General features: G+C 44.1%; 4 protein-coding genes, 2 long non-coding RNA genes and 2 pseudogenes across 8 annotated transcripts; 5 read left to right on the forward strand and 3 right to left on the reverse strand.

Annotated features, from left to right (window-relative positions):
• Positions 1–6,744: 6,744 nt before the first annotated feature.
• Positions 6,745–8,782, reverse strand: LOC120621549 (40S ribosomal protein S8-like; annotated as a pseudogene).
• A 25,793-nt stretch (positions 8,783–34,575) lies between these two features.
• LOC120621922 (uncharacterized) lies at positions 34,576–36,390 on the forward strand. The gene is made up of 3 exons (XR_005658344.1): positions 34,576–35,188; positions 35,311–35,401; positions 35,869–36,390. It is a non-coding gene; the product is annotated as an uncharacterized LOC120621922 (long non-coding RNA).
• A 20,334-nt stretch (positions 36,391–56,724) lies between these two features.
• Positions 56,725–72,713, forward strand: LAPTM4A (lysosomal protein transmembrane 4 alpha). The gene is made up of 7 exons (XM_039887788.1): positions 56,725–57,012; positions 64,262–64,382; positions 67,488–67,564; positions 67,666–67,788; positions 70,341–70,436; positions 70,956–71,054; positions 72,102–72,713. Exons 1-7 carry the CDS (start codon positions 56,902–56,904, stop codon positions 72,174–72,176), a joined length of 702 nt encoding a protein of 233 aa, XP_039743722.1. The 5' UTR covers positions 56,725–56,901; the 3' UTR covers positions 72,177–72,713.
• Positions 72,714–78,572: 5,859 nt separating this feature from the next.
• On the reverse strand, positions 78,573–78,691 carry LOC120622252 (uncharacterized; annotated as a pseudogene).
• A 2,480-nt stretch (positions 78,692–81,171) lies between these two features.
• MATN3 (matrilin 3) lies at positions 81,172–98,013 on the forward strand. Of its 3 annotated transcripts, none has more exons than XM_039887785.1 (8): positions 81,172–81,448; positions 85,402–85,968; positions 88,411–88,536; positions 89,268–89,393; positions 90,786–90,911; positions 93,491–93,616; positions 95,173–95,283; positions 96,017–96,385. In XM_039887785.1, exons 1-8 carry the CDS (start codon positions 81,229–81,231, stop codon positions 96,130–96,132), a joined length of 1,518 nt encoding a protein of 505 aa, XP_039743719.1. In that variant the 5' UTR covers positions 81,172–81,228; the 3' UTR covers positions 96,133–96,385. The 3 variants fall into 3 exon arrangements, with proteins under 3 accessions (XP_039743719.1, XP_039743720.1, XP_039743721.1); XM_039887786.1 differs by having other exon boundaries at positions 81,173–81,448; positions 96,024–96,385; XM_039887787.1 differs by lacking the exon at positions 96,017–96,385 and adding an exon at positions 97,001–98,013 and having other exon boundaries at positions 81,174–81,448.
• A 2,001-nt stretch (positions 98,014–100,014) lies between these two features.
• On the forward strand, positions 100,015–158,048 carry WDR35 (WD repeat domain 35). Its single transcript, XM_039887789.1, is given in 30 exon segments — positions 100,015–100,180; positions 100,824–100,941; positions 106,989–107,060; positions 108,128–108,220; positions 109,769–109,897; positions 112,587–112,720; positions 113,603–113,768; positions 113,890–114,035; positions 117,276–117,401; positions 119,897–120,082; positions 123,316–123,348; positions 123,698–123,758; positions 129,402–129,546; positions 132,317–132,386; positions 133,400–133,453; positions 135,306–135,415; positions 135,872–135,927; positions 135,930–136,081; positions 139,425–139,505; positions 143,585–143,721; positions 144,038–144,241; positions 145,123–145,269; positions 145,892–146,024; positions 147,925–148,035; positions 148,942–149,106; positions 149,966–150,106; positions 150,763–150,919; positions 154,188–154,428; positions 154,711–154,893; positions 154,943–158,048. Coding segments are annotated over 29 exon segments (3,543 nt in total). The 5' UTR covers positions 100,015–100,156; the 3' UTR covers positions 154,862–154,893; positions 154,943–158,048.
• Positions 158,049–159,032: 984 nt separating this feature from the next.
• Positions 159,033–160,903, reverse strand: LOC120621927 (uncharacterized). The gene is made up of 2 exons (XR_005658347.1): positions 160,766–160,903; positions 159,033–159,298 (listed from the first exon to the last, which is right to left on the reverse strand). It is a non-coding gene; the product is annotated as an uncharacterized LOC120621927 (long non-coding RNA).
• Positions 160,806–166,191, forward strand: TTC32 (tetratricopeptide repeat domain 32). Its single transcript, XM_039887790.1, has 3 exons — positions 160,806–161,082; positions 164,650–164,816; positions 165,477–166,191. Exons 1-3 carry the CDS (start codon positions 160,931–160,933, stop codon positions 165,602–165,604), a joined length of 447 nt encoding a protein of 148 aa, XP_039743724.1. The 5' UTR covers positions 160,806–160,930; the 3' UTR covers positions 165,605–166,191.
• The last annotated feature ends 122,167 nt before the right edge of the window (positions 166,192–288,358 follow it).

The following is a 288,358-nucleotide window of genomic DNA, read 5'->3' on the forward strand; positions in this document are numbered from 1 at the left end:
CCAGGTGAAAGGGCCTTAGCCTCGCAGGCTAACGAACCGGGTGGAGACTCACCCAGGCTCCAGCGGCTCCAAGACCAGGCATCCCGGTGCCCTCGGCCTGAGCTTCCCTCCCAGGGGGCACTTGGCTCCGCTACGGCTGACATGCTTCCGGCTCTGCCACACAATAGCCATGCACTCTTGATGTCTCTCTGCTTTTTTAGCGTCGGCTTCTCCATGTGTAAGTTGGGAGCACCCAGCTTTGCTCAGTTACTCCTGAGTGGCCACATTACCTGTACAGGGTGAGTGCTTCACCCATGGTTCTGTTACATTATTGGACATCCTTACTGCAGGGGACCAAAGGCGTCTGTGTCCCTGGCTTCCTGAGGGTTGGGCTGAGCTGGGCCCAGGTCCCTGGGGAGATGTGTGATGGGCTGCAGACTTCTTTGGTCCCGTGGGGGAAGGGTACTGGGAATGAACCAGGGGTGGGGGTTGGGGGTTCCCAGCCCAGCCTGGGCCATGAATGGGGAGGCAGGGGTTTCTGGTCAGGTGAAGGCCTGCTTGGGAGGTTATCTGAGGGCACAGGAAATATCTGGAATCTATGGGAATGGGAACTGGGGTCAGAGGTTACCTCAAATTAAAATTTAAAAAGCCCTCTGTGTGAAGGGAATCAAAGGAGGTGAAGACATTTGCTCTTCCGGAGTCTCCTGAACCCAGATGTTAGCGGTTAAAATTTTTGTGGGGCCAGACAATGGGCTTTGAGAGCAGCTCCGGGGGCCTGGTGGGGCAGGAGCCTCCCAGAGGACACAATGGGATTTCTCAGGTCTCCTTCAGGACACTGACCTCAGGATTTACTGGGCAAAGCTGGGTGCTGTGAGGGGACAGGGTGCTCTGGGGTCTTAGGCCTTGCTGGCCCCTTGATCCCTGGAACGAAACAGGATCCAGGACCCTGCTCCGGGCCGAGTCACAGCAGCTCGTTAGCTGGCCCTGCAGATTTACGGTCATCCGAGGGAAGGGCTTTGATCTGAGCCCAGGGGCGGGGATTCTTGGGTCTTAATTGGCATCGGGCAGGCTGATGCTGACCAGGACCCCAGCCTGAGCAGCCCCAGCCTCAGCCTTTGGGCTCTGGGGGGAGGACAGAGGGCGTAGGGAGTTAATTCCTGCTCTGAGAGAGAGAATTAACAGCCCCCAAAGCTCCTTCTCCTTGCAGCCCCTCCCCCACCCCGGCCTTGACCCATCCCTGACCCCGACCTCTTCCCCTTCCCACTCTGACCTCACCTGGCCCAAGGGTCACATCCTTCCTCGAGGGATGACCATGGGCCTGGCTCTGCGTTGAGTGTTGTGAGGATGTTAAGTCCAGCAGAAAAGCGAGCTAGGAACCCAGCTGGAAATAACATGAAATGATCGACTGACTGTGCTGTGAAGTCTCAGGCTTGCTCAGTCCGAGGGTGTTTGTTTGCAGGAGAGTTTTATTGTCTTCTGTTCTTTTCTTTCGTTTTTTGGCTGAAGGAGGAGGGAAGAGGTATGTATATATATGGGACACTTAGAGACTTCAGAGGGAGACAGAAAGACACTGGGGAGAGAACATGGAAGGGAGGGAGACACACTGAGGTGGGGAGGAGCAGAGAGAGGCAGAAGAGGAAAGGTCGGGAGAGCGGGCACGAGAGGAGGACAAGGTTGCTCCAGAGAGGCTCCTGTGCACATGCTTGAATTCAGCTATGTCCAGAGGTGGCTGAGAAATCCAGGACTTTTCAGTGCTATGGCCCAGTAAACTCCCTTTGCGCTCAAGCGAGAGTGAGCTGGGCTTCTCTCCTGCCTCGTGCGCGTGAACAGCGGAATGAATGGCGGCATTAGCGAAGCGTCGGTGGAGTGTTCTGCTCTCACCTCGCCCTGGACTTTCATGGGAGGGAGCAGCGGGAAGGAGAGAAAACGTAGCAGCTGGGACAGAACTCCTGCCCTCAAGAGCTGACCTTGATGTTGAGGAGTCAACAGCCCAAAGTGAAAGGTGCCGGAAGATGCTGTCAATTCCTGGGACAGGGAAGGCAGAGGAGGGACGGGGTAGAGTCGCCAGCTGCAGAGGGCAGGAGGGTGGCCAGGCCCAGAGGACAGCAGGACTGTCTTGCCCAGGTGGCCTGGAGAAGACCTAAGAGCAGGCTGAGGAGAGAGAGGACACCACGTCCTGGGCTGGTGACTCGAGTGGGCCGGCGCCTTCCCCATACTGGGTCAGGGGAAACAGAATATCATCTTATTAAAGGTTAGCTTTTTAGTATTCATGAAAGATGGATGAGATTTTGCAGGCAGAGCAAGAAGGAATGAAAATATCAGATAAGGGATCAAGGTTATACTTCAGGCAGAAAAGCAGTGTAGAAAGGCACCACGGCTTGAATCCATTTATCTGCAGGGTCTGTTTAAGGCCAATTGTTCCACGATGCCCTGGCATTGTAGTTTTTCAAACCCTCCCTCATTTCCCCCAGTCACTCAATTTCTTATTTTTGTTAAGTATCAAATACTTCTGAAGAGTTCTCTAAGTAGAAAAATCTTTCTTTGTGTAGATGGCCGAGCAAGATGTGGGCTGCGTCTCAGATCAGAGTTCCCAAAGCGGAAGGTCTTTTCCTAGCCGGCTCTATGGAGCTGTAGTTTACATACAGTGAAACACACCCATCGTAAGCATACAGTTGGATAAGTTCCACCAAACGGAAATAGCCATATACTTACCACCAAACAAGATTTTAAATATTTGTATCTCCCCATAAAAATCCCCTCATGCCCCATTGCCATCGATCCCCAACTCCCGCCGCCCACCTCAGCACCCACTCAAGTGCTTTGTGTCGCAATTTCGCCTTTTCGGGTGTTTACGGACATGGACGCACATAGCATGTCGCCGTTTGTGTTCGTCTAGTTCTATTTTGCTGTTAAATTTCAGCATAATGCTTCTGAGATTCACCCATGTGGTTGTATGTATCGCTGGTTTGTTCCTTTTTATTACTGAGCATCGTTCTCTTGCACGGGTGCACCCCAGTCTGTCTGTTCCCCAGCTGATGAGTGTTTTGTTTCTCCCAGTTTTGGGGGATGATGAGTAAAGCAACAGGAAGGCGAGGTGTCTCTAAGTGTCCCACCGAGGGGCCCTCTTTACTCTTACTCACTCTGCTCCAGATGGGTCGAGTGGGAGAGACCAGAGCCTGACTCCACAGCACACAGGGGACAATGACCGCACCATGTGACCCCAGGGAAGGACGTGGCCCGAGAACCTGAGGGTTGGGGCGTCGAAGGGACTTCCTAGACATCCTCAGTAATAATAGCCATGGTACTATGTGTGCGAGTCTCCAGTCCTTACTGAAAGCACGCAGGGAGGGTGTGGCCCCACTTGACGGCTTGAGAAAACTCATGTATAAAGGCCAGGTGACTTGTGATCACAAAGCTCTAGGTGGCCAGTTAGGATTCAGGCCTCCAGAGCGTCCGCCTCCCCAGGACGTCCTCCTGGAGGAGGTGGGCTTACCGTGGGAGCTCGAGAAGTCAAAGGCGGTGAGACCAGCTGCTGCGTCGTCGGGGAGGCAGGTAGAGGCCCTTGGAGGCTGGTGAGGGCCTTTCAAGAATGCGGAGTAACTGGGTGCTGGGACGCCGTCTGTCTCCACAGCCCGCAGGGGAGGGTGTGTCCCCTGAGAGCAAGGGGCGTGCTCTCCAGCTGCCCTGGGCACCCCCCTCCCAGGTGACTTGTGAATGCGGGGGCAGCTCGGGAGGACCTGGGGCACAGAGGACAAGGAGGCTGACCCGGTGGCCTCTCCACTCCACTGCCAGGTCGCTGCCTTTCCCAGGGGAAGCACAGTGGGAAAGTTAGCGTTCGGGGCAAGGCCATTTCATGCGGGTCTGAGGACCTCACCCTGAGGTGTCACATGAAGAGAATGGCTTCTGTCCTCTGACGGCAGCCTGGAAGGCCTCCCGATTCCTTCTCAGGCTGTTCATAGAGGTGCAGAGACAAGAACGGGCTGGGATTCTAGAAATCGGTGAAGTCCCGGCTGGCTCTGCCGCTACCTATTGTTGACTGCTCCTGTCCTCTTTGTGGGCCTCGGTTTCCCCATCTGTGAAAGAAAGCGGTTTCAGAGACTAGAGGGCATCTGATTCTAGATCTTTGGGAAGTAATCAGTGCCTCAAAGGGGTTGAGAGCAAGAGGACCCCATGGCGGGTACGGGGCCCCGTGTCCCGTTGGGACATCCTGGGCCTCTCCTGGAAGAGCCTCTCTGGGGGAGGGGCTTTGGGGGATCCCCTCTGGAACACTTCCTTGCTGTCTTGCCACAGCTCCCTGGGGCCTTGGAGAAGGCCTGGCCCCTCCAGTAAGCCAGTGAGCGGGAGGAGAAGGAGGGGAGCAGAGCCCCACGGTGCCAGAGCAGCAGCCGCTGCATCGAAACCAGGTCAGCCTCTCGCAGCGCCTGACTATCCCGGCGAAACTGGAAGTGGGCGCACCTGGGGCCATTGGCTCAGCGTCCCGGTTTTACGATCAGAGCCCAGAGGAGGAAAGAATGAGTTCATTCGCGCTGCCCCCGCCTCTCTGAAGCGCTGGCTCTGTGCGGCCCGTGCCAGGCCTGGCGGCCTCCGCAGCCTGGCCCCGGGCGCCACATCCATGGAATGCAGGAGGAGGCATCTCCTGGACCCCAGCCTGCCCCACCTCGGCTTGTGGCGTGCAGTTAAAGCGGAGAGGCTGCCAGCACCCTGTCCTGGTCTAAGGCGGGCCGGGGAGGCCTGTGGATGGGAGGGGACAGGAGAGCAGAGCTGGCTCCCTCCACTGCCACCTCCGCCAGGGCCTGTCTCCGAGCTGGGGACGTGCAAGGCTCGTCCCTGCACAGGCCAGGTTGGAGTTAGGAACTGGCTGCAGATGATTCCTACCTCTCTCTGTTTCCCAGAAGTGCCTTCGGAGGTCTTTGAACACCTCGGTGTTGCACCAAAGCGCCCGGCTGGGTGGACAGCAGTGCCACAAGAATAGACAGACTCCCGGAAACAGTGCCCACTTCCGGAAAGCTTCGTGCACACGTGGTCCAGCAGCGCCCTTCCGTTGTCATTTAGGGCTGCCCCCTGCCGGATCAGGCCACAGGCACTCCTGCGACTCTGGCTGCCCCGGCCCCCAGCCCTCGTCTCAGGGACTGGTTCCGCTCCATGTCTCAGAGATTTGTCCTCAGACCCCAAATGCTCTGTGGCTTCCACAAAGCCTTTCTCTCAGCTGCACCACAGCCTCCATCAGCGGCTTAATTGTGACTTCCTCGGGCTCTGGTCCCTCGGTCAAGCCTTGGGAGAAGCCTCTGGGTCCTGAGGACACAGGTAGTGGGATGGGAACATCAGGGTGAGATGGGAGATGCTAGAACCAAGGCTGTGGTCCTGGATCCTGGGGGTGAAGGGTGGCTGTTTGAATGAAGGGTGGGCAGGGCTGTGGGCACATTGAGCAGCTAGGGTGGTCTCAGAACCATGGTCCAAGGATAGGAGACTGAATCCAGGCAGGACCTGAGGATGGAGAGTAGGGGCCAGCCCCCGTCTGCCCTGCTCCAACCCCAGCCAGGTCCCAGAGTCCCTGGGCAGCCCAGCTTCCGTCAGTCCTGCTTTCCTGGCTGCTCCGTTGGGCTTGAAAATGACTCCCTCTACCCAACTGCTCCACTCTGCCCTTCCAACAGTATTTGTCATGTCTGTGGCCTTCCTGCCTCTTCTGCACACACTTCCTATGTCTGGAGAATTTTCCACGTTATGAGTCCTTCTCACTCAAGGTAGAAGCCTCCCTTTCCCAGATGTCGCCTCCTCCATGCAGCCTCCCCTGGCCTTTTCCTGACTCTCTGGCTGTTCTCCCTTCAGCCGCAGCCTGGGTTCTTCTGGCAGCAGGACCTCAGACTGCTCACTGTCTGCCCTGGGGTCCCCCGGGTAGAGGGCTGGCTCCCCCAGGGCTGGGGCCATTTCCAAGGTGAGGGCCACCTCTGCTTCCTTTCTGCCTTCCTCACAGCAACGTTATAGGCCTACCTAAGTCTGCACCCAGGGTCGACAAAAAAGGCAGGAGCTAGAAGAACCCAGAGGGGGTGTCTGTCCTGGAAAGAGAGATGGCAGGGCCTGGGGGAAGGTCAGGGCTCCAGGGGAAGGCTTCAGGGCTGAGCTCAGAACTTGCCCACACAGACACGCAGACAGACGTGCCCAATGTCCTGTGGTCGATATGGAAAGTACAGGATGGAGCGGGGAGCTAGGAGAGGGTGTGACTAACCCACTGGGAGTGTGGGTGGAGATCAGGGGAAAGTTAGGGAAATGTTCTAGACTGAGGTGAGTCTTTAACAATGAGTAGCTCCCCGTCAGTGGAGGAAGGGGTGGAAGCAGGTGGGTGTTCCAGACAGGGCCTCTGCTGGCCCCTGTGGTCGGTACCTTTGTGCGAATTAGAGAGAGGTGCCACCTCTGGGCAGGTGCAGCCCGAGCCTGTGCACACAGCTTGATGAGCAGAGCATGGCCTGAATCTGAGCCTTGACTTGGCCTCTTGGCCAGCCATTATTCTGCCTATCACAGTGCCAAGGGCCCTGCACATGCTGAAACTCAGAGTGATAATGGCCCCCAATTAAGTCCCCATCTTAATCCCTGGAACCTAGGAGTGCGCAATCTTACATGGCAAAGGGGACTTTGCCGATGCAATTAAATTAAGGATCTCGAGATGGGGAGATTATCCTGGATTATCTGGGCTGGCCCTAAATGCAATCACAAGGGCCCTTACAAGTGAGAGACAGGAGTGTGGGACTCAGAGAGAGAAGACGTGACCATGGAAACAGAGGTCAGAAAGAAAGATTGAAATATGCTGTACTGCGGGCTTTTTTCCCACCCATAATAAACACCTTTATTACAGGAGCTGAGACAAGAGGAGGAGGACTAATTTGCCTTTCCGGGCCCTGATTCTCCTCAGGTGGACCTCCAGGTCTCCAGCCTCTAGCACATGGCCATCTGCTCAGCCACATTGGCCTGGTCTTGAAGCCATGCCAGTGAGAAGCTGGCCTGCCGGAACTGCTCCTCTAGAAGACTGCCAATTTTGGTGTGCTTCTTCCTTTCATCATATTTCTTCTGAGTTTTCTTTGATCGTTTTCGGTTTAAAATCTCTTCAATCTCCTCAGAAGTCAGGTTGGCCCCTTCTCGTGTCCCAGAGGCAGTGCGCAGTGTGGCTCTTACCTCTGTGGGTCCCCTGCGCTGTTAGTGAGCACTGCGCAGACCAGTTCATTGTGGGATGCATCGTAGACAACATGGGTAATGCTCGTTTTGCGCGGACGATGCTTGGACGATGCTTGGACGATGCTTGGACGATGCTCGAAGCCCCAGGAGAGGTTCCCCACCTCCAGCCTCCAGGCGCGGTACTTCCTGTTGCCTCCCGTGCGCAGAGGGTTTGTCCGTGGCGGGGGCCAGTCTTCGTGTTGGCAGTGGGGCGCCCCGGCTCGTATTTTCGCTTCTTGTGTTAGGACTTTCTCTTGCCCCTGCTCTCGTGGTGCTTGTGCCAGTTGTTCCGAGAGATACGCGTGGCTCGGCACCGACTGGAAAATACGTTGCTGGCTTTGATGATGAAGGAAGGGGCCACGGACCAAGGAACCAGGCGGCATTTTGAAGGTGGAGAAGGTAAAAAACAGATTCCTCCGTAGAACCTCCGGAGGGGACGCAGCCCCGCTGGCACCTTGATTTTAGCCCCTTAAGACCCATTTTTGGACTTCTGACTGCCAGGACTGGATGATAATGAATCTGTGTTGTTTTGAGCCACAGTGTTTGTGGTTCTTCGTTACAGCAGCCATTGCAACTAATACGTGCTTTCTGGGAATGGCCGTGGGACGTCCTGCCTGGAGCCCAGAGTGAGGGGGGAATGGGAGCAGATGAGGGTAGGTAAGCAGGCCGGAACTACAAAAGACCTTCTATGTCATAGGAAAGAATATGTCTTAGTCATCAGGCAGCCCATCAGGGCTATTCACAGGGGAGTGACATTTAGGAGGACCCTCGATGTAGAAGATGGACTGGGAGGAAGTGACTAGGGGCCTCTTCTAGAAGGCCCGCTGCGGATGTGGTGGACAATAACATGACTCGGGTCCAGCTATTGGCAGTTCAGAGGGACATAGTCTGCTACCCCCCGCCGCCCCCCCACATGCCCACACACAGCAAAGGGCAAATTCCTTTCCTCCCAGCCCTCATCCTTTCCTTTCCTGCCTCGCCCAGCTCTGGGTCAAAGGCTCCGAAGGGCCCCTGAGATAAGGTAATGACTTTGGAAAAAGAGTAAATACTGGAGAATGTTCCTGAGGGCTCCGTTGAGAAAGGGTAATTAGCATCCTGTGTATGCACACAAGCACGCCCACACAAGGGCACACACATGCACACACACGCCCACCGGGAGGGGTTCCAGCACGCCCATGGCCTTTCTCCTCGGCAGCTTTCTCCCTCATGGGGCCAGGGTGAGGAGGCTCACTCTCCCCAATCACAGGAGCCCCAGGCCTGTCTGATGCCAGGTCTCAAAGAGTGACTGCCTTTTGGGGCATCCGGGCCGTGGAGCCAAGGGGTAGGTGTCAGAGGTCTGAACCCTGGGTAGGGATGCTCAAAGGGGTGCAGGAAACTCATTTTTTACTCACACCTGTGATCACTGCTAAGGTGAAACTCTGGTCACTTCGTCTGAGAGATCAAGATGAATCACATTAATCACATAGCACCTGTGGTGCACACACCCTGCCCTTGCCCACCCCACCTCACAGGTGAAGCTCACAGGTGAACCATGGGAGTCCTCGGAATGCTCCCACACCTCCGTGGATGTCAGGCTCTTTCTCCGGGTGCCTTTCTCCATCCTGGTCTGACCGGTCCTGACCCTCTGGGTGTCACATCCGTAAACACTGCTCCCCGGGCACTCAGTCCAGCTCTCATACCAGCTGTGGCATCAGGCAGGCCCTTCTGGAGGAAGTGACAAAAAGCCTGACCCAAACAGGCATAAGCAAAAATGCCACATGCTGGCTTATGAACCCAAACAACCCAAGGCTAGGCTTGCGGCAGGTGAGATGCTGGCCCGAGTTTCCTGCCCTCACTTCTCTGGTGGACTCTCCCTTGCGGTCCCAAGGTGGCTGTATATGGTTCCACACACTCCCCTGAGGAATGTTATATTTAAGTTATTTGCATCTATATAAATTTCATATTTGTATTATCATATTATTAAATTACATATTTTTAAAATATATATTTATATATAATTTTGTACATTAAGTTTTATTTAAAAGGTAAAGAAGGAAAGAGAAGCGTTTTAAAATGAAGCGCCGTCTTCCTCCTCCTCCTCTGCCCACCTGGGTCTTCTGGCCACAGCAGAAGGGAGTTCTAGTAGATTAGTAGAAAAGCTCTGTAAAGCTTAGTGGTGTGTTATTTAGACCTAAATATTAGATGGGCATTTAAAATTTTAAACAGACCTTTAATTTCCACAGAATATGAATTTATCTTGAAATATGACACTTGTTCAAAATCACGTAAGCACAAAACCTTGTGCTATGATTTGTAACGATGATGGTGAATGACTAGAAAAAGCATAAATAGCTATTAATAGATGATTAAATTATAGTTCATTCATATGATGGAATACTCTGATACTGTGCAGTCATTAGCCAAGCTTGAAGTATCTCAACAGTGACATGAAATGAGCTTCAAGATATGTTAAATGAGAACAAAAACCAAAACCAAAATGCAGAATATCGGGCAACCATTTATGTAGAAGCTGTGTATGTGTGCATGAGTGCGCGCGTGCAGACTTATCTTATGCATAAAATACAGTAGATCTGGAAGGCACAAAATATGCTGAAGGATGGGCTCCTCTGGGCAGGCTCAGAGGTGGCATGAGTACCTTTGGAATTTTGTATAGTTGGCCTATATTTACCTGTTCTAAAATAATCATAATTTACTGTTTTAATCACTTTGAAATAATGACAATATAAATAAATGAAGTGCTTAGAACAGAGCCTGGCATACAATAATCATTAGCAAATTTTATCTGACTTGGGTACTTCTCTGTGTTCCCACTGCATTGTGTACACACCTCCTTCTAGCATTCATCATTGTGTAAACCATTGCGTATTTATATGCCTGCCTGTCCGACTGGGCCAAACTCCAGGGCAGGGACAATAGTCTTTCACTTTATGTCCCTGTACTGAACGGAGATGTCAGCACGCAGTAGATTGTGGAAGGAATGAATGAATGGCTGAATTTATAATGCATACATTAGAGGGAAAAATGAAGCTGTAGTGAATGTTCTCTAGAAGCTCATGGTCTAGTAGTGGGGCAAGAGTCACACATGACACATTTCAGGCTACATATGACAATGACTCTACAATACTGGAGATCCGGGGGTGAGGGAGAAGAGAAGGGAAGATTCCCCAGGGCAGAGACGTGATTACAGTTTCAGGAGTGGCATCCAGCCTGCACAAGATGGGAGTCGAAAAAGAGCTGGTCTAGGACGGGCGAAGCATGGGGCCTGCAGCAGAGGGTTTGAATCCGGTGCGGTGGGCAATACTGGGGGAACCCGGGCGAGGCCAAGATGGCAGAGCTGTGCTCAGCTGGCCCATTTCTACCCGCTCGATTTGTCATAGCAAGTCTTCAATCTCAGAGACTTGCAAAGGCATCTGAATGGCACCTGAACCTCGCCATTTTGCTTATCTGGGCCAGTCCTCAGAGGTGGAGCTGGGTAACCATCTAGTCCTCCTGCTTTGGTCTCCAGCTCTGTGGAAACCGTTTTTTTTGTGTGTGTGTCTTTTGGAAGCTCAGTCCTAGAATCTGACAGCATGCGTGAGCCCCCTCTTGTACTTGTCCTAAAATTGGCCTGCAATTAATGGTTATTAATGTGATTATTCTCTTGGTCATTAACCAAGACCTGACTTAACCATGTCAAGTACAGAGGGCTTAAGGAGGAAGGTGGCACAAGACTCGGGCATACCAGCCAGTCTCCCCAACAAGAAGATTGTTTTTGTCATCTACCACTGCATAACAAACTCCAAAACAACTACTATTTTATGATCTCTCGTTGTTCTGTGGGTTAACTGGGTTCGGCTGACGAGTTCTGCTGCTGGTCATGTTTGGGGGTCTTTCATGCAGGTGCATTCAGATAAAGGCTGAGACTGGTGTCGCCGGAGGCTCAACTAAAATGATGGGTCAGCTGGGCCTCTGTTCCTCTTCACGTGGCCTCTCCACACGCTCCCTTTAGCGGGGTAGCCAGACATCTCACACAGTGACTCAGGGATCTCAACAGTGAACCTTCTGAGAAAGAGGAAGTAGAAGCTATCATTCCTCTTAAAGGCTAAGTCTGGAACTGGCATGGAATCACTTCTGCCACGTTCTGTTGAATAATGTGTGTCACAGGTCAGTCTAGATTCAGCATGGAAGGGAATGACATCACGGGGTGAGTGCTGGGAGGTGTGCGTCATGGGGGACCATCTTTGGAAACCAGCTTACACAGCCCTGTGGAGTGTTAGAGGTGGCGGCTGACACCCAGGGAGGAGATCAGGGGTGAGTGCTAGGTTCAGGGCTCCAGGTCCTCTCAGCTGGGCTAAGGAGGTCCTGGGCTGATCTCTGCTCTTTCTGGCACAGAGGAGGCAACTGCAGGCAGATCTCCTTGTGTACAACACTCCCCCAACTCTGCCCCCACCACTTGCCTGTGCTCAGGGCTTCGGCCCCACTGTCCCCTGGATGCACTCCGACTGGCCATTTTAACACGCAGGGAAAAAGGAGCTCTCAGCATGGCAGTGGGTGTCTGGCCATTGCGGGGGGAAACACCAGTCTCATATACTCAACTGCTACCTGGACCATTCCACTTGGGTACCCCAAAGGCACCTCTCAAATTTAATGCATCAGAAACTAATCCCTCATCTCCTACCACCAACCACTTCTACTGAGGGAGGCTTACCCAAGAGCTCCAAGGTCATTTGCCCTTCTAGAGGAGATGGCCAAGGGACTCCAAAGTGATTCTCTGGCCTTTATTGTAGTAGAATAGAAAAATCAAGTTCAATGTTTGGCAGTGCTCTTGGTCCATAGTACAATGAAGGTGCTAACCATGCCTGACTCGAGATTATCTCCTGATAAGAAAACTGGATAAATTATGTGGAATTGTTAAAAAATGTGGGGTGCTATAACTAAGGGAGGGATTGATATTTAAGGAAGGGGTATCGGAGCTCCATAAGTGACCATTCCCTACTTCTTCAGGTAGCAGAGACCCATTTCCCCTTAGGAAACCCATTCCATGTGGCTCGGATAGGACCAGACTGCTAGAGCATTAGGAATATGCTTCAGGCGTAGCCAATCCAAGAACTCCATATCTTTGACCATGAGGATTGGTTCAGACATGAGGACGTGACCTCAGAAGAGGCCAATCAGGGTCCTCCAAGCCTTTCTGCTATAGCTCTGGGGGAAGACAGTTTGTCCACTTAAATTGATAAGGTCAGTCTGGCCTCCCATGTCATAAGAACTCAGCTGGGAAATATCTATAAAAGTAGGCAAAGCCCTGTTGACATCATTCTAGCCCCTGGATCCAACAGTGCCTGAAGTCAGGCCCACCCTAACTTTTCAGCTCCCTGGGTCAAACAGTACATTATCTTTTTTGGTAGCCTAAAGAGCCTGATTAATTCAGTATCTAAACAAAACAAACGAACAAACGAACAAATGAACAAACAAACAAAAAACCTCTTTTCATTTTTACCATTCTATGACTTTCTTCAAGACCTGGCTCAAATTCTCTTCTTCCAAGAAGTCTGCTTGAATTACCCCATCACGTGGTCTATATAGTTCAGATTACATTATCTTGTACTAATTTGTCTGTAACATTATAAACGTCTTGGGAAGAGAATGTTTCTGGAAGCCATGTGTTCCTGTCAAGCAACGTAGGAGATTCTGGGGTGCAGGAGTGCATTGTGCGCCCTGTGAGGATCTGCATACTGGTTTCACTGCCTGGGGTGGGGTGCGTGAGTGTGTGAGGTCATGAGGGCAGGTGTGGGTGTGTACATGTGACCAGAGCAGAGGTGATATGCACATCTGCATGTGTGGTGAGTGTGTGAGCGCATGAGCAGTAAGACAGGTTCTTCAGGCAGAGGGACGAGTTCAGGGACAAGTCCCTGCAGGGCTGGCAGGAGTGTCCCTGCTCTAGCCTCGAGGCCCAGGCATGTGTGTGGCAGAGGGATCCAGCAGCACCCCCTGCACCGAGTGCCTGGGGTCTCCTGGTGAGGTCTTGAGCTGGGACTTCCTCCACCTTCAGAGCTCAGCTTTGTCTCTTCAACCGAAAGGCCTGAGCCTTTTTGTTTCTGCCTCCCCAATGCCTAGCACAGGCCCTGGAACATTTTCAGAGCCCGTCGGCTGGTGTTAAAGGAATAAATGAAGGAACGAGCGGTCTGATCCAGGTGATGGCCTCCGCTCCCCCAAGCAGCCCAGGGAGAAAGTAGAACTGCCCTTCTCCAGTGGGGCGGGCCAGGTGGTCTGCAGGAAACCCCTCCCTGTGCCCTCACTCACCTCGGCTCTTTGTAAGTTCAGGTGTCCCTGCTTGAGACATGCTCCTCTACCTCACCTATCCCTGCTTACTTTCTGGTAGGTCTCAGCTTGAGCATGACTTCCCCAGGACGCCTGCCCTGCACGTGCTTGCACTCCAGGCAGTGCCCCTTCCAGGGCCCACGGCACCCATCCTAGCATTTATGGAAGTGCTTACCATGCTGCGTTATAAATGCCAGTTTGTTTCTGTCATAACTCCGTAGTTGAGCCCTTGGGGCTAGGACATCAGATTCTGTTTTGGTTTTATCCCCACTGCCCAGTCTCCGTTTACCATTTATTCACCAGCTATTTTTTTTTTTTAACGAACACCTGCTAATGCGCCGGGCTCTGTTCCGGATACAACAGATATGGCAGTGAGCATGACAGAGGTGTTCCCTGCTCTCACGGAGCATCCACCTTGGGGAGGGGGAGAGACAGCAAGCAAGTAAACAAATACGCAAAACAGATCATTCCGATGATGATGAGTCCTAGAAATAAAACCAATCAGGGTCTCACGTAGCCCGGGGAGCCTTGCGGGGTCAAGAGAATGCCTCTTCAAGGAGACCATGTTTGAGCTGAGACAGGCAGAGATCTGAGCAGAGGGAAGAGCTGAAGAACTCTCCCTTAGGTGAGTTCTTGGGGTCTCCTGGTGAGGTCTTGAGCTGGGATGTCAGTAGGCCTGCTCCCCAAGCGTGCCCAGCAGGATGAAAGTTGGTGTAGAGAAAGAATGGGAAGGGCTGAGGCCGAGAGGCAGAAAAGGGCCCTATTTCGTATGGAATGACAGGCCATGACAAGGCATCTAGGTTTTATTCCAATAACAATCGGAAAGTGACATCATCTTATTTAAAATCTTTAAAGATCATGCTGGCTGTTGGGTTAGAATGGATCATAGGGGACAAGAGGATTGATTGGGAGACTCTGACAATCATGTGGGTGAGACTGTGGCAGCGATAGAGACGGAGCAGAAAGGAGGGATTGAGATGTACTGAGCCGAGTTTACAAGACTTGGTGATGAAGCTCATGTGGCTAGGAAGAGAAACCGGTGAATCCAGGATGCCTTCCAGTCCTGGGAAACTGAGTGCCAGTTATCAAAATGGGAAGGACCAGGTTGGGGTGGGGACAGAAATGGAAAGTTTTGTTTTACCTGCATTAATTTTGAAATGCCTGGTTGATGTCCAAATGGAGACAACACCTAGAGGTGAGCCTGTAGCTCAGTGGAGAGGTCAGAGTTGCAGATGCGCGTGTAGGAGGCATCAGCATATGGGTGGTTTTAAAGCCTCGATGAGATCATCTATGTAGAGAATGTCTACAGAATAGTGGAAAGCCTGTGACCAGGCCCTGACACACAACGATGTTTAGGGGTTGATTGAAACCAACAGAGGATGAGAGAGAGACAGAGAGAGAGACAGAGAGAGAGAGACAGAGAGGAGAAAACCAGGAAGGTGGTTTTCACTGAAGCTGCAAGAACACTTTAATGAGGAGACAGAGCCAAACTCTCCAGCACTGCCGATAGATCCAACAAGTGGGCAGAGAAGTGACCACTGGCCTCCCCAGCGTGCAGGTTGCTGGAGGCCTTGACAAGGGCCGTTCCAGTGGAGTGCTGGGGGTGGATGTGAAGAGAATGGGCGTGAAGAAGGCAGAGCAGCCTGTAGAGAGAGCTTCTTAAAGATTCTCCCCTGTGGCGGGGAGCAAACAATTGGAGCAGTAGCTGCTGGAGAGGGAAGGAGCTTCGAGGGGGAAGTTTTTTTGTTTGTTTTGTTTTTGTGTTTTGTTTCGAGGAGACAGGAGCACCTAGAGCTGTTACGTAAGCTGACAGGAAAGATTCTTAGGGGGAATTATGATAAAGAAGGGAAGATAATAAGATAATTTCTTGAACAAGAGGGATGAAATCCAGAGCTCAAGGCGGAGTTGGCTTTAGATAGAAATTGGGGCTGCGGGCAGATGCGGTATGCGAGGAGGCTTATGGTTTTGGTGGTGGGAAAATGACGGGCCACCTTCTAATATTTTCTATTTTCTCAACATAATATAAGACAAAATGATGAACTGAGGGACAAGTGGCAGTAGAGGACAGAGAAGAAGGTAGAGCGGAAATGCCAGGGACACGTTGGGCGCCCATTTGAGAATTCTGTTAGCGGAGTGAGATCAGTCAGCACGGTGTGTGTTTCTCTCCAGCCACATTCAGCCACATTCAGCCACATGGGTGCAGGCGAAGTGCCAACAGTGAGTTAAGGTACATGGTTTTGGGGCAACCCAAAGCTTGGGCCTGACCGACAGGATGAAATGTCTCAAACGTCCCTGCTGACCTTGGCCTCACCGACAGAGAAGTCTGTCTCAGCACACTGTCAGCTGCATTCAACACGCAAGCAAAATCGGCCCTTTCGATGGCTGGGGAAGTACCTGGGGGCGGGCTGCGGGGTAGAGGGGTGAGATCACTGTACGAGATGCTCATTTCTGCTCACCCAACCCTCCTCCGATCCCCGCTCCAGCAGGACATAGAGTAACCACTCCCATACGGTGAACCCTGAAACGCCAAGATAACACAGTATGGGGCTTCGACCAACGAGCTGGCCCAGGATCCAGCTCAGCTACAAAGAGCTTCTCGGAGGAGTTTTATTGGGGTGCGTGTGTGTGTCTGTTTCATTGTCAGGCACCCACTCGCCTCCAGAGAAAGGGCTTCTTCATCCCTCACATGAGTCATCGACCCGTGCACAAACAACTGGTCCTTTCCACAGCGTTCTCACCCACTCTGAGCCAGAGCCTAGCACAGAGGCTGGCACGGAGAGGTGCTTCATAAATTCTTATTGAGTAAATGGATGAGTGAACACATCAAAGCATCCACCCATCCAAGGGCAGGAAACCTTGCCTTCCACCTGGCCAGACTGAGCAGCTTCTCCCTCACCTCTTCCCTACACTGCTACTGGGTGACTAGGACCTAGGGATGAGCCAGAAGGTCTCCAGGTTCAAGGAAGTTCCTCCTGGGAGGAGAGGGCAGAGACCTTGGGGTCTGGGCAAGGAGAGCAAGCCTTTCCCTCCTTGAGTCTGGTACAAAAGGGCCTGGTGTCAATTCAGTTCTGGACACGGAGACTGCTTTTCCTCATGACCCCTTGGTGGCATGAGCAGCCTCTGGTGCATGAGCCTCAGCACCTCCCGGCAGCAGTGAGAGGCTCCTGACTTCAGGCTGAGGGACTCTCTGAGCAGAAGGGCCATTTCAGTAACCACAGGGCCAGGAGATCAGCCAGTCAGGGCCCGTGCCAAAGAGCATGGTCTTTTTCAGCAGGGCTCCCAGTTCGGGTTCAGGCTGAAGGGAGTGCCAAGGGAGACCTGTCCCTGGGGATCCAGGCCTGGGGGGGACGGGCCATCACGCCCATCCTCCTGCTCCACTCTCTGTTCCTGTCCTTCGTCTTTGGGACCCTCCTGAATGCCCCAGTCAGCTAGATAAGGAATGGAAACCCCAGTTGGATTTCTGGAAGAAATCTGAGAGGCCGACCTCAGGGAACACTTGCTGAGTCCTCCTGAAGGGGTTCTCAGTTTGGTTGTGAGCCAAGAGAGGGTAAGGCCAAGTGGGCTAAGGGCCTAACGGAGCCCTGCCCGAGACAGATGCCCCAAGCGCCATGGACGCCTCAGAGGGCCAATGGCCAGGAGGGAGCTACTCTCTAGGAGATGGTAAGGGTGACCGCGTCCCAAATGTGAGGGCTGGGAGAGGGGCATTCCCCTGCCTCGCAGAGCCAGGTTCAAGGAAACGCCCCCATGAGGAGTCCAGGACCAGCCTGGTCATCCCTTTAGCAACTCTATTCGTGTCCTGTGTCTGTCACAACAAAGCACCACACACTGGGGGCTTAAACAACAGAAATTTATTTTCTCACAGTTCTGGAGGCTGGAAGTCCACGATCAAGGTGTCGGCAGGGTTGCAGTCTCCTAGGGCCTCTCTCCTTGGCGTGAGGACAGCCTCAGCCTGCTGCGCTTTCATGTGGCCTTTTCCGGTTTCTCTTCTCTCTTTATGACACTCCATCAGGTTGATTATACACCCCATATGACTTCATATAACCTTAATCTCCTCCTGCAAGGCCCTATCTCAGAATCTAGTCACATTCCGAGGAACTGGGGGTTAGGGGTTCAACTTATGAATTTGGGGGGGACACAGTTCAGTCCCTAAAAGTGACTATGGGAACATTACCTTGATTGTGGCTGTGCATGTTATTGAGTAATTGACTTCAGGGCCCAAATAATAATAACCCGAACAACAGGGGTAAGCGTTCCTCGTGTGTGTGTGTGTGTACGTGTGTACTCACACTCACACATGCACAGCCTCCAACTATTCACCTAACAGGTCTGCTTCCTTGGGCTCACCTGATTTTCTCCAGAACTTCAGAAAAGGACAGGCATTACTGACCTATTATACAGAGTCGAAGCGAGTTGCCCAAGCCAACAGCAGGCAAGGGGCAGCCCTGGAGCCTTTACCAGGCGGCCCAGGCATCCCAGGTTCTCCCTGCCCCATGCTTTCTAGCAAGGATGAGTCCGAGGCTCTCACACTGTCCAGCTGGAAGAGCCTCCATAGTCAGGTACCTGTACTCTCTACCTGTGTGAAGTAGGAGGGGACGGAGGTGCAACCTGCTCCCTGAAGGTGGAGTGACTCATGAGGCTGGCTAGTGTAGAGTCTTATCTTCTTGACTCATTTGATATTCGGGCTCTGGCAAACTCAGTGATTTTCAGGGGACCTGACAGGTACCAGATCCAGAGGGCAGGGCTCCATCCCTGCTGGGCCCCAGCCCCCAGGCTCTGCGCAGGCTTCTGGAGACTTCCTTTGAGCCTCCCCAGGGCAGGTCCCTATGGGCGGGGCACATCCAGCCTTGGTTCCGCCCACTGGCTGAGACCTTCTTGGGTTTCCTGTTAGAAAGTTTTATCTAGACGATTCCAAAAAGTTCAGGCTCTCCAGTGCCTCCTCCATGGCCATGCTGGACGGGAGGCCAGAGGGCAAGTCCTTCCTTAACCTGGCTGTGGCGAGTGAGGGGTCCCCAGGGGAGGGGTCTTGGCTTGGAGATCTGTTCATGTTTTACTGTCAGCTTCTTCTAACCAAGCAACTGCTTAAGGGCCTAGAGTGTCCCCGTCTGCAACTTTGGGTCTAATTTTGACTGTCGTGACCTCTCCTTGGATATGGCGGCCTGTGAGTCGATCTGACAGCCAGATGACATGGGCAATTTGGGACCTCTTCTCCTAACTCGCCTCAGGGTTCGGTCCCATCCTGGTCCAGCTTCCATCAGAGGCCAGAACAGAGGTGACCAGCTGGACGGTCGCCTCAAGGATCACTCTGTTCAGCCCTCTCATTGACAGTGTGGAGAATGGGGCCAGATAACTCACTTGCTCAAGCTAGCTCCCAGGCTCTGCATGCATTGTCTTGATGGCTGTCATACCCCAAGGCAACCACAGCCTGGAAGGTGGGGGACATTCAAACATACGTGTATCTGTTGAATGAGTAAATAAATTCAGGTCCCCGGGTAGTTCAAATCCCCCTGTTCCGTGCACCCCCCAACCAGGGGTCACAGTCAAGGACTCGAGTTCAGTTCCTTGGTGCAGGCATGTGGTGGACACCTCTCCATTTCACTAGGAGCCCACAGGAAGTTGCCTAAGTGAGAAGAGGCTGCAGGTCTGTCTCAGGTTGTTGCTGGGACTGTAGAGCTTTTTGGGAAATAAAGAGGCATTGATTGAGGAGCCCTCTTGGCAGGTAATTGAAACTGACTGGTTCCCCTCAGACCAGACTCTGAGGTGCTCTGGGCTCTGAGCTGGCACAGCAGTGAGAGGCGCTGACTGGGGCCTGGCCCGACTCCAGCGGGACTGGCGTGGGAACGTGGCCTTTGGTCCCTGCTGGGCCCTGCCCGGAGGAGTTGGGTGTGGGGCAGGACTACCTAGGGCCAAACACCAGCCTGGCCTCTGATGGACACTTCTGGGCAAACCAGGCCTCCAATGGCCCACAGCAGCCACTTCTCCTGTGTCATTCATCCCTCTCGACCACGGCTTCCAAGATTCTGTCTTTTGGTGGCGGAATTCCCTCATTCCCATGAGTGGACATGGGCTGTGCTGCCCTTCACAGGGACAACACCTGGCCCACTTGGAGAAGGGGCGTTGTCACAGCGGATGAAATGAGACCCGTGAAGGATGGTCGGAGAGACCTGGATCCAACCATCCCATTCTTTCCTTCCTCTGCGTTTTTGGGAGAGGGTGGTCTGCTGTGTTTTGACACACCAGGGACTATAAATGTGGGTGACGGGGTCATGGGGGGAAGGTGCTCATGTCTAAGGGCTATGAGAGGGGTGACTGGGCCGCTCTGCCGGAAATTCCTGGTCTGGCCTGGCTGCTGCAGAGCCCGAGGCTGGCAGGAAACCTGCCTTTCCTGTCCGGTGCTCCCGCCCGTCGGGCACCCTGTGAGCAGCGGGCACTCTCACAGCCCCCACGCAGAATTCTCTTGGGTTGGGTTCCCAGCAAACAAGGTCTTGCCCCAGGGGGAGGTCTTACCCCAGGGGGCCCACTCACTCTTTCTCACTCTTTCCTTCTCTTCTGCTGGGTGCAACGGAAAATGGTCTTGGGTTCGAATCTCAGCTCCGGACCTTCCTGATTGAGGTCTGGGGCAAAGACATTTAGTATTTTTTCCCCCCCTTCTTTAATCCCCCTCCCCCACTTCCACTCCTGACCTACAAATGTTGTCGTCTCCCCTTAAGAACTGGATCTCTGAAGGCGGGGCGTCTCCTCCCATGCGCTCGAGGCCTGCACCTGGCTCTCAAGGCCTGCACCTGGGGCCTGGCACCCTCCCCCGTGCACTCGGGGGATGGTCCGTGGCTCCACCTGGGGCGCGAACCCATGGATCTTCTGCGTGTAAAGCAGAAGTGCTAACCACTACGCTATGGAGCCGTTCCAACCATTTAGTGCTTTTAAGCCCGATTTCCTCATCTGTGAAACCAGGATGGGGGTTGTAAGAACTACCTGAGAAGGTGTAGGCAAAAACAGCTGGCATACTGGAGACAGTCCTGGGTTGGTAGTTCCCACGGCCACCCACCCCATCCCCAGAGTCCTGAGCCCCAGGGGTGTTTGTGTCCCTGGCCTGACCTTGTCAGATGCTGGCCTTGCCCAGAGTCTGGCCTGCCCCTTGCTCCCCTAGGCAGCTGCTTGGGTGCTGTCCTTGGAGCCTGCTGGGCTAAGTCCAGACTTCTCTGGCGCCAGACCCTGCTGGATGGGGCCACCCTGCCTCCTCCCCTTCCCCCGGACCCTGATTGACTGAATTTCCAGGGCTCTCAAGCTTGGAACTGGGACCTCACGGAGAGGGGCTGGGGGAAGACGGGGGACACTTTTTAACTCTGGGACTTCAAAAACAAAATCACCTCCAGCTTTTGTCTGCATAAAAAAAGCTGATAAGGGGAGGATTTAATATCTGTCTGCTGGTGGACAAGGTCAAGGGCCTGCAAGATTTCCAGCCAACGAACCTGTCCCAGGAGTGACCAGGCATTCCTACTCACATGCCCTGGCGGCTTTGCTGGTCACAGCATGGCTGCAAATTACATGCTGTTAGAACAGTCCGGATGATGAAGTCACTGCAGCCCTAATCCTATTTATTTCAATGACAGCTTAGACAGAACAGTAAATCTTGCTGCCGACAGTGTCTCTTGTGGCCTGTTCCCCGAAGGAGCTATTGTCAGACATGACTACGGGGAAGGGTCCTTGTGAGAGTCTCAATTCACAATTCGTCACCTGTTTTCTTCAAATAGCAAGTTCTTTCAGGAAAGCCTGCCACGTGGCAGATTGTATTTTTCCAAGGTGGCCTCTCTGGTACATCCTATGTCATTCACTCTTCTTGACTCTCCCAGTGAGTAGCGGTCTATGTCTCCTCTCCTTGGACCTGGGTGAGCCTTTGTGACTGGCTTGGTGATTAGAAGTCACTGCAGAAATGATACTACGCGACTTTCAAAGTTAGGTCAGAAAAATGCCATGTACTCCCACCCTACCGTTTTGAGACTTTTGCTCTTGGAATTCAGCTGCCATTCCGTCAGGAAGCCCAGACCACATGGAGAGGCCACTTGTAGGTGTTCTGGTCCATAGCTCCCACTAGGTCTCAGCTGACCACCAGCATCAGCCACCAGCCATGTCAGCAAGGAAACTTTCCAGATGACCCCGGCCAGCGTCTGTCTGCAACTGCATGAAGGACCCTGAGTGAGCACTGCCTAGCTGAGCCTAGCCAACTTCCAGAACAGTGAGCGATAATAATAAAAGGACTGTGGTTGTTTGAAGCCACTGAGATTTGAGGTGGCTGGTTACATAGCAATGGATCACCAGGACACTCCTGAGCGGACATGATAATGGACAGCCTTTGCCTCTGAGGCTTCTCTGTTATTGAAAAATGGAAGCGCATCTCTTCCTCCCCATTTTTCCTTCTTAGGTTCTGAAATTTTATATTATCTGGATGATTCAATCTCTCAAGGCAGGATTTGAAAGTGGGAATTCCAGTTTTCGGAAGCTGTAGGGCTGCTCTCCCACTCACTTTCCCATGGAAGTTCATCTCCTGAACATTCCTCCTGAGAGGCAGGTATAATGTCATGGAAAGAGCATGACTCAGATGTCAGGTAGACCCAGTGTCTTAGTCTGTTCAGGATGACAAAGCAAGATGCCAGAGACCGAGAGGCTTATAAACAGCGAACATTTATTTCTCACATTTCTGGAGGCTCAGAAGTCCATGATCATGGAACTGGCAGATTTGGTGTCTGAGGAGGGCCTGCCTTCTCATGCACAGAAGGCACCTTCTAGCTGTAATGTCACATGGCAGAAGGGACAAGTTAGTTCTCTGGGGTCTCTTTCATAGGCAGTAATCCTAATTAAAAGGGTGGAGCCCCTATGATCTAATCATTTTCCCAAAGCCCCACTTCCTAATATCCCATTTTGGGGGGACACAGACATTCAGACCGTAGCACACAGGTACAAATCCAAATTCTGCCACTTCTTGGCACTCTGTCCTGGCACACTGTTCTTCTCTGTGCTTCAGAATCCTCAGCTACAAAATAGGGATACTCATATCTACCTTACTGGGTTGGCATGATAATTCGAGATTCTTTACAGCTAGTCTTATTCTAAAAAAGGGATTTGAGACAGGTTATGGAAATGACCTATGTAAATTTCCTTGACATATCAATAACAACTGATATTTGTCAAATGCTTATTAGGTGCCAGGCACATAGTAACTTATTTGGTGGTCACAACAACCTGATGCATTAACTAGCACTATTACCTGCATTTTACAGATGGGAAAGCTAAGGCACAGAGAGATTAAGTAACTTTCTTAAGGCTGCACAGTTAATAGGTAACAGAGCTGAAATTTGACGTTAGAGCCCACTATGCCACACTGCCTCTCAGCAACTGGTTAACTCTGGGTCAGGGGTGCTGGTGGCGTGAGTGCCCAGCCCATGCCCTTCCTGAAGAACTAATCTGGAGACATCCAGGGCTTGAACCAATGTGTTATCAACGGTGGGATGCCTAGTGCTGAGGTGTCCTAATGGGAGTGAAAGTCACGCCCAGCAGCCCTGGGCTGCTATGGGGGGTGGTGGGGGGTGGGGTTGGGGGTGGTGACAGACTGGGAGGGAAAACAACAGCCAAGGAAGAGGACATTTTGCAACATCAGGACAGTGATACCCATCTGGAGCCCTCAGGGGGCTGAATCATCCTGGAGACAGATGGGACTGGGGGTTGGGGGAAGTAGAGCTGGTAGAACTGTCAAGGACACCTGACATTGAGCTTTGCCCTTTAACTCTGGCCATTAGACCCTCAGTGTGTCACCTGCCCTCATCTCTGAAGTGGCGATAAGTTGTGCAGCCTCCCAGATGAGAGCATGCGCACAAAGTGCTTGGGAAACCAGAAACGGAAGCTGTCACTTGGTTTTCTAACTAGCAGAGGATGCATCCTTTTAAGCTTCCTTAGGGAGATTTGAATCGTCCTGGAGGGAAATTTACTTCAAATGAATAACGTGTTTTTTTGACTACTTAAACAGTCTTGAATGTCATTTAACTTTTTTCATGACTCAGGTTTAATCATGATGAACATCCATTTCCATATTCCGTTGCAAAGAGACGGCAGGCTTAGAGGGCACTGCCCAGGGTAGGTGTGGCTGGGTGCCCACGCCGGATGCCTCCAGGGTGCTGGCTCTTGGAGTCCTTACGATAGCCCTGTATACATCATCAGACTCATCGCTCACCAAGGCTGTCAGCTGTCACCTCTCTGCACTGTCAGAATGTCGGCCCAAAGCAATGTAATGACACTTTTATTTGTTGCTCCTAATCTGTTGTGGAGTTCTGGGCCAGATGCCTGCGTTTGTTAGAAATGTTCATAAAAGCAGGAATTCCTGAGCACATCAAACTGAGGGGTTCAATTCGGGGTAAAGTACAGGAGTTTAGTGCCTGGAGTCCGTGACATTAATCTTGGCTACTCAGAGACCCTTTACATCCTACGCATTTCAACAGCTCCAGGTCCAGAAGCAGTTACTGTAGCTGGTGACCTATCAGTGACCCTCTTCTATTTAGTTATTTAAATTTTTTTTTTTTTTTTACATAGAACAGTTTCTTTTCCTTCCTGCAATTGGTGTTTATTGTCATTCACAGTAACTTCGGGGCCACCACCCTCCTACAGGAACCTCAGCCTAATTCCATGCCCTGCCCCGAAACCTCCTCCAACCTTGATCCAGCCTCCTTAGATTCCACTGGGCGGGCGAGCATTCTCTTAAGTCTGCTAAGTGTCCAGCACCTGGCCGCACACTCAGTGGGATTGCTAGGCAGGCTGAGCCATGACCCCGGCTTCCAAGAGCTCGCAGTCTGGCTGATGAGGCAAGGTCACTGCACGGGAACAGTTGGGGGACACACAGGAAAGTAGAGGCTGGCTATGACCCAGTGTGGCCAGGCATGGGTACATGGGACAGTCAGGAGGAAAGGCTGCCAGGGGTTTCAGGGAAGGCTGTGGGGAGACCTGCAGTGACACATGTTGGAGGGACAGCTAATACTGAGCAAAGCTCAGGTTCCCCAAGATGTTGACAGGCTCGAGGTGTGGACAAAGCCAACCAAGGGTCCCCTGAGAGAACGAGGAGTAGAGAGGTCAGGAAGCATGCTGGGGGTCCCTCAGGATTGCTGGCTGATGGACAACTTGTGGTCCTCCCTCCAGGAGACCTGGGGTTGGGGATGGGTGGGGGAGACCACCAGGAAACAAACAGTAAGAGGGCAGGCGCGTGGAGGAGGGCGGGAGATGGAGGAACGGGGCGTCAGAGGCCAGGCTGGTAGAGCCCCAGTGTGAAGGCGGCGTGGGGGGCAGTGCCCGAGCTCCCCCGGCTGTGGGGCCTGTCACTCCAGCTTGTCTTAATAGACAAACATCAAAGTGAAACGTAAGCCTTTCGTTCCCTCACGCTGAAATCGCTTTCAAGCAGTATGGCTGAGAACGCACGCACTCCCTCCCTCGCGCGCCTCATCCACCAACTCCACAACGAAAGAAAAGTTTTCTTCTCAAATTTACAAGAGGTGGGGAGCACTCTTGCACGTGTCTTTCCAACCCCCTAAAAGCAGCTGGTTTGAGATGACCCAGAAAATGTGGTACTCAAAGGTCCTAGGGAAGACCCTGGAAGGGTTCGGGAGGTGCCTGGTGCATACCTGGCATGGTCGGAACTCAGCTAACCCGTGTCCCCGAGGCCTGGCCTTGCAGAGCTCTGAGGGTCTATGAGGCCACACATAGTGAGGGCAGGGTCATGTCCTAGTGGGGGTTCTGGGAGGGCAGGGTCAGCGGGGAATTCTGGTCTTTGCTCCAGAGACCCCAGGAGTGGAGCAGGGGCGACCTCGTGCCCCACCGCACCCCCCACAGCTTTTGCCTTCTGTTAAGTGCTCTGGCTAGCCAGTCGCATCTCTGCTTTACTCAAATGAGGAGATCTGGGCCCAGACTGGTGCAGTCAGTTGTCTGGGGTCACACAACTGCGCAGTGGCAAGGCGCACACTCACTGCAGCTTTCGGGACCAAGATGACGTGGAGAGGCCGTTGGGCTGAGGAGGTGGGAGGTCGCCAACGGTGATTCTCACAGTTTGGAAATGTACAGTGAGTGGAGTCTTCTGTTCTAGAAAGTGTCCACAGGATGTGAGCGCCTCTGGCCTCCCGTACGTCTCCTGTTGGGTCCCATCCGGGGAGGGCGGGTGCCCCAGGGACCCTGCCTCCTCCCGGGACTCCGCTTGCTCCAGACGGCCCTTTCCCGGGCGAGGTGCCCAGGGCGGGCTGGACGCCTGGAGAGGTCGCGGGCTAGTGCAGAGCCGGGTGCCCCACCGTGCGGCCGGAGCGGGAACTGCGGGGCGCGCCCTCATCCTCCCCGCCCCGCCCTCGTGCTCCCCTCGGGTCCGACCGCTCCACTCCACAGGCCTCATCTTTACCTAGCGTCACCCCGTGCCAGGAGGAACCCGGGGTACGCTCTCCACCACTGGCGCAAACCCGGAGTCAGGCGACAGAATGGGCAGCGGAGTGACCGATGCTAAAGAGGGACAGGGGCAAGAGAGGAGTGTGTTGGGTAGATAAGGACACCAGAAAGCCAGGAGGACCCGTCCACATAGGATAGGAGCCTTCCAGGGGAGAGGAGATCACAAATGGGTGTCAAGGTTGGAGGGGTAGGCCCTGGGGTCCCCGGCCATGCCCCACTGAAGAGCGGGGTACTTTCTTGGAGATCGTACCCTTGCTTCCAGAGGCATCTGATGATGTGCAAAGAAATCCAGAAGTCACAAGATAAACGTGACTTGCCTTTCTTGAGTTTGCTCGAGAATACATAATTAAATACATAAATTTAAAATGGATAAAATGGCTATCTTATAGAACTTAAAATGGAGAATCCCTGTGCATTTAAAGCTGAAATAGGGGACTTCCATGCCATCTGAGCTGTGGTGGGCTGCTTCAGGATGTGTCCCAGGCATGGGACATCTTTCTCTCTGTCATGACCTGAGCGGCATCTGTGGAAATTCCAGCAAAGCCATGGGAAGTAGTGGGCAGGGCGGGGGTCAGGTGGCATTTGTTAAAGATCACTCTGGCTGCTCCAATGGAGGAGAGGGCCCGGGGCTGCTGCCAGGGTTGAGGGAGAGGTGAGCCGAAGTGGGGCCTCTGTTTTAACCTCGGGGTTCCCTGAAGGGGTCTTGGAGACTCCCAAGAGAACCCAGACCACCTTGAAAACTGCTGAGTTAAGAATACAGTCATGTGAGCCATGGGCCTGGATAAAAATCTGAAACCTAAATTTTTTGAAAGTATGGCTGTCTTTGGAGCTCAAGGTCCCTTTTCTTTGTTCATTCAAAAAACCTACACTGCATAGAGATGGGCAGGGTTCACGCTCCTGTGATGTACTGTATGCTGTATCGGAGGCTGTAATGGGCCTCTTGCTTGTTGTGTTCAATAATTCATTAAACGCAGGCAGACAAACATATTTACAGAAACTATTTTGTTGTCATTTATAAGTCATTTTCCAACACAGAGACATAAACATAGTTACAAAACATTAGAGCCAGTGAGACTCTGAGAATTCTAGTTCAACCCTCTCATTTTAAAGATGGAAAGATTGTAACCCAGATAATCCAAATTCAACCCAATTCAACAGACATTGAGCAACTATGATGTGATCAGGAGACTCAAGGAGAGTAAGATGCCAACTCCTTCCTGGAAATCTCAATCAGCTCTGTGATGGGGCCAGTCCCACGGAGTGAGGATGGCTGTGAGCGCACCCCCAAATCTCCCACCCTAACCTGCCCCCTTTGGTGGCTCTCCCACTAGTCTGAAATCCCCATTGCTAGAGATTTCTCTGAAGGCTTTGCAGGCTACTGTCTACTGTTTGTAAAGAGTGATTAATTGAATCCTGGTGAAGGTTAAGGTATGAGGCGTTGACCAGGGACCTCGCGGGGGGTTGGGGGGGGTTTGGGGGAAGGGAAAACAGAGGACCTGGGTATAGCCCCCTGAGCAGTACTTTTGAGTGGCAAGGGTTGGCTCAGGGACAGGACTGTTTCTTGAGACAATCAAGAAATCTTTCTCAGTTTTCTTGTTTTAGAGAAAAGAGTGGTTGTCCCCCACTTCTGCTCAGGGGTCCAGGAGCAGCCCGAACTGAAGGCAGGGCCCTGGCGATGTTACCACTGGTGCTTGGCATATGTTATCTCGAAATCTCCAGGCTCCAAACAGTAGCCCAGCAGGAAAGATGGGTGACAAACACCAGAAAGTGTTCAGACAAACAGAGGTGGCTGCGATGCCTCCCTGGAAGCTTCACCGTTCTGCTGGGGAGGGGCCTGCAGGTCAGGACCTCACTGGACAGAGAGTAGGCGTTGGGAGACACTTGCTCCCTGCTCTGGCATAGAGAAGGTGGCAGGAGCATGCACTCTGCCCATCTCAGTGCACTGTATATTTCTTTGGATACCAAAGAAGAGGGAGAACTGAAGGTCAACAACAGCCATTAATAAAAAGATTTCAGGTTCTAGATCTGTACCCAGGCCTGCGGCTCATGTGACCAGCTTCTTCACTCAGCAGTTCACGAAGTGGTCTGGGGACCCCAGGGAGGTGATTCCCAAGAATCTTTCCGCGGGTGCCAAGGTCAAACTGTTTTCACAGCAGTACTAAGATTTTATGTCTTTTTCACTCATTCTCTCACGAGTGTACAGTATGTTCCAGAGGCTACATGACATGTGACGTAACAAGAGACTGAATGCAGAAGCTAATATAAGAATCTAGTTCTCTTCTCCTAAGCCAGACGTAAGAGGGATTTGCAACAGTGTAAAAGAATGCCACCTTTCTTATTCTTTTGTTTCAAAAAGTCTAGTTATTTTTCATTAAAATGTTAAACTGGGTTTATTATTGCTACTTAAAATGGATTAATATTTTTTAAATTCTCATCTTTAGTTTCTAATAGAGTATAAATCAATGGATACTATGCACATAAACAATAAATTTTAAGAGTATAAACATATGTGGAGTGGAACGAGACAAAACCTACAGTCTGGCTAGTGGAGAAGATGGGTTTCTGGGGTCCCGCCCGGAGGGCGGGCCTCAGCCCGGTGTTTCTCCTTAGTGCACACGAAGCGTCTGCCAGGCCAGCGGGAAGGAGACAAACGCACGGGGCCGATTGTTGCTACTGCGAAGACCAAGTTGACATTACACCGGAGCGACACACGAGGGCGCCCTTACCAATCGGCAGATTTCTTGTAAAGCTCCATACAGGGATTGCTGATATAAATATCGGTTTTATTCACCACCTTAAGAAAAAATTAGCGAAACAATCAACTGCAAGAGTAGAATAGACTTTCTCTAACCACTATGCCGTACACCTGAAGCTAACATAACACTGACTGTCAACTGTAATTAAAAAAAAAAACAACTTTTCAGGATGTCCGAGTGTCAAAAAATTTGCCTCGAATGCACTTCTTTACAGGAAGCTATTGGGGGATGTGTTCCACCAAAATACGGGGGCAAAACGAGACAGAGGGAGGCAAGGGAGTGCTCACCCGGGGGAGAGGTGAAGGAATGTCTCCGCCATGGTTATGCACAGGCCTCCAGGGGAGTTTTCCAGATGGCGGCAGTGCTTCAGGAGAGACAAATGGGGAAGGCGAAACCGGAAGGACACCAGGGCTTCTGAACATCTTGAAAGGAGATTTATATACCTGACAAAAACTTTGAGGTTTAGTCGGTGATAAATACTTCGAAATCTAAACGAAGCCAACAACCAACCAGCCAACTAACCAAATGACGATGATTAATTTCAGGAAAAGCACAAAAATAAGCAAGCAAGAAAAATTGCCATACTACACTACATAATTCAGCTGTGACTATCACTGAGACAGTAATAATATTGTCAATGCAAACATAATGATCTAAATAAAATTATGATGTAACTATATTTAGAGGGATAGGAAATATGTTTATGCACAGTGGGAAGGAGCGAAAGCCTCATCTTCTACAGTGGAAATTCGATAAATGACAAGCTAAATTGGAAAATCAAATAGTAGTGATATAACATGTAGAGCCGTGGATGTAAATACTTGAAGCAAACCAGCTGGGAAAACGGGGGGTGGGGGAGAGATGAGAGCTGGACTGGGGACATGACCTTCGGTTCAGGGAGGGTAACTGATAAAGCTTCAAACTAAAGTTAGACACATACCCCACACTCTGTCAGGCATTCAGTGTTCTTTGCAATTCGATCCCAAGCTGTTTTCGTAAGCTGATTTTGCACTGCCTTTCCCCCGACCCACACACCTATGATATTTCAGGCTCGATTAGATCTCCTATCCAGAAGCTGTCACCTCTGTTTACAATGCATTTCCCTCTCTGACTCTTGTCAACCTCCTAACAAAAGGCAACTTAAACCCAACCTCATCCGAGAACCCTTCTTAGATCTCATAGGCCCCACCCAGCTCCCAAACGGGAATCGACTTTTCGGGCTTCCTCATCCATACGCCAGGTCATCCTGCTCATCACGGTCTATGTATCAGTGCACGAGGCTGCCTCCCCATCAGATTCTGAGAGACCGCGATCCTTGTCAATCTCTCCTACAGGGCCCAGCACACTGTGTCCGGCCTCTACTGGACTTGTTCAATCTCAGGTCTTGGCATCAGGGCCAGATGCATGTTTACGGAGGGTGATCCAGGAGCTCCAGAAACCCAGGCTCTGGGCTGGGAGGGTAATTGACTGTGACTTCCTCCTGCTCCTCCTTCCCTTGCTGGACTGGCCAACAAGCCCCCTCTCCCCTCCATCTACTGGCCAATCCCAGCACTCCCCTTTGGAGCTCTGGCCCTATGCCTCCAGACTCCCACCCTCGTTAGAACGCAAGTTGGTACAGGATAAAGCAGATTTCCTGGGAATAGGTGGAGGGACAATTGATTGAGATATTAGTACGTGTCCTCTCTGTGTTTTCTCCTCCCGGTTACAAACAGGTAACCTGTGGTATGTCACTGCCTGACAGAATTTTGCAAAGCAGGCCTGATCTGCTTCGAATCATAGTCCAAGTTCAAGAGATTGTGCTGATGGCCTGCAGGAGCCACCTTTGAAAGTGGCACAGAAAAGAGACCCCCCTGTCCCCCAGGGAGATCACAGTGAGGCCTGTAAACAAAATGCCAGCCCCGTGGTGCCATGGTGAACCAGGGCCTCTTGGGGCTTCCAGCCTTGCCAGATACCTCTACGCTGGGGGTATTGTACAGAAAGCACAGAGCCACCTGGTCTGAAGGGTCCACGCCAGACTGCCTAAGGCAGTGGGTATCCCAGTGGTAACCAGCGCAGGCCAGTGACTGATGACAGGAGGAAGCCCCCGAAGTTTCCACACAGTCCTAGTGGGGATGTGGGAATGCTTGGGGCTCAGATCAAAGTCGATTTGGAAGAATTAAAGATGTGAGTCAGTGGAGCCATACACACTATGGGATCGCAGGGCCTGCCTGGAGCTGAGTGCGAACAGGCTGGCCTCTGGGTAAGGAAGACTTTTGCCTCTGGGGAGGGCATCCCCGATGGGAGGTCATCTGGCAGTGCCAGACCAGTGCCTGGGTACCAAGATGTGCTGAGACCATGGGCAAAGGGAAAGGAATTAATGCAGATGGTGTAAGCTAATTAAGGTTTATCTCTTGAGGCCGGGGAGGGGTCCTTGAGTTCATGGCCACCTGATCCTTGACTGATACAGAAGGTGGACCAGGAAGGCTGTAGAGTAGGAAGCTGCCATGTCTGCTCATACCTGTTTCCATGTGTTCTATCTTGAGAATTTCTGAAGTTGGTGGTATGTTACCATTTAATCTGAAAGGAAGGGAGGAAGGAAAGAAGACTAATTCGTTCTTTCTGGTTATAAAAGTAAGACATTATTCCTAAGTTGGGGATGGACCTGTGTGGGCCTGTCTGAGTCACTGGTGGGAAGAGCCCCAGAAATCTGTCTGCCTGGAGGAGCATTCAAATTTGAGGCAGTGCATCCTCAAGAGCCCATATACAAATTTGAATCGCTGAGTCCCTCAGCCCTCCAAGAGGAGGAACGATGGAAGGTGTGTCACGCAGATTTATTCCCTTGCCCAGCACACTCTGTTGACAGTTAAGTTAATCCCCTAGTGAAGTAAAAATAGAGCGCATGGCTTCACTAAAGCTCTGAACGATCCAGGCTCGGCTTCGACATCATGTGGCAAAGTGTAGCACTTTTCCTGGAGTGAGGTGGCTTTGAGCAGGGGTCCCCAGCCCCCAGGCCGTGGACTGGTACCATCCATGGGCCACACGGCAGGAGGGGAACAGCGGGCGAGCAAGTGCAGCTTCATCTGTGTTTGCAGCCGCTCCCCAGCGCTAGCATCACCGCCTCAGCTCCCCCTCAGATCGTCAGGCATTAGAGTCTCATAGGAGCACTGGTCCCTGGTGCCATAAAGGTTGGGGACCACTGGCTTTGAGGATCCCAGAGAACATAGTGCCACTGTGGCACCTCATGGGGGGTCCCATTCACCGTCATGGTGGTGTCCTAGAGTGACAATCACGCTTCCAGCAATAGCAGGAGTGCTTAGCAAGGACGGCTTAGCCCACTGGGATCTGACAGCATGTCCGAAGTGGGTGATGGTGGCGGCAGCAGATACCTTTGTCTAGAGTCGCTCCCCAGGGAACATCGGCCTGGCTTTGGCTGGCACATACAGTACCTTTGTGAGGATCAGAAGCAGGCTCCCCTTCTGGGAAGGTGAGAATTATAAAAAGGCACCCCTCTTGTGGTCTGAAGCGGGGCTTGACAAATAGGACTCAGTCTGAATTTTGGCCTTGCTCTGAGGCCAGGCGCTTTTGGACAATGCCCGTGGACATCAGTGAAACATCCGAGGAGAGCCAGATGTGCAGAGAAAAGAATGGAGGGTGTCATGGCAGGTGCAGTGGGGGAGGCTGGTGAGACACCCCGATGAGAGAAAAATGTTTTTACAATCCAGAACTGTATAAAGAAGAAAACTGATGTCATCCATAATCTCGATATTTGACGTGCAAGCCTCACGAAATTTGATGCAGAGAGAAGTCAGATCTGGAGTGTCCTTTAACGCCCTTCCTTTGATTGATGATATTGCATTTTGCTGGCCAAACCAGGGCCTTCGCTAGATGCTGGACCCAGCTGTTCCCTCGCCCCCCTGGGGCCCCCACCATGGTGACACACAGGTTAGGCTGAAAACCATTATTGTTCCCTCTGCAGCCCAGACTCAGGAACTTTATTTCTTTTCTGAAGACTCAGCACGTTGGATTCTGGGGGCTTACAGCCCCTGTAAATCCCCCAACCTCTGGAAAACCATTCATCGAATCATTATCATTCATGAATATTTCTTGTCTGCTCCATTCTGACCCTCAGGAAAAAACAATCACGGTGTGTGAAAATGACCAGTTGCGCCCCTCCCCCTCTGCCCGCGTGGCCAGCTGCTCCCCGTCCTTGCAGCTGCCCCTCCCTTTGGGGCGCCCATCCCCAGATTCTTCTGCTGCATGCCAGAGATCTGTTTCATGCTGTTTTTCTTCAACAGCCATTTCTAACAGAGATCTCGTAACGGTCCTTTCGCTTTGTTCTGCCCTTGTGACCCTTTATACTCTCTCCCGACTAGGCCCTGCTGTCATCTTAAAGGTCCCAGTGGATGACAGAAAGTGATCACAGTCAAAGGGAAGAAAGGTTCAGACAAAGCGCCTAGGAGGAGGTGTGTTTGCAGAACAGCGAGGATCCCAGAAGGGGGAAACGGCAGAGGAAGGAGATTGTGGACGCAGGCGGCCGCGTGAGCGGAGCGGATGGACCCTTGGGACATGCCGGTATAACCCTGCACAGTGTTTCAACACACGCAGACCTCACAAGCATGCTGGCATCACACACTTGCTTGCTCACGCCTGCAAACAGGATTCCCGCCTAAGGCTGAACCTAACTGCTTCAACATTTCCATAGTGGGGAAGGGGCTGCACGTAGCTTCTGATGTCAGAGGTGACAGCTTCAATTAGCCTTTAGGCCAGTTCTTCCCTCCCTCCCTTCCTTCCTTTTTCTTTCCTTCCTTCCTGCCTTCTTTCTTTCATCATCCAAAAGGGTGAGTCTCACAAAAATAATATGACCGTTGTTCTTGGGGCGAATGATCAAGTTATTAACTTATAAAAAATCGTATATAGATGTGTCTGGATTATGTCACCAAGGCCACTGGCAATGTGTATGGCTGGTGATGAGGCACAGAAGGAAGGGAGGAGAAAGCTTCCGGAAGCACGTAGGATCGATGGCAACACTGTACCTTTACCGTTGCTTGTTCCTGAGGACATAGGTGATTGCTGACATAGGGGTGATACTGCACCAGACAGTCTGTGATTTTTTAAAATTATTTTTTCTTCAGAGATGTAAAAATTCAGTATATATAAACACCACGCACACATGCTAACAGATAATTGCATAATATTGCTTTGAAGTAAAAGAGCTGTTTCTAAAAAATAAAATATTATAAAAGCTGTATCATTAACAGGCAAAAATCAATAGCTGATGTGTATAAGTATGTAGTGTCACTAAACTGTATATTTTTAACCCCTCCCCAAGCTGGTGCTCTGGCGTGTGCGTAGTGGCAGCTGGGAAGCCCTAAGTGGAGAGAGGGTTCTCAGGGCGGGTGCGAGATGAGCAGCGAGAAGGGGCTGAGGATGCTGCACTGAACACTGAAAACAGCTTTCTCTATTCTGTTTAAAAGAGTTCACGGACCCCTTGAAAGTCATCCAGGGACACAAGTTCAGAACGGCAAAAAACTAGAGAAAACGCTTTCTCCCAAGGAAAAAGCACCATAAGTCATCTGAATCAGCAAGTCCTTGTAAGAAAAAAATAGGAAAAAGATGTTCGGTACTCTTGATTTCAAATGCTATCATGTCGTAGGGGAAGAGGTGTGGAAAGCAGAAGATGTTTAAATATCCATCAGAAAAGTCCTTTGTCTATCGAGACTGGACACTGGATCCCCAATCCTGTGTGACACTTCCAGCTGCAGTAAAAAATTATTCTACCAGAGTAAATTCAACACAGATTTATTGGGAAAAAAAAAAAAAAGTAAACAAACCCAGGCTATCTGGCTCCAAACCCTATGTTTTGTGTGATTTTTTTTCATTATACCACGAGTACCAAATTAGGCAGATCTTTAGTAATTTAATAACTATGATTAAATTGTTGAACTATAATCAAAGGATGTAATTTAAAAAGAAAATCATTGGGTTTACATTCCCAGAACTGTGCTGAAGGGAAAGCTTAGCAAAAGAACCTTTTATTCTGGTCGGGGAAAATGGACTCAGCGACAGGCAGTGAGTAGGAACGAGGCAGTCGGTGAAGAAAGGAGAGAACCGCTCAGAACCACGTCTGAGTGTGGGCCGGGCAGCCCTGGGTGGATGGCTTCCCGGCACAGACCGCGGCTGGGCCTTCAAAGACCAGGCGGAGCTGATTGGCTGGAGAAGAAGTAGCTTTAAATGTGTCCTTTCCCTTGGCCAAGGCTGCAGTTTCCTTTCTGACCCATAAGGGGGTGAGAACTGATCCCCCTGAGGGCCGTTTTCCAGCTCCAAATTCCATGACCGCCCAAGGGAACAGCATAATCAAAGTCCCCGAGGCTGGATTGAGCCACAACGAAGTCATTGTTCTCCAAGTCCTGCCTGCTGCTAGCAGTGGATGTTTCAGTGTTTCAGAGGACGAGAGGGAAAAAGACTTCTTGATGCTGAAGAGATTGCTCTTGGTGCTATGGGCAGTGGGAGCCATCGTAGGTCCTAGGGGAGGGAGGAAGTGCTATGATTAATCCGAACTGCTGGGAATACCGTGAGGAGAGGAGAGAAGTCAGTCCGTGAGCTGTATTGCATATTTTCTGTCTGTTTCTCCACCCAGATCCATTCCCTGTCCTGCTCAGTGCCAAGGACCCACAGAAGATCACATCAGGGACACCACGGATAAAGGGAGGAACAGCGGGCACTCAGAGGTGGGGAGAGAAGGAGACGGGGTATTTATTCCTCCTCTCACCCACCACCCCCTCTGCCATCCCCTCCCTGCTTTGCCGAGCTCTGGCGTTAGCCGGCTGCATTTCTCTGCCTCCGGGAAGCTCCACCTCCACCAGGTCCTGGGGCATTCCCTGCCCCCTCTCCCCACTTACCCTCCCCGCCTAGCTGCCTGCTATAGAGAGTCTTTGAGGGTCCCTAACTTCGTGTTGCCAGAAAAAAATGCAACACGCCCAGTTAGAATTGCATTTCAGGTAAGTAATGAATAGGTTTTAGTACGTCTCAAATATTATAGCTGTAAGTATCCTAAAAAATTATTCATTGTTCATAAGAAATTCGAATTTAATTGGGCGTCCTGTATTTTTATGTGCTCAGTCTGATAACCCTGTTTTAATGCCCCTAATCCTGCCCACATTTTCTAGCGGGTCCCTCATTAAACCTTTCTTTTCAGGAAAAGCGTCTGGTGCGGTGCTCCATTTCCTGCCGTTTCTGGCCCCCACCCAAACCTTCCACTTTCCACGGAGGTTCTGGGTGTAGCAGCAGCGGTGCCAGGCCCTGCCCCTCACTGAGGGGGAGACTTTGCCAGGCTCTAAGCCCCAATGCCTAGGTCTGCCAACACGCACCTCCTGCTCCCGCTGCCTCCTCAGTGCATGATGCACGGAGGCCTCGAAGGATCCCTTTTTGCGACTCAGGAGGTACCAGTGACATGCATGGGGCAAGGCCTCATGCTGGCCTGTGCCTGAGAATGACAGCTGAATAGACTCAGCCTTCCCCACAGGCCTGAACGTCTGGGAGGAGACCCCTATGGTGCCTGAAGCTTTGTGGCTGGAGGTGACACCGGCCATGGAGCAGCCGGGCGCCATACACTTGACCGGGCAGTGCCACTTACTGGCTGGGTGGCCTTGACCTCTCTGAACTTCAGTTTCTCCATCCATAACTTGGGGATGTACTCACCCTCCACCCCTCAGGAAGAATAAAGATGATATATGTAAAAATTGTGGCACATAGAAGGCATTCCAAAAATAGTAATTATAGTAATTATCCTTAACTGTACATGTCTGCCTCCCACGTGAGGCTGTGAGCCTTCGAGGGGTGTCTTACCCACTTCTGTCTTCTCAGCATCTGCCCAGGGCCTGGCAGAGGGCAGTGCTCAGAATGTCAGTGAAGTGTGAGTTAATCTGCATTGACCGCTGACAAAGCTCACAGCATGGGGAGAGCGAGAGCTTCTGCTGTGTGCCAGGCTTCTCAGAAGGGAGAGCTTATTATGAGAGGCCAGATTTGAACCTTTTAAGGCCTCGAAGCCTATTGGAAAGGATGACAGAGTTGGCATGATCATTATGATACTTTTTTCAGCTATCAGTAACTCCCACCATCTTTTTTCACATGTGACCCAGCTTTGCTGATACACTAAGTACAAGCTTTATCTATCTATTATATGATCCCGTACTGGGAGGTAAGACTGGGGCAGGGCATTTTGGGGGCAAGCGGCTTCCTGTCCGAAGGTGGTCAGCAGCCCTCTGGCTCCTCCTGCTTCTCAGAAGAGACAGGATTTCTCCTCCGGGGCCACAGCCTGGCAGAACCAGCCTGATTTTGGCTGGTTTCTCCTGGGCCACAGCTCAATGACCAGCTCTGGGATACCTGGAGCCAGAAGCCGAGGGATTTTGAGATGGATTCTAGAAGGATGGTGAAAGGGCCCATTTAAGAAGCCCAAAAGCACAGCTTAGACGCCCCTACTCATAGACGACAGCGAGGCCTCTGAGGACCCTGGGCCAGCTGACTCCTGGTTTGACCCTGGGCTGGGTATGGGTCACAGACCACCCAGCGCAGGCCTCGTCTGGGCTTTGCAGAATAAACACAGTTAGCGACACTCGGCCACACAAAGGGCAGCCCCCTCCTGCACTCAGACCTCCAGAGCTCCCCACCGAAACCCCACACTGGGAGCCAGGCCAGGCCAGGCCAGAGGTAAACCAGTGGAGACCAGGGAGGATCAGAGCCACCTGGCACATCCCAGGGCTCATTCCTCTGCCGTGGGGACACAAGCCACAGACCCACTCCCATCCATGTCCCAGATGCTGCTCTGCAGAGAGGCAGACAAGGGGATGGAAAGCTGAGACTAAGCTGCCCGAATGGCATCGCCTGGATGAATAATTTAAGTGAAGGCATCAGATGAAATGTTCGGAATGGATGAAAGGCGGTTTGCATTTCTTTCTGCTCAGAGGATGGTATTATGTTAGGAAGACTGAATCTCCTTGTATAAAAATTATGAAGCTGTGTTTTCTGCAAGTCCTAGCTGTGATGGAGACCTACCGTGGACACTGTGGCATATGGAGAAAGTATTTAAATACAGTCAAGAATTATGGAGTCAATAGGCCACGGAGGGAACCAAGGGTGATTTGAGGACAAGTTTGAGACCAACATCCAGGATGGTGTACTTTACATCTGTTATAAAGTAGACATGAGTCATGACCTAGTAATCTTCTGAGTTCTCTCTATTCAGTTGTTTTAGCAACAATCTGTCTCTCTATGGCCACATGTCAGGGCCAGAGGACCTGGGCTCAGGGTGTATTTCAGGTGGCCACAGCTCTGAGGACAAGGACAGCTGTGTGTGGCTATGTACCTGCTGCAGAGCTGGAGAGGGTCCTGCTGATCGTGGCTGAAACAGCCCCACACTCCAGCCTCTCACTGACATTTGTCATCCTTGACCCATTCAGGTGTCTGGCGGGATCTTTGAAAGACATGCTTCATCCTTCTTAAAAGGGAGAAAGGACCCTCACACAGCATCTAGGCTCGTTTTAGAGAGGACCTCAGAGATCATGTGCTAGATCTCTGTCCCTCCGCCAATCTGTGAGCTCTGTCACTCAACTGTGGCTTCTCTTCCCAATGCTCCCCATTCTTTTGCTTTGGGAGTGCTGGTTAGAACCCATCTGCCCCTCCTTCTCTGCTCTGATCTGCCCTGGAAGGCTGACAAACATAAACTGTGTCACCTACATGTCATGCTCTTTGGCTTCCACTTGGGTTTGGTCAATGGGAAGCATGAGCAGAAGATGGCAGGACAAGAGGAGGGTTAAGAGCTAGGAATTCTCTCTCTCTCTCTTTCTCTCTCTCTCTCTCTTTCACACACACACACACACACACACACTGCCTTCCTTGTAGTATGCGTTCTTGGTCCCTTCACTTTTCCTCTGATGCTGTCCTGGAAGTGCTTTGACATCCCTTTGATTCTCTTAACTCTGTCTACACTTCCACCCTGGTCCAGTCCTTTAACTCTTTTTGGTTAACTGAAAAGTGAAAGGGCTGGACCAGGGTGGAACAGCCTCACTCCTCATCGAACACACTGGACGTGCCAGGGCCCCTATAACAGTTCCGGGAAAGCCCCAGGCTGAAGACTGGGTCTCAGCTCTTGGGCAATGTTGACGCCTTCTGTTGCATCAAATTCCTCTCCCCCCGCCTCTTAGGATGGTTTGTAGAGGTCTGATGATCTGAGAAGATTTGCCGGTTTCGTTCTCTGTCTGAGCCTGTCCATACACAGTGATCACATCGGCTCTAATTCTAAGACCCTCAGTCACTGGATGCTTTGGCAAAATCATTGCAAGCTTTCTAGGAAACAGACCCACCGGACTGATCCTAGGGCCTTGGGAAGATGTGGTACCACCTTTACCACCACTGCTACCTCCAAAATATGACTAGAATAGCACTGGGGTCAAATCTGGGTCCCACGTGGCAGAGGCTGGGGTGAACCAGACTCCAGAACAACTAAAGGAACTTTTACACGTTGGGGCCCTGCAAACTGGAAGCTGAGACTTTGCTCATCACTTTCTACCTGACACTATTTCAAACCCAGCTCAGTTCTCAAATGTCACCTCTTCTGTGAAATCTCCTTCTCTCAGCAGAATTAATTACGGATTGCGCTCCCTTGGTGTCTGGGGACATATCACATTTTGTTAGTTAGTGGTTTACCTGCCAATCCCCATCCTCCCGCCCATTGCCATCCCCGACAAGACTGGGAGCTCTTCGAGGATGACCTCGTCTTATTCATGGCTTGATACCAGCCAAATAAAAGGATGAGGGAACGAATAGTTTCCACTCTTTAGACTGAAAAAACTAAACCATGGATAGGTTGGATCAGGCAAACCAACATTTTCTAGGTTGTCACTGAGTATGTATTACCAAACATGCCTTAAATTTAATTTGCCCGGGGATCAAGACCAAGAAATCGACCTTGTCCATTTTATTTGCCTTTCCTGAAAACCAGTGGGAACTAGAAACTTCTCAGGATTTTCGATGATTGGAAAACTTGCCCACTCTACAGGCATCTCCTTTGCAGAGATTAATAAGTGGAAGACACACTTGACCCCAGGACAGGAGAACTCGGCTAAAATCCAGGCTTCACAGCTCGTAGCGGGCTAACCCTCACTCAGTCCTCTGTCCTTCAGTCTCCTAATTTGCAAGAAGAACCAAATGCGCTCAGGGATGCAGTAAAGCCCTAAAGTTGGAGAGCACGCCCCCAGGAGGAATCTTGGTAAAGACAGGAGTTCAGCTAAGTGAGTTCTTGTGTTGCGAACCAGAAGCTGCATGGCTAGAAGGGAGGGGTGGCCCTGCAGGAAGGCGTTTGACAGAATAGCTGATGGACCGTTTGCCTTGGCTTTGGATTCGCTGAGTGGGATACACAGGCAGCCCCAGATTCAGATTTGGGGCAGGGCGCTGGAGCTGTTTGGGAAAAAGAGGAGATTGGGGAGGCAGAGAAGGAGACGTTAGGAGGAACTGTTCTAGGGAGAACTCTGGGGAAAAGCATAGACGAGTGAGTGCAAAATAACATCTCCTCCTCCCCGCGAAATCTTCAGCGAGATCCACCAGCACACCAGTGCCTTGGTGGTAGATAAGTGATTTGAAGGGCTACAGTGACAGCTGAGATGGGTCACAAGGCAAATGTGGTGAAGAGCGTGACTATCTCAAGAGGCCCAGTTACACACAGAGCTGGGATGATTTGGAAAGGAGTAGAGCAGGTGGCTAACGGAGGGCGCAACAGCCCTGCCTCCATATGTTCAAAGCCTGGTCCACTCGACCCGCCTCCTTCCCGAAGTGTGGTTTCAGAGTAGGGGTCGGACCTTGAGTTTTCTTGCAGACACCTAGACTTTTGTACATCAGGAGAACCCGTTCTAGTCGATTATGAATAAGTTTTCAGGTATAGGATTGAGACCTAATGCACATGTGATTCTTCCCTATCTGGGTGTGTAGGTGGTAAAAGTTGCTACAGAAACAAAAGAAGCCAGTTTCAGAAGAAAAAAAAGCCTATCCAAATTAATTAAGCTTTTGTAGCTCTAGAAAGAGGGAAGATGGAGAAATGTCATTCTCAGAAGGTCCTTAAAACATGAGTTTATAATTGTTTACTAAGTCAGATTATTGTTGATTTGAGTTATAAGAAAATGGTTGATAATATTGATTTCCATAAGACCTTAGAAAAGTGTCTGGACATTTGAATATAAGTATACAATATTTGCTTTCTGAGGATGGTCGTGCCTCAAATCAAATAATGAAGTCATAGGGCCAACACAGGAGAGGTTGTCCCTCATCACTATAGCTTCCTGTGCTCTCATTTCATGCTGGGGAGGGACAGAGCCATTTCCCATTTGTTTATGATTTCTGTTGACCTGGTTCATTTCTCCCCTGTGGCTACTTAAGGAAGGAAGAGGGGCAGGAGCGCTGGAGAGAAGTGAGAACTAACATTTACTGAATGAATGTCTTTCATGTGGCAGGCACTGCGCTAGGTAATTTGTACATGTCCAATATATTGCTTGAGAAGATGGAGTATTGTCTACTGTTGGGTGCAAGTTTCTACATATCAAGCACTGTGAAAGAGCTAATATTTTATCCTACTTGCAACCTAGGAACTTAGCCTGCTGCAGTTTCATGGGTGCTGCCAGAAGACATGAGACTCCTGGATTCCAGGCAAAGGATTTTATTGCTCACAGCACAGCAGGTCACAGAAACTTCATGGTTGTGCTGTTTCTTCTTGTCCCTCCAAACCCACAAGAATGATATGGAGGGGTCCAGGCGGATGCTGGAGATGCAGTGGGTTTGTTTCACAGCTGAGGAATCCCAAGCTTAGGAAACCCCAATTTTTGTCATGGACTAAAAGCAAACCTGCTCAAAATTTCCCTGAAGGGAGACATTTATCTTTATTATACTGGACAGTGAGCACATCTGACAAAGGAATGAGTGGTGAGATGGGGAAGTAGGGAATCAAGTCAGCCTAGAGTTTGGGGGGAGGTTAGGGGAGTGGGAGGTGGGAAGGGCAGTGAACATGGGAAAAAGAGAGAGAGGGTTTGGAGGAATTTGGAATTACAGAGGCAAATACAGAACCCTATTAACTACTGCCATATGTTGATCATGAATTTTAAACATATAACTGCCTTTTAAAGCAAAGCCTTATCATTGCAAAGTCAGAATCTTAAAGAGCTGGCAAAGCACAGAGTTTACCTGTCTAACCCATGCAGGGATTCCTCTTCAGGCCCCTATGAGGAGGGGGGATCTCTTTACACAGCGTCGTGAACCCAAAGTATCAGAGCAGAGTCTGGTCTGTAACCAAAAAGAGATTTCTTCGGGATGGGGTTAAAGGCCTGTGGGACCTACCTATGTCATCTTTCGCATCCTTAGACCAAGAAGTGAGCAGCCAGACCACCACAAACAAAAAGCACTGTGTGGCGGAGCTGTGGCACTCTTTGGCCTGCTCAGCCTCACCCTGGCTCTCACAGGTGTCCCCAAGCTCCAGCCCTGTCTTCTCCAGTCCCCGGCCTGGACCATCCACCATGCAATAAAAAGGAGAACTGCACTCTTGGACCTTGTCCACGCTGGGCACACTCTGCCTTGCATCCCCGCCCATCTCGCCTTGCCACCGCGTCTGCTCTCAAATGGCCACCCCTCGTGCCTGCAGCCCTCAAGCGGGAAGGCTGGGACTGCCCTCTCACTGGTGGAGCTGGGGTTTAAAGCCAAGGCCGTTTCTGCACATGACCTAAAACTTCGAAATTACAAAATGACATAGAGCGAAATAAAATAAGTCTTCTTTCTTCCCTATTCCTCGATTACTTAGTTATGTTCTTCAGAGGCACCCTTCTTCTTCTACCTTATACCAATATCTTTTACATCCTTTAAGATATATACTGTGCGTCTATCATCATAACCACATATATTAAAAAATTTTTTTTATAACGGTAGCATATTTTATACACTATATGTATCTGGATTTTTTTCATTTAATAAGGTATCTTTGAAACTTTCATTTTAGTACATAGAGAGTGGCTTTTCCTTTTTAATGGCTGTATACTATTCCATTTATAGCTGTGATAGCTAATTTTATCTGTCAACATGGCTGAGCCATTGGCTCTCCAGATCGTTGATCAAATGTTATTCTGGATGTTTCTGCGAGGGTATTTTTGGGATGAAATTTACATTTAAATTGGCAGACTTTGAATAAGACTTCCATAAAGTGAATGGGTCTCATTCAATCAGTCGAATAAAATGAAAAGCTGACCTCTGTGGGGGCGAAAGGGAATTCTACCATCGGACTGCTTTTGAACTTGAACTGCAATCCTTCCTTGAGTCTCCAGCCTGCTGGCCTTCCTCATTAAATTTTGGACTCACTAAAATCCACAATCACATGAGCCAAGTCCTTAAAATAAGTCTCTTTCTATATAAATACACATTCCATGGTTCTGTTTCTCTGGAGAATCTGATTAATGTAATACTATAATCTGTCTGACCAGGCTTCTACTAATGGACACTTAGGCTTTTGATTTTCTGCTATTATTATAAACGACGCTGCAAGGAATGTTCTTGTATGTGTCATTATGCACATGCCATGCTCATGTTTTAACCACTATGTTATTTTGCTTCTTATATAAAGGAATTTAGAAAATCCTCATCCCAAACAATAGCCAGGCTAGCTTATTTTGAATGTCATTAGTCATTATGGAAGAGTAACTTGCAAGCATAATGAACATCCCCTATATACCCACTAAAATGGTAAACATTATAAAGACTGGCTATCTTAAGTGTTGGCAAGGATGTGAAGCAACTGGAACTCTCATATCCTGCCGGTGGGAGTATAAAATATTACAACTATTTTGTAAACCTGTTTGACAGTTTTTTAAAAGATAAAAATACACTGATTGATATGATCCAGCCATTCCATTCCTAGGAATTTTTCCAGGAGAAAATGCCGGCATATATTCACACAAAGACTTGTACATAAACGTTCATAGCAGCTTTATTTGTATTAGCTCCAAACTAGAAACAATGAAATGTCCATCAATGGGTAAGTAAACATGTTGTAGGATATTTATACAATCGAATATTACTCAGCAATAAAAAAGAAAGACATACTGATTCATGCAACACCAAGGATGAGTCCCCAAATTGCACAGAGGGAAAGAAACCAGGCAGAACACGTGTAAATACTGTATGAATTTATGTCTCTAAAATTCTAGAAAGTACAAATTAATCTATGACAGAAAACAAATTAGTGGTTGCCTGGGAACCAAGTGAGGGAGCAAAGAAATTTTTAGAGTGAGGAATATGTTTTCTGTCTTGACCATGATGTCTGTTTCCCAGCTGTATACATATGTCGACAGTCATCAAATTGGATACTTTGAATATGTGCAGTTATTGTATTTCAATTATATATCAACAAAGCTATAAGAATCTTATTTTGAATGTCAAAAGGTGAATATTGTTTTCTTTCTGTATTCCTCGTAAAACGATCTTAATCTCCATGTAAATGAATGCCTCGGGAAGACTAGAGAATATCACATACTCAGAAAGGCAAAAGGGAAAAGGGATATTTTTGAAAAGTATCTCCCCAGTTAGTTACAAATTTATACTGTGAGGTGCCCCCTACCCCTCACCCTGCTCTTCAGCCTCATCCCCAAAAGGCTGGTTAAGCCACGCCTTACTGAACTGTCAGATCCCCACATGCACCAGCTGCGGCCACTGTGACCTGCGGAGCAGGCTAAGCTGAGTCCAGCTTCAAAAGTCTCCAGAGCAAGAGCTCGCTGCCACCTTGCGGGTGGAAGCCTGAGGATGTCCAATGGGCTGGTTCCCTTCCCTGCTCTGAGCTGAGCTCTGCTTGCTAGGCCACAAGCTCTGGGAGGAGAAAGATGAGTCAGTGCCACATTGCAGCCTGCAAGAGGCCAGCTGAGAGGCCGGGGCAGCCCTTGCTGCTTGGCAGCCTGTGCAGATGCCCTCGTGCCAGGCCCAGACAGATTCTCGGCAGCTGCCCCAGATAGAGGGCTGGATGAGCAATCAGAAGCTCCTATTACGAAGCAGCCGGTCCCTCCTGAATGTCAACACAGGCCAGAAGCAAGAAGAAAATGGATGCACCGAGTGAAGAGAGGAGAAAGAGCCCCACGTGGCAGGAAGGGCTGATAGTGTTTGACACTAGCTGGTCCAGCTCTCCTTTGAGGCTGCGTACCAGAGAGGACTAGGAGCTTCTGCAAAGTCTCATGCTCACTGCAGTTTAGCAAGCCCTGAACCCCACGGCCTGGGATTGTTTGAAAGCTGAAGGCTCTGGCAAACTTCCCACTGACATCCATTGTTGGTGAAAGGGACCCCCCTCGCTCCCCATCCCAGCACCCCAACCCCTGAAAGAAGGATCTTCTGGGCTCATTATGTTTCTCTTGGACTTCAAAGGACAATATTCTCCACTTTATGAATTGTACAAAAAAGGTCAACACATCCTGCCCACCCCTTGCTCACCCAGCAGGGACAGACATGAATGGAATCTGCGCTGTTTATTAATTTTTAAAATTATAGCCCAGGTGTTTGGCAAGTTTATATTTGCAGGATGGAGAGAGAGAGATGTTTAAAAGCTCGGCTCTTGAAAACAAAAAGGCAGAAGACTCTGGGTTAGTTGGTTTCACTTGCCCACGATGCCTTTCCAGCCCTTGATTCCGTAGACTCTCATTCGTAGGATTGCCTTAGGTCACAGACTTAGGATCCTAGAGTTCTCTGGAGACTCACACACTTAGTCACGCTTGGCTATTTTTCTTCATTTTAGGTATAAGATGAGGGTGGAGAAATAGTCCATTCTCAGGAAGATGTATTCAGAAGATCCTATCATTAAAAGTAACATCGGGTAAAAAAAAATAAATTTATATATATACAAAGAATCCTAAGATCAGGTACTTGTGAGGTATTTAAAAACCAGCAAAGACAAAAGAGTTCAAGAGTCTCATTTTGCCTGGCCAGAATGTGGCTGAGAGTTGGGACAAATTTATTCTGCCCAGGTCAGAAATGTTTGACACATGTTGTCAAAATCATGAGGGCCTGGACCAGAAAATTAGGGAGCCCTGTTTCATATTTTTCAGAAATAACCTGGAGACTACGCGTCAGACTAGAGGTGGCACAGAACAATATATTGGTCAGGATCACCAGAGAAATAGAATGAGCAGGAAGTAGATATTAAGAGATGTATTGCAAGGAATTGGCTTCTGTGATTATGGGGGCTGGCTGAGCAAACCTGAAATATGTAGAGAAGGCCACCAGGAAGGGACTCAGGGACATGGACGGAAGATACTGTCCACAGGTAGAATTTCTTCTTGTTCAGGGAAGCCTCAGTTCTGCTTTTAAGGCTTTTCACCCAGATTACGATCATCTATTTTACTTCAAGTCAACTGATTATGGATTTCGATCACATCTATAGAACATCTTCACTGCAACACCTAGATAATATTTGATAGAACAAGTGAAAACAAGTTGACACGTAAAAAAGCCATGACAACGTATTTTACCTGTCGGCCTCAGAATGAGCCATTTTCATGGAGTCCTCCTGAGAAGTCTGGTAACCAGTAGGTGAGTGGCAGCTGGGGCATCTGATAGATGAGTCCCCCTGTGATGGGTGAATGGAAGGGCCCCAGCCCAGGTTATCCGGCACTACCCAGCTGCGTACCATGTGGTTTTTTGCATCACAGGCTTTGGGGAGGACCAGAGTATCAGAGATGGGCAAGACCCTGATCATGAAATTAGCCAACACCAGCCAGAAAAAGAATCGAGGGCTCCTATCTGCAAGAATGGGGAAAGGAATTAGAAGACTGAGGAGGAGGACGGAAGGAAAAAGGCCTGATGAAGAAGGAAAGGCAAGTGGATCCTCGAAGCTCAGAGCTAGGGCTCTCAAAGTCCACTCCCTGATTGCACAGGGGAACTGAGGCCCTAAGAGGGGAAGGAGCTTCCTCAAGGTCACTCTGTGACTTAAGGGTAGAACTGGAACAGAGCCAGGCCCAGGCCTCCTGAGACAGTGCTGGGTCCCCCAGCCCTCCCGCCCTTCCAGGGAGCTGGAGACACTAAGGCTGCTCCTCTCACCTTTGGGTATTTGGAGTTTGGTGTTTTTGAAAAAGAAGAACCAATTCATTAATTTAGATAATTAGTTTAGGAACTAGAGGGCTGGGGGACAGTGGCATGAGAAGAATTTCGAACTTAGTCTCTGCCCTAAAGAAACACAGCCACCTCTGTCCTGTGTTCTTATCTCAGCCATCCAATCCAAGGGCACCAGGAAGGGGCTGGTGGCTCTGGCAAGCCACTCCTACTCTGCCCTCTAGAGTTCTCATCCCCGAGGGGCGGGGGACACATGGCTCAGGACAGGAGCCACCCGTCTCTTGTTCCTCTCAGGCACCTTACAAATGGCAACAGGGAGCACAGAGAAATAATCAGCTCAAGGCCGTCTAGGGAGCCATTGACTCGCAACTCCAGTCCTCTAGTTCTCAAGCCGGTGTCTCTGTTTTCGTCCTTTTCTCCCCCCATTGAAACACTTATTTCAATCGATTCCAGCAGGGCAGCCCAGCATACATACAACACTGTAGAAGTACCTTTAAGTACTTTGCTGTGAGTTAGTGGCCAGAAGGAAGGTAGGCAGGCTTAAGAGGGCCCAATAAGGTAGCGGCTCAAACTCTTACACTAGAAGAGAAGTATTCAAGTACGGTTTTGAGGTCTCATGCTTCAAAAGAATCACATAGAGCACTAGCGTGGGCCTCTGGGAGAAATGTGAGCCTTGGCCCGCTCCGAGGCTGCGTAAACAGTGGTTATAGCCGTGACTAACCTGAACCCACTCCAGGCTTTGCAGAGTGCGTCAGCTCTCCCTGTGGCTCGTGAAATCCCAGCTTAAAACTAAACCCTTTCAGGGGGGAGGAAACTGACACTGGTTGCTGGGATGGAAAGCCACCATGGGTCACGTCACACTGCTGCTCAGAGACATCCCGGGTCACAAAGGGCACCTTTCTGAATGACTAATGTAAGCACCAGGTGCCAAAGCCGGGCAGAGTCAGGTTTACAGAGCTCTAACATCGCTGCTCTTACCAGACTAAATAGTCCCTTTATCTGTGATTCTGGGTTGATGACCCCGTTTCTAGATTGCCCATCTATCAGCAAATATTTATCAAGCTGGGCTTAGCGCTAAGTGGTGTGGCGTAGTCAAAGATTTATAAACACGTCCCGGCCCACCAGGGGCTGTCTTGCTGGGTAGTGAGACAAACTCACACGCAGATACAGAGGAAAACCAGCCCAGGTGTGCATGGGGAAGGGCGCGTGAATGGCGCCCTCTGCCCTTGTGCATCGCGGCAGCCCTGGCCAGGGCAGTCAGGGCCGGAGAACTCAGAGGAGGGGAACATCCCGGAGGGCAGGGCCGGTCGGGGAAGGTGGCCATTCGATGCCCACAGCCCTCCCCTTGTTTTCTCTTGTTGGCAGTCACTGGCTGGGCCTTTTGCCAATGACAGAGGGTAGGAGGCCTGGTGACAACCTGGTGAAGCACTGGATAAAGGGGGGCACCAGCCTGACCAGGGTGGTCCACCGACAAGCCATGTTCCGCATCCATACGGATTTCCTTGTGAGCGTCCACGGCATCACCCTGTCACAGCCAGCCAGGCTTCAGTCTACTCCCCTGGCCTCTTGGAGAGTACCCACCCACAGGGGTGACCCAGGCAGCTCTGTCAACCACGTTACTGAGGCCACTTGCCATTTCCCATTTCTCTAGCCTTCCCAAGTACTTCCCCGAATGCCTTTCCAGAGAGGAAGTTTTACCTAAAAATGTTTACCATGAGAGCCTAATTTCAGCAAATTTGGCACCCTCCCAGCCCCTTTTCTGAAACAGCAATGTGGAGGTGGGGATGCTTAAGTCGATGTTACCTTGGCATGAATCGTTTGCTCAGGATAGCTGTACCAATAGAATCAGGGTCTCCAGAAAGGCAGACCGTTACCCCATCAGCTCTCTGCTCTGGATCACACTGGGAAGAGGCCCCTCCAGGAGACGCTGGGGGTGAGGTGGCGGGGGAGGGGGTGGGAGGCTCGAAATCTTATCCTCTGAGGACAGGCCGAAGACAATTTGTTTTCATTTTGAACCATGCGAATATATTTCCTGATTAAAAAATTACATTTGAAACAGTTTTGAGACAAAAGGTGTTGTTTTCATCGCAATGATGTAATAACGGGGACCGTAAGACCAGATCAGGCCCCACGCAGCGGCCGGCAGTCGAGAGAGGCACAGAAACCAGCGGAGGCAGGACGGCGGAGTTGCCCAGAGGGACCCGTTCGTGTCCACCTCCCATCACCAGGCTCACGGTGAGATTGACACGGGAAAGGATGATGAAGGAAAAGGCACAATTCTGTCGGAAAGCTTCTCTGAAAATAGTTCCACTTCTTTGGCCCTCCAAAGACATACTTTGGTCCGGCTAGACTCTGGTTCCCTCAGTATCTAGTCCAATCCACTCCAACCGGTGGACTCAACGCCATAAAGACCTGGAAGAACATGATGCGCATGCGGATGAATAGTCTCAGCCCAGCTTCTCCAGATGGTCCCCCTGCTGCCCGCTCCGACTTCATGAGAGGGCGTTAGTGCAGCTGGGAAGAGTCTGATCCTGCTTGGACGGTACATGTTCTGTAATGCTGAGCTTTATGACATTACATCTGCTTCTCAGATGGACTTCGAATCAGCCAGATTGTACCCAGTTGCTTGCTCCTCTTCTAAAGAAACACCTAAAATCAGATGTTAACAAATACATTGATGAAATAAGCTTCCAAATTTTTTGTGTTTTCACAATTTTGATTAGGTAATGCATTCACATGGTTCAACCATCAAAACACTATAAAAGTACTCAGTGAAAAGGCTTTCTCCCACCCTCGTTCCCCAATACTCCTAGTACCCTATGCTCCATCCCTTCCCAGATTATTAGTTATTACTTTTGTATATTTTTTGTAGAATATGTTTATACACAAATGTATACTTTATTCCCCCTTATTTTTTTTTTGTGTACAAAATGGTGTGATACATTGTTCTGTACATTTTTCTGATATCTTAGGGATCTTACTGCTTCTTTATACAGAGAACTTCTTTTATTATCTCATTAAAAGAATGAAGCACTGTTTATGAGACCAGTGTTTATCGATGACAACCTAAACCAGCTTGGATGGTCTCCAAACTTTTGCTATTACTGACACCACTCTGATGAATAACATTGTTCATTGCACACATGTGAAAATGCATCTGTGCTATAAATTCCCAGAAGTTGGATTGCTGGGCCACAAGGTGTGAATACATTTGAACTTTGACATACTTTGTCAAATTGCCTTCCACAGAGGCTTAAGTTCCCCTAGTGGTGTATGAGAGGGACTGTTTTCCCACAGCCTTGTTGAGAGCACGCATTACCAAACTTTTGGATTTTTGCCAAGTTGTTAAGTCAAAATGGATTTCAGTTTAATTTTTGAGGGGCTGGTAACTTTTAAATTTGATATAGTTTACAATTGACAAAATTTGTGAGAATATACAAAGGCTTCTTATATATCCTTGGTTGAGTTTTAACTTGCATTTTTTTCTAATTAAGAGTGAAATTGTGAGTATAGCCAAAGAACTGACTGACGACATCATCAACGAAACTAGATGCAAGATGTTCCCATGGACGCCAAAATGCCGGCAGGTGGGACAAATCACTGAGAACAATAAGATTTGCATGGTATTGGTTACTGGGGCGTGGGGGCGGGGGTGGGGGGCAATGCAGAGGGAGGGTAAGGGACTGCTAAGGGCCCTGCAAGCTGGAGAGCCCCCCACTTGCTAACAGATACTCACAGGAAGCTCAGCAGGATACCCTGAGGACAGCATCCAAACTGGGAAGGTGCTTTGCGGGCCCCAATTTGTGGGAAAGCGGCCAGTAAGGTTGAAAGGTGCTAGTACAACCTGGGCCCTATGAATTCCCAAAACCAATCATCCCAAGATCCCTTGCAAGACAAAGCTCCACATTAAAGAGAACTCTGGGGTAGTGTCCAAACTGAACAGAACAGGGCACACTAGGGGCGGAGGAAGCCGAGGGTCCAATGGAGGGCAGAAACAGAGCCAGGAGAAGGCACGGGGCCGCATTTTTCAAAACCTGGTGATAATATTGAAGAGGAAGCCTTAAGATATACTTGCAAAAATGCAAAAAAAAAAAAAAAAAAATATATATATATATATATCTGCAAGAGTGTTCATTGTGGCTCTATTTGTAATAGCAAAAAACTAGAAACAAATCTAAAAATCCGTCAATAACAGGCTGGTTGAATCAGCTGTGGCACATCCACACTCTGGACTACTATGCAGCTGTAAAAAAGAACAAGCAATGTTTCTATTTACTATCAGGGTGTGATCTCTGGCATAAACTGTTAACAGAAAAAAAAAGCAAGGTGGAGAAGGGTTCAGTAAGCAACTCTTTATCTAATAAATGAGGTGTTAAGAACATAAGTACGTATGTGCTTGGATTACAATTCTTTTTGAATTAAAAATAGGGAGAAGTGAAGGGACAGTGTACAAAAGCTGGACACCTATGAATATATTTGGTTTGTAGATTTGACTTTGGAAACATGCCAGTTTTACTTAATTAGAATGAAAAAGCAGTCCTTAAAATTTGAAGAAAAAAATCTAATAATCATAGCTGTGTATCCACTTGATGACATACCACACAGAGAGGAATTACTTCAGGTTACTTAAAAACACAATAAATCAACTTGTGGGGAGAGGCAAAGGGCAATCCTTCAGGTTTTACTGCCCAAAGGCTCTCTTCTGCTATTGCAGCAGCAGACTACTTCCTAGGTACCCCAGTTTGTGGTACCTAGCTGGGAGCCCTAGTACACTAAAGCCTATGGCTTCTCCGCTGGATTATTTGTGTAGACTACTTCCTTGGCTACTTTAAAACAGATCGGGTTCCAAGAGGTCACTGTCTACAGTCCTGAAGTTTATTGACATGAGAAGACACACACCTTCCCTTCAAGGTGAGTCTCTCACCTTCAGAAGCCTATGTTTGCTGATGCTTTTTAGAGTCTGCTGCTACTTGGGCCTCATACCTCTTCCTCATTTCCCTCTTTATGGCTTTTGTCTAATCTCAGCTGCTCTTAGCAGCCCTGATTCATGTTTTGAAGGCTGTGGATATCTGCTCCCAGTTTTGCTAAATATCAGGTTCACTGATTTGTCTTTTATCGTGATGCTTTTGTATGATTTAAAGGAAAAGAAACAGAAAGATGCTAAACCTATGTCACCACGTTCATACCAGAAGTCCTTAAGGTTAAAATTTAATTCCACAGCTCAAGTAGTGATTTCAGCCAAGTGCATGGAAAGTAATTTTCCCATGGTGATAATTATGTAGTGCTTTTTATCTTCAGGGTACTTGGGCAACACCAATTACTCCTCCCAATACCTTGGAGCAATTAAAAATAAAAACTACGTATTTAATTTGACTGAAGGAGATAATTACCAGTATTAGCAGACAAGAAATACCTTCAGGGACTGGAGATGAATAATTAAATTATGGCAGAAATATTTCAAGGCATGATTGCCTTCCGCTTTCATCAGAGTCAAGAAATTAAAGCTTCATTAGGAAGCAAATCTTATTTCCATTTTACAGGTAAAGAAACAGACAAGAAGCTTTTTGTCTGAAGCAAACATTGATTAGCCAATAATCCAAACTGAAGTTAATGTGAGAATTCTATAAACCCACAATATTAAGAATCTTGAAAATCCTAAATCCACTTTCCTCTTCTGTTGAAAAAATTTGGTGATAGCAGCTCTTGGTACCCCCAAGTCTCCATTTCAAATATCAGTAACCATTGTCCATTGTGGTGGTTAGAAGGCTTAGTTTAGTGGTTCTCAAACTTTTCAGTCTTAGAACCCTTTACACTCTTAAAAATTATAGAGGATATCAAAGAGCTTTTGTTTATCTGGGTTATAGCTAATGATAGTTATCATATTAGAAATTAAAATGGACGTAATTTAAAAATATTTATAAACTGATTTTAAACTAACAATAATAAATCCATTACACATTAACATAGACAACATAATTTTATGAAAAATAATGGTATTTTATAAAATTTAAGAAAGTGAGAAGAGTGGCATTGTTTTGTTTTGAAAATCTCTTTAATGTTTGGCTGGACAGAAGTAGCTGGATTCCCACATCTACTTCTGTTGTGATGTGTTCTTTGGTTGAAATATACAGAGATAATTTAGTCACACAGCGACATGTAGTTGGATAAAGGAGAATTTTAATAGCCCTTTTAGATACTTGTGGCTATTCGATTTTACTCTAAAATTTAGCAAGTGGTAATTCCTTAAAGGTCAGTTACAATGTAGAAAATGAAAACATATCCATGAGCTTTTCATACTATTACATTAAAAATTATTGGTCTACTTTGTATTTTGACTGGCTCTTTTACTGTGCATGATGTAACAGTATGCATTGGTTACCTTGGAAATGTTGGTTCACAGAGTTATACAGCTATTCAAATGTTGACAACATTATACAACATAAAAAATATCAGTTTATTTCATTTCCATTCTCATCAAAAAAACCCTCTATTACTATCAAGCTCACGGTGGTGGATACAATTTTTCTCTAGTTTTTTTCTTTGAAAGCTCTAATTTTATCATTGGCAACAAATATTCCAGTTAGGATAGGCCTACTTCATTTGTTTTCAAGAAACCGAACACCAAATACGCATGCCTGAATATTAATATTTGCCGATCAGCTGTTCAAATAAAAACGGTGCTCTGTGCAAAAAGCAGATAGTTCAGTTCTGAAATCTTGAAAACCCTGACCCAGTTGTGATACCTGTCATTTCTGCCCACATTTAATTAGTAATGATTATTCCTCCAGCCACCCTGATATAAGGGATGCTGGAGAAGGGATGCTAGGAAATGTAGTCCCCAGCAGGGCAGGCACCATTTCTGCCACACAAACACCCCCCACCGTGCCCTCCCTCTCTACTACACTTTTTCCATATTATTCCCTCTGCCTCAGCTTACCCTTTCTCTGTCACCAGCCTAGTTTCCTTCTATCAGCTTAGGTGTCACTTCCTTCAGGAATCCTATTCCGATAGGTTAGGTATTCTTGTTCTGTGTTCCCATAACACATTTTATTACCCGGTGATAGCATCTATCATCTTTACCATAATGGCTTATTAGTTTTTCTCCTCTAGGCTATACAAACTACAAGGGATGACATAAGTCTGTCTTGTTCATTTTGGTATCCCCATCACATGGTATATAGTAGATCCTCAATAAAAATTTGCTAAACTAATGTGAGACTAAGCCATTATTTAAAAGAGAAAAGTAGGTTAAACTACGCTACTCGAAGAGCTTCAGACTCACCCCAATACTGTCCCCCAACAAAAAGACAAACTGTTTCCTAATAGTACCTTAAATTGTTTTCTTCAAAAAATGGTGTGCATGTTAGATAAACATTATCCAGACAAAACTCCACAATCATATATTTTCTCGTTAGCCACAATCCTCTGGTCCCTTTCCTGGGAATGTGTTAGTACAGGGAAAGCCAACCTTAAGAGCTGATTTGATGCCTTATTAAATATACCTGATTTAGAATATGGATTGACTTGGGCTTTCAGAGAAGCCAGATAACTTTCCTCTATCTCATCTCTCTATTCTTTTATTTTTTAATTTAATTTCATTGTATTTATTTTTGTCTGCCAACTTTTATATCAAGACAGAATAACAGTGCTGCACATGAAAATCACCTGAAGAGCTTTAAAACATTCTGATGACCAGGTTTTACTCCCTAACAACTAAATCAGAATGTCTGAGGGTAGTAGCGAGGTATCGGTTTTTAAACATTCTCAGGTGATTACAATGTGCAGCAAAGTTTGGAAACCACTTGCCTGGTAGTTTTTAATCTCATTTCTGACACTTACTGGCCTTCTAAGATTGTGCATGTGATTTAACTTCTCTGTGGAGTTAAATAATACAGAAGTACCTGCCTTATAGAGTTCTTTTAAGGATGAAATGATTTAAAATAAACAAAATGATTAGATCTGGGCATAGAACACAGTATGGGCTAAGTAATTGGGTGGGAGAGAGTTTATTATAGTCTACTCCCTAATAAGTGGAGAAATATCCTAATACATTATGAGTTAAACTGCTACTACACCACTCCATTCTTTAGTGTAGTTCGGCTTAATTATGGCCTACCAGGTAATTTGGAAGTATCATCCAAACTAGGATAATTATCCACAGACAATTCTTTCAGTGTCGCAGAAGTAAACAAAGTCTGCACTCTTCCAGAATTTACACTTAGTGGGTGAGAAAAATAATCAACAAGTCAATATATAATTTCAGGCAGTGCTCATTGAAGCCAGCCAATACAATAACCTTTACTCTGAATTCCCTGTGGTCTCTCCATAGAAGAATATATACTTGGCAGAGAGGAAGGCCTTTCTATTCCCTAAAAGTGTAGGAACTTTCCAAAAGAGTTAAACTATATTGTGGGCAAAAAAGGGGTTCAATGGAAAGTAACCTCACAGGTGATCTGATCATAAATTCCTTACTGAGCCAGTCATTGGGAGTAGTCCAGTCCCTCCCCAGGCATTTAACTTTTTAGAAAAAGATTTCTCTTTGCCTTAAGCAAACCCCGTCTATTGTTTTTGAGCATCTAGGTTACCATAACTGAAATAAACATAACCACTGTCAGAACACATTGTCTTAACTAGCCTTTAATCCAATCCTGGCCTTTCTCCCACCTTCGTGTGATCTTTCTTACATTCCCTCCTTAATTTCAAAAACACAAAAGAAAGTGTAAAACTGTCACTCTCTACTCCTGGGAGCATTTGCAATCTTGCTTCCCAGCAATTGTTTCCAGTTTGGCTTAAATAAAATCTTACAAAAATTCTTTACAAGTTTGGGCGTTTCTTAAGTCGGCAATATATATTTTTTAAAAAAGTAAGTTATAAATCTCATACAAATACAAAAGGAATGTGTCAAAGGTTTTATTTACTCATTAATTAATGGGGGTACCAGTACCATGTTAGACCGTTTAAAGAATTTAAAGTACCCACTTAAATTATTGAATCGGAAATAGGAAATGAATTTACAAATAGATGCAAAATGGTTTTTTCTAAGGAGGGGGAAAATTCAATGTGAAGTTCAATGGACAAAAGTTTGCCATGTTAGCTACAATACAGAGCTGTAGAGAGCTCCACGAAGATGGAAAGTCCTCATAGAATCAGAATACCCGGAAGGTGTGCCAGACTATGGCTGGTTTTTCATTGAAGACACCCAGTAATCTCTCAGTCCATTTCGATGTGTTTTCCAAATTTTCCCTAGAAAAATCACTCTGATTACTTGGAAAAACCCAGCACCTAAATAGTTCTCTCGCTTTGTCTTGTTTGCATTTTCCTCAATCCTCTTGTCTTTTAGTTGCCTTTGGCAAGGTTGAACGGTATTTCTTTGCTCCCACCAAGGAGGATTCGGGGTGAGGGACAAAGGAAACCTAATCTTTTACCCCTCCAGGAAATCAATTTCCGCCACAGCAGCGAGGATAGGCCCTGGGTGGGAATTAGCCCCGCCCCCTTTCCCGCGGGCACCGCCCCAGCCAGCCTAATAATCGAGCTGCGCGCAGAGGTCACGTGAGCAGCAGCAGGCTCTTGGCACCTCTGAAGCAGTACGTGGCAAAGATGTCACTCAGAAAAGTCCTTCGTGACTGCTTTCTGTCATCTACCCATCCCGTCTCTCCCTTTTCACACTAAACGCCTGTCTTCTTGCCGCTCGCGTCTGGGGGGGATGGTGACCTGCCAGGCTACCCCCAACCCAAACTACCCCAGGCCTCTAGGCCAGCCCTTGCCCTCACTTAAGAGGCGGGGATTCAGTAGCACTGAGGCGAGTTGCACTTTTGATTGGGCATAACTTCTTGTCAATCTCCGAGTTTTCCCAATCAGGGGCGGAATCCGCCCCAGCATTCCGCTCTTCCATTGGCCTGTGTGCAGGGAAGGTGGAGAAAGAGGGAAACCGAGGTCCCGCGAGAGCGGAGCTCGGCGTTCAGTGCGCAGGTGCCAAGAAGCTGGCTGAGGCTCGGGCTGGGGCGGGCTTGAAGACTCGTCGTTTGGTTTTGGACACAGTGACAGAGCTATCTGGGTTCAACCGCGGGGCGAAAGGCTTTTGTGAGGGTCCCGGCCAAGAATAAGGCCCGCGAGATTCCCAATGGTGTCCATGACTTTCAAGCGGAGCCGTAGCGACCGGTTCTACAGCACCCGGTGCTGCGGCTGTTGCCATGTCCGCACCGGGACGATTATCTTGGGGACCTGGTACATGGTAAGGGCGGGCCGGCGGGGCAGGAGGGTAGGGCCCTAGGGAAAATGCGCATGAGCAGGAGGTGAGGGAGCCCAGTCTGAAAGGGAGTGTTCACTGGCAGGGGTGGGACTGAAAACGGGGTGTTGGGTGGGGCGGGAAGGCGTAGGGGAGCTTCTTTTTAGGGTGCTCTAACTTTGAGGGAGGAGACTGTCCAGGACTCGAAGTGAGGGTGGATGAGAATGGGGAGATGGTTCCTTGGTAAGAAATAAGAGAAAAGGGTAGGTGGGAATGGGGTTGGGAAAGCTGAGGCGTAGTGGGCGGGGGTGGAGGATGAGGGTGTTAGGTTTTGGTGGAGAGTTCTGGAAATTACCAGGTTTAGGCTCTTTTTTGTACTTAATGTGATCTGAAAGATTTTATCCCCCACCCCGGCTTTCCTGCTCCCTGGAGTTTTTTTTTTGTGTAACGAAACAATTAGGAACGGACCTTGATAATTGTAGTCTAGTTTAAACATAATCTTTCCCGAAGGGAAAGCAAAAGGTCCACTTTGCAACGCAGTTTGTGTGGTTCCTGGACCTTGTTTGTTACAATGTGTTTATGATGTAGGCAGGAAGGCCTCTCGTGAGTGTAGACATCCTCTTGGAGGCAATACCATTTGTCAGGATTTACACTCGATGTGCTTGTTCCTGATGCATCTACTGCCTGCACATTAGACGTCTTTCATGTCAGTCCCGTTCCTTTTTTCCCCTTCTTCTGGCCACGTACGCTAGCATTCCCTGGATTTCAAGACCTATGTCATTCTGTCATAACCAAATTGGTAGTTATTCATCGACGGTTCACTACCATTATCTCCAGTATCCGTACACTTTGAAGCTAATTTGTGACTTCTAGATATGTGGTTCTGTTTAGGTAGTTTTAGGTTATGATAACTTTTGACAAACTTCTTATATTGTCGACTTGGCTACTTTTGCTAATGACTGAACTTTTTTGGTGGCGGTGAGGGAAATTGTGGCATTAGTGTTACTGTGCAGTTCTGATAACTTAGGTGAAAAAGGGAAGAGCTTTATCACATTTATTTTATCACATATTCTTTTTGCCTTTCTCAGTTCTCTTTACTTCCCTACCCAGTGCCTTGAAATCGTTACCATTTGGACAAACACCAGATGAGAATCATCTTCAGATAGTGTTTCATTGCCCACCCCCAGGAGACTACCTGACCTCTGCATTATTCCCAGCCACCCTGTTTTTTACAGCCATACTTCATTAGTGTACATTAAAAACTACAAAACTTGAATGTGTAGGCTTATTTGCTTGTTTCTAGGTTTAATATTTCCTGTATTTATATTCAGAAACATCATCTTATCAGTATATCACATATCCTGGAAAAGACTCCCTTTTGTTCTATATTTTAATTGATTCATAATATTGGACATCGATCAGTTAATGGCAATTAGCAGTATTATATTTCTAACTTTCTTTTATTTCTAATCCATTTTGTTAAGGGCATGGGTCTTGAATTTCTTTTGTTTTTAGTTCTGCCTTCGTTCCCCTAAAGGAATAATTGAAATCTCTAGAGTCCTCAAGCCTCTTACACAACCCTGCCTTCCTCTTCCCCTAGAAGATGACCTTCTCCCTCCTACTTAACTGGCAATGAGAGTCTAGTAGCTTGGGACTCTTGCCTGCAAATCCAGTCTTCCTGTTTCTTCTCAGATCTTTCCCGCAAGTCACAGAACAAAGGATTTCTAACTCCTCCTCAAGAAGAAATAACCACCATCCCAATTTCAACCATCTGAATGTAATTGGCTGTTTTTCTTTCCAAGGCAGATTTTTTTTGTATGCTTTGGGCTCAGCTCATAAAAATGAAAGGAATAGCAGGAAAAAGGGAGTTATAAACAGCAAAACTCAGAATTCAGGGAGAAAGACTTTACTAAGTGTGTTTGTTCCCCAGAGTGAGGATGTTAAAACTGTCTTCCCCCCACCCCTGGAAGCACTTGACGTGGAAACATTTCTGCATATCTCCCATTTCCCATGCTTTAGCCATAGCTTTTCTTACTTTGCTTGGACTTTTCTGGCTAGTAGAACATTATAAGCTGCTTAGATCAATTAATCTTAAATTTAAGAGATTATTGATCATCTACGATGGAAAAGGCAGTGGTGGGCATATAAAAAGAAATCTCAGGGACCATGTGTCATTCATCTTTTATATTTTTAGTAACCTGCTACATAGGGGCTCTCAGGTGTTTCTTGGCTTGAACATGGCATCTGTCTTTTAAGATACTTATGGTATTACAAAGAACTTGGGAGCACAGATACAAAGATAAAACTTACAGTACATTAAGGAGGGAGAAGATGATCATAGTATCAGATTCTAATCAGATTAAAGACTGGGAAGGGCCATTGGTTTTGCTAATACTAACAAAGTGTATTCGTCCAAATTGCATTTTGTTGTTAGAAGCTTCTTTACAAAGACTGGGGAATAATATGGGAGTGAGTGAAGTAGAATGTTACTTCCCTCTCCAACTACCTTGTCAAGATGATTCTCTTTAGATTGCCTCTGTATATATTTGGAACCTGGAGATGCAGCCCTCCCACCTGTGGGGCCCAGACACCCTATCAGTGACTTTGTATCTGATACACTGTCATTGCCTTCTAGCAACTGCTTCTACCAGTCTAGTGAACCCGTCTAGTGTTAAAGAGAGTGTAACACTGTATACTAAAGTATTAATTGTATGGTATTGAATAGTACAGTAGGACATAGAGAAGCTAGAACCAGTTATATGCACCAGCCCTAGAAGTGTTAGCCTTTGGCATTTCAGATTTGAATGACGCATGCCTCACTTAATACCTTGGTTAAGTAATATATGGAATTTCAGAATGAGCTCTGCTTTAAATTCTGATATTCCTAAAATTTTTTTCACTGTTATTTATTAAGGAATTTGAAGCTAAGTGATTTTAAACAATAATTTCTTATGTGGTATATTTACCATGTAATGCTAATTGAATGATTGAAAATGGGCTTAAAATTCTGTAGGAAGTATCCTCCATGGTTAATGCTGTACAAGGACACATTTTGAGCATTTGAAATAATTTAGGTCTTGGAAAGATTTACTATATGGCTAATTTTTCATGAGCATTCCAACCATAAACAATCTAAAGTTATGTAGCTGGGAGGAGAGTGAAGATAGGTTTCCTCAGGTCATATTGCATTCCAGCCCTCACCCCTAACCCTTTTAAATAAGAATAGTTTGTTTATTTCAAAGTTTGTTCTGGGCCTCGGTGCCTTTGCATATGCCATGAAATGTTGTCTCCCCTTGTCACTTTTAAAAAAAAATTTATTAAGGAAAAATTTAAATATACAAAAATAGCATAAAAATCTCCCATTTACACATCACCCAGCTTTAGCCATTAACATTTTGCGAGTTCTAGTTAATTTTTTAATGGTTAGATCAAATGTTTCCTTGCTTTCCAGCCAGAGGGATCTGGTTTCCTGTGTACCTGGAAAAAGTTTTTACACACCTCTTATATGTACATTTAAGTAGTATTTATTATACATTAGTGTAATTATCTTTTATTTTTCTCCCCACACAAGATGTCCTCCTTGGGAGAGGAAGTTGATATGTCTTTCTCAATAAGATGTGTATATTTGCTAACTTACTAATTTGAACATTTGAAATATTCATTAGACATTTGTTAAATGAATTGTTTCCTCCCCAAAAAAGGTGGGAGTAACTCACTTGTAACTGCGTAAGGACAAACAACAAAAACCATTTACGTTTATTATAACAAGTTTTGTACTTAAAATTTTAAAGATAGTCGGTTTTGATCTTTATCTTAGGACAGTTGCTGACTTGGAGTTGTACACTGACTCCCTGTGGATCCCCCTCTCTGCCTGTGACAACCTCATCAGGATGCCCTGAGTCAAACACATCGTTTTAATTATAGTCTCAGCAGATACTGGATTGGGGCAAAATATGCTGTGGGAAAACTAGAGAGTAATAATTAAAAACCAAAACCCAGTCCACAAAAGAATCTTCTAGAATGGGCATGGCAATGAAATGAGAACGGCTGAGTGATTCCATGGATCTGATACTGTTTTCTTTGTAATAAGTGAAATCTAACACATCTGGCTTTTGTTGTTTGTTTACTAATATAAGGTATGGAAAAAACTTTCAAAAATAATAAACTATACAATTTGACCCATTAAATTTACAGTACCATTCCCACATTGAGTGATGTGGCCATTGCCCAGGCTGTTAACATATTTACGTAGTTGCTGTATTTTTTTGCACTATTCCTTATTTCTATGTTTCGTTAATTAGTATTTTAAATACATTTTTAGCTTTCTTAAGTACAATAAAAGGAAAAATGAATTGAGAATAAATTATTCTGGAATTTTACATAGTTGCTATTTTCAGAGAAATTTTATATTGTAAGACTGTGGTTAATTTTATGTGTTTTTTTGAAAAATGCTACGTGGAACTTATTAGAAATATCAAGTGTAATCAAAAGTGCATAGCACAGGGCCTATATTTGAACACAAGCTCAAATACAGTACAGTAGTGAATCTTTTAAGATTTCAAGTATAGGTTTTCCAGATTAGTACTTTAAAATGTAAGTTGAGGTTCTAATGAAATATGATGACTTAATGGAGTATAATTCTGCAGATTTGTAAAATTGTGCGAGCTTTTAATGAATAGCACTGAAATTTATTTTACCTTTTCTTGGTCCTTTTGATTAGACCTATGATTTGTTTAGTGTTCAGGGATATGACTCAACGTGAAATTTGAGGTATTACTAATACTAGAAGATAATAGTGGATGATTCTGACTTACCTGTCGAAGAGAAGAAAGATTTTTATAAATCCTACATGTGATAAAAATGTTTAATTAGGGAAAATTAAATTATTTTGGGTCTGTCATTTCCTTCATTTGATAATTGAGTTTGCATATTTTTCTTGACATGAGAATGTTTTTCTGTTCACAGCTTTTTAATTCTGGCCATATTATGTTTAGCAAAGAGGTTGCCGAATTGATTTCAAGCTTATTTCCTTAAACAATATATAACGTTTCAGTAGATATATATGATTATTCAATAATTCTCGTAATCCTGTTAACTCATACTCGTACATTACATATACTGGTCACACCCATCGCAGTGAAAATGGACAGTCAAAATGATTTTCCTTGTAAGGCCTTGCCTTAGAGCAGTGCAAGGAAAAAGGCATGTAACTAAACTTTATTTAGAGAGTAAAGTATAAATATTTTATAGCCTTAGATAATAGTTTCTTTCGGAAAGACCTCAAAACAGAAGATGCTTAGGAAAGGATATATAAGTAATCATATAGTGCTAAGAAGCAGGATGTCTTAAAAAGAGCCAAGTCTGTATATCCTAGCTCTATCCTCTGTCCGCTTACACAAGTTATTTTGCTTTTCTGAACCTTAGTTTCCCCATCTGCAAATGGGCTTTAGTAATATTTATTTCACTTAAGTACATAAGTGAAGTAATATGTATACATATACTTGGTATATAATATATCGTCACATATTAGTTGATTATGAATTTGATATTGTGACATTGTTTAGATCACCCAGCCTTATTTAAAGATAAAACTTGGGCTGTTTGTCTTAGAGAATGGCTAATGCCTTCAACTGATAAACACCTCTAGGAAAGTTTAAGCCCTGATAAACTGTGTTATTTATCATTCAGGGTGGACAGGAAAGAGCTACATAATAGACTTTGTTTAAAATACTATTGATAAGGCTCCGACCTCTCTTGAACATATCAAATGTTCAGATTTTCAAAAAGGGGAGGAGAACAGATTCTGTGAACTTAGATAAGGAAGCCTAACTCCAGTCCTAGGTGAGGTTTCTTTCTTGAATCATTAACAGGACTGTTTTGAGCACTAAAAGGAAGTAGTGCTTTCTGGGGTACTCCAGGGATTCACTAACCAATAGAGGCATTATTACGTCCTTTTGAAATGGAGTCACAACCCTCTTAGACTAGAACAGTTCACTAGATGTTATGGGATTTAGGCAAGATGTTGGACAGAGTCTCAAGATGTTCCTCTCCATCAGATAAAGAATTTTATTTAAAGGTTGTTGATAACTGGACATGGACAGCCTCTGGCAGCTTTGCTGTCCACCCTGTTCTCTTGCTAGTGACTTAGAGGACATATTGATTGCATACCGATTACTAATTATATTTTCGAATATGGGAAGCTGAGAAAGATAGGACATCTGTAGGGTGTCAGAACCTAGATCTAGAAAAATCTTGACAGGCAAGAAAGTATGATGAAATTCTGTTGCAAAAATATGAGGGTGTATGCTGGGGCCTCTGATTGTAACTGTACTGGTACAGGTGGTGGCTTAGCAGGATGGAGTGTGAAAAAGAATTAGGGACTTCAGGGAGTTACTCTCGTGTACACTCAAAAAATTTTACGAATCTAGTGCAATTTCAGGCTGCATTAATTGAAATTTGTTAGCTAGGTTGTAGGAACTGAGATCCCAGTATGTTTTCTCCAGGCCAGTCTTAGCTCACTCACTTTAATAGTATGTCCAGCCAACGGGAGCCTGAGTGTAGAGGAGAGCGAAGAGGAACTAATGAGATGACTAGACAATGTGCCAGCGAGAGAGATGGTTTACGTACCTGAATGTTTATTCTAGAAAAGACAGTATTTGGTGGCACATGTCGGCTGCCCTTAGGCGTTAGAGGAGCAGTTACTCAGAAAGGTGAGCAGATTATCTCAAAAGTAGAGTTAAGACCAGTAGGTGAAAGTCAAGTGACACAGTCAAAATCTGGGAAAGTCTTTGAAGTATTCTAGTCTTTCAAGTATTTAGTCAAGAGGAAATAGTTCTGTATCTCTGGGTAGGAAATACTGTGGAGGAGTTTTGGGTTTATGTGATGGATCATTGTATGTTTATCCAACGGATATTTTATCTGATGGATAAGAATATTGAATGAACTAGCTTCTTCTAACCCAGAAATTCTGAGTTTGGAATATAAATATGTGACTCTGAACATGAACATTTTGTAATGATCCCTTATGTTTCAATGTTGTGCTGTTTTATTGTATTGAATCAATCATCTTTTCTATGAAAGGATTATGTTTATACTTTATAAAATATTTATAGTGGTATTGTGTATTTTATTACACAGATAGTCTATTTTATGTCTTTTTTTCAAGTAAAAGTTTTAAATATGGGAAGACATCTAAAGATTGCTGAAGACTGCTTCCTGATTAATAATATAATTGATAAAATATTATCTTTCACAGGTGGTAAACCTGTTGATGGCAATTTTGCTGACTGTGGAGGTAACACATCCAAACTCAGTGCCTGCCGTCAACATTCAGTATGAAGTCATTGGCAATTACTATTCGTCTGAGAGAATGGCTGGTATGTTTTTAGTTGAAAATATCTCCTAATCTATACACACTTGTTCTTTAGAAGAGGATTAATTAAATTATGTTTAAGTTATTCTACTTGCTGAGATAGATAAGTGTTTTTGTGCGTTTTTCAAAGCTACTCAGGATTATAATTGAGCATTTCTAGCCAGGAAATGTAATGGATGACTAGAAGACTTTTGAGAAATTGGTATTGTGTTCTTTGACTCCTTTTGGGTACTGTGGAGATAAGAGGGGAAGGAGGAATCACAAAAGGACTGTGGGCATTCGAGGGTCAGCTGACAGGTGTGGTAGAGAATGGGAGACGTGCTCATGGAACAAGTAGATGTACAGTAAAATACAAAATGGATTATTTGAATATTTGGTGATATCTTTTGCTCAGGGTCACAATTCTAAATGTGTTTCTCTTGTTTAGATGATAAAATACTTGACATTAGAGTCAAAAATAGAGTAACCCTAGGACATTCATGGAAATTGCCTTTTTAAACCTATTTATTCCCTAATAGGAGTATTTTTATTATTTATCTTCCTCTAACATGCAGGTGCAGAAAAATTCTAGTTAAAGTTTTACATTATTATAAATTATGTTAGAAATTTATTATCTAAACAGAAAATTATACCTCAGACTTTGCAGTGTGGACAATTTATATATTTATTTATTAAAAATTTTGCTTTAAAATAATGTTTCAAGTTCACATGTATATATTATATTTATAATATTATAGGATTTTATTTTTAGATTCATATAGAATTCTGTGCTTCATTACATTTATGACCTGCTGTGATCCATTTATAAAGTTGTTTTAAAAAAAACTTGATTGTTAATTCAGATGGTTCATTGTCCACAAGACTCCTCTGTTTCTAGGAGCCAGGTAGAGTTTTGTGGCCATCTGTCATTAATTATATGAAAACACTAACAATTGTTTATACTGTGTTTTCTAAAGTGCTCTTTTTAATGAGCCTCTTTTCTTTTCAAAGACAGTATAATACTTTAATTTTGTTGTCAAATGTGATAAAAGAAATACCAAGAACATATTAGAAACATTCCTTCTGGCATTTTTTTTTTTTTCTGACTAGTTTGTTTTTATTTAAAAACTAAAATAAAACAATGAATAAAACTTTAGTTTCTAATGACTGTTTTGGTATTTATAAAATTTTACCTTAGGGTATAAAATATTATTGAACCTGCTAATGTCAGCATTTTCCCTTGTCATATTTGTTTCTCTTAAAATTGAGGTATAGAGAAATATTTAGGATTATTGAGATTCTTGTAGATCTGTACAGCTGGCTCTAGGCCTTGGCTGGAGCAACAGGGATGAAGTCACAAGTTTATTGCATGTTGCATGAGTATTGTGATTGCTTCAAGAGAATTAATTGGAGTCATTATCAATTTTTGTTGATTGTAACTCTACAAAAGCACTTGTCGAGAGAATATAAAAAATACCTAGTTCTTGGTCATGTAGTTGTTTGTATTTTTTTGGAAGTTGAAATTCGACTTTCCCACAGACCCAGTGTTAAAATGGCAAGTTAATTTCTTCGGCCTAATTTAAAGAATGAGGTTTGTGATTAGTTATTTTTAATCAGCTAAACACGATATGACACTCAATATATGTGAAATACTTTTGTAACATATGCAAGCTGTTTTTCAAATGTGAATTTACCCTTATTTATACTCAGCTTGGGAATGGGTGAGCACTTGGAGACCCCTTACAGGGTGCTTCTGAATGTGTTGGTGGGTGGAAACCTGAGGTTCATATCTGGGCATCTAGCCTTCGTATTTTGTTTGCCTTATTGATTCACAAATACTGGAGTATTTGTTGTTCCAGGTATTGTATATATTTCCCACCTGCCATCTGATTTGTCCCCATTTTGCTATTTCTTGCTCCAGTAGAAGACCTTGAACTTCACTTTAATTATTTCAATATTTTAAGAAATAGAAACGTGTGTAGTCTTCTATAGCAGATTCTTAAAATCTAATTGTTTGAGTTATAAAGTTTTCTTCCAAGTTTGATAGTACCTATCTTGTTTAATTTTTTTACTGAAATTTTTCCTATGTGCCATTTTGTATGCTGCAAGGGGGAACTCCTTTAAGTCCTTAATATTTAGCTATCCTGTATCCTCTAGGAAAAGTTAAAGAGGGCTATTCTTAATTGAGTGCCAAATATTGATGATGTTTGTACTGCTAAGTGACAAGATGATATATAACATTTATCCAATAGTGTGAATTTTCAGCAATTATTCTAATCATTCATTATTACTAGTGCCCTTCAGGTTCTTAATATCGATCTGGAGTTTCAGAATCAACTTCAGAGTTGTGCTAAGAATCTCAGCTAGTCAAGTGTGGTTTAATATTGTTTGAGATGACTTGTGTGTTTTGTGAGAAAATTAGGGAACATGGATTAAAATAGAGAAATGGAATAACCTCTGAGAATGAGTTGAAGAACAAAGAAGAAAATAGATCTGTGTACAGCAGAGAAGCCAAGGTGAAGGAATGCAGAGCAGTGAGTTTGGCCATTGGGATGGGGGAGAGGGAATTCATGGGGAACCTTGAATTTCAGATGATCAATTTTACCTAAGGCAAGAGGGGACATCTATAGCATTCTGTGTTTACTAGTAAATACTAGCCTTTCCCTCCAGATGAACCCTGCTCATCTCATAAGACCCAACTTGTGTTATTTCTTTTCTGGTTTTTTTCCTGATTCTCCAGGCCAAGCTCATTGTTTCTGCTTCTGTTGTAGCACTTGCCACATTGGATTGTAATGATCTATTTGCACATCTTCAGACTCTTAGACTCTGGGCAGGGATCTGTCTCCCTAGCAGAGTACCTGGTTCATGGGCCATACTAAACAAGCGTCAGTGAGTTGTAGCTGTGTAACAAGAAAAATGAAGGCGTGAATTTCTTAAGCTGCTTTACTTAGTGTTGAGGCAGATTTTTCTTTTTACCCTCTTGGCTTTAGATTTTTTTCATAGCCAATCTTGAAAATACTTAGATGTTTTGAAGCTAGCTTTAAAAAACTATTTTGTCATGAAGAGTTTTGTTGTTTTTATATACGTAGCTTAACCAGATTTGTGTGTGCGTGTGTTTTTTTTCTCTTAGATAATGCCTGCGTTCTTTTTGCCGTCTCTGTTCTTATGTTTATAATCAGTTCAATGCTGGTATATGGAGCAATTTCTGTAAGTATCCTATGTTTTCGACTTTTGGAGTTCGATCTTTACTGAGTAGTACTTGGTAATTCCATGTATGTGATGTGACATGGTGTTGTTTTTTCCTGCAGTATCAAGTGGGTTGGCTTATTCCATTCTTCTGTTACCGCCTTTTTGACTTCGTTCTCAGTTGCCTGGTTGCTATCAGTTCTCTCACTTATTTGCCAAGAATCAAAGAATATCTGGATCAATTAGTAAGTGCTTATGCTAACGAAACTATTTTTTTCCATTTTAAGTAAAATATTTAAATTGAAATTCTGAGTCAGCTTTAGGTATCTTTGTTTTAACCTAACCTATTTATTTTTTAAATTGTTCTAAAGTGATATCATTACTACCATGTTGAAACCAGTAAGATGAAAATAGAATGTCTTCTTACCATACCATTTGGATAATCCAATATTTAAAAAAGTTCCTAAAGGTGGATATTATGGAATTTAAGGAGTAGTTCAACTTTTGTTTTGAGTATACTAAAAGTGTAATGATTTGACTGTATTTGGCACTCATTAAAGTTTTAGCTTTTGTCTTTGAAGGCATCAGTAGCATATATTTGAGTGTCTACTATAGTCTTCACTCCGTTATAGGCAAACTGTGGGTGAATGGTGTAGATATAAAGATAACTTTCCTCTCTTCAAGGAGCAAACCATGTATTTGGGGAGTTAAGACACGGAGATGTTATCTGATAATGAACTAGCACTGTCGCTGGACAGCGGTAGATGAGGAGCTTAGATTAAAAGCTGTATGATGGCGGGGCATGGAATTCTCTGGGCTGGAGTAAGGTCTGGAAGGAGAGGGGTAGGGTCCAGATACATGAAAGTGTATTTAAAAAGTGCTATCTTTTAGAAATTTTCACCCAACTTTCAGATTTCCTGTGTAATCCATTTTGCATATCACAGAATTTATTGTTCATTCAAAAAACATGTGTCGATTGCTCCTTATGCGCAAGGCACTCTGCTGGATCCTAGGGATACAGCAGTAGAACCTACTTTCTAATGAAAGAATCAGAAAATTGACAACTTTTGATTTAAAATTATGATGTTCTTATGTAGTTAGCACTGGTACGTTATCAGCCACACTAGAAGGGCAGGCTGGGAAGGAGAAGTGTAGGCTGCTGTGTGAATGGGTATCACACAGGTATCAGATCTGGGCTGGGAAGTGAGATTTAATTCCAGGTAGAAATTAAGATAGGGAATGTAAGAAAGAAAATGTTCCAGGTAAAAGGGACACCTTTTTTGAGGCAGGAGGGAACCTAGTACAGTCAGGGGACTAAAAGATGACCATGGTGGCTGGCACTCAGAGTAAGGGAAGGGGAGGGAGCAGCATGTGACAAGACTGGAGGGAAGTCGTGGGGCAGGGCCTGTTGGCCTGGTCAGCAGCTTCCTACGCGTAGTTCTCTGTGATCATGTCCTCTCTGGACGAAAAATTGGAATCTTTCTGAATAGAATCTACAGCATTCCCCCAGGAGCTGGTCACATTGTGTGTTTGTCCTTTCAGTTATAGATGCAAGCTTTTAAAGTTAACAGTTTTGTCCCAAGGGAACACTTACTAGGATTTGGGATTGGTGTGCGGATACTTTTCTTTTGATCCTTTGGAATTTCTTTGTGCTTTTTTTTAAATGAAAATGAGATTATTTGTGTTGACGTTTCTATTAAAAGCAGATATAAGTTTAAAATTAGATGAGCTTTTTAGAAAAACATGAAGACGAATTTATTACTACTAAGTTTACAGACTTCAGTGGTTTCTCCTGGAAGATAGTTTCTCTGTTGGCCAGCTTGTAAATCTGAAATTATTCTTATGTAATACCCTTCTTGCTGAACCTCGCTCATTGCCTTGCACACAGTAAATGCTAAATAAATATTTGAATAAATATAGCCAATACTTCTCAGTAGAACACAGTATGTTTGCAATAAATCATACGCTCTTGCCTGGCATTGTAACCAGGGACATAGCATGCCTTCTTTTTGCCCCATTCTAAAAAGCTTTGAGACAGATGATTGGCTTTTAGGAAAATAGTTTTCCTTATGTAGAACTAAATGGCCCATGGAACTTAGATAAGTATCAGCACCTCCTGACTTAGTGACTCAGTGACCCAGGGACAAATTTGGGGTCTTGTACAGGAGATAGTATTTTTTTAAAGGCCAGAAAGATATAAAATAGTGAAAAGTAAAGAGAAGATGAGCTCAGTGTAGACTCTTAGGAGTATTCTGGATATTCAAACAAATGTATTTTAAGTGATCAGTAAGTAGCATGCATTAATGTTGATAAGGCTTAAAATACTTTGAGTTAAGTTCTGTTTATATGTTTATTGGAAAGATCAGTTCTGGCTTTGGTGCCTTTTGTTTGTATTCTTAACACACTCTAGGTTATCACAAAGTGCAAGTGCTGTGGCTATATGTATTCAATTAATAAACTTTCTATATTTTAGAGCAATTTTAGATTCACAGCAAAATTGAATGGAAAATACAGAGAGTTCCCTAAAATCCCTTTCACCCTCAGAACCTCCCCCACTATCCGCATCTCAGACCACAGTGGTATGTTTGTTACAATTGTGAACCTGCACTGACACATCATCATCATCATCCATAGTCCATAGTTTGCGTTAGGGTTCACTCTCGGTATTGTGCATTCTGTGGATTTGGCCAAGTGTACCATGATATGTATCCATCATTGCAGTATCATATGGAATACTTTCAGTGCCTTAAAAATCCTCTCTGCTCTGCCTTTTCATTCCTTTTTTTTTTTTTTATAGCCTGATTTTCCCTATAAAGATGACCTCCTGGCATTGGACTCCAGCTGCCTCCTGTTCATTGTTCTTGTGTTCTTTGCCTTATTCATCATTTTTAAGGTAAGTTGCTGACTAAATATTTGAGGGGCCGGTTAGACTGTGGCACTGTCCTTCTAAACCTTCATGTTCCCTATCTCTCTAGAGTGCACAGTAAGTGACAGTGCTGATTCTGACAACATAGCAGGGAGAAATTCTAGGGAATATCCTCTTTCTTGTTTCCAGAAAGTGGTTGGAATCCTTCCTAAGTGCAAGGATTATCATGTTTTGAGAAGTGGTTCATGATTTGGATTTAAAATCTGTTAAAATTCTCAAGGTTCAGAAACAGAATTTCTTCTGTAACACATGGTTATCAGGCCTGAAATGAAACCTCAACTTGTTTCTCTGTAATATGATAATGAAACTGATGACATTTAAATGAGAGCAAGTAGGGAAAGGGCCTGCCCTGGGCTAGGTCCAAATGGATGTTAGTTCCTTTCTCCATAGAGAAAATGAGAGGGAAAGTACTATAAATCACCTTGATTTCAGAACAAGTAGTCTGTTGGGTTCTAGCAAATGTAAATTTTGTTTGTATTCTTTTAGGCTTATCTAATCAACTGTGTTTGGAACTGCTATAAATATATCAACAACAGAAACACACCAGAGATTGCTGTGTACCCTGCCTTTGAAGCACCTCCACAGGTGAGTGACCTTCTAATATATCAAAACTTGGCTAGCCATTATTGATTACTCCCAAGAACCTGGATCTTGACTTTCTCTTCAGTGCCATGACCATGGTTTAGGGCATGAGTAACTTAAACACACAAGATTGAGCATTTCCCTGTTGAGATCCTGGGCACATAGGTGAGAACACACCCTGCACTGCTCATCTCATCAGTGTGACGTTAGGTTTGATTCATAAGTGCTTTCTCCAAGAGTATTGCGTTTTGAGAAGTCAGACAGAAAGCAGCAGTGTGACCCATGGCAGACTCGTAGCTTCTGGAACTTCTAAGGATGGGGGTACCATCACTTGAAGCTTGTGTTGCTTTTAGAAAACATTTATATGATCCAGAGGGGAAGCTGAGTTTCTGTGGGGCAGATGAATGCGGTGGGTCCCATGAGTATGGGAGGCTTACTGCTTGGAGCCTTCTAGGTGCTACTGTACTATCTTCCCAGGTTTTCAACATGCGGAATATATGTGGCCCAGGTATGGTGAGCCTGTTATTCTTGGAGTCACTTAGGTTAGAATGCCACTGTGTTCTACATAGATGTGCCCTTTACTCCAGAAGAAATGACATAAGTACCTGATCCTTTAACTATAGATTATGATGAAATTCAGGACCCAGCATCTTGTCGGAAGCTTCTTATAGCATGGTTCAGTGGGACCCTTAACCTAGATTTGCAACCCCTGGGGTGTAGTTAGCACTGGTACGTTATCAGCCACACTGGAAGGGCAGGGAGAAGCAGTGGCACATACTTCCTGTCAAGGTGTCCTGGTGGTCCCTCGGGGTCACTTCAGAAGCAGAATTCTGCCCTTCCTCCCTCCCTGGCTGTCTTGGATCAGACATCTCACTTGCATGTACAGTTCCAAGTTATCGGACACCTCTTAGGAACTGCTTAGCTGATAGCTTCTTCAACTCTTCTCTGTGGGTTTGTATATCCCTATATACAATGTAAAATCTGAAGGCTGAATTATTCCAGAGAGGATTTAAAAGGAAAATTAAGTCTGATATAATTTTTATTTTTCAGTATGTTTTGCCAACCTATGAAATGGCAGTGAAGATGCCTGAAAAAGAACCACCACCTCCTTACATACCCGCCTGAAGAAGGTCTGCCTTTGTCAATAAACCCTATACCAGCTTTTTGTCTTGTTTATTTTACAGAATGCTACAATACAGGGCTTTTTAAACTTGTTTGATATAAACTACATTTTCCTTTGTTTAAGCATTTATTTTCAAACACTAACAAGCTTTTTGGACATCTATTAAAAGTCAGTTTTTTAAAAATATTATAGTTTAGTAGTTTTTGAAGACAATCTAGGTTAAGCAAGATCAAAGTGCCATTGTTTGCCTTTAATTGGGGGGTGGGAATGGGGTATTCTCTACACATTTTCTTTTTTAACTGCACTTTCTTTATATAATAGTTTGTGTTTGGGTTATTTGCTGCCCTGGATACATTCAGGAAGGCTGAATTAAATATTCAGGGAGAGTGAGTTGGGTGTAAGATCTGAAGTTTTCAGCTGTGAAAACAGGAAAAATATATAACATTTTAATTTGACTGTGGAAGATGACGGTTGCATGTTTCTAATTTGTATGTTTCCATCTTTGTGATAAGATGCTTCAATAAATCTCTTAAAATATACTGTTGTCATTTTAAAAGTTTTGTGACCCCTTTTTGTAGATAAAACCTAACATTTTCCATTACAGAAAACGCAGGTTGCCAGTTTTTGATGCTTTGAGAATACAATGCTAGACTTTTCATTAGAAAGCATTTCTTTAATGCAGTAACTCAGAAGTATTGTTTAAAGTTGTAGGGAAGATATTATTCGAATCACAGACCAGAAATTAATATTGATGGTTTGATAGAAAAATTATATGGTTAGTATAGAAGCTGTTTTTATGTGGAGATCATTTGGTTAGGTAATGAGTTCACGAAGAACAATCCACGTTCAGGCGTATCAGTTGACTTCCACAGGGGAACCAAAGGGAAAGCAGAAGCAAACTGCAGCCTGTAGACCGTACATCTAAAATTTTCTCCTGAAGATACTGCAGTTTGCATCTTGCTAAGAATGCAGCAGTGGTGGCATCACGCACATCTGCCATATAGACACATGGGTGTGTTTTACACTCTTTCAAAGGGAGACTAGAATTGCTTGTATTTTAGGGCTGTTACACCATCACCACCAAAATAAAGAGTAAACTATATTCAGAAAAAAGGTGTAATTGCATCTGGGAGTATACCTGGTTTTAGGTAGTGGACGATAATTTACTGATACGTTTTGGTTTTAGAACATTTCAGAATCAGGGATGACGTCTGTGGGCTAGGTCTCACTTTGTTTCTGTATAAAAACTGAAATGGAAGGTTTTTAGCTGTTACTGTTGGTTTGATTCTGTAGTTCTCAGTTGAAGATACGCAGTATTTAAATATTAACCAAACTGTTATTAGCCCTTTGCCAGTGGTGGGATCACATCAGCATTTGAACATATCAGGGCCCTGCCTTCAGGGGGCTCCTTTTAGTGTTGAGGGAGGAGTAGATGCAAAGGAGTTTGTCCACTGCCTACAGCCAACCTCAGTGGGCCCAAATAGGCATTGTTTTTCCCCCAGGGCAGAAATGATGGGCTATCACTACCTCTAATCACTACTTCATTTGAAGCAGGTTAATGTTCTATCAGAGGACACAGGCCTTAGACTTGATAGAGGACAGTCACATTTGTTAATCCCAGTGATTTCTTCCAAGGAAGGGGGAAGTCGTGATAGTTAAGGAGTCGTGTTTCCAGTAGAGGGAAATGTGTTGTCACAGAATAGTTAAATATTCTGGTAAATATACCAAAATTGCCTTAAGTTATTTTTCTCCCTTCTGCTAGTTCTAAAGAAGATCTTTAGTAGGTTACTTAGTATATTTGATTCTAAAATTCAGGGAAAGATAACTTCGAAAGATAAATGTGTAAATGTTTAGTCTTGTTTTTTAAAATATGAAGCAACTTTACGTGGGTAGCTCATAAATTTCCCATTCTGACCCCCCAAGTTTGACCCTCCCTCTGAAATTCCCACAATAAAGTCTTGAGATACTGAAGCCCTCCTAAATCAGAGTCCTGTCACCCTTTCTAACTTCAGTTTTGGCTTTATCATTCAACATGGTCAACTACATAGCCTTAATCATAATTCTCTTGGCTTTCAAAACATGTTACCATCTTTTTATTCTGTTTCCTTCTATGTAGAGCCTTCTCACCTGTCTCTCCCTTTGTCCATACTACTCTGTACTCTGGTTTTGGCCTTCCTGCTTCACTTTCTCCACTTTCAACACTATGAGTGAGACTGCAAAAGCTCCATAAAGTTCCAAGTCTTTCCAAGGCTTGTCAAACACTCAAGAATCCTATGCGGCCCCTGTTCCCAAAATTGAGTTCACCGGAACATGCGTTCTCCATTTCCTCATTTGATATAATGGACATGACCTTGAGGCATATGTGTGAGGTTCAATACTCAGTTCACACGCCGTGTAACCTTAAACGGAAGTTAAACTCAACCAATATATTTTGAGCATGCACTTTGTTCCAGATGTAGGGGCTGCCGTGATGGGCGAAAGAATTAAAAGAAAATCCCTGGTCTTATTTTAGCAGGGAGAGACATAATTTAAAATAAATGATATAGTTAGTAAGTTAGTGATAGAGCTATGAAAAAAAGGAAACCGGGATGAGGATTGGGGTGGGAGGGATGTCAGGAAAGGCCACACTTAGAAGGTGACATGTAAGACCTGAAGGATGAGGAAGGAAGAACATCCAGGCAGAGGGGCCCGCTGGAGCATGCTCGATGTGTTCAGAGAAGAGCTGGAGTAAAGTGAGTGGAGGAGAGGGGGAATGGGAAGTGGGGGGGGCGGCCTCGGGGGTACTGAATTGGCCGTCGTAGGTCATTGTGACTGTCTCCTAATTCTTAGTGGGATGGGAAGATGCTGGGGGTTGCAAACAGATCAGAGTCCTGACAGGACTTAGAGTTCGACTTCTCCGAAGCTGTTTTCTCATCTGGAGAAGGACTCTGATACCTCATGGACTTATAAATAATAAATGAGATAATTTACGTGCAGACCCTAGCACCGTGCCTAGCGCGTAACAAAAAAATCAGCAGATACTATAAAGGTGGGTTGTATAGGGGCGTCTGATACACCAGACGTTGGATTCAGACAGAGTTGGTGTTAAATCCCAGTTCCGTCACTGATTTACCATGTGAGTGTGGCCAAGTTATTTAATCTCTGACCTTTAATTTGTACAATAACTTCCTAAGATGAAGACTGTGTATAGGGCTTGGCACAATGGTAGACTTGTAGTAAGTACTCAAAAGAATACATCTAAATATATGACATATTGAAAAATGTTAAAGTTTTTGGTAGATTCTGTAAAGGGCCATTCTCTCCTTTGATCTTTTGGCAAGTGGGCTTTCAATGAATTCGCTTTGAAGAATGATTTGTTGACTTTCCCTGCTTCTTTTCCTCTCCCACCAGGACCTATGACATAATCGCCATAACAGTTCATGTTATATTGTAACTATGTCCCTGTTAGTGAACAACTTCAAGGTGAGGCCACTTTCTCTTTTTCTGTCTTAGCACAGTGATCCAAACAAAGCTGTTGGGGAGAGGGAGGGTAGTAAATGTTTACTGAATGAAACAGTTTGTCTCCACAAGTTTTACACTGCTAATAGATTATTTTCAATATGAGTTGGGTACCATCTAATGGAGGGTCTACCATACCTACATTTAAAGCTTCTTGCAATATGAAACCAGGAAGTTGCCTTTGATAAACTGTACATCTTCCCTCTGTTTGGTGATGTACTAATCGATCTGTTTTCCAGCCTGTGACTGATTTGTTTGCAGTCATCGTGGAACTTAGTTTGTTTTAGGTCTAATTGTACCAGCCTTCCTTGTAGGCAAATGATAAGACTCCTTTTGCTTGCAGAGAAGGACTGCGTTATAAATAAGCCCAAGAATTGTCTGAAAGAAAAAATTGTACCTTTGCTTTTCTGAGGTTGCTTTGTTTTTCTGCAAAAGTCATATTTTAGTATGAGAAAGTAATTTAGGAGCAAGATGAATGTTGCCAAATAACATGGAATTCAGGTACATGAGAGAGGCCGTGTGGGGCCGGTGGAATGAGCAGAAGTTCTTGAGTCAGAAGGTTGAATGACATTCAATTCCTAACTTCACCAAGCTATTATTCCTTCATCCTGGGAAATTTAACTGGAGTCTGAGCTTCAGTTTTTGTATTTGTAAAATCAAGAAGATGCAAACCCCTGACCTACACACGTCTTGGAGTTGTTCTCCGGATCAAGTGAGGTAACAGACATTCAAAGGTTGGCAACTGTAAAGCCCTGTGCAAATTTCACAAGGTGTGTGAGCAAGGAATGACTAGAGGAAGGGCTAAAGAGGGAGAAGAAACCAGAGAAAGTAACTGCTTCTGGATTGTTAGGCACTTTCTGTCTGTCATCACTCAGGTAGCTTGAAATCTGGACAAGTCATGAGGAAACCTAATTTATATTCCTGGCCCTCCTACCAGTTGAATGACAGTAGTAAACAACTCATTGCCAATGGACGGCCGACCAGATTCCTCCTTGCTCTGACCTTCTGAGACTCTTATTTTTGGTTAAACAGTTAAATTATCTTTTAAAGAGAAAAATAATTTAGAAAACCTACCTATGTAACCATTGAGTTACATTTCCGGTGCTCTTCATTCCTTCCGTGGGCCACATTTCCATCTGTTCTCGTTTTTCTTCTGCCAGAGGACCTCTTTTGATGTTTTTTTGGCAGGGTGGTTCTGTTGCTGCTGAATTCTTTTGGCTTTTGTATGTCTGAAAAGGTTTTTATTTTACCTTTATTTTCAAAAGATTTTTTTCCTGGGTATAGAATTCTAAGTTGTCGGGGTTTTTTCGTGCAATACTTTAAATATGTGCCTCCGCTATCTTGTGCACATTGTCTCTATTGAGAAATTCGCTGTTTTCCTTAACTTCATTTCTCCGTTGACAGCATCTTTTTTTTCCCTTCTAGTGATTAAAAGTTTTTCTCTATCACTGGCTTTGAGCACTTTGTTGATGATGTTCTTTAGTTGCACCTTTTCAAAAATGTGCAATGTACATTTAAACATATGTTTTTTTTTCCCTCCTCTGTTTCTTGTCCTTGAGATTCACCAACCTTGGGTCTGTCTGTCCAAAGGTTTAGTTAATTTTGGAAATTTTTTCAGCTATTATTTCTTCAAATATCTCTTCTGTCTTCCCCTCCCTCTCTTTTGGGGATGAGGTCTGGAAAGATAAGGATAGGCTTCCTACAATGTGGTGATTTGCTCTAGGCCTTGAGAATTGAACAAGATTTGAACTGGTGGAGATGTGGGTAGAAGATTTGGTAACTTATAAAGGGATCGAGAGAGGGAAGAAGACACCAAAACTTCATGCCTGTGTGGCTGGGAAAATACTGATACCACTGGCAGAAATGAGGAATGAAGGAGAGGGGGTTTGTTAAAGAGAAAGACGTTGGGTTCATTCTTGGACATGGTTGAGCTTGAGGTGCTTTTGTGACATTTGAATAGGGAGTACAACAGGCTGAGTTATTAACATACGACTGTTGCCCAGGAGCAGCATTTAGACAAGAGACACAGAATTGTGAATGAACACTAGAGATGTGGTCACTGAAACCACACTGACGAACTTCCTGACAGATGGCACACGAAAGACCAAAGAAGGCCTAGTTAGTCAGACATTCCATTTCCAGCAGTTTATTCTAAGGAAAGAATAATAATTCACATCAATTCACAAAAGGAGATTCATTGGAGCACTGTTTACAATTTTAAAAGGTAGAAACTAAATGTCCCACAATGGAGAATTGGTTAAGTAAATGGAATATACAGTGAAATACAGTATAGCCATTCAAAATGATATATTAGAAAACTAACCAGTAAAATTGTTCACTATATGTTACGTACGGAAAGTAAGTTACAAGACTGTAATATATAGTGTGATCTCATTTTCAATAAAAATATGCAAATACATAAGCAGAGAAAATGCCACATAGCTTTGATTTGGGTAATAGTGTTATGGATGATCTTTATTTTCTTACTTTTGCTTATCAACATTTTCTAAATTCTCTACAGTAATATTACTTTCATAAGTAAGCAAAAAAATTTACTGTAACTTTTTAAAAGCTGACCGAGAAAAAAAATCTTGTGAATTTCCAGAATCTGTGGAATGTGGAAATCAGAAAAGGAAGTGGCAAAGGAGATAGACAACGTGCTGAATCAGGATTATACACCAGCCTGGTAGGTGGTGTATACACCATCTGAAGGTGGTGGCGAAATGGGGCGCCAGCCAAAAGGGAAGCTGTCTGGACTTTGAGGAGATGCCTTTGATTTGATGGTCGAGTCATTAGTGACGGCTCTTTTTTTTTTTTAGGCGAGGCAACCCTTAGTTGACCTCACAGATTGCAAAGACCTTGTCAGTTTATAATCCCTTATTTTTTTAAATTATTTTTTACGCCTACAGCACCTGGTCTTCCTAGGTGGTCTCCCATCCAAGCACTAACCAGGCCCGACCCTGCTTAACTTCTGAGATCAGACGGGATCAGGCTTGTTCAGGGTGGCACGGCTGTGGATTAGTGACTGCTCTTGAGAAATGAGGAGAGAAGGAGAGAGGGTAGTCACTTCCTGGCCCAAGGTGTCTCATGACCATAGAGCCAGCCCCTCGGCAAGGATCGTTCTGTACAGGGACGTGGCCCCGCCAGCACCTTCCACGCTGGGCAGCCATTTCTTGCACCTGTCCTTGCAGTGGACACACATGCAGGCCTACTGTGAGACAGTTAGAACCAAGACATTGCAGACTCCCTCAGTGTGGCAGTTGCCACCAGAGATAAAATGCAGATTCCTGGGCCGTGTCCTAAACCATCTGAATCAATATCTGGGGTAGGGGCCCAGGAATCTGCCTTTTAAAAGCCTCCTGGGTGATTCTTATACACAGCCAAGCGGCAGAAACTCCGCACTAGGGCGGGTGTGTGACAGGCCTTCTCTGGGTTCCTTTTTTTTTCACAGAGTCAGGACTGAACCTGGCACTTTCTGTAAATAGCACGACTGAGTGTTTTAGTCACGCATCAGTAAGTTCAGGATGTGGAAAAAATATCTCTTGGAATCCAACCTGACACCACGCTTTGCATGTGTCTTGGGAGCCTTTTGGACCTGGGCAGTAGTACACAACCAGAAGGGAGGACGGACTTGGCTCCTGGGAGTGACCGCCTGCTGGAAGAGGCTTTCAGTGAGGCTCCCCTTCTGCCTGAGCTGAGAGCGAGCGCGGCTCCCTGCTCACAGGATGCCAGGGGCAAGAACAAAAATCCCAGCTGTCGAGGCTTTCTACCTATGAAGCTGAGAAGCTGTTAGAAAATGGTTAGATCTGCCGAAGCGATGGGCCTCTTGGTGAGAGGCCGACTGGATGCAGAGACAAATAGGTTTTTGTTGAATCGAGAGAGGAGACCTCAGGGGGTACCAAGCCATCCCATTATAAAAGATGTGGAAGTGAATTGTGCTAGATCGTGTTGTGGTTCCCACTGATTTGCTATCCCTCTGGTAAAAAGGCTTATATTCTCCACCCACTGACATTAGACTTGGCTGCGTGACTTGCTTTGGCTAATCGCACATGAGTGGAATTGATGTAAGCCACTTCCTTGCAAAAATGTTAAGATCTGTCATCTGGTTCCGCCATCTTCTCTCTTTCCTTTGTCACTAGACCAGCGTGTCCCGGATTGGAGCCATTCTTTAAGTCTGGCTGCCAGAATGACGATGGAGAGAAGAGCAGAGCCATTTCTTTGGCACTGTCCTACCTGTAAAAACCAGTGGCGATTTCTTCTACAGTCCGCCCTGTCCGTTTGCGGTCCTGCCACATCAGGGCTAATCATCTGCTCTGTTCTGTGATCTTCCATTTCCTGAGGTCTCAGTCCCACCATTGATTGGGAACCAGCACGTGGCTGGGTAGAATTTACTGGGTTTCAACAGTGAACAGCAGGCATCAGCTCCCGGAACTACCATCCAGTGGGGTCAGTTTGGATTTTCCTGGAAGTGAAGTTGCAAGGCTTAAGAAGTGCTTTTAAGGTGACCGTGAGGAGTGTGGATTTCAAAAGGCAAAAGTCTGGAAGCAGGAAGACCAGATGGAGTCTGTTGAAATTCACGCTCATTGTCATGTCTTATGAGCCAGCTCACATATCACCAGCTTTTAGAAGCCTTCCTGGTGTTCTCAGGCAGAGCCGGCCGCTCTTTCCTAAAGTCACCATTCCCTTAGGCTGGTCCACTATTGATTCTTCTTTCTGTCCCAGTAGACCGAGTTCCTGGAGGGTCTCCTGGGCAGCCTCCAGCCCTGTGCTGCCCTGACCACACTTCCGGAGAGGAAATGGGATGTAGGGAGAGAGCCTCTGAAGCCTGGGTGGGTACAGGCTGTCTTTCCAGCTAGCAGGGGGCTCTTTGGGAAATGTATGTTTGACTTTTTATTCCCGGTAATATAAGTTCAAATGTTTACGGATGTGTGAAGCAGGGATGAAAGAAAGCATTGCTATTCATGCTGCTAGAATCTGAGGTGGTTTTTAAAATTTGTTTTCTTTTAACCGAGAACACACAGCAAAACTTGGGTTACTTGACTGGGTGAATGAATGCAGTGTGAGGAGCAGGGTGAAACCTCGAGGCGGGCAGAACTGGCCAGAGCGGGAAGGCAGAGCCGGGGCCTCGTCGCTAGGACCCTGGGGAAGGGCCAAAGGCGCCCGGCGGGGGGGGGGGGGGGGTCGGGCCGGGGTCGGAGCGGGGGTGGAGGCCGCGGAGGGCTGCGGCCCGGGACGGGCCCCGCCGGGGATTGGAGAGAAGCGGAGCCGGGCCAGGAGGCGCCGGGCGAGCCCACCCAGCCGAGGCCCGGCCGCGGCGCAGGGCAGGGCGGGTGCGGTCCGGGCACCGCGCCGCTGGCCCGCTGGGCCCAGACATTCCGTTTGCGCCGCTGGAATGCGCGGGGCCGGCTCCTCGTGGCCCTGGGCGGGGTTCCGGCGGGGCGGGGCGGGTCCCCGCCGCGGGACCTTTAAATCCGCTGCCCCGGCGGCGGCGGGCTCAGGCCCGCGACTGACCCAGCCAGCGAGCGAGCGAGCGAGCGACGACCCACGCCGGACACCATGCCGCGCCGCCTCCCGGGACTGCGCCTGCTGCTCTGGCCGCTGCTGCTGCTGCCGCCCCTGGCCGCCCCCGCCGTCCCCGGAACTCCGGCCCGCCCCGTCCTCCCGAGGCTGGGGACCCGCGGCCCAGGGGGCAGCCCCGGGCACCGCCCCGCTCCGGCAGCCCCCACCGGCGCGCCCTATTCGGGGGGCGGCCAGCTAGGCGGGCCGCGTAGCGCAGGTACTGCCCAGACGGGGCGGGAGAGGCGCGCCGGGGAGGGACACCAGGCAGGGCGCAGGGTGGGAGGCATAGGTGGGCTGGGGATCCGGGCATCCATGCATTTTCTCCATCCCAGCCTGAGCCACCGTGGCGCAGGAGACAGAATCCCCTCCCCGATGAATCCCTTGGGGGAAACTGAGGTCCAGAGAAGGAAAGGAGACCTAGGTCGCTCCTAGTCAGGGCTAGGATTTGCGTCTCCCCAAGCCCGAACTCCAGTAACTGCCCCCTGCCATGTGGGCAGGGAGGGTAGGGCGGCTGTGGGAACACCTGTGCCTTCGAGCTCTGTCCCAGTCCGTCTCTGGTTCAGCTGAACCCTGAGATTCTGCTTTTAGTTCTCTGGAAATAGCTCCATCTCTATGGCCCCAGATCAGTGCCTGACCCTTCGCCCCCTCTTGCCAGCCCTCAGGCTGCCTCAGTCCCCTCTCAGATCTGGGCCAGAATTCAGACTTCCCAGTTCTGGGATGGGGTGTGAGGCCAGAAATGAAACCTGAATTGCCCCTGGATGGCGGGATCTGTCTGTTCTCTTGTTGCTGACCACACGTCTGTGCTTCAACAGACTGGACCCCAACCGCAACCAGTACTCTCTTAGGTCCTCAGACGTTCAAGACACTTTGGGTCTTTGGCGAACAATTCCATTTCCCTTTTGGGTCAGCAGTTGGTTCCTGTGGCAGAGCAAAGCTCTTAGGGCAGAGGAGATGGAAGATCACCTCATAACCCCCAAAAGCACATATGGGACAGGGAGGCTTGTCGAAATGAAGGAATCTGGCCAATCAGTATCAGAGCCGGAATAAAACTCAGGGCTCAAATCCCAGGCAAGGGTCTTTCCACTGCTACAACCTCCCAGGCTCTAATATGGTTTATGTAAGATTTAAACATCATTACCAAAACTCCAGTTTCAGTCTTGCTAGAGAGAGGCTGCACTCAACTATTTTCTGGGTGTTCAGTCTCATCTGGCCAGTGATGCTGCATGCCTCGGGTTGATACGTGTTGTCTTTCCCTCTCCTGCATCTTTCTGGATAATGTTGAGAAGGAGCACACGGATTCTTTCCTGCACCAGCCCCCAGTGGGGTAGGTTTGAAATGGTGACAGCATTGTAGCTGAGCCAGAAGGTGGCAGGGTTCACAAGGGTTAAAATCTGCTGGTAGCTAGCTGGTTGCTCCAGACTGGGAATAGAGGGAAAGCCTTTATTCTAGAAGTAAATCTTAACCTCGGGTCCTGACTCAGCTCCCTGGGGGATGGGACTGGGAGAAGGAGGAAGGATTTTGCATGGGGCAGCTATTGTTCCCCCTAAGCAGCCTGGTCCTTTATTACCTGGAATCCAAACTCATCTTGAATGATAATCCCATAATAAACATCACATTCCACCCTTTTCCAAATTCTCTCCCTTTTCAATCAGAAAAGTTGCTAAACTTTGCTATGAGCTTTTATTTCTAGCATAACTATTAGAATTGGCAATATTGTGAATATGGAAACATTTTAGGAAATCCAGATTCTCATTGTCTTGGTTTCCGAGAATCAAAGTGCTACTGTCTAGTAAAGGGGGGTGAGATTCAAAAGCAATTAATGATAGGGCAACCAATAATTTCCAGGGGGGTCCAAATCAGGAAGTAACCAGATGTTCACAGAATTTCCCACCATCTGAGCCAAGCCCCTATATTATTAGTTTCCTCTTGCTGCTCTAGTAAATTATCATGAAATTAATGGCTTAAAAACAACACATTTATTATCTAAGAGTTCTGCAGGTCAGAAGGCTGACACTAGTCTCACCAGACTAAAATCGAGATGTCAGCCGGGCTGCGTTCTTTTTGGAGGGATATAGGGGAGAATCTGTTTCCCTGCCTTTTTCAGTTTGTTGAGGCTGCCCTTATCCTTAGCTTGTGGCCTTTTCCCTCTATTTTCAAAGCCACCGAAGGCAGATTGAGTCCTTCTCACATCTCTTCTGCCTCCCTCTTCCATTCCTAGTGACCCTTGTAATTACATTGGACCCACGCTAATAATCCAGGATAACCTCCTCATCTTAAAATCTTTGACTTAATCTCACCTGCGAAGTCTCTTTTGCCCTGTAAAGTAACATACTTACAGGTTCTGGAGTTTAGGATATGGACATCTTTGGGAGGAGGTGTTATTCTGCCCACTGCACCCCCTGTAACTTTGCATAGAGGATTCCGTAGGAAAACCAAGTGGAGAAGGAAGGAATCAGGCACGTTTACTTATAAGAACATAACCTTGATATTAATAAGGACACATTTTAGTGTTGATGAAAGCATTGTCGGATATGGAGTTCATGTCATCATGTAATTTTCCTTGCTCTTGATCCATGGTAATGAAGAAGTGAAGTGAAATTCAGGAGTTTTTTTTTTTTTTTTTAAGACTTAATTCCTTTTGGCTTAACTAAATACATGACATGCAGCATATTTCAGGGTGCTGGCTGAAAGTCAATAAGCAGGATGTTTACTAGGCACATGAGATAATGTTGATTTTTGGGGTGGAAAATGTTGCCTTAGAGAGAGGTAAGCATGTAATGAAAAGCCCCCTAGGCTGGGAGCCAGGAAAGCTGGACCAATCCATGTTCTACCCCTTTCTAGCTCTTACGTCTCCCTGAGACTCAAGTTTCTCAACTGTAGAATGAATAGAAAAATCTGTGCACCTCTGACTTCACGGGGTTGTTGTGCTGGCACCCTGTGACCTCTAAGGTGCTATTGAAAGTAGGATATTATTTATTTTCTTAATTGAACCTCCAAGAAGCAAGATAAAAACAAAAGGATAACTTTCAGTTTTTAAAAGAGGTAATTCTTGTCCTAGGTAGGGTTTTTTTTTTATTGGCTATAAACTGCTTAGTGTGGGAATTTGTTCTGCATCCACCTTTTTGCCCTACTCACTAAGTGAACTGCCTTAGAGTAATATCAACTTCTAGCCTCTGTCAGGAAAGGAAAGAACTTTGATTAGTGCCTCATGCTCAGGGATCTTATTTTTATTTAGGGCTTATTTTTATTGAGAGAGGGAGAGAGAGAGAGAGAGCGAGCAGAACAAGATTGGAGGCAAAAAGATAAGAAAGAATAGATTAAAAAAAAAATTACTGTTACTGTAATGTGCCAGGTACTTTTGTGTAGGAAAGATCTAAGTTCATTGACGGCAAGGAATCTGGCTTATTTGCCTTTGTAGCCCCAGGGCTTACTTAATACATGGGAGGCCTGCAAAAAATTTTGGTGAATGGAAAAATGAAAGAGGTGACTAAGAGTTCGATGGGGCAGTAGGACAGATACCAAGTTGCAATTTCTGTTTCTTAAGACAAGGCATAGTCACAAAATCGGAAGTGCAATAAACATGGATCAGATTAGGTTGCCATCTTTCTTTCTATTTTCAACTTGGCTCAGGGGAGCTGGGCCCAGAGTTCACTAAACACGAGTGAATGACCAGATGGGAGGGAGATGTAAAGCTACTCTGGAGAGTGTCCGCCCCTCACGGAAGTGGGCAAGGGGCTGCCCTGGGAGTTCACCTTTCACACTGCTTAGGGACATTTTGTCCCCTTGACTAAGAGGGCCAAGATGCCCAAGAAAGGTCTGGAATCCATTCATTCATGGGAGTCACGAGGAATCTTGGGAACAGAACTTGAAGCAGAGGGATGAAGTTCTGAGTGAAATTTCCAGGCTCAGTCGGCCTGTTGCTGAGGTATTGGCAAATATTTCACGCTCTATGTGAATTCTCACTAGGGGATTCTGAAGGCCTAGGTGCTTCCGACACCCAAAGGGTGACAGTCTTGAGATGTCAGCAGGCAGTGGGGCGTTTGGAGGTAGGGGACGCTGCCTTTCTTGGCCTCCAATCCCAGAGTTCTCTGGGTGTGAGGAATTGCCCCATTTCTGAGTATGGTCAGATCTTTGCTTAGTCGCCTCTGTTCCCCACACCCTTCCTTGCAGGTGTTTGCAAGAGCAGGCCCTTGGACTTGGTGTTTATCATCGACAGTTCGCGCAGCGTACGGCCCTTGGAGTTCACCAAAGTGAAAACCTTTGTCTCTCGGATAATCGACACTTTGGACATTGGCGCGGCGGGCACGCGGGTGGCAGTGGTGAACTATGCCAGCACCGTGAAGATCGAGTTCCATCTCCAGACCCACTCGGAGAAGCAGTCTCTGAAAAAGGCCGTGGGGCGAATCACACCCTTGTCCACAGGCACCATGTCTGGCCTGGCCATCCAAACAGCGATGGAGGAGGTGTTCACAGTGGAGGCCGGAGCTCGCGGGTCCAGCTCCAACATCCCTAAGGTGGCCATCATCGTGACAGATGGACGGCCCCAGGACCAGGTGAATGAGGTGGCAGCTCGGGCCCGGGCGTCTGGTATTGAGCTCTACGCCGTGGGTGTGGACCGGGCGGATAAGGAGTCCCTCAAGATGATTGCCAGCAAACCCCTGGACGAGCACGTGTTCTACGTGGAGACCTACGGGGTCATTGAGAAACTTTCCTCTAGGTTCCAGGAAACCTTTTGCGGTAAGTCTTTGCCTTCAACTAGAAAAGATGTTAGAGTTAGACATTATGAATCCAAAGAAAAAGAGAATTCTTTTTTTTTTTTTTTTGTGGAAATTTTACGGAAAAACTGAAATGTAGCAATGCTTTTGTCTGGATTTTTTTTTTTTTTTTAACCAACTTAAGCACACTTTGTTGGTTTAGGAATATAGAGCTGCCTTATATATAACTTAGTTTGCTCATAAACTCTCCGTGTTTGCATTAGAAATGTGAAAGTCTGGAAATATCCAGGATAAATGATCCTGCTGTTCCCCGATGGGCTCAGAAAAAAATAAAAATAAAGAAGAACTCAAGACGCCTCTCTGCTCCCCTCTGCCCACCACTACATTTTTTCCAGATATTTTCTTTAGCTTTACCATCTCAAGACTTCACAGAACTCTGCTTGTTTTCCTGCAGAAGACAGGACCCTGCATCTGTCCACACAAGAATCAGCTGGCCTGAGTTCCAGTGTAACTGGCAGTCAGAGTGCACATGTAGTGAATACCTAGCTTTCAGGTTCAGCTCTTCCTCTATTTATTCTTTATGGAGGGACAAGATTAGGAATCGGCGAGCGAGACCAAGATTTCAGCCCTACTACTGCCCTACTACTCCATTCTTCCTTTAGGATATAGTTTGAAATTGGAATTTTTAGCATGGATTAGCCAAATCTATGACTATCAATCCATTCAAGGCCGGAGCTTATTATTAGTCACCGGTCAGAATGATGAATTTGTGGGATTCATACTTTATTTTTATTTTAAAACTTATTTGTTTATTCTATCTATCATCATCATCTTCTTTCTTCTTGCTTTATTTTCTATGATCTGTAGATACTATTTTGAAGCCCTCAATGGAATTTTCCATGCAGATATGGACAAATTTCTAGTTTAGTTTTAGTTTAAAACATAGCTACCTTTTTCTATATAATCTATCCCACATTTATTTATTCGACATGCATTTATTGACTGCTGATGACACAAAGGTAAAGTTAGTCCCTCTCTACCATCAAGCAACAGCCTGGGGTAAGGATGAGACAAACAAATGAACCTAAAATTGTGACTGTAAATTTCAAGGAGCTTTTATATCTAAATTAATGGGAAATTCAGCAATCGCCAGTTTATCAGGAAATGGGAGATGAAGTCTGGGTCTGGAGCAAAGTTTGGCCTCATCTGAGCCAGACCTGGCTGGGATCCCCTTGTCTTTCCTGTCCTAGGACACTGGGCTTTCATAGCTGTCGCTGGCTTTGGTGGCATCCACTTGGTTTCCCAGGAGAAAATGGCTTTCTTTCTCCCAGGAAAATCCCCCCACGCTTGTGAGTGAGAGATTTTCCATAGACACGCTGGTCTGTGGCAAAGTTGGGTCTCATAGCTAGCACCTGGGATTGAGCTTGAAGGCCATAAAGTAACAAGTGGTGAGTGGCAGTCTTTTCCTTCTGGTACAAAAGACCTGCTTGTTCTGGGGGCGGGGGGATGTCCTCGCTATGGAAAAAAAGACTGAGGAGCAGCTTGTTGTGGTCCATCGGCTGAAAAGGCTCTTCTTGGGAAAATATTAGCCTTGTCTTGTTGCCAAAGCAGTGGAGGCCAGGTTACCTGCCACAGGAGTGCCAGCCTCCTCCAACAGGCCTCCTCAGTTTCACAGAAATGACTAAATTCACTGATTCTTTTTTCAAAATATCGCACTAGGAAAAAAATTCAACGCGATATAAATGGCTCCAGAAAGGAAAAAATGGAGATACAGTTTAGCTCATGTAATCTCAATTATTTTGTTCTTTCTTTTCTTTTTACCTATTTGCATATAGCGTATGAGTTTATTCCCCTTACTGATATTTGAGGCCCTGAAGTTGCATATGTGTACATGTGCTACATATGCAGAAGGTAGGCGGTTCCTTGCATGGTGCTGTCTATCATTTGCATGTTCAAATATGCATCATTGCCGAAGCGTGAGCGAGTTTCAGGCCTAGAAAAATGCCTGTGTGTAAATTCTGTTCAGACACAAACTATAGAACCCTTGGAAACCAGATTCTGGCTGTCATGAGACAACTAGCTTATAGTACTATGAGAAATACATTATCATTCTCCCCATTTCTTGCTTTGGGGAAGCAAAAGTCTTTTTCATGGACAAGTAGATAAGCTGAATAGATATCAAGCTGCCCGACCCATGTGTGTCTGGCTTCCACTCCAAATTAAAAATCCTCGTTCTCCTTTGAGAAAGTCGATAACAAGATCTGTGATTTGAAATTAGTAGCGTTACTAGTTGAAGAAGGGTATTTCTTATAAGCCAGAGGCAGGAACAAATAGCCAGTGGTTATAGCGAACTAAAGGTAGAATGGGAAAGAAACTGGAGAGCGATGTCTTTTTGACATGGGAGAAAGTGCCTGAAATGTTTCTTACGTGTCGACACTGACTACTGTCAACTTCCTTTGCACAGCTGTGGACCCGTGCATGCTTGGCACACACCAGTGCCAGCATGTGTGTGTTAGTGACGGGGATGGCAAGCACCACTGTGAGTGCAGCCAAGGATATTCCTTGAACGCCGATAAGAAGACTTGCTCAGGTGAGGCCCGCTTACCGGCTGACTAGAACTCGTTTGGGGACCTGTCTCCAGGTTTTGGACTGGACTTAAGCTTTTGTCCTAACTGCCTTTTGGCTGGTTTACTGTTGTTTATCACAATTTTTCTCAAAAAAGAACATGAGAAGAAAAGTGAGGTAATACATCAATGAGCCTATCACAGTATTTATGACCAGTTTTAGAGAAGAGGATTCATAGGGAAAAGGGTTAATAAGGAAGGGGGCCAAAATTCTTTGTCCTTTTGAGGATTTGGAATTTTTTTCTTGATTTTATTTAACTAAATTCAAGCTACCGTTTCCCCTCTGTGACCATAGATGCTCATGGAATCTAGAAGAAAATTTAGGGAGGTCCTCACTCATCTGGTATATGAATACTTACATATGGTCAATGAAGAATGGGAATTAGGCCCATTAAAAAAAAAAATCCTAGATAAAAGTTTTTGAGAGGAAGAAAACTTGGAGATCATTTAATTCTCATTTTATAGATAGTGAAACTGAGACCCAAAGATAGGAGAAGACTTTCCCATGTCACAGGGTCTCTTAGTGAGAGCCAAGACCACAAAGTCGGCTTGCACCTTCCAGCTCAGTAGCTCTCTTGGGCCAAGCTGTCTCGTTCCACAAGCAGTGTGTGTGTGAGTGTGCGTGTGTAATATGGTCCATAATTATTTACTTACCACGTTTTCATGTGTTCACATTTGTCTTGGTCATTTTTGATAGCAATTGATAAATGTGCTCTTAACACTCATGGATGTGAACATAAATGTGTGAAGGACAGAACTGGCTCTTATCATTGTGAATGCTATGAAGGTTACACCTTGAATGAAGACAGGAAAACGTGTTCAGGTAAGTCGGGGAGGAGGCTTTACTATTGCTACCTCTCTGTCTACCTATCTCCCTGGCCAGTGTTGGAGGGGTAGGTCACACTGATGGAACTTGATCTGGTTTCCTCTCTTGCCACCTTTGGCTGTTTCCATTTCCGAGTCTTGTTAGAAAAGTTAGAAAGGGTAGCATGTGTGTATCACGGCCCACATGTGTGAGCGTGTAGTTCAATCTCTTCTCTGTACCCAGCCCAACAGGGAAGACAATTTAATAAGTTAAAGTCAAATAACACCCCATAGGATATTTATTACCTGCAGAGGGAAAACAGTAACTTCATAGTGGCGTCAGCTGGCAGACAGCACTTTAATTAAGTGATCAAATTTAACATCAAAGCAATGACACATAGTGACATCATGCATCCCCTGACAAAATGGACCGCCACTTCAGTGCTTCTGTGGTATTCTTAATAAAACTTCAGAATCACAAGGAAACATCAGACCACCCCAGACCGAGGGACATCCTACAAAGTAATTTTCCAGTGCTTTTCAAAAGTGCCAAAGAAAGGCTGAGGAAATGTTATAGATTGGAAGAGACTAAAGAAATGTGACAACTTATTATAATGCGTGATCCTCGTTTGGATCCCAGACCAGAAAAGAAACATTGGTGTCGCATCACTGGCAAAATTCGAATGATTAGTTAGATTAGTAGATTAGTAATGAACTAATCTTTAGATTAGTTAATAGGATTATATTAGTATTAATTCCTAGTTTTGATTGTTTATGCTATGGATATATAAGACGTTAACATTTGGGGAAACTGGATGAAGAACAAGACTTTTTTGTACTATTTTTGCAACTTTTTCATATGCCCGAAACTATTTCAAAAAGAAAAGTTTGAAAATAGAAAATAGTTAAAATAATATGTCAGTGCAGAGAAAAGTGCATCGAGTGACAGTTTGGGTCCTGAGTTCTGATGCTGCTCTGGGTAAGCTGGTCTCTTTTGGATTCAGTTTCCTCATTTATAACAGGAGAGGATTGAACTATAATTTCTTCAAACTCTAATTCTGTGTCTTTTTGAATCTAGTATAATTAATCACACAACTGTTGGTATCCCTCTGATTCAGCATAAATACAAACAAATCTAAAAGGAATGCTGTAGACAGTATTTATGAGATACTTAGATTATAAAAAACTTGATATTAGATGATTTTGGAAAGGAGGTGGGGGAAGTAGAAGAAAATGTATTGTGTGTGTAGGATTTTGTTTCACTCAGTTAACCAGTAAGAGTAAATAGTACGGATGGCTTTCATAGATTCTTAATAGATTTTATTTTTACATATTTTTAGCTGCAAATAAGATTTCTATATATGGGTAATAAAAGACTTTTCCACTTTTTCCCTGGACTTCTGTCTGGCAGCTCAGAATCAATGTGTTTCTGGCACACATGGTTGTCAGCACGTTTGTGTGAATGACAGAGCTGGGTCCCATCACTGTGAATGCTATGAGGGCTACACTCTGAATGAAGATAACAAAACTTGCTCAGGTAAGGCCCACTTGACCAATTCTTTCATACTTGGCTCCTTCTGTTGCAGTGAAACCAAGTTGCGATTTAGAGAGATTCTTCAAGGGAATTTAAAGAATCGGGCTTCAGACATTTTACTGTGCTTATAGACTAAGGGACATATTGCCCAGAGGGCAATGAGATCACTAGATTCTGAAAACATAGATCACTTTGGAAAATTACTGGAAAATAGGTAGGGAATGGGGGAATATGAGAAGAACTAATCGAATGTAGAATCCTTATCCAGGAAAATTTTATAGTTCTGGACACTGGGGGCTTGTAAAGCAAATGGGAAACTTTAGAAGAAATCCATTGGACAGTAACTATTTGTTGTTGTGATAGGCTGAAATTACACTTCTTTTTCCAATTTAAATTTGGCTTGGAACTTTTCTGTAGCGTTAATTTTAAAGCTAGATTGTGTTAGTAAAGGAGACTTTGTAAATAACTGAATTAGACCCACACAGATCTTCCAGTAAGTTTGAAGTAAGTTGTTCCCTGACAGTTTCTAGATGATCAATCTTCGGTGAATCTGAGCCTTATGACTTGGCTAACGAGCCTCTGCCAGAATGCTCATTCTCATTAACTTGATTTAAACTCACTGGCAGCATTTATAATATAAAAACACTCCTAAGAGAAATTCCTAGCCTTCCAGGTGGTGTTTAGCTTTGACACATTCGATATTTTTTAGATTTTATGTATATTTTCCTCTCCCTTGAGGAGAAAGATTAGGCAACCTTTTCAAAAGAGACGAAGGGAAATAACATATCACAAATTTTCTCTTTTTAAAAAAATGACATCAGTGAAAGAGTACTGAGCACCCGTTTAGTTCCTAGGACTGTGCTGGGACTGTGCTAACTAGCATCGTGGGGGCATAAAGAAGCATGAGTTTCTGCCTCTGAGCACCTTACAGGTTGGATGCAAAAAGAACCAACGCCTTAAGAAAGCAGAGACTGAATAGCCAGGGAGAGGGACTGACAGTAACTTAAGGACTGTGGAGTCGGGAAGGCGACACACAGCCGGTGGGACTGGAGGGGAGCCTTAGAGGATGGTGGAGGTTTAGATCCTGGAGTGGAGACAGGGCGCAGGTGAGGGGAGTGGCTTGCTTTGGCTTATTCAGGGGGGTAAGGCTACCTCAGGCGACATAGAGAGGACTCGTGGTTACACTTCTCAAACTGTTACAAGTGTCCCACTTGGTATTTTAAGCTGCCAGGAACATCGAAGTCCTGGGAAAAGGAAAAAACATGAATTTCCATTTAAACAGATATTATGGAATAAAATGGAACATTTTATTTTTAAAGGAACCCACGAAACAGCAAAGAAAATTTTCAATCAGGGTGGATGGCTCCAGGAATAGCCTTAGATGCCAGTAGCCAAAATTCTTCAGTGCCTACTGTGTGCACGCATGGTTCTAGCATTTTAGACACAGACACGTTCAGTGCTCACAGCAACTTTATGAGGAAACTGAGTCTCAGACAGATTAAGTAACTTGCCCACGGTGACTTGGCGAATGAATAGCAAGCAGAGCCAGCTTTTGAACTCAGGCACTTGCTTCGATGGTTATAAATGCTCTTAAACACTAAGCCATACCGTCTCATGGTGCAAAGCAAAGGGCAACATTAAAAGAAAGACTATGGTGGAGAGTTAGTATTTATGTATTTTGGAGTAATAATGGATAGCAATGTAAAGTTGGGGTACATAACACGGTTGGATCCCTTCTAATGGCCTGCTTTCTCCTTGCTGGGTAGTAGGAAGGCTCCTAAATGAAACGCGGAGGCCCAGGAAGGCGCCAGGAGTGGAGTCATGTTCAGTGTCATCTCCAGAGCTGGCCTGGCTGCTAAGCTGGGTTGAGGGGAAGGATGAAAATTTGTATTAGGCATTTTGCTGGAACGATCTGAGTTGTTTTAACGATGAAAGGGAATATCAGTGTTAAAGTTGGAAAGACCCTTCATGGAGAGATCATACTTCACTATCCAATCATATACATCATCATCATCATTACCATTTTTCTATCGCGCACACGTGCGCACATGCACGTGTGTGTGTGTGTGTGTGTGTGTGTGTGTGAAGGCCAGTGTTTTCTGCCCCACTTTGTAAACTACCAAGGGCAAGTTTTTGGTCATCAGAGTCCTTTTTGTGCATCATCGAATTTAGCTCCATGGGCAACTAGGTCCCCAATCATAATTTTGGTGGCGGCGAAGAAGATCCATGTAGAGCTGGAGATGTTGGAGTCGTTGATGGTTATCAGGAAAGGCTGAAGGCGAGTTCTGGAATAGAATCAAGACTCAGTGAGGGCAGCCCCACTGCTATGGATAGGAAAACCGAGAAGGCACCCCCAGATGTCAGCAAGAAATAAAAAGAAAAGGGGTATATTTAATAAAAGGCGAGGCTAAAGGGATGTGAGATGTGGGGGAGAAAAATAGGCTTCGTCTGAAACATGGGAGATTTGTTGCTGATGAGTGAAGAATTTGTTCTCAACACTTTTTGGGACCAAACCAGAAGCCTGTGTTTAGTTTCTCGTTGTAATGTGTGACTGTTTTCTTCCCTGCACCGCTCCTGGTCAGTTCGCGACCAGTGTGCCCTGGGCTCTCACGGTTGCCAGCACATTTGTGTGAGTGATGGGCCTGCATCCTACCACTGTGACTGTTACACCGGCTTCACCTTGAATCAAGACAGGAGGACATGCTCAGGTGAAGACTGTCCCTTTAATCTTAATTCGTTTAGTAGGACGATCTAGGAGTACGCTTTCCTCTCGCCAAGCCTGAAGCACAGTTCTGAGTCTTTCTCTTGGCTGGAATCCTCCAGTGGGTCCCAGCTGTCATCAGAATGAGCCATGCGATTCTTCTCTCCATGATCTGGTTCCATCCTCTCTTTAGTTAGAAAGAAAAATCGCTCTCGGGCATTTTTTTTCCTACTCCTGGAAGTGGAGGGGTGGGGGGTGGAATTCCAGTATGATTTATAACGATTTAGGCCCTAACCATGTTTGTTTAGCCATTCACTTATTTATTTGTTCTTCAAGTATTCATGGAGCTACTGTTTCCTATCTAGTACTCTGCTAGATTCCGAGGCAGGAACTGGAGACAAATCGATGTTTTGTAGTTTGCAGCACACAGGTCTTGAACTTCTTTTGTTAAATTTATTCCTAAATGTTTTATTCTTTTTGATGCTATCAGGAGTGGATCCATCTCTTAACTTTCCATTGTGCTACAACCCAGTTGTCCAAATTTCTGTGGGATGTTTCAATTAGAATATCCCACCGAGCCCCTGCCCTCACAGAGCTTACTGTCTACCAGGCCACACACTGGGAAAGTATCAAAAGGGCCAATTTTATATTCTGTATGGGGGTGAGGGGCATATACTTGGTATTCAGTAGAAACTTTCTCGTTTACTGACTAATTTACGGATCGAGATGGGATTTGAGCTGGCCGTCCCTAAGTGGTTCAATAGGATTTAGACAGGAAGATAGATTATATTTAATCGAGTGAATGTGGTCCCCCAGCCCTATATCATATCTTTGTGGAATATGGGAGAAAATGTAGGAGCAAAGGACCACTCCCTGTCCTCAGATGTGATGTCACTCTTATTTCTATTAGGCATCTTTAGGGCCTATGATACTACGTAGGAATAGCTGCCTCACTGAATTACAGAAAAAAATAGGAGTTAGCATTGTCATTCTCCCAGGTTCTTTGCTTAAATGTCAATACAAACCTTAATTTTTAGTTCCAAATTATTTATGGGTAAGAACTGTAACTCTCAACTGAAACAATTCAAGAGAATACTATTTTATATAGGAAATCAGGAATGATCTAGTTTTAATCCTTGATGTATTTTGGCCACACAAGTAAAGGTTTTTCTCATTTTCACTTTTTAATGAGGACACTATATCACAAGAAGATTGTCTTACTTCTGCATTCTTGGTTTCCTGCTATATCATCCTTTTGAAACTTTTTATCATGGAAGATTTTAGACAATCACAAAAGTATAGAGAACAATATAATGAGCTCTTATGTAACTATCACCCAGCTCTGATGATTGTAAACTTGCCTTCAGCATCTCCTAAATCAATTTTTTCTGTGACATTAACATTCCAAACTATTTTCTCCTCTTTCTGTGTGCTCTTATACCCTTCTACCTTCCAGAAAATGCATCTAGTTGTCTTAAAAATGGAACTATAGGATCACAGATTTCCCGATTTGCTATGATTTCTAATTAGCTATAACTTTTTGTATACTCTCGTTGTCATCAGTCATTGAAGAAGCACGAAGACTCATCTCCACAGAAGATGCTTGTGGATGCAAAGCCACGCTGGCATTCCAGGATAAAGTCAGCTCGTATCTGCAGAGGCTGAACACCAAAAATATCCTTTCTGGAAGGTTTCCTGCTTCTGCCTGAAGCCAACCTAGGTACTGCAGTTGAAACAATCATTTTAGGATATTCCACAGGATAAGGCCCTATGTTCTTTAAGTTTTAAGATGAACCATAGTAATACTGTACAGCTTTTATTTTTTGGATTTAGAGTTCTTTTTAAATGCTTTAATAGGCTGTTTCACCCCATTCACTATTTGCATATAAAAGCTGCACGTTTATTTTTCTTGTCCTTTTCCATCTTAACAGATGGAGCTATTATGCTGTGATTCCTTACTATGGCTTTCTTAGTTTAGAGTCTATACATGCACAGAATGAGTCACCTGATTAATGGGGTGTGAAAGCTGAGACGGCGCGTAGTTGTACACTTTGGCTAGCCCAGGGGTGCAAAAGCAGATTTCAAAATGTAATGTGGTGCCATCTCAGAAACTTTCAAAACCAGTTCTTTAGCCAAAGGAGTAATTCAGGAGAAGTCTTTTTTTCTTAGCTCAAATTAACACTCTTCCTAGGGATCTTAGGGGAGTGGTATTCAAATTGTGATAGGGATACTCTAGGAGTAAGTAGGCTTTCAAGAGGTATGGTGTGTGTGTGTGTGTGTGTGTGTGTGTGTGTGTGTGTGTGTGTGTGTGTGTGTGTGTGTGTGTGTCTGTGTGTGTGTAGGGTGGGGACAGTTTTAAAGGGACCAGTTTCCAAATTCTTCACTTCCTTACGTCGATCTGCCTGAAATGCTACTTGGGATCAGTTGGCTTTCTCTTGTCCCATCTCTCACTTCAGTATCACAGGAAAGGCATGCCTCTCAGGTAACCTGAATCTTACCAAGGTGAATTTCTTAGAAAAGTAAAATCTGCAGAGAGCCAAAACAAAGAAACGATTCAACATTTTTTAAAAATCAAGGCTTCGTGACACTGCTCCCTCAATCCATTCCATTAAGCGATACCTGTTCAATTAAATTTTACCTTTTATTTTTAATGATTTTATGTCAAAATTTGTAATATATTTGTTATATGGATCCATTTATGTGCTCATAATAGTTGTAATGATAACTCAATCCAGGTGATTAAAAAAATTAAGGCCTTATGGTCAAAGAAAATTAATTTAAAGGTAATTTCAATATAAATGTGTGTGTGCTTGTTGTTTAAGTTTGCATCAGAGAAGTATAAGAGAGTGATCAAGAAAAGATTTCCAAGTTTCAAAGTAGAATAAAATTCTGTGGAGAAGGTGGGAAGGAAATATAAATTCAAAGAAATACAAATTCCTTTATTTTAAATATTTTATTTTAGAAGAATAGTACTAGGTATCAATTCAGTATAGTGTTAATATTACATGGAATATATTTGAAAGACTGATTTAAATTTTATTTTAGAGACTCAATATTTATAATAGCAGAAATTGCATATATTATAACTAAAACTTAAGACAATTTTCATATAATTTAAATATGCTCAAGACATCACTTATTTATCAAAATTATTTTAGAGGACATATGAGTAAAAAATGTTCGAAGACCAATGCTTTATATCAAGCTCTCTAAAGAACAGAATTTCTGAGTTTTAGATTATATTAGACTTTTGATGAGAAAACAATTTCACTCTTTTTCTTTATTTACACTAAAACAATTATTTTTTTTATCTTGTACTAAAGTGTTTGAAAGTGTATCTATGTTTTCTAATGTCTAAAAACAAATGGTGTTGGCCTTAACAACTAGCCACTCGATGACATTTTGGAGAAGTTGCAAGCAAATGAATATGGACAAATACATCGTTAAATTGCTCAAAATTTTCACCCACAAATATGGAGAACTTAATATATTTAATACTTTTGCATACTCCAATGTTCCTGATAATAATTTGCCATTACAAATGCTTGAATATTACTGGATAAGTAGTTTGAGGATCTTCTGGAGAATCAGTGTCATTTTTTCTAAGGAAATAAATGTCCAGATCCTTAGTAAAAGCAAACTTTAGTGTCTCTAAGCTATGACTGTGAAATGGTTGGTAGTCAATAGAATGAAAGTTCAATATTCTTTTATTTACTAATTGAGCCATTTAATTTTTAAATGTTTATATTAGTAAGATAACCACACTTAAGTGGGAACATTTGATCTATTTTCTCTTGATAGTATTTATAGTATAAACCAGTTTTAATACTGAGAGTGTAAATTGTACAAAGTATTTACACTTTTAATTAAGGAATTTAATTAAAAGTTCCTTTAATTAAATTGAGGTGAATAGAATTTAGAACTGTTTCTTTAATACTTTTCATTTTTTGCTCATTTTTGCTAATTATTGAAGTTGTGATCAGGGGATTATAAAACATATAACTAAAACTAGTTAACAAAGATCAAGTGAACATTACATGCCATTTTTCATTCATTCTGATGTTAGAAAGGAACAAACGACTAAAAACTTTAGTTGTGAATTAAGAGTGTTATAAATCCTAAATTTACTTTATTGTTTTACTTTAGGATCCAATCAACAAAATTATATATTTATAAATAATAAATATATTTCATAATAAAATATAACAAGAAAACCTAATGTCGTCTTTTTAAATGTTAGTGATAAGCCTAACAACTTCTTTTCACTTATATATTTGATGCGTATAATTTTTTTCAGCTTTAAAGCTTATAACTTTTAGAAGAAAACAGTCCTTTAAATTGTGTACTACTCAATTCTCTTTTTGGTTTGTATTGTCTTTAGTGTAATAAAAAACTTAATATCTATTTATTATTGTCATGCTTCTTTTTGGTGACTTATTGTACCGATTTTGTCTTTTAACATATTTCCTTAAATTACACTGAATTAGGTTGACAATGCAACAGTTTCTTGTCAAAGAACACAATGTTGTGACTCTTCCTATAATTTATTCTCATGCTCTTAAGGTTAAAAATGTAACTTCCGGTTAAACGGAAAGGCTTTGATCAAGAATGTTGTGGGAGAGGGACTGAAACAAAATTATCTAAATTTCGATAAAATAATGATGAGAGTACATTAATATATATGCCTTAAAAGCAAATATAACTTACAGATGTAAACCCAGAAACAGTCAAAAATCTAAAATATAAACTTTAAGGGGAAGAAATGAATAATAAACACATATATTATATGCAACATATATTGTTATTTCTCAACACCGTTGAAAGGACACAACATTGAGCAGTATTATTTCCCAAACTCATTTGAGCACAGAGCAATTGTGCTGTAAAGAAGAGCTCACATGCAAGGACTGGGGGAAGGTTATTTAGAGGTGATTTTCCAAGAGTGTGACTATTAGTAACTGGCTACAACTAACCATGCCTTAAATTTAACCAGTTGGTTGGAATCCCATCTTAGATAATACTCATTTTCTTCAAGAGTCTAGTTAGTATAGGGAGCCCATGAGTAGGTGCCAACATATCTTAGGAATTCACAGTTTGGTGCTGTGAAAATGCAGATACATGTACATTTGAAATGAATATGTATTATCTGAGTGGAATGGGGGGTTAAGTGTGGAAAGAATGTCTCAGAGAGACTTGATTGGTGCGTTTGGCTGGGTACAGTTGACCAAGAGGGTAGAGACATCATAGGATATGTAAAATGGCCTTGGAAACAGAGAGTAATGGTGGAATGCAGACAGCATATGGGCATGCTTAGAGTGGGGGCACCACAGTAAAGACATTTTAGGATTGAAGGAAGATCTGATTTTAGCTGAGGTTTAGATTTGGTAGGAAAGGCACTAGGACCATTGTTAATTCTCGAGTGTGCTGGGTGAGGTGACAGACTCAGGTCAAAAATTTGAACTTTATTTGCCTGAGATGGGGAAAATCTCTAGGTGGTAAAATTAGCTACTGTCTGCATAAAGTATATACTAGATTATGAGAATCAATAGTGGTAGCTGCAGAAATGGTAAAAGGGAAAACCAGAGATAAATAAAAAATGGGCGAGCTTGAATAATTTCACGGGAGTTTGTGCCCTAAAATTGTGGTGCTTTGTAACTCTCCAAGGATTCAAAAAGGACAGGAGAGAATTGAAAAAAGAAATAAAGTAGAAGAGAATAGTTGACTCCAGGCCAGAAAATGCCAAAACACCTATTTAAAAATGGAAGGCTATGCCCCAATGGCGGTTATATGCTGCAATGGCCCAAAGCTCATACATATTCTTTTTATAAGGCCCCTTGGGCTGCAGCAACAGCTTAAATAAACTGTTAAAAAATCCTAAAACAAACAGAATAAACGCAAACGCCTACCCCCAAATTGCTCCAGGGTGTTCCCCAATCCCCAAAGACGCAAGGGTAGATTTGCAAGCTCTGAAAACGCATGTTTGTCCTTTCCTTTGCCCGAAAGAGTAACCAACCAAATACAGTTAATGATTTTTCCCTTTCAACAATTTTGGGGCTTCGGGGCTTCCAAAATACCCAATAATTGTGACCTCATTAGAATGAGCGCCTTTCCTCTTAAATTAATACTGACATCTCATGCAAGTTTCACCGCAATCATCCTTAGTGTGGCGTGCGCTCCGAGCCCGCTGGGGCAAGGGCATGTAAGGTGAAGGGGCAGGGCAATGAAGGTCGGCGACTTGGCCCTAAATTATGAGCAGGAAAGCCCAGGAGCAGAGGCGAGTTACAAGTCATATAATTAATGACTTGTAACACCTTAGGGACAGGATCGCCGATGGCACAAGGCCTCCTTCCGCGCAAGCGCATGAAGCCCCTTGGCGGAGGAGTTGCCGACACCGGAAGTGTCCCCCGGCGCCCCGGATGCGACCGGGCGGCGGCGGTTGCTAGGGCGACGGGAGCCTCAAAGAGCCGCTGGTACTGGCGATTGGCGACTTAGAACGTTTCCAGTTGCGGGCCTTAACGGCTGGGGTCGTCCTCTCGGGGGTCCCAGGATGTTCTTTTACCTGAGCAAGAAAGTGAGTTTTGCAGGGGGCATCCCCGCTCTTCCTCCGGTCCTTCATCCTGCGGGAGATTCCCGCATCCGGCCGGCGATGCCGGGCGTCCTGAACCTTCCTGCCTGGTCCAGCATCGCACCTCCTCCAGCCGGTCCCCGGGCCCCAGATAGTCCTCGGCGGAGTCAGCAGCCCTCGCGCACGACTCTCTCCCCATTTCTGCCCCTGGCTGGGTTCTTGGGTGGGTCCCAGATCGCTGCGTGCTTCCTTGTCTTTCTTCCTGCACCTGTTGCTGATCCAGATGACTTATATTCTTTGGACCATCACGGATCGCCAGGCAAGAGAAAAATAATAACAAAAGGGTGTGTGGAAAGATAATGTGGACTGATAGTATGGATCCATAGCTCCGTGTTCCCCTCCCCACTTTAAAAACCCATCAGGCGACACTCCCGTTGGATTGATTCCTCTGCAGTCGCTTCCCTTCTGTTGTGTGCACTTCTTTCTTTCCCAAATGGTAGGGCCCTGCGCTCTCCTTTTTAGGTCAGCGGGACTATGCCCATTTTCATAATAACTCATACTTCTGCGAGGCTGCCTGTTTTTCATTTGGGGAGTATTTTCTTCCCAACTGCTTCGTGACGTATTGAGAGTGGCTGTGGTTGCCTTTCAGATTGCCATTCCCAATAACGTGAAGCTGAAATGTGTATCTTGGAACAAGGACCAAGGATTCATAGCCTGTGGTGGTGAAGATGGATTACTGAAAGTTTTGAAATTAGAGACACAGACAGGTAAATGAGTGCAAGCCCAAATGTTTAAACTTGATGGAAAATTGGCTCATTCGTGTGAGAGCTCATGGTACTGTCAGGATGCAATTTCATTTTTTGTAAAAGGAAAAAAAACCCCACAAAGCCCAAACATTTCGTGATGTTTTTCTAGAGTATTTTTGCAATAAATTTGAGAGAATATCGAAAGTAAACGTCAGATGGCTTTTGCTGAAGTATTGATGGAAAGTGACAAAGAATGAAGAATGAAAACTAAGTCACTATGTTGTCTGTTTTGTGTCTTTTTATTGTGTTATATTATTAAGAGTCTAATAAAAATGATTGCCAATCAGCATTTCAGTAAGGTCACGGAATCTTACATTTTGGCAGATTCTTAATAGGCCCGTGTCATCCTTTTTGCTTGTCGGATGTGTTAATGATTATGCTCCCAGCTTTCAAGAACAGAAAATGGGATTAAAAAAACCATTTTTATGAACAAGTCTCTTGTGTTTACAGTTTACAGCTTGATTGCTCTTTTTCTAGTTCTCTGGAATCATAGCAAACAGTTTCCCCTGTGCTTAGCATTCCTAGTGCTGTTCTAGAGTGGAGATCTAGACAATCCCCAATTAAAATTGGAGCTCTAGAGAAGGAGATTGCAGTTGGACTCTCAGCTCTGCCATGAGACTACTGAATGACATTCAGTGAGTTGCTTTAGTTCACTCTTTTGTACAATGAGAAGTTGAACTAAATTACATTTTGGATTCCTGACAAGCATTGCTTCTCAAACTGTATCAGGCATAAGAATCATCTAAGATGTTGTTAAAATGGATTTTTGGGCTCTGAGAATTTGCCTTTCTAGTAGTACTGGTAATGCTGGTTCTCAGAGCACCCTTTGAGTAGCATTGCTTTACAGCTTTGAAAGTGGTATTTATAACTATTTATCGAGCACTTCCTATGAATGGGGTGTTTAACCTTTACTATCTCATTTGACCTCACAGTAGTCTGGAGAGGTAGGTATTCCAGAAAAGAAAACTGAGGTTCTGATCAGTTAACAACTTGCCCAAGGTCACACAGCCGGTAAAAATCCCAGAAACTAAGTTTGTCTCACTTTCAAGCCCTTGTTTTTAACCAGTACACACAAGTGCTCACGAACAGCCTAAGCAAAGAGAATAATCGTTTCAATGTGCTAGATTAATTATATGACATAAAAGGCAGGTTCGGAAGGTAGGTACTTATGAACTGATTAGATTTTGGCTTCTGATATTTAGTAATTTAATCTCCCAGTGTTTTAGTTTTCTTAACTGTCTTAAAAGAATTTTCTCTGTTGCGTTTCTCAAATACGTATATGCACATATATATGTTTATATACATTTTTTATTTTGCTTAAACTATGTAGCAAGTTTTAGTTACATTAAGAAAATGCGTTTGTTATGTTTAACATTACAGGCTTTTCAAGAAAAAAAATTACTATTTTTCCTGCTCTGCATTTTGACAAAGTGGGCTTAGAATATAGTCTTTGAAATTAATGAGCAAGGTGGAAAATGGATTCTTGAGAGGTTTGGAAAATGGAGTAAATTATTTGTTTTGGAACTTAATAATGAGTGTAAATCATTTGCAAGAGATAAATATGAGCAATATGGCTGGAAAATTCTAATGAGAGCAGTGTATTTAATAATCAGTGTGCTGCAGCAGATCCCTCCAGTAATAATCACCAGACGTTTTATGCCTCCTACATATCAAGCCCAAGGGCTGTGGTAAAGAGGTGACATTGTAAGTGTTGTTTTGAAGCTTATTTACAAGATAGCTAAGTTATTATCATTCATCAATATAGTACAACAATCCTCTACATCAATAAAATGTCTTCTACGGCATCATTTTCAATGACTGTTTAATATTCTGTTATATTGGTATATAATAATTTCCTTAACCAGTTCTAGTGTTGGACATTTAGATGTCTCCACATTTTTACTATTAAAACTGCAATTTCTGTGCATCTGGATCTTTGCATGGACCTTTACTTACTTTCTAGGAGAAATCTCTAGAAATAGAATTCAGTGGATCAAAGGTCTTGCACATTTATAGAGGTTCTTAACCTACCCTCCAGAAAGTTTGCACGGCTCTGCCTTCTCAGTAACGGCATTCCAGGATCCTCTGCCTTGCCTTAGAAGGAAAGGAACTAGCACGAGATTTCCCTCACCTTTTTCTATCAGGTTAGGATGGGGAGGTGAGTAACCCTTTTTCTCCCATAGGCCAGCCTACCCACGTTTTGCTGGTGGCCGTCCCCGCTCACCTTCTCGGGGAACCTCATCACTAATTTATCTGCTCTCTCCCCTTTCAGCATCCGTCTTCTTTCTCTCTCCTTCCTCTCTCTCACCGGCGACTTTCATGTTCCAAATCTAATGGACAACTTTTTTGGGTTTTTATCAGCATTCGACCTTTCCTTCTGCTTTGAGCCATTTATGTTTCAAGAGAAAAGGAGAATTTAAATGTTTTAAATTATTGTTATATTTATACATATTACTTTCCCCACCCTTTTCTCTGTGGTAAGTTCTCAGTCTCTTTCCCAGATCCTCCTTCTCTTCTAACTGTTGGAATCCTGACAGCTGGGCTCTGGGCTCCCTCCTCATTTCATATGCTCTCTGAGTTTAGTCTTGTGTTCTTGTGCCACCTCTGGGGTGATGCTTCTTGAGTGATGTCTCAGCCCAGTCCTGACTTTCAGACTCAGACGTCTCCAGTGGAATCTTTCATAGGCATCTCATACTCACTGTGTTTCAAACTGAACTCCTGATCTTCGTCCACATCTTCCTTCACTTCTCTTCATTTCAGTGAACATCTTAATTTTACCCATTTGCTCAAACTAGAAGCCCCCATCTCTTCCCCCCCCTTAACATTAGCTTTCTCGGCTACCCTATTGCTTCTATCCAAAGTGTATCTGAATCCCTCCTTTCTCTGTCTCCCCTGCCACGTCTCCAGCAGCAGCTACTGTCATCCCTCACCCAGACAGCTTATGAGAATCAGTTTCCCTCCCTCCACGGTCTCTTGCCTCCTTCTAGTCTATTCTTCACACTCCAGCCAGTATGATCTTTTTTTTAAAAAAGGAACCCGATCATGTCATTTCTCTGGTAAAAAGTCTCTAAAGGGAAGCCGGCCTTGGCCAGAGTGGCTTGTGGTGAGGTTTGAGGGTAATAGCCCTGACTAGGGTCGAAATGGCATCTCTTGCTTTTTCTGCCACTGCTGTCGAGGCTTCCATCCACTCATTGACAGGAGAGGAGATATCTCCTTAAAGAAAACATTCGTATAAGGGAGTATTCTAGGACCATGCAAGCCAAATGTAGCCTTCTGCACTGTCCTCCGGGAGCTGCAGGCAGAATGCCTCAGGTGTGCCCGAGCAATGAGAGCCACAGGAGGAAGTCCTTGCTTTCTTCTAGAGATGTTCTTATCCAGACCAATTCCATATCTAAAGGATGTGCTGACAATCTACATACATCCTTGTACGAGGATGTGTACAGGGTCACCTGAAGTCATTCACACAGAGGAGCATGGCAGCCGGGTGATCCTGCCTGTTCTCAGTCTGGAGAACATGGTAGCAGCCCCTTCTCAGAATTCCAGTATCTCTTTCAAGTGTTGCAAAAATGTCTTCCATATATTTTGATCATAAAAGTTTTTGTGTTGCATGTAACAGGAATGTCTAAGAGGCATGGCTAACAACTTTTATGGATGCAAATAGAAGCTAACAACTTTTATGAAGGCAAAAAGCAAAGACTGATATTTACGAATGTCAGTCAGGTTTTCTGAAGGTAAAGGTGCTCAAAGATGGCGTGCGTGTGGTTACTGGTATTCTTAGCAGGGTCTTCTGCTCTTATATCTTTCATTCTAAGTCACTTTATTGCAGTTTAATCTTTTTAAATCCTTTGGACTTTTTGAGCTTCCGGGAGATACTTTGGATTGTTGGAATCACTGATTTCATTCCGAAATTCCTCTTCATAGGTTTTAAGTGCCTAATTTGATTGGCGCCTTTTATCAAATCCATGGGTAACTGGCATGTGCTTTTAGAAGAATTATGTCAGTATTATTAGACTTTTGTTCCCATGCCAGTTTGGTTTGTTACCTTATTGGCCATGGGAGTTTAGTAATGTAACTCAGTGGAGTGTGGGATATTAGCGGCTTTACTCTTCATCATTTAAAATTTTTGGCTCTTTTTGGAAATCAGAACTTTTAGATAGGTTTTGTAAATATTTTCTGTATGATCAAGTTATGGAGTTGCTGCCAGCAAGAGACACTGTTCAGATGTGGATAATATTTTTTCCAGTATGTAAAGAGGCATTTCAAAAACTTATTCTTCTCATATGTCAGCATATATTTTGTGAAGAGTCCTGTACTTTATGATCTAATAGAGAAAACGTGTCTACAGTGCAGAACTGTGATTCAGTAGTTATAAACAAATGGAAAGATGAAACTATGTACTTCATTATACTTTCTTGTATATTACGTCCTGTAAACCACTTATCGCTAATTTTACTTGGTTACAGTGACCATTGTAAAGGCATTAAAATGGATTTTTATTCCTATAAGATGTTTTCATCAAAGTTTTTAGACTACTGTAATAAGGTTTACGTGTGTAGCACAATTTTTAAAAGATTCAACAATGTTAAAAAAATAATGTTTAACCTAATGTGTTTGTCAATGGCATTTATTCTATTTTAATTGTTTGATAGATGATTGTGGTGTTATATATGTGTATTTATGTCTTGCCCAAGACAGCAACTGGATAATTAGAACTAGTGGTTTTAAAGGAACTCAGGCTATTTTTTCCTGATCTTGTTTTCAGAGTAAAGAATATTTTTTATAATATTTTACAATGTTATCTGCAAGTAGAATTTTTTTGGCATCAACTTTTGTAATTCTCATCTCACGAATTTTTAAGATTTTCATAAATTTGTATTTTTAAATGAAAGTTTTAAAATGCTATCTTTTAAATGCAACAGATTTTTCTAAGTGAAGATTAATTTACTGAGATGGTGTATTTTAATATTGTATTATTATCTATAGCATTATTAGCAATCAAGCGAAATAAATAACTTCAATAAAAAAACAATTTAAAGGCTTCCATTGCACTTTAGATAAAATCTAAAATTCTTTTAATTTTCTACAAAGACTTCATAATTTCCCTCATGCCCATCGCCCCTGCCTCATCTTAGATGATTCTGCTCTAATTTAACCACACGGGCTTCTTCCAGTTTGTCAGAGGCTCTGCACTTCCGCCCCCGGGCGCCTGCACTTGCTGTGTCCCAGCCTGGAATATTTCCTCCCTTTCCGACCCGGGCTTTCTCCCATTTGTCCCTCAGTCTCAGCTTAAATATCATTTTTTCAGAAAGCCTTTCCCGATTCTTCTTCTCTTCAGTCTGAGTTCAGCCCCTCTTTTACTGTCTCTTGTTATGCCTTTACTTCTTCAGTTTATAACTACGCACCCCGCCCATATTTATGGTTTAACATCTTTATGTGGGGGGGAGTGTGTGTGTGTAGTATCTGACCCCTCAGTGGACCACAGGCTCTCTGAAGGGAGAGGACTCAATTATTTTGTTCATCATGTTATATTGAGAACCTGCCACAGTGCATAGCACAGTGTAGACTGTCAATAAATATTTGTTGAATGAATGAAGATAAGATTCTGAAAAATATAGTAAAAACCAGTTTTTAAAGTCTTTGCTTTTTGATCCCTCTTATGCTTTATAGTTTTCAATCTATATGTAATAAATATTTCTGTTTGTGATCTTTTGGGAAGGAATAAGTAGTAATAATAATTACTAAGTATTTACTATACTGGAGTAAACAATGCTCTTTTATACATTTTGCTTTATTTTGCCGAATAATATCTTTGCAGGGGGGGTATGTATTACTGTGCATGTTTCCACCATAAGAAAAATGGATCAGAATGAGATATACTGAAAAAAAAAAATCCTTCTAATATCATCCAGGAATAGGAACTCCTTTCAAAGAAAAGCAAGAAATATCAAAATCTTATAACCTGTCACTTTTATGTATTTGCTATAGTATTTTTTATTTTGTTTTTCTAGATGATGCAAAATTGAGGGGTCTCGCAGCCCCTAGTAACCTTTCTATGAATCAAACTCTTGAAGGTCATAGTGGTGAGTCATGTACTTTTTAAAATCGTATTTGAATAACGTTATCTTTAGGCATTTAGAAATCATCTACTTAATGCAGAGTTGTCATCATTTAAAAAATGGTAACATATAAAGAAATCATTGCTATTGAGCCATAATTAATACAGCCTGGAGTCATTCAACAAGATGATTAAACAAACATCTTCAATATATCTGAAAAAAAGTGGCTATTATTTTATATATGAGAAAATACTGTTCTCTCTCTATGGATAAGATATAATCCTTTTAAAAAATCTGCCTATGGTTCCAGATTAAGGTGGATTAAAGAGACATAAGAACTGAATGCACTAAGTGACCCTAGATGGGATCTCGGAATGAGAAAAACATTATTATTAAAACATGTATTATAAAGGACCTTATTTAGACAGTTGACGAAACTTGTATGTGAACTGTGGGTTAGAGAATAATATTGTATCAGTATTAAATTTTCTAATTTGTAATATGGTTGTGAAGGAATGTCCTTATTCTTAAGAAATATACACTTACGTATTTAGAAATTAAAAAACTTAAAAAAACCAATTGTTCATATAACTTAGAGGTTTAAGATACTCAAAAGTGTGTTACTAATAGAATGGAAAACAAAAATGGTGGGATGGAGGGGAAGAGAGATTAGGGGACATATCAGCCACAAACAGATACCCCTCCAAAATAAACAAACCAATCAAGTACTTAGTGTGATGTCCTATGGGCATTATAATCCCTGAGAATCCAGCCTGTTGGTTAAATCTTACATTTGTTTCCATTATATATATATGTATATATATCACAACTCTTGTAGGTTGTTACCATAGTAGGTGCCTTTGCTATATGAAATAGGAAAAAACATGAAAAATAGTTTTATGCATTCCTGTAGCAAATGAGTGATAATAGTAACTGCATTTTATGAATAATTTTGACTGATATTAAAGACTGGTTAGTTGCACGGAACTGTATTGATGTTCACATGCTCTTGGAGTTTGTTATAAAAAGATAAATTAGAAATTAATTGTAGCCTTTTCGTAGTTTCTAAACTGTTTTGTTTATTTTTTTAGGTTCTGTTCAAGTTGTAACATGGAATGAACAATATCAGAAGTTGACTACCAGTGATCAAAATGGGCTTATCATTGTTTGGATGTTATATAAAGGTATATTAGGAGAGCTTATTTAATTTTGTACAAATCAGAGTCTGAATTAAAGTATTTGAATTAAAGTATTTGAAAGTATTTGAATGGGAAATAACATCTTTGAAATAGAGCATTTTTAACCAGCAAGAAGAATTCATCCTGACTACACAAGGGTGATATTTCTGGATTTATTGCTGCCTGCTTTTCCCTTTAACTTCATTTCTTTTGAACTGTGACTTTGCTTAGGAAAGTGAATTAGGTGACTGTTGATTATCTCCAGAATTAACTTAGACTCTTAGCAGAATAATTTCTGCTTGAGCTAGCTCTTGTCTTTCCAAGTTTCCAATAAGAATTAGTTTCTGTGGGGTCAGTGATAAGTTAAGTAGATTAAAAACACGTTTATTAAGAAGTCAGAGGCAATAATTCATTTCCTTTATTGAGTCAGTTAGCTTTCTTTTCTTTCACGGGTACAGATTTTATCTCAGCTCTGACTGCTGGCTCACGGTTTGTGCCTTTGGCCCACATGAGAGAGCGAGAGAAGGATTAATTTAGGTGCATTACTACTACCAGAAGAATAACTCATAATGCAGGCTTTCTTGAGGCCTGTAGCCATCATCTTTAAATGAAAAGGGTACTTCAGTTCATGTGTGTTGTCTTGAAAATGTTCAGAGTATACCATTTAAAAATTCTTCATTAACAAATATGCTGTAGTACTGTAGTACACAAATTTCTTATTTTTAAAAAAGTTTGTGTGTATGTAGAGTGAGTAGAATTGTGAAAGTACAAGAGATTAGAATAAACTTTGTCTTTTTCCAAGATAGGTCTTTTCTGGGCTTCGGTCCTGACTCTAATGATACCCTGCTCTGACTAATTATTCCAAATTACATGATTATGTGCTTGACTTCAGGCCAGAGTTTCCTATATAAGAATGTAGTAAAGCCTCTTGAAAAACAAAAACACAACAAAATAGACTGGTGATTTGCCTCACATTTGGTTTTACCTTTAATAAGTTACATCTCACTTTAACCCTGTGTATAAGAACATTTTTGTCATTCGGCATTAATGATGTGATATCACTAATTTGATAGGAACTGTTTAACATTTTTGTCAAGAAGGCTTAGAGTTTTTACCTAATATGCTTATAATTAATCATTGGTGAGTTTATACATGCATGTAAAGTTATTGTGGTTATTCTGTTTTTTTCCTTGGTTATTATCTGAAGTGTGTTCAAGTGGGAAAAGTTAGGCTTTGAGAAAAATCAGTTGTTTTGGCCCTTCAAAAGCAAATGAAGTTTATTTTTTAATCGACGGAAAGGAAGAGAGAAAGAAAAAAGATGGCAATTATTATATTTTCTGTGATACTCTTTGAAGCAGTTGTTAGTCAAGGCCTAAGTTGATTTTTCACTTTGTTTATGCAGAATTTGAAGGTTTTATAGTTTGATGTCTCAGGTAGCAGAACACCTTGCAGTTATTTATTCTACATTGCATTTTATGGAATGCTTTCAACTCTAATGTACCGTTTAATAGATGTGAAAGTTTGGATTTATAATCTTTTCATTTGTGAAAATAGGCTCCTGGTATGAAGAGATGATCAACAACAGAAATAAGTCAGTGGTTCGAAGTATGAGCTGGAATGCTGATGGACAGAAGATCTGCATTGTGTACGAAGATGGGGCTGTGATAGTTGGTTCAGTGGATGGTAATGCCTTATCGCATGCAGAACTAACTTTGAGATTTAGTTGACGTTTTTAGCTTTAGAGGTTTAAATTGTCATATGTTAGCAGTCTGACAGAAAAATCAACATATAAAGAGAAAACAGTTGGTATATAATTTGATGACATTTAAGGACCATTTATTTTTAAGTATATTCAAGTAAAAAGTCTATTCTCTTAAAGTGGCAGTGAAAAAAGTGAATTAATTTTTCAGTATTATTTTAAGTATGTGTGCCTAATTATATAATTTATCTTTATACTTGTTACACTGTATTATAAATATGTAAGTTTTAGTTTCAAAAAATACATAGAGATATAAGTCTCTGGTTATTTTTTTTAAGTTGAGGTAATGACATATGACATTAGTTTCAGGTATACAGCATAATGACTTGATACTGATATATATTGTGAAATGATCTCCTAATAATTTTTTAATAGAACTGAGCATGTCATTGTTAGTTGTATTTCATAGCCTTAAACCTATATCTTTCAAATTTGAGTTCATAGGTAATACTGGACTTCTGGAAATCTGTGCCTTTGTTTGAATCTGAAACTCTGTCTATGGAGAAATAATTTATTTTTAAGTCATTTTCATTTTTATGTTTTTTTTCTTTTTTTTTGCGTGTGTGTAACTTCATGTATTCCACAATTTTTTTCCCCATAAATGTTTTTAAAACCTACAAAGTCACAGCTGTAGTTCTAGGCACTAGTTACAACAACAAAAAATATTCCAGATCTAGATCAGGAGAGATGGATAAGTGACCACGCATTATAATGCCTTGTGATAAGTCTTAAGATAGGGAAAATACAGCAACATGTAGAAGTACCTACGTAACCCAGACTTGGAGGGATCAGGGAAGGCATCCTGGAGGAGGTGATGTTTATGCTGAGGCATTCACCACAAGTAAGGTTTGTGTATAGAATGTGCTATGACTAAGAAATAGTATTTGAAGAAGTCCATAGGGGTTGAACTTAGCCACATTTGGGGTATTGTGGCTAAGTTCAACCCCTATGGACTTCCTCAAAATGCTATTTCTTTACGTGAGAATCAGTATAGTATAATACTAGGGAGAGGAGTTGTATGTGATGAAATTAGATTAGCAGAGGCCAGACCATAAAGATTATAAATTACACAAGGAATTTGGACATAACTGTAACAGCATCGGGAACCCAATGAGAGATTTTAAGAATGGGAACAATATGATCAGATTTATCCTTTAGAAACATCTTTGTGACTGCAATGTGAGGAATGGGGAAAAGGATAGAAGGGTACCTGTGTACCAAGTAGGAGATTACTGTGGTAATTCAGGGGAGAGATGATGGTGGATGGTAGTCTGAATCAGATAATGACAAGGAGGAGGTGGTAAGTTTACATATTCTAGAGATACCGAGGAGATGGAGCAGATAGAACCTAATATTGACTGGATTGGGGATGAGGGGATGGAGTGTCTAGGGTGATATCCAGGTTATTAGCTTTGGCAACTAGGTGGGTGCATTGTAATAAAGGATGTGAGAGAAAGACTAGTTTCGAACATGTTGATTTTGCCATGCCAGAGGAAATTCAAGTAAATATGTTTAGACCATAGTTAGACACATATATCTGCATTTCTGAAGTATCTGGGCTGAAGGCATAATTTTGGGAATCACCAGTGTATGGACGGTAATTTAAATCATTGGAATAGATGAAAAACCATCTAAGGGCCATCGGTGGAGTAAGAATCAGCATCATTTGTTGGATGGGCAGAAGAGAATTCTGTAAAGGATACTAAAAAATAGAAGTCTTGGAGGTAAAGGCGTACAGAGATTCATAGAAACCAAGAAGGAAGGAAGGGGTGGTCAATAAAAAAAAAGAAAAGTATCCTTGGATGTAGCAACAGACCATCAGTGACCTCCGTGAAGGCAGTGTCGGTGAAGTTATGGAGCAGAAGCCAGATTGGGTTGGGTTGAGGTCGGAGTGGGAGATGAGGAAGTGGAGACCATAGGTTTAGATAACTCAAGAAGTTTGGCTGGAAAAAGATTGATAGAAATATGGTGGTAGCTAAAGCGGAATTTAGGGTCGAGGAAGTGTTTTTTGGTTTGTTTTCTTTTACTTGAGGTGGTACTTTTGAAGAGGAATAGATCTGAATATGTTTAAATGGTTATAAAATCGGGCTTGGAGAGAAGAGTTTAAAGAGAAAGAGAAAATGTGAATTATCGGCAAAGGGAGATTTTTGCAAAGCTAGGAAGGGATTAGATCAGGGAATGGGTGGGGGGATTAGCCTTAAATAGGTGTCTCCTTGGGGACATACTCTTTTTTTGTCTTAGTGGGCAAAGGAGAAAGGATCGATGTGGATTCAGTGATGTTCAGAATGGGAATGAGGGATTTCTTTTTCGAAAGCTTTATTCTTTCCAGAGTAGAAGATGAATTCATCTGCTAATCTGGAGTGAGGTCCTGGGTCAGAGTTTAGAAGAGAAGGGAGAAAGTTGGAAATAGCTGCTATTTCAAATGTTCACCAGGGTGTTTGGCACATAGTAGTTGCTCAACAAATATTTATTGGCTGAATAAATTGATTAAACATATGAACACTGTGAAGAATGAGAGAGCCCTTTAGCGAAACAAAGATTTTTAGAGCAGTTGGTGAAGAATCATGACCTTGAACTTTTAATGAAATAATTATGTCATATATTTTGTTTCAGGGAATCGCATTTGGGGTAAAGACCTGAAGGGTATACAGTTATGCCATGTAGCATGGTCTGCAGATAGTAAAATCTTACTCTTTGGAATGGCAAATGGAGAAATACACATTTATGATAATCAAGGGAATTTTATAGTAAGTATATATATATCCATATTTTTACTAGTTTTATTTGTATAGTTTTATATGATTATTTCATGTTATTCTCATATATACATATTTATTTATTATGATGGTTTGTGTCATCAAGAAATTCTTCAAGTTTTTCCCTAATTGTCTAAAGATTTTTTTTTTATTAAAAAAACTTCTGGATTGCTTCAAGGTAAATTAAGGCTTTTAGTTCTGATTTTCTGGTAGCTGGAAGGACAAGATTTCAGTGTACTGAAGCTGAGGGATAGTGAGTAGGATGATGTGCAGTTTAATCATTGTGTCTTCTAATACCTGAAGCTGAAGTTTACGTGAGATACCAAGAATATTTTTGTAGCAAGCGACTAATGGTTTTTTAAAAAAAGAGTGGAAGACTTCAACAGTAAGGGACAAAAATCAAGTCCTGGGAAGCAGGCAAAATAGAATAGGCTCAGGGAGCATAATCTCAAGAAAAACTCTGGCTTTGCGAGATTTAGCCATGATGGATCTCTGACCTTATGGGCGATTTCGTTTCTAGTCGGGGTTAGGACAGTATATATATAAGAACAAAACTGGAAGTGATAATAGCCAACTTTTATATGATACTTTACTAATTTCAAAGTACTTTCATATACCTCTTGTCATTAGAGTCTCCTAAAAACTCAGCTTTGTTTTTTTTTTTATTTTTTAATCTTCATTTTACACATGGAGAAAACTGAAACTCAGGTGAAGTGATTTGTTGGCAAACCCATAAGTTGGCAAACCCATAAGTGTTGGAGCTTGCATTTGAAACTAGATTGTTACATGCTATTTTTAGTGTTCTTTCTACAGTACTCTCTTCTTACTGAATACTAAATATACTAATATAGAATATTAACTGACTTTATTTAGATGAAAATGAAACTGAATTGTTTGGTGAATGTCACTGGCGCGATCAGTATTGCTGGAATTCACTGGTACCACGGCACAGAAGGCTACGTGGAGCCAGATTGCCCCTGCCTTGCTATTTGTTTCGACAATGGGCGGTGCCAAATAATGAGACACGAGAATGACCAAAGTAGGTAATTTTTTTTAAAATTGGGAGCATTAAAAAAACATTTTAAGATGGTTCTTAAGATAATAGAGTTCTCCGGGCTAAGTATTTCACCACTGTTGCCTCGTTTTTTCTTTTTGACCAGATCCTGTCTTAATGGATACTGGCATGTATGTCGTCAGTATCCAGTGGAACCACACTGGCAGTGTGTTAGCTGTGGCCGGCTCCCAGAAGGCCGTCACTCAGGATAAAGATGTAAACATCGTGCAATTTTACACTCCATTTGGTGAGGTAAATGTGTAAAAGATTTTTGTCTTCTTTCTTTCTATGTAAATACGCAGCGAGTAAGGCAGGGAAAAAAAATGAATGGAGGAAGAGGTATAACTTGTCACATTTTTAAAAGGGACATTTTGTGTAAAAATGATCAACTATCATGTGTAGTATTTCTTTGAATGATCTCCCAAAATCTTAGTCGTATTTTATAGTTGTATTTTTATCATGGAATTTATTTTATAATCTGTACATTTAGAAAACCAGATGTTTCATATAAGAAATCACTATGGAATAGTTATTGAGAGCATTTTCTCTGTGATCTGAATATATACCTCTTTTCACAGCTGGTTTTTGAGTTGTTTTTAGTGTAGTTTAGCTGTTTCAGATTATTATTTCAGATTTTTAATGTGATGTGTTAAATATTATTATTATAGATATAGATATTAAACATACAAATCTGATTCTCCTTCCCCCAAACTTCTAATAGTTTTAATAGAATTATCAGTTATTTTAAGGAAATTTATCTTAGTAATTAATCTTAAATGATGCTACAATAAGTTTTTAAGCATTGTTTTCATATGCATGTTATATTTCTCAGTATTATTAATAAGTTTAATTTTAAAGAGAATTTCCTTGAAGTAGTAGTGGAAAATATCAATTAGGAGAATTAATATATTAGGCATTTTAAAGAATTTAGAAAATGAGAAATTATTAGTAACTAAGTGTAATAAATTTTTACCTATTTTATTTTCTAACTCAACTATATTCAGTCCCTTTTGCATATCCTGTTCATTTTTAGAAATTCAATATAGACTTCAAAAATATGTATTTTTGACTCCACAAAAGCCTTCATCAGTTGTTTTAATATTTTAATATTAATATTTTTAATATATTTTGGTAATTTCTGTAAGAGTAAGAACTGGCGTCAGCCGATGCTCTTGAATCAGCATCTCACAGTTGCCCAGTAGCTTGTGCTCTAGAGTATGGGGTGCTCTGTACATCCACTGGGTGTAAAAGCTAAGGAGAAACAAAGCCACGGTTCTCGAAGTTCCTAAATAGTTAAAAATCTGATGTTTATGTCGAAGTTTCTAGCCTCCTTCCTAATTCTCATTCTTTTGGTTATTTTTGTTCATCGCCATTGGCTTATTTCTCATTACATTGTCTGCTTATTTTTGTTAGTTCGGCCTTCTCCAACTAGAAAAACATGGATTCTAAGGCCGATTTTGCTTTATTTTGCAAAACAATGTATGTTAAATTGAATATGTTAACTCGAAAACTGTAAGTGGTTTTTGGTATAGTTGCAATTGAAAGTATCTAGGTACATTAGTTACTTAATGTTTTTTGAATGAGCAAATGTATGGGACATTTATTTTTGGATCTATGTTATTAAGATAGGGAAGATAACTTGGAAGGAAGGTATCAAAAGGTTTAAACTTCAGGAAAACCTCAGTGAAGAATTTGCTTTCAGTTCGGCGGGATCCGTAAGGTCTGGTTTTTGCGGTGGTCCCAGCCATGGGAGGGGATAGCGGAGCAGGGGTTTCGCAGTCAGGTTGACGTGACTTTGGCTTTGAATTCCATTTCCGCCATGTAGTTTCCCTCAGAGAAGGTATTTGAACTCTGAGACCCAGTTTACTTATTTTCTGAAATCAAGGTAATACCTCTTGGCACTGTTCTAAAAATGAAAGGCGAAAACAACTAACAAATCTCTTCTGCAGTGCTTAGTGAAAGCTTACCTAAAGCTTTCTTTCCTTGCTGCTGCCACCCCCTGGCTGGTTTGCAGAGTCAGGATACGGTCTTATTCTCCCCGTGACAGTGTAGGTCATTAATACCAGGAATGCCGTTGTGAGCATCTGCTTGTTCCTTGTGGTTTCACATGGACAGCAGGACAGTTAGAATAGACACTCCTAGGTTAAAACTTTTCCCGAATTGCTTTCCCTGGCAAGCAGAGTTTAATACATTAAATTTGACTTTAGGGCGTATCTACTTAACAAGAGATACCAGTATAATTTATTAAAATTCTCGGGACTCTACTGCTCTGTCAAATAAGCTTAAAAGAAAAAATGTTTTCTTTTTATGACCACATTAAAAAGTCTTTGTATTCATTTATCTACTCACTAATTTAGCCATAAAATGTAGTATGTTAGTATATGAACAACTTAATTTGAATGCATGATACATTTATTTAACAGATATTTATCGAGTACTTCTTTACCAGGAGATCTAATAAGGCATAGGGAAGTAAATGAGAATGTGATAAAATTAGTGCTCTCAAGCAGCTCACTGTCTAAGTTCTCTGAAACCACAGAGGGAGGGAAGAAGGCAAGAAACAGTATCGAAGCTGCGTCCTGAAGGACGGATGGAGGTACCCCAGGAGGATGAGGAACATCAGGGATGGGGCAACACAGGGGAAGGGAAAGGAGGATTTCAGGCAGAAGGGTTACCACATGGGCCAAAGATATGGAGGCACAGCAGTTCCCTCATGACTGAGAATTATGGCTAAATCATGGAGGATTGAGCCAAGGAGAGTACAGTTTCGTCTCAGACGAGAAAAGCCATTGTACACTGTGCTAAAGAATGTGCTGGTGGGGAGCTATTGATTTAAGAAGTATTAAACATTGTTTAAAGCAGGGTGGGATGTAATTGGAGTTGTGTTCTGGAAAGACAATGATGCCAGTAGAGCGGACATTGAATTTGGGGGTAGAGGGTGGGAATGAGGAAAGCGACGATAGGTAAAAACTGCTGTTAAGAGGCTGTGACCATAGTTCATTCAAGAATGGGGGCAGCTGTGGTGGGGACAGACGGGTGTGAAGCTGGAGGACCGGGGACTGCTTGGCTGTGGGGGTGGAAGGAGAGGCAAGGCTTAAAGACTGAGTTTACTGCTACCGTAATTCATCGATTCTAAGAAGCATAATTTTTTACAACTCTAAAATTGAGAATCATCTTATAGTCCAAGTTGTCCTGTTTTAATTAGCAATGTGTTTTTTCTTTTCGTAGTTGTACATAAAAATCAAGATGCATATTTAAATTTCAGGCATCTTGGATCTGATGAAATTTGATACTGAGTTTTTTTTGGCCATAGTTTGTAAATTTCTATCATATGTATGTTTTTCATAATAAAAATGTAAGGAAAATGATTTTGGAGTAGCAACCTTTCACAAAATAATTTTCATACCAGTTTTTATCTCTGTGATGTGATTGGTGGTAATTTGTATTTTATTTCATTGTGATACTTCAGGTTAAATATATTGATTTTTTCAGCACCTGGGTACTTTGAAGGTTCCCGGAAAGCAGATGTCTGCCCTATCTTGGGAAGGAGGCGGACTGAAAATTGCACTAGCTGTTGATTCTTTTATATATTTTGCAAATATTCGACCTGATTATAAGGTGAGTATTATGAGCAGTCATCAAAAAAAGCTGTTTTTTACTAAATAATTCTGTTAAAGCTCAAAGTGTAATATATGTTTATTGCATATATTCATAGCCGCTTTGTTTTGGAAACCAACTGAAGGAGTTTTTTTTTTTTTTTTTTAGTGTGAAGACCTTATGATATTAGAACTAGAAAACTTTTCTAGAATACTATATGTAATTAGTAACATTATTCCAATAGTTGGAGTCTCAGCGGGAAACAGATGGCACACTGAAAGGCGTAATTGAAGAGAGATTGATGGAGGGTTTATTACAGGGGTATGGGCAGGGTGAAGGGAACCAGGAAGAGGTGACAAAGCCAGCACCCAGAGACTAGCAACAGTGGGCTGGATAAGGAAGTATTGTTCCCAGAATCCACGAGAGCTGTGGCTGTGCAGGAGGGCCCACCCTGCAGGAGCAGAGACAGCTTTGGGGGTGAATACTTCAACCCTCACTCCACCTGCCTGTGCCTTTTATTGGCCGAACCAGAAGGCAAGGTAGCCCAGGGGAAGTCAGCTTCCCGGGCTTAGGGCGGGGTAGAGAAGGGCAGAGAATGGATCAGAAGGGGAAAATGAGAGTAAACAGCACAATAAAAAATATTTTATCTTACATTTAACATTTGATCAGAAACAAGTTCTGAAGTATGAGCTTGATCTGGTAAACGACTAAGAATACTTGTTATTAAAAAAATATATATACATCTAATTTTTAAAGGGCAAAGCTTAGAGAAATGGCTGATTCTAGGGGTAGGCTGGAGAAAAAGCAAGATAAGCCTGCGGCAACTTGCAGTGCCAAGAAGTAAATAAATGCTCAAAGAACAAAAGAATGGGGGTGGGGGTGCCAAAGGGTCAAGGGGACCACCTGAAAGAGTTCCCAGTGGCCGAAACTGGAACGATTTGAGCAACAAAGTAAATGATGTGACATTAGATTGTAATCCGAATTACAAAGTCAGTGTCCACGAGTACAAACTGATATAAAGAAGTCGTTTAAATAAATAAATGGGAGAGAAGAAACAAACCTTCTTACAGAGCTATTTGAATGTCCTGAGACGTCACCCCCTCCAGCAGGTGTGGCGTAGTCCCCTGCTCCCTCAACTTGAGTGGGGGCTGCATTTAAAAGAATAGAGTATGGAAAGAGGAAAAAAAGAAAGTAACTTTATAGTGGAGGAACCTGGCAAACACTACCTGGTCCAGGTAGCATCGTCAGTGATGTCACATGGATGTCACATACCCCCTGAAGTGACATGACGAGAAGAGCTCTTCACCCTTTGTGTATAACTCCCAATCCAAGCATGAGGAAAAACATCAGACACACCCAAATCGAGGGGCATTCTATAAAATGTCTGACCAGTACTCCTCAAAACTGTCAAAGTCATCAAAAACAGGGAAAGACCGAACACCCATCACAGCCCAGGGGAGCCTCAGGAGACGTGACAACTAAATATAATGTATCCTGAATAGGATTCTGGAAGAGGAAAAGGACATTAGGGAAAAACTAATGAAATCTGAATGAAGTATGGAGTCCAGTTAGTAGTGCTTGATCAGTGTTGGTTTCTTTGTCGTGAGAAATGTACCATGGTCATGTAAGATGCTGACAGTGTGAGACCTACAGCTGTCTCACCCCGACCTCTGGAAAGAGACCGTGTTCACCAAGTCTCCCTATCAGAGTTCACTGACCATCTTGTAAAGACCCACACTAGAGTTTCTGTGCAGAGGACCCAGGCTCCAGCAGTGGCCACCACATAATTTTATACAAGAGAAATAAAGTGAATTAAGTCTGTTAAAAAAAAAAGACTGTAGGGACCTCTGTACTATCTTTGCAACTTTTGTATAAATCTAAAATTATTTTAAAGTAAATTTTTTTAAAAAAGTAATCAGTATAAAAAGTAAACATGGCTTAGCTTTGACTAGTAAACACAGTCATAATAATGTCAACTATATATTGATTTATTCGAAATTACATATAAATATATTGAGAGAATTAGAAGGGAAAGCTCTAAGTGTGTAAGTTCCATAATCAATACATAAGTGATATGGAGATAAATACTCAGTTATAGCTAAAAGAGTTGTAAGTGGCTATTCTGGAAGGAAATTGAGGGGAGGAAATCTGCATTTTTGTTTTTGTTTTAAATAAGCTCTGTACTGTATAATTATTTGACTATAAACTGTGCATATGTTATTCTGATAAGGAAAATTAAACAAACTAACTTATTTTTGCAGTATATTATTTGTTTTATAACTATGTTTTACTCTTAGATTTTTTTGTTATTTTAATGAGAAAAGGTATTTAGCCGAAAGTTCAGTTCTTTTGTCTCCCATTTCTGAAGAATATATTTTGTCAGAACTGATAAACCACGTATCTGCAATATTCTACAGTAAAAATATAATAATGTGATTTTTACTTCTTAATGTTAAATATTTTATCTCTCTTTTTCTCTCTTTCCTTCCCTTCTTCTCTCCTTCTGTTTTTCCTAGTGGGGTTATTGCTCAAATACTGTAGTTTATGCTTATACCAGACCTGATCGTCCAGAGTACTGTGTTATATTTTGGGATACGAAAAACAATGAGAAATATGTTAAGTATGTGAAGAGTCTCATTTCTGTTACTACCTGTGGAGACTTCTGCATTTTGGCTACGAAAGCTGATGAAAATCATCCTCAGGTAGGTGTTCCTTGGTATCTTAAAATTTAGTTGAGTTAACTACTTGAGAGAATTGTGCTATAGTTATCTACCTTCTCGAGCATGGCCTCTGTACTGGCAGGTACAGTGAAGTATTGGTTCTATTGGCCATGTCTGTCTAGACCTCTGTTTTGGAAAATTATGTGACTCCATTTGTTCTGTGTCCCCTGATTTTTTTCTCCAATCAGCTAATCCACTGACATTTCATATTGACTAGTTCAGTACTGAAGCTTTTGTCTTTGAAATATATTTAAAATACCACAGTCCTTTTCCAAGTTAACATTCCGTAAGCAAAAATGAATATCCAGATGTCTAGTATCATGCTCAAGAAATTATTTAACAGTGACCATTATAACACTTTGGATATCCTTGATATTGAGAAATATACTCTTATTTAGAGATATATTGCTTTAAAAGTCAATGTCTCTTATATAGCAGAAAATAAATAATATAAAGAATGCCTTTTTTAAAAAAGTATGCTAAAATTTAAATGTTTGCAGAAGCATGAGCATTTTTCCAAAAAGGGCTACCGTTGTCTTTGGCTGTGTTATAAATTATTTTATCCCAGTTATTGGTTTAAGTGGCCATTTGAACAGCTACATTTGGCCCTGTTCTCTCCTGAAACTCACTAAAACAACAGTATTATGCAAGGTATTTTTAAAGAAGTCATAAGCCCATGGGGACCAGAAAAGGAGAGGAAATGGCAACATATTTTTGGAGGTTGGAGAGTAGGTGGATCGGTGGTAATTACCTTAGCAGACCTAAGAAAGCTGAATCCTGCATTATCAGCGCAGAAAGCAAAGAAGCAACCAGTTTGTACTACAGAATCCTAAAGAGACACAGGACTTGACGGTACCTGGTAGAAGAAAGAAACAAACAGAAAAGCAATTTGGAAGTACCAAAGATGCAGGAAAGAGAAAACTTAAAAAAAAAAAAAAAAAAAGCATATAAAGAAGCAGTTTCCTAAATCCCCTTCCTCCTACGGAGCCCGTGGCAGCTGCCCTTCTACCACCTAGGGAGACAGGAGTTTACTTGCCAGGGAGGTTAAAGAGTCTGCCCCAAAGGGCACCAAGCATAGATAAGGGCGGAGGAAGTCTGAAAACAAGGCAGTTCAAATAAAAGTTGACTATTCGGACACCCCCAGTTGTCTTTTCCCATTTGGTTCCTAGAACCCTGGCAGATAAACATGTAGCTCAGGTAGGAGAGTGGAAGGGTTCTCTCTGGAGAACCTGCTTTAACAGACAGACAAAAATAAGTACAAGGAGAAAAGAACTGAGAAGAAGAAGAACACTTCGAAAGAATCATTTCAAATGATCTTCAGAGAGTTAAGAGAATATTATTACACGCATAAAACAAGGAAAGGATGCTATAGAAAAAGCAGCTTTTGAAAATTGCAAATATGATAACAATGAAAAATTTGGCAGAAGAATTAGAAGATAAAAATGAAGGAAAACGCTTATAAAGTGGAGCAATAAGACAAGGAAATGGAGAATAGGAGTGAAAAGATGAGAAAATTAGATTAGAGGACCAGTCCTGGAAGTTCAGCATTTCTAAAAAGAGTGAACAGGCAGATGGAAGAGAGTAACTCTGAGTGAACAGGCAGATGGAAGAGAGTAACTTTTCCCTTGAGTTTCTAGATTGAAAGTGTCTAGCTCAGTGAATAAAAATGCTTCCACATCGAGGCACATCATTGTGAAATTGTAGAACTCTGGGGTTAAGATGATTCTACAAGCTTTCAGAGGGGAAAAGACTTCATAGGATCAGGTATCATAATGATATTCTACTTGTCAACAGCATTACTTTGGAGAATTGGATTTCCTACCTTGAATTCCATATCTTAAGCAAAATAATAATTAAAATGAAGATAGAATAAAGACACTTTTAAATGTACAAGATCACCAAGCTTTACCTTCCAAGCTTCTTTATTTTAGAAAGTTACTTCAGGGTATAGTCTACCAAAATGAAGACTAAACCAAGAGAGAGGAAGAAACCCGACAACCTAACAAGGTGAAGAGTGATACCAACCGACAGTTACGCAACATGCCTAGGTAGTCATCAGATGAAAGCAGGTCACACGGTTTCAGAAGAATTCGGAATGAAATTAATGGTTTAACCCTTGAGAGGAGGTATACATAACTGGGAGGTAACTGGGTACTCGAGTTAGTAATAAATACAGAGATAACTGAACAAAGAGAAAATAATAGAGATAATTACCAACAGGGAAAGCAAAATGTGCTTGAAAGGAGCATAAATCACGATATACTTGACAACTCATCTATGAATGGTATTTATATAGTTAGAATGATAAAGTCACTAGTGTTTTTCAAATTAAAAACACTTTTAATTGAAGTCTAATAAATATATTAAATCCTAAATGCTGATCTAACACAATTATAAGTGGAAAGACGGAGAGATGGAAGTGTGTTCCTATGTGATGAGAGCCACATCGGGGAAGTGGCAGGTGGAAGGGAGTGACATACTTATTTTTGATGGCGGGAACTCAATAGATAATGCCCCAAATTGAAACAAAACAAAGAAGAAGCATTATAAACATGTTATTGAGATTCGTGGAGGTAAATATCAAAAGGACGAGTTAAAGGAGCTGAAAGTAATTACTCTAGGGAGCAAGAAATGGGAAGTTGAGGGAAACTTGTATTTTCAGTAAGAAGTCTTATGGAACCATTAGAATCTGTAAGCTATGAGCATATAAATGATAAGTAAATTAAATAATACTAATTATTTGTGTGATTTGGGAGGAGTAAGTAAGCTTATTTTAAAGAGTGGAAGAATAAATTGATATTTTAGTATAATTTTTTGTCATTTAGATTGTATTTATGAAATTAAACTTTTTGCTTGAGATGCTGAAAAAAGAAAGACAAAGTCTGTATGTAATAAATAGTATGTAGAGAACTGGCTAATTTGAAATCATTATTCTAATCAGGAAAGCATCTAAGTCAAATAGTATTCTTAGTACCGGATATAGAAAAGGTAACCAATAGTACGATAAATGAAATGATCACTTTAGAATAATATGATATAAAGTATGCACTATGCTCGATTACTTTTTCTAACAAGAATTGATCATTATCTGTGCATGTTTTAACTAATGGGCATTTTAAGTAATTTTCGCTAGATAGGATTACACTGTTTCTGAGTTAACTGCATTTTTCTGGATTTCTCATGCCATGTCGTGCTTCTCATGTCATGCTTCAAAGGAGGAGAGCGAGATGGAAACGTTTGGTGCACTGGTAACAAACAAGCTCTTATTTACCTGATTGTGGGATAGTGATGAGTTTCGAGGTTATAGGTGATCAGGAATTTTAGAAGTATAAATAATGAAAAGTAGCCAGTGTATTTGTGTTTATTAAGTGGCCTTGATGTTCCATTATTGACAAGTCAGCCTTAGTTTAATTTCAATTCATATTTCTTTATTTTTAATGCAGTAGATTATGTATATGTGCTAGTCTTTGACTTAACAATTTGGTCAGTTATTTCTCAGTGATACTCAAAACAGGGATAAGCATGATACATTAAGCGTCATTTCCTTTATTGAACATAAGCAGGAGTTCTGATACTTTTCGTTTCATTTGTTCACAGTTTGTGTTAGTTCTTTGTAATTCTATTGGCACACCCTTGGATCCCAAATACATTGATATTGGTAAGGAAATGTTAATATTTATTTCCTTTTTAATCAAGTTTTATTTGTAAAACTAACGAAAAAACCTAACAGTAGTATTATTAATTAGACTGGTATTTTCCAAAACAAGGATCAACATACTTCCTGGCTTGCCAGATCCAATTTATACCTGGTGTCATGGTATGATTATTAATACTGCTCCATTTCACTGTATTAACTGGAAGTATCCTGGTTACTACAATCAATTACAATGTGATTCTATCTAAAATTTATAACAATCTCACAGTCTCACAATCTCACAATTGCTATACCTCCATAATTTGTTTCAAATGGGAAATATAGTTGTATAGGAATTGGTATGCAACGTAATGATTAGTATGTAATAAACTGAGGGTTATAGAAAGAATTTTGCCCTTAAACCACTTTTATTATTAATAAACTGCCTATAAATTCCTTTCTTCCATAAAAATACACTTTAGCTGCTTGTAAAAGTGAGTTTGCTCTTTCCAGAATTTTCTAATGAAATCAGTCCATTAATAGGGACAGTTCTCAAAAATTCCTGACTTTTTCTTTTCAGAAGACATTTGTTTCTTTAGATTTATCATCCTTTGTATCCAACAGCTAGGAAAGTTACTGTTAAAAAATTTCAAATCTTATTCTAAGTATTTTGCTAAAAACCATTACCAAGTGTTTTGCTGCCATTTCACTATAGCTTCAAAATGTAATGGTTTTCTTTTAAAGTGTGTGGTAGTTTATTGGATATGGCATTAGAAAAATATTAGATTTTAAAAATTGAAACCCATTGAATTATTTTGTGAATCCGAGAACTAGTCTCTCTCTCTTTCTCTCTCTCTCTCTTTTTTCGGATTTCACATTTAGCCTTAACAGTCAAATGTTCATGTCTGCCTTCTAAAGTGTTTTATTTTGCTAAGCGCTTTGGGTAATACAAGAAACTGTGAAAAGTATTTACTGGCTTCAGAGATTTTATGCTTTATATTTAGGGTCTTGGTCACTCACTTTTATATCTTAAAATTTTCAACTTCGTATCTTATGTTTATTGTTACATAGCTATATTTATATGTTTCTATGTACATATATGTATACACACACGTTAGTCTTCCTCATTAAAGGGATTAGCTTAAAATTATTACAGACTCGTCACATGAATATTTTCTATTTATTAGAAACATAACAGTTTAAGGGGTGAATTCTGTCAGTCTTCTGATAATATGCTTTTTCTTCTAGTATCAAGTTTTAACATAGAATCATAATGATGATAGAGTTAGCCTCAAATTAATTTTGATCGTAGGTAGTCAATTTTTTAATAAAGCCAGATGTTAAGTCCTTCACCTTTATAAAATGGCAAATGCCTGAGGGCGTGATTATTTGTATTTTTAGTCTTGAAACTTTTTTTTGCAGTCTCGCTGGCTGAAATTTTAACAAACAGTTCTTTCATTGGTCTGCAATAAACTCAGCCAAGACTCAACATTTTTGTTTCATACATATCCTGTAAAATTCTTTTTTAAAAAAGTTTCTATGCCAAGTTTTCATGACTGGAGGCTAAAGCAATTTCTAACTGATATTCTGCTAGAGAGTCTAATTTTTTTGTCACTCACTCTTCCTTCTGACAATCTCTATAGAAACTTTCATTGTTATAGAAGTTTACTTTGTGGGACTCTGTTGTACTTTCTAGTCAGGTTAGGTACCCTTTTCTGTGTTCTTCTTTTGAGCCATCAAAATACCTTTGGTGTGCTTCCATTCAAAGTACTATTCTGCACTGCGATTATTGATTTTCTTGTGTATCTTCCACATACGATTTGGAGCTTTCTAAAGATCTAAAGATACATTTCTGTATCCTCACTGCCTACTGTGCTTGCCCCATAGCAAGAGTTTGTTGAATGTATGAAAATATTTAAAATATAATCCATTTATCTAGCAAATCATCAATGAGTATATACAATTTCAGGTATTCTACTGGGTACCAGGAGTGCTAAGAAATTAATTACGATGTTTCTTGTAGGATGTCTAAACACATAATTGAAATGTAGTTAACCCATTGTACAATGACTATTACTCCCCTGCTGTGTGCTAGACGTTTCAGTGCTAAGTGTTACATAAATGGATATCAATGCATAAAGATGTTAGGAACACCTTTTCTACTAAGAGAATGTTTCATTTGAGCTGAGTTTTGAAAGATAAGTATTTCTTCAGGTGATATTTTAAAGTGAGAAAACAGCATTTGCAGAGGAATGAAAAGTGTCTGAAAGGTACCAGGGGCTCATGCTGCAGCCGTTTTGGAGGGAGCGTGTAGGGGCTTCCTAGCGATAGTCTGTAACACATGCACTGAGCCTTCCTCATATTCCGGAGAGACACATTGATGGAGACATTGCAGTGCAAATTCAGTTTATCAGCTCTTTCAAGGGCTGAGAAATGAATAAGTGGAAAGTAGGGGAACATTATAGATGTAAACATTTATTTCAGGTCTCAGCATTTAAATATTGCAAACAATTTTTACTTACGTATGATTTCATAGATTGTTTTAAATCGTTTTATATCCTTGCTTGGCTAGTAACTACTACCTGTTAATGTTACAAAGTTATGTTAATGAAAGCATAATTACTTTCTCAAAAATTTTCCCCCAATAATCTTTTTAGATATTTTGAGTTTCTTTTTGCAGAAATTGAATAGTTGAGAAGGACTTTTTTTTTTCCCCCCCTAAAATATTCTATCTGTTAAAATTTGGTCTTCTAACTTTTTTTGAGAGGCTTAGTTTTAGGAAACTAAAACTAATTTACTTGGATGGGATGCATCTTTTAATAAAGATCTAACATAATTTATGTAGATAGGGTTAGCTACCCATGTGAACTTGCTGAAATTACTGCCGTACTGATTGAAAAGAACATGTTTCAGGTATATTTGTATTTGTTTTTGTATTGACTCGTGTATCTGTATATGGTTTTATTGTAAAAACCTATGGGGGTAATATGAGTAAAAACAACAGCAACCACACCTAATACTTACGAACCCTTAGTAAGAAGCACTGTGCCATAGTGGTTAAGAGCATAGATTCTGGAGCCAGATTAACTGGGTTTGTGTCCCAGCTCTGCTGCTTTCTAGCTGTGCAACTTCAGAAAGTTATTTAACCATTCCAAGTCTTTCGGTTTCTTCATCTGCTAAGTGGGGGATAATAATAATGTCTACCTGATAGAGTGGTTGTGAGTTAACATGTGTAATAGATTAATTATATATTAATATAATTATATGGTATATATAGTAACTATATAATTATAATTAATATAACTATTACAATGTATGCCTTTCATAATTTTTTAAAAATTCAGTAAATATTGGCTTTTAAAATTATTATTACTAAGCATTTATTCTATGCCAGTCACTGTATTATGCTTCACATATTTATTATTTCTTTTAATCTTTAAAGCAAGTCTATAAGGTTGGTATTATTGTTAGTATTATTATCTTCAATTTACAGTAAGTAAACTAAGGTTTGGAGAGAATAAGTAATTTAAGTCCATAGAGTTAGCAAATGCCTGGGATTTGAATCTAAGAAGTCTTGACTTTTATTGTAAACCACTAACATTTTAATTTTGAATTAATCGGGCTAATGATAAACTCTTGTGATTACTTAGGATGTGTCAGAAAAAAGGGACATGAGTATAATTTATAATTGTAAGTAGATGTTGGTTAGAAAAATGCTTTTATATGCTCAGGAAAATATTTTATTAGAAAGCAGTTATGGTTTGTGAACTTCACATTAGATACAGTGTATGATAGTTACCAGCATCAGAGTCTCGGTGATAGAATTTACTAAGTATTTAGCAAATGTCTTGTGATTTGGTGAGGGATGGGGTCAGTGAGAGCTGAGCAAAGCCTGGGCCCTGCGTGCCGATTTGTCCCACTTAGCGTTCCCCACAGGCTTTGCCACCAAGCCCAGGACAGCCTTCCATCCCCAAGGAAAGGCTTCTGGCTCCCTCTAGAGTTTAGTAATACTACACATTTTAACTAGAAAAATCTTGACAATTGTAAGGAAAAAAAAATTTAAATATTATTCAACTATACTGAGTTATTTAGCATATAAAAATTCTTGAATTTGAATCCCCAAGTTTTTAGTTTCTTCAGTTAACATTATACCATCGGTCTAGTTTCTAATTCTTTGTTCGGTTTCTAAGTCTCTTACTGCCTTAAATATTCTTTATTTGGCCTGTGGCAGGAACTCCATAAATGGTAGCTGCTGTTAATACCATTCGTTTATTCTGGCCATAGAAATGGTGACTGTGCATAATATTTATGAATATAAAAATAAGTTTTGTATCATTTTAATCATGAATTTAGAAATTAGGTACTAAAATGATCTTTTATGAAGTTTTAAAAATATATTTTATGTGAATTTATGTTTAATTTTATGTTGTTTATTTTTTTGTGACTTTGGACAAGTTATTGTACTTCTTTAATTCTCTATTTCTTTATCTGTAAGATGGATTTGATGAGACTATCTGTTTCATCAAAAGGTACACAGTAGGAGCTTAATGAAATGTTCTCTAAGAAATGCAACAGATGGAAAAAAGTTATATGTTTAAGAGACTGTTCCTAAATTAAGAAGGAACTTTGGAGAATTTTATTTTCTAAATTAATGAAAAAATAAGACATATGAGATCAGAGGGAAGGGTAAATGCCTGGACCAAGCAATAATGGTAGTGGGGATAGGAGAAAGGAATGGAATTTTACTTATCTATTCATCAGTTAATGGACATTTGGGCTGATTTTACTTTTTGGCTATTATGTATAAATAATGCTGTTATGAACATTCATATATGAGTTTTTGTGTGGACATATGTTTTCATCTCTCTTGGGTTTATACCTAAAAGTGGACTTGCTGGGGCATGTGTCATTCTATATTTTGCATGTCGAGGAACTGCTAAGCTGTTTTTCAGAGTGAGTACAGCACTTTACATTCCACCCATTCCTCCACATCCTCGCCAATACTTGGTTATCGTCTGACTTCGTGATTCTAGCCATCATGGTGGGCACGAAGTGGTATCTCATCGTGGTTTTGATTTACATTTGCCTGATGGCTGATGATGTTGAGCATCTTTTCATATGCCTGGTGGTTATTTGCATATCTTTATTGGAGAAATTTCTAGTCAGATCCTTTTCCCATTTTTCAATTGGGCTATTTGTCTTTTTGAGTTATGAGTTCTTTACATATTCTAGATACAATTCCTTGTCATGTATATGATTTACAAATATAATCTCCCTTTTGTGGGTTGTCTTTTCACTCTTTTGACAATATCCTTTGAAGCACAGATATTTTAAATTTTGATGAAGTCCACTTTAGCTACTTTTTCTTTTGTTGCTTATGCTTTTGGTATCATATTTAAAAAACCATTGCCTAACCCAATGTCACAAAGATTTACTCTTACATTTCCTTCTAAGAGTTCTATAGTTATGTCTTTGATTTGTTTTTAGTTAATATTTTATATGGTTCTACAAGCTTTTGACCCTTATCTAATTTCCCGGACTGTGCATGGGGTATATTGTCTGTAAGATGAGGGGTTGGACTCAGTGATCACTAAAGTCCTTGGCATCACAAACATCCTGTGATTGTGTGTAACTGTAACCTAATTGTCTTAATATTCTTTTTAATAGTACCATTATTTGTTGCAATGACCAAAACCCATGTGATAGCAGCTTCAAAAGAAGCATTTTATATCTGGCAATATCGTGTGGCAAAGAAGCTCACAGCATTGGAAATTAATCAGATCACGCGGTCTCGAAAGGAAGGGAGAGAAAGGTATACCTTTTGATGCATATTTTTTAGAAGCTCAACCATATCACATTTAAATCAGACATAGCTAATTACAAATTGTCATGAGAACTTTAAATTGTTTTAATATAAATAATATTTTCCCATTAATTTGAATACTTTTCGAATGTGTCTGTTTCAGTTTATCAAAATAAGAGAGAGGTAAGCATGGAGTAATAAAAGAAAGCCCTTAGACATAGACTAGAAATCTATATTTTTATAAGGAAAAGGCTATTCTCATTCATCTACTCTCACCATATTAGAGTTATAATGCTCCATTGATTGTTCGGTTGAGATCTGAATGTCTAACCAAAGCTTCATTCCTGTGTGTTAGTGGTACAGGTCTTTCCAACAGGGTGGGGTGATTCTAGTGTTGTTCACCCCAGGAGATGCAGGTCCTTAGAGCAGATATGGAGATAGTCTCAGGTAGGACATACTGGTCGCTTGGCTTCTCTCTCTTACCCTGGATTCCAGGGAGTCTGGGTTTGGAACCATTATTAGTAATTGGAGATACAGAGGGCTCTACCACATCGAGACGTTAGGAGCCAGGATGGGGGGATCTTCTCAAGGTGCAGATGCATTTAGTGTATCTCTTTTAGTGATGCTCTATGTACGTTGCCCTTTGTTGTTATCTTAAGCCTTTAAGTAAAGCATTTTGTTGAATGTTTTAACGTAATGATTCTTTTTATAAATTAAAAAAAAAAATTTATTACGGTGACATTGGTTAATGAAATCCAGTAAAAAGTTTCAGATGTACAATTCAACAGTAAGGTATATATGTATATATATGTATATTGCATTGCCATAGTTAGATTTCATCAGCCATAGTTAGATTTCTTTCTGTCACCACATAGGCCTATGTTGGTGGGGTAGGCGGTGGGCAGTCATGTCAGAAATCCCAGGTTGCTTTTTCAGATAATTTTCTCCACACATATCGGAATCTTAACGCAATCTTCCTTTCCCTTTAAGACTCACTCATGTATTAAGATAGGGGATATATTCTCAGTAAAAGTAGTTTGGATATGTGAGTTCACGTGAAAGCAGTAAAAAAACAGTTGAAAAATACTGTATCTTGTCTTCTCAGTACTTCTGAAAGACTTAACGGGAATAATCTCTGGCATGTTGAGGACAGTATGTGGCAGTGGTAGCAACAATAAGAGACTTGCAGTTTTTGGAGAGAAGGTACATCTTAGGACAGAGTTGAGGTAGAAAAGTCTAGCCTCTCCATAGAGTGAGTGTCCTCCGAGAGCCAGCTAAAGAGATTCTGGATTTTGTTTAAATAAAGAAGGCAGCATTTCCTTATATTTCTATCTGGGACATATTTACTAGTTTTAATGACTTTAGGCTAATTCTCTCTGGACCTCAATTTCCTTATCTGTAAAATACAGTTGATGTCGGCGATAACAGCCAACATTGAATACTTCTTCTGTGGCAGATGCTATGTAAGTCTAGTTAATAATACTCCTATTATTCCTGTTTCACAGAGAGGAAACTGAGACACACAAGCTTAAATTGTTTTCCAAAGGTCACGAGCTGATAAGTAGAGGTGGGACATAAAGCTATTTTATCCGGCTCTGGACCACTGTACTCAACTGGCCTTTCTTCCACTACCCACCTTGTTTTAAGAGAGGAAGGTGGGTCAAATGACCTCTTGAGAGACTTGTTCTGACCTTTGACTTTTATTTTGTGATTACTAAGTAGAACTAGTAACTATATATACTTAACAGAAATGTACTAAAGTGCAGAAACATGTTACCTCTAAATTAGTACACCTTTCTGTCCTTAATATATTTCTATTAAATTTATTTCACATTTGATCTCCTTGCTACATTGATGAAAGTACAATTATGATTTCGATTTAATGATGATAAAATTTCATTGTATTTTAAAGATGAAAAGTAGCTTGATTTTCCTGTGATTATATTATAGCTACAATTCCTTGAACCCTTTTTATAGATCAGGCTCGGTGTGAATGTGCTTTACAAACATCATTTTATTTATGGAGAAATTGAGGCTCAGAGAAGTTAAGTAACTTGCCCAGAGCATCATGGCTACTCTTTGATGTATCTACTCTGTTAAAATATTCTTTAATATTTTTTCAGCAGACATTATAGAGCACCTGACAGTATGTGTCACTGTGCTTCACACTGGAGATGTAGTCTGACTCCAGGAAACACAGCACCCTCTGGGGGGAGAGGCAAGTAGACTAGCAGTGATCCTGTGGTGTGAATAAGTATTACGATGAAGGTGTCAGAGAGATGGTGGAAATCCAGAAGTGGTAACGCTGTACGCATAGGGAAGGATTTTCACTTCAGAACAAAATTTCCATTAATTAGAGCTTCCCAAGTAAATCTAAGTTTTACCTTTATTAAACACATTGATAGAAGGGCAGTTATGGAGAAACGACGGAGAGATAACAGAGTATTAGAAGTTACTTCTGACTGACGTTCCTTTGGAAAGTAAGGTAAAAAAAACTCTTGGGGCTTATTCATGAATTCACTGGAAGTATGTGGTTCAATGTTCATATGTATTTTTGGCACAGCTTTCATGAATGTATCAGTTGTATAACTAGTAAACACCTGGTAGATAGTTTCTGCCTTTATAAGATTGAGCTTTGTCAAGAACTCTTTAAAATAATAAGGACATTTATGTTAAATAACAATATTTTTTGCTATCATCCAATCCTTTAACTGTTCTAGAGATTATGATATACTATGACCTTTATACTGTCTTTGAAATTCTGATTTTTTCCCCCCAGAATTTATCATGTTGATGATACTCCTTCTGGATCAGTGGATGGGGTGCTTGATTATAGTAAAGCCATTCAAGTAGGTGATTTTATTATTGCCAGCAAATGTTAATATCTGGATTTGGAAATACTGTAATTTCATTTTGAGACCTGAAAAAGAATTTGTTTCTAGTGATTGCATATTATTTTAGTAATTCTTTAAAACTTTTTCTATTCTGAAAATCTTTTTCTAGATTTGCTATTTTTTTTCTTCTTTTGATTTTTAAAAAACATTTTATTTTGAAATAATCATAGGCTCACAGGAAGTTGCCAAAGTAGCACATAGAACCTCTTTACCCAGTTAACATGGTGACACGTTATATGACTGTAGTGTAATATCAAAATCAGAAAATTGACATGGTAACGATACTGTCAAACACGACCTGATTCCTTATTGTTTTCACTAGTTTTTACATGTACGTGTGCGTATGTAGTTTTATGTGATTTTATCCCCATAAAGGAACTTGCCTGGTGCTACTTATTCATGGTGGTACATTTTTTTTTTTTCATACCCACTCTGCAGCCCCATCCCTGTTCCCTGGCAAATTAATCTGTTTCTACCTCTGAAGTTTTGTCACTCCGAGAATGTTTTTATGAATGCCCTTTTGAGGCTGGCTTCTTTTCACTAAGCATAGGCTCTTGAGATCCATCCAGGTAGTAGCCTGCGCTGGTCCTCCTACCATCTTTTCATCCCTTAAGACTAAGCTCAGGCTTTTGCCTCGTGCCCATTTCTGTAGCAGGGAGATGCTCCTTCCTCTGTGTTCTCATAACTCCTGCGTGTACCTCTACTTTTATCATACTGTACTGTAGGTGGGTGTTCTGTCCACTCTCTTCCCCAGGAGTCTTTTGAGTAATCCCTGAGGGCAAAGATTCATCCGAGTCTCTCTAGTGCTTAGTTCAGTGCCTGGCACATAGTACGTGCTCAATAAAGTAAGTGTTTGTTAAGTTAATACATGTATCGTTCAAGTATTCTTAGTAAATCGCATACTACCTTATATCAGATTAGTTATTCAGTAAGTATTTGTTTAATGAATAACAATTGATTTATTTTAGGGCACAAGGGATCCAATTTGTGCCATAACTGCATCTGATAAAACATTGATTGTGGTAAGTTTTGAAAGAAATTTATTTTATGAATAATAATTTTTTGAATTGTAGAAATAGAATAAAGCAATATATTTTGGATTTGACTATCATCTCACAAGCACTCAAGTTTCACTAAGTCCAACATAAGAAATAAGATTTTTAAAGATTGCCTCACAAATTGTTAACCGTTTGTAAAAAGAGCTGTTTATGAAAGTAGTGGAATGGGGGCCAGCTGGGGAGAGCGGCAGTGGGTCGAATGAGCCCTCTGGAGAGCAGGCAGAGAGGCGCAGATTGGATGGTGCTGGTAGGACTTAGGAAGTGTCCCTGTCCGTGCGGCCTGCTATTTTATATTGGACCAAGTGTTCTGGCTCAGCTACTTGGACCGAAGACTTGGAATGACGAGGTGGTGTGTTTGCTAGGCAGTAAAATAAAGAAGTACATGGCAAATTTTTGCTGAATTTTTCAAATAAAATCAATGTTATAGTGTTTTTTCTTGAGTTCTGGCATTTGAAACTATTAATTTTAGAGAGAAATGTTTAATATAGTAATGCTGATAGAGTCATTGAATTTGAATTATGTAAACAGAGCCTTAGTAGTGTATATTTCCAGTTCTAGTTAAGTTCTTTAGCCATTAGCTAATTTAAGGTGAAAAAATCTTAAGCACATAGTATTCATTTTTCCTCACCAAATGAACTGGGTGTATGTTTTAAGCAGTTTGTCTTAGGTCTGTGGAATCTTGTTTTCTTTTGAGATTCTTTGCTGTGTGGCAGGGTTTTTGTTGTTGTTGTGTTTCTGACATTTGCAAAACAAAAACAAAAACAAAAAAATCATGCAACTTGGATCATTCAGAAAAATTGACTTAATTCCTAAATGACAGTCTACCTATAAGAAATGCTCTCAAATAGTTTTCATACCAGCCATAAGTTTGAATGGAGATTTCCTCTGCATTTAAAACTGCTTTCCATTGCTGAAATGTTAACAATTTTTAGAACTATTACTTTTTCAAACTTTTTAAGCCACAGGACTCTCTTTTTCAAAAAAAGTATCTTTTTTTTTGTACCCCAATATATTAAAAAATTTTAAAGCCCATATATTAAAAAATATCCTCCCCCCTTACTGCCTGCCTCTCTTTCCCCAGCCTTTCTGAAGGGTCCCTCTCGAGAATCATGCCCCAAAGCAGTGCTGCCCGTAGAGAGGGGAGAGGGAGCCTCCGCTGGCTGAGTGAAGCTGTTCACTGTGTCCACTTGCCACGGCTTCGGAAACCACAGCTCTCTCTTGTCTGTTTTACTGTTGATCCGTCAGCCGTAAGGCTTGTACAGAGTTGCATAGAAACATATTTTACTTTGTTTTAGACACATTTAAACTAATACTGCTTTCTGATCTTCTCCCTTTGCCACAAACTCGTATCAGATAGATAGCTATAGGATAAAAAAAGTAGTCTTTCGGAAGTAACTGTTTTATATGGTGATCTTATATTGATTTTTCATATGTATGAATTTAATTCAGTGAGTGCTTTATATTTTAGCTTTTAACATACCCCGAATGTTAACCTAGACAGCAACTATAAATAACCCTAGGTATTTCTTCCTGGGGATGTAAGATTGTGTGTATTATTAAAGATCTATGTTTCTGACTTCTTTTTTGAATGTTACATGAAAAAAAATTTGATCACCTTCTGCCACTTTTAAAAGATTTTAATTAAGACAGGAGATAAATACAGACTCAGTCACATGACTCAGTATCAGAATTGCGAATTTGCTACGACACCATCACTGGGCTTTTGAAACAAATGTAGGAACATATAGAGACTTGCAGTTGTAATTTAATATTATTATGGTAAATTTGCTTTATTAATCAAAAGTAATTTCCACAGGGTCGCGAATCTGGCACCATTCAGAGGTACAGCCTTCCTAATGTTGGTTTGATCCAGAAATATTCCCTTAATTATCGAGCCTACCAGTTATCCTTGAACTGCAACTCTAGGTAGGTCGGTAAACTCTTCTCACAGAGATGTTAGATTTAGAAGTTGTCAATTGGGATTGTTGGATTTATGTAATAAATGCAAAGATGTGTGTTTGTTTTAAACGTGTCTTATAGGTCAGTGTAGTTTTACTATACTGTATTTCTATTTAAATATTTATGTTTACCATATTTGACTTACAGATCATCCTCTAACTGAGCAAAATATAGATTCTAATATAATCTTTAATCCCCTTGGATACTTTTTCCTCACAAGGAAGAAAAATGGAGAGTAGTCTGTGTCTTTTATCAAATTTATAAAAATTTGTTTACGGGTAGTTATTTATTTAAAGCCATTTCTGTCTTCATCCCAAATTCTGATGAGCCGATTTTGAAGTGGAATGGCTACAGGTAACTGTATTCATGATTTTGCTGATAGTCATTTCAGTTTTCCCCTTTCTCCAATTTCCATATATGTAGTCGTCTCGCTATCATCGACATCTCAGGAGTCCTGACTTTCTTTGACTTGGATGCTCGGTGACAGACAGCACAGGACAGCAAGTCACTGGCGAGTTGTTAAAACTGGAGCGCAAAGATGTCTGGGATATGAAATGGGCCAAAGATAACCCTGATTTGTTTGCAATGATGGAGAAGACAAGAATGTATGTTTTCAGAAACTTGGATCCCGAGGTAAAAACAAGAAATGAGCATTAACAGTACATAAATAATGAGCCAGATAGCAAAACCTGGATATTTCCCCTTTGTTTCTTCAAGAGGTTTATTGATGTAGGCTGCATGAATTTCTGGAAAAAAAAAAATAGAAAAATTTCTGTACAGTTTAAAAATATTTGGTCTTAACTGGGAATAATATTCATTCTTTAAATATCCTCTACTTTCTCTGAAAGGTACTTCCTAAACATTTTATCTGTTCTTCTTAAAAGGTAGAACCATGATCACTCACGATATAGTCTTTATTTTTTTCCTCTGTCAAAGTTAAAAGAAAATCAGTAGTCTTATTTACCAAAATTGCTTAAAACAACCTAACCAAAAAAAAATTGATCTTTCAAACTGCCTTCTCCTTTCATTCTTTTTTGCCCATCTACCCACCTTCTTTTGTGCTTACCTTGTCTTATTTTATTTTACATGTGCTCTGTCACCCATTAATGCATGTTCTCTTTCACCCTGATAATCTTACGAAGATGCACGTGTGGACTGTGATTAATCTAGTCTCTCTGGGGGTGTCAGAAGCCCCTTTCTTATTAATTTCGAAGTCACATTTTTTGATTTTGTACTTGGGGCTCACACGGCTCTGCATTTTCTTGTCACAGTCTGCTCTGGACGAATTGTGAACTGTTGTGTTTAGGAGATGCCAAATGATTTCAGTGGTGAATTAATCAAAACATCATTAAGAAGATGAATCTTAATCGTAAATATTTATTCTTGATTCTTAAACAATTTCTGACTTACTAATGGATTTTCAATTTGGAATTTTTTGTATTCCTGCTGTACTTCATTAATAGAAATAATAACAGATGAGTTAATAACTGCTTTCTGTTATTAATTGATGTTTGTTTGGACCTATAGTTTCCTTCTTGGGAAGAAATTGCATGCTTGGTTGCCTGAGCTGCTGAAGATCTTCTGTAGTAATTTATTTAGTGGTAAACTATCTGTCCCTTTAATATCCTAAATTATTTTTATATTTCTCCATTTAAGCCCTGTTCAGGACCTTTGGGCTGATAAGTGATCTGAAGTAAATTGCTCTCAAAAGCTCTGCTAAAGCTTTCAGGAGTCTTAAGGGTATTTGTCATTTTTAGACCTTGAGTAATGAATGGTTGGAAGGAAAGGCATTCAGGGCTGCTGCATTGGACCTGTAGGCTTCTTTCAAAGGTCTGAGGGAAATTTGACCCACGCCACAAAACAGGTGTGGAAATTTGACAGGTAACCTCGAGGATGGAAGTAGAATATTTTATGAATGTCAGGGTCCTTTTTTCCATCCTTGGCCCTACTTGTACTAACTCAGAAATCATGTCTGGAGGAGTGAGAGTGTTATATCTGACTGTGTGTATAGCACACATGGAAAATCTAGTACCAAGTGAAATCTTTGCCTGGTGAAAAGTGTTCCTTAAGTATTTTTAACAGAACAGACTTCTTCTTCTTTTTTAATTAGTGAGTTTATTGTCTAGCTTGGCGAGTACTTCAATTTCTATTAGATTTAGAACGACACGAATTTCTCATAACCTTACCACTGCATGGATTTCTTTATTTACCATAATGTGCTGTTCTTTTCCTTCATGAGGACACTGGCTGGCCGCAGGCCCTGCCTGGTTAGTTAGTCTGCTATTCATCCCTCTGGCTGCTTATTGACTGATTATATAAGGATGTATCCTTCAAAACAGAACTTACTGGAGCTCCTTCGGGAGATAGTGTTCCGTATTATTATTCGGAAGATACACTCTTTGACTGTTAATACTGAATATAATTTTATCCACTTGTCATCATGAATTCTAAATTCATACCTTTCTTTAAGTTGTATACCGTTCTTCAGATTATACGTGAGAAAAGGGTGCCATTTGTGTGTAAAGTTCTAATTCACTGATAAAGCACATTTTCGTTGAGAATTAGGAAATGAGAATTGAATGTTGATATTCAGCTGATTGTCATCTCCAGGGACCCTGTCAAGGTGCCGGTTCAGCTCTTTTGTTCTTCTCGGATCTTCCCGCTCACCGGTACTGCCATTTCATATTCTCATTCTTTTCATACTCATATTTTTGTCAGTCAGCCTCTCATTTTTGTACACTTGCTTCTTTTCCAAACAAGGAGTTTCCAAATTTTTGAATATATACCTTTTTTTTTTGAGTACATTGCCTTTATGTAATACAACCTTTTTATGAGGAAATAAAGGGAGTTTATACATTTTTCTTATATAATTTGACTATTTTAATCAATGATTCTACTTTTTAAAAGAAAATATACATTTTAAAACCCAATAAACACTTACAATGTTCTTACAAGAGCCTCATTCTTAAATTCAAACTAAATATGACTCAGTGTTTACCTCATATTTTCTTCTTTTTGGTGTCTTCCTATTATTATAATGTTTGCAATTTCTATCACGTATAAAGGACAGACTGTCAGAATTGTAAATTTGATGTTATTTAATTTGGATTTTGGTTACTTATATATTTCATTATGATATACATATGCCCATGTATCTCTAAAAAGTGCATTGTGGTATTCTTTCCATTACCAGACAGCCTTATCCTATTCTTTTTACAGTGTTCTTAGATGTAGTAAGTATATCGGGAGTTTATTTCCTTTCGTTTATATAATATTTTTAACTATTTTTTTTCTGCTAGGGATTTAGGGCAGCTACTTTATAATATTTATTTACCGTACTTTATTTCTGGGATTAGAGACAGACATATAACAGACTCAAGTATTTACATATTGGCAAATTAAATCTTTTTTAGAAAATCTATCAGGAATGTTCTCTGGCTAATGATACAGAGGATGGATTTTTTTCGTATGGTATGAGACTTCGATAGATGTATGTAGATGCAAATATAGTATTTGTCAGTTTTATTAAGAATTAAATTTAATGTCAAATCACGTGAGTTGTAAGAATTATCAAGCTGTATAAGGCATTTTTTGGATTAATTGGGAAAATGCAGACTGATATTAGACGCTGTTAGGGAATTAATATTGATTATGTAAGCTGTCATAATACTAATGTGGCCACGTAAGAGGACATCTTTATCATTTAGAGATATGTGCTGAAATATTTAGGGTTGAACTGTCATGATGTCTATAAATTTACTTTATTTACTTTAAAATATTTCAGCCAAAATGTTGACTGAAGCATATTTAGCAAAATGTTAATAATTACGTAGATGGTGGATATATGGGTGTTAATGGCATTCTCTCTATTTTTCTGTTGGTTTGAACATTTTGCTAATAAAATTTAAAATCATGATATATTAAAGGAAAGAAATTTTTGAACAATTAAACATAACATTTGGTTTTGTCTTTAAAGGAACCCATTCAGACTTCTGGATACATTTGTAACTTTGAGGATTTAGAAATTAAATCTGTTCTTTTGGATGAGATATTGAAGGTAATTCTTAAAAAACAATTATATTTCTGATACTGGCTTGACTGAGATTCAAGCCAGCCAGTTGTCATTGTTTGTATATTAATAACGAAGAAGTACTGAAGAAATACTGACAATTTATTTTAGCCTGTTTCTAGTTCTAGGACACTTGAGTAACTTTTTGGTTGGAGGTCTACTATCCTTCCATTTTTTCCCAGGCTTTATAAAATAATCCATTTCCGATTCCAGATATCTTTTTGAACTCCTACTTAGGCCTTCACTGAACATCTTTTGAGAATTTTTTTTCTCTAAGAATATATTGAGAACAGCTTTACCTTCATTTTATCCAAAAACATTTACTTTTTCTATGTACTTCAGATATTTGGAATGGAGTAGTAGATTTAAAATTTCCAGAAGTTAGTTGTAGTTTCTAGCATGTTTATATATTTGGGTTTGATGTGTAAATTGCATCTCTTTTATTATGCGCTAGTTTTTTTTCCCTCCTATATTATGACCACCCTCCATCAGCAGATGGGCCTGACATCACCCACAGGCACCAAGAGTGTATAGAAAGGTTATTTACTTACATAATGAGGCTTTGGGGAAATAAAGGGCAGGCTTCCCAAGCTGGTCTGAAATGACTTGAGGATAAGGAGACTGGCTTGAGGCTTTTTGGTAGTTAGAGGATAGTCGATTAGTCTTATATGTAAATCTTTTGGAAAAGAGGACAAGCAAAAGGCCTAAAGGGAAAAATACATATTCTTTGATGTTATAGATTCAAATTAAATAAGACCATTACTGCAGATGAAACAAGTTCAGTTCTTTTACAAGTCTAATACCTTAAACGAGGACAAAATCTTTTTCTTTACTCTTTGCAGAAGTGCTAGCCCCATAGAGAAGAGCTAGATAGTCACATTTGGAGATTATATAATCCTAAATTGCAGTGAAGCCTCAGACTTCAGTTTTGATGTTTGAGTGCTGACGGCTTTAAGCCTCACCGCTCGCCCCTCACCCTGCCCCTCTGCCTGACGTCTGGGCAAGCTGATAGGAGAGCCCGGTGCTCCATCCCTCTGGCAACAGCAGGAGGTTCAAGTCACACAAGCCCCTACCTGTGAGTAGAATCAAACCGAGGTAGCTGAAGAATCTTGTCCATTTTTATGTATCAACGGTTGGATACAGAGCGAGCTTCTTGAATCCCCCCCAACTTTTAGCAAGGGTCTGATATATAGTTGGTTCTCAGAAATGTTTAAGTTGATTTTTAAAAAATGAATACTGACTTTATTGCTTTTAAAAAGTGATACATAGTTATATAGCATCCAAACTGTACAGAAAAGTGCTGACGGTAAGATTAAAAAATCACCCCAAATCCCACCACTCAGATACTTTAATCATTAACATTAGATAAAATATCAGAACATCATTCCATACAGTTGCAAACTGTATGTGGAAAGACAGGTTTGATAGGTTAGATAGATGAATTTAAGTAATTTTGTAAAAATGGTATCATTGTACAATCTACTTTTTTAGTGTTAAATTTAATTTTTAATTTAATAACCTGAAAGTGAATTTGAGGGAATTGTAGAACTTTAGATAATTTTTTCTATCACAAACAATATCATTTTTCTGGGTTAAGAAAAAATTATGAAAAACTAAGAGGTTATCACCTTTACACTATGTTTTCATTTTTAATAATGTTATTCACTGTCCACTCTAAAAGATGACATTCTTACATTTTCTACCTCGTTCTCTTTTTTTATTAGCTGTATTATTATTTTTATATTGTTAGGATTTAGAAAATTTATATTTTGTTTTGTAACCCTAATTTTTCACTTGTTCAGTCATATATTTAAATGAAAGTTATTATCAGTCTGTTAACATTTTCTCTGTACATGAATTCTTAATTTTGACTAAGTTTTTAGTTGTCTGGATTTCATCGTTGAAACTGATTTCATCAGTTTTTTTCAAGAAAGGCTCATAGTTGCCAATTGCCTTAAGTTCTAGAATGTTTAAAAATGCCCGTGGTGTCATTGCTCTGATGATTGTATTGACTTTTATGAAGTATTTAAAAATATATACCTTTAAATTGTTAGTTGTACTTTGAGATTCTTGATACACTGGACACATTTTTGTATATTTAATATTAGAATGAAGAGTATGTACCATTGCCAGTTTATTGTCAGGGGGTGTTAAACTACAAGAGAAACCAAGATCTCAGTGACAGTATTGTCATTTATCTGACTTATTACATGCAGAACCATTAGGAAAAGAATATCGTCATACCTCACTTCCCTCTGGGGCCTTGTTGACTCAGAAAGTATGTAACTGAACTGTAGATTCTTTCAAGCATACAGATTTAAGATATAATATGATTGTTGTACACTTAGGCCTGGTATAATGTTATGTGTCAATTATATCTCAATAAAACAGGGAGATAAAAAGAAATAACATGAGAAATTTCTTGGAGGACTAGAGAAGAAGGAATACAGAAGGAAAAGGAAGGGAATTAACATTTAAAAAGTACCTCCACATGAGGTGTTCATTTGTCCTAGGTCATTACATATTATTGTTCATTTGTCATGACAACCGTGCCTGGTAGATATTACAGAGACCTCATTTTTAGATGTAGAAGGCTCTTACTAGGTAAAATGATTTACCCAAAGTTCATCTGTTCATTGACTCGGCAAATGTTTACTGACAGTAAGACATAGTTCTTGGCCTCAAGTAGAAGAGTTGGGGAGATAAACGAGAAATTCAGCAACCAGCAAAGAGTTGGGCCTGCCATGGTTCAGTCAGTGGTGTGTTTCTTCAAAGGTCTGAAGCAAGAGAGCATTGGGTCAGTACTGAGACTGTGGATAATGTGAGTAGTACAGCTAGACATTGTGCTAAATGTTTAACATGTTTTATTTTACTTAATCCTTAAAACTTTAGGAAGCAAGTCTAATTATCTCCATTTGTTCAGATGAAGAATCTGAGGTTTGGAGACAAACTAATTTGCCAGTGACACCCAGTGAGCAGTAGGCAAAGACATGATTTGACTCCAGGCTGTCTGGCTTCAAAGCTGGTGTGTGTGATTGGTTAGCACTGGCAGAAATAAGGAAGGGGAGAGGTAAAGGTGAGGGAGACCCAGGTCGTAAGGGATCTGGTGCGCCTTGCTGTGGAGTTTGGACTTCATCCTGGAGTCAGTGGGAGAGTTAAGCAGGAGAGTGGCATGATAGGGTTTATATTTCGGGAAGATGGTTTTGGCTTCTTGGGTGGGAGGGGGAAGGGGAGAGCAGAGTCTAGTAAGAGTTGTCACATAGCCAGCCAGAGATGGAATTAGGGTTTGAGCTTAGGTCTGTTTGAAGTCCAGCCTCTTCCTGCTTTGTACCTGGAAGTTCCCTAAGAACTATTCAGCTTCTAGATACAGAGGTTTAGTGTCAGGGTGAGGAGGGGATGGGTGGGGCTCAGTTCACCTTTTCAGAGAACTCTGGTCTCTGGGGGCCATTGCTGTTTCATACATGGGGCCTCAAATTTTCTTGTATACTTCACTTTTATTACTTGGTATATGTAGAATATTGGTGAGTTCATTATAACTATTTATTTCTATTTGACCATTAGCTAGCTCTTTCCTGCAAGACTGGCCTTCAGGTTTTTGTTTTGTTTTGTTTTGTTTTGTTTTTGTGGGGGGTGGAGAGAGAGTCAGCCTGATAAATTACGAAAGAAAAGTGGTGATGAAAACTAGCCCTTTTTCTCCTGTTCGCCTGTTGCCCAATAGCACGTGGAGCAACAGCTTCATTGCCCCTGGCAGAGGAAGTAGGTTAAGGAAGGGGTAGAGGTCCTGCGCCCGTGTTTCCAGCTGAGCCGAGGGAAACGAGGCTGCATAGCTTTCGGGACCCCTTCTACCACTGCCCCCTCTTCCCCACAGGCGGCGTGGTAGCTCAGGAGAGACCTTACCTGTGGGTCGTGGGTGTTTTCCAGATAACTCCAAAGACCCCCACATGGGAATCTCCCTTCTTCCCACTTGTTCTTACAATATGATGCAATTTTGTTTTGTTTTCTATAAAAACACACACATACTCTAAAGGTACCTATTTGAATTCCTTTCTTTTCATCTTTACTTTTAGAATCCAGAACATCCAAACAAGGATTATGTAATTAACTTTGAGATTCGGTCCCTGCGAGATAGTCGAGCATTGATTGAGAAGGTTGGAATCGAAGATGCATCTCAGTTCATAGAAGACAATCCACATCCCCGACTTTGGTATTTAAAAATAAAAAACCCTCCCCACATGTCTGGTATATGCTTTTCAAGTCTCAGCTGTGCCATCCTCGCTCTCATGCTAGCCTCCCTGGGGATAGACTTCCATCTTTGTTCTTCTTTTTAAGATTTAGAAATTTATTTTAGGTTTGGAAGTACTCAAAATGAGCATAATATTAAATGAAACATGCATAAATGTGTTAAAATAATCACTTCCCACCATGTTTCACTTGAAACCGTAAGTATAATACTTGGATTGTGCTTTAAGTCTTGTTTATCAGTAATTTGCAATAGGCTTTTCTGATTCTTTTCTATAAAGGCGGCTACTGGCTGAAGCAGCTCTTCAGAAACTGGATCTGCACACAGCCGAGCAAGCATTTGTGCGCTGCAAGGATTACCAAGGCATCAAGTTCGTGAGGTGCCTGGGCAACCTGCAGAGTGAGTCCATGAAGCAGGTGGAGGTTGCTGCCTACTTCGGCCGGTTCGAAGAGGCTGAAAGAATGTATCTTGATATGGACAGAAGGTAAGGAAGGAAGGTGCAGGCATCCTGGAGTACTCCCAGAGTTCATGACTTTATTGTTTTACAAATGAGGAATGTAAAATAGACTAACTGTATCAGGCTGTTTCTTTTAGAAAATAATTTCAGTTTAGATTACAATGAGATATCCCACATGCCTCTCATTAATTTATATTTTGTAATTTGGGGGCAGTTTTCTTCTCAGTTTTTACATATATTAATGGTTTGCCATGGGAGATATTTTTCACTTGCTATGAAAAAAAATCATACGACTATGGGGATTAGGGGCTTTTATCATTTATTACACAGTTTATTATTTGGTTCTCTATTTCGATTTAGGCCATTACTCAATTTTCTGTTGTCAAGGAACATGAAATAAAAGTCAAACATATTTAGGGATGGAATTTTATTCTTTCTTTCATTTTAGATTTATATAAAATGTATGAAATTCATTTCAGTTATAAACATGCCTAATTTTCATTAATATTATTTGTACTTCTGGGAGATCCTTAATCCAACTTAAGCTGTGAAAAGAAAGATAAAATCAAACATATTTTTATACGTTTGGGTTTTAAATAAGCCTGATCATGTGTAAGAAATTAGTGAAATGATTGTTACTTAAATCACTATTTTGCTAAGGAAATTGGAAGGTTAGGACAGTGAAAGGCAGGAAACTGTTCCCTTTTCCCTAGTCCAGGTTCTCCCCATTGCTTCTTACCTGGTCAGGTTAGGTTTCTAAAATGTTAAGAGTTACCTCGTCTGTCTCTTCACTGCTGTGTATTCTCAGTACCCTAGACTCGAACCTAGCACATAGTAGGCACTTGATAAATATTTATCAAATGAACGAATAAATGAATGGATGAACAAATGCCATTTTTTTTTTGTAGGGACCTTGCTATTGGCCTCCGGCAGAAACTGGGAGATTGGTTTAGAGTACTCCAGCTCCTGAAAACTGGATCTGGCGATGCAGATGACAGTCTTCTGGAACAAGCCCACAATGCCATCGGAGACTACTTTGCTGACCGACAAAAGTGGTAGGTAACCTGTCTGCACCACCCATCCTTTCACCAGCACTTCGGATGTAGCTTCCTGAGTACTTGCCTATGAAATAATGCTGGGGAAATGAAGACCACCCTCCTGGCTCCTAAACTTAAAATAGCTCTAGATTCGCACTGGGGAGCATGAGATCCTTAAAGGTGTTAGATAAGCACTGTACAGCTTAAGACTTTCCACACTCACAAAACTTGTGCTTGGCTGCAGGGTTGAGACCACGGTGCGCAATTCCGAAGAAGTGAAGAAGTATTTTATGTTGGCTTATTTTGTTATTATAGATTATTTTTAGAAATCATTGGCTCTTATTTTTAAGTTTTCATTTTGATCAGTATGCTTTTTTTTTTTAATATTTATGGTGCTGTTTGGAAGTACAACTTTGTATCAGATTAAAACAATACTAAGAATATTCAATAAATGTTGTAACTAAAATATGCTTCAGACTTTAGATCCCCTCCACCCCAATTTATAGACTTCAAAGTATATAAAGTATATGATGACTAGAGCAATACCGGTAATTCTAATGAAGGAACATTTTTTTCGTGAAAGTGCTTATTTACCAGGAAATTCGCATTAGTTTAAAGTTCTCGTTTCCCCGCCCCGTAGGTTGAATGCTGTACAATATTATATACAAGGCCAAAACCAGGAACGCTTAGCCGAATGTTTTTACATGTTAGAGGATTATGAGGGATTGGAGAATCTTGCCAGTTCGCTTCCAGAAAACCACAAGTTGCTTCCAGTAGGTATTGGAAATTTTAGTTTTGGGAATTATTAGGTTACTTTATAAGGTTTTTATGTTATAGTCAGGAAATAACCTCTGTAAGAAAGAAAATCTAAAATTAATCTATAATCTTATAGTTTCTTAGACATGAAATGATGCTTTGATTTTAATTGTTAAAACAGTATATCAATATTACAGAATGCTTGAAAATGGAGTGAAGATTCGTCATATTTCTACTACTTTAACAGGATCACAGTTTTGCATAGTCTTGCCAGTTTTATAAAATTGCTTTTAAAAGTTAGCTGAACACATGAAATATTTACAGATGAAATATTGTCATCAGAGATTTGCTTTAAAATAATCCAGGCTAGGTCTTGGAATTTAAGTGTATGTATGTTTGAAATTTGCTATAACAAAAGTTTAAAAAGATAGCTTGACTTTTATCGGGTTATATTACCAATAACTTATTTAACGTTAAAAAAGAGAAACTAAAAGCAGAGTTTTCTGGAACTTTGTTTTGAATGTTCTTTTTAATTAATTACTGAATGATGTTAATGAGTTTGTATTTTATTTGTGTGATCTAAAATGTAACATACTGAGCTGTATAATACCTGTAGAGTCAGCAACTCTCAATTACATGGGCTGGACATATATCAGTTGTGAGTTCTGCCACAAAAATATTGTGTATTAATTGATAGATGAATATAGAATTCTGACAATTCAGCTTTCTTTATTGTGAATTAGCCGTTATCCCTGTAATAACGGCATTTCATGTGCTAGTATTCTTATTTCTATGTGTTTTCTTGAGTTGGAAAGAAACTAAAATTACTTATTACCTGTGTATGAGTGTCACCTGTTGGATGTGTCTGATGATACAGAAAAAAATATTTCTGTAGAGTATCCAGATAGTACTATTACTGAGTAAATACTAAGTAATTAAAGCTATAGTAATATTTAAATAATTTAAATAATTTAAAAATTTAAGTAGTACTGGAAATTTTTAAATCAAGTTTTGGAGTTTTTAATAGTATGAGAAAATGTACATAATATTTAAATGGGAAATACAGGATACTAAACTATATAGTAGGATCACAATACATGTACCACCTCATACATACACATATATTCATAGGACAGAGATATTAGGAGACTACATCAGACTATTGAGAGAGGTCTCTTATGGGTTGTAAGATTATGAGTAACTTTACATTTTTGTGTTTTCTAATTTTTTAACCATAAGAAAGTATTACTCTATAATCAGAAAAACATCAGCATTACTTTTAAAGAGATAGTTGAGTACAAAATGTACTTTTATGACATTTTCCAAAATATTTTAGAAGCGGAGGTAAGGAGGGAAAATCTCTGGTCAATTAGATATTCAAAAAGAAAAAAAAAACATGATTTTCTGGAAATGGCGAGTACAGCCAAATGGGTACGATGGGTTTTTGTGGTTCCTGAGGGAGCTCTGTTTCGGGCCCAGCTTCCTGAGCTGGTCTAGCACGTTCTTTATAGAGATATTTGAGAGCTCTGGATGTCAGATTTTCCTTAAGTCTCAAATTAACAATTACCTTTCATTATAACTTCTATTTTTCTTACCTACTAGTGTGGGTTTGTTTTAGAGCTTGACGTTTCTATAAACCAGCTACTAAACTGAGAGAAGAAAAGAGTGCAGTATCTTTAGGACCTCGTTAAAAATTAGATCCCCACGTGAGCCAGTGAAACACTGGTTTAGCATCTGTTCTGGTTTGTAGCCTCTGTTCCTATATCTGTTTAAAAGAAAAATTACTGTAACAACCAGTATATTTAATACTCATATGTCTCATGGAGTTTTGTAAATTAAAATATAAGTGACTAGTATTCTCATTTCTATGTGTTTCCTTGGTCTGTGAAATCCGATAGTATTATTTTATCCTTACAGGAAATAGCACAAATGTTTGTGAGAGTTGGAATGTGTGAACAAGCAGTGACTGCATTTTTGAAATGTAATCAACCAAAGGCAGCAGTAGATACCTGTGTACATCTCAACCAAGTAAGGAACTGAAAATTAGTCACCATAGTCATCCTGTCTTTAAAGGAGAGCTTGAGAAGAATTTTGTGAAAGGAGCCAGGTAGTCTGTTACTTAGTCGAGGACCGAGAAAATGATGGAGTTTGCACTGACCTCTTGAAGTGCCACTGTTAGGGGTGACCCGGTCATAACTAATTCAGTATGGGAACTTGAATAAACCTTGTGCTTTTTTATTTATGTCAATGTTTTGAAGTTTTGTCTGGCAAGTTTTCATCTGGAAGTAACTTTATAATTTTATGCATTTTGGGGTTTTCTTTCCATAGAAGGACCTGGTAATGGTCATTGCCTGAGAAAGGAATTGAGCTACTTTATTAATATTTATTCTGGCAATTCTGTGTTCTTTTCCCTTTATAGAAAATGTATACTTGATGTTTTTAAGAAACTGGAATTTCACTAAAATACAGACTTGTTGTTGAAATTGTTGACTATCAATGTATTCTTTTAAGTATTTTCTTAAAGTATTTTTAAAAATTCCATTTGCTTTATAAAAATAGCTTTTAAGTGTTAAATATGATAGGATATTTTCTTAACTGAAATTGCATGTTTTATTTTATTACAAATATATCTTTTTCTCACTCATAGTTTGTGTAAAATTAGAATTTTAAGATTAAAATGATTATAAACTTTGAAGCTTTCCTTTTTCAGATGTACTTCTTAAGCAAATCAAAGTCATTTAATCATTTTGAGACATGTTTACTTATAAAACTTATAAACTGCTCTGATTGTAAGTGATTTTTAAAAATATCTACCAATTTTTAATTTTAATGTGGTGTTATTTATTGTTATAACTTAAAGCTTTATTGTGTGAATTGTATGACATATATGACTATAAATACTTGGGTAACTGAATGACTTATTTTTCCATCCAGTGGAACAAAGCTGTTGAATTGGCTAAAAATCATAGTATGAAAGAAATTGGGTCCCTGTTAGCGAGGTATGCATCTCATTTATTGGAAAAGAATAAAACTCTTGATGCCATAGAACTCTATCGGAAAGCCAACTACTTTTATGATGCTGCTAAACTGATGTTTAAGGTAATGTAACATCCTTGGTAAGTATTTGGTTTGTTCTAGTTACCAATGTTTTCTTATTTACCAAAGAACACATTTTCTATTTTCTTCAGAAACAAATGTTTGTTATAGCAAAACCCTCTGGTTTTACTAGTACTATAACTATGCATTATCTTAGCATTATTACCTTTTACTAACAAGGCTGTTTATTAATATTCGTACCTTATTGATACCTAAATAATTATATATTTACTTAATATTGACCTTAATAAAGATTTATAGAATTTTTAGGAGCCATAAAGTACAAATTCCCTTAACTGGGAATTAAATCCTGTTGATAATACAATTTTGAGTCCTCTTAAATGTATAAGTTTTAAAGACATTATACTTTTTATAATATGCATTTGGCTTGAGGATGACTAGTATTAATGTATGCAAATTTTACATTCTATTCTGTCCTTTTCCCCCTCTGATTTAATGAAAAAAGGAAGTATTTTTTTCAGAATCACTTAAATAAATTAAAATTTCTGAAGGATGTACCACTTAAAGCCATCTTATCTCTGTGTACTTGGAGCATTGTTTTTAAAATCTCTGTTATAGTAAATTACCCATTCCATGAATGCTTTCTCCATTCTTACATTTGTTATTCACTAAGATTGTTAGGAGTTCTAACTCTTATGGGCTAACACTAAGAACGAACTAAATACTTATCAGTACTAAGGAAAACAAAATGGATTTAAAAATATTTATTGTAAATGGGCGGTGTTATAGTCCATCCTACTGACTTTCCTTTGTTTTTTAGAGAATCAGACTTCAGAAATGATTATATTTGTACAAATGTAGATTTAAAGATATATTCTCCCAATTCTTCTATTGTTTAAAGATTGCAGATGAAGAGGCAAAGAAAAGAACTAAGCCTTTACGTGTTAAGAAACTCTATGTACTATCAGCTTTACTTATAGAGCAGTATCATGAACAAATGAAAAACGCCCAGCGAGGAAAAGTTAAAGGAAAGAGTTCAGAGGTAAGGTAGAACATTAAATGACACCAAATCATCTGATATGTTTAAGGAAAAAAACTATTGAACTTCTCTTTATGGACAGGCCATTTAATTTGCTTATTTACATGTATTTTCTTAATTGATGAGGACAAGGAATGACTAATTTGGAATTAGTACTCAAGTTTTAGAAATTTTTACTTGGAAATATTGAAAATTATTTTTTCTAAGAGACTAATCTGTAGTCTTTGCTTTAATTCTTTACTTCGTAAATCCTTTCTAATCCATGAGTTCTAAAAACTTTCCTAGAATATGTATATTATTTTAATATAATGAATATAGTGAAAATGAATCTCTTATTAACTTAAAGTTTAATCAATTCTATTTTAAAATTTGACCATACCCTGGGGAGAATCCTTTCACAATGTATACGTATAGCAATTTGCCACAATGTACACTTGAAATACCTAACAATTTTATTTGTCAGTTATACCTCAATAAAGTTGAAGGAAAAATTTAATCATACTAGTTTAGAAAAATATGAATTATAATGGAGAAAGTAAGTCCGTAGTGACAGTTTCATAATGATAAAATTGCTAATTTAGAGACTTTACTGTCCAGCAGTTTCAGGAGTTGTCTTCATTGAAAGATCATGGTTGTGCTCATGCTGACTTTACTTACAGGCCACTTCTGCTTTGGCTGGTTTGCTGGAAGAAGAAGTTCTGTCGCCAACTAGTCGCTTCACAGATAATGCTTGGAGAGGGGCCGAGGCTTACCACTTCTTCATACTTGCACAGAGGCAGCTCTATGAGGGATACGTTGACACTGCATTGAAGACAGGTGGGCATAGCACCTAATGGATATCGTACGTCTAAAAATTATACATTGACTAGGAAGGGCCAGCTACTTCAACGTGCGCTTATGTTAATTTCAATAACACTTTCCTATGGATTTATTTTCCTGTGTTTGAGGTTTGCTATCTATAATTTGTTTTGTGCATTACCCTTTTTGAAGTTCTTTTTATTTTTTAATACATAGGAAGCAATATGTATGGTTCACAAAAAAATGAGATGTTTGAGATAAGCAAAAAGAACATCTATAGCATTCGCTATTCTATTCATTCCAGGTTAAACATTTAATAGCCTAGTCCATGCCCTTTTGTGTGTGTACTTTATATAAGTATTTGTATATTTAATATATAATAATATATATTACATAAAATAAATATATTTAAATAAATACATATTTATTTTGTATAAAGTAAATATATATTTTAAAATAATATATTTTTTTACAGAATCGGGAATATAACAGACCATACTTTCATGTCCTTTTAAAAAATATAGTAATATGTCATAAAATATTTCCATGTCAGTAGATAGATTTCTGTTGTATTTAACATTTTGAAATTAAAATGATACTTAACGTAACAGTTGTAATTAAAACAGAAATACAAAGAAAAAAGTACAATAATCTTATAACTGAGAAATAATCATTTCCAACATTTGCATGAATTTCCTTTTCAACATTTCCCCATGCCTGAAAAATTGTATAGTTTTACTTAAAATAATATTACACAAAATTGTATACAATTTTACTTAAAATAATATTACACAGTATATGTCTTGCTCTCTACCCTCAACAGTATATTGCTGTCCATCTTGGTAAACAGATCTATGTCATCATTTTTAGTAGCTGTCATATTTTAATATGTCATTGTAATTATGTACTGTAATTTATAGAAGATTATTTACATGTAGTTTCAGAGTCTTTGTTTTTGGATTAATGATATTCTAAAGTTTAGATATATTAACTCCAAAAGAACATAACTATGAGAATAATCTTATAAACCAGAACATATGGATGCCTGAACCCTTACAATGCTTTCAGATGGGCCGTGACAGCACCTCAGGCTCTGTCACCATTCATCCCAACCTTCCTGTATCACATCGCCTGGGCCACTGCAAAATCAACACTCATCACACCCTAATAGATCATCAATCTATATTATCATGTCGTGATCTTTAAAAGAGACCATTTAGATTAATTCTTTTATTTAGTGTTTCTGGAATTCTACAGTGATGTTTTTTCTTTTTCTTTTTAATTGTTTTTGTAAAAGCTCTCTAGAGATTAAATATAGTAACCCTCTGCCATATATATATTTATTTTTCCCTAGCATTTATTAGTTATAATTAAACTCCCTAAGCTTCAGTTTCTTTCTGTTTTTAAGTGGGGATGATATCTCCTTCATAGGGTTGTTTTGAGGATTAAGTGAGAAATTCACAAAAAGAAAGTTTACTTATTATAGTGCTTGGACACTGTGAGCTCTCAAAAAGTGGTAGCCATGGTGATGATATTAGTAGTGTTTTTTGATAAAGTCCTACCAGTCTTGATCAGGACGTCCTTCACTTCAAGGTTATTAAATATTATAACTTTTTAGTTATCCTAAAACCATTTATTAAAAACTTCTTTCTTCACAGATTTGAAATTTTGCCTTCATGAAACTAAATTCACACATACTCTTAATCTCTTCCTAGACTATTATTTTCTAATCATGAATTTCTGTGTCATTACTGTCCTGTATTTATCTTACTTTTATGCTTTAATATCTGGAATTTCAGCTCTCATTCATTACTCTTCTTTTTCAAAAAAGTTTTGGGTATTCTCTTGCAGTTGTTCATCCAGATTAGGTTTAGGATCTTTTTGAGGATGTGGGGAGTTTCACTGGATTTTGAAATAGAATTGCATTAATATAATGTATTAATATTGGCATCATTGATATGTTTACAATATTGAGCTTTCTCATCCGGAATCATCAATTTTTAAAAACCTCTTGTATATCTGTGTTTCTAAGTTCTGTAGTTTTCTTCTTGTATGCTTTGAACATTTCTTTTACAGTTTATTTTTATTTATTTTTTAGTTGTTAGCAATATGACTGTACATTTTATTTTCTAATTGGTTATATTATACATAGGAATCATTTTTATTTTTCTGTTTATTTATAATTGACCTTTATTTAATTTTAACTGATTAATATGTGATATACTTTGTTTAAAATAGTTGTATTTTATACAATTTATGCACAATTTCTAGATTTATATTATGAGATAAATTAGACTTTTAACTTGAAATTCTTCTCCTACTGGGTGAAGAAATCCATATACTTTAATTTTTTGTCTTTCAGTGATAAAATGATCTGAAACAATGTATGTCTTATAAGTAAGTTATTGCCTATGAACTTGTGAAATTAGAGGGTATTCTTTATTATAACGGAATGAATGTACTGTTAGTAAATTTCTTCCAGTGAACTTTGTCATAAACATTTGACTCCCAAGCCAGTTTATAGGAATCTAATTGTAAAATACATGAATATATTATCTTAAATTGTTTTATGAAATTTCCAATATCATGCTATCACAAGATATTTTCAAAATTGCGGTCTAGAGAAGAAAAAGATATGATTTGGTTACCAATCTGATATTAATTCTACAGCGCATTTTTAAGAAAGAGATTATATCTCCAGCATAGAAAAACTGAAAATAAGATAGGATAGCTGTCAAAATCAATTGTCTGAACTGACAACTTAGAGGCTCATTTCTACTTCTTTTTCTCAAAGTTCTATTGTTTCAATAAGACAAACAGAAAAGCAGTAATTTGTTCAAAGAAACACAAAGAGAAAAACATATGATTTCATTCTTTGCTTTTTTTATAAAAAGAAACACGATATTGTTAGTCTTGAGAATTACGACTAACAGTAATAATATTAATTTACTTTTTCTGGAATGCCACAGAAATTTCTAACATATTTACATGGAACACAAGATACGTGTTTGACACCAGATAGTTTTGTCTGTGTATTTATTTATTTCTAAATGGTCATGTGCATCGTTTGGCGATGGTTATGTTTACAGGACCTGAGCTGTTAGCTGGCATTACAGAACCCTGGAGATCTTGTAGCCTACTTTCTCCTGCTAGTGCTCTGATCTCCTACCGTTGTTATAGGTTTGCTAACGTTCACGTAGGTTAAAGTAAAACAGCTTAACATAGATTCTTTCCCGTGCCTGATCATGATTACTTTTCAAAATCCAAATCGTTCTCTCTTTCCTAGCTCTTCACCTGAGAGACTACGAAGACATTATCCCCGCCGTCGAGATCTACTCCCTGCTGGCACTCTGCGCTTGCGCCAGTAGAGCTTTCGGTACTTGTTCAAAAGCTTTCATTAAGCTGGAATCTTTAGAGAGCCTCAGTTCAGAACAGAAACAGCAGTACGAAGATCTTGCTCTAGAAATCTTCACCAAACACACTCCAAAAGATAACAGAAAATCGGAATTGGACAGCCTTCTTGAAGGGTAGGCGAAATGTCATTCTGCTTTATCAGCAACTTGGATTTCTATATGTATAATAGTGTGATATAATAATGAAAGCACTACATTTTGAAGTAATTTACCTTAACATTATGCCCTATTAGCCTCACAAGTGTATTAATGCTTTATTTTCTCATTGTAAGAAAAGTTTTTATTTGAAGTTTATCTTGGAATGTTTTTCATTCCTCACTTTCTTAAATGTAATAAAGATTTAAGTAATTAGAAGCGTTAAAGTGTAATTAATTGCTTTTCCTCTTATTTTTACAGAGGGGAAGGAAAACTGCCAACATGCGTTGCCACAGGAAGCCCAATCACAGAATATCAGTTCTGGATGTGCAGTGTGTGCAAGCACTGTGTTCTGGCTCAGGAAATAAGCAGCTACAATTTCTGTCCTTTATGCCATAGTTCAGTGGGATAAAGAATAACTAATTGTGTATAACTGTAAAATATGTGTACCATATATACATGGCTATAACAGCATATAATAAGGTTGACTTCCATGTGTTTTATATGAATATCAGCATCATTATTTTATAGTTGTAGTTTTATACAAAATTATATATGTAAATGTGTATATAATACAGATATTATATATACATAACTTACGTATAAGTAATTTTGTGTAAAACTATAACTATGAAATAGTGATGCTGATTTTCATATAAAATGTATGGAAATAAACCTTATTTTGTATATCTATCTATCTATCTATCTACTGCTTGTTTACATAATACTATGGAAATATTTCAAATAAGAAATGTTTTCTCACAGAATCAAGATTACTGATTCACTAAAAAAATCTTGGCAGGGGACAGAAGAAGCGTGGGAGTGAGGCAAAGTTACATCAGAAGGAGCTGAAATCATTAATACTGAAACTTGCTCTATCACTAGCTGTGTTTAATTAAATAAGTATTGAACGTCTTCTACATTTTATTTTTAGAAGAAGGCATTTTAAGACATTTTAAATAATTTGAATTGTTTCTAATAGCCTTATTTTTTACATAGCTTTTTCTTTTTTATCTACCTTTTTAGTCTCATCTAAGAGATGGCATTTGGCATTTACTCTTCATATTATTGTGCAGAAAACTTGGCTCTGTTTATAATAGTATACATTTATACAAAAATATCTGTTTGTAGTTACAGTTTCAGCTGAAACATTGTCACCAAGCTGAACCCTTCATTTAAATAATGCTCAGACTGGGGAATGATTCTTCCTTGATATGTTTTTGTTTTGAGTTATCATTTTTTTTATTATTATCATTAAGAGAAAAAGCTGTGCTCAGTTATGTTCTTATCTGTTTCATATAGCTAATAATGTTCTCCATTTATTTCTCATGAACTTAGGTCCTCTCATTTTGTAGTTGTAGATCAGACTCTAGCACTCTTGCATCAAGATTATTTGCTTAAATTTGGCTAATGTTTAGTAGAGCAATAAAAAAAGAGAAATATGCAACATTGTTATTGCAGCTACAATACTTAGGTTAGTTAACTCTCAATGTGATTTTTTTGGCCTTTTAGAGGAAAGTTTAAGTCTGCTGCAGATTGAGAATAGTGATCTGTGAGAAGAGGTTTAGAGCCTCGATGAGTTTACGACAGAGAGCAGGCTCGTGTGCCTAAATGAAATGCGAAGACCAGAAGTCTCACAAGTCTTTGTCTAGGTTCATGTGCCTTGTGTGGAGTTGCCTTGATACAACGGTAGCCTACAAATACACTACCAAGCAAGCCATTCCAGAGGTCAGGGGACAGAAAGGGTGACAAACCAAATGAAGATGCTCAGATTGCTTGGCTTATTGAATCAATTTGAAATACACAGTGAGGAACAAAGAGAAAGTGATGGGGTAGTTTACTAGTGGAGTAGAAAGATTACAGTAACTGACTCCTAAATTATGTACTGTTCTTATGGCTTGGCTCTCATTCTGCCTCACCAGCTTCTCCTAATAGTGTGGTAATGAAGAGTACCAGAGTTGAAGTTGGAGCCAGGGGACCCAGTGATGGAATGTGCTTCAGGCCAGTGATGCACATTTGCTCTCTAGAAGAGGCCCTGGGGCAGGTTTACCTGGTCACAGCTGTACGTTGCCAGTAGCCTGCTGAATAGTCATGGGTTCAATTGTATTTCTTGGGTGGAGGACTGGCCAGAATAAGTGTCACCAGAGGGTAAATGAATCAAGACCTTACACATATTGAATACTTTGTAGGTGTCAGCATGTTTAGTGTATCCTTGGTGCCTTTGTATTTATTTTTAGTGCCTCAACAATATTAGGAATGGTCACATATCCATATTTACTTTGTCTAACATGTCTCGTAAGTTACTTATCTAAATTTAACAGTGAATTTTGTGTATATCATTTGTTTTCTTCTATGGCAGAATAGCATATTCCCTCAAATCAGAAAATAACATCCTAAAAAGAGATCGGCCCTAGGAAATAAATATTCTGTTGAACTTACATATTTCTACAAGACTTTCAGTTTTCAGAGATGAAACTATTCTGTGCTTCATCAATGAAAGAGAAATTTTCAGAGTTGTAGAGTCAAGGGTTCCCACAGGTCTGCCACATTCAGAGCTGTGATTCTTGGTCCATGGTCTAATGCCTGAATCTCTCTTCTTTTAACTTTCCCATTTCCATCCCAGGAATCAGCTGAGAACTCCAAGTTAGATTGTCATTGCTCTAGTCCTTACAGTGGCTTGTTGATTACACTCCCATTTGCTTCAATTCCAAAATCAGCTGTTGACTTCTCGAGCCTTTCCTAACATATCTTTTGGGAACTCTCTCTTGGAGCCTTCTCATTTGTCACTAATTCCATGCTACCCGAGTGCTAGAATTTTTCCTTTAATTATTTCAGATAGATCCTGAGTTGCTATCACTATTTCTTGTTTAATTTAATATGGAAGCCAAAATCTCTGAAAAAAAAACAACCTCATACATTATAGACTTAATTATCACATATGTATATATGTCAGGCATATCTTTTCTACTATTGTAAAAGCTTATGACTGGAATTTAGATCTGTGAAGGTTTTAGTGATCTGCCATAATTTCTTGGGGCCTTTGTCTTGCTTGAAAATGGTACTAGAGAAAGATCTACAGTAATAGTTGACCCAACTGGTTTCATTCAACATGAAAGAAATTTCAGGATAACAAAATTTCCAGGGCGAAGAGAAGCAAAATGGTCTATTTATAAAAAATACTTTGAGCGAAGTTGGATAAACACAGTGAGGCAGTATACTGAAGACAGTATATGAAAGTTATGTTGTTCTCTTCATGCAATAAACATTAACTGATTCTCTTTAAGTAATGCTGAGTTGTTCTTTATCATAAAACTTGGCATGAATTATGTTAAGTTTCAAAATAGCATGGGAGGCCAAAGTCTTGAGATGACGAACCAACTGATAAAACTTTATACAAATAAGCACTGTGCCTAACAAGCAACATAGCGTTGTTGACCTGTCTGCTATCATGCACAAATACTGACTTTATTACACATTTTTTTCCCCTAAAATACACTTTGAAATTATCTTTTTGTATTCCAGGAACTGAGAGCTTAGGTTTTATGTGGCATTAAGTGAAAAAAAATACGAAAATAATAAATATCGAGGTAAAAAAATGACTTGTATTTATCTTGTTTTCTTTATCTAGAACTTATGGATAACACGATATTTGTTTTGTTGATTTAAATATTTTTATGGGGGTTGGTTAGGAGGGTATTGGGCTCCAGAGTGGATAAAGGAAGAAAGGGACAGGAGGTACAATAGATGTGCAATATCACTTTTGCCACCAAACAAGAAAGACAACCACCACCTATAATGTTACTAGTCAGATATCAGGTGACTGGAGGTTACAGTGAATTAATCATTAGAGGTCTTAAAGAATTTTCATTAGAAATGGGGGGGGGGGAAATTACATTGCTAGATATTTAAGAGAAAATCACGAGTACTTAATTTGGTATTATAGCGCTAAGAGATTGCCAGTTTCTAAAATTTAAATAGCGATATTATGCTGTCCCCTGCTGTTTTATGATTACTTTGTCAATTCATATTTTTAAAATAAATTAATATTTGTTTTTGATTATAAAAGTAACATTTGTTCATGGTAGAAAATTTCAAAAATACATAAAAGTATAGATGAGAAAATAAAAATCATCTTAATAACCCTTTAAAAAAGAAATTAATTTATATTTTAATCGAATAGAGAACTGAGGTGACACTGAAGAAATTGCTGTGCTTTAGGTTTTCTTCATAATAAAAGCTATTTGTTCTTAAGAGATTTCTCTAAAATTAAAAGTAGACATTGAGACTATTTTAACTACCCATTTCTTATTTGGCATAGTTTAAATTTCTAGTTAGTAAAATTTAGAGGAATGTAGAGAAAAATGAGATACCTCTACACACCTAATATACTATTCAAAATTAAAACTGATAAGTATTGGTGAGGATATGGAGAAATTGAAACCCTCATACATTGCTGGTGGAAATGCCAAATAGTACACCCACGCTGGAAAAATTGAGTTTAAAAGTGCTCTATATATTCTGGAAATATGTGTATCTATCTGTGTATGTATATATGTTTATTTAAAAAAAATGTTTGTTAATGCTCTAGTTAACAAAAAGGAAGCTTTATTGAGGCCCCATGGCAATGGGGCTCAGGTAGGAGGCTGCTGTGTGGGGGAAGAAGGAGCTGGCGGAGGGCCTTGTCTTTCATCTTGGGCTGCAGGTTACTGGTGTGGCCACGCTTCTGTGGCTGTTGCCAGCATGAGGTTGCAGGCAGATCATCTTGTTGCAGTGGTATTTCTGGGTGAGCTGGCGGAGGGGAGGCTTAATACTACCTCTCTGCAGGCAAAGTACCAAGTGCAGGTGGACTCTGGAAGACAGGCATGAGAGTTGGAGAGGGACAGCCACTGAACCTGGCCCCTGCACCTCAGTTGCAGGGCAGGGCCCTACAATATTCTATAAACTAGAGCTTCTCAAGTGTGATGGGGATACCATGTCAGAATCCCTGGTGTGTTCTACGAGTAGATGGACACAGCAGCCCAGCCTGCCCCACAGAACCTCTATCTCCGTATTTCACACTCTTATCAGATACATGATGTGCAGATATTTTCTCATTCTCTGGATTGTCTTTTTACTCTGTTGATACTCTTTTGTTGCACAAGTCTTTAATTTCCATGATGTCCAATGTGTCTATTTTCTTCTTTTGCTGCCTGTGCCTTTGGTGTCATAGCCAAGGAATCATTGCCAAATCCGTCATGAGGCTTTTGGCTTTTGTCTAAGAATTTTGTATTTTTAGCTCTTTTATCCATTTTAATTTTTTAACTGTTTATGTTAGGGTCCAATTTCATTCTTTTGTCTAGTTTTCCTAGCACCATTTATTGAGAAGACTGTTTTTATGTCAATCGCACACTATTTTGATTACTGTGGCTCTGTAGTAGGTTTTGATATCGGGAAGCATGAGTCCTTTAACTTCGTTCTTTTTCAACACCGTTTCGGCTACTTGGGATCCCTTGAAATTTCCATATAAATTTTAGAATGTAGTTTTCTATTTCTGTAAATATATTGGGGTTTTTGAAAGATTCCACTGAATCTGTAGATCACTTTAAGTAGTACTGACATCTTAACAATATTAAACTTTTACAGTCCATGACATGGGATGTTTTTCTAATGATGTCTTTACTTTCAGCAGTGCTTTATAATTTTCATTGTATGAGTCTTCCACTTCCTTGGTTAAATTAATTCCTAAATATTTCATTCTTTTTGATGCTATTGATGGTGGTGTTTTCTTAATCTCCTCTCTGGATTGCTCAATTTGCATGATTTTTACTTGAATTAGACATATTGCACTTAAATTACTATCTGGGTTTCCCTTTGGTATAAACAGCCAGGGAATGCAAAGTAACATCATAGACCACAGACTGTCCACACAAAATACTATTCAATTAATCCTTACACTACTCTAAAGGTTCAAAAACGTGGACAAGTTTGCAACCTAGGGTCTTGGAACTAACAGAGTGTGAATTCGGACTCAGGACGGTGGGACAACTAAGTTCATGGAATTCTGACACAAGGGTCAGGATAACCACAGCCTACTCAGAACATCCTTTAAGGGAGGATGGAAACCTAATAGATGCTACAATAGATCCCTGGCCAATTACCCATTCCTAAAACAAACCGAGGTTTCTTCCCCACTCCCCATTCACTGTAACAAAGGGCTCCTTGCAACCTCTGACCACTGTCTCGGAATATAGTTTGGTCTACTACTCTTCCGGAAGACGAGGCAGGCGAGACCAGCAGTAACAACAACCGATCAGCCTTTCAAGGAGGTGTGTCTAACTTGAAATCTCAGCCCGCAGCGTATCGTTGATCTCGCGAGACAACGGGTCCTCGTAAGGCGCAAACTTCCTCCTTTGCTAACGCGGAGGTTTAGCCGTCGGGTTGATTTCGGGGGTGTGGAAGTGGCTTTGTGCTTCCGCCTCAGCAGTGGCGGCCTCCGACCGCTATGGAAGGGAAGCAGGGGCAAGAAAGCCATACAACTCTAGCACTCGCCCAGGCTCATTTCAAAAAGGGCGAATACGCGGAGGCCGAGGCGTTGTACTCTGCTTACATTCGCCAGTGCGCCTGTGCGGCCCCCGCAGGAGCGGCTCCCGTGAGGTAACTATCGCGAGAAGCGGGGTCAGCGGCGTCTCCCCGAGGGCAGATGTCGGGGTGGTGCAGCGGTTTTGCTCGGCTGTCTGAGCTCAAGCGCGCTCGGGACCAAGCGGGCAGAAGCTTGTTTTCTCAGAAAGGGGCGAGCGGAGCGAGCGTCTTGGAACGCAGCCGCCTGTGCGTTCCTCCGGGACACCCGGAGCGCCGGCTCTTTCACTCCGGGTGTCCTCCTTTCACGCTGCTCTCGAGAGACTCAGAGGGGGTGGGGCGTTTCCACCTGTTATTTTCACAGGCGGGATGGCCAAGACTTGGTGCGGGCGAGGTGACACGTCTGGGTAGTGCTACTGCAGCACAGGGCACCGCGACTCCAACCACAGCATCACACGCAAGGGTGTTTTGTTTTCTACATGTGAAAAGTAAATTTAATATATGGAAAATAATATACCGAACTTTCAGGTAACGATGATTCGGCTTAAGCATTATCACTTCACCCAGACCTCGTATTATTTATCTATGGATGTTTCAGAATGCATTTCTAAATATTAAAGATTTTTTTTAAAAAAAAAAACAACCACAGTATCGTTATTATCACATAATTCCTAAATATCAAGTATCCAGTCAGTATTGGAACTAAACCTATTGACCAGTAAAGTTGTTTTGTTGGTTTCCTTTAAGCTTTTGGTTCAAGTCAGGTTTCTTTATAGGCCCTCCGTCTTTTTTCCCCCTTGTAGTCCGTCTGTTGAGGAGACTGTGTGTCCTGAGAATCCCACATGCATTGGAGTTGCTGAATTCATCCCCCAGATGTCATTTAGCACAGTCCTCTGTCTCCTACATTGCTTGCAAGTCGGTAGTTAAATCTTGAGGTTTGATCCAGTTCTGATTGAGCATTAGGGCAAGGATACTTCATAGGTGGTGTTGAGAACTTCTACCAGAAAGTATGTGGTGTCTGGTTGTCTCTTGGTCTGTGATGTTAGCAACCACACCTACTAACATCCGCTCACCCAAAGAGTCTCAGCTTTATGCTTGGATGTGTATTATTTGTTTTACTCCAAGTTTTGCGTTAGTTGTTCTTGTTGATGGTGTGAAATGGAGCAGGGTGAGGAAGGAACAGAGAGGGATTGAGTGAACAGCATTTTTGACAGTTTTGAGTCGTTTGCACCATCACCCTACTCTTCCCTCAAGGATTTGGTTTTTCTTGAGAGGATGCCAGCTTGTCTTTTGTGTGAGGCTTAAGATTCTTATCGTGCTTGTTAAATTCATAAGAATTAAGCCATGAAAATAAAATTACTTTCTTATGTCAATAATATACCAAAATAATAGTTAATGAAGTTTCTGAATAGGCAATAATAAGATGGTCCACCTGCAAAAAAAAAAAAAAAAAATTAGTAAGCATAGAACACATAGTTTTCTATCTTTGTTTCAAGCTCTAATAGACTTACCTAGTAGGTTTCAAATAGTATTCATGAGTAACAGGTATATCGATGCCATCTGGTTTTGTTATTCAGGCTAAGATACAGTGTGTACCTATAGCAAATGTAATATCTGCCCCTTACCAGTTTAGGAAAGAAAATCTGCATGGTTTAGCTCAGCGTGCTTGAATTCCAATCCTGATTCTGCCCATAGCTTTTCTCAGCCTTCGTTTCTCATCTGTAAAATAAACCTTCAGTTTCCTCACAGTTCTGAAATTCTAGAAACTCATGAATTAAAACTGAATTCTGTCATTTCAACTTCTTCCCTTATATGTATCTTTTAGTTTAAATTTATTTTAAAAATATTGGGTCACTGAATCATTTTAGAACAGTATTTGCAATCTTTGAATGCCTTTTACTCTGAATGGTTTATAACATTTTCTTTTAATATCCCAAAGTGCAGCCTTAGCCATACTCTAATTTCCACATGTTTTTTCTTTGCTAAAGTTAGCAAATGCTAAAAATCCACATTCGGATTAGGTAACCTGGTTAAATTACATTACAAAAAATACTATTATTACAAAAATGTTAATATTACTGAAAAATTTTTGGCTTTAACTGTTAGCCCAAGTCTTTAAAATATGAAACAACTTCCATATGAAATATAGGCTTTTGGAATTTGTTGTAATGAGATCTAATTCTAAATCAAACATTCTGTGATCCTCTGAATATAAGATATTTATACAAAGTTTCAAAGCTTAGAAATTTAATGACTAAAACCTAACTGATAGTACTTGGATGGGAGACCACCTAGGAAGACCAGGTGCTACAGGTGTAAATAATAATAAATAAATTTAAAAAGCCAAAAAAACCCCCCCAAAACCTAACTGAGTCCTCAGGCTGAATTTTTCTTAAAACTCTCTATGGGATGGCAGTTTACCTAGTATCATAACAGAGATAGATGAAGGGAGTGTGCCCCCTTGTTCTCTAGGTTATAACAGTGGTGCTAGTACTACCCAGAAGTATTCTTGTCCGCAGTTTCTCTCAGTCATAGCTCACAGAGACAGACATTTCCACTGTTAGCAAACTTGAAAGGAGACCCCTAGGCTGTGAGAACCTCATTGCAGCAGTGGTTATAGTCCCCGTCTGACATCTCAAGGATCAAGATATTAAGGGAAGTAACTTCTAATAACGCTTCAGTCACAAATATTTTCTGAGCATATAACAAAGAAATGTCAGATAAGTTTAGGCTGCATCTTCCCCTGTTTGGTTCAAATTTGATAATTTCTTTGGAAAAACAGAAAGGAAAACAGAATCATCTCTGACATGGAGCAGAACTCATGAATGAATGTTCTCTGTGCAAATGATTTTGGGGTGGGGTGGGGAGGGCCGTGACCTGTTGAGCTGGTGGCTATCAGAGCTGCCTGGGCATCCAACCCCTTCCCTTACAGAAAAGTCTATTTATTTAATGCTCCTTTGGTAGCCTCTGGAGTCCTCAGATACAGAACCGATTCTGCACACAGGAGCCCCAAGGTGAACTGGAGCCTCGATCCCTCTTAGTAGGAAGCCAATCTGGCCTTGGGGAGGGTCCCAGCTAAAAGTGGAAGGAAGGCAACTGTATCCCCAGAAAACACTCCCGGGGGATCAGTGTTGAATTTTTACTTAGGATTAACTTGTATTTCGTTATTGGTGGAAAGTGATTTCAAATCTCATGTTTTGGGGGATCACTTAAAAATTTGATAATAAAATTGATGATTCATTTTGTGATGTGTCCATAGCACACTGGAACTTTGGACTGGCTTCCCTTCCTTGCTCAGCTTAGATCTGATCTGTTTTCTTTGCCCTGCTGGCATATGCTTAGAAGATGAACAGTGATTTTAATATTATATTCAGCAAAACAAGTTGGCAGTAAACAGGGGCTTTGAACACACTGTAAAATGAATGTGCTTTTTCAATGGACATTGCAGTGCTATAACCCTACAAAAGTAGATAACGGGATTAAACAAAAATCGATTCCACTGCTTCGTTTCTTCAGCTTGGTTTCTCAGTGTGGATGCTGCATGTTACAGGCTATGAAGTTTGACCAGACCCAAAAGAGAATGGAAGTGGAAACAAGAGGAATTTGGTGAAAAGGGGGTTTTTAATGTGAACTTTTTCTTTAAAGCAAATGCAGCCCTGAGGATTTGGCTACCGCGTATAACAGCAGGGGGCAAATCAAGTACTTCAGGGTTGATTTTTATGAAGCCATGGATGACTACACATCTGCCATAGAAGTCCAACCCAATTTTGAAGTCCCATATTACAACAGAGGGTTGATACTGTATAGGCTGGGTAAGAATTTCTCCTCTTGTCCTTGACTATGTTCTCTGAATTTAGAGCTCTCGAATGTTGTAAAACTAGTATGGTAATCATCAAGTCTTAAAAGTTATGTGAAATTTAGGTTAGAGCCTGGAACAGAGGAGTTGTTGCTGAGTTTATTTTAGGCTTTCGATAGCCATTACAGACCACAGCGGAGCGCTGGGGTGGGAATTGGACCTGGGCGCTGGAATGAGGGTGACCCCATTACTTTGTGCCTGTACGTTCCCAACTGCGAAATGAGGGTAATGCTGATGATCTCCTGTGAAACTTTCCTGAGTTAAAATCTTTGAAGGTACACAAGACAGTATAAAGCGAAGAGGTTTTAGATCCTTGGAATCAAGGGATCATAGGTACTGTTTCTCATTTAAAGTGTTAAGAATATTAATTTCCTGTTTCTTAATTTACTGTAATTATGTAAAATAGGTGATATAATTTTGTTGAAAATTTTATGATGATTTATGCTATTTGTTAAATCCCTATATCATTATTAAGAGGGAAAAAATTATTTTGCCAGGAGGGGCTAAAAGCTTGTAAATGTGAAAGCAAAAGTATGTGCATCCAAACTTTGCTGTGAACAATATAAGGAAATACTCAGCTTCTTTTCTCTTGTTCATTTTTTGGATTTTGGTACAGGGTACTTTGATGATGCTTTGGAAGATTTCAAGAAAGTATTAGACTTAAACCCTGGATTTCAAGATGCTACTTTGGGCTTAAAACAGACTATGCTAGACAAAGAAGAAAAACAAAGAAGAAATTATTGAAAAAATTTTTTGAAAATTTTAACTTAATTGAAATGTTACCTCGTGATCCTTACACCCGGCATCTACTTGTCTCTAAAGCAGGTGTTGAACTGTTTTGATTTTTATTGAAGATAAAGACATTCATGCATTAACATGGAAAGTTAAATAATATATTTACATAATTAATTTCAGGTGAACTCTTTTATGTTGAATAGGCATGCTTTTTATAAAGTATAAATAATAACAATGTATAATTGTATACCATTACAATAAAATATTTAAAGAAGTGTGTGTGGTATCTTCAGTAAAACAATTTTTTGCTATATTTTAATTCCCAACTTTTTATTTAAAAATTTCATATCTACAGAAAAGTTGAAGTATAATACGATAAACAATATAAACCAGTTAACGTTGTTTCACATTTGCTTTTTCTCTATATTTATATGTAAAACATTTTGTTGAACCATTTGAAAATAAGTTGCAGATGCCATAGACCAACACATTACCCCTAAATATTTTAGCCTGCATCTTCTAAGAATAGAGACATCTCCCTTTATAGCCACAATATCATTATAATTTCTAATAAAATTAACAATTCTATAATATAATCCATACGCAGCCCATAGTCTAATTTCCTCAATTGTTTCCAAAATGTGTACATTTATATTTCCAGATCTGGAGTCAATCAAGTTATGTTGCATTTTGTTATGTCCCTTTGAGTTTTTTTAATCTAGAATAATCCCCTGCCCATTGTCTTCCCAAGGCACTTGCTTTGAGCACAAAACTATTTTATGTAGCCAGGCTAGAGAGAGAATATTTGGGCTTAAAAATAAAGAGATATCCTACATGAGAGCAATTTGAAAGAATTCAACTCACACTTGATTTTCTCTAGATATCATTGATAAAATAGGTTAGCATTTAAATATTGAACATAGTTTTCTGTCTCTGGATAGTGGCAATAATTACTGTCATCATTTACTGATACTTATAAGTCAGGCACTGTTCAAACTTTATATAGCTAATTGGGAGTGGGATGGGATTGGATAGAGAGGTGAGGAGCTGACAGAGCTCAGTAAATACAAGGCTTTAAAAAATCTATTTAGGTTCTGCCAATAAATGATTAGGCTATGGTGTAGCGATCAAGAATTGGGAAGAATTTGAAGGGAGAACAAACAAAGCCAGCCATGTCTCATTTACATTTTTTGTTTGTTTGTTTTTATTGTCGAGGTTTGACTTTCAAAGATGCAGGTCCTGCATCTTGGAGTCTCCCAAACTAGTTTGTTATTGCTGTGGAAAAACTGTCCTGGGGTGGAAATTACCCTAATCAGCAGGAAGGCTCAAAGTACCTTTTGTGGCTTTCTCAGATGCAGTTGCCATCCTCGGCCTGAAACGGTTTTGTTTTTTTTGTTTTGTTTTGTTTTTTTTTTTTTGGTTTGAGTTTAAGTGATCTCATGAAGCAGAAGTAATTGCCCAGTTTGCAGTTAATAAATAATATCTGGCAAAATACATGGAGAATTTGGGCTGCTGGTGAATGAATATTAAAAGGAAATGAAGTTTGAAATGAAACTAAAAGTCTCCATATTTCTGGAATTATTCACATTTTCCAATATAACATCTTTCCATTTGCTGAAATGTCTTTAAAAGAATTTATAAAGTTGTGTTAAAATGCACAAAAATCCCCCTTAAGAAAACATTTAAAAAGCAAGGTCTCTAGACCTTGGGAGAGCTTCAAGCCATCCTACCAAGAACACTAAATACTTAAATAATACTTCAATAACTTTGTTCTCTCATTTTCTCTTATTCATACTTTTGACTGAGATCAAATGTAATATTAAAAAAAAACTTGTTAAAAATTTCGTTTGGTTGGATTTATTATTCAGTGTTTCTCCATCCTTTAGCAGAAAAAAAATTTACTCAAGTGTAGAATCAGCACTTGCTGATTAGAACTCAGGTACTTATTTTTCTCATTTTTTGTTTTAAGTTAACTTGAAATAACTAAAGAATAATATTTTTTCATCATTTATTATTTTCAAAACTTTAGGCATTACACATTTGGATTCTAAATTTATAATTGATAAATAATATCTTTGATATGTCTTAAAGATATTCTTTTATGTTTGCTGCCATTCAAATTTCTCACATTTCCTTTTTCTGTCAGAAAATTACCCAAACTATATTGTTGTTCAGTTTTTCTCTCTGTAAAAACAAGGGAGAAAATTGTGAGTTTTTTTTACAATGTTTGTCCTTCACAAAGTCAGGCAAGAGAGCTAAATAGATTTAAGTTACTTTTGAGCTTAGGAAGTTATTCTTTTAATCATGGAGCTATTTTTTTCCTGAAATCTCAAACCGAATGAAGCCAATTGACTGACTTTGTGAAAGCAAACTATAGTCTGGCTGGTGAGATAGCAAACTAGATTTCCAAGTCAGCTTTTCGTCATTATCTAACTCCCCTTTTCTATATCTTTCCTGATTTTTCTGTCTTTCACTGGCCTGTCTTCCCAAGGATATACACAGTCTTGACTCCCTTGACATTTTGCAGGTCTTAAGTCCTTCTCAGTGGGCAGAATATATTTCGACTCTGCCACTTAGGGCAAATCAGTTCAGCATTGACACCAACATTCATCTCAATATCAAATTTAACTCTTAAGTTTCAAATAATTAAACCTATCTCACACTTAATGACGTTAGTTTGTCCCTGAAAATACTTATTTATACTAAGTGAAAAGCCATTAAATGAAAAAATATTTTTTATTAATATTTAATTAGAAAAATGGTGAATTCCATTTTAGCTCAAGATACCTAAATACTTTTTACAGATAGGAAAATATATCAATTGAGCAATGAAAACAATTTTATATATGTAATAACAATTTGGAACTATGTAATTATGTTTACAAAAATTACATAAACTACGGCATGAGCCTTTACTCATCTTTTTCTTTCTGTACCCTTAAAAAAAGCTTTATTCACATATCATACAACTTGCCCATTTAAAGTGTACAATTCGATAGTTTTAAATATATTCAGAGTTTTTGTACCATTTTTAAAACTAATTTTTGAAGCTTTTTGATCTCATAGTCTTCTCGCAGGCAAACTATACTTAATGAAGTTATTTCGAGCAAATTAGAGCCTATACATGAGAGTGCTTCAAAACACCTGATCACACACACATAAACCAGATAGATGGAAGTGTCCAAAAAAATTGCTGCCTCTTCTGGTTTCATCTAAATGAGCAGCACAACTTCAGTTGGGTTCATGTGATACCCTCTGGCTAGAAACTTGTACTGAGAAAATGGGAGGGTACGTCTCTTTCTGAAGGGATGTCGAAATTTTACTTTTTATGGCATATTTATTTAATGTATTTGAGTGAACAGGCTGTTTAAAAAAAATTGTTGACCAACATATGGTATAATTTTTCAGGAGTCTAGTGAAGAGCTAACTAAACAGCTGCTATATGAGCTAAGTGTAATTTTAATAGCTGCTAGATAAATTCACTTTTTTTACATTTCTCAAAAATGTGACAGTAAGTTATGTAAAAGAGATTGCAGTGTAAAATGGCATTTGGTCAGAGAGAGAGAGATTTGTTAAATTTCAAATCTACTGTTAGGGTTTATTAAAAGACCATTTTATTTTTTTTTACCAAGAGAAAAGAAGGGTGAGAAAGACAATTTGTTTTTGAAAAACGAGGCAGTTGGTAAGTTTTAAAAAATAATTTATACTTTTTAAAATCACAAGAAGGTAAAGTACACATGCATGTAGCAAGAAACAAATGATAAAAAAAACCTACACAGAAGTCCAAAAAGTAGAAATTATGACCTGTGAATGTGCATATAACAATGAAATAAGAACACAGCAGTATAATCCCAATTTTGTATCTGTCAGCATCCAATTACACATGTAGTAGTTTAGTGAAGGTCTTATTTTTCACAGAAGAAGCTGAGGCTAAGAAATTCAGTAACTTGCCCAAAGTTGTGTCCAATTCCGTATAAACATTAGAAACTACAGTTAGTATGAATTGATTTTTTGTTGTTGCTGCCATCAGTTTGAAGCAGATATGCAGACTCTTTCTTTTTTTTGTCCTGATACAAAATTTAAATTGCTCCTAAATTGTTCATAAAGTGTTTTGGTAGCCATGAAGGTGAGTATCAAAACAATATGAAAATATATTTAGTTTTTATAGTGGAATATTATTGCAATTCCTGAATTGCTTGTTGGTAATTTTCTTCCTGATTGAAAACAGACACAAAAGATGGTGAAAAGTAGATTAATATTAAGAGCAAACTCCATTTGGAAAATTGAAAGCCACAGCTGCCAATATGTAAATTTGTATCTAATGTTGAGAAAAATATCCAACATTTATAAATTAGGCAAAGGGAGGATTGCATGTCCTTTCAATATTATACGAGCATAGCCTAACAGAGCCACCCAGGGACAATTTCATTCTGTGGGGCTGTGTCCTTATTTGATTTTCTGTTTACTCTTGATTAGGGCCCAGGCTCTGTGAGATTGCATGTAATTTGTAGATTTTTTTTTGTCCAGAGGAGATGCAAATGATTTCTGGCTATTAGAAACCATAACCCTGGAGGATATTGACCAGTTTTGAGTCTTATCTAGGTACTTGATTCTTGAATTCTGTTTTCATTGATCATAAATACTTAGTTCCTCAAATGCTCTTTTACTATCTTGGGGGCTCTCTCATTCATGAGTTAAATTAACACTTGTCATGTGTTCATTCTGTATTCTGAGAAGAGTCATGCTTAAGAAATGTGTATTGACATTTCTGCAGAGGAAACAAAAACAACTTTAATAGAGTTTGTCATTAATATCGTCACATAAGTTATTTCTTGCAGGAATAAGAGAGAAGGGGGACTGAAAAGTTTCTACTGCCTATTTATTTAAAATATTCAGTAATTTCTGTTTGGATTACGTGGAGGTTTAATTGCGCTCTGACTGAAGAAAAGTATAGGGACGGCCTTAACCTTGAATTAAAACACATGTAAGTACTTTTAAAAGTTGGCAAGAACTGCCGAGGAATATGCAATATTGTAAAAAGTGAAAGTTGCCCCGTTAAGGCCCTTTTCCCATACTCACTCTCCAGGGGTGACCGCTGTGAAGTTGTGCCTGTTGCAGACTTTGCTATGTACAAACATAGACACGTGTGCATTAGGTGCAGAGAATGATGGTCTACATATCAGTAATCAGTAACTTAAATCATTTGTTATCTTGCACATTCTTCTAGTAAGAACATAGAACTCTACCCTGTTCAGCTTAGGCCCACGGTTTTTAAATCCACATTAGAAATACTTGCCATTTTTTTTTTCCTTACAAAATTAATACCTGCATCTGGTAATAAAATGGTGCAGGAGATATAAATGAAGAGTGAGACCCCCTCCTCCACATTCCCCTCTAGAGCGAACCACTTTTAACCAGAGCAGCTAGAAACAAAGGGTTAAAGGGCTCATTTTCCTGTTCCCGCTAGTCACATCTTTAAAAAATTAGTTTTAGTTCCTTTCGCCACCTTTGCGGCTCTATGCCCTCTAGACCAGTTTGTATCAAGAATACCTCTGCATATATCCTTTGGCACCACATTTATTTGAGCCTATTTCCACCTCATTAGAGTGCTCTTTTTAAGATTACCTAGTGGCTATAAGACAAACTTCAAGCATCCAGAACCGAGCTCTTGGGTCTCCTCAAGCTTTTCCACTTTCTCACTTCCTGGGGCCAGACCCCTTCTGTCCTGAGCCCCCAGCAGTGAACGGCATGGGTTCTAACCTCAGCACAGAGTCCAGCAATTTCCACCCCAGGCCAAGATGTCACCTCCTCTTCTTTGCAGGTCTCCCTATTAGTCTTGTGCCTTGGCCCACACCCCGAAGTCTGTTTCAACGCAGCCACCAGACAGAGGGTTCGAAAGCATGTAATGGCTTCTCTCATCACCAAGAGTAAGAAGCAGAAGTTCTCACAAAGGCCTATGCTGTGGAACTTTGTCCTTTGCTGTGCCCTCCCTGTACCCCTCACCCCATGACCAGCCTTTCCCTCCTTCAGGCCTTTGTCACCTTATGGTGGCCCTCCTTTGACTGCCCTGTTTAAAAATGCAGATCCCGATCATACCTCTCTCTCACTGTTTCTCTGTCTGCCCTTACCAGGTGTTTGTTCATTCTGTCTGCCTGTCCTCTCCCCGCTGGAAGACATGCTCTGTCGGTTTGGGGATTTTCATCTGTTTCGTCCTCGCCTGTATCACCAGCACCTAGAACAGTGCCTGGCATTCAGAAGGGCCTCAAATATGTTGAATGAATAAATGAATTAGTTGTCACCTCTGCTAATGGACTTGCTATTTAGATCTTGCAGATTGATCACTGGCTATTAGGTGTGGGGCAAGCAAGCGTTCCATGCCTTGTTTTTCAGTCGATCTTGAGAATATGGCCTGATTTATAGGTACGTTTCCATTTTATTTAAAATAGCTCACTGTTCTAGTTCAATTTAGAGGAAGGAAGCCCGCTCAAAGACAAGGTCAAATTCAGCAGGGACTTTATGTTTTAATGTGGCTTTATATCAGGTACCTGTTATGGGTTAAATTGCATCCCCCAGAAAGATATGTTGGAGTCTTAACCATCAGTACCACAGAATGTGACCCTGTTGGGAATGGAGTCGTTACATACAGATGTAGTTACTTAAGATGAGCTCATACTGGAGTAGGGTGGGCCCTTGATCCAACATGATCCGTGTCCTTGTGAGAAGGAAATTTAGACACAGGCAGACATGGGGGGAGATGCGGAGCGGAGCTGAAGGCAGAGGTGGGAGTGATGCTGCCACCGCCAGCGAGTGCCTGGTGCTACCGGAAGCTAGAAGAAGCAAGGAAGCCGCCTACGCTGGAGGCCCTGGAGGAAGCCTGGTCCTGCCAACACCTCGATTTCAGACTTCTAGTCTCTGGAACTGTGAGAAAATACATTTCTGTTCTTATAAGCCACCCAGTTTGAAGTACTTTGTTATGGCAGCCTGGGGAAACTAAAACACTGTCCAATAAATATTAGCTCAATTTCCGAATGGAAGACCTTTTGCACACATGCCTTTGTGTTCTTGCACCCACAAGTGCAGCTCTGTGGGAAAAGGGATGAACATTTTGTTAGAACAAATCTCTAACCTAAAGATTTCCAAGGGAGGGGTGGGGAGAGAGGGCTCTTATTTTCTTATTTGGTCACGACCCTGACTGAATCAGGAGGGGGGCTCATGACTAAGCACTCTACGAAACATACTGGTTTGCTCTGGCTGCCTGCTAAGTTCATAACCACGCTGTGTGCCTTCAAGACACTCAGTTCTTGGAAGACTGAAGCTCTTCTGGCTTGACGCTGGAGAAGAAAAGTGGGAGTCACTTCAGGCTGCCAAATAACAAGCCATTACGACAAGCCAGGTGAGACACCGTCCAAGTTGGCTGAGCAGGCGGGATTGGGAGCTGTCAGTGGGGCTCTCAAAAACGATCATCGTTTCCATTATGAAGATCAGCTGCCAGGAGACTTATTGGAATCGGAGTGGCTTCTTGATTGGGGAGGGGATGAGGGCGAATGGAGTGTGCTGCCTGCACGTGGAGCCCCAGGCCTTCGTCTGTCAGGGACCCCGGCATGTGACAATGGTGACAGTGCTCTACCCTTGTTATTCTTACCCACCTCCCTGCCTCTCTGCTTCAGGTGTTTTTTCCCAGAATGCCCTCTTTGCCTCATTTAAGTCCTGCCCATTCTTCAAGTCCCAACCACCATTAACCCTTCGCTGCCAGTATCATTCCAAACTTATTTCCTTGTTCTCTCGTTTTCCAGTGTAGTCTAGACAGAGCACCTTTGCCGCTGAATGTGGTCCACAGGCCAGCAGCGTTGGACACTGAGGCACGCTCCGGTTAGAGAACCGCTTGTCTGTATCATTGGGCTCAGTATCTAATTATACGCTTTCATTTCCTGTGTGTTTGTCTCCCCCTTCGAGCTGGAGACCCCGAGGGCCGCAACTGTGTTTGTGTGTGTCTCTCTGGCACTTTTCCCAGGTGTCAGCATGGGGCGTTGGATGTCCAGGGGTAACCCACCCGTGTCTCCCGCCTGTCTGTTCTGGGAGCAGGGGAGAGGAGGACAGGGCAGATGCCGGACACCTTCCCCTTGTCCTCCTGAGTCTCTCAAGGACTTGAGTTTCTTGGTGCGATGTCATGTTTCCTCTCTCAAATTGGGACCCAAATCAGCATCATGTAATTTTGCACAATCGGTGATATCGAGTTATCACATTGATCCAGACTTCTGTTTCCAATAGTTTTATGTGAATCCCTCCCTGGAAAAAGTCATGGCTATGGAGCAAATAAAGCAATGCCGGCTAACTGTTCCTTTTTCTAGATCCATAAGTCCTTCATCTGGGCCAGCGGCAGTGGCCAGCTCTTCTGGCTGACCATGTCAACGAGAAGGATTTTCAGACATGACTAATGTATAGCCTCCTCAGGCTTCTTCCTCTTGGCTGTCCTAAAACACCGCTGGGTTCCATCATCACCAATTAACACCCCGGCCAGCAGTCCGGGCTGGGGAGCAGAATGTCTTGACGTACGGGCTCTTCCTCCTCAGGCTGGCTGCTAGCTTTCAGATTTCTAGACATAATTCCTTTTGGATTGCTTATGGGCATATAATTTTAATCAGAGTCATATGACACTTTAGCTGAAGGGCACTTGAGAAATCATCTATTTTATGTTTTTGTTACTATTTATTTAAAAGACTCTTTTTAGAGAAGTGGTAGGTTTATAACAAAATTGAGAGGCAGGTACAGAGATTATGCATACCTGTCCTAACCCCGCACATGCATAGCCTCCCTCATTATCGATATCACTCACCAGAATGGTACATTTTACCCAGACTGAACCTGCACTGACACATCATCATCACCCGAAGTCCATAGTTTTCCTGAGAGTTCACTCTTGCTGTCGTACATTCTATGCATTTGGATGAATGCGCGATGACATATATCCATCACTGTAATATCATACTATCCTGCAAAACCCTCTGTGCTCTGCCTCGTCCCACGAATACTCCTTTGTGGACAAACAAGGAAGGCTCTGGTTTACAGGTTATACAGCTGAGAAACAACAAACTACAACTAGACCAGCCGGGGCCGTCCTGCAGAACGGGAGCCCGCAGGCCCAGCCTGTGATGGACTGTGCAAAGGCCCAGAGACCTAACTCAGAGAAGCACTATGTATGCAGATGCCGGAATGACACCCCTGAGGTAGAGAGGGTGCCCCAAGGCACAGGTGTGTTGAGGGTCCCTGGCTGGGGGCTGCAGGGAAGGATGCTGGCATGAAAACTTCGGGAGAGGAGGTCCGTGGTGTTTCCACGCACTCAGATGCTGGTTATGGTCTGACTTGTGAGTGCGGGAAGGGGAACGGCAAATGCACAGAAAACCTGAGGTACCGAGGAAGGCAAGCTGCTAGGGGCAGTGAGAGAACCTTCCAGTAAGGCGAATGCCTGCCGTCTTCCATGAGTTCTCATTTAAGCTTCCTGGTGTCCCTTCCGGATTGACATTATTTCTGTTTTACCAAAAGGAATGAGTTCTGATTTAAATGAGGCTTTATTTTAATTAGCCTTAAATTAAACTGGAGTCAGAGTTCATAGAGTCCTTGATCCTTCTTTTTAATTTTTTGCACCTAAGCTCTTGCTAGCGTGACCAACTTGTCCCAGTTTATCCAGGACTTTCTTGGTTTTGAGACTGGCATCAGTCGGGGTAAACTTAGCTCCTCCCTCTTCCCCCGACCCCGGCCCCTTAGAAATCAGGAGTTTTGGCAGAACCACACTGGCCCCCACAGTGCCTGAGTCAGGCCTGCTTTGCTCGGTTGATTGGCACCAGGCACCAGGGTGGGCGGCCGGCTCTCTGGTTCTGCGGTGGAGGTGGGACAGAGTCCACAGCCCCCACCACACTGCGTGTGACTGTGGAGCGCTGGTCGCCACCAGCAGAGTGCTGTCTGCCTGGTTCTACTTTAACCCAGACTGAGAGGTCGACCGACACACAGGAAGACAAGTGACTCAGCTCTCGGGGAAGCCAATTCTTGCCGTTTCTGCCTTGGGACAAATTTAGGTGCAAGAATCAAAAACTTATTCAGAATCAACTCAAGTCAAGAGGGACTTTATTTTAATGATACGAGTTTCATGGGATCCAAGAATGAGCTCCATGGGCAGGGTTGGAAAGGGAGAGAGTGAAAGCGGCTGCTCCCTGCCAGCCCTCCCCAGCCCAGGCTCGTGGCGTCTTGAGGGACCCAATAAATGTAGCTGGGGTTTGAACCAACTGCTGATGTAGACATGCAGATTTAGCGGGGATGTCGGGCTTCTTGGGAGGAGGACGGGGTGGGAGGATATAGCTTAGAGGGACTTACCTACCACGGCACTGCCATGTTGGGGGAGGGCGGGGCTGCTGCTGCCATTCCGGGAGTGTAGACTCTGAAAGCAGGCCGCTCCCAAGAGAGTAAGGGACAGGAGGAAGTGGCTCAGCTGTGCAGTTTAGTGCTTGACCCGCTAATCAGGAGATCTGTGTGTGTGTGTGTGTGTGTACTTGGGGGGCAGGGGACGTTTGGGGGATGGAGATAGGTGGAGGGGTGCAGAGATGCTGGAGGTCACTGCTGGCAGAGCTCCATCCACAGGAAGGAAGTATCAGGAACTGGGGTTACGCCTTTCTCCTGCCTCCCAGGAGTCCAGCTACAACAGCCTTGGTTCACGGCCACCATCCATGCTCGGGCATGCTACACACATTCTGTTCCTCAAGCTTACAGACCTCTTCCCCTTTCAGGAAGGTTCTGGATTGCTACTTCCTTGCTGAAGTCTTTCTCACTCTCTTGAGAGCTATTCTCCCTCCTCTGAGTACTTATGCCAATCAGCTCATACCCTCAACTTAGGGCCTTTTGCTTTTTAAAGCAGTTCAAGTTTTAGTCGGCGAATCCATGCAAATCTTATCTTCTTAGGGGCCCTTCTTAGGGTCTCCTTGATGCAAGCCAATGCCTACACTGTGTTTTTCTTCTTCTTTGAAGCTCTTGGTCTTTCTAAAATCCTGATAATGAACTGGGGGCCTGAGGTCCTCAGTGGGCAGAAGCCAGCATCTTAAAGCCTTTATGACTCAGCAGAGGCCAGGGCGCTTCATCACGAAGGCCGAGAGCTACACCCCCGCCCTCCCCTCCGCCAGCCCTTACAGCTAACCAACCCATGACGCGCTGGGTTAACAAGACGGACCACCCATTTTCAGAGTGAGAAACATTGCCCTTCAGAGAGTCGCATGGGCCAGGAGGGGAGTGTGGGCTGAGTTGAGGGCTCTGCCCATTACAGCATGATTTGGAAAGGAGACAAGCTCTGTAACTGGGCCTGAGGGACACATTCTGACTCTCTCCTCCGAGACCACTGGAGGACTGGCCAGGAAGGGCCCCACAAGGGTAGACCTGCGCCTAAGGCCATGAGATCACGTGCAGAGGAGAGAAGAGCCGTGCCGGAGACAACCTCTGGAGTCAGAGGGTGGCTGGGAGCTCCTGGGGCCGAGGTAACTATGGCCCCCCAGGGGGCGAGGATGGCCACCTGGGCGTCCTGGGGAAACACGCTCATGTAGAAAAGTGGGCGACTGGGCGTAATGAGCAGCGCCCTGCAGAACACGACTGCACCCTCAGCGGTTCAGGCAGACTCGTGGGACAGCGGGGGCAGGCCGCCTGGAGCCGTGGAGAGCGTTCGCCGAGAACTCGGCTCCTGGGCACTTTGCTTCTCCACCAAAGGACTCTGGGGTGGGGTAATTGTCCTTGTCCCCACATTTCTTCCTTGCTAATAGGAAGTATGGCTGGAATCATCCATCTCACCTTATACAACGCATTCCAGGGCAACGAGCTTGGAGGGTCTCTGCCGTGGGGCGCAGAATTCTGTCATGTGAGGCAGGAGGCAAGACGGCTGAACCAGAACGCCACTGACAGGATGTGTGCTGGTTAAACGCGCTTCTTATACTTTTCGAATGACATGCACATCATCTTGGGTAGTGCCAGCACAGTGGCCAGCACTGTGACGAGGAAGTGATAGCCAGCCAGGACCGTGGCCAGGACCTTTGGGTGCCGTTCTCTGAGGAAGAAAGAGGCGGGGGTGTCAGGGTCGCCAGTGGTTCCCAGTAGCATGCTTTCTAAACTCCCCTTTCAGAGCTTCACCTACTGGCTGGCAGGCCCATAACCCCGTAGGTGAACCCAGGCCGAGGGTCCATACACCTTCCTGGCCAGAGCTCAAGGTGGATGTGGTGGTGGGGAGGCGGGGTGGGTTACTGAGGCAGGGAGATTCTGGGCTCACGTGGACTTTCTTCCAGGATTACCTTTTTCTAGAAGGATAACCAGACATGTTAAGCATCTCATAAAATGCCTAAACATTAGCTTAGCCAGACACCAGACAAGCCGGATGGTTGAGAGCCAGGTGGGTTTGGCCAAAGAGCCGTTAGAACTCACCCAGATTGAGTGCATGGCCCCTTCAAGCACGAGTTCCTCGGGCTGAGAGAACAAAACAGGTCCAGCTGAGATGGAGCTGGATGCGCAGGGCTGTTTTGAGAGTTCTGCAGAAGGGTCAGCTGATAGCTTGGCCATAACTTGAGGCAGCTCTTGGAAGGTTGGGTTCATGGGGAGCGATGGGAGGCGGAGGTGGGCAGGACCGCTGGACAGAACTTCCCAGTGTCACTGCCACACAGCGTGGCAGGGGGTGGCTCTCACCACCTCCTCTGCCCTCGGGAGACTGCTGGCCTGGACAATGCCCCCTCGGATCAGGCGTGAGACTCCCTTCGACCCCTCTCCAGCCTGCTTCCTCTCCCCACTGGTGACGTTTCTTAGGCAGCACGTGTAGGAAACTCACCAGAGAAGTGAGGCTCGCTTGCCTGACACCCCGGCTTTCATTCAGCTCTCCGGGGTCGGAGATCACACGAGAGGCCTGTGCAGGTCTTTGCATCAGCGGTCTCACTCGATTCCGAATGTGAGACCCAGCAAAGGCGTCCGCTTAGTCTCTTCCCTGCCGCCTCCTTGGGGCAGGGTTAAGTGGCTGGTGCCCTGTGCTCAGAGTTCCCAAAAGCCAACCACAGAGCAAGGGCCAGAGGGGCTGAAGAAACCCACCTAGGTGACTTCAGACTTGTCGCTGGAGTACAGCACACGCGGGAGGGACCTTCCTGGCCCCAATGTTGTTGACATTACTTCTGTGGCCAAGGCAACAGCGGGCAGTCGCCTGGTGGGAGAGATTGCACACAGCCTGTCTACCTTTAGGCCCGTGTTCTTTCACCTTAAATGCTCTGTTTGCTTCCAGCAAAGCATCTAGCTCATGGCTGATAAGGACTAAGTACTAAGGGACCGCGTTCCATGTGAATATAAAATTTAGCTTCCATTCATAGAATGAATGAATGAATGAATGAATGAACGAACGGAGGAAGTCGCTTCAGTCCCTGGAGGCCCAGCATTCTGACTGTTGTGCCTCATGCCTTCTACGCCCCATTCAGGTGTCCTCACGTGGCTCCATGTAGCTCTCTTCGCAGAGTCTTCCTCGGGGCCCATATGGAATAGGAACAGAACGCGGAGCAGCTGTAGGTGGTCTCTTCCCCAGGTCCCAGGAGCTCCGACGCCTTTATGCTCACAGCAAGGAAAAACCAACTTATGGGCCTGCGAGAAGGACAGGAAAGCTCTCAGGTCCCAGGGGAGACTGGGCCAAGTCCCTCAGGTCTTGGTGGGCCCGAGGCCACACGTCTCCTGTTTGTAGACAGACAGGTGGAGGCGAGCAGGGGAGGAGCAGTAGCACAGAGCAGGTAGAGACGCGGAGAAGAGCTTCAGGAGTTAGAGATCTGACTCTCATCGCATCTGTTCTGTTCAAGGGCTCCCAGCAGCTCCCTGCATCCTCAGGTCCCCAAACCCCACGTCCGGGCTACTCTGAGGCTCTGAGCTGGCTCCTGCCACTCACGTCGTAGCCGGACCAATGGCTTTGCCATCGCATCGGAGGCTCCTCCCCGGTCGCTCTCAGTCTACCCCAAGCCTCAGCTGAGCGCGAGGCTCCCGTGGGCTGCCTCCTCTCCGCTCCTCCGGAGTTTGGCCTCCCCGGTCCTACAGCAGAGGGAGGACGAACGGGAAGTGAGGCGAGGCCTTCCTCCCTGTCTGGTCCCGGCTCCCCGCCTGTGGCGGTCACAGCCATTCGAGGCGGGACCCGGCTTTTCTCTGTCCACTCCACAGAGCTGCTCTGCTCACTCAGGCTTGGCAGGTCAGTCCTCGCAGGGTGCGGTCGGGCCTGTGGTCTCTGCTCTTAGGACATGAGGACGCTGCAGCCGGGAAAAGAGCTTGTGCCACGTTGAGGCAGAGCAGGCCCGGGGGCAGTGCGGCTTCCCAGCCGGCCTCGGTCCCGAGGGCGGGGCGATGCTCACCCACACTGCGCCTGGCATCTGCCGGCTGGTGTTTGAGTTTGCTAAGTGGCTCCTGTTTCTCAGGTTGTTGAACGAGGCGCACCTGGTTGACCACGTGACGGCCCAGCACAGAGCCCTGGATATAGGGTTTCTGCAGACATCTTCACAGCCACAGTGGGAGACCAGCTGGACGTCCAGGGGAATGGCAGCGTCCACACAGGGACCTCAAGTGGGAAGAGTGGGGAGGGGGCGTGGCAGCCCTCAGCTCCCTGGCGCCAGGGTCCCTTAGGGCGATGCTCAGGGCTGATCCCAAGGGAGCAGCCCCAGGGCTGGAGAGGGCAGGGCAGACGGACTGAGGAGCAGGCACCCCCCAGCCGGAAGGCAGGCTGCGGTGTCAACCCCTCAGTTCACTGTCTCCCCTCTCTCCTGCCGTCTCTCTTGCTGGGGTGCTCAGGGTGGCAGAGATCTCGACTGAGGTGGGGGACAGGAGGTTGCTCTGGGGACATGGGACCATAAGAACCCAAAGGCCTGTCTCCTCTCACCCACAAGTTCTAGGTGAAAGGCTTTGTTTTTCAGAAAGCTCTGATTCAGCCTCTTGCAGAAGGTCCTGGCGAGGCCACTGCTCTCCACCGGGCCTGGGAAGACCCCGAGGAGAGTCAGTTAGAAAGCATGGGGCCCTTGCCGCTACCCTGCAGGGACCCCTGAGGGCACTTCTGTCTGATCCTTCGCTGACCTGGGGGCAGTGAGAGGGTGGCTTGGGCGCCCTGTGACCAGAGAGCGGGGGCAGCAAGGAGAGCCTGTGGCAGAGGAGCAGGTGTGTTGTGGCGGGCGGGGAGGGGGCAGGGACAGGGGAGCTGGACACTTACCTGGGGAGCATGGTGACCTACCTGGGTAGAAGGCGGGAGGGTCAGCGTGGGCCAGGGACTTTAGCAGTGTCACCCCATCCAGGTGAGGTCAGCTCCAGGTGAGCAGGTGGGCCGAGCCGGGGCCATCTCTGGATGTTAGCTCAGAATCAAGCATGTGAGGACCTGGACTCCAGCTCTGGCTCTGCCACTTACTGACTCTTCTGTGTAGGCCTCCTCTGTCTGAATAGCATACAGTGGCAGCTGGATGAGTCCCCCGAGTCTGTGAGATGGGCAGATGGGCTTTACCCGACCTGTTCTTTACAAATGTGACTCTTTGGGCTATTGGCTACTTGCTCAGAAGTTGCACCTCATTTTTCTTTCTATTCTATGGATACTGCTTTTGACACTTTGACTTACCCACACCCATGGATCTGCGGAAGGGATTTGGGACACAAGGCCAGTCCTTCATCATATGAAGCCCAAAGACACATGGACAGGCCAAGAAGAAATGACCTGATTTCTAGGTGCTGTGTCTCTGGCTCATTTAAGAATGATGCAAAAGATTTCGAGCAACATTGTCCCATTTGGTAGACACTAGCACATGTGGCTACTGAACACTTGAAATGTCACTGCTGTGGCTGAGGAACTGAATTTTTAATTTTATTTGAATCAATTTAAATTTAAAAAATTACTTGATTCAGTTGAAGAAAAAATGTAAAGAATGCTTGGAACAACAAATTCACATTTAAAGTATCTGATTCTTTTTTCAAATGCAAAGTTTATAAATTCTAAATACAGATGAAGTACTTTTTGATGAAAATTTAGTGTCCAAATCAAGATGCGCTGTATTAAATATGTACCAGATTTTGAAGACTTAGTACCAATAAAAGAATGCCCCCCACACCCAGCAGAAGGGTTCAGCAGGGGCTCCCCAGGGTTTGAAACCCAGATTTCCTCGACACCCGGTGCCTAAGGAAGTGGGGTGCTGGCCCGTTTGTTCCATCTATTGCAGTAACAACCACATCTCTTAACTCTCTTGGGCCTTTTCTTCCTCTCTGCTGAGTGCTTCTGAGCCTGGCTGTGGCAGGACCCCATCATCCCCTGTCCCTGTCCCTGGGCTTCATGGCTCTGCCTTGGATCAGCTGAGTGACGAGAGAGCAGAGGTGACCTGCCCTGGCCTTCTCTCCAGGCAGCTGGAGGGGTGGGGATGAGGGCAGTGGGGCAGAAGTTCTTCCAGGAGAAATAATACGGGTTCCTGGCTGGAATCCTGGGCAGGATCAGCGTGGACTTGACCCTGAGGCAGTCAATGAGTGGTCCTGAAGTAGATTGTGTGGGGACGTGTGATCAGGGCTGTGGGAGGTCCCTGGCTGAGAGGCTCTGAGGAAAGGCAGAGGAAGCAGATGTCTTCTCTGCATCCTTCATGACTTAATTCCATATTGAGCTGTCTTAGACATGTGCCATAGAGCAGAGGCTGACTGAAATAAGACCTGTTCCAGGAAAGGTATGGTGTAGAGTATTTACATACACTGTCATCAAATCTTCTTGGTCACGCTGTGAGCTAAGTTCTTTTAAAAGTCTATTTTAGATAAGGAGAAATAGGCCCATAGGAGTTAGGTGAATTGCTCAAAACCACAGAGCTGGTTAAGGGCAGAAAGCAGGGACACCCAGGCTCTCCAAAGGTCGTGAAGGTAAGTTGCTCAAAATGGCTCAGAAGACATCTGAGCCGCGAGCACCCTCAGAAGAGGTTTATTATAACCCCATCGTCCCCCCTCCCTCCCCGCCCCCAAGGGTGGGCAGTGTGAGTCCAGCAGGGGTGGGCGCTGGTCCAGGTTCTGGTGCAGAGCCGGGTCTGGAACCCGGTCGCTGTCGCTACCGAGTTCCTTCCACTCCCTGAAGCTGGGCCTGCTGGGAGGTGCCTGGGAGCCCTGCTGCGCATGCTCCTGGGAGGGGAAACCCTGACGGTTTTCGGAGAAAGTGATCTGAACATGAGGGTTCAGCTGCCCCTCGCTGGTGCGTGGTTTTGTTCTTTTAAAGAGCTGTTCAGGTGGTCAGATTGCCCTGTGAAGGTGGAGGATGACTTGCTGTCCCTACTAGGACCTAGGGTCTCAACTTGGAGTCCAGACGATGTGGCATTCAAATGTGACATAGCCACTTGCATGTACTCAGGCTCATCCTGTATCTTCTCTCTCTCCTACCCAGCTGCAGGGCCCGAGGATGCCATTTTCTAGGTGGCCACTGGGTGTCGCCCTCGCTCCATAGGAGGGCCTCCCTTTCTGCAGTCTAAGGCTCCTTGAGGGCTTACTGTGTACTGGCCTGTGATTGGTGCTGGGAGGTGTATCCCCTTGTCTGGCTCTGCCCTGAAGACGTGGGCCTCTCTAGGCCGGAGATGGCGCTTTGAGGCCCTGAAAGTACAAGCTGTAGGCAACGTCAGGAATTTAATGGAATCGTTCAATGAAATGCTTTTCTGTGGAGGTCTCCTGTGGTCTCTGAGGCTTACGCATTTAAGTCTCCAGGGCTCTTGGTACTTTTGCACCTTGCGGTGTCGCAGTTCCCTATCCCTGGGGCTTGAGAGTGTGGGTAGCTAGGCCCACCACCCTATTTGAGGGCTGGAAGAGCCTTGAAGATCCAGTCAGGCCAGGTGCTGCTGAGACACTGCCCCTGCCCTGATGCCTGCAGACCACAAGCCTGTTCTCACGGACCCTCTCAACAGGCTGGAGGGCAAGTGGGAAGGGACCCACCACCCCACACCACAGATTGAGGGTCAGCGGGGCAGCCCCTTACTCAAGGTCACTCAGCTTTGCTCTCTTCTGGGCAGTTCTATCCCAGAAAAGGTGCCCGTTATGGGTTGAATCCAAATTCATGTGCTGAAGTCCTGTCCCCCAGGACCTCAGAATGTGGCCTTCCTTGGAAATATGGCTGTTGCAGATGTAACTGGTTAGATGAGGCCACACTGCACTGGGGTGGGCTCTAACCCAGTTGACATCGTCCTTACAAAAGGGGGTAATTTGGACACAGACAAGCACACAGGGAGAACGCTGCCCGAGGATGAAGGCAGAGATGGGGTGATGCTTCTACATGCCAGTGACCCCACAGACGGCCAGCACACAGAGTCGCCCCACAGCCCTGAGAAGGAAGCAACCTTGCCGACACTTTGATCTTGGACTTACGGCCTCCAGAACTGGGACACGGTAAGTTTCTGTTGTTACTCCGTGCAGCGTGTGGAACTTTGTTACGGCAGCCTCAGCACGTTAATGTGATACCCACGTCTGAGAGGCCGTCATCCTCTTTCTCTCCCTTATTCTTCTCAGCCTCGTATTGTGCCCCTTGCTCCAAAATGACCCACCTGTATCAGTTCCCCACAGAATCCATTCTTTCAGGAAGTTGAATTCTACCAGAAGGCATCAGGAAAGCAATCTGATTAAGCTGATTCATACTAAGGGGTGAATGACTACCACTTAAGTAGTGTGACTTCCAGAGAAGGGCCTCACCTAGCTCTCCCAAGATCACTTACATATTTGAGAGGAGTTTGTTAATTCTCGAAGAGGACCCTTTTTGAATGAAGAATATTTTTGTCAGGCAAGTGCTCACCCCTAAGGAATCCACTAAATGTGGTGTGTGTTTTCCTTGTGACGAGGGGCAGAGTCCTGGAACCTGTGTCTGTGCTGCTGACACTTGGAGGCCCAAGACTGGTTCCGACGTCTTCAGAGATGGAGGCCCTGTGTGTAGGCCCACCTCTCACCACAGCCAGTCTCCCCAGCTCTCTCCTCAGGGGGGAACACCAAGACCAGAGCTCTGCCCGCCCCCGCCTCTTCTTCCTGCCTCTACCGCCTTCACTCTGGCCTCGTAAAAGTGGGATTGCTCATGGGGCAGGGCTGTTTCCAGCCACTCTGACCAGGCAAGTTGCCCCTGGGGATGGATGGTGCTGGCAGCCGGGGTCAGTTGGCCTCCTGGGGCTGGGGCTGGCTGAATGTGATGATGTCCAGAGAGTGTTGGCACTGGCCAGGCCACACTGCCTGGCTTTAATGAGTGGTGACCTGTGGTCTTTAGCTGTGGAGAGCTGGTGAGGTGGGGGGCCTGAGTGGTTCTGGGGGGAGGTGCAGAGGGTGTAGCTGCCTCCTGAGCCCGGTGCAGGAGCCTCTTTCTTCAGGACCCTTGGAGAAGGGGCTGGAAGCTCTGGTTGCTGGACAAAGGGCTGGGAGGGTGATCAGAGTCCCTGGTGATAGGGGCTGGGCTGGCCGCCTGGCCTCCCTCATGCTCATCTCCCTCAAGATGGGCAGGTCCCTCCCTGCAGTCTTACCGTCTGGCCTGGGATGAGCCACACTGCGGGGGAGGCTCATGGTGCAAGAGCAGGGTCCACTGTGGGGATACTGCGAACCTCTGAAATGCTTACTCCACCTCGTCACAGCCCTGAGCCGGTGGCTGGGCTGGGCAGAACAGAGGGAGCACAGTAGAACTCGGAGCAGGAGAGAAAGAGGGACATTATTGTCCATCAAGGAGTTCAGGGGAAACTTCCTGGAGGAGGTGGAGATTGAGCAGGGCCTTGAGGGATGGACAGATCTGTCCTGGAGGAAGGAGCAGGGAAGCCAGCATGGCTGAGGGACCCCTGCAGATGGAGGTGCCCGGGGAGCAGTGAGCGTGGACGCGAGCCCTCCAGGCCCTTGGGGAATCCAGCGTGAGAAACATCACCATGGGTCCCTTCATCCTCACCGCTGCACCCAACCTCTCGAGTCCCTTCTCCTCTCCAGAGCGCCCATCACTCTGAACTTCCTGCTCTTTGCTCTTTCCTCTGCGCACCCCAGACATCACCCGCTCAGCTTTCCCACGCGGTTCCCTCCGCCTCGTACATTCTCTCGTGCTCGTTGCCAGCTCAGCCTGCTGAAATCCTGCCTGTCCAGACCCAAATCTCACCTCGTCTGTTATATTTCCCCTGGTTTCCCTCCACACCAGAAGGCGTTCCTTCCTTAGAATTATTTAAAAACCTTCCTCCGTCATCATTCAGTGAACACTGGTAAGGCCTCTAGCTTGCTGGGCACTGGGGACCTGTGTGTGTCCAGCCTGCAGAAGGTCACAGTCAGGGGACAGGCAGACACACAAAGCACTCCCCAGGCAGCGTGGCCCCGACTGGTTTATAATGGATGCAGACTTGGCCTCTGAGAAGCGGGGGTTCCTGCCGAGGCCTTGGCCATCTCTCTCAGCATCTCCAACATGTTCCGGCCGCCTTGCCATGGCTGGGCAGGGGCAGGGGTGCCCGTCTCCCAGCAGCAATTAGCAAGTCCGTCTTGCTCAGGTGTGCTCTTGTTCCTGAAGCATTAGGTCACTCGGGCTTTAGCGGGGACCTCATTTGGAGAGCCCAGCTTCTTCCCATGAAGTGGAAAGCTGAGGAGGGACAGAGTGGTCAGGCCACACTGCCTGACTTTAATGAGTGGTGACCTGTGGTCAGGGCCATCAGAAACAAGATCACGTTTCTGTTTTCCCACAGCACTGGGAATTGAAGTATGCAAGGAAATACAATTCATAAATCGATGGATTTTACTTCCACGGTTCCCAGGCTTTAATTTCCAGAAACAAAATGTCAGTGCTATGGCTGAAATTCTCTTCGTTTCGGGAACCTCATCATAACCCAGAGTTGTTTATGCATAGTTCATATATTATGTGACGAGAACCGTTTCGAGCGTCGTGAAGGGTCATGGGGTTGTGATTGCACTGAAGCAAGACAATCTGAGTGTGGTGATCTGTCACTTATGGTATTTGGATCCCAAAGCTTGCCCTTTGCTTGTCCCTCAGGAAAAAGTGAGAGAGTTGTGGTTCTTCTGGAAGCTGGACCTGAGGGCAGCCAGCCACCAGGGTGTGCCAGGGACTGCCACTCACAGATGTGTGTGGGAATGTGTGTGTGTGTGTGTGAATATGCATGTGTGTGTGAGTGTGAAAATGTGTGCATGCACACATGCTCAATGTGAGACAGAACATGGTTGGGTGGGGGGAAGTGGGCTTCCTACCTGTGTGACCCTCACCCCGTCTAGAACCTGGGGTGTACTGACACTGATCTCAAAGGTCACTGGAGGCTTTCGTGATATATGTGTATAAAGATCGGGGCAGAAGGGCACGAGGTTGGCCTGGGGATCCTGGAAGTGCTTCCTGGGTGTGCTGGGCGCCTAGCGGGGGGCCTTTGGGTCTTTCAAATGGCATATGGGTTCTGGGGTACTCATGCAGCAGGGGCTCCTTACCTACCTTTCTTCCTTCACCGATTTTCAGGGAGCTGCCCCGGTGCACAGCGGCCGGGCTGGGAAGGTGGACGCTGCTGCCCTCTGCTCCTGGAATGAGACTGACTAGTGGAGAAAAGCCATTCAGGGCAACTTTTATAGCCCCACTATGCGCATGCAGGGCATCAGTTTTATCCTGTTTTTTTTTTTAAACACTATGTTCCCAAATGAACAATTAGCATTTGCTCAGTTCATCTCAGGCGAGCACTCAGCCTTGCTAGATGCCCTCTGTGTGCCGGGAAACCCACGATCACAGAGGGAGCAGCTCTGCTAACTGCTTCTCAGGAACCCCGGCCCCTGCAGCCTGCGGTGGGTGCAGGCTTTCCTGCCAAGGCTCTGGGCAGGGATCACGAGTGCTCTGATGGTAGAACAAAGCTGGGCAGGTGGCAGAGGGGCCTGGGGACACCTGGCCAGGGTCCCTCCTAGGTGCAGCGCCCTCAGTTCACCTGCCTCTGCTTGGGTCCCAGCCGCCTCGTCCTCCCTCTTTTCAGACAAGTTTTCAAATGGCAGAAACTGACTGAAGCATGACGATCATGATTTGGATCATTTCGACTTAGATTTTGCTGTCACGTAACAGAACCCCAAGTCTGCCTTCCTCGGTGGAGCTTTGCTCCCATCTCTGAGGTGTGCGCGGGGCACCTTTTGGGGAGGACAGAGCCTGTTGTCCAGGAAGATGGCTTTCTGTCGATGCTTGCAGCTCTCCCCACTCCCCACGACGCCCCTGTGCCCCCGCCTTTCGTAGAGCATCTTTCTGCTACAGAAACGGCGCTGGGACTCAACTCTTCAGAAACAGGAGAGGAGACCTTCTCACGGCACGAACCTGCCTTGGCCTCTTGCACAGCTGCTCTGGATGCGGCTGATGGATCCACCTCAGTTCCTTCCAGGGCTGTGTTCTACTTCAGAGATACATGCCCATCCTTCGGTGCCGGAGGCCTGGCAGGTGCGGCTGGCTGGGGTAGATAAAGAGAGGATTCAAGCTCTTTCTGAGACCCCCGCCTCTGCTAATCACAAGCTGTCTGGGGCACAACTGGGAAAAAAAATGAGTCAAAAGGAATTGAATCGCAATTCTCTGTATCTGTAGCAGGCTGGTGACGGAAGGAGGAAGCGGGAAGGAGAAACTCCGAAGTCACCAGTCTGGTTGTCATCGCTTTGAAGAGCCAACTGTGAGTTCAGTCCTTGCACACACAGTGGGCATGGGCAGTCTCTCTCTTCAAGACGTTTCAGCAGCTCCACGCTCACCTTGTGCTCAGGCATGGATTCCTTCTTTGAGAAGAAAGAAAGGCCATTCGTACGGTGAAACTCACTTCATTTGCCTCGAGAGTGCCTATGAGCCACACTCTGAAAACCACGGGATCACACACCAACCAGGCCCGCTGTGCTGAGCGGCAGGAGATGCCCTGCCAGGCGAGCGCCCCTCGTAGGGAGAAGACAGCATCTATGTTCGGGCCATTCTCATGTACTGTTGATTTGGGGAGCCTGACTGGTCCTTGAAAAACATGGAATGTGTACTTTTTAGAATAATCGCAGTCAAATCTCACCCTGACAGAGGCTGTCTGGGCCCTTGGACATCGATCGGGTAGCAGTAGTTTGGATTCTGGAGATATTCACTCTGCAAAACATCTTCTCAAACAATCTTTCACCTGGTCGCCTCAGATCGTTAGGAGGGCCCCATGGCTTCGCGGCCCTGGATTCCTTTCCCGTGTCGTCGTTGTATTTAAAGGCTTCCTGGGGGCCTGGCTGGGACAGGAAGCCTCGTGTGACCACACTGCAGTCTGCAGGGCCTGCCTTCCCGGTGCTGCTGTTCTGGGGGAACAGGGTGAGAGACAGGAGGGAGGTGGGGGCACATCTGTGTTCTGTGAAACCCAACACAGGGCTCCTCACGCAGCCGGCCCGCCTTGGCGCCCCTCTTGTGGTTCCAATGGATAAAACAGGTTACTGAGTCATCCTCTGGGGGGCGGGGGAATTCCACAGTGTCGGAATCCGTCTAGGGGCCAAGGGGTGAACTGAGGCAGGATGCTCGCTTTGCTTCCTTGGATTATGTGAACCTCGCGCTATGCAAATTGAGGGGGTATCAGCATCCGGGGCTGCAGGTTTTCAGGCTGAACCGTTTGGAGAATAAAGCGAGACTGAAAAAAACCAGTATTTAAAACAAATTGATGCTAGGAAAGGAGACAGATGAAGAAAAGGATGCTTTTTAATTTTGCCTTACAAGGTAATTTGCAAAAAAAAAAAAAAAAATTACCCTTTGAATGGTTGCCAGCGGTGAATGAGTGTGACAAGCAGTAAGAGTTCAGAGTTAGAGTCCTCTGGTTTCAGATAAGGTACTTAAGGGTCTTTTCCCATCATTTGGCGAATACATATCCTCTAAATGTCTCAAAATTTGATTTTCTTCTCTATTTCAAGGAAAAAAGAGTGTCGTGAACACTCTGAGCTTGGTTTCTCATCTATGACAAGGGTTCATGGAACCAACACACAAGAACTGCATTTTCAAAGCCACCTCTGAAGGGGTGGTGTGTCCCTCTGAAGGGGACGTGGGGGGAGCTGCACACAAATTGGATGCGAATATGATGATATTTAAGTCTCTCTCTGGACACTTAAACTTTGATAGTTTGCATCTCTGCTTAATAGCATATTAAATCATTTTATAACCCTTAACAACTGTTTAATCTTTTCATTGTTGAAAAATGAGGTAATTGATCTAAGCCGTGTCCGAATATGCCAGGAAAAGCTTATTTAAACGTACCACACTTCATCATGGCATTGAGAGGATTCGAGGGACCCATATGTGTTCGAGGGGGCCCGTCTCTCCTACAATGGGGTCTCACCCTGAATGGGGGCAGAGACAAGGGGTCCTCAGTGGTGGAGGCTGGGGGAGGCCAGCGTGGAAAGGCTGGAGCCTGGGATTTGGCCTTTATGCTATGGTCTTGCCGCCATCTAGGATTTTGGCTCCTAACTGGGCACTGTTGAAAACATGCTTTGCTGGCCGACAGAATGTTCTAAGAGCTCTCAGTGTGTTCAGCAAGGTTGTTTGTGCACCATCACAATTAGTGCTTATGCACGGGGAGTGGGGTGGAGAGAGAGAGCTTGAGAGAGAGAGAGAGGGAGAGAGAACTCTGTTATTCCAAAAACAAGTGTGCCTTCTCCTTGGGAATGACACCAAAGAATACCTTCTAAATGAAGTATGTTTCCCTTCAGGGATTACAGCATCAGTTGATCAAAGTCCCCTGGAAATAGCTTTTGGCAACTCCGAGGTTCCCTGTAACTCTTCTCTGACTCAAGCAGGGCGGCCCTGTGCTGGAAGCAGCAGCCGTCCTGCCTTCGGAAGAGCCAGGCTGGGGACAGATGGGTGTCCCGTGTGCCTGGTGGACGCTTTGCAAACCCTGCGGCCCCGAGTCGGTTTGGGGTTGATTTGGTTGGAAATGGTTTCATTTCTCCAGAAAATTGATTGTGGCACACGGGCTGGCTCCCTCTGTCCAAGTAATGCAATACAGGCATCTTCTAAACTTAAACAAGACATTGGCAATTCTGGTGAAATGTATTGTCGTCGGCTCCGTGTCCTGACATCCTCCATAGACTTGAGCAATGTTTGGACCTTGGCCCCTGAGCCCTTTCTGGTTTAAGTTTAATGAAAGTCTGGACCATCCAAACGTGTACCTGGCAGCAAGGAAGAGACCTTTCGCGTTAATTATCGCTAAACTCAACTGTCTCCTTCCCAGCCCTCTATACAGTTCTACACGTTTGTATATATTTTATATGGTCTATTTCCATTATAAATTGACCATAAATTAAATACAGATTTTCTTGGGAATATTTTAAAAAAAAAAAAGGGAAAAGATCCGAGTGATACATGTTTCTGGGATTGGAGGTGACGTGAGTGGGAAGAGGGAGGGCGGCCCCGTGTGCCGACTCTTCGTCGTTGAGGTCACGCGTCTGGGCTAAGGCAACCTGAGTTGTGTGTGAATGGATACACAGGGTGCCTCTTCCCCATCTTCCGTGTGGTGAGCTGCACGTCGTGATTTTAAAAAGGATGGAGACTGACTGATTGGCCCGGACAGGCTGGAGAGGGTCCGGGAGAGGACAGGACAGGGAGGGAGGTGAGTGCTCTCTCCTCTTCTCCAACGGGGAGGTGGGGTTGGCTGTGTCGTGGGGGACGGCGCTCTCGACATGATGCGGCCACGCCTTGGGAAGACATCTTCACTGCGAGGTGTGTTGCCAGCTTAACCTGTTGCTAATAATAAAGCACTTGTGTACTTTAAAAGGAAGTGAGAGCAGATTCAAGGTTCAGCTCTAAAATGTCTTCCTCGGTTCTTTATAAAATGGAGAGCAGAGGGTACAGTTGAGCTGAGCTCCGCAGAATCGTGCCCGTCCTGAAGCCCATGCCACCTGTGCCCCAGACTTTGCTGCCTCAGGGCCTTTGTACCTCATGCTGCTTCTGCGTTTTGAGGTCTCTACTCAATGAAGCCTTCCCTGACCACTCAGTAAAATGTGTTGAATTACTTCATGAATGAAGACCCATGGATATGCATTTGGAGGTCGTTAGTTACATGTTATAGAGGAAAAAAATACTGCAAAAAATTGCTTTAAGACACTAGACTTGAGTCACTTAGCAGAAACTACAAAAGGTAGATTCTAGAACCCCTCCACCCCCCCAAAAAAACAACTTTCAAAGAAATACAATTTCAACCAGAGAATCAGCTGACCTCTGGGGGGTGTGAATGCCCTTGGAGGAGGTATTTAAGGTAAGTGAGGTTGGCGGCTTGTCAGGGAGGCTGCTGAGAGGACTCCTGCCCCACGCTGGGGAGAATGTCATGATCATAGATAGCCTTCTCCTCTTCTCTGTGATTCTGTTGAAGGCCATATGATGTTCTGTCCTGGGCTCCTGGGGTTCAGGTGATTCCGGGCCTTGTCCCAGGTCACACAGCTCTGGCTGGGCCAGGCAACGATGGCACAGGCTTCCTCCTGCCATCATGGAGGTGGCCTGCGCTCCTCCAGCTGGCAGTTGGGCCTTGGTGAGCTCTGGGGTGCCTTTCTCGTGGCCTGCTGGATCTTTCCCCCAGGGCCTAACGACGCTGCAAGTCAATTTGTCCCCAAATGAAGTACTCATTTCTTTATCCTTCATTCAAGCAACCATTGTATGTTTTGCTGTCCCCTTGAGTCTGCTGTGCTTGTTAGGGCTCCATCCTTCAGTTGCCAGACTTGAAACTTTCTCTTTCTCTCTCTCCATGTCCCTTTGGCCCAAGTTCAAACTCTCAGTGTCTCGGGTCAGGGGAAGCCAGCTCTACTGAGGAGCTGGGAGCAGAGGGGCCTGTTGGTGGATGAGGTGCCAGACACCAGGCCCCATGCCTGCACAGGAAGGACCAGAACCAGAGCCCTTTTCTTCAGGGTGGGCAGTGTATCAAGGCTGTGTTGGGTTTAGGAGCAGACGGGAGGCACTTCTAACCTCCCAGTGCTAGGATGCAGAATATAACAAATGCCATCCCAAAGGACTAGTCGCCTCAGGTGGCCAGAGGGCCTGGCTCCATTACAGACCAGCTGAGTGACCTCGGGCAAACCACTGGACCTCTCTTCATACAGTTTCTGTAGAGTGGGGACTAGAATCTACTCATGAGACGATTCTTCAGTGTTAGATGTAGGCATTTTTCTTTTCATTGTATAACTTTGTATGTTACTTGATTTTTAAAAACTCTTTATAGGTATTGCTTTGATTTTAATAATATAATAGATCTCTGGAAAACATTTATAAAATGCTATGGGAGTATATCAGTCTTTGCTCTGTATCCTGGGGGTAGTGATGGTGATAAATGGCTCTGGGAGTCCTGAATTTCTGCCCACGTCCTTATTTTGAAGTTGTGACACCCAGGCCTTCACAGAAGTGAAACAGGCCCTCTGTGTTGGAGCTCGGAAGCACGTGTGTGGGGCCTGTGGGGGGTGGGGGAACCACCAGGCGACCCTGGGCTTTATGGCCCTGGGTGGCAGATGAAGTCTTCCCCACCTGGGCATCATAAATTATTCTGTGGGGTCCATTAGAGCTGGGTGGGGAGCAAGAGAGTGAGTTTATGGGTGATTTTCACATGGCCTTGGCCCGAGAATCCATGTTGCCAGCTGGACAGCGGCTTCTGGCTGCTTCCACGGTGAAGCCCCCGCCCGCAGCTGCCCCCACAGTGTGAAATCACACCATGGTGACCTCAGCAGAGCAGCCCTAGGACCCCACAAGGAGGTGGGCTCCAGAAACGCTGGGAAGAAGTGAAGCCATGTAGCCCCACGTCCCCATCTCTTGTCAGGAGGACTGGCGGTTTAGTCTCCATGGCTGTTGTGACTTGTCCCAGTGTGGTATAAGTCTTCTCAGGAAGAATTGTGATTTTAGAGCCAGCAGTGCCTTGAGATCATACACCCCAGAGGGTCACATAGTCGGTCGGTGGTGGGGCTGAGACTAAACTTCTTTTTCTCGATTCATTTTACCTCTTTGGATCAAGGAGTTGGATCAAGGAGAGGAGGACCCAGGGAAGGAAGCGATGGGCCCCCTGAATTATGTAGCTGGTCCTGTCCCCACCCCCACCTTCTCCTTCTTACCCCTCATGCAGCTCAGATGGATGGCCGGGGAGGGCTAGGTAAGCAGCAAAGGGGAGCAGATTTCCGGATGTAGCGGGGTTGTTGCTGGCTGAGATGGGACTGGATGGGATTGACCTCCAGAGGCTGTGAACTTGGCACAGCTCCTCTTGGCTCCCCACCGGGCCCTCTTTTCTGCAGGTTTTCTCACTGTGTTCTCCATTCAGGCTCTCTACATTCTGCTAATTTCTGACCCCTCCCCTCAAAACTCTTTTTTTAGGGACAAGTTTTAATGGGATTGGCCATTATAGTACTCAGAATAGGCTAGGTTAGGTTAGGTTAGCAAATTAACCTGGAAATCCCAGTGGTTTAATACGACATTTTACTTCCTGCTCAAGCTCCCTGTCCATCACAGATCAGGAGTCAGGGATTCTGCTTCATGTAGTCACTCGGCGTCCTAAGCTGATGAAGGCTCTGTCACTCGTAGCTGTACCATCTGGAGCAAAGTCTTGATTGCTGACAGGAAAAGGGAATGAAGGAGGGTCCCCCGACTGCTCTTTATGCTTCAGCCTGGGAGTGACAAACATCACTTCTGCTCATAACCCATTGACCAGGGTTTGTTCTTGGGCCCCACCTAACTGTAAGGGGTCTGGAAATAAGGTCTTCTACTTCCAAGAAGAAGAAAAGAAACAGATATTGGTGAGCATCAGATATTTCTCGTAAAGTGGCCCTAGGAACTTTTGTTGAAGAGATGAATGAAATGAAGGAAGGAAAAATGCCACGCCCACATCTTCCCATCTAGGGAGAGTTGTGTTTAATCTCCACCTGCGAATATTTTCCGTATTTACTGATGGTCCCCTAAGTCCCAAGCCCTCAGTCAGGCTCCAAATTTCCCTTGCAGCACAAAGCCTTTACCCATCCCCTTTTGTGGGCTCAGGAATGCCAGTGATCCTGGCCTTCTCTGGATGTGTAGGGGATCTGCTAGGGTCCAGCAAAGTCATGTCAGAGGAGCTGATAAAACATGGATGCTTAGCATCTGGGTGTGGTCTGCTGGCAAACTTTAAGTTTGATAAACTTAAAAAAATGCGTGTAACCAGTATAAATTCGGTTTGTGTCATTTGGGTGTAAGAAATGTCACATTTATTTTTCTAAATTAAATTTGGCTCAGTACCCAGCCTCCTGGCTGCTGAGATATCCAATATCTGTCATTATCTGTGTCCTCCTCACCCCTAGCCCCCTCCTCCTCTTCTGCAGGGATAAATAAGGTCAGGCTACAGAGAAGCTGGCTGTGGTCTCCTTTTTGCTGTTTCTCCTTGCCCAGGACTGTGTGGTACGTGTGGAGATGGGAAGTCCTCGGGCAGTGAGTTATCTCTGTGCTGCCTTCAGCATGGGGCCCCACTGTTGCTCAGGAGACTGTGAGTCTGATGGCACCTGGCGAAGAAATCCCGCCACCTGGAGCTAAGGTGGACCCTGTCCTGCTTTCCTGCGTCTTCTCTTCCCAGACCTCTGGCCTGAGACCCCTGATCTGTGGAACAGGCTGCCTCCTGCCTCCACGGCCACTTAACTGTGGTGTTCGCCTGCCTATCTCTGCTGATCCTGCTGTCACTCAAAGGCATTAGCCATCAGCCAAAATATAGCTAGAAGATTTAATTGAGAGTTACCTCATTTTGTTCACATTCTCATGGCCAAAGTCCATCGCAGACAAAACACCAATAAAAGCCTGGGCCCAGAGAAAAGCAGGGCCAAAGAGCAGAGGAAGCAGGCTTGTTGTCGTGGCCCAAAACTCGTGTCTTTTTTTTCCTCCTTTTTTTTTTTTTTGGCAAAGGAGAAAATGAAATAAGTTTAAAAACAATGTACACTCCACATTTGATGGCTCTGTAGTGTGTATGGCCTTCAGTTGCTTCCAGCAAATTATTCATGATCTATTTGAGCATTAGCTAGACACTGACACCATGTCTCCTCCTTGCACTGACTCAGTCCCTGCCAGGGCCCTGCCCCGGGCCTTCTGGCTTGGGGCCTTGAAGGATTCCATACCTGAGCCAGGTAACCCCTCCTAGGATCAGCTCTGTGCTCCGAAGTCTACGAATGGGCCCTGGAAAGTGAAGTATGGGCAGGGCCTTGTAGTGGACCCTGAAACTGGGCTTGAGGATGTGGTGGCCATCAGTGAGTGAGTCCTGGGAACAATCCAGCACAAGTCCCCGCCCAGGTCCCCAGTGCTCTGGCTAAGCACAGACTGTGTGGTTTCCGGAGGGGGAGAAAGCTCACCTGTTTGCATTTCACAGTTGGGGAGTGATCACCCCTCACGTCTCACTTCTGATAGTCTCGTGAAGCGCTTTATGCCCTGATGTTTTCCTAAAGCTTAGGTGAATTGGATAAAAATAACTCTGGCTGGACAGTCAGGAGACTGTCACCTCCCATTCTATGACCTTTGCCAATTTCCTTCTCTCTTCAGGCCCTGGTTTTATTTTTTCTATTAATAAGCAGGGGGTATCAAAAATTTTTTAGGAATCTATGGGAGCCTTTCTTAAAAAAAAAGCCCTGCTGCATTCAATAGATACCTTAGAATTGCTCTTTCAAGAGGCAGGGAGAATGCCCTTGGCCTTACATTGCCCTGGCAGTCTGCTCCACCAGCACCTCTGAAAGGACTCTGTGTACCCCGAAGGGCTTCATCAGGCATAGTCTGAAAACCGCTGGGGGAAGTCATCTGTGAGGACATGGTGATAGCTGACATTTCGATTCTTACCCCATCGCTACCTTGACACAACCAAATAAAACCAAAATGGTCACAGAGCTCCCGTAAGACCTAAGGGTGAAGGAGGAGATGATGGGGTCAGTGTCTTCAGGAAAGCTCCCTCTCTCTCTTGTGGCTTGAAGCCCTCCCTGTTGACCACTGGGCTGCCTCCATTCCCTGGCTTCCCTTGTCAGTCCAGCAGCTTTGTTCAGACCCTTGGCAGCCTACCTCCTTCTGGTCATGCCTCCGCTGACCTAGAGGGAGGGTGGCAGAGCTCCCTGTGACCTGGGAGACACTGATCCTCGAAACGCTCCGGATGGAACACTTCAGGGTGTGTCATCAAGGCTTTCCACCTCTGCAGAGGCCTCCAGATCACTCATTCCACGGCAGGAGTAGCTGAGGGGTGAGGTGAAGTGGGGGGGCATCGACGGCTGGGGGTTCGGGAGGGCAAAGCTGTTCTCTTCAGATGCCACTTGGGCAGAGACCCGCTGCTTAGTTCACAGCAGATGCCGAATAAATATTTGTGGAGTAAATGAAGGCATGGTGGGGGAAAACAAGAAGGCAGATCAACACGTGGAAGAACAGTCCTAGATTACAGTCATTCACGCGTCCTGGTCACTGGCAATGTTGATTCAGTGGTCGTCAGTTCAGTGACAGAGGCTCAGGAGTCAGAACACTCGATGGGGCTTGGACTATAATGGTTCCCAGTGTCCCTTCCCACCTCACCATCCCCCACATGGAGGTCATAGAATTGAGAGAAGAGAGATGGCCCACTTTGGCTCTGGCAAGTTCCTGGACAAAGTGACTTTCTTTGTCCCAGGAAAGCTGCCTTCCTCCTGCCCAATGAGCCTGGTGAGGGCCTGCCTAGGGAAATCTCCGCTTGTTAATGGTGTGGAGACGGAGCAGACAGAGATGTGTGTGTCCTGGGAGGCTTAGTCTGGAATGCTTCACTGCAGGCGCCAATCACATGTGGCCCCCCCATTGGGTGGCCTACTTCCCTCACTGGGTCAGTGCGGTAGATCTAGACTCATGTTGCAAGTGAGTTTCCAATTTCTGGGTTGGGGAGGAAGGCCTAGCATTTTAGCTTGGCTCTTCCTAGCTGGGGAGTTGCAGCTAAGTTGTCAGACATGCCTGGCCTAGGAGGTATCCTTTCTGAATTTCATGAAAGCAACCAGTTTCATACTATGTGATGTTTGGGGTTGTCCAGCAGTGTCCTGAACCTTGATGAGGTTGGAGTCTAACCTTCCAGTGGCCTCCCAGACATCGGGGCTGGGAAGGGCCTCACTCGCTAGAGGAATTCCTAGTTTGATCTTTGGTAGGAGGTCAACCTCTGTTAGGATCTTTCTTGGAATCATCACCTTTTCAAATGGCTCATTATGCTCTAGGCTGAGAAGATACATAAGAAAGCATCTTGTAACCTAAAAAGTGGTATAAACATGGCAGGACTGAAACCGCTACAACCTCCAGTAACCTGTAGCTGTCCCTTCTGAGGTCATGAAGCCTGTGTCATGCTCCCTCTGGCCCAGGAAAGCCCTTCAGGATCAGAAGACATCAAGGGCCCTGCCCAGCTCCTTAGCCACACCTGGGGCTATGTGATGCTGCAAATCAGGATTCCTTACTCCTTTATTCAGGGAGGGCCACCAAAGGAGGAAGGGTCTGCTCTCTTGGTACTGCTGTTGTGACAAGATTGGAGCACAAGGGGAAGGTGAAGCAGGCTTTGCACTCTAGCTGGAGGGAGTGGCTCTTTCTGGAGCCAGGAGAATCTTGGGCTCCACCTGGCACTGACCCTGGAAGGACCTGAGCTGATATGCTCCCATTCACTGGGCCAGATCTCCAAAGCATCCTCTAGTCAAACTCTTGGGAAGTATCTAAGACTGTGCTCAGAGTGGCGGAAGAAGGTAGAAGTGAGAAGACACAGAGCTTGGCATTTATTAAGCTCCTACTGTGTGCCGGACTCTTATTTAGTGTCCAATTTAATGCTTACCTAACTCTGTGGGCTAATGGTCACCTTATTTTATCAGTAAGGATGCTATTCTAGAGAAGCTGGTGTTGACCCTTGGTCACCGTGGAGTTTGGATTGAACTCAGGACTACCTATCTCCAAAGACTGAGTTCTCAGTTGCTATACCAGCCTGGCTCCGTGCTAGCTCTGCATGCTCTGGATGGGCCTGCCTTCTCTTCTCTGGGCCTCAGTTTCCGATTTGGGAAATGAAGAATTGGATTACACCCCCTTCCACAGTCATCATCTGAGAACCTCGCCCTGGAGAATCTCACCTTGAAAGTGAGTGTAGTTGAAAGGTGTTTTGGGAAGCAGTGGGCTCTTTCTGACTAGAAAGCAGTCTGTTCTAGAACTTTCTAGTCTAGGTCAGCAGTCAGTTGCTGAGCTTGACTCTCTTCTGTCACCATTGGTGTTTCCCAATCTTAAAATGAACCTCAGCATCCCTGCTGGCACTGTTTCTTCTTTCTAAGCCAGGGACAGGGCCTTGTTCCTAGGGAAGGCCCTGCCTAGCTGACCCTTTGCGTCTTTCATGGGAGTCCTGTGCTGGCAGTGTTGGTTATGGACAGAGAGTTCCAGGAGTCCTCATCAGCCAGGCTGAGCCCCAGGACAGAGCTGATGAGCTGATTTTCAGCCTGTGAGTGGAAGTGTGCAAAGGCCGAGCATCTGGGGTACAGGAACATGTGGGAAAGAAGACATGCTCAGGTGGGCTTGGCTCATTAGCCAGGACACATGGCCCCTGATAAATTCTCTGAGAAGGACAATCTTGTGAGGATCTTTTGGTGGGAAAATGTGTCTCGGTATTAGGCTCTGGCTGGGATTATGCCTTTGTTGGTTTTGGAATAATGCTTAGAAAAAAACTAGTAGTGGAGAGAGGAGCCCACAGGAGCCACTGGCCACCCACCCTCCTTTTGCTTCCCAGAGTTCTTTCTTGACTTCTAATAGCCAACTTCAGAGGGAACTTGTTGGAGCCTCCAGGGGACATTTCTTCCTCTCTGTGCGTCTGAGGCCTTTGGTGTTTAATGGGCACATATTTGTCGTGGCAGACACATACCTAGGGATAGGTGCCAGCTGCTAAGCTCTACACAGCACAGGGTGTCAGTGAAAACAGAGCTGCTCCTGCAGACAGCTGTGCTGTGGGGAATGATGCATTTACTTTTACTCTGCATTTGGATTGGGGGGTGGGAAGAGGGACATCTACTCTTGGCCTAACTAAAATGACTCTTCACAATGGTGGACTTCTCAGGAGTGTGTGTGTACGTCAATACTCCATTTACAGGTAGTGGTGAAGTCGGAGGTGTCTCAGCTGCAGGCACAGACTGAGCTCACAGGGACATGCCTCTCCAGCATGCAGGGATTGTTGCTCATGTATGTGTGTGAGAGCTGGTAAATGGGGAGATGACACCCGTGGGGGCAGGTGTGTAAGGTGCCGTCCATGTTGTCCTGTCCATTGTACCTGGGCGCAGTCCCAAGACTTTGACTCACATGACATTTGTCACTACATCTCACATCTCTGTTATGGGTGATCCTCCATAGAGCTTTCTGCCTCAGTGGGGGAATTTTACCTAGCCGCTTCCTGGGAGGCTGCAGAGGCTCCTGCCTCATGGCCTCTCTCCTGGCCACCGGCCAGCACTGGACGGAAGGGAAGGGGCTCTGAAAAGGCTCTTACCTGTTGGCCGTCCAATACGCCTGAAGAGATACCAGCCTGATGAGTGAAGCCGTATTAAATCAAGGCCATGTGGTTAGCTCCCCACTGAGATCTTCCCAGTTCAAGAAATCAGGGGGCGGGGAACATTTTTGGCAATCAGCCTGAAGCTTCTCTTATATCCCCTTTCTCTTTCGTCTTCAGCTCCCAAATCTGAGAGAGTCATATGGTTTATTTTTAAAACAGAAACAGCCCTGGAGTCCCATCTCTCGGGGTTCAAGAGCATCTCTTCCCATCATTCAGGTCTTGCCTTGGAGCAGAATGCAACCGGAGAATTTGGTGTCATGAAGATTGGGGTCGGGGAAGGGAGAAGAGAGGTTCTTTTTCATGCTTATAGTGAGTCAGATGATGAGGAAATCATAGCATCTGTGGGCTATGGCATTGAGAAGGGCAGACTGAAGCCCAAGAGAAGGAGGAACTGGCTCGACATCGTCATCAAGGGGATCAGTCCAGGGTCGGCTCCTACCCTCAGATCTCCTGCTTTCAATTCAGGCTTCTTTCTATTAAGGAGTCTGAGATTTAAAGATTGGGTTGGAGTTTGGTTCGAAGAAGAAAAATCTTAAAGAAGTGAAAGGGAGCCCTTAGCTCATAGAAACAGGAAAAGGAATTCTGGAATAATGGGAGAGAGAAAGTCTAAATGACCAAGAGGATTTGCTTATCAAGAGGTAAGAGAATTGTAGGATCATAGAGTCACAGGGGATGGCTGAAGTAGGGGTGGGTCAGGAAGTATTGGGATCAAGCCTGGGGCAAAGACATCATATTTTAACTGTAACGAGGCAGTTTCAAAGGGGAGGAAGGCTGCAGTGGTCCAGGTCCCTGTTCTATGCAGTTTACCTCGAGGGTACCCTGGTTCTCATACTGAGGGGACATTGCGTCGTTAGACGGATTATGCCTTTGTTCCATTGTTCAGGAATGCACTCAAACTTGACAGTGGACTGGAAAGAACTGGTATGTGAGCTTGTGAACATTCCTAGCTTTTTCTAAATTGTGCCCAACTCTCCAGAAAAAGAAGTGGGAGAGCAGGAGAAGCGCCCTAGACCCTTGGGCTTGAATTTGAGCTCTGCAGTTTCTTCTCTCAGTGACTGTGGGCTCCTCTCTCCCCTTCCCTAGGCCTTCATTTCCTCTTCGGTTGGTGGTGATGGCCTTCCTTGCCCACGGCGGGCCCTAGAGTTTTGCCTGCTCAGCTCTCTTCCCCCAGTTCTGATAACTGCTCTCCCTTCTTGATGGGATGATCTCTCCTTTATGTTAATTGAGTGGTTCTTGTAGTGGCTGCCAACTCTTTTCACTCTCCTCCCACCTCTGCCCATGATTATAATGAGGTCATTTTATCCCATGTTTCTGGCCAGAGTCATTTTACAAGCATATGTTATAAAGGAACATGACCAGAACTGTTCCTGCCTGAACGCACGTGAGACACCAACTGGAAAATCCCCACTCAGAGATAACCGAGGGAGCCTTGGGGCGGCAGGCGGGGTGGAGGGGGGTGCTCAGTCCTTGTAGGTTTGGGTACAGGTGGAAGCTAAGAGCCACCACACTGTTGTTGTTGACATGACTAGATATGTGCCATACACTGGCGAGGTCTGAGGTGGGATTGAACTATAGTGGGGTTGTACTTATTTTGGCTTTTTTTTGTTTTCTAGGGACAGAAATCCCAAACCAAACTAACTTAAACAAAAAGAGACCTTATCAGCTCACTTTTCTGAGAAGAGCAGAGGTTGGGCTGGTTTCAGGCTTGGCTCTAGGCAGAACCTCAGTCAACCGATGTCACCAGGATCCTGTACCTTTCTAGTCTCTCTCTCTCCATCTCTCTCAACTCTGCTTCTTTTGGATTGACTTCATTCGGAACTCATTGTCTCTCACTGGTTCAGACTGGGTCCCATATCTATTTCCAAGTTGATCGCTGTGGCTAGGGGATGTGATGATCTAATTGGCTTAATCTTAGAGCATAGGCTCCAGTCTTGATTGTGAAGTGAAGCCCACCAAAACCCAGAATCTAAGAGTTGGTGAGAGGATACAATCATCAGTAGAAGGGGGAAAAGATGCCAGGTGGCAAAACACACAGACGTCTCTGCCGTTATCTGTGATTTAGGTAAGCCAGGACCCAGTACAAACGTTTTTGTATATCAGTGACTCCAGGGGTTCATAACCATCTAAGAGGGCATTTCTCATGCATGTCAAGGGTCCATCCTTCTTTCTGCCATGCCCACTGCAGAAGCAGCCCTGGCATCATGTGGGAAGATCAACTGTAATAGCTTCTGCTGTCTTTGCCTGTCCAGCATTCATTTCCCTTCCACGTAGTCTCCCCTAAGCCCCCACGTGCGGCTATGTTATCTTCTAGATGTTGATGTCATCTGGGGACTTTAGTTGGTGGAGATACTTGTTCATCTGGCACTGAAGTTTTGGATAAATGAGCAGTGTTAGGGAGTGGTAATGGGTAGATTCCTTGACGATATGAGTCTCTAAAGAGCCAGGATTTGCGCAGAGTAAAGTATCTCTCTGGGAGAGCTGAAACCAGGGAAGATGTCAACGCCACCTCTCGATCTTGAAGATAAGCAGCTTCCTCTGAAGGATGCAGCACAGGAAGTACAATCATGGGGTTGGGGAACCACGTACCCTATGACTTTTCCCCAATGACCACAGCCTTGGAACTAGACACACTTGTTGCATAGCAAGTCTAGCCAAGTGTGGTCAGCCCTTTGAACATCTGCCATGCATACACTGTTCCCAGCACCTGCCTGAAATTTCTTCTGTGCTCTTGCCAATGGCCAGCCCCCCACCCTTCCGCTCTCCACCCGAGAAGTCCCTGCACAGTGTTCCTACATGTTTAATGTCCCTGAAAGAAGGGAACACATAATCATGATTTTAAAATAAATAGCCGAAGACAAAGTAGTTTGGTTCTTGGCTCTACCCTCTGCTGGTGAAGTCATTGCTTTGAGCGGACTCTTGCCACATTGCACTTAAAGGCCTCTGAGGTTTGGCAATGGCTGGGTTTTGTTGGTAGAAGGCTGGGCCTGTTCGCAGATGACAACCTCCATTTCAACCACAATCATGAGGAGCTGGGGTGAGACCTCGCGCTGGCAGAGCCCTGCCATGGGCTTTCCCTTTGCTGATCTGTCTGCCTCTCTGTCTTCCTGTCTTTTATCTTTTTGGGATGGGTCAGAACAACTCCACTATCAACCAGAGAGGTACTTCAATGGGTTTGCTGTCTAACACAGGCCAGACTTACGCTGGGTGCTTGGTGGTTCTTCAGGATTATTCTAACAAATTCACAAAGGCCGAGGAATAAGTTCCAACGCTAAAACTAAACTTTTGAATGTATATCACCTTTAAAAAGCAGGATCTTTGGAAGGGGATGATCATGCAGATGGCTTTCATCATGCTTCAATGAGGGCTTTGGGAGTCAGGAAGAAGCTGGGACGGGGAAAAGTATGGCAAGAAGCACAGTATCACCAGAAGGCATTTAATTAATGTCTTATTCCCCCCAGAGCTTAGATCATTGCTTCTGGAGGGAATGTTGCATCATCTGTGGGCTATTTAGGAGTATATGAATCTGACTTAATTTAAATATTTAATTATTTAATCAGAAAAACCCTCTCTAGGTTCCTAATATGTAAGTTTTACTTAACAAAATTAAAAATCTTTTGCCTTGTGAAAATCAGATCACGATTTAAAGCCAAATGACAAACTGGGAAAGATACTTGCAACATTTCTGGTAGGGTTTAGTGAGCCCAATATCTACAAAGCCCTTACAAAGCAAAAGGAGAAAGAAAAACAACCCACATAGACAAATGGACAAATAAAAAAATAGGCAGTTTACAAAAAGAAGAAATTAAGTGGTCAGAACATATAAAAAGATGTTCATCTTTGCTAATGATGAAAAATGCTAATTAAAAATTGAAATATCATGTTTTGCCTATTGGTGAAAGTAAGCATATTGGGTAAAAAAAAGTAACAGTATTAGTCAAGATCTTGAGACATATTTAATTTGGTAGAGTATAAATTCATACAACCTGTTTGTAAGCCAGCTTGACAGCAAATGTCAAAACATAAATACCCATATCTTTTGACCAAGAAATCCTGTTTTGGAAATTTTACTGTAAGAAGGAAACTGTTGAAGTGGAGAAAGTACTATGAGAACGAACTAGAATAGTCATTAATTCTGATTAATGAAAAAGTAGAAAATCCTATAAATGTCCATTATTAAGGGACCAGTTAAATGAAGTATAGCTCATACTACAAAGGAAAACTATGATAAAATATCATAAAGTATCTTCAAATCATTTGAAAGGGAATAGTCATGATGTATTTTTGAGTGGAAAAAAGAACCAGACCAAACCAATTACTTCATGATGTAACCACTCTTCCAGGTGGATCTTGTCCCAATGTGAACACATTCTGAGATGCTGTGGTCCAGAAGAGCATCCAGTTAGTGGCACTTTTAGCAAGAGTGGTGTCTCTAAGAATAAAGTATATTCTTAGAGACCCAGGGACAGTGGGGTGCTGGGTGGTGTCGGATTTTGGTGTACCTGTAGAAGACGAAGTTCTGAGAGAGGTGAGCGGAATAAGAAAACTCTGGCCCTCGACTTAATTCATCCATTGTCGGGGCAAATACCAAGTGTACCCCTGTGTTTTAGCCCTGTGGTTTGGAAATGCAATGGTTTTAAAGGACCTTAGGGTCAATAGTTGGAAAGTCTCTCTTTTACTGTGTATATATTCCTGTCATAGAGGGCTAAGAGCATAGTCTCTGGAGCCAACCTACCCAACTTGAGATACCAGCTGTAAGACTTACTAATTAAAGAGCAATTTCACCTTTCTATACCTCAGCTTCTTCACCTGTAAAACAGAAGAGAGAGTAATAGTCCCTATCTCGTAAAGATTGAGTGAGTTAATACATGTGACATATTAGAATGGTAACTGACACATCTTAGGTGCTATGTAAATGTCTTCTATCATTTTTTGCTGTTTTCTAATACTTTTTACTTAACTGTCCCTAAAATACAATTCATTTTAGGCACTGAATTTTTAAAGGAGTAATTGAATCCTTTCTCTTTAAAGTGAAAGCCGGTTATGTACAATCTCTAATATTTTTCTATTTTTAAAACCTTGAATATTAAAAAGAATGAAACTTGTATATCATCCTCGAGCACTTTCTTTTCTGCGGATGCTCGTTTTGTATTTTCATTCAGTTCTCACTCATCTTCTTACTCAGCAACTCGGCAGCATTTGATGTAGTTGACCATTGCCTCTCATTGAAGAAAATCTTTCTTTGTTTGGATTCTGGGACAGCAGTCTCCTAGTTCCCCCACCCTCCCCCGCCCCATCCACTGGTCTTGCAGTGTCTTTGCTGGTTCCTCTGCATTTTCTGACATCGAGACGTTGGAGTGTTTCTCCTCTCTATCCACGCTCGTTGCCTCGGGGATCTCACCCAGTCTCACGGCTTTAACGTCTTCTGTAGGTGAGATGATCATACATCCTTGTTTGCCTGGGATAGTTCTGGTTTTGGTCTTATTGCTTTGAAGATTTAGCAACATTTGCATTGTAAAAAAAAAAAGTCCTAGTTTGATGGCCCTTCAAATTTATATCTCTGCCTCTGAACCCCTGAGCCCTGGACTTGTATATCCTGCTGCCTATTCAGAGTGTTCAGTTGAGTAGCTAATTGTCATCTCAAAAGGGACAAGTCCAAAGTCTACCTTTTGATTTTCTCTTCCAAACATGCACTTCCTACATTCTCAGAATGAAGATGATGACTTCATTCTTCTGGCTGCTCAGCCAAAATCCTTGACTTCCCTATTTCTCTCAAACCTCACATCTGATCCATTAACAAATCCTATGGGCTGTTATCTCCAGAGTGTATTCAGAACCCAAGTAATACTTATCTCTGTCACCTGTGCTAACCCTTTAGTCCAATCATTGACATCGCTCACTGGAGTATTGAAAAGCCTCTTGGCTTCCCGTTTCACTCTTGGCATCCTATACCTTATTCTTCCCATAGCAGCAGAGAGATCTTTTTAAAACATGCCAGATCATGGCTCTCTCCTTCTCAAAATTCTCCCATGGCTTTGCATCATGTACTCAGTAAAATCCCCAATCCCTGCAGAGACCTCTCTGCTCTCATTTACTTTTCCTCTTGTTCACTCAGCTGCATTCCACCTATACTACCCATTATGCTTTTTCTTGAGCTGGCACACTCATGCCTCAGGACTCTTGCACCTGGTGTTCCTTCTGTCTGGAATTCTCATCTTTGCTTTATCTAACAGCTCTCTCTCGTTGTTCTCAGGCCTCTGCTCAAATATTTTATCGAAAAGGTCTTTGCTAACTATCCTATAAGACAAACTTCCTTTATTACTCTCCTCCCTCAGGCTCTGTTATTCTTCATAGAATTTATCAGCACCTGATGTATCATAGGATTTTTTTTTAAAAAAATTTCTGTTTCTCCTGACTAGAATGTAATTTCATGAAGCCAGGACTTCAACTGTTTTACCTCCAGTGCCTAGAACAGTGCCTGGAATGTAATAGGCACCCATTAAAATCTGTTGAATAGATTCAGAAAGTACATACTAAGGATGTAAGATTTTTTTGATATTTATTTAGACTTTAAAAAAATTTTCTTAGCAGTGTGGTGTTTTAAAATTTTCATTGAGATGTTTCACAATGCTGTTAAATTTTTTCCTAAGCATTTTACTTCTTTTTACATAACTATAAAAGAAAAAAATTTAATTTTATTTTCTAATTGTTCGAGCTAGTTCATAGAAATGTAATCAATTATATATATTGACATTATATACACTGACTTTGCTAAATTCATTTATTATTTCCAGTAGTTTTTTGTCAGTTCTTTAAATTTTGGTAATTAAACAATCATGTCATCTGTGAAAAGGGAGAACATGACTTCTCTCTTTCTAGTCTTTTTGGTTTTTATTTCTTTTCCTTGCCTTGTTGCATTAACTAAGACTTCTAGTGTTATGTAAAATAGAATTATTGAAAATGAGCATCCTCGTCTTGTTACCAATCTTGGGGATAAATGTTTAGTGTTTCACCATTAAATATAATGCTAACTGTAGGGCTTTTGCTATTTTTTTTTCCTGCTCTTTTTCAGATTGGAAAAGTTTCTTTCTTTTTCTTATTTGCTAAGAGTGTTTTTTTTTTTTCCACCCTGAATGGGTTTTGAATTTTGACATATGCTTTTTCTTTATCTTTTGAGAAAATTGTATAGTTTTTCATTTATTCTGTTAATGGAGAATTTCATTGATTTTTGAATGCCAGATCAATCTGGCATTCTTAGAATAATCTCATTTGTTCATAAATAATTATTCTTTTTATATATTGATGGATTCTACTTGCTAATATTTGTTGGGGTTTTTGCATTTGTGTTTATGGAAAAATATTCTTATAATGTTTTTCAAGCTTTGGTCTCACTAAATGAGAAGGGAAGCGTTCCTTTCTCTATTTTCTGAAAGAATTTACATGTAATTGATATTATTTATTGTTTAAGTATTTGATAGAATTTAACAGTGAAATCATCTGAACTTGGAGTGTTTCTTTCTGGGGACTTTTTTGATAAATTTAATTTTTTTTGGCAGATGTAGGGCTATATGAATTTTCTACTTTGTCTTGTGTCAGTTTTGGCAAGTTGTATTTTTCAAGGAATTTATCAGTTTCATTTAAGTTCATATAAATTGTCAAATTTATTGACATGCAATTGTGCATAATATTCTATTATTACCCTTTTGCTGTCCATAAGACCTGGAGTAATATTCCCTTATTCATTTATGATATTGGTTATTTGTATTTCCTCTTTTTTTCTTTATCCTTCCTGTGATGGATGTACCAATTTTATTAATCTTCTCAAAGATAAAATTTTTGGTTTTTTCTTCTATTTTTTATTTGATTCATGTCTATTCTTACCTTTATTGTTGTTTCCACCCTTCTATTTACTTTGAATTCACTTTTCTTTTATATTTTTAGCTTATATGAAAAGTTATATCATTGATTCTATAGATTTTTTAAAAATAATTTTTTATTTTCCAATTACAGTTGGCATACAATATTATATTTGTTTCAGGTGTGCAACATGATAATTAGACATTTACAAAGTGACCACCCTGATAAATCTAGTACCTTATGACATCATATATAGTTATTACAATATTATTGATTATATTCCTAATGTTATACTTTACATATCCATGACTATTTGATAACTACCAATTTGTACTTTTTAATCCCTTCCCCTTTTTCACTCACCCCCCCAACACCCCTCCCATCTGGCAACAATCAAAATATTCTCTTTACCTATGAGTTTGTTTGTTTTGTTTGTTTATTTTGTTCTTTAGATTCTACATGTAAGTGAAATCATATGGCATTTGTCTTTCTCTTTCATCTGACTTTCTGCACTCAACATAATAGCCTCTAGGTCCATCTATGTTGTTGCAGATGGCAAGGTTTCATTCATTTTTATGGCTGAGTAATATTCCATTGTATATATGTACTATCTCTTTTTTATCCATTTACTATTGATGGATACCCAGGTTGCCTACATATCTTGGCTGTTGTAACAAATGTTGCAATGAACATATGGATTCACATACCCCTTTGAAGTAGTGTTTTGGGTTTGTTCGGATAAATACCCAGAAGTGGGATTACTGGGTTCTTCTTTGTCTCTTGTTATAGCCTTTGTTTTCAGGTCTATTTTGTGTGGTATAACTATTGCTACCCTAGATTTGTTGTTGTTGTTGTTGTTGTTGTTGTTTCCATTTTGATAAAATATCTTTTTCCATACCTTTATTTTCAGTCTGTGTGTGTCTTTTGATCTGAAGTGCGTCTCTTGTAGGCAGTATATGTAAGGGTTTTGTTTTCTTATCCATTCAGTCACCCTAACTTTCTATTGGAGCATTTAATCCATTTACATTTAAAGTAATTATTGATAGATATGTAGTTATTGCTATTTTATTACTTATATTTTTAATCTTTTTCTTTTTTTTTCTTAAAGAAGTACCTCTAAGATTTCTTGTAATACTGGTTTGGTGTTGATGGCTCTGTCAGAAGCTGGCCACCAGGCGTGGTATCCCTGGGGCCTCCTGGAAGGGGAACTGCTGCAGGCCAAGTTCAGCTGCAGCCTGTACCCTGCCCTGGACCACCTGGCAAGAGTAACCAAGCAATCCACAGATGGCTGCCACCTGCACTGGGCTTGGAGGTGCCTTGAGAGGCCAAGTTGCAAGCTGAGGCCAGCTGCCGCTAGTGCCAGATTTGGGGCTGCTCAGCAATTGGTAAGGGACACACTTAGGTCAGATGTTGCTTGTTTGGTTTTTGTAAAACTTTGAGAGATTTTAGGAAAGTTTGTAGCATAAACCAGGACAGGCTGTTTGTATGGAAAAGCAACTGGAAGTGGCTTGGGTGGGCCCACGAGTTGGGAGGGGCGGCGTCTCAGGGAATCAGCTGGGCAGGGCAACCAGTATTGGCCAGGTTGATGGAGCTCAACATGGCAGCCGCCTGCATCTGCCCACAGAGAGCAGGGAGGGCTCGACAAAGGAGCAATGGCTTCTGCCAGAACTTCTGTCTGGGGGAAAGCTGCCCCTCCAGCCCTCACTCTGAAGCCAGACAATTCATTCCTGCCTATGTATTCCCGGTACCTTTCAAGCTGCTTCCCCAGTGCCAAAGCTCAGAGCGAATGAGTCTGTCAGCGGTAAGTGTGTGCGTGGGCCCTTTAGGAATATCTGTGATTCTGGCCACCCTCTGTCTCACTCAGCCACAAGCTCTGCTAGTCTTCACAGCCAGAAGTTGTGGGGACTTCTCTTCCAGGCACAGGAACTGTGGGCCAGGGAGCCCAGTGTGGGGCTGGGACCCCTCCCTCCTCTGGGTGTGGGCGGCCTCTGCAGCCAAGATATCCTTCTTGATTCTCAACCGTCACATGTGGATGTGGCAGCAGCCTGTTCTGCATCTCCACCCCTCCTACTAGCCTCAAGGTGGCCCCTTCTGTGGGTCTCCAGTTATAGGACTTCTGTTCAGCTAGACTTCAGAGGACTCCCAATGATGGCTGTTCTGTAGTTTAGTAATTTTGTGGTTGTGAGAATAGGCAAGCACAGTGTTTACCTACTCTGACATCTTGACTGGATTCTTTGATTCTATACTTTTTTTCCTTTCTTATATAAATGTGTAAAGCTATAAAATTTCTTCTAATTTTCCTAATGAGTTTTCTGAAACTTATTTAAAAGGTATTATTTAATTTCCAAATATTTGGGGGCTTTTCTAGCTTTCATATTATTATTGATTTCTAGTTTAATTTTGTTTTGGTCAAAATATATGCTGCATAATATTTTAATTTTGAAATTTAGTTACACCTATGGTCCAGAATATGATGAATACTCTATGTGTATTTTAAAAGAATACGTAGTCTACAGTCGTTGGTGTGTAGCATTCTGTGTGGCAGTTTGGTTAGGGTGTTTGATAGTGTCATTCAGGTCTTCTATATATGTGCCATTTTTTTTTTTTGTTTAATAATTCTATCAGTAACTGAAAGAGGAGTGATAAAATCTCCAACTCTGGTTATGAATTTATTTCTCCCTTTATTTTTGTCAAGTTTTGGTTTATGTTTTTTGAAGGTTTGTATCCACTGCAGCTAAATTTAGACCTGTTATATGGAAGTAAACTTTTTATCATTATAAAATGTCCCTTATTATCTCTGCTAATTCTCCTTGTCTTGAAGTCTATTTTAGTTGATGTGACTGTAGCCACTCCAGTTTTTTTCTATGATATGTATTTTCATAGTTTCTCTTTTTCTTTCCTTGAATTTCAACCTATTTCTGTCTCTGTGTTTCAAGTATATGTCTTATAAATAGCATATAATTGAGACTTAGTTTTTTTAATCCCTTCTAACTTTCTTGACCGTTTAATTGCAGTGTTTAGTGCATTGGTAGTCAATGTCATTACTGATATAGTTGGATTTAGGCATGCCATTTTGCCAGTTGTTTGGTATTTGTCACATCTTTTTTAAGTTCCACTTCCTTTCTTTCCTTCTTTTGGATTAACTGAATATATTTTAGTGTTCCATTTTGATGTCTCTTGAATTTTTAGTTATACATTTTGCATTATTTTAGTGGTTGCTTTAGGGAACACAATATACACTACTAGCTTAATACTTTAGAGGTAGAATGAATAATGTACTACTTCTTATAAAGAGTAAGTCCTTGCTTTAGGACTCTTCTATTTACTCTGCTCCCCTTCTGACAGACATAAATAACACTTACCTTTGGTCCTCTATACAACAAAGCACAACTGGACTACTGGTCTTGGGTGGTGATGGGGGAAATTCATTTGGTATAACAGCCAGTTATGCTATGGCAAGTGCCTCAGCTTGTGAGATATGCAAAGTCTGCCAGGCCACAAATCAGTGGGGTCACTGGAAAATGAGGGAAATTATATGTTAGGTATATATGAAACATATGTAAGCAATAGAGGCTGAGAAATTCTGCCGTACAGTGAATAAGAATAAATCTGGATACTTTTTCAAGAATGGTTTTGTCATATATTTTTAGTGTCAGTTATTAACTACTTACTTTACCATTTGATAATGCTTTTAAAAAAATTCGTTGTGACATACTTTCTCTGCAACAATGAGTTAAAAATCCCAAGTGCTTGCTTGGTACAAAATTAAGTACTGTTTTTTTTTTTCTTTCAAGGAAGTTAGTGATTAATGTATAAGTTGCAAAGGTGTCTGTTGATGCCTTGGGTGTAGTATTATCACTGACCACGTGGAAACCAAAAGACACAAAGGTGTCTGTTGGAGAGGCATCAGTATCTCAAAGGTTTGTAATTAAGTCTGTGCCCAAAGATAATTAGGATTAATAGCTACAGAAGGTGTGTTTACACATTGTTTAATGACTCATTTAGACCAAGTGACTGTTCTACTACGTTAATATCCTCATTTTCAATTACTAATTTTCCTGGGCTTGGATGGTAAGTGAAGTGATAGCAGTGGATCTATTCCCACCATGAGCAGAAGAATAACTTCTCAAAGAATTGTAAGAGGCCAGTATGATATCAGTGTCATAAGATGCTTTAAATATCCATGAAGTTAATTTTAATACTGGTTCAATTTTCATCCAGTTTATGGAATCAGAGTAAAGCTTTTGGAAGTTAATTCTGTCAAAGATGAAGCAGCTGAAATGAATGCAAATGTAACTTATTAAGAAGTTAACACTGAAGTTTTTTAATTTTTTTGCAGTGATAATAAAAATACAAATTTTGGTGGAACACAGTGTTGTAGAACAAATAATATTCTAACTAAATTAGGATGTTTATAGACTAAAAATGTACTTGCAGTTGGTTGGGTATATACATAATTAATAACCATGTTGTTCTATAAATTGAATTAAAAGCTATAGTTGTAAAAAATGAAATAATTTTATATATACTCAGAAAAACTGAAGTATAAAAATTTTGTGACAAAACTGATTTTTGAGTACAAAATACTAATTCAGCATGGCAGTATGCTGAATTATCGTTAATCAGATTTTAGGAATTGCTGCCTATCGTTAATCAGATTTTAGGAATCTTTGAACTTTTAAAGGACGGCTTTGTGAATCAACTTATGATTCTAAAATGTTGTTGAGCTTTTGTGTAAACAAATCCTCTAAGTTTTGGTTCATTTTGTTCAAAACAAGCTAGAAATATTTAATCAAAATGAAATGAATGGCTAACCCGCCAACATCGGTTTTTAAATCTTTTAGTGAATTGTCATGTTTGAGAACAAAGATCGTAAGCTTTATTTCTACCAAAGCGAAGAAGATTTGTCTCTATTGAAGCAATGGAGGAGCTGAAAAAATAAAATGATCAGAGCTTAAGTGGCGTGTAGCATTTAATCTTCAAATTCTATAGGAGTGTCTGGGATATCTTGGTTTATGAGAAGAGTCTTGTGATGGTGTTCATATGGTAATGAAGTGAATTTATATTCTTTTCTGCATTGAAACAGAATTGAGTAGGCCTATGATTTTGTAGCATCTAAAACTTGTAAACCATTCAGACGTTTTCCTTTTGTCAATGAAAACTACCCTGAGCAAAAGGAAACATTTGTGAAAATATATGAAGTGAAATATTTACTCATTTCAATATGAAAAATGATTGAAATTGATAATATTTTCCATTTAGCCAAATTTCTCCAAGATATCTGGGCAGCAGAAAGCGGAATGTTTTCTCAATTAGAAAATTGTGGTCTACAAAGAAGGATCAGTTGAAAAAGTCAACAATTTCACATTTATTAATCATAATTTGCAACTCTGAAGAAACCGCAGGCAATTTTCTAGAAAAATCTAAAATAAGGTTATATTGAAAAAAATCACAGTCTTCAAAAACATTTAATGATACAATATTTAAGAGTAATAGATCTAAGAAACTGATGGAAATATGTGAATATACACCAAGAATAAATTCTTTTGTTTACATTATTATTATTTTATTTTATTATTATTTTTAAAATAAAGAATAAGAGGCATTGATTTGAGCAAAAGGAGCTGCAGCCTGGGAAACACAGATTCAGGTAGCAACCTAAATTGTGTTCTCTGTTTATATTATTTTTTAATGTTCAGATTGTCATCGTGAAGGAGATATTTTTGATTTGATGTATGCAGACATATATAGAATATAGTTTTAGGAAGAATTTAATTTTTTTAAATTAGTTCTTGAATAGGACAGTTTTATGGTCCATCGATAAAATAAAATCAACTTGTTAGTCAACACATAAATATATTTTTTTAGGATTTTTTTAGTTTTTATTTTTATTTTTTTAAAATAAATTTATTTATTTAAATTAGTTTCATACAGTGCATTGCTTAGACAGCTATAATGTTCATAAAATGATCCCCCCAATTGCTCCCTCCCTCCCCTGGCCCTCCACTTAGCCATCATATTAATGCTGACAACTACAGGTCTCTTCCACTCTCCCCGTGTCCAATTATCAACTACTAATTTGTACTTCTTTAACCCTTCACCCCATTCATAAATATATTTTTAAAAATGTATAATTTTTATTCCTTTTGGCTCCTTCTTCTACTGTCAAATATATTCCAATTTGAATGGCACATCACTATTAGGTTTGTCATTAGCACAGTTCACAAATTTTCTGGTTTCCCACCTACAGGCTGTTGGTAGTTTTATACTTTCCTGATCTTTTTGTAATTATTCATGACTTATGACTTATTTTGGTCAATGAAGTGTGAGCAGAAGTGATGTGTGACTTTTTAAGACCCAGGACATGATATATCCTCTTCCTCCTGCTGCAGTCATCATGGAAGCATATGTCAAGTTGAAAGCTCTTTCAGGTTGTATCCTTGAATGATTATGGTGAAAAACATAGCTCCAAGTGATGCTGTATGAGAAATAAATGATGGCGTGTGAGAGATACATACATACATATAGACGTACATAGATCTTTCTGGTGGTAAGCCACTGAGATTGTGGGATTATTTATTATTGTAGCAAATCTTAACCTACCCTAATTGATAAAACTATTAAAAAAGTTAACCTACCACTTAATTTGTACCTCATTTTGTTCCAAAAGAATGTGGGGGTAGTTTAAAAATAGCAGGATAAAATAAAAATATAGAGGACAGAGTAAAGGGAAAATAGAGGTCAGAAAATAAAATAAAGTCAGAGGTAAGGTTAGTCCTTAAAAGGCATTCTCATATATTTCTTAGCAGCAGGCTAGCATTTAGTCTGTAATCGTAGTGGCCGAGGTAAACAGAAATTTGACCAGTAACAAACTTTAAGTTGTGACTATATACATACATATTATATATATATATAATATATATATATATAATATATATATATATAATATGTATGTATATTATATACTATATACATACATATTATATATATATATATATAATATGTATGTACCTATAAGATGCTTAAGAAGAACCTTAGACAAAAATGAGACATCGTGTCAAATATCGGACAACTTTCTTTCTCTAAATAAATCAGAGTGTTACACATGGCTCTTAATTTAGTTCTCAATGTAAGCAGAGAACTTAATGGGAGTTGATGTGAAAAGTGATGGTCAAGAAAAACAGCCTGGATAAATAGCTTTTGACACCTGGCCTAATTCAACGTGAACTTTATAGAATCTACAGTATGAGTACATATCTTTTGGTCAGTCTTTTGAGAAATATTTCTCTTGACTTGAGGGTTCTTTTAATAAAAATTGTGTAGGAGGGATGTTGGTTGTATTTTCTGGCAAGGTCCTAGAGTGGAATCAGACCTGGCTTCTACCCTGTGGAAGCTTCTTCTCTAATGATAGGGCAGGATATATAAATAAACAAACGCCACAGAGTAGAGTGAGCTAAATGTGGAAGACCTGTACAAATAGAGAGTCCTGGGAGCCCCCGGAAAGTATGGCAGCTTTCCTAAGTGACAGCCAAGTCGTGCCGCAAGAGAGACATGATTAGCATCAGTGGTCTGCATATGGGCTGTTTGAGGTGTCTGGCTGGTTGGCATCAGTGTCTCCAAATAGTTTCATATCCAAGGACCATCTGAAATGCCCGAAGGAAGAACACACTGTGTTGAATGAAGCCACAATGTGAACCAGCTGGCTGTGCCCAGGCAGCCATGGTGCTCTGAGTAAGCTCAGAGAGAGGAACCTCAGCCAGGGCTGGACGAAGTCTGTGAACTGATGACCCAAGACTGGAATGTTTGCAAGAGTCTATTTTTGTTTCAGATAACACTGGAAATGGAGCCACTTGGGGAGCCAGCCTCCTGGAGATTAATGGTGAAGGAGCGAGCCGAAGGAGTGGGGTTCTGAGATTACCAAAGTATTTCTCTGCGAAGCAAAAGCTTGCAGATGAAGAATAAGAAAGGAAAATCTAGGCCGGGCCAGGGAAGGATCTGCAGAGTCCAGGCCCCCTTTTCACCCATTTGTCTGTGTCTGCTCATCCACCCTGGGCTTCACCAAGCACCCAGCTGCTGTCTGGTCTTGTCCTCGGCTAAGAGGGTTGGGCAGGGGAAGGCATAGGCCCTGTTCTCTGGTCCAGAGAAAACCCACCAGCAGAACACAGTCAAGGAAATCACCTGGCCCATTTTAGAAATGATTTAGAGTTCAGGGCACTGGGATTTCCTCTGTTGTTAACCCACAAACCAATGAAAAAGTCTGAAACCTTTTCAGAAGACTTTTCCCACTTTGTCAATCCGTGAGCAATTGACAGAGATCTGTGTGCTGGGCTCAGTTTGTGGTGTTGGTGTGCGTCGGGTAGGGAGTGACAGGAAGCTCCTCACTAGCCAGAGACTCGTGTACTCCATTCTCCAATGAGGATTAACCTTGGTCCCGGAGGCATAAAAACAGGTACCATTTAATCACCAGAGGACAGACTACTTATTCTCCACTGTGACGTGGACCAGGATCTAAAGACCTTGCTGAGTCATCCAGCTGATAAGAGGCAGATCTGACTCCAGACTCGTTTCCCCATGCTGGCGAGGGGCAATGCTTCCTCCTTTCATCATCAGAGTCCAGGGATCTGGATGGTGAGGAGTCGTCCCTTCCCCTCAGTCCATTCTCTAACCAGTTCCCTTTCTTTCTCTCCTTCCTGGCTTTGCGGCTTCTTGGTCCCAAACCCAACACCTGTCAAGTAACCCTTGAGGCTGGAGGTTTTGAAGGCTCCCAGCAAAGAGATCTGGGCTTTGCTGGAGAAACCTGGCTTCCCCCTGCTGTGAACGCTAGGTCTGTCTTTACCCCAAAAAGGAATGGGCTGGGCTCTAGATGTCCTTGGCTGATGGACACATTGCTGTGTATATATCATGGTCATGCTCCCCTCTCTGACTCTGTGTGAGAGTCAGGACATGAGAAGACTTGGCTTGCAGTGACCCAGTGGCATCATTCACAGTGTCTGGGGAAGCCGGTTGGTGACTTGGCAGGGCTGGGAACTGTGAGAGTCCCTCGGTGAATGCCTCACTGCAAGGGTGTGATTTGGGAGTCAGATGTGGTTTGCAGGGTTTTTTCAGAAAGCGATTGTCAGAGATAAAAGCTTTTCTCTAGGAAAAGTGATGACCTGGGCGGCAGAAAGGCTGAAGAAGCTGTTGAAAATCCCAGCACTATGGACAAGCCAGTTGTGGGTCTAGGTGAAAAAAAAAAATTAAAACAGAAACCAAAGTCAAATGAGCAGGGGTCGAAGATCACCACTTTAAGGTTTAAGCAAGTCGAGCTCTTCCTAATCCTCAGACCCAAAGTAGCCTGAGATAATGACATCAGCTCATCTTTGTTTTTGCTTTTCTAAAGTTTATGCTACTATCATTTTAAGTATGTAATATTAAAACAGCTTAGGATCTTTGTATTGCTAATTTTTCGGTAGAAAAATTATAATAGGGAATGGAAAGTTTATTCATCTTTTGTTCCATTGAATCTAAGAAGAAGGAAGATTTTGGGGTCATTTTCCTGCTCAGGTCATCTTTTGTGGTTTCTTGTGGTTCTTATAACTTCAGACTCTGAAAGCTACTGGTTTACCTAAGAGCTAAAGGTGGGCGTCCCTATTTTTATTACTTTCAGTCCTTATATATCGTTTTGTAAACGTCTACATTTTTGTATAAAATTTCTTCCTCCTTGATATACCTAGAGTGATTTCTGTTTTCCTGACTGGCTCTTGACTGATTCAGCGCTTGACAACACAAAAGCTTTCAGAAAACAGACCTTCAAAGATGGGAAGATGGGTCGGTTACCTGTGCAGTTTAGGTTTGGAGCTGGTGAAGGCTTCCCGGTTAACAGACAGCGGAATGCTGATAATGCATGGTCTACAGTGGTAAAGAGGTTTTTAAAAAATCACCAGATGTTACTTGGAATTAAGATGCTTTTGGAGGGCAAGGCTCTGGCAGATTAAATGGCTGTGGCTACAGAGTGTTAGGTGGGGATGTGGAGTGTGAGGGCTGCTGGGGCGTAGGCGGAGAGGCCGTTTCTGATCGCACTGGAGAGAAAGAAATGGACAATCTCAGAGTTTCACCTTCACAGATCAAGTCAAGGTCAGAGAATCAGAGTGCTTCTGTAACTGACCTAAACCAATTGCTTTCTAACTGCCTTGCAGCTTAATGTATCATGAAGTTTGATCGTGAGGTTGTAGATAATAGCACAGTATAATTCACAGCTGCACCTTATGGGAAAGTGAGATTTCTTATGGAAAAGTGAGGACATTGTTTAAGAAAGAGTGAGATTTAAGAATTGGTATGGAAACATTTGGGTAGAGTCGGCCGAATCAGAGTAGCTTGACACATTCTCCAAATCTCTCTGTGCCTACTTGGCCATTAGAAGCAGCCATCTCCATCACTGTCTGAGGAGGCTTCTTTCCACTTGATCGAAGACCATGTAGTGCTAAATCTCTTTAAGGCATAGTTTCACCACCCCTCATTTCCCTCATTGCATCCAGATCCGTAACTAAGGCAGACCTTAGCATGCCTAAGAAGGAGGAGAATGAAGTAGGACCCAGGAGGAAAAAGCATACATGCCAGAAGAATTTCAAGATGACAGACTAGGGAGGAAGCTATGTAATGTTAGATCGGGCCAAACTTATCAAGATGTATGTACTTACCAGAGATTCTTGATTTAGTATGTTAGCTTGCTCAGAGTGATTCCAGCAGTTTCCTGTTTTTTTTTTTTTGACTTAAACATGGACTCAATTGGTGGCCTACACTAAATGAAACCGAGATGTCAGAACTTCCTTGGTATAATGCATACAAAAGTTTAAAGAGACTAGAATGTTGGAATGCGTTTATCATGTGCAACTCACTCACGCATCTCCTTTCAGGAGGGGTCACCCACATGTCACTCTTTTTATAGTCATTGAGAAATACGGTGGTGATAAAAATATCAGTATACTTGAAAAGCTTTGTGATGACTGTTTGTTGTAAAGGTTTTCTTGATTTCATTGAGGATGATGAGATTTCAGAGAGGCGAATGCCGAAGATCAGTGTTTTGCCTCCAGAAACAAGGTGATTGTGGTTAGACTAGAGCGGTGGTGAGAACCCCATTGTTGTATAATTTGTCATGGTATCCTTAAGGGCGAAGAAATGTGTAGCCAACGAAAGCTTTGCTTGATACGTGTAAGTAGGAGGGATTTTAGATCTAGTGAACAGAGTCTCAATTGGGGCATCACAAAGGAAAAGTCATAATCTCTCATTCAATTTGCAGACCTATGGGAGCTATAGTTTTTCAAATAAATGGTCATGCTGTAACTCACGCATCACTCTTCCTCCTAGGAGTACTACACTTAAACTGCAGGTGTGACATGTGTACACAACTCATGTTGGATTTGTGAAGCCAATCCTTTGGGTATACTATGGCCCTGTAGAGCCGGGACTGGGCACAAATGAGTGCTTATTGATGCTCAGGCCTAAACTTTGATACATTCATGGATCTATGAGAATCATTGTGAAGTCCTGGAGGGTTCTTGGTGGCAATCTCATCCATAGGTTGTTAGTTTTTCAAGTTCACAACGCTCTGAAAATTTAATAAAAACAATGAATACATTCTCTAGAAAAATGAATGCAAACTTACAGGACATTTGTATTCAGTTTTTGGAGGTTTATGGACCCTCTGAAGTTCTAGGTTAAAGCTCCTGGAATACTAATAATCCAGTGACTCAATAAAACAATGCAGAAATGTTACAATCAAATACAATAGGAAATACACATGGCCCCCAAACTATGAAAAGATTCTCATACCCACTAAAAATAAGAGTAATGCAAATTATCCCAAGATACAACTTTTCACCAGCCTTCAAGACCGCTCTTCTTCTGGGTTAGGGCAGAGACAGAGCAAACATTCTCCCTATTTCCTCTAGCACAGAATAGGGTATATAATTATTTCACTGTGTGTGCAGGACCTCTCTCGAGTTACATAATGACTAAAAGCAGATAAAGATCTAGCCAAGAGAACAGCAAATCATGGACATGATGCTCATAAAAGTCCTCAGCCAGTCTCAGGGCTTGGCTGCCAACCTGCTCTGGGACGATAGGGGTGGACAGAGCCAGGAGTGAGGAGGTGGCGGCGGTGGTGGGGGGACAGCAAGGAAGGCCAGCCCTCGACTGCCAAGAACAGCAGGTTGCAATACTTAATGTCCACGCTCATGCCAGCGTGCTTAGGAACTGTTGTTATTTTTATGAGAAGAATGCAGAGAGGCTAATCTGTCTATTTATGTCTGTCTGGAACCATGTAATCACTGAAGGATGTTCTGGTGCCAGAATCCAGCCGTGGCTCTTCCTCTCCCATGATGTCTTTGGGAGGCTGGGTCTGATGTCCTAGCTTAGCTCTACGAAGCAGCTTGCCAAGGGTTTCAGGCACCAATGGGATGGATAGACAGGCAGATGGAAGGAGACCTGGGAAAACTGGGATAAATGGGTCAAATACTTTTATCCATTTTAGAGTTTTGGCAAGTGGTAATTTTAAGATATGTTCTTAGAGTCTATGATTGCTGTGAAATAGGGGTCTTTTCCATGGATTCTGACTGTTCGTCTGTCCGTCCGTCCGTCCGTCCATCCATCCATCCATCCACCCACCCACCCATCCATCCATCCATCCATCCTTTGAGTAAGCAAGCATTCATGTCAGTCATTTTGCTGGGCTCTGGAGATACATAGATGAATAAGACATGGTCTTCTCGCTTGAAAGTCTTAAGATGTGGGGGAAGCTAGCAATACCAACCACAAAACACAGGTCCAGTGGTCAAGGAAGGGGGTAGGAAGTAGGAAAAAGCTTCAGAGAGCAGGTGACTCTTGAGCCGGGGTCTAGAAGGTGAGGGTATGTTTGCCACGTAGGCCTAGAACCTCTGCAACCTCACCAGGTGTTCAGAGGATGCCTTGGAGTTACCTCTCTCTTCTCCGAGAATATCTGAAATTCTAACAAAACTTATGCTTTGCAAGGGTTAGGGTGGGTGATTCTCAGCCTGGCATTAGGCACTTTTACTGGCCTGAAACGATTGTTATTCTGTCTCCTGCTGCTCCATTATGCTCCCGCTACACAGGGCATGCCATGCTGTACCCTGAGCATGCCTAGCAGGTTCCCGCCTCCTCGCCTGTGACCAGGTTGGTCTGTCTCCTCTACCCCATTGGGTTCTGCTTGAAACCTAGGATGTTGCCCTACTGGGGAGTTCAGTGGATGTGCTGAATTTATGAATGCATGAATAGGGAACTGAGTAGCGAAGAGACCCCTTTGAGTAAAGCTGTGTATTGAGGAACTATGTGTGGCAAGGCTGGGGGTTTGGGGGTAGGTACAGCCTGAGGAAGAGAGCTGTTTTGGAAACAGGCCTATGGCTTATAGATTAGAAGAAGTAGGTGGTAGGCATGACATCCACCTCCTGTACCCTATTCCTGAGGTCCTTCTACTCAGTGGAGGAAATCATTAGCTGTGGGAAGAAAGGCTTGAAAAGGTCATGTGGCTTTCTGCCTTTTGCATTCTAGGGATTTCTAAATCTGAAGTTCTGATATTTCCCCAAGTTTTGGAGGAATTACTGTTTCACAGTGTCATTTCCTGAGCTAAGGGAAGTAGAAGCTAATAGTTCTGAGGGGGCTTCCTGAATGGATTGAGCTAATTCCTTGGTAGCATGGGACTGCGACCCAGGAGGGAACAAAGCTTTGGCTACGGAGGGCCGTCTGCTCTCCAGCTGGGGCCAGCTGGGGCCAGCTGGGCTGCAACAATCAGCCCTAGGCCTGGCCCCTTTCAGCTCACTATGGCCTGATCCACAGGCTGGCAGGGGCTGTGCATTGTCTGGAGCTGCAGGTACACAGTGACTTAAGCTGCTGTGGATGTTCCTGGTGCCACACTGGTGCTGAGCAGCAGTGCAGGATAGAGCCACAGGGGCAGGAGATACAAGGGTGAATTTTCTGTTAGTATTTGTAGCAAACGGGGTGAGGCCCTCACCACGCAGGGCCTCTGTTCTATCTGCAGTGATGAGGTGGGTGAGCAGCTCTCTAAACCTCTTTCCAGCTCTGTGAGGTGGACGGTCCACAGAGCAGTGCCAGGGCCAGTTCAGGGAGGACGATGAGACATAGAGAAGTTGCAAGGGCTCGGCTGTGGCCACCCTTTCCAGTCTCTGGATGTGCCATGTCTAGTAGCTCGTTGGCTCTGAGGAAATTAGGTGGGGTGCCCTATGAGCATCGAACTTCTTTGGGGTACCACATGCTTCCCTTTAGCAAGTGTTCGCTTATGTCCCTTGTGTGGCCACTTTTGTCCCAGCTATGCTGAGTGGGGCCAAGTTTCCACACTGTGAAGGGGAAGACCAGTTCCTGTCCCCAGATGGCCTAGGACTGCGGCAAGTTGGGCTCTGATCAATGATGGGGTCCAGCACTGAAGGGGGGCCCTATGGGTGAAGCAGGCTGAGAAAGCTTCCCCGAGGAGGTAGGGCCAGCGCAGGGCATCGAGGTGTAGGATTTTCCAGGTAAAGGGCAGAGGAGCCTGTAGAGGGAGAGGGAGCAGTGGTTTTTCTCTGGTCATCCTAGGATTAAAAGGGCTGGGCACTGCAGTGTGCATTTATTTGTTCCTTCGTGGGTCGGGGGTGGCTGGAGGTTTATCTGAATATGTGCTCTATTCGGCTGTCTCTTAGAAGCTTGAAAGGGGAGACTCTGAAGGTAAAAAGCCAGGCAGCCCAATGCCAGTGTCATGCTCTGCTCTGCCAAGTCAGCACTCCAGGGCAGGGTCCCTCCTTCCCCTCGGCGTGAGTTGGGACCCCAGTATTAAGTTTGGATTCTGTCTACACAGGCGGGTATCCAGAAGCCTAGCATTTGGAAGGAAGACTCGTAGTAATAAAAGTATATTATTATATCATGATGATGATGATTATTTTTACAATGGCTGCTGGGCGTGAATGAGCCCAACTCCAAGATTTTGCACCCAGGCTGTCCTGGTCTGGCGTGCTTCCCGAATGGTAGCCATTTCCACAGTGTGTGCACCTTGAGAGCTCACTCCTGTTGGGGGTCAGGTATTTATTGAGGTCCAGAAGGATGAAGGGCAGAAAAATGGCAGGAATGTGGCCTTCGGGCTGGGATTTTGATGTGTTCATCCCCACTGTCTCACTCTTGTGGCTGCGTGGGTCTTTCAGAGACTCAGTTTCCTCATCTGTTGAGTGGGGATTCTTTCCAGGAGGTTTGTTGTCAGGCTTAAGTGGTGGCACATGGTCGATGGTTAGTAGTAACTTTCTGTTATTGTCAGTCTCACATTCTGGAAGTTTCTTGGCCCGTTAAGCGGAGATTGTTCTTAAAAGTCAAGTCACCTTCTCCTGTGGGGTGTCTGGGTTTTCTTTCCCTGAGGCAGGTGTGTGTGGGGATGGCACAGGACAATTTTGGCCTGCTGGCCTGTGTCTAACGCTTATTTCACGAAGGAGAAAGGGGCTTGTGAGCATGTTGCAGGCACTGGCCGAAGGCCTTGCTGGAAAGCCTACCTTTGGTCTGCGAGAAAGAGTGAGAAGCAGCACCCAGCTTCCCTAATAACTCTTCTGATCTTGGGGATTATTAGTCGTTATGTCTCTTTTTTTCCTTCAGAGAGAGAAAACGTCAGTGTGCCAGAGCGCTGTCATGGGCAGGCGGAGATTTATTGCCTGCGCTGTGTTTTGGGGTTTCCTCCGTCCTCATCCTCGTCCAGCCTCCGTGGGGAGCGTGGGGCTGCCGAGCTGCCCTCACCTGGCGGGCTGGGAGGGATAGAGTGAACCGCTTTGGCTTTGGCGCAGGCGCAGTGCGTTTGGCCCGTCTTCTCCCCAGGCTCTGTTTACGTATTCACCGAGCTCAGCTGGCCTGGCACTCAGAACCAGCATTGTGTCCTGGGTGACTCACTTGCACCAAACTCCCCTGGAAATGCTGGAGAAAGTGGGTTCCAGGGACATTTTCAGTTTTATTCCAGTGGTAAAACATTTGGTGTTTGTCTCATGGTTTGCTCAAACCCTTGGCTCCTGGTGGAAACTGCCTCCCACCGGCAGGGAGCGGGTGGGCCGCATTCTGGCCTCCCCTCCCTGGCTCCCATGACCCCACAGACCAGGAGTTCCCCTGGGTGGCAGGGTCTCATTGATCTCTGTGTCCCAGCACCCGAGAGGTGCTCAGTGACTCGATGGACAGGCACTGCCAAGTGAGTACCAGGGCCTGTGCCCATCCTCGCTGGGACCCTGGAGGAAGGACAGAGCAGACGAGGGTCTCAGGCAGAGGGAGCAAACAAGGGCGGAGTCAGGGAGCAGGGGAGGCAGCGAGAGGGAGTGCTGTAGGGTGGAGGAGACAAGGATGCAGGAGATCTAGAATAAACCGGGGCCTTGTTGCCTGTCCTTAGGGTGCTTCCCTCTTTTCTGTGTGACATCGCACTTTGTGTGCCTGCCGCTTGGGGACAGAGGGTGGCTGGGCCAGCACTGAGTTTTCTGACGGGCCCCCTGCTGGAAGCCTGCCTGACTGGCCCTTTCTCCTCTCTCCTTTGACCCCAGCAGCCAGGGGCCCGCCTCCTCCCTCCTCCTCCCTCTCTCCTCCCTCCCCTCCCTCCCTCCCTTTCCTTCCTCTCTCTTTCTTCTTTCCTTCTCTTCTCTTCTTTCCTTTTCCTTTTCCTTCCTTCTCTTCTCTTTTTCTTCCTTCCTTCCTTTCCCTTCCTCTTCCTCCTTCTTTCTTTCTTTCTTTCTTTCTTTCTTCTTTTCCTTCCTCTCCAGGATTCGTTTGTGTTTCCTTTCAGAATCTGAGTCATTCTTAGCGTCTTGCCTCCTTCAGTCGCTTTTTTTTTTTTTTTTTTTTTTTGAGGTAGGGCACAGTTCAGGTCCACTCCTTCCTCCTCCCACTCCCCCAGCCTTTTCCTTTAAGATCTTACTATTTACCTGTAAATAATGTCCTAGGAGGACAGTGGTGGGAATGAGTTATGCACTAGGGCCTCAGGGTGGGGTGGCGGTCTAGTGTCTTGCAGATAGTTCTTCATTTTACAGAGGTCTGACTCCAGAGAGCGCTCACCAGTGATTCTACTTCTGTTCCTTGAGGCTCTGAACAAGTGCTGTGCATCCCTCTGCCCCAGGAGCTGTCAGCTGGGGGCTCCAGTTCCCCAGGCCGGGGGTGGTCACCTCACTCCTGGGGGTCTGGGAGGGGCACAGCTGCTGCTTCCTGGTTTCTTACAAGCTTGGGAACTACGAGTCTTAAAGCTGGGAACTTATAGGCCTGGGGACTGCCTTTGTGGGCCAGTGGCAGGCGACACCCTCTGAGTTGGCTTGGAAGTGGCCTGGGCCTGCAGAGCGGGAGTTCCACTCCCTCTGCCTGGGTTCACGAGGGGCTCTTTTCCCACTGCCACATGACTCCCCTTAGTGTAGGGTTTGGAGATGGCGGGGCCTGGCTCCCAGACACAGGTGCCAGCCTTCCACTCTTTCCTTTCATTTTCTCACTCCCATTTCGTCTCTGTGACGGCCCCATGAATTGAAGAGACCTTGGCCCCGGGCAGGGACAGGCTGATCCAAGATGACAGAGGCAGTGTGTGGGGAAGCGAGCTCAGACCTCCGCGCTCTGGATTCCCAGCCTGGGGCCCCACCATGACCTCAGCTGCTCCAGTTGCTTGTCCCTGTGAGAGAGTGAGAGCAAAGGCCCTCGCTGCCAGGCCCAGGGTGGGGCAGGGGTGGCGGGATGTCTGTGTGAACCCAGACCACATCTGGTGTCCTCCTTGGCTTCTCTTCCCACTTAGCTTCTTTCCGATCCTTGTCTCTTAGGTTTTAGTTTCACGTTTGCCTCACCGGCATCACTTCGTTAGGTTTTAAGGTCCAGAGAGATAAACGCAGTTAATAGGTTGTTTGAGGCGCCGTAGGACACATGTGGCTGGAACCAGATGCCCTCCTCCCAGCTCGAACGCCCCAAGCCCTTCAGCTCTTCCTAGATGCGCTAACTCTGTGTGGGTTTGGGGCAGCATTTCCTGTGACTTTTCCCCCCGCTTCGCAAGAGGAGGAGGGCACATCACAGGGGCTGCTGGCTGGGAGCTCACGCCTCCCCAGAGTCCTCTGTCTTGGGTCAGTCTGTCCTCCTTAAGTCCCTTCTTCTCAGGAAGCTCCTGTTAATATGTTCCATTTCTTGTATCAAGCAACTGTCTTGCAAACAGTGTTGTTGGTAATTCATAGGAATGGCTGTTGTTTTTGGAGGCCGGTGCCTGCGAAGACCAACCTAATACCGGCAGCTTTTTTTCTTTTTTTTTTTCTAGCTTCCCTCATATTATTGTAAAAATTACAGAAAAATATTTGGCTCGTCATCTTCAACAATATATGTGGCTGATTCCCTGTCATTGTGTTAATCCTAGAAAAATAAAACTTTTGGCACCTTGCAGACTTTCCCCGGGTAAAGGGAAACATGGGTCCCCATGAGTATTGAAAGCCATTAAGTGTCTTTCTATGTAGCTTTGTGCCTAGGAAGGTCCAGGCAGGATTAATTGGACTGGATCAGTGTTTTAAATGTTGTCATCTTGGTTGTGGCTGAATGTCGGGATGTGGCGAAGCTGTATACAGTCCTCAGGGACTGGGACTCTGGGGCAGCTGACAGCCCGAAGGCCCAGATTCAGGCTGGAATGAAGCAACCTGGCAGGGCCGAATGCAGCTGGACTCGCGAAGGAAGAGAAGGTGCTGGCTTGGATGCCAGTGAGGACGCAAGGCATGTCAGTGATAACAAGATCCCATTGTGGGTGGTTTGCCTGTTCTGGAACACGCTTATAAAGTGATTTTTATCGAAACTGTGACACAGTCTTTCTTTCTTTCATGGGAGCCTGTGGGCCAAGGAGGGCCGATGTGACTATGTTCTTATTATGCATGGGAACGTGGAGGCCCCGGTAGGCAGAATGACCTGCTGAAAGCCACATAGGAACTTAGAGGTCAAGCAGAGACTTGAATGAAGGCCGTACGATTCCGGGGCCGCCTTCCATCCTCCTCATGGCTGCCCTTTCTCTCCACTATTCCACTACCACTTATCTGTATGACTGACCGTTCCTTCCACAGTGGTTTGCTCTGTTTTCTCTGCTTTTGGAGGCACCAGCAGAGACCTCCGTCCTGGTCCAGTTGATGCCCCCAGCAGGTACCAGTGCTCTCCTCTCAGTCTCTGCTCTGTGCATGAACGACCTGTTGTCTCCCTTATGTGACAGGTGTCCCATGGCCAAAGCCTGGGCCATCCCGTGCCATCCCTGGACTTGGGAGGGATTGGCCCCCTGAAGCCTCCAGTCTAGCTCTCCCGCTGTGCAGCTGGAAACATAACTCTTACTTCCTGGCTTCAAGATCTTTCCCCTTGAAGGTAAAATTTCTGTTTTCCTCTTTGAGGATCATGTGAACAATGCTGTATTTCAGTTTATTGACTTGGCATGAACATAAAACCACAGGTGGGGAAAATACAGCCTTTCCAGTTCAGGGCCCAATCTTTTGGGAAAATGGGGAAGGAAAAACTGGCCTTTTAATGGTCACTGTCCTTCTGCCATTAAGGAAGGTACTGCCAGGTCTGAAAGCTGAACCAGACTTTCCTTGGAGCCATTTGTGGCTCACAAAGTTGCAAGAGTTTCCTTCAATTGGTTGTAATGCTCCTCAGAATTTACAGCGTGAGCTGTCCCCCAGGGCATTGCTCTGTTGCAGGAACCCCACATGTGATCCCCACATTGTCCAGGGGAGTGGAACCAACCAAAGGCAAGAATGGGCACATTGGTCCCCTCCCCAGTTTTCGGTGGGATGGCGTAAGGGTCAGTATTGTGTGTTTTCAAGGCTCTGGGAGTTTTGAAATTGGCTTCCAATTCAACTGGTCATCCCCAAATTATTTTTGTTTTCGTGGCAGCTGGCAGAGCTCATTCACTGAGTTAGAGAGAAGCTTGATGGTGGGGGACGAGGAATGCTTTGGGAAATCTATTTGTTTTTAACGTATCTCCCTGTGATTTATGAATTCATTCATTAATTCTGTATCATCCTTGTTTTTTTTCTTCTTCCTTCTATCCGACTATGAATCGTCATGGATTCAAGCACGTCTAATTTTTAAGAGCAATTTCTGACCTGCTGGTGCAGATACACACGAGTTCATAAACTCTATGTGTACTCAACAATGTCTATTATTTGAACAACTCCAAAAAATGACATGTGTTTTCTAGCATTTCAGGTCTCATTTTTCTGGAGCATAAAGTTGAACCCAGAAATGAGCTGACCTTGCAGTCCTTTGCTTAAGAAGGCCATCTTTTCTTTTAACAGAGCTTTAACATGGGTCTTTGCTGACACGATTGTTTATAATGTGGTTTACCGGTGACCTCGTACTTCCGTTTGAATCGTGAGCGTGGTTGCAAGGCCTTGGACTCACTCTCTAGTCTGAGGACTGCCAGTTCCCTGTACATAACCCATGCTCCATTCATAATGCCCTGGTTATGGCTCCAGACACAACCTACTCTTTTATGCTTCTGTACCGTCATGCGTGCTGTCCCCACGTCCTGAAATGCCCTCATTCATTCTGCTCACCTGCTGAACTCTTTTCCACACTTCGAAAATCATTTTGGGTAACACCTCTCAGGTGAAGCTTTCCCTGCTACCTCTAGGCAGTGTTAGGGTCACCCCTTCTGTTCTTATAGCTCCTAGCACACTAGACTGTATTATCTGTGAGCTCCTTGAGGGTGGGAAGTGGGTCTTGGTCATCTTTCTCTCTCCCATCAAGAATAAACCCACGCAAACTAAAAGCAAGTCAGTTCTCTTGGAGACAGAGAAGATAATGAATTTCAATAAAAATATTGTACTTAAATCCAAAACCATGCTATAGGCACTATGTCGCATTGGGTCGCAACATTACCTTGCACGTGGATTGAGTATGAGTGTGTGCACCTGTGGGTTCTGGGAAGGCTCCAAGGCCAAGGTCTCTCTCTTTAGTCCTCAAGGCATTTACTGCCAGGGGATTGTGGCTGTGGGTAACAGGAATTTGGTACTTCCTGTACAGAAATTGTCCTCACTTATCTTGCACTTTTTTCTACGCAAGTCAGCACTTCTGCCCTAAACGACACTCAGAGGGGTCCTGACAGGAAAGAGATAGAGGTAACTAAGGAGTTAATGAAGGGACTATTTATAGAGTGTGAGAAGGGTTGATGTAGCACCCTGGGGCAAGCAATGCTAGAGAGCAAGGGGAGGGAGGGCTAGCTATAGCTGAAGCTATAGGTACAATCATAGCCATGGAGAAGGCCGCCCGAGAGGAGTGGGGACTCTGACAGAAGAGGCCACAGCTTTGCGGTGAGGTGATGGGTGAAGGGAGCAATAAGTACCCTGATCTTACTCACCTCCCACGCTCTGCTTTAGTGCTAACGCCTCTCACTGGCCAGATCCAGCTGGAAGCCAGAGGGCAAGGGGGCCTATTTCTGCAGCACCAGGGCACAGAGCAAGGTGGAGGGTGGGACTGAGGAGCACACAGAAACTCCAGCGTGGGCTCACTGCACCTGGGCTGTGCTCACTAGGCCACCTGCATGTAAATATGCCCATCTGCAAATGAGCAGGTATACTCCTGAGGATCATTTGTGCCCCCTGCAAGAACCTTTATCTATGGGGGTTTGCTTTTACTCACAGGCGAGTTCACGAGGGGTCTGAGGAATGGAGTCTTGTATAGGCTGGTAGAGGTCACTAATTTCCCAGGAGGACACGACACCCGACCAGATGGGCAGCGTCTCTTCCATCTTCTGCCTTTCCCCAGTAGATGCAACCAGGGGCTTCGGCCTCAGCGGCTGGGAGGGGCAGGAATGATGGGAGCAGAGAGCTTGGCCAAGGAGTTGGAGGAAGCCAGGAGACTGTTTAACAAAACACCTTGGCACATGCATAGGTGTGTGTGACTTGTGGGAGAATGGGATGCTCTCTATCTGGACATTGGGGCTGAAAGTAGAAAAGCTGTGTGGTTTAGTCAAGGGAAATAAGCTTTGGGACCTAAGCCCAAATCCTGGATCCAGTGCTTAGTTTCGTTTAACCTCTCTGAGTTGCTTAACCTCTCTGTTAAGTTCCTATGACAATGAAATCAGGATAATTCTGACTTTGCAAGCTTATTGTAAAGATCGAGAGGCACATGCGCATAACTGACATACGGCAGGGAACAACAGCTCCTGGATACTAAGTACTCATGTGAATACTTACTGGTCACCTGAGCTGAGCTTACTTTGATCCACAGCCTCTCTGGAACATCCTGCTTTGAGCCTCCCTCAGGCGAATGACCTCGGGAGAAACTAAGGCTACACAAGAGCTGTGAAAATGTTCAGGCCCTAAAATGGACTTGTTTTTCACTTTCCCACAAGGCACTTACTAGGAAAAGTTGCGGAAAATTCGATGCTCAGTTTATAGTCCCAAGAACATGAAAAAGCTCTTCTGCCAGTTAAAAAAAAAAGATAGATGTTGTTTCTGGGAGAAGGAATGTCATACGGTGGCTCAGGCAGGAGACGGTGAGTCAGACGTGCTGAGAGCCGGGCCAGGCTGGCCCCTCAGGCCCCCCGTGAGTCAGCGCTGCCCACGAGGCTGGGCGGGCAGCTGGCCTGGTCTTGTACCCATGGACTGCAGCTGTGCTGTCCCATCACCCTCTCAGGGCTGTGGGGGAATGTGTTCCCCTGCGGGCATTGTCAGCCATGGCCAACTTGGGGCAGTTGCTGATGCAGTTGCCGATGCAGTTGCCCCCCGACCCATCCTTTTTTCTGTAAACTTCATCTGCTTCTAGACAAAAGCCTCATCCTCCTTGCCCAACCTGACCGTACACTCTTGCAGCTGACCTAGAAGTTCCTCCTCCACTGTTCATCTCCAGGGATCTGTTGGTAGTGACACTTGGTCTGCAGAGCCAGGGGAGAACAGAATGCTCTACTTGGGAGGGGGAGCTGCGAAGGGTGAGCAGTGAACGGACTTGGAACTTGAAGGCTGTCTCAGAGGGGTTCAGGCTGCAGAAAATCAGGATGTAGGAAACCAGGTATTTAAGTCACGAGAAGAGGGCGCCTCCATGGGTGACAAGAGGTTCTGGGCAGCCTCAAGAATTGTGCCCCAGAAGGTGGGGGAGCTGGGCGGAGCTGAGGGTGCAGAGTCTATTTACAAGTTCTGGTTCTAGTTCAGACTCTGTCCCTGACTTGAATAAAGATTGGCCTCACTGATCCCATTGTTCCTTATCTGCAAAATGGGATGATTTCTAACTCACAGGGATTTGAGAGGATAAAATTAAGATAGTTTATGTAAAAGTACATTGTAATATACACATTTAAAAAATATATATGGGATGTTACTACTATTAGATAAGGAGAGAAAGAATCAGAGAGGTTAAGTGACTTTCCTGAGGTCACATAGCTAGTATAGTAGGAGTCAGGACCCAAACTCCAGTCTCCTCTTTCCATTGTTCTCTGTTGTCTTGGTTTCTTTCATTTTTTGGGGGAAAACAGAGTGTTTTAATTAGTTGGTCCTTTTAAGCTCAGGGCGCAGTGCCTTGTTGGTTAGGTGGGACCTTGGGCTCTCTGGCTGGCAGCCTCTGGACAGCATTCAGAGGCTAGAGTGGCCTCTGACTGGCCTGTCAAGGGCAGAGTACGTTGTGGCTCTTGGAGGAGCTGTGCCATCAGTGGCAGATTTCAGCTGCGTGCCCACTTCGGCCTTACCAGGTCTTGTCCTGGCTCCTCTGTGGCAGAGCTTGCTTGTCCCTAGCATCCGCTGTTCTCTTCTGACATAGCGTTTACCATGCTCTATTGGGCTCTGAGGTTTTGCTGCTTCCTTATCAGCCTGTAAGCTCCAAGGGGCCGGGGCAGGTCTTCCTCATCTTGTCTCCCTCCCCTGTGGGTGGACACCTGACACAGGGACTGGCCTGCAGGAAGTGCTGGAGCAGCTGGTCAAGCCATGGGGCGCGTCAGCCACCGAAGGGGCTGTAGCCCACCCCAGCATTTGGTCAGGGTTTGGGCATTTCACAGGGTAGATGTGCGGGGTTGGAGGTGGCAGCCTTGTGAAGCACAGAAAACATCTATCATTGTGCACATTTTATGTGTTTTGGGAGGGCGTACGTGTGGGAGTGACTTCATTCATGTTAGTTGGGATTAGCTATGTGGCTCAGGAGAGGTCGGGTCACCAGCCCCTGCTCTTCTGTGGAAATGTCCTCCAGGAGTCAAACTTCTATCAGCCCCGGAGACACAGATGATCGCAGCCCCCAGGGGGGCCTGGCCGACCCTTTTCCTCACAATCCTCAGAGGAAGAGAGAGGGCCGAGTGGGGTGGTCTCCAGCCCTATTCCATTTCCTTTTGAAACAGGACACCTCTGGTTTGTAATGGGACTTGAGACTCCATGTGACTGAGGACAGAGAACTGTGCAACCACAGGTCAGAAAGAGATGGGACCCGTGTACACCCACTCGTGGGAAGTCAGCAGAGAGCCAGGGCCAGAAACCAGCTTCCTGGTTGTCCAAATCCTATCTGTTGTCTCTTATTTCTCCAGCCGTTTCATCCTTCAGATTCTCTTCCTAGCAGCTATGGGTTGGATGGAGCCATGTCCAGGTGAACAGAGGCCTAGGGGGCTGGGAGTCAAGCAGGCCCGGGTGGACAGAGACAGAGCGAGCCCCTTGGGACACAAATGGAGACCCCCATTTTCTCTCCTTACACTGTTTTGGTTCAGTTCCACGCATAACGTGGGGGTCGCTGGCAGGGAGTAAGGTGGCGAGGCTTGTGTTTTAGAAAATCAGCCCCCATGGAATAGGTGGGTGGAGAGGTGCAGAGGAGGGGAGTCTTGTGGGAACCTGGGTTAGGAGGTTGCAGTCCAACTGCTCCATGCACTATGTGGGTGCTGCTGCTCAAACCCGGGGTAGCAGCCCAGGCCACCTGTGCTGGCCATCAGGGAGAGCCTTTCTTGGCTTGGTTTGCAGAGGCAGAGGCACAACCAAGGTCGACATGCTGGCTGGGATCTTGGCATTGCTGTCTCTGGACCACTGTGGGGCTATCGGCCTTTCCCACAGCCTCCTCTGCTGCCTGGACAAGCTTGGTCTACAGACACTATTCTGTTCCATGGTGGGATGGACACGGAGTGCTGCTCTGTCCCCAAGGGGTGGGCTGTGGTGATCCTGGAAACAGAATTTAGGCATGGTGGGTGTGAGGCCAAAGGTGCGTCCACTTTTACCCGTGAGGGGCCGAAAGACCTTGAGTCCAGATTCCTCACCTGAAACATTCGCGTTGACCTGGACCCAGTTAAGGGACTCCGTGTGGGTCACAGTGGGAACTGTGACGGTCTAAAGTTCCTTGACCTCAGAGCTTTCGGTCTGATGGGTGGCTTTAAAGAGAGCACCAGTTTCTGCGTGTGTCAGCCTGCCAGAGAGGTAGAAAGGTGTCATATAGGGTTCTTGGAGCAGAGAAAAGACAGCATCCCATCTCGCTAACCAAAGAAGACTTCAAAAAGCAAGTGGCATTGGAGATGGATTGATTAGGAGGGGGCCTCTGACTCGAGCAGTGTTCGCACAAACAGCAGGATTGGATGGTGCGCTTTCAGCTTTCTGATCCCAAGCTACCATTTACAAAGTAGCTGAAGCTTGTTGAGAGCTTCCTAGAACAGAGTGTGCTCAGCATTACCTCGGTGAATTCTTAGGGCACTCCATGAGGCATTCACAGCATTACCTCTATTTGGAAGACAAGGACACTGAAATTCAAGCAGCTTAACTTGCCCAACATACCGTGACTGCTAATCCGCAAAACTTGGATTCTAACACAGGTTGATTGGGTCCCAAGTCTATCTTCTTAACGACTCTGTCCAAAGTCCCTTGTAGGTTTAAAATGCTTCTTTCTTTTCTTCTTCCTGTATTTAAGGTCCTTCGAAACCTGTCGCTTGTCAGCTTTCTAGATGCCTTCCTTTGCTTTGCTACATACACTCTGTTCCTGCACAGCATCTGTGACCCTCCCTCCAGCTTTTTTTCTTGCACGTCCCTGCAGTAAAACACATAGATGTGAAGAAGAGCTAGAGTCAAAGGGACATATGTCCCTCCATCGTGCCATGGCTAGATTTTCAGCTCCTGAGCCGATGGCTAGGCCCTGTGCTTCTCTGTCAGCCTCCTAGCCTTTAGCCGGGCTGGGGATCCATTTGGGGCTCCATAGATCATTGTACGTGAGTGAATTCAAGATGCCACTTTTGTGTGTGGTGTCCCAGCCATTTCTACAGTTCCTGTCTGGCCAAGGCTGGACACAGTATGTACTCAGTTGATAAGTGTTGGGTGAATGAATGAATGGTAGAGTAACTTGATTTTCCACAATCACTGCCTTCAGCAGGGTTTCTGGATTGAGAATAGACAAATATTATTTCTTCTGGCTTTCTGCACAGTGAGTGCCATGTATTTTGTTAATCTCCTATTTCCTAGAACAGCTGGGGGCCCCCTAAGATGATATTCTTCTTCATTAATAAGGTTTAATTAATTATTAATTATTTATCCAATTCATCCAACAGATATTTACTGATATTCTGCCATGCGCCCACCCGTTTTCTAGGTATAGTAGATACCGTGCTGAACAAAACCACATCCCTGCCTTCATGGAGCTTATTTCTAGTGGCATCAAGAACCATTTAGATGCTCCATGGATTCATGAATATCTGCTGGCTGATTTATCCTTCTGTCATGTGTTAATTTGAAAAAGATGTAAAGTTTTATCGTATTCACAACCTTTCAGCTGTCAGGTTATTGCCCCATTTTAGGGAGAACGTTTACCCAGCTACTACATCATCAGAACTCTGCAGAGAGACTTGTCTTATTCAGAAATACTCCCGTAACATCTGTGATTCATACTGCTGGTTTCATGGGAAGTAGGGATTCCTGCTGAAAATTACAAACTGGTTAGATTTGGCACCAACCGATGTACAAGTTAGGAGGCAACCTCAATACAACCTCAATACCGCAAGCAAGGCCATAGCAGGAGAGAAGCATTAGCATAGTCACGATTCCTGTGTTTTCTGTTTATAGGACTATTGTCAAGCTAATGATGTTTCAGCTTTTGTGACACTTTCTAATTTATCGAGGGTTCCTCCTGTAAAGTAGGAATGCAGGAAATCCAAACATACCCTCATAATTCTTAGATACTAATATCTTCAGAAAGAGTGGGCATTCTTAAAATTGGCAAAAAATTGCCAGGACATAGAAACCCACATTTATAACATTCCGCTTGTTGTCCCTCTGTACTTTTCAGGACTGGTTGTGTTTGGAGGACAGAGGTGTGACCACGTAGTCAGGATTCTGCTTTTCACGTGTGGCTTGGGTAAACTTCCTAATGGTGTAAAGTCATTATATTTTTAATTTAATTGTTTTCTCCACACCCTCCAGGCAGCTAAGAGGAGGAAGGAAAGGCATCCAAGTTTTTCGTTTTAGAGGTGTGAACTGCTTTGGGCCAGGGTAGCAGTGAAGGGTCCAAACATCTCGATGCTTTCAACTTTTTTGATTTGAGCTGTGAAATGTTTCACAAGGCTTTATATTTAACGTTGGGGATCCTTTTTAAAAAGAACAAAAACATCCCCTCCTCCCCTCTCACTTTACTAGTTTTATTTGCCTGTGAATTGCACATGCCCACCCAGGCACTGGGTAGCTCGCTCCGAGTGGGGTCTCCGCTCCCAGCCCCCCGGCTGTTGGCTCGTTGGCTTTGAAGCATATCTGGCCTTCTTGCTTTCCTCGAATAGGGCTCCAACATCTTGCAGCTCATGTGTTTGGAGTAAAAATGTTTACAGGCCCAGAGGAACATTCGCAACATTGCCAATGCTTTTTATTAAGACCAAAAATGAAGCTAAATTATAGCTGTGTGGATAGAAGAGTGTGAAAATCTTTTATTCTGATAGTCTTGAGGACTCGGATCTTTCTGTTTTGCTTTCTAGACGGTTGGAGGCAGGGGCTTCGTTCCTAATTAGGGAAATTACTGATAATACAATTCGATGTTTATTGAGCATCAGAGCCATACGATAGGTACAGGAGAAATTCTTTGGGAGTTTTGAGGCGAAGATGATCATTACTGATTAGGAGATGAAAAAGACTTCTCAGAGGAAGCGTCTGATAAGTTCGGAGGATGAGTGACAGCTCAGCAATCAGCGAAGGGGGTTTTGGGGAAGGAAGAAAATTCCTTTCCGAGAGCCTAGCGTGGCTGCAGTACAAAGTGGTTCCCACTTTCGGCAAGTGGGGCGTGGGCTGAAAAGGGATTGAAATGAGATTGTAGCAAGATTTACACATGAAGTTCATAATGGTAATGGAGGCGCATCTTCGTTTGGAAAGGACGATTTTTTTGGCTAACCCTGGATGCTATTGGCATGTGAAAGTATGCAGGGGACCTGCCGTACTCAGCCTCGAGGGATCTCTGCTGGGACACTGAGGTTGGGCCCACATTGTCACTTGAGGAGTTTCTACCATAAGAGCATTTAAATGATGCTCTTCAGTGTGTGACTCTGGACAAGCTCCCAAAAGGATAAGATAGACAAACTAAGCCATTCCTGCGGGTGGTGTGTTCAGAGTCATTTAGCAATGACATGGACATCTTGGCATTTCATTTCCTATGAAATGGAGGTACAGTGTGCAACACAGCGGTGGCTATAAGCCCTCCCTGCCTGGGGTGTCTGCAGGCAGAGTCCCAGCCTGGGTTTGTGTGATCTTTTCCAGATTCGCCACATCTTGCAGTGTAAGTCTGCACACACAATTGGCTGGAGTCATTCTTAGGCTCCATCTACTTATCTGGGTCTTGCTTTTCCATTATATTTGGGAGAATACAGGAAGTAGCGGAAAGGCATATAGGACAGACAGACAGGTGTACTGGGTGTCTAGAAACTTGCAGGAGAACCTCTCAGCTTCAGCTGCCCAAGGACTCTGAAGGGCCCCTGCAATGGCACTGGAACGATGCCTCCTTCCCGGCCGGTGGTGGGAAAGCCGACCCTGCCTCTGGTTTCCACACCTCGGTGGGCTGCTTGGTGTGGAGCTGCCAGTGGGCTGCCAGCCCGTTCATGACCAGGCCATAAAAACTCTGCAGCTACGTCATTTGCTTACTCACATCAATAGCAGTCCTATTACTGAGCAAGATTCCCAAAGTATCTTCTGGATTCCAGGCTATGTGTGCACAAGGAGGAGCCATGGCTGTCTGGGTATAATGTCCAAAGCGGTGCTGATTCCAACCTGTGTTTTGTCTAGTTTGGTGAAACTCTGAGATGCATTGTGATTAGATCACAAGCTGTTCATGGCACTATTTGTATAGGAAAAGTGCCTGCGTGGGGCTTTTGTGTTCCAACCTACTTGTAAATAGCAACGTGGGGGAAGTGCAGCTGTTCTTTTCATGATAGAATCAACCATGACGACTAGAGCAGGGCTCCAAACTCCTGGGTTCTTGTGAGTCTCTTTTCATCAACAGGTTTCATTTTTCACATCTGTCAAACTAAATGAGCTTTGCGGTCCCCTCCAGCTTTGAGAAGTGGAGTGTTCCATAAACTCGGAAACAGCAGGGGACATCTTCAATGTACCTTTCGCTACTGGAGGCTCTGACTTGGCAGTGGCGATCAGACAACCTGGTGTCAGATACTCGGTCACTAGCCAGACCACACGTTAGAGAACGCATCCGCACTGCTGGTTCTGGAAAACGTACACTGATAATCACATACGTGTAAAGCAACCCGAGAAATTTCTGTTGGAGACGGAAGTGTGACCATCTCAACTTCTTGTTTTGTAAACGACGGAGAGCAGGGTGACCTCTATTTAACAAGCATAACCAATTACTAAAAATTACTCTCCAGTTCTCTAACAGCCAGAAGGGAGGAAGTCAGAGAATAGGAAGAAAAAGAGACGCACGTGAAGAGAGAGGCACAGCGAGAGACAGCGAGAGAGAGAGAGAGAGAGAGCGAGCGAGCGAGCGAGACGTCCAGTCCTGTGAACAGGCATCTACTGAGGACAGAGAACAGCATGGAAATTGTGAACGTGAACACATTTTGGGCAACAACAGGGCCACCCTCAGTTGGCACACGATTCCTGATGGAGGAGGCCACTTTAAGTTCTGCCTGAGGTCAGTCACACTTCCCGTCTGGTTGTGGGGGGAGCTATGACAAATGCTTGTCACACCTGGACAAGTAACCATGACCCAGGGAGCTGGGTGAACATGCTGCGGATGTGTCCCTTGAGAAGGTTTGGAAGGGCGACAATAAAAATCTTGCTGCTCTTGACAGGGGAGAAATTGGCAGATGCTATGTTGCTGGGTGATGAAGTTAATATCACTAGAGAAAAGTCACGTTGATAGAATGTACCCTGATATGTGATGAAGAGGGCACTTCACCTTTGTGGTATTTTTTTCCCCCCAAAACCCACAACCCCAGTCTAATCAGGAGACAAACATCAGACAAACTCAAATTGACAGGTACAAAATACCTGACTAGGACTCCTCAAAACTCTCAAGGTCATGAAAAACGAGGAAGGTCTGAGAAACCGTTACAGCCCATAGGAGCCTAAGGAGACACGAACCTAAGTGCCAATGTGGTGCTCTGGACTGGATCCTGGAACAGAAAAGAGACATTAGAAAAACTAGTGAAATCCAAAGAAAAGCTGGAGTTTTTAGTTAATAGTAACTAACAATGGTGGTTTCTTAGTTTTGACCAAATGTATGTAGAAATGCGAGATGTTAGCAATCGGGGAAACTGGATGAATTCTCTGTACTACTCTGGCAATTTTTCTGTAAATTTAAAATGATTTCAAAATAAAAAGCTTATTTAAAGAAAAGCACCTGCTTTAGGATCTTCAGTGAGTCTGTGTGTTCCTGCTCCTGTGGCTTCCTTTCTCTGCTCTCTCTTCTTACGGGACCGAGAGTGGCCTCCTTTCTTGAGAAGGCCCCTTAGCAGGGCTCCTTTATTTAGCACAGTGGTCCCCAACATTTTCGGCACCAGGGACCGGTGAGAATCTAATGCCTCATGACCTCAGGCGGAGCTGAGGCGGTGATGCTAGCGCTGGGGAGCGGCTGCAAAGACAGATGAAGCTGCACTTGCTCGCCCGCCGCTCACCTCCTGCTGTGTGGCCTGGTTCCTAATAGGCCCCAGAGTATTCACTGGCAGCCCGGAGGTTGGAGACCCCTGATTTAGAGTGCCAAGTCAGTTTGCTCTTGGAGACACTCAGCTTCTTATTTTCTTAGAAAACTGATGGCAAATCTCTCGTTAGAAAACCCTCCTATACAAACCTCATGATTAAATGTTTTACCGAACTGTGTTGGGTGGGTTGAGTATCAACAGATCAGAAACAGAAACCTGAATTTCTCCTGAGAATTCTTGGTTTTCGGAATCAAGTGCCCACAAGAATCCATTCGGCCTTTTCCGACAATCTAAAATTCATTATGGAGCACACGCTGAGTGCCCAGCCATCTGGGAGGCATCTGAAGGTTGGCCTAATCGTGTGGGGTGGGGACAAGTTGTGGCAGCCCATGACGAGACTGTGTTGGTCTGGGTATGAGGCGGGACACTGGACAGCCCAGGGAGCAGTGCCTCTGTTGGCTGCCTGCTTGTGTTTCCATGGCAGCTGAGAGGGCTACTCCCTGTCTAAATATCAGAAGGCCCTTCTGCAATTAGGGTGACCTGCTGTCCCCATTTACTTAGGACTGAGGCTTTTCCTGCCATGTGAGACTTTCAGTGTTCAAACTGGAGAGTCCTGTGCTACCTGGGATGGTTGCTCACCCTAAGTGCCACTGATTTTGCTTATAGGAGCTGTGATTAATGGGCTGTGGTAGCATTCACTTTATCCATGACCTTCCCTAGGGCTTGCTAACCAGGGGAAAGAAGCCAGAAATCATAATAGTGCGGGTCTCTGGGTTCTTAACCCAAAGATGATCCCTGTGGCGAGAGCCTGTAAACAAACAGACTCTCAGATATGTCTCCCTCCTCTACCTGATACTGACCGTGAAGCAAGGAGAGGTTGACGTCATGGAGCTAAGTGGCCTCCGCTATCTAGGGGTGTTTCATTATCTCGTGCGGAGTGGGGGCTGGGAGGACACACACCTGCTTTTCTATCCAGTACGATGATTTCACGGATCTCAGCCCATTAATGACCAAGCATCCCCAAGATGGCTGCCTGTCAAAGGCTGTACCAGGCATTGGGCCAGGGCTGGGATGCAGCTCCGAGTAAGATCTGGAGCACACTGGACGTGGGCTCATGTCACTCTAACGTGTTCTGTGCATTCAGAGAGAACATGGGGCTGCAGGGGGCTGGGGAGGGGCCGCTTTCTCTGGCCCATCTTACCATCTTCGTCCCGGTTTAATGTTTTCTTCCTAATTTTCGTTCATTGACCCACTCTGCCCCTAGGCACCTAACCTGCATGCTAGTTGTTCTTTCTGACTGCTTTCTCCTCCTGGTTCCCATTTCGAGAATGCAGCTCTAGTCTGTCAGTTCCATGGCAATTTCTCTCTCTTTCCTGTTTCTGCTGGCATCATCCTTGCTCAGATCCTACCAGAGCCGCACTGAAGCTCTCGCTGCCTCTGGCTTCCAACCCCTCTATCATCCTCTATCAGACTGGTGTTCTCAGGGGCCGTCTTTGACTTTGGCTTTGTGGCTCCATGGTCAGTAACTCTCTGTTGACGTCCTCCATGTGAAGGCCAACTTCCACTCCTTCACCTTAGCCTCCGGCCCCTGGGCCTCGCCTTCTCTCACAGGACCAGGTGTTCTGGCAGCAGCCTCACCACGCTTTGTCGGTGCTGCATGCTTTCTTACTCCACTATTCTTGCTCTTTAAAGAATGATTCTCGCTGGGGAAATCTTGCTGGCTCCCTGCCCCCCTGATTTAGGCCTCTCCTCGCATGGTTGGTCTTGACTTCCGGGCTCTTTCTCACACCCATTCATTTACCTCCTGACCCACCAGCTGCATAGGGGCTCTTTGGGGCCAGGACTGAGCCCAACTCTAGAAACTGACACAGATACAGGCTGGACACTCAGCTTAATGGAAATAAATGGATCAATGAGAGAATCGGATCTTATCAGCCCCAGTGGCAGTTCTCAGAATCTTCTCGTGCACTGGGGAGTGAGATGTGCAAGAAGATCCAGCCTCTATACTGACCTCCAGCCAGTCCTGAGAGTCCACATGTGGGTTAGGAAGGCACAGGTCTGGTCACTGACTGGATGGGGTTGGGCTGCCTGCTGGCTGTGGCTCAGGAGACAGCAGACAACTGATTAACTGCCTCGGGGAAGCTGTGCCCCCAAGCAAAGCCACAGTTATCTTGGCAGAATGATTTTATGAGCTGGGAGTATCCGTAAGAAGCAAAACAATACTAAACAGATATAAATCCTTACCTCTCATAGGATCATTCTTTCTCATCTATGGTAGATTGAGCAGTTTCAGCCCATTTACCAGATGAGGAGACCGAGGTTGGGAAATGTGAAGGGCCTTACCCGGGGAACCATAGGTAAGTGAGAGTCCTTGCTCTGTCCTTCCCAGGACATGATGAGGAGATCATCCTGGCCTGTATGGCACACCAACCAGTACCCTTGGGATTGCAGAGATAGTCATCCCTCTGCTCTCAGAGGGGGAATGAATGTGTGAAGGATAAGGAGGAAGAGTGGAAGGGGTGCCTCTGGGGGCGTTCCGAGGTTTGCACCGTGCACCAGAAGTGAAGACGTTTCATCCGTGGGGTCAGTGGCACCTCGGGAGAGTCAAGGTGCATTTACTGAGTACCTGCCGAGCTCCAGGTGTAACGGGAGTAGGGTCTGGCTACACATAAAAAAACAAGTGGGTAATTGGTTTAAGGAAATAGGGCTTATTTTTCTCAGCTAAACAAGAAGCTTAGAGGTAGAGTCCAGGGCTCTGCAGTGGTTCATGATATCACGTGTTCCAGCACTTTCCATGCCTAGAGTATGGCTTTAATCCTCTGGGTTTTCTCGTGGTCAGAAAGTGGCAGCTCTAGCCCAGCCTCCTGCCCTTACCACAGGCAGCAAGACGCTAAGGGTAGCTCCTGGGTTAGGAAAGGGAACTGCACAGGTGGCAAACTGACTCTCTGAGATCTCCTGGCCGGGACTGTGTCCCGTGGCCCCTGAGCAGTAGGGGAGGCTGGGAAGACAGGTGTTAAGCTGGATGCTTCACTGTGTGAAGCGGCGTTGAGTTTCTTTAGCAAGGAAGATGGGGAGGATGGAACTGGATGCGCAATGCGCAGGGTTGGCCATGCCAGGCCTGGCCGGGCTGTGCTAGGAGTCTGTAATGGAGGTCCGGGGCAAGTCGGAGGGGTGGAACGCCTTTTCCTTCTCCCTGGAAAGCAGAGACGAGGGAGAAAGACATTAATGTAGCAGTGAAGACTACCTCGTTTTGCCCTGACTCAGCCTATGGGGGCACCGCGGCTCGGGGAGTGCCGGCTCATCCCAACCAAGTGAGGATACACCCTCTGGGACTTCCGTCTCTCTCCTCCCTACCTGCCAACCCCTTAGCCATGCTTCAAGGCCTGCTCAGATATGCCCTCCTCTGTGAAACTGATGCCCACACCACGGGAAGAATTAATCTTTCTTTTCTGTGCTTTCATGGTACTTTTGAAAATTACGTTTTTATTGCAGCTCTTTGTCTTGTATCACAATTGGGCTCGCTTGCTGGCCTGTCCTCTCACTAGGCTCCTTAAGGTCAAGGCTATGTCTTTTTCTTCTCAGTGTCTCTAGGGCCTAGCTCGGGCCTGGCCAAGAGGAGGTGCTCAGTGAAAGATGTGGCCCGTGACAAAAATCTACTGTTACTGTCAGGAGTCTATTAGCTTTTCCTTCCCCTACCGCCTCTGGGGCTGTATTGCAGCTGGTAGCTACTCTGACCACCTCTCCACTCACTGCCCAGAGTTTCAGACTTACTGTCACCACAGTGCAAAGCTCTGAGTTGCTAATGGCCCCTGCCCCCAGCAGGGCTATTAGTAGATGCCCTTGTGGATGGAAGTCCGGACGCCCAGCAGCGGAGGCTGATGGTGCCATCACTAAGCAGCGCCGCGTTTACCCAGCCTCTGTAGCCCGCATGCGCCATTCCCGATTGCCCTCTGCGTGAACCTGGCGTAGTATTTTAGTGTGTCCTATAGAATAATATTGAGAGAGCGAACAAATCAGTGGCAGAACCTTCTGAGATTTGCCTAATTGCAACTCAAATTGTTCCCATATTGGAAATTACATGGCTAAGATGCCTTTTGGGGAACTGAATGTTAGGAGCCCAGGAAGGTCAGCCAGCAATGAGTTGCCGGGGCTTTTTTTTTTCCCCGCCGTGAACTCTTACTGAAACATTTTCCTGCAATGAGACATGTATAGGTTGACTCAAAACAGATTTCACAATCGCTTTATCCAATTTTGGACGACTTAATTCGGCAATTCACGTAACCCTCTTTAATCAGCCTCACATCCAGGGGCGGTTGTGGACCCAGGCACTGTGACGTAGATGTCACTCAGGGCAGTGCCCCTAAGTGCCGAGTCTGTGGTCAGTCCCTGCCGTGGCTTTGGGATTTGGGACAGTGTGTGGGACTCTTAGGGGCCCTGGATGACTGTGGGGAACCCAGCAAGGCAGGGGACCCATGGTTCTTGTTCCTGGGCATGCAAATGCCTCCTGTCCAGGGACCATGAAGTGAAAGTGATTTGTCTGTTAAGTTTGCTCCAGTTTTGACACTGTAGTGAAGGGTGTGGAAATCTTGGGATTTTTGACTCTGACATTAAAAATATATTGGCTACACGCCTAGCTCAGAGTCCTTAGGGGCAAAAGTAATTTCCACTCTTTCTCTCTTTATGGCGCTGTGGGAACTATTTCCCTGGCGTTAGACGGGTAGTGAGTCCAGCTGGTGGCATCTTCATCATCACCTCTCAGGGGTAGAGGAAGATGCAGAGGCTCTCCCTGGCAGGCTTGATTTGTCTGGCCTTTGAACCTTTGTAAGCCCTTAGTTGCTGATTCACACCCGTCCTGTGAGAAGGCCTGCAAAAAGATCATCCTCATTTTACAGGTGGGGCAAATGACTCCTGGAGCACTCAAGTGATTTGTTCAAGGTCATTCAAAGACTCAAGGGCAGAGCAGGTTAGAACCAATTTCCTACTCCCTGGCAGGGTAGGTTTTTTTTTTTTTTTTTTGGTGTGGTGGTGGTGGTTGTTTTGTTAAGGAACTTGCCTCTCATGTACTTGGATGGAACACTGTTGAGCAGTTGAGGCCGTGCTTGCTCTGAAGAGTGAAGCGTGAACGCAGGGCGTGTGGCCATCTGCTCGATGTTCACAAGACACTGCCGAGTTCAGACAGCTCGTTCTTAGGTGTTTTCTCAGTTACCCAGAGTGTGGTCATTTACTCTCTGCCCAAAGCCCTGCAGCCGTTTGTCATTTCTCTGGGCCACCGCGGCTCCAGACCAGGTGTGTTCAGGGCTTAGGTGGGGAGGAAGAAGGGCCCCTTGTGCCGGGTGCTGTTCCAGGTGCTTCGCATGCGCCATTTTATTTAGAGGACAATAGGGATGGTGCTGAGAGATTTCAGAGAAAGGAGAAGTCAGTGTTGTCTGGATGGCGGGAGGTGCACGTGTGTGTGTGCGTGTGCGTGTGCACAGTGGTCGGGGAGGACTTCCTGGGAGGCCAGAGGCTGGAGCTATGTTGCACTCTGAACGTGGGCCTGATTTAGACAGGGAGAGGGAGAACATTCTGGACAGGGTGGTGGGCGGGAAGGAAGGAAAGTGTGAGGGGAGTGGGAGGGCCGAGGAGGCAGGCGACAGGGGCTGCCGTTTGGTTGGCTCTGAGGGGACATGCCAGGAGACCGAGTCAGAGCAGTGAGCTGCTGTTGTCTGGACCCAGCCTCCTCCAGGTCCTTGACTCCCCCACTCAAGCACCAGAGCCAGGTCTTTGGGAAAATAAACTTCCTCCAACCGTTGCCGTTCTCCAGAGTCAGCAATCTGACCCCAAATGTCTGCTGAAGCAAAGAAATACGAGAAGAGCAAATGCAAACAGATATTGACATGAGTCTTAGAGGATGAGAACAGCAGGGAATTGTGGGCAGAAGGGGAGATGCTATTTTTAGCAATCACAATGAGAATGATAATTATATGTGATATATGTCATGTATGAGAGAGATAACGGATGTACATTCACAAGTATATGCGTGTGTGTGTGTGTGTGTGTGTGTGTGGAAGTCTCATGGAAGGGACCAGGGATATGTGTGTCTGAAAAAAGTTTATGAGGCCCCCAGATTATCCCCAGAGAGAAGTCTGCCTGTGATGGTCCCAGATGGGCACTTGCGCTTGTGCCGCAGGTGCCAGGCTTTGTGGTGCTGTGTGCTTGCTATACTCTGGGAGGGGTCTGAGGAGGAAGAGACAGTCCTTCTCACAGCAACCTGCAGTCTGGGTGGTAAGACTCAGAATTAGCTAACAAAAAGTTTGGAAAATCACACGATTTCCATAACTCTCATTTCTTACATTAGAATCTTCCACTATAGGTCTTGATTTACCAGATGGTCTCTGAGGCCCACCTGGTTAATCTCCAAGCTTTGGCCTTTTCTCCATGGATGCGATGAGAGCTGAGAGCAGTGTGTACTCTCATTCGCGTCTTCATTCAGCAAATATGCATTAAGTGTGATTATGGGCCAGGCATCAGGGGTGCAAAGCGAGCAAGCCAGATGCCAGCTTCCCCTCCGGATGCATGCCACGTGGCAAGGAGTGTGTGGCAAGGAAGACGACCTGATTGAGCAATAGCAGAGTATGATGGTGCAGGGGACACTGGGAGCATTTGAGAAGATACCTAACCAAATCCAGGAGGCCATAAAGGATATTGTAGAAGCTCAGATAAGAGGCAGGAAAAGTGTCTGTGGCAATGGGAACAGCAGATGCCAAAGTGCCCAGGCACGGTGGCTTCATGATGGATTCAAGGAAAAGAAAGTTTATGTAGCTGGAGCCCTGGATGCCAGGGAGAGAGTAGTGTTAGGGACTGCATGTTTGTGTCCCCAGAATTCATGTTAAAACCCGAATCCTCAGTGGGATGGTATTAGGAGGTGGAGCCTTTGGGAGATGATCAGGGTTTGATGAGGTCATGAGGGTGGGCCTTCGTGATGGGATGATGGCTCAGGAGACAGGGCTCATGAGTGGCTTGCACCTGCTCAGCAGTAAGGGTCTAGGGCTCTAGTTCACACTGGAGCCCTGTGCTGGAGATGGCAGCCAGGACTCTCACCCCAATCCCTCCTTATCGACAGCCCAGCCACTGGATTCCCTGGATGACTCAGAGGCCAAGGATCATGGCAAAGCAGCTTAGCCTGGGCTCACTTACATTCGAACAGCAATTCCCATCTTTGGGTCAGGAATGCAAGGCCACAGGAGGCTGCTCTGGGCTTTTAAAAGGAGCAGCCCATCATCCATCCTTTTTCTTTCTCTTATAAACTGAGATTCTATCAGCTTCCCAATCTGTGCGTACAGAGTCACATTAAAAGCAATAACCTGAATTGACAGCCCGCTATCTGTTCATGAGGTCTCAACTCCCTTGCGAAGTTCCCATCAGAATCTTCCGGATTCCACACGTGTCTGGCTGCTACTTTGTGCCTCTACTGCTCCTAGGAACTGCTGCCCATCTTGCTAAGCTTCTTTCTCACCATGGGGCCCTAGCATGCTGCCAGAGCATGGCTTCTGACCACTGCCATCCTCTGTGGGTCACTGCAGCCTTCTGCTGGTCATCCCTGTCCTCTCCCTTTGGGAACTGTGGTCCTGCCAGCTGCAGCATCGATGTGTATGGACATACACAGTATGGACACTGAGCACTGCTCTGTGCCCTTTTTAGGCACCAGCTTGTCTTAAAGTTTTAAAGACTATAGACGTGGCTGCATAGACCTAGACAGGAGAGAGACAGAACCGGCTGCATTCAGAACCCTCCTTCGCTAAGGTGCAGGAACCCTATATCTGGGTCTACTCTGCTGAGTCTTGCCTTAGGACAAATTCTTTCCCTGAAGGTGGTTCAGTTCTCTATGCACTTAGCTTTCTGGAGATTTTGCTCCAAGCATGTTCCGATCCCCGTGTAGGCTTAAGCTGGGACCCCTGCTATTCACCTCTGCATCTGGGAGGAACTGAGCTCAGGGGCCCTGGGGCATTGAGAAACTGGGCCTGGCCACCTGCTTGTCTGAGGGAAGACAGCATGCAGACGAGGGAGACACGGGTTCCTCTGCAAGTCTCTCTCTGCTTGGCTGATGCTGCTGGAACCGACCTGAGGAATGGGATTCGGTGATCCTGGCTTCTTCCCTTTGCAAATACAGGTTTTGCATTTTCACATGTCCGGTCATCTTCTGGCTCACCGTTAGGATTTCTTACCTGGACACACAATATACAAGAAAATCAAATATTCTAAAGTCAGGTTGGAATGTCCCCCTGGGAAGCTGCAGGATTCCAAGGAGACGTCATGGATTTTTGTCTTAAGTAGATTACAGGCTGAGAGTCCTCCAAGTTGTCTCTGGAACTTCAGCTATAAACATCTCTGAACAAGACGGCTCGGCATCTGTAGGGGAGCCCAAGACTGGAGTAACGATTGGCAGTAAGCTTTAGGGCGAGTGGGTATTTTGGGATCTGTGGGGAAGGGGCTGATTCTATAATTGTTTCAATGGGCAAATGGTTTGGCACTGACAAGGTGCGTGGTCATGCCTGAGAGTGAATCACCTGTAACAGCTGGCACTGTGTCCCCACGTTCTTTTCACAGGCAGGAGGCACCTTTGCTTGGCTCCCTTTCATTGGCAAAGTTGATGCACATGGAATGCTTCCTTCAGAGTTAAAGGCTGTTATCTTGCTAGGAGAGAGCCAAGAGTTTTCTCTGGGTTTCCAGCCCATGAGGAAGGCATCACTCCCATGCTGTTGAAATCATACTGGGCCGTGGCTAATAATTCAGTTCAACATGCATGGGGCTTTCTCCTCTGTGACAGACACCAAGCAAGATGGCAGGGAAATGAAGGAGGTTCGGACATGATTCTTGTCCTCAAGGTCGTCTTGGTCAGAACACAAAGCGGTAGTGCAGAAAAATCGTTCGGCAGCATGGTAAACAATGTCTATTTACTTTTGTTGGACTGTAAACCTTTTGAGATTCCAAAGAAAGTAGTGGCTTCACTTGTAAAAACATACAAATATAGCTCTCTGTGCTGTGTTTTCTTTACCAGTACAGGAAACCCCTTACGTCAGAACCTTAGTTTGAAAAGTCCATCCGAGAGGATAGATTGAGGAGATGTTGAGAGGAACACTCATCTGTGGGTTTTTTTTTTTGTTATTCCAGACAGGGGAGAAGCTGATCCAGAAAGATCCTGTCTTTGGGATGGAGAGGGCTGAAGTAGAATTCATGGGATCTGAGGAGATCGATGGTGAAGGGGCGGTGAAGAAGGAAGGCTCTAAGATTTCTAACCCGGATGACCAGATCGAAAATGGTGCCATCAGCATGGAAGACACAGGCTCCCCTTTCCGAATGAGTGACCGGGACCGGGGACATAGTGACAAAGTCTAGTGGATAGGGCAGAGATAAGATCAGGGGACCTTGAGAGTCGTGGAATTGAGGACAGGCAAAGGACACCTTCATCTCCAGCCTAGTTGTGCTGGCGTGGGCAGAAGTGGCTGTGGCTCCATTGGGTGCGATGGTCATGCCCAGCCTTGGAGGCACCGTTTTATCTCTGATGAGCAGGCTGGCCTTGGGTATAGCCGAGCACCTCAACCAAGCTGGTGTCAGGAAGCAGACTTGTCTGTAACCTCATGCTGTTGACACATTTCACCTGGAACAGAGTGTTAAGTTCTGTTCATGGAACTACAGGCTGTTGGGATGCATAGAATCAGCCAGGGGACATTTCTAACTCACCATGCCTGGGCCACCTAAGATCTGATGGTTAGTATTATCTGGAGACATGCACGTATTCATAGAAAGTCCCCAAGTTGCTTCTGATGCATGCTTAAGAACCACCAATTTAGACCATGACCATCTTCCCGCTTTTATAACTGTAGGAATGGGGTCTTAGGAGGAACAGGATCTCGGCTAAGATCTTCAGCAGGTGGCAGGGCTTGGCCCAGCATTCCCAAATCCTGAACCAATACTGTCCTCACTCCCCAGGTGCTTCATCCCAGGCCCCCACAACTAGACTTAAACATCAGACGTTTTTGCAGATAGACTCTTCCAACCTTTTTTTCAACTCTTTTCTAGAAGGCTCAGAGTTATGTCCTTTATCCCAGGTGGTGGTGATGTGGAGACAGTACATAGAAATTTCTGTGAGGTTCATACCAGAAAGTAGGGCCTGAGTTGGCTCTTTTCATGGCCTCTAGAGGACACTTGGGTCTTGTTACATCTCACAGCCCTCAGATTTGTCCCTGACAACATTATTGAAGTCAGTCTGTTCTGCTTTGGACCCAGGCAGACTGGGTTCTCAGAGGGACCAATCTCCAGAGGGACTCTTTCTCCTGCTCAGAGTTTAGCTTGGCCACAAGACTGGGGCTTCCAATGCACAGGTAGGCTCCTCTAGGGCTGGGAGGAGGGGGCTGCTGGGGACAGGGATGTTGGCTTTCAGCTGAGGCTGAACTTTTCTAACTTAACTGATCAGTCCAGGTGCGGAATGGCAAGCTGGGTAGGTACAGGTGACACTCAGGGCCTGTCAGCATAGCCTCGTGCTTTGGCAAGTCCTCTCAAGGGGATTTTTCCAAGCTGACCCAGGGCATGTGGCTCGGGCCACCCACCTGGCCCTCAAGGGCCAACTGCAGCACACACCCTTTTCTCAGGGTTCTGAAATGAGAGGATTGCTCAGTGTGGGACAAACAGTGACACTTACAGATGGCGCTTGCATCTTCGGCAACTTTTCTCCCCTGTATGCGAAGGGAGAAGTTGATTATGTCGTGATTATATGAAAAATTGATGAGGCATCTCTTAATAGAAGGGGCGTCTTGAGATGGGAGGAGGAAAGAACTCTGGAATGAGGGGATTCTGGAGAGTGGGGAGAGTGTTTCAGGCAACATGAAGCCCAGACACTTTCCTTGTAGGGGCAGGGCACAGGGAGTTTGTGCCAGAGGAGAGCCATACCTGCAGAGCTCCTTGCTCTGTGTGGGTTTGGATAGCAGTGTTTAGTTTCTGGTTTCAGAAAACTGGAACAGTCCAGATGCGGTACAGCAGCCTGGGTAGGTGAGGCAGAAAGTCTTTGTGCTTTCAAAACTGAACTCAAGGAAATGACAGATGGACTGAGGATCCAGTCCAATAATTATATCAGTCCTGATACAGAGAAGGGATCAGACTGGTTTAGTGCAGCCAGACACATGGATCGGCATGAGACAGAGTGGAATGGGACTTGCATGGATGAAGAGAGGATAGAAGAGACCAGAGATGGCAGAGGAGAAGCAGAATGTGAGCAGGGGGCCATACCTGGGCAGACACAGAGATGGCATCCCAGCCCTGCCTGGCCTTGGCTTTCACTTGTGCCCTAGGGAGAGAGAATTGGTGACTAATGCCAGAACCAGCTGGGGATTGCAGCATGCCCCTGTAGATTTAACAGTTACAGTATTGAGTAGAGGTCCAAGGCATGCAGTCATTTACAATCTTTCTGAGACAAGGATTTGAATGGGACTCATGGCAAAGCTGGAGTGGACCCTGAGCCATGTGAACCCTGCAGTCAGACACAGAACTGACCTGGCCTCCCTAATCCATGTCTCTGTGCAGTGGGGGCTCTGCTCTCATGACACTGTGACTCTGGAACTCTTGAGGAGTGTGAAAGTGTGTGTGTGTGTATGAGAGAGAGAGACAGAGAGAGAGACAGACAGACAGACAGAGAGAGACAGAGAGGATCATCACATATATTGCATTTTAAGTGAATGGCCCCTCTTGGAATTGTGCAGTGTAAAACCTGCAAAGTTGGACATATCAGCTCTGACTTAGCTAAAAAATTGACTTTTGAAAAAGTTTGAGAAGTAGACTATTGAGCTTAGCACTGGCCCAGCTCTGTGAAGAGCGCATCATATACTTTATCTGGGCATATGGAAAAGGAATTTGGGAGGCTCTTGCAAATAATTCTCCAACCTGTATGCAAATCTGTCTCTTATCAAGTGAAAGATAAAACTCCAGCAAAAGTCAAAAAGATTGTTAATGAGGGTGGGAAAAGAGCAAAGAAAATATGAGCTCTCCTCAGAAATGTAATATAGGAGAAAGTTAGGAGCTTGTTTAAACGTGTCTGCATTGGTGCAGTTGTGAATTTCTGATAGCTTCCGGGAGTGTATTGTAATGTTATTTACAAAGTCTTACTGTATATAGGCCATGTACAGACATGTGTGTGCATATGAATAGATTTACTTGGTCTCAAATTGTGTAAGTAGTGGACTTTCACATTATGTGTAGGTACATTACATGCGGACTTTAGAAACGAATCCCAACTTAACACGCAACTTCGCTGTCACCTTCAGATTTCACCGCAATAAACGAATCTATTGACATATATCAGGTTCTAGTTAGAAGCTTGGTATAGACACAGAGTGGCAGGAGCCCAATAGAGAAGCAGGTGCTCACTCTACAGCTTCCAACTACCTTTAGGAATGTGAAGGTAGGTGGCACTGGGTAATATTGACCTCCAAACAACATTAAGTCTTCCAATCTGCAAACACAGATGTCTGTGTATATTTAGGTTTCCATTAATTTCCTCCAGCAATGTTTTTTAGTTTTCTGTGTGCAAGTCTTTTACCTCTCTTGTTAAATTTAGTCCCACAAATTTTATTCTTTTGGGTACTATTGTAAATGAAATTATTTTCTTAATTTTCTTTTTAGATTGTTCATTGCTGGTGTATTCAAACAGAACTGATTTTTTTCCTATGTTCTTCTTGTGCCCTACGACTTTGCTGAATTTGTTTATTAGCTCTAGTAGCTTTTTTTTGTGTGTGTGAAATTTTTGGGATTTTCTATGTGTAAGATCATGTTATCTATGATTAAAGCTAGTTTTACTTCTTTCTTCCCAATTTGGATACCTTTTATTTATTTTTCTTGCCTGATTGCTTTAGATAGAACTTCCAACATGTACAAAAACATAACATACTAAGTCTTATGGAATACATGAAGGGGACTGGCGAAAAACCCACCGCTAACATCATATTCAATGGCAAAAGACTGAAAACTTTGCCCCTTAAGTCAGTAACAAGACAAGGATGCTTACTTTCAATACCTCTGGTCAACACCTTTTTATTTACCTGTGAGCCATTCGTATGTCTTCTTCGAGAAAATGTCCATTCAGGTCTTTGGCCCATTCTTAAATCAGGTGGGTAAATGGTTTGCAAATATTTTCTCCCATACCACAGGTTAACTTTACATTTTGTTGATTGTTTCCTTTGCTGTGCAGACATTTTTTAGTTTGATAAAGTACCACTTGTTTATTTTTGCTTATGTTGCTTTTGCTTTTGGTGTCAGAGCCAAAAAAATCATTGCCAAGACCAATGTCAAGGAAATTTTCCCATATGTTTTCTTCTAAGAGTTTTATCGTTTCAGTTCTTAAGTTTTAAATCCATTTTGAGTTGACTTGTATAAGATAAGGATTTTACTATCATTTTAAATCTTTTTCTTAAATCCGTGCTATAAAGCTTTGACTATTTTCCTGAGTTCTGACAAAAGTGGTTCTAACAGTTTTTCCATATTTCTGTAAAGAGACAGACATCTGGAGCCAGCTACTTTGCCATTTTCCTGATGCCACTTACAACTTTCTTTGTGAAGTTGTTCTGAACCCAACCAGAGAAAATTTGTACCTTCCTTCAGTTCCCTCGTGGTCTCTCCTTGTATTTTTCTAAGGACTCCCAATTTACCTTATAAATAGGTTAAATTCCCATTATCTGTAGTAGAATGTCTATAGTAGAATGACTTGAGAGATAGATCTCCTTTTTAAAAGAGCTTTCCACTGAAACTTGTTCATAGGAGGTATCGGGAAATGCTGGCCAGTTCAATGGACTCTTATCCTTATCCTGGGTCTTGGTCTTCCCCTGATATCTGGCAGTGCCTGGCTTTGCCCCCATGATGGCCTGGACAAGTTTTCTTGCAGTGACAATGGGGCTTGGGGAAGGAAACTGTTGATCTAGCACTGGAGGACGAGGCAGGACAAAGGCCATAGCGGAGCGTTGTGACGCTTTACTCGTCTCCTCTCCCTGTCCTCTTCTGTGTCTCTCTATTGAGTCTTCCTATGCAGAGAAGGTTTGACACCGAAGCTGGCTGGTCGTTGTGCTCTGGCGAGACCCGAAGCCTTCCACTTCCATGGCGATCCCGGCACTGCTCATGCCGGCTTGGTGTCTGCACCAGTAAGTGTGTTTAATGAATAAAAAGCATAATTAGACTTTAATTAGGTTTTAGTGTAAGTAATGAACACAATTACAGAACAGGCCCTTCTGTCACCCTCATGGAATTTATGGGTGTTTGAAAAGTCAACACCTGCTTCTAGCTGCTTCCATCCTTACTACTTGGTTAACCCAGCAACCCCACTAATCAGTGGGGTTGGCCACAGAGAATCCCCAAGCATTTGGGCAGTGGGTGTGAGGTGGGCCTTGCGGGGTGAACCATGTCAACTCCAGAGCACAGGGGAGGGGCCAAAGTTGCCCTTTGAGTGACCGGTTCTTCATACTCCAAAGGCCGAGAGGGCAATTTCCAAGGTTTGTAAAGTTCTTTTGCCTCCAAATGTAACTCTCATTTCTTTGGTGTCAGCATCTTATTTGCTAGCCTATCATATTGAACTTCAAAACAATCCCATCTTCCCTGATCTCCCATCCCATGGACCAGCCCTGACATGGCTTAGAGATGCCGAGAAGAGGCATAGTGTCCCCTTTCTTTGACCTATCACAATGTAGGTTTCCCTCGCCAGCTCTGATGGAAGCTCACTGAGAGCAGGGCCTGTGTCTTTGCCTGGGCCTCTCAGGCTCTGAGTGGCAATGACCGAGTCCCCTTTACCTGAGCATAGCCTTGGCTGTCCCCATGAGAGAGCTACCTACTTCTCTGAGCCCCTTGTAGTGGTGCCCAGAGCAATTAGAGCTGTCCAGCTCCCTGGCCCGGGTCTCTTCCAGGATAGTGAGGAGGGCTTCTTTCCGCTCATGGACAGGAGGGCCCGGTTTCCAGCTCCCAACATGTGCTCATTTCTCAGGAGGAAAAAGCATGTTCTGGTGAGCGCTTTATCTGCTCTCCCCAGCTGTCTCTAGCCTGGCCCCACGTGTTGGGCTAGCTTGCCTTGGGCACCCTGGCACGCCTCATCCTCACTGGAGCTGTGCTTCGGAGGGGCTGAGGGTGCCCAGTGGAGGGGCAGGCAGCACCCCAGTGTGCTCAGGGGGTGGCAGAAGCCTGGCGCCCTGGGCCCCCGCGTGGTGCTGCAGCCTGGCGGCCATCATGATCTCCCAGTTATTTATTGTCATAACATTAATCATGCTGAACTCACTTGGCATTAATGAGGATGTAATGTGTACTTGGACGGGAATTTTTATTGTAGTGCAGCATTAACTAACTGGCCTATTATTTAAAGTGTTACCAGACCTGGTATGTACAAATGGTTTACTTTGCAGTCTCCAAGTGTTGAAACCTTGTATGGTTTGTGTCAAGAAAATATGAATATGGAGCACAAAAGAGGCAGGGGCTGAAATAGCGTGGTGCCGTCTGCTGGCTGGCAGGGAGACAGAGCACACTAGAGGAAGGGCGGACTGGACGGCCGGGCAGCCCACCCCTGCCCAGGCCTGTGCCCGAGCCAGATGCTGGACGCAATGAACATAGGGTGGTTTTGAAGGACGTTCTGAGTCACCACCTCAGGGCAAAGTGACAGGGTTTAGAAGTATCAGCAGAGCTGCAGCCCAGGTCAGAGATCATGGCTTCCAGGCTCTTCTATCCATTATTGAACGGGGAGCAGCTGCAGCCCTTGTTCTTCTGCAGGTGTCCCCGCTTCTTTACCATCAGCCCGCCCTGCCCACCCTCCCGGAGCTTTGTTCTCTGTGGTGTTCCACCCTTCTTGGCTGTCACATATGCTGTTCCCTTGTTTGGTTCATGTCTATTAATTTTTTTGAGACGACTCAGGCAACACATCCATCCTGAGGTCTCCTAGTATCCCCCACTCCAAAGGTGTATTTAATGTCCTTTCTCCATGAACCCCTGTTCTGGACCATACATGCTCGCTTACAGGGGAAGTCACTACGATGAGTGTGACATCATCCTTAGTCTAGTGTAGAAGGCAAGACACACACACACACACACACACACACACACACACACTCTCTCTCTCTCTCTCTCTCTCTCTCACCCCACACACCCCTCATTAAGCCAACAGAATTTGAGCACTGTAAGTGCATTAGAGGTAGAGGCTTGCAATACCTACAGCTAGAGAAAAGTAAGCAAATGGGACCATTAGGGCAATAGTTATTCAGAAGAGGGAGAAATGAGTCTGTGCTGGGCCTTGAAAAGAGATGGGAAATAGAAGGACCTGTGAAGCTGGAGTGGGGGCCACATCAGGATTGGGAAGGAGCCTAGTGAGACCCCCACACTGTATGTGTCCGCAGCTCTGCACCTGGGTTGTAACCTGTGCTTCCACATCCTAACATGATAACGCTCAGCCTTTGCATTTTTCTTTCTGGTTTTGACTGACTTTGGATCTAGTGTTCTTTTCATGACTTCCATTTGCCCTTTGTGAACAAGGGACAGCTGTGGTGCTAACCCCTGGCCCCAGCTGTGAGGCATTCCCAGGGGCTTGCTAAGCCCAGCATGCATGGAGTTGAGTGGTGTGGGGCTGCGGTAGCCTATCCTTCAGCAGACAGCTCTTAGATTGGCAGGATATAAAGATGTAGTGCCAGCAAGGTCAGGCCCAATGGCAAAAGGACTATCTACAGTGGTCTGGAGAAGAGAGAAAAGGGTCGGTTCTCACAGAGACACTTCCAGAAACCAGGCAGAAGATCAAAGCTTCTTCAAGATTGGGTGTCAGACAGAAAGAACATGGCTCCAGTCCTTATGGAGTCTTCTCAAGAAACCAAGGTTAAGGTCTAAGTATGCTAGTTAGGAAAAATAAAACTAGTGCTTATAATGAACAAATATCCGAATCTCATTTGCTTCATATATTAGAAGGCTTATTTCTCATCACACAAGGTCCGACATGATGTTTCCGGTATGTCCCCAGGTGGCATCAGACATGTTCATTTTGGGACATTGACTCCTCTGTCCTGTGGTTTTGCCTTCCTCCTAGGGCTCCACTGGGTTGTCTGTATCTGGCCGACAGATGGGGGAAGAGAGGGAGGATTATGCACGGAAGGTTTTAATGGGCCAGGCCTAGAAATGGAGCAGAGTGTTCCACTCACATTCCACAGGCCAGAGCTCAAACACATGGCCACACCTAACTGCAAAGAATGCTGGGGGGTGGAGCCTGTGTGACCAAGAGGAAAAGGGAATGGGACAGTGAATAGTCATAAGTGTAAAAGTCATATCTACCACATAGTGAGGCCCTACTATGGGCCAGGCACTGTGCTAGTCTCTATACATACATTATTTGTATCCTTGAAATCAGGGCCCCACCCAGACCCACTGAGTACTGGGCATAGCACAGAACGACCTTACCTTTTGATGGGATAGAGAGGCCTTATACACAGCCCTGCCTGTTTCTCATCAACTCGGGGCCTGGCCAAGTTCAGCCTGAAGGTGGTGAATTTTAAGACCGCGGGTGCCTGCGGACTGGCAGGAGTTAGATGGGGGTGATGGGGACAGTGGGTCTGGTATTGCTGGCCTTGAAACATTGCAGCCCGGCCAGCTTCTCACTGGGACCCTCCCTCCAGGTTTACTGGTCCAGATGGGATGAGATGGGTTGGGATTTCACCATGAGGAGCTACTGGCTGAACTTCAGGCACCCTGATAGTCACTGCATGACAGTCTGTAAGGTCTTTTATTTTCTGTCTTTCTTTCCTCTGCCTCTCTGTTCCCTTTTTCTCACCGTTTCTCCTGAAATTCTTTAATTTTCCTCCTAATTGACATTGTGGACAAGGTCTGCTGGTAAGTTAGAATTTATCTGAGCTGACACTCTGTTTATAATTTATAATTTACATTCCAGCTTCAGCAAGTTCCTTCCATTTGTTAGCTGTGGCCAGCATGTTCTCTCTGTGTGCTTGGGTTGAACCGAGTGAGGAAAGCAAAGGTTAGGTCTTCAAATGCCAGGTTATTGATGAAACCCAGGGTCTCTAGGTGACAGATGTGTGGACGCCGTAGGGGGATGTTTACTTATCACCCACAAGTAGCAGCATGCTCACGATGTTCATAGAAATCCCCACACCCAGGGGCTGGGGCATGTAGGGCTGGGAAGCTGGGTGATTGCCCCAGACCCCCGGGCACAGGCCCCTGTGATGAAGAGCTCCTCCCACATCTGTAATCTTGCCTTTGTTTAGGAGGCCTTCAAATTACGAGGGGGCCAGGGCCCGGAGTGCGCACGTGGCATTCTGTTCTGAGCTCTGTGCAAATTGGAGCAAGTCAGTTTTCCCCCTCTGACCTCAGGTGCATCGGCTGTGTGGTAAGGAGACTGGGAAAGATGTTATTCCAAGTTCCTTCAGCTCTGAAGTCCATGAATCTTATTTATAAGTATCTTTAATAATTTTCGCAGCTCTGCTCTCACACTGGGAGGCAGTGCGATGAAGGGCAAAGAGTATGTTCTCTGAGCCTCAGTTTTCTCGTCTTTAAACTGGGATAAAATCCATTACCTCGTTGGGATTTGTGAGGGTCAAGCGAGACAATATACATGGTGTTTAACATGGTACCTGACACATGGTACTAACGAAGGATGTGTCACCTGCGCCATTCACGGAGAACTAGGTATGGTCCATGCTCTCTGGGAAAGCCCAGCCAACCCTCTGCTCCACAGAGAAACCACATGCAGGAGATGGTCGATCAGACCTGTGGGGTCACGGCCCAAACTCTGGTGCCATGCTAAACCAAGGGTTCCAGATGGAGGAGAAACCTCATCTCTGGAGCAAGCCCCTGGTTTTGCCCTTCCGAGCACAGGAGAAAAACCACATAGGCCACAGAGAGGGCAGCTCTCCTCTGTAGAAATACATGTAAATGTGTTTGTCATTAGGCTTCCACGCCAATAATCCATATCTTCTCCTCTTTCCTTTGTTGCGTTTTTCTCTGGTGGCCAGAAGCCAGATAAAACACACTGTCTCATAGGCTCCAACAGCTGATTCTGCCTCTTCAGGCTGGAGTGGGGCCGTGGGCAGCGGCTTCCACCGCCGGCTCTGATCTCCCGAGGGCTCTAGCAGTCCGGGTGCTTTGTGAACTCTATCAGGGGCTTCTGGCTGGCTCCTGAGACCTGGCCAGCAGTGCCCTACACGTTCCCCGTCACCCAACACATCACAGCCTAGAGGTACTCCAAAGTGCCGGTGGTCAGACCTGTGCAAGGAGAGCAAGCAGAGTGAGGACAGGGAAGCCGTCAGTCACCAGACGCCCCGGCAGGCCATTGGTTTTCTGAAGATAGATGAGTTGGATCCGTTCCACTTGGCTTGGCATGACAATTCCCACCGGGAGGCCCCATCTTCGTTCTATTTTTTCCCCGTAGTTCACCTATCCAAAATATATGATCCCCTGTCCCTAAGGACCTGATGCCTGCCCACCTCTGGGTCTTCACATATGCCATTCCCTGTTCCCTTGTTCCTCGCCAGCACCGACCCAGTGCCCGGCCTCTGCTGGTCCCTTCACTCGGAAAGATGCCACCCCGTAGCCCCTCTTTACATTCGAGGCTCCGTTTCAGCTGTGCCCGATCTTGTTTCTCCTGACTACCCTGGTCCAGGTGATCTTCTGGTCACCTCTATTCCCAGGTATCTTACCTGTTTTGTCACCTCCTAGAAAAGCCGCCTGGGATCATTATCCATCACTTCATGTACAAGTAACTGGTTTATTGAGGAATCTCCATTCATTCAGTTTTACCCCAGTGATGGATTTTTATTTTATTTTTCAATCATTACTAGAATTTCCTTTTCACGCAAGATAGTGGCAAGATCTAGCCTAAATACCATAACTTTCTTGTTATATTTGGTTATTAGGGCAATGTTATTTTGTGATTTAAGATTTATTCCCATTAATTAATAAAGAAACCTTCCAATTTCAAACTTGATTCATAGCTCTTTTTCTACCCAGTAGTGTCTAGTTCCACTATCCAGTTCTAGTGGTTTTAAAAGAGAATGTGTGTGTGTGTGTGTGTGTGTGTGTGTGTGTGTGTGTGTGAATTTGTGTGTGTATATGTGTGAATGGGTGGCATTTAGTCCCTTAGATGTCTTGGGGTTGGGGGAAGAGTGCCTAGTGAGGGCAAGCATCTTCCTTCCCTGGGTGAGGTTTAGTCTTCTAGGTTGGCAGTAACTTCTCTTCTAGCTCATGAATTGTGAGTTCCAAGAGGAGGGGTCATATCTCCAATGTGCCCTGCTGGCAAGGGCTCCTTCTTACAAGACCCCACTAGGCATTGGAGGTCCCTTCGAGATTTGGCCAGCCTTCTGGTCCATTCCCAGGTAATTGTCATGCCAAGGCAAGCTACATCCCGTTGATTGTGCGTCTTTCTATCTCCTACATTGGGTGGTTCTAGAACTCACCTACTCTGCAGTCAACCCGAAGGCAGTAGGCAGCTTCTGTACCTCTTGGAACCTGGAAAGTTAGGCAGACATTCAGCTCCTCCTCTCCTCCTGGAATCTTCCCACCAGTTCTCTCCAGTTTTCTTTCTCAAGAAAGAAAAGGTAATAAAGGGGGAGGTCAGTAAGTCTCGTGCCGAAGCAGACATCAAATGAGTGGGTGAGCTGCAAGTCTCCTGTTCTTGCAAAAACCTCTGTATTAGGTTCCTAGGGCGGCTCTAACGAGGCACCTCAAACCAGGCTTCTCACAGTTCTGGAGGCCAGAAGTCCAAAATCAGGGTTTCGGCAGCATGTTCCCCGCGAAGGTGTTATGGAAGGATGTGTTCTGAGGCCTCTCCTACCTATTTCTTTTTGTATGATGATCTAACTCTAGTCTTCATGGTGGTGTGTGTGTGTGTGTGTGTGTGTGTGTGTGTGTGTGTGTGTGTGTGTGTGTTCACATGATGTTTTCTTTTTATAAGGACACCAGTCATATTGGATTAGGGGCCACCCAACTCCAGTATGACCTCATCTTAACTAATTATATCTGCGATAACCCTATTTCCAAATGAGGTCACATTCTGAGGTACTGGGGGTTAGGATTTCAACATATAAATTTTGAGGGAACGCAATTCAGCCTATAACAACTTTCGATCTTTACAAGTGATTCTTGGAGTCTCCCCTCTTTTCTTCCTTTGTGGGGAGGGCATGGCATTTCTTCTTGAGCTTCTGCACCTTAAATATGCAGGCCACCCCATCTGTCTCTCCTATCCTCTTTTATGTTGACTGAGGCTGGTGTTTTGTGGCGTAGAACTGGTTTTGGTACCTTGAAGCAAACAGTAAGGGGGAGATTGTGACTCTCTGGATTTAGAATATGGGATGCTCAGCATCTTTTGCCCATTACTTTGGGTCTTAGCCACAATTCTGAGAAAACAGGCCAAGTCCAACACTATATTCTCTTAATGAATATTTTGCCTTCTTAACAAAATTGTGATTCCTTCAAGACAAAATAGTCCCTAATGCCATACAGGAGTGAGAGACTTGATCTCTGCCTTGGAGTTGCCCACGGTCTTGTGGGGACAAAGAGGCATGTAAAAAAAATTGATCCCAGCTAATAGAGGCACACTGTGGGGGCTGAAGAAAGTACCCACACAGCTGATACAGAAAATGCCCAGTTCCATCTCCAATTCCAGCCTTAAGGACACCGGATCTCATCCTTCCACATTTTCACATACTAGCAACCATTGTCCCTTTGGTAAGGGCCTAGAGGAGAAGAGCATCCAGGGCCTTGGGAAGCAAACAACCCTTCTGCAGTATAACTGATGCTGTAGAAGGTGCTTGGGGATTCATCGTGGTGGTGAGTGCACATTTTGCCAGAGCGACAATGGAAGACTGTAGTCAGAGCCATGGGGCCTCCCTGACAGTGCCGCTTAGAGGGGGTGCACTGCGCAACCTTATTCTCCTGTTCTGTCTCCGTCATGGGGAGCGTGATTTGAATAGAAAGTGAAAATGGGGATCAGAGTACTGGGCTCCTGGTGGGGTGGTTGTCATCCACAGAGCTCCCCTATGCGAGGCCATTTGGAAAGGGCACATATTGTCCTGCTTTGTCTCAGCAGTAGTTGGGCCACTAGGACACCCCAGAATTCCGCATGTTTAGTGCCCGCAGGTGGACAGAGCTTTAACTAATGGAAATGTCATGAACAGTGGCTGCTGTCACATCACTGTTGTAGCTCAGGGCAGCAGGCTTCTAACCTCCAGACTGTGAGGAAATAAATTTGTCTGTAAGTAACCCAGTTTATGGTACTTTATCATGGCAGCCCAAATTAAGACAGAAGTTAAATATTTTCCAAGATTATAAGGCTAGCGAAAGGTCAAGCTTGGAATAAAAACTTGTTTCTAAGTCCAGTGCGCGGCACTACACGGTGTTTTTCTGAAGTGTGTGCTCACAAGTCTTGCCTTCTCAAATAACGATTGAGTGTTTACTCTGTTAAGGCCTTCTGTTTTCTTCTGCATGTTCCTCCTTTTCCTTCTTCCTTTTTGTAGCTCTTGTCCTTTTTCTGTCCATCATTCTTTTCTACCTTCACTGTTAGGACCAGCTCTTCTGTTGTAAATTAAATTCCCATGAAAGTGCCTTAACAGCACACACAAGAGGCGCTGCATATTACAACCGTCCAGTGTTTGCGGCACAGCGCTAGTGGGAGAGAGGAAGAAGGCGTGCCATGTTTTTCTCATGCAGCTGATGCATTCCAGGAGGGGTCGAGGGCCTTGGGGCGTATGAGCAAATTCCATTTCCCCAATCATCTCGGGCAGGTTTGAAATGATCATATCCCTAATGATATTAGCTCTCCTTTATTGAGTAGAGGCAGCACCTTTCATTGATTTCTTTCGATTCTCATGAGGATTTGTGAAGCAGATATGGCTATCTCCAACACTATGGGGGTCCCACCACCATCCTTGGGTTACTTTGTGCACCCATGGAGCCTGCTGTGTCTTTTGAATCCTGCAGAGCTCCGCATCTCAGGGGCGATACATTGGTTTGACGTGATGGATGGCTTAGCTGAATTGTTCCAGCTTCACTGGAGCCAGCTAAAACTTAGAAGGAGCTGATCAGTTTGGAAGGATTAAGGAATTATACGTGATTAAAAACGGTTCTGAAACCAGAAGCCCCAAATGACATTGTCTGAAAAACAGGAGCCAGTGACCAGTTCCTATTCGTTTTTCAAACTGAGATGAAGACAAGCCTTTTATTGGTTTTTAATTTGATACCAGTGTGGCCTCCCACACTAATCAAGGCTTCCCCCTTGCTTGTGACCTGGGAGGGCTTCTGATTTGAGAGGCAATTCTGAGAGGTGCTGAAGGATTTAATCAAAATGTGGGGGTACAATATCAGCCCTTTCTTGAGAGCTGGTTCTGGGTTTGCTCTGGTCTCCTGTGTGTGTATGATTGTGTACTGCCATATGCATAGACCTATGGGGATGTCTTTTTCGTCTGGAGTAAGATTGCCTTTCTCAGATGGTGAAAATGATACCTGATCGTAAAAGGGGTGATCACGAGGCTATTTTTCCCAGTAGAAATTCTCTCCCAGGCCTTTTTGGCATCTGTCTGCCCCACCAAGCCTTGTGTATGACCCCAGGGTCTGCTTGTTTTGCCTTGTTCGGGCCTCTCCAGGTCTCCGGGAATTGCTCGAGACCCATGCTCTCCATCAGCTCTGGAGTGGGGCCAAGCGCATGCCTTCTCTTCTGCTGTCTTCATTAATACTGGGCTCACGTCCCGGCATTCCTGAGAAATTGATAGAGACAGAACATCAATTGTAGTTTAGCTCTACAACGGGGAAACTCACGGTGACAGGCTGCTTCTTTTTTTTTTTTTTTTATTTTCAGAGAAGTTGATGGCCCTTTCCTGGAGCAGCCCAATGTTGAGGCTCTCTGGGCCTTCGTGAGGTCATAGAGTGGGATACAAGACAAGAGCAACAAGCCGCTAATCTGCTAATTGCAGCCTGGCTAAGTGATACTACCTTCGTGTTTGCTTTCTTGGACTTGATGAATGGCTATGTATGTAGAAGAGAACAAACCAAGGCGTCCTCGCTCAGGCCGGGGTAGAACTGTGGTCTGTGATTTAGACTCACGAGGCCCAGATGTGGTCCGACCCGGAACTCCCCTCCGAGGGAGGCTGTAGGATTAGGGCCAGGGAGAGCAGCCTGGGCAGTGCTGGAGCAGATTTCCTTATTGGTTTCCCATAAAGTGGGAGAAAAATAAGTAGCCGCTTGTTCCTGTTTAGGCCTCTTTAGGTCTGCTTCAGTCAGGTGACTTCCAGGGGCACATGCAGTGAGCTGGACTGGCCAGATCCAGGCAGGAACTCGCATGCCTTTTCCCAACGAGCAGGGGAGAGAGACCGGTGGGTCTCTTCCAAAGTCGCCTGTGTTGTCCACCTTGGCAAACACCACCGCCTGCCACCCAGCTGCCCAGTTCATAGACCTTCCTTGTCCAAGCTGTTGTTGTCCTCCCCATGTGGACCAAAGTGGTAGCCTCTCACTGCTGTCTACTTCTAGCCTTGCCTCTTAATAATTGACTTTCCATCCTTCAGCCGGAGGCATCTTTCTAAAGTGCAAATCTGAGTGTGGCATTTCCCCGCTTAAAGCCTGCAATGGCTCCCTGCTGCCTTCTGCATCAAGTCTAAACTTCTTTGCTCCACCGATCAGATGTGGCCACGCCCACCTTCTTCTCTAGCTTTCCTCACCGTCCCTCCCAGCCACCATGAACCTCTTGCGATGCCCTGAATTCCCATTGCTTCTAGGGGTTCCTGTGTGCTTTTCCTCTGCCTTGGCCTTCTTCCCCTCTTCCACTGGATTTCTCCACCCTTTTTCTTGGTCTCAGCTTAGACGTTGCTTCCTGACTCCGTCAATCTAGGCCTGTCCTTCCCTGTGCTCCCATAGCATTCAATATATCCCCATGCTGTAGTACTGATCATCGTACCTAGTAAGTGCCCATTTATGCAATGGAAGCCTTCTTTTCTTTTCTTCATAGGTGGTGCAGAATTTCTCTTGAAAAAGGAGTTATATTTGTTTAGGAAAATATCTTGACAAGCTACTTGGCTAGAAGGTGGAGCTCTGGTTTAGCAGGAGACAAGGAAACTAAAGAAAGCATTAAACTGTTGTATATTAGAACTGGATGAGAATACAGGTGTCATTGAGGACATATTGGGGGAATAAGGTAGGAGGATGATGGTTTATCAATATGGTAGACTGGACCAAAAAATCTTTAAGACTAGCATAACTCACATTCAATGAAAGTTGTAGGCTTCTGGGCCTCCTGAGTCTAAATCATCCTTTACCCCCTACCCTTCTCTACATTAAGGACTTGTGTGGGCATGTAGTATAAATCTGGAAAGGGAGATGGGTTCATGTCTGGGTCTCTTCCATGATGGAAATAAACAAACAGCCATAACACACTGAGGAAAGCATCAGAATTCAGAGGGAAAGAATGTCACAAGTGGATGAACTAACATAAGGGCATTAGTTTTCCTGGGAATAAACAAGAACTTCAGAGAAGCCACTGGACTTACCACAATGTGCAGATCACGGCTTTGGGTCAACTTTAACTCAGTTCACAAGGGAGAAGACCCCGGCCGACACCTGAGTTCCAGTAAGGTCAAGCCCAATGGCAAAAGGACTGTTGGCAGTGGTCTGGAGAAGAGAGAAAAGGGTCAGTTCTCACAGAGACACTTCCAGAAATCAGGTAGAAGGTCAAAGCTTCATCCAGAAGGAAGTAGGTATCCATTACTCTGTTCTTACAGTGAACTCAAAAAATGACCTTGGAAGGAAAAATGATGATAAATTGGTAGTTGGTCTAATTTGCAGGAGCTGTTTAAGCTTTCAGAAGTGTCTTGAATGAAGCTGAGGTCTCCAGTGAAAGAGTCCACGCAGGAGGCTGGAATGGACAGGGGCCTCACAGTTCTCTGCTGGCCGGGCTCCCTCTTTGTACAGAATTGCAGTTAATTCCATCTCCTCGCCCATCCTACCTGCAACTGGACGTAACAGGCGGGAAGGTTGGTGGAAGAATCAGGGCTTGTCAAGTGTGTCTGCGTGATAATCTCTCTGTTTCTCCAGGTCAGACCTATATGGCTGGAAACCCACATTGGATTTATATGTATATATTTTTTCTTATTCAGCTTTTGTCCATATTTTATACCTTCTTTCAAAAAAATAGGATTCTCCCCCCAAATATTAGATTTTATGATTACTTAGATATCAGAGATAAAGATAAATGTGGTTTTGCCTTTCTGTGTGTAAAATTGATGTTTTTTTCCCCCTCACCTTCCTTCCAAATTCAATAAATGCTTTGTAGTGGTCTTAATTAATCACTTTTTACCACACTGTGGAGGTTATTTTTAGCTCTAGTTTTTAAAAAGTGTCTGCCAGTGGAACAACCTGAGCGAAGCCAGTGTTCCTGCCAAGGGTGATTGTGCTGGGGACAGCTCATAGTTGATAGACTTTCATCAGATCCCAATTCTCAGTTTCCTGGAAATCATTCTTCTGTACTTCTAACCCTGATCTCTGGGGGTGCCACCCCCTTGGAAGGCCAGTGGGGGAGCAGTTCTTTGGAAAGCTGGACAGAGAATAGCTATGGTGAGGAGTGTTTGTCTTTTCCTTTCCAAGAAAGGTCACAGAAAAACCTTTGCTAAGAATAAGGTTTCTGGAAAGATACTCGGCATGCTTCGGCCTGGGCCCTTCAGGGTGGCTGCACCCTCTGGGGGAGATGGGGTGTCAGCAGCAGCAAGAGCAGCAGCCTCAGCCTTGGGGGGCCCAATGCCACTTCTCCCCACTCTCCATCGAGGGATGCCCACCTTCCCTTGGGCCCAGGTGTGTATTTCTTGTCCGTAGGAATAGACCTGACGCTGGGGAGGATTTCTGCTTCCTCTGCTGCTCCATCGTCCTCTTCCCAGTGTGTTTGCACCATCCGGCAGGGTAGCCCCAGTGCTGGCATCACTCCAGCAGCGGTGAACTGCTTCTATACCTTCCACACTTCTCATGGTCCCTAGCCCCTTGCCTTTGCTGTTGCCTTGGCTTGGAATGTCTTTTTCTCCCATTTCCCCTGGCTGACTCCCCTTTTCCCTTTAAAACTCAGTTTAGATATCAGCTTTTGGGGGAAGTTTTTGTCCCACAGGTTGTCAGATGCCTCTTCCATCTCCCGTCAGGTCCTGTGCATGCGTCCATCCTAGCTCTGATTGCATTCTATTGAAATAAGATTTTCACTCACTTCTCTTCTTTACTAGACCGCGTGCTTCCCCTGGGGATAGGGGTGGTGTCTGAGTCACTGCTGAACTCCAGCACTCAGCACAATACCCAGAAGAGTGGGTACTCAGTCAAGATTTTTTTTATATATGAGAGAGAGAGAGAGAGAGAAAGGGAGAGAGAGAGAGACAGAGAGACAGAGAGACAGAGAGACAGAGAGAGACAGAGAGAGATATTTTGGGGGGTAGCTGTAGGATTGGGGTTTGATCTCAATGTTATACTCTAATTTGCTGCTTGCAGACCCTCCTTATGTCAATGGGAAGCACTGACCCAGGGCTCAGCTGCCCCGGGCCCCTTAGACCAGCTCCAGGGCACAGAGTGTCCATGTCTTGGTGTGCTGGTACATCTGTGCCTGGTTGGGAAGCGCTGCTCTCTATGCCTTGTTCCTGCCCTATGAACAGACTTTGCTCTGGCTTGCCTAATCCACCCACTGTCCCCCAAACATGTTCTATATTTTTCATCCACCTCTTCTTTACTCATGCCATCCTCCCTGCCTGGAACACTCATTTCTGCCCTTGTCTTCTCTGTGGTCTCTTTACCATTTTTAGGATCTTAGTTGAGCCCCTATTTATAGGAACCCTAAACTTCCATAACCCCCCTGCCTACAAGTCTTCTTCTTCTCTGAATTTTGGTGGTCCTGCCTCTGATCTTCCATGTTGTTCCTTAGTATTACCACTTGGTCATTGATAAATGTCCCCTTTAAGGTGTTGACCTTGTTGCCCTGGTAAGTGAATGTCTGGCCCAAGACCCAAATGTGTCTCCCTGACTCCTCAGCCCGGTCCCTGCTGAGCGTTTGGAATCTTTCCTGCCTTGGACTGGTAGTCATGGGAGGCTGCTCGAGGAATACGGGCCAGGAGCTGCACAGAGGACAGGGGTGGGCGTTCCCAGAAATGGAGTAGGTGAGTGGTTGGTACGAGGCGACTTTGGGAACCTGCCATCCATTACTAGCCCCTCTACCTGGAATGCCACCATTAGAGAATCTGTTCCCTCACAGAGCATCTTTTAAGTAAGGAGGAGTAGCCCAGAATAGAAGTTCATGCTACTGCTTTGGGACTCGTCCATGGCTAGAGAAACTCTACTGTGCAAGCAGGTAACAGGACAGGAGCTGCAAGACAAGGAGAAGGCATGAGGAGACCCTCTCTCCTGACTTTTCCATTTCTGCATGAGCCAGTCCAGTTGTAGTTGGTTGGCAGAGAAAACTCAGAAAGGCCCAGGCCTCCCTCTGCCTCTCCTGATGAAACTGGGACCACCCTTTGCAATCTGGAGAGGCCATTGCAAATGAAGTGCTTATTTGAAAGGTCCCCTGGAGCCATCCTTATGGGATCAAGATGCAGAAAATAGTTTAATGAGGACGGCAGCCTGCAGGCGCACCTGTGCTAATTCTGTAGACAAAGGCACTAACCTGGCAGCTCAGAGAAGAAGGGGCCGTTAAGCCTCCTTTGGGAAGCATCAGTCCTGCACGGCAGACAGAAGCACCTCATTGAAGCAGGAGGCAGATGGCAAAGGCATCCTTGGGATTGTGTCCCATCAGTCTGGCCGGTTAGCCTGCCCCCATGACAAGCTCAGCAGCATCCCAGGGACCCAGTGGTGGCTCTTGGGCAACCCAGGGCAGCAGAGAACTGTGTGTATTTGGGGAGAGTAGCAGGGAGACACTAGCATCCAAAGTGTTGAGACCAGGATAGAAATTCCCAAACAGAGAACTCAGAGGTGGACCGAATCTAGCACGACAGACTTTAGAGATTTTGACTGAGACTCGGGAGAAATACACGCACACACACACACACACACACACACACGCACACACACAATAAATATATTTATTTATTTATTTATTTAGTTAGTATTTTCTTTTCCTTTCTTTTTTTAAAATTAAGTTTATTGAGATAACATTGGTTAATACAATTATATAATTTTCAAATGTACATTATAATTTGACATCTGTATATTCTATTGTGTGTCCACCACCCAAAGTCCAGTTTCCTTCAGCTACCATATATTTGATCCCCTTTACCCACTTCACCCTTCCCTTACCCCGCTATATTTCACCCCCTTTACCCTGTCTACCTCTCCCCTCCTCCCCGACCCCCTACCCTCTGGTAACTACTAGTCTATAGTCTGTCTCCATGAGTCTCTGTTTGTCCTGTTCATTTGTTGCTTTTAGTTTTACATCCCACATATAAATGATATCATGTGATTTTCGACGTTTTCTGTCTGGTTTATTTTGCTTAGTATGATTATCTCGAGGTCCATCCATGTTGTCGCAAATGGCAGTATTTTATTTCTTCTTATGGCTGAGTAATATTCCAGTGTATGTATATACCACAGCTTTTTTAGCCAATCATCTATCGTAGGACACTTTGGTTGCTTTCATGTCCTGGCCACTGTGAAAAATGCTGCTGTGAACATCGATGTGCAAATATCTTTATGGATATGGATTTTCAAGTCTTTGGGGTAAATACTCAGTAGAGGGATTGCTGGATCATATGGTAGATCAAGTCTTAGTTTTTTGAGGAACCTCCATCTTGTTTTCCACAGTGGCTGTACCAATTTGCAGTCCCACCAGCAGTGTATGAGGGTTCCTATTGTAAGAAATATATTTAAAATCGTATTCCACTGCATCCCACGTGTGGTTGTATATACATATGTGTATACACACATACCTGAAACAAGTGTCAGGAAACAATGCTTGCCGCTACTATGCAGGATGCACTCGGAATTATTTCACCAGCTCGCTAATGAGTTGCTTCTCACAGTTTGAAAAATGCGGGTCAGGCACATAGAAAACTGGGAATGAAGAGCAGGCAAGGCTGAGCTGCCTGGGAGCAAAGGCACAGCTTTGCCCTCTGTATCTGCTCAGTGGGAAAACAACTGGACTCTCCTTGTAGGTTTACTGTAAAATTTAAATGAGATAATGAGTATCAAGCGCTTAGCACAGGGCTTGACATACATAAGCATTCAAGAGCCAGTAGAGGTGATGATGACGATGATGATGATGACATTGATTTCTGTCGTAGATTGTAAATGCACTGCTGTCCCCTGTAGCTCTAGCCACCTTTCTTATAGACATCACTGCTGGAGTGAGGCTGTCAGCCACTTTTTACCTGTTTCAAAGCTGCAGCTCCTCAAAGCCGTGAGATGCGCATTGAGAAGAGGCAGGTGAGGAATCAGAGTTTTGCAAGGAGGTTGCAGCCAAGACTTGAGACCTGGATTAGTATCTGTCTCTGAAGTATCTGCAATGTGTAAAGATTCTCTTGCACCTCCCATGATAGATACGCGAATGGAGACAAAACCTTTAGTCAGAAATGACTGAGAAAAAGGTCATGGACTTGGACGAGGCCACCTGGAAAATAGTGGGGGACCAGAAGTCAGAGCAGGAGGTGCCACCAGATTGCTCCATATTTTCAGACTTGTTCTTGATGTTTTTGTGCAGTGGGGAGCTCTGAGATGCTCCCCCACCCCGGCCACCATTTCACCCGGGACCTCCCTGACATTCTGCATTTCTAACGCAAGGAGATGAGAGGGCAAGGGAGCTATGGGCTGCAGAATGCCTGGCCCTGAGCTGCTGGGCCAGAAGCAGATAGACCCAGGCCCGATGCCTGGAAAGGCCTGCAGGGGACAGGCTGGTCACCTGGCTCAGGCTGAGCATTGATACCCACTCTGGACACAGCAAAGAGAAACCCGCTCTGGAGGCCTTTGGCTCGCGTACTCGGTCCATGTCATGGATTTGGGGTGTTGTAACAGTGACTGGCTCCTTTGCCCTTTCCCCTTTATAGCTCCACATGGAGTAGGTGCTTCTGGCTTCCCGCTTTCCCCTGAGGTGAGCCTGGGATGGTGGTGTCTGTGTGGAATGATGCCAGCTGAGCCTGGGAGATGGGGTGGAGTAGAGAGCAGTCAGGGCCTCTGGGAGAACGAGGCCCTCCGAGGGCAGATTGATCAGGTGGTCGGCTCCAGACAGCCATAGATCCCTGTGTGTTAGACCTGGCCCATTAAGCTGCTTGGGGGGTCGGGTTGGGGGGAGGCAGATCCAGAGGGTCCTGAGCTCAGTATTGGTACAAATGTAGCCAGCGATTCAGAGAGGGCAGTCAGGGCCTAGGTGGCCATCCTCAGTTCCCCTGCTTCCTGTGGTGGGATGCCATGCCTTCCTCTGTGAGGCCCACCCCTGGGAGCATTACAACAACGGCTCCCTCTGGCCTGGGAGGCCCGGCTGGGGCCAGGCCAGCGCCCACGCTGCTGGTGAACAGCGCTTCACACTGTACTTCACCCATGGCCAGATGAGCATTGCCGCTGCCATGAATAAGACTTTGCTAATGTGGAGCGCAGAGAACTTTTCTTCTGTTAGGTTTAAGTCTCTCTCTGAGATCTCCCTCTTCTCCACTCTGAAAAACCTGTGCTATGTGCCCAGTGGGGAAAGCAGGAGACAGGCCAGGCCCCGGGCTCATTCTCTGGGTCTCCCAGAGGGACTGAAGGGTCACTGGAGTCCCTGGGAGAGCCCGCCGTGTCTTGAGAAAGAGGCTTGGAGGAGGGACCACCTTTCACCTGGGGGCTCAGGGAAAACTTGGTGGAAGAGGTCCAGCTGGTGACCATCCTTGGGGTGGAGCATCACCATGGTGGAAAGGAGGCCCAGTTGGGGAAAGGCTGGTGGGTCCCAGAGGGAGAATCTGAGCCATGGTTAAAGCTCTGCTAAGTCTTTGCCTTTGGGGGCTGAGGAAGCCTCGGGCAGGCTCTTTCTGTGTCACTCAAGGTGGGTGGGTGACAAGGAGTTGGGGCGTGGGTTGGCCGGCGCAGGAAGGGCACAAGCAGAGTCTTTTCTAACTGCTATGGGTCTGGCTGGGGGGTCTGGGTAGGGGCCGTCTCCACTGGAGGGCACTGCAGCACCACCTTGGGCCACCTCCACACCCCTCTGCCCTGGGAATGGAGCTTGTGCACCTTCTGGAACACAGGGTGGCTCTAGAGGGAGACAGAGGTCTGCCAGGCTCTGCCTGCCATCCGGGTTATCACCTGAGGCCAGGAGCATCCAGCAGCGTGCTCCCAGTCCCCCCCTTTCCCTCTCTCACCCCCCAACATACCTTATTCACACAGGCACACACAGACCCGCGTGTTCACTGCCACTCACATCCATAACGCAGAAATCATACCTCCATTTACACACGTTCATAACAGCCACACGCTTAGATGCACTCCTAGTCACTTACCCTGTCACGCACGCTCGATCACAGCACCGCAGACTCTCGCACCCATTTCACACACACTCCACTTGGACACACACACACACACACACGCACACACACATGCTCCCCGCATTGCCCGGTTCAGCCATGTGCCTCGCACATGCAGGCGGCCCGGAGCAGCTGTTTGTGTGGTGGGGCTGATGTAATGTCAAGAAATTCCGTGTTATATTTAAAATGACACCTGTAAAAATAATCTTCAATTTGTAATTTAAATACTGTAATACTCAATTACGTGGGCTGACAGGAAGTGTCCCAGTGGCTTTGAAGAACAACATTCTTGTGCCCTCGCCTCCCATGCCCTGGGGACAAGGTGGGGACAAGGTAGGTACCAGCCCAGGCCTCCCTCCTGAGTGGGCTGCCAGGTCCCCGAGCCAGGTGCCCAGTGGCTTCCACACCCCAAGGGGGTGCCTACCGCTGCCTGCGCCCGCCTTCCACATGTCCATCTGCTCCCGACTCCTGCTGCTTTCAGCAAGAGCGCCCCCTGTGGGTTTGCCCAGGTGACCAGGAGACCCCGTTTCCACTCCAGGGGGAAAGATGGAGGCTCTTCCAAGTCCATGGTCTCGGCACACAATTCCACAGCCCTGCGACCCTTTCCTGTAGCCAGAGCCCCTCGACACCCACCGAAACCCTCCCCAGTCTGATCCTGTCCAATGCTCTACCTCAGCCCCAGGCTGGGATACGTCATTCCTCTTCATCGGCCTCCTTGCCTCCAATGAGTTTTCTTTACCATGGAGATAGAGAGACGGTTCCGGAGCTGTGCTGTCCAGTAGAACTTTCTGGGGTGTTGAAAATGTTCTGGATTGGCACAGACCAGAATGGTAGCTGCTAGCTGCAGGTGGCTGTCGGGTGCTTGAAATGTGTCTAGTGCCACTGAGGCACTGAATTTTAAATGTTATTTAATTTTAATTGATTGAAATAATCATGGGTGGCTAGTGGCTACCCCACTGAACAGTGCTGCCCTAAAGCGTAAGCCTGACCGCGCCGTGCCTCTGCCCCCATGCCCTCCCACTGGTCTTAAGCTTCACAGTACCTCCTACGTGGCCCGCCCCACGTGTCCACGCTCACGTCACCCAGCTTGCCCTTTGTTTTCTGACTCAACCTACTGGACTCCCCACAGCTTCCTGACCCTGAGCGCTGCTCTTCCGCACACGCTGTCTGGACTCACGGTGTTCCTTCTGCCTGGGGACCCTCTCTCGAATTCATCCTCATGACTCGGTGCAGGCCCCGCCTGCCCTGCTCGCCTGTGCACTGCCTGGCGTGTGCGCTGCCTCTGCCACCAGACGGCCCTGGACGTGCGCCCCACCTCTGCCCCCAGACTGCGTGAACCCGAGCAAAGTTATGGTGCCCTGCTCTGTAAGTGGGGATGGCATCCCCCTACCTTCTTCAGTTCCCACGAATGCCATAACGCAGGCCACAGCTCTGAGCGCAGTGCCTGCCCCGGTTGAGGGGCTCGGTGTATGGCAGCAGCTTATGATGTTCATAGGATGCCTAACAAACTCTTTCAGAGACGTCTGAGCCTGTGCGTGTGGTTTTTATCTGGCCAACCTGAGAGCTCTGCCACTTTCCCCTTCTAAAGGCTGCAGGAAGCAAGAGCGGGTGTGCCCCTCTCCACGGTGAGGATTATGGCAACTGCTGGTTGCCGAATGCCGACTCCGTGCCCGAGTCTCCTGAGGGCTCCGTGGGCATTCTCTTAACCTTTGCTGCAAGCTTCACAGGAGTTATTATTGCCATTGTACAGATGTGGCAGCTGACTCAGAGAAATAGAGTCACTCTCCCAATCCACAAAGTTAGAATGTGTTGGAGCTGGAATTGTAACCCAGGCTCTTCTCTTTATAAAGCACAAATATCCGAAGAACTGAGAGGGGATGCATGTGGATCAAGGCTGAGATGCAGAGTGTCTCAGAGTCTACGAAGTGCCTTCACTTCACTGGGGCGGCGGGTGGACTGGGGTTCTCATTCCCATTACACAGACGGGGAATCGAAGCCCAGAAGCAAGAGGTTCTCTCATGTGGGATTTAACATTTTGAAAGTAATGGGTACCTCCTGGGTCACTGAAAACCAGATTCTGTCCAGGAAAATTGATGGTGGCTGGAGGTCAACGCCCTCGTTGGCCGTGGGTGACTTGGGGTTCCTTCTCGTCTACCTCCTTGTCCCCTTTCTTTTCATAGCACACTCAGCGGGAGAAATGTTTTTTGGACCTTGTCTTTCGGAGTTCTGCATTTTTTCCTTATTCACACCAGACCCGGCATCTCTAGAACTTGGTTTTTCTTGGAAGGACTGCCTGTGAGAATGGGCTTTTGTTTGGATTTCTCTCTCCCTGGAGGAGTAGGTGGGGGGCTGGGAGCCAGCAGGTCAAGGGCCCCGCCTCCTCTCCTCTGGAGGCCTCTGTGGCTCTGTGATGGAGGCCCGAGGAGGAGAGCTGGTACCTTCCCTGGAGGAGATGCAGGAGGAGGAGGGCTGCCTGCGTGAGGGCTCCGGGCATTAAGCTAAAGTTTGGTTCCCTCTGACCTGGAAGACTGATTCTGGAAGCTGCTCGTCCAAGCTACTTTGGGCAAGTAGTACTGCTCTTGTGGGTTCCTTGAGACCCAAATATTTATGCACTGCACTGACTCATATCAGAGACCAGGGGCAGCGGGGGAGGAGCCCCTGTGCGTGTGTGTGTGTGCGTGTGACGTGTGAAGGGTGATTGACAAGGCCTAGACATGGCTTCAAAGGCGTGCTTTTTTCATGCATTCTTTCTTGAGGGAGAAGATGCATCCTATTTATGGCTACGTCCCTAGCCTGAGGTCTGTTACACAGAAAGTATTTTATAAATAATCATTAAATGAACAAATTCCTTTTTAAAAAATATTGAGGTATAATTATATACTATAAAACACACAGAACTTAAGTGTATAGTTCAGTGAGTTTTAACAAATGTCTATGGCCATGTAGCCAATAGCCCATCAAAATATAAGCATTTTAATCACCTGAGAAAGTTTCCTTTGCCCCTTCCTGTATATCCTCCTCCCCCGTGGAAAAAAACCACTATTCTCATAAGTTCATTTTGCCTATTCTTGGAATTCGTAGAAACATTGGATCAAATAACATAAACTCTCTTTTTTTCCTGGCTCCTTTAGCTGAGCATAATCTTCTTAAGATTTATTCGTTTTGTCGTGCGCATAAGTAGTTTATTCCTTTTTATTGTTGCATACTATTCCATCACATGAATCAATCTCGATGCGTTTATCCGTTTTCCTTCTGATGGATGGACCTTTGGGTTTTTTTCCAATTTGGAGCTTTTATAAATCATGCTTCTGGGAATATTCACATATAAGTCTTTCTGTGGACATATACTTTCACTTGAGTAGTACGTAGGAGTGAAATGGCTGGATCATGAGGTCGGCGTACGTTTAACTTTACAAGAAACTGACGAAGAGTTTTCGGTGTTTGCGCTGTTTTCCACCAGCAAGTCTGAGAGATCCAGTTGTTTTGCAGACTGATTCTGTCCAGGACTCCTTTCCACCACTCGGTATGAAGGGTCTCGTTAATTTTAGCCTTTCTGGTGGATGTGGTTCTAGCTCATCGTAATTTTCATTTTCATTTTCTTGATTGCTAACCACATGGACCACCTTTTTATATGTTTGTCGGCCATGTGGATTTCTTTTTTGTAAAGCACCTATTTAAGTCTTTTCCCATTTTTAGGCTGTGTTTAAAAAATTGATTTATGGGAATTTAAAAATACAATCTGGATTCTAGTTCTTTGTTAGATATGTATTATCGTGAATATTTTTTCATGACTTGATTTTCATTTTTTATGTGTCTCTTAAAGAGCAGAAGTCCAATTTATCATTTTTCTGTGGTTGGTGCTTTTTGTGCTCCGTTTAGGAAAAATTTGCCTATTCCTTGGATTTAAAAACATTCGCCTCTGTTTTTTTTTTTTTTTTAATTGTTTCAGCTTTACATTTATGTTTGTAAACAAATCTTGAGTTAATTTAGGTGTACGGTCAGAGGTGTGGGTTAAAGTTCACTTTCTGATGAGGGGGTGAGAATCCTGTAGATAAGCATTCACTGAGCAAACTCTCCTGCTACAGGAAGGAGTCAGGCTGGGCACCGCCATCTTCACTGAGGGCAGCCAGAAGCACAGTTGTCCTTGGCAGCCTCTACTGGTATAAGACAATTTCTACCTGTGGGATCACGTCCATAGGCCATAATTAAATAATCAGTTGTTGTTCTGGGCTCAAATGGCAACTCATAGGAACTTAGAGAGAGAGAGCCTTATTTGCGAGTCAGGGAAGGCTCCTTGTTGAATGTTCTTGAGATGGGCTTTGATGAATGGGAAGGATTTTGATGTGCTGAATGTAAGAAATGAACTTGAATAAAATCAGCAGTATTGTGCCTCTGTTCCCTAGCTATGGGAAAGTGCTCAATGAGACACACACACGCGCACACACACGCATGCGCACACACAAACACATTGTGTTTGAATGTCTATACACGTATATCTATACACATATATCTATATCTAAATCTAAATCTATCTATATCTGTATATCTAAATCAAAATCTATATCTATTTCTATATCTAAATCTATATCTATGTCTAAGTCTCTATCACTCACTCTTTCTATCTTTCTCCATCTCTAATCTACACTTCTGTCTCTAGAAATCCCTGGGTGTAGGAATACCTAATAGAAATGAACTTTCGGGGTGCTGGATGGCACAATCTGAGCACTTAGACAGGGCTAGGCATGAGACAGTTCTTCCAACCTGTGGGCAGATTCATCAGTAATCTTCCTATCTAAGCTGTAGACCTTTAGATCAGCACTGAGCAGGCTCTCAAGTATCATTCGGGCCAAGCCCATCATTATATAGACATAGGCAACAGACCCACACAAGGGAAGGGACTTGTCCCCTTGTCCCCTGGAGCACAACTCATACTGCCTGATTCCGGAGCCTGGGCTCTCCCTATTTACCAATTCTTACTTCCCGAGAGCCAGGAAGCCCTTTTCCCCTCTGCATTTCGGAGCTCTCTAAATGCTCTTCGATGCTGCTGACATTCGTGCGGTCCATGGAATTAGAGTCGCAGGGCATTAGCCCTTGCTAATCTCCCTCTGTAGACTTGACATCGTTAAGAGCTACTCAGAGCTACTCTCTTCTCTTCTCGTGAGCTGTTTGAGTGACATTGGCAGCATCTCCGTATTTCGTGAACCGATATCCTCTGCATGCTGCAAAACCACCAGGATGCCGAAGTGCTGCTTCAATAGAGAAACGCTTAGGCCGACACACCACGCTGAGCCCGGCCAACGAGCTTCTCAGGTTAAGTAACTTTTGCTCTTCTGGTGGCTTTGGTGCTTTCCGTCGTCTCGTGTTCTCTCTAAGACAAATCCAGCTCCCCCACCCTGGGGTCTGTGCTTTGTAACTGATGTACATGCCTCACAGTCCTGTTCGAGACCCAGCTTAGTTCTGTCCTGATGGAATACTGGGGTTCCTGCCGACAATCTAGACCTCACCAAAAACTTGTAAAGGGAAGTGGGGAGTGTGGACATTTCACAAGCAGGGCAGTTGATGTTCAGGTGTCGGTTGACTCTGAAGGAGCAGGTAGAAGGGGACCCAGGTCTAGAGGACACAGATGACAGCGTTCGCTGGCTTGAGCTCTTGACTCAGGACAAGGCTGGAGTCCTCTGGCTTCTCTTTTGAGTTTCCGTGGACACATCCCCGAGCTCCCAGTGCTGGTGGGCCCCCAGGGAGGCCTGAGCGTGACTCTATCACTCCATTATTGGCAGCGAGTGCTCCTGAATCCGCTGGCACGGGAGCCGTGAGATTCCCTCAAGTCAGCGTGCCCGCAGGGAAAGAACCCGTCTGAGCACGCTGTTCTCCTTCTTGGAGGCTAAGTGTCCCTTGAAATTAGGTTCTCCTTGTTTATTTTCTCATAGCCTTAGTGATGGGTTCCTGCTGACTTAGAGAGAAGCTATGTATCCTGTGGAGGAGACAGTGAATAACTGTTTTTTTAATCCAAATTTGGGGAAGTCTCTGGCCTCCTAGCTCTCTTGGGGGCCTGAGCAGAGCTTGGCTGCTGCCTATTGCTGGAGGCTACTTACCACTGGGGAGGCCTTAGGACACTGGGGTGAGCCCTGAGGTGCTGGAAGGTAACCTGGGCCGGGGGGCTGAGAACAGAACTTGGGTCTCCATCATGGCTCCAGCCCTGCCCTCTGGAGGCCAGTTTGAATCATCTACTGGGCTGATCCACACGTCGACATTTCACTTGGGCCATGTTGGCGTGTCTCTGCTGGAGTGCTTCTCTCTCAGTCCTTTTTAAACCTCATTCATGGAAGCCCAGCCTGTGTCACCTCCTCAGCCCAATTCTATTCAATTCTGCAGTCATATTGTATATGCATGCCGGACTTCCGGCCTCTTCCTACTTCAGCTTCCTTCAACATCCGTTTGTTTGCCCCAGCTGACATCTTACTCTTCTCTGATGAGCGGGGGTTGTCTGTCCAGTGAGAGTGGGGTCTGTGGGGGCAGAGGCCATGCCCTATTCAGCCCCGATTGCCCCAGGCTCTTAGTACCTCACAGGAGCTTATGGACAGTTCAGGGCTACCCCCACCATAACGGTTTCTAGTGCTTCCAGGTCGAACTGAGCGCTCTGTCCTGTGTCTCCAGGCTTCTCTGCGTAGATGTCTCTCTCAGCACTCACACACCGGGACATTTGTTTGTTTGCAGGTTTCTTTTCTTCTAATAACTTATGAGCTGTTTGAGGACGGTGGCTACGTTTTCAATCATCTTGGCATCTCTATTTAATGAACTGACAGATCAAACCATACTCCACAGGCACAGGGACCACCAGGCTGCTGACATTCCATTTCAATAGAGGAATTCTCAGGCCTACGCATTGCTTTGAACCTAGCCAGCGGTGCCACCAAATAAACTCCACTGGACAGGACAGTAGTTGGTCCAGAATTTTCTCTCCTGGTTTTTGGGCACTGGACAAGCTCTGCTTCTTCTGGGAAGCACGAGGGGGCTCTTCCAGGTGAGGCAGAAACAAACGTTTCTACCAAAAGCTGCCTCATAAGCTTTCCAAGGCGTCCATGTCCCACCTCACTGCCTGGGTTGTCGACAGCATTGAAGTAGGAGACAGATATGAAGGTGCCCAGCCTGGTATGTGCCACATGGTAGGTGCTTAGTGAATGCTTGTTCCCTTTGTTTCCATCTGAAGAAATCAAACGAGAACACATGTCCGTTGCCGCCTGCGGGTTCTGATTTAGAACTGAGGCAAGCAGTGAGGCTCTGTCTAGCTTAGAAAACTGAGCTAATCATAGGATTTGATGGGGTCTGGACTTTGCAATTTTTCTTTCCTTTGTAGCTCTTCATTGTCCTTTCTCTGGTTCTCGGGTGTCTCATTTAAGCCCTTGACACATGTGAGTCTTGGGTGAGTCGTGCCTCCCTACGTGGGCTGTGAGCTCCTGGAAGCTGAGACCCTAGCCAGTTTGTCTTAGGCCCCAGGCAGAGTGTCTGGCCCAGGAGAGTGTCTTTGATAAGTATGGGGTAAAGATTCTGTACTAGAGCTGATTTAGTGAGCTATCTGGAGTCCTCTAAGGGTCTCTCCCCAAGTTTCCGTCAGTCAGGAGGTCCCGGCATACCCCAGATGAGAGCGCAAAGTCATGGAGGTGGGAGGCAGAAGTGTGTGGGGATAAAGGGGCCATCACTGTACCTTCCGGGGCAATGGCACCTTCAGATCAGCCTCAAGGGCATTCTGGTTGGCTCTTACCCACAGAGTGGTGGCCTAGAGGGCCTCACCCATGTGGCTGAGGAGCTTCCTGACTTCTAAAGACCCATTGACCCCTGCCCAACTCGGGCTGCTCCCCAGGTCCCTGGCAGAGCTTAGCGTGTTCCGGGCTTTCCAGAATGTGCTTCCCATCAGCCTTCCTGCAGCTCACCCGAGCGTTTGAAGTGGAGAGTGAGGTAAGTTGATACCGGCTGTAGCTCAGGGCCTAGTTGAGCCGAGAAGCACAGCCCTGATTGTGCAGGCCTGCTATGTGACTGGCCGCATGGCCGGCAGGCAGGGGGACTGGAGCAGCTTATGATTCCCAGGAGGGGAGAGCTCAGGTCCAGGGCCTGGGCCCTGATGGACGATTGTTATTTCAATGTGTGTGCAGTTGAATGACATCATGCTATGGAGTGCATGAATTTTTTTTTGTCAGTCTTTTAACACAAGTTTATGTTTTTCAGACCTTCAAGCTGCAGGTCATTTTTTACATTTGCTATTGAGAGCAGATGTGACTGATCCCTATCGGGTTCTACTGAAAAACGGTGGGGTTGAGGAAGGTCAAATGCAGAATGCCTTTCAATCTCCATTATTATTTCCTCCACTCAGTGGCCGCAGCAGGAAGCCCGTGCTTGGGAATGGTGGCCTTCCAAAGAGTCTCAGCCTCCTCGTTTCAGCCGTGACCACTGGTGATCCCCGTGCCGTACGCCATGTCTAGGCTCAGCAGTCAGCCCGGGGCAGAGAGCCTCGCTGGAGGCAAATGACTTAGTACTCACTGGGTCTCGGTTTCCCCATCTGTACAATGGGAGCGTGTGTGGGTTGGGAGATACTGACAAATGCGACATACTCAAGACACTGCTACTCTTTCGTTTTGGAACTCCTGGGTTTGGAGAGGCTTGGACTGGGAACCACGCCTTTGGCGTGGCTCTGCCTTTCTCCAGGGTCTTGGGGAAGTTCGGGGAGATGCCTCTAGTGGAGGTGAACATTCTCCTCTTCCCTGCTCAACAGGTTGAGCCGGCAGGAAGGATGGGTTTGTGAGCGAAGAGAATTGTGAGGTATGTGTTTAGTGTTCACATCTATCACTGGGGTCATGGGGCACCTCTTGAGGGCAGCTCACTACCTCCAAACTCAAATTCTCATATTCTCGGAAGCGTTGGGGGTGAGGGTGGTGTGGGGTCGGGGCAGGTTCAGTAAAGCCCCCTGTTTGTTGTCCACCATTGTGTACGCATTGACCCTCTGTCAGCAACTGAGTCTAGGGTCTTGATGCAAAGGAGCCAGGAGAGGTCCCGGTTTAGAAGGTGACCTTTGAGGAGACTGAGACCCCCAAACAGAAAAATCACATTTGCTTTTGAGAGCACAGTCAGACCTGTTCCAGGCTGGTGTGACCGAGGGAGCACTAGCTGTTCTCTTCCTTGAGCTGCTACAAAGTAATAAGGCATTTGTGACATCCTGGGGAAGGCCTTTTGATTCTAACAGGATGTAGGACTCTAAATGAGCCCTAGAGGGATTAACATTCTGACCATCAAATCTTGGGTGCTGCCACTGGGATTCATTCATGCATTCATCTACCCATGGATTGATTGATCCAACCATCCATCCATCCATCCATCCATCCATCCATCATCCATCCACCACCACCCATCCACCCACACCCACGCATTGCCCATCTACCCACACACACCCACCCAGACACCCACCCACCCATCTACCCACACACCTACCCATCCACCCACACATCCATTTATTTAGCAAGCATTTATAGAGCATCTTCTGTGTCATCCTCTCATTAGAGGTATAAAGATAGACAAGATGGTTTTTGCCGTCGAGCTCAGTGGGCCAGTTAAAGAATGCAATTGGAAATGACACAGGCAGTAAGGGCTATGGGAATGGAATAAAGCTCTATGCTTAACCCCAGAGGGAATGCCACGGGTACAAAGGAAGAGAAAGAGTAGGGGAAGGAATGGAATCGAAAGGAGGTGCTTGAAAGACAGGGCCAACGGCTGCTGCCGGGTTCAAGGGAAATATTGACTTTGGGCGCCTTGAGCCTTTTCTGCTCACTTCCAGTGGTATCCAAATATAAGAGGTGGGGCGGTCATTGTGTCGTGTCCCACTGAAACGGGCGGGAGTTCAGGTGTGTGCATAGCAGGTGGGGAGCCTTGGAGACCCAAGCTTCAGAATTTGGGCCTTTGGACAAAGGCGGCTCACAGTAAAGGAGACTCTGTATTACTTTTTTTTTTTTTTAAATATATATTGTGACACAATTGTTCTTCTCTTTGACTTGGAGACATCCTTTTGTCCACAACGCATGTTCTCGGTAACTCGGTACACGGGCTGCTCCGAGAGATCTGCAGGCCAGGCGAGGCCACTGTGTTATGCCAGGCTGCTGGAGTCCCAGTGTGGAAGGGTGAGCAGCGGTCCAGGGCCTCAGAGCTTTGTCAGCAGCTGCAGGATGGCAGAGCAGTCACGTTTTCTCTGACACTGTAACTTCCATCTCTAAAGTTGGGACAGTGAGAGCCACCTCACGGCTGAAGCCAGAGCAGCTTGTCTTTCTAGCTCACGCCAAGGAATACTGTTCTTCTAGCTGTCTCTATAAACATCGCAATGGCAGCGATTCTGTGACCCAGATGCCACAGCTGTAAAACAATCCCCATCATATCTTCCTTCCCCCCTACCTCATGGGGACAGTGTGGGGACAAGATGAACTTATGGGAAGTCTTCTGAGAAGTCGAAGTCAGGCCCGTGTGTTCAGCCTGGCGTGCAGCGTGGAAGTAACAAGGAGTTAAACATTTTGGCAGAAAGCGGCCTCTTCAGTTTCCAAGGGGGACCTTTTTCAGACACCTCAGGTTGGCTCTACTTTAAAGAAGAGGCAGCGGTTTTTAGCATGGGGCTCCAAGCAGAGGAAAGCTAAAGTGAGTCCTTCTTCAGGACTCATGGGAAATTTGGCAAGCAATATTAATAAAGGCATCTTTTTTTTTTTCTTTCTTTCTTCAATGTAAAATGCCAGGTTACAGTTGGCTAAAGTGTTGCATCGTTGGAGCCAGTTAATCTTCTGAGTCCATATTTTTTATGGGCACCGCGGGAGCTGTCCTGGGTTTTTGTTTCCAGCAGTGGGATATCAGAATTTGTATCCTATGGTATATCCAAAGAATAATTCTCCTTTCCTTTGATGTTTTTTTGACATCTTGAGGCACTTAGGGGTGCATTCTCAGGGAAGGTTGGAGGACAGGGTTGCGGGGCCCTCATTATGTTATTAAAATAGATCCAGTGAAGGAGGACTGTGTATTTCTTGAGCAGAAAGCTGCATTGCTAAGTGGAAGTCTGGTTCATAAGTTACTCCTTGCTCTGACTTCTTGAACCAAGAACTATATTTTATTGCAGTTTGGGCAGAAGTAAGATGCCTTGCTGCCCGTGTAATTGTTTCACAGTTGGAGGTTAACCTGAACTGTTTTTCCTGACATTTGGAAAGTCACACCTTAACGAAATATACTTTAGATTAAAAAAAAAGCCATCGAAAACATTGTTCATAACCTTGAAATTGGTTTTGCAAATCTGCTGCTACTTCGGGATGATTCTACAGTTTCCTTAAGTGGCATTTCTTTCTTAATCCTCGTTCACCAACCCAGCCAGCACAGCCCAGCCAAGGTGATTTTCCTAAGGGGCTACTTCCATCACATAGTTCTGTTCAAAAGCCTTCAATGGCTCCTCACTGCATCCAGAAGAAAGTGCAATTAGCCAAATCAGCCAGACTCGGCCAATCAGTCTCATGGAGCCTTTCCAACTCTTTGTACCAGGTGGGGAGCCTCCTGCAGCCCCACGGGCCTTCTTACTGTCCCCCTAACACACTGGGGGCTCCTCAGCCCCCTCATCTCTGTTTATGCTGTTATATTTCCTGGCATTTCTTCTTGTCATCACCTTACTTCTACCCATTATCCTCCAGCTCACCTCCTTGACCAGAACAAGTTTTACCTCTTTTAAAAAGCCTTCTTGGATCACACAGCCCTGGGTTCGAAGCTTGCTGTGTGACCTCAGGTGATTTGCTTAACCTCTCTGATTCTCAGTTTCCTCATCATGTGTACAGTGGAGACACACATACCTGCCTCATGAGTTTACTGTGAGGGCTCATGAGATAATTAAGATGAAAACTATTTAACACAGTGTCTGGCACTTGGCAGGTACACTCAGAATGTTTCTTTCCCAACTTATGGGGACTTACAGTTTGGTTCCCAGATTATGACACTTACTACATTGAAATAATTACACTTATAGGATACCCTGCTACATCTTGGCTCATAGGCTTCTAGCTCTTGGAGGTAAGGACTCATCTCAGGTCTCCACAGTGCTTTGCACAGGACAGATCGAGAGGCCCTCAGCTCAAGGGCCTGAGCAGGTGAACCACTGAGTGCAAGGAAGATTGACAGGCTTCCAAAGGGAGTGCCCAGGAGCCTGTCACATCACCGCAGTGCCCATGAAGGCCAAGTCAGTGCCGCTCAGGCCTTATGCCAATAAAGCTGATTGGAGTATCTTGCATCTCTGTCCTGGATGGCAGTAAGGGCCCTCAGAGTCTCCATGGGACCTAGAGCAGGGAGGAGATTGGCTCAGGAAACATGTAAATAAGGAACCAAACTGGCAACCTTTTAACCAGTTGATCCAACAGTCTTGCCAGAGTCCCCCAATGAAAGCGTCAGAGAACACCAGGGTCGCATGAGGGTTTTTAGCTAGTTGGAAGGGGGCTGGTCCGGAGGAGTATTCAAAGAGATGAGGGAGAGTGAAATCCATGGCAAGGTGGTCACAGGGCCATTGCAGCACCCAGGGTTGGTGGCGGGGCTGTTGGGCTCCGGAGGGCAGACAATGGGGAAAGGGCTGGGGCTGGGGTTTGGGTGGCTCTGTGGACGAGCAGCGGGAGCGGGAAGGTGCAGTGCCGTGCTGACAATCTAAGTAGTCCTCGCCAGGGTGTCACAGCGTGCTGTAAAGTCCTGTTCAATTCCTACCCACTCCCTTCCAAGATCCTTCACAAAGAGGCATCCGCCCTCGCGTCATGCTGTCCTCTCTGAGCCTTTCTTTATGTTAACATGGTGCCTGCATGTGTCTCACACCCTCACCAGATTGCCAGCACTCAGAGGCGGATGCTCCGCGTCATGTGTCTCTACCTGTCATCCAACTACTTAACGATGTTATCGGTGGAGCTACTGTGTCCCAGGTACTACTTGACCTGGCTTCTCTTATGTATTCTTCACAAGAAATGCATGAGGTGGGTAGTGTTTTCAGCCCTATTTCATAAATAAGAAATCTGAGGCTGAGTGGTTGAGCGGTTTTCCTCAAGTCATACAAACTAATAGAAAAGGAGCCTGAACCCAGTCTGGCTCTAGGATTCTCACCCCTACCCATCATGCTATCCTGTCTCCCATATAAGTTCTTAAGTGGGGAGAGGCATGAAGGGTAATGTACGATGTGCCTGAGGGGCTTGTTTGGGGACCTGGGAACACAGGGGCGTGAGGACAACAGCTCTTTCAGAAACCATCACTGAGAAGCAAGCACATGCTTTGGGCAGAAACGGGAAGCTTGGCCACATTGGATAACCCAGACATTTCCTGGAGACTCTTTGGGATCCTATGTGAACAGTGGCTTCTAGAACCAGATAGGGAGGAGAGGCAGCACAGGGAGGAGCTGGGAAAAGGTGGGGAGGCCTTGGCGTAAGCAGACCGAGGGCAGGAGAGGACAGGCGGCTGAGTACAGAGGACGGGAGGATGAGTCCTCCTCTGGGCAGTGGAATTGGAGAGAAGACTGAGAGGCATTTCTCAAAGGATTCAGGGCTGCAGCATCCCACATGCAGGTGCTAAAGCAGGCCAGGCACAGAAGTGGGTGAAAGGCAACCAGACCTAGGCTCCACTGTGAGCCTAGGTCTGCAAGGAGAGAGATGCGCTCACCCATTCTGAACCCATGCAGCTCTTCGAACCTCTCTTGCTGCTGTGCCGGGACCCAGGGCTTTGACGTCAGGCATAGACCTGGGTTCTAAATCATTGCTCTTTCACACCAGCAGTGTGGTCATAGGGTCTTAGGCAAGTACTTCCCTTTCTTTGATCCTCAGTTTCTTCTGTAAAATGGGGATAACGACACACAATTCATAAGGTTTTAATGAGATTTAAATTACATCGTATTTGTAAAGGGTATTGCACATAGAGGACAATAAATAGAGGTGTTTTTATCCTCTGACTGAGAAAGCAGGTTCTCTAGTGTGGTTTCCGAGCTGGCAGTATCGACATCACATGGGAATTTGTCAGACCTGCAAATACTCAGGCTCCAACCCAGGCTTACGGAATCAAAAACCCAGGTGAGGCCCAGCACCTTGGGCTTTGACGAGCCCTCCAGATGATTCAAAGCTGAGAACCGCTGATCCGATAGAGGCCCAGGGAGAAACGAGAGAACACACGGGTGGCTGCTCAGCCCAGCGCTGGGACAAATAGGTGCTGGGGACCTGACAGCTCCCCCTCTTCCCTCCTACCTGGGTGAGAGTTTTACCCGAAGAGGTTAATGCTACCGCAGACCTCCGAGGGGTGAAAGGGCCTTGTTCCCCTGGAGGATAGACGCATTATGACGGCTTCCTTTGATTAAAAGGGGATGTCGATCATTAGTTATGACCCAAATTTCTTCCCTCCCCAGCAATCACTCAAAGTGTTCCCAGATGCGCCGGGGGTGGGGGGGGGGCTGTTGGTTACCTGCGAACACAACATCCCTTTATAATGAGGATGCTCCTGCGAATGGAGACCGTCAGAAAAGTCTAGCGGCCTCCGCGCCCCTCGGGCCTGCCCTGCGTCTGAGCGAGTGAATGACTGAAGGGAAACATATGCATTCCAGATTGGCCCCGAAGAGCTGTGCGGGGAGAGGCGGCCTGCTTGCAGCAGCAGCCAGGGGGAGGTGGGGGAGCATTGCCCGTATTTGTTGTTCCCGTGGGGCTAATTATTGACTTTTAGAGGCAAGTAGCCGCCCCAATTTCGGTTAGCACAGTTGTTCCTTACTGCATAATTAAGAGGAGGGGGAGCAGCGTTGGTGGGGAGCAAGGCGAAGAGAGGGCCAAATGCAAATAGCTGGAATGCCTCTGTGTAAGGAACACTGGGCAGCAGTCACCCAGGTCAAATGTTCAGCTCTTGGACACAAAGGTCCCAGGCACTGAGACTGATGGGACAGCGGGTGGGGAGCAGACTTCTGCTCGGGCAGAGCAAGGACCTAGAGGAAGCAGTCCTGCCTCAGGCAAGTTTGAGTGGTTTTAAAGGATTACTGCTCTACTTGCCCGGAGGTGGGTTTAGTTTCGGAAGGGAATGAGTTTTGCTCCCAGCTCAGGCTGCAGACAGGCATCTTCCCTCTGCAGCAAGAAGAGAGGGGCCTCCTGAGGCCTCTGATGACGTGATGATGTCTGAAGGAAATTCAGTGATGCTGGGAGGTGGACGGAGCCCCACCACATGGGAAGCGAGGCCAGAGGAACCCAAAGGTGGTCGGGGTGTGGGGGCGCCGAGGGTTAAGGGTCCTGATTGACCCAGCAGTGAGGTGGGAGACCAGAAGCTGGGAATCTGAGCTCTCGCTGAGGGCTGTGGTTGCAACAGCTCTTTCTTGCTAGGAGCTAATGTGTCCTAAGCCTTTTGTTCTGCCTGCTTAAGCCAGGACAGCACAGTCCCCTGAACTGTGGAGTGAGGGGCTGAGTGCCTCACAGACTCTTTGTGGACGGCCCTGCGGGATGGGTGAGCAGGTAAGAAGGAGACGAGGAGCCCAATGCACAGGGCAAGGGAAATGCCAACCTTGCGAGCAGCAACTTTGTGCTGAGGGGATCAGAAGGTTCCAGAAACCTTTGCTTTGAGGAAAGCTTAAACACAGAACAGGGGAATGGGAAGCCCCGGCCTGGGAGTCAGGAACCTGGGGTTCTAGCCCCATCCTGCCCTTCACTGGCTCTGTGAACCTGAAGAAGTTCCTGCCCTTTCTGGGCCTGCCAGCCTCATCTGCAGAACCAAGGAGGGGAACAGATGTTCTGAAGGAGCCGTCTGAAACGTGGCTCTTGGCCTACACCACTGCAGCAGAGAAAATGGAATTGGCATATTTTTCCCCTTAGATCATAACGTTCCCTCTCCCTCCGTTTCACAGGTAGGAGGTAAGTTTGAAATGAAAGACATAGGAAGAGGTCTCAGCACAAAGCTGAACGATCAGGGCTGGTCACACAGGCAATTGCAACTGGCTTCTAGGAACGAGGCTGCAGCAGGAGGGACGAGAGAGACCCTCAGAAACAAATGCATTCGACGCTGAACCGGCCTCTGACAGGTTTTGATTCATGCAGAGAAATGTCCTCATCTTCTGTAGTCTCTAGGAGGAAGGTGGGCATTTGGAATGTCTTCGGAAGGAAAGATGTGTTAGTTTCCTGTTGCTGCTGTGACATGTTAACATGTCAAACTTGGTGGTTAAAAAACACACAGACTTGTTGTCTTACAGTTCTGGAGGGTGGAAAGTTGCAATAGGTCTCCCTGGGCTAAAACCAAGGAGTCGGCAGGGCGGGTTCATCTGCGAGGCTCCAGGGGAGAATGAATCTGTTTCCTTACCTTTTCTGGTTCCTAGCGCTGCTCAGATTCCCTGGCACATGGCTCCTCCTTTTCCTTCGAAGCCAGCGGTGGCGGATGAGTCTTGCTCACACAGCGTCACTCTGACACGGACCCTTCTGCTTCCCTCTCCACGAGTTAAAGACTCTTGTGGTCACACTGGGTTCACCTGGATAGTCCAGGCTACTGTCCCCATTATAAGGTCATCTGATTAAGTAACCTTAATTCCATCTGCTACCTCAGTTCCTCTTTGGCCTGCAATGTAATGCGGGAACAGGCTCTAGGAATGAGGACGTGAGCATCTTTGGGAAGCCATTATGCTGCCTACTGCAGATGTCAATTCGCAAAGGGCAACGCCAAGCCCAGACTGCCACTGGGCCCCTGTGAGAGTGGCCTTATTCCCAAAATTGGTTCCCAGGCAGCCTTCTGAGGAGTTGGAGGCACTCTCTTCACCCTGGCGCTGGCAGTGCCTTCCCCAGCATCTCTCTTTCCCACAGGAAGGGCTGTCCCTAAACCACTGAACACCCTGGGCCTTTATGGGTGCTCAGGGCTGTTGACACCTGGAAAGCAAACTTCTCCAGGATGCAGGAGATCTTTTATTCAGCCATTATCC

Source organism: Pteropus medius, unplaced genomic scaffold (assembly GCF_902729225.1).
Source record: "Pteropus medius unplaced genomic scaffold, Ma_sr-lr_union100, whole genome shotgun sequence".
Taxonomy (NCBI): Eukaryota; Metazoa; Chordata; class Mammalia; order Chiroptera; family Pteropodidae; genus Pteropus; species Pteropus medius.

Coding starts and splice junctions, on each gene's coding strand:
- LAPTM4A (XM_039887788.1), top strand. CDS start 56,902: ATGGTGTCCATGACTTTCAAGCGGAGCCGTAGCGACCGGTTCTACAGC. Junction 64,383..67,487: donor TTCGTCTGAGAGAATGGCTG/GTATGTTTTTAG, acceptor TTTTTCTCTTAG/ATAATGCCTGCGTTCTTTTT. Junction 71,055..72,101: donor CCTTTGAAGCACCTCCACAG/GTGAGTGACCTT, acceptor TTTATTTTTCAG/TATGTTTTGCCAACCTATGA.
- TTC32 (XM_039887790.1), top strand. CDS start 160,931: ATGGAAGGGAAGCAGGGGCAAGAAAGCCATACAACTCTAGCACTCGCC. Junction 161,083..164,649: donor GCAGGAGCGGCTCCCGTGAG/GTAACTATCGCG, acceptor TTTTCTTTAAAG/CAAATGCAGCCCTGAGGATT. Junction 164,817..165,476: donor GTTGATACTGTATAGGCTGG/GTAAGAATTTCT, acceptor ATTTTGGTACAG/GGTACTTTGATGATGCTTTG.
- MATN3 (XM_039887785.1), top strand. CDS start 81,229: ATGCCGCGCCGCCTCCCGGGACTGCGCCTGCTGCTCTGGCCGCTGCTG. Junction 81,449..85,401: donor AGGCGGGCCGCGTAGCGCAG/GTACTGCCCAGA, acceptor CCTTCCTTGCAG/GTGTTTGCAAGAGCAGGCCC. Junction 85,969..88,410: donor GTTCCAGGAAACCTTTTGCG/GTAAGTCTTTGC, acceptor TCCTTTGCACAG/CTGTGGACCCGTGCATGCTT.